Here is a 219554-nt window from a genome sequence, read left to right on the forward strand (position 1 = left end):
AATACACTTCCTAAACCAACAAAACATGGATGGAACACTCACAAATCCTCATATCTAAACCTAAATTTAGGATAGCCCAACTAATCTTCCTAATTTGTGCCCCTCTTGGATGGAAATATATGTGTAAGATATTTATTTGGCCTAGAAAAGTGTCCCTGTCACCATAGCCAAAAATGACTATCCATAAACTTGTATTAGTTGAACTTAATTATGTAATTACAGTGTAATTCAGCCTAGAAAAACCCTTCAATCTAGAACCTTAAGTGACCAAAAAAGATGATTGTTTATAAATCTTAGACTTCTCGATTTTAATTATTTGAATGATTTGACTTTAAAAAAATATGATCTACACGAAATGATATGAATGACTAGAAATCTAGAATAAATGGGTGGCCGGAGAATCCCAAAAGGCTGGAATATTGCCGGCTGATCATTGATATACTCCCTCCGTCCCGCACTACTCGCACTTATTTCCTTTTTGGGCGTCCCAAGTTACTTGCACTCTTTCCATTTTTAGTAAAAAAATTCACCTACAACCGTCATTTTTGACTTTCCTATACACTCATTCCTTAATCTCCGTGCCGAAAAGGAAAGGGGCGAGTAGCCCGGGACGGAGGGAGTATAATGTTTGTATATATTATGTTGAACATCATATCTTTTTATTGGTAAATTATTACTATGAATTTAAAAGTTGCGTCATAAAGGACTTGAACTCGAGACATTTGGCCTCCAAAGCATAATACAAATACAGGCTTTTCTTGTTTTAGAGGGATTTTAAATGGCATGAAGTAGTGAACTAATAAAGAAAGCGATTTGAAATGGTAGAGATAAAAATTAGCCTTTAATTAACATTAATAAATTAGAAAGAGTTCGTGTTTACTGCTGTTTTATACCTTGATTATAATAGTCTTGAAATGCCGATTTTTAAGCTTATGAATTTAGTCTTAAAAAATTCACCAATTAAGAGTATAAACAGACCAGTAGTACTTTACAGGATAAAAATAAATATATGATTGAGTATTGTAGGATAAAGTGGTCAAATAGTTCATATTTTATCGATTGATAAGAATCTAAGTTAATAGTGATCAACTAGCTTGAATTATTTTTGTTCATATTTTATAGATTGATAAAAATCTAAGGTAATAGTGAACTAGCTTGAATCATTTTTAATAGTGGCTATTTTTTTAGTCAGCGTGACATTTTTTATTGCTTGTGTACCATGAACTTACATAGTTAAATTTAAATACTACTAGCATAACACAAGAAAAAGCAGTTATATGAGGATTTAGCTTGTGTAATATGAACTCAATTAATCATATTATTTTAGTGCTGGAAATGAATTTTGTTAGAATTTCATTCTCACACAAATTAAGAGCTAGCTTGTGCTAACATCAATTGGCGTTTAAAGTTGAAATAAACAGACTTTTATAATTACATTTTCATTGACAGCAACTCCCTCCCTTTCTGAAATTCTTATAATAGTTCCAATTTCAAGAAGAAATTAATTAATTAAAGGACCCAACTTTTGTATTACTATTCAATCTTTCATAAAAGAAGATGAAATCGAATTCGACAAAAGCAGCTTCTTCCAAGGCTAATGGCCGGCTGCTGTGGTTTTTATGCAAAAGCGTAGTAGCGTAAGTGAAATTGGCTAGCACTTTTTGGCATGTACTCTAAAAAAGATTGAATCAGCTCACGATTATGGTGACAGTTTCGACTTTCATACTACAATATACTACTTCCGTTTCCGTTTATAATAGTGAAGTCATTTTTCCATTTTGGTACGTTCCATCATAATAGAGTCATTTCCTTATTTAGCAAAAAGTAACACTTTTCCCCAACTTACTTTATTCACTCTCTTATTTTATTTTCTCTGCTTTTCTCTCTTTCCTACTCTCTTCGTTCCATAGTAATATAGTCATTTTGCCATTTTGGTACGTTTCATAGTAATGTAGTCATTTCTCTTTTTAGTAAAAATCAACACATTTTTTCCACACCTACTTTACTCTCTCTTACTTTTTTCTCTATTCATCTCTCTACAATTTTCATTTTCCATTTTATTCTCCTATTACTTTAACTCACCTAACACAATTTTTTTAATCTCCGTGCCGAAAAGAAACGTCTTCATTACTATGGAACGGGGGGAGTACTTTATTATCTCTTTACCTAATATATTTAATATCTATTTATTACTCTCCGTGCCGAAAAAAAGTGACTCTACTATTATGGAACGAAGTGAGTATATGGGTCCCAACATGATTCATACTATTATTATTAGAATTAGGGTTCCTTCTTTTTTTCTTTTTTTTTTTGCTTATACAGTATGTTCTTTCATTGCACAATATATCCGAAAATTATGTATTGAAATCGTTGTGTTTATTTTGTTTATGTTTGTGATTGGTTGGGTCGATTTCATAGCACTATTTTTTCTTCATTAGAGACATTTATATTTCTTTTGGCTCTAATACCAATAATTCACCATCTAAAAAATATATTGTGATTACAATATACTCTATCCGTTCCATAGTAATAGAGTCATTTTGTCATTTTAGTACGTTTTGTAGTAATAGAGTCATTTCCCTTTTTAGTAAAAGTCAACACATTTTTCCACACCTACTTTACTCTCTCTTACTTTTTTCTCTGAAATCTCTCTATCTTTTTCATTTTCCACTTTATTCTCCATTTACTTAACTCACCTAACACAATTTTCTTAATCTACGTGCCGAAAAGAAACGTTTCCATTACTATATAACGGAGGGAGTATGAATCTAGACTTTTCCCATGATGCCCTTCTTTTACAAGCCATAGCTCGTGTACTCTTATATTCTCCATCCTTTCTCTTTCACTAGGGGAATATGGTAATATGCATCTCTTGCACCAAATGTATCTACATTAGTTTGCATTTGATTAGTCTATACATAACTAACACATACATAACCCCAACATTATAAATTAATCAATATTCAATTATAATAAGATCCTAATCGTTCCCAATCGATTTTTACTACGAACTTCAGTACAACATGAAATCAGTTCAACTATGTAACATACCAATCTCACATTTGGTATTATACAATTTTGATGAAATCAGAGAATCATAACAAATGAAAACAAAATGTGCCCAATTTTAGTGGGTGATCAATACAATTCTCTTATGTATGTATGTACAATGACAAACTCAATCCTTTGTAATTAACTATGACCAAAACAATCATAGTATTATCTAGCAAATGAATCCGTAACAATACTAAGCGCTTCAACGATCGTCTCCCTAAATCGAGCTAGATTGATTCTTACATTCTGTTGATCAAGATATATAATTCTCGCTGGTATGAGACCACGTTGTATGAACACCGATCCCGGATCGGTTACGACCGAGCTGTTGCGGCCGTACAGCTTAACCAGCGAGCTCTCGTCGCGGTCGATCCGGTAGCGCAAGTAACGCACGCCCATGGCTCGGGCCGTGTCGCCGTAGTACGTGTTGGAAGCCCACTCGGTGCTGAGAAGTTCCACTTGGATCATCACGGCTCCCGTGGGCAGGAATATCTCGTTCGTGAGCCCGGCGCCGTGGGCGCCGAGCAGCACGCTACACGAGTTTATTAGCCGCGAGAATTTCTCGATGTTCGACGCGAGTTTCGACCGTTTAACCACGAGTACCTGGAACCCGGCGTCCTTGATCATGTCGATCATTTCGTCCTCGTTGAGGATCCTCCTCGTGCCAGTGCGCGACAGAAACACCAGCCTCGGCCTGGGTACCTGCGACACATGCGCGTACCGCAGGCTAAAGGTGGCGCGCAGGAAGGTACGGAATTGATGGAGTACGTACTAAACAAGCCCAACAGCAGTAAAGCCCAAGAAAGAGTATCAGTTCGGCATGACTAAAGAGTTCAGTTCGGCACAACCAAAGAGTTCGGCCCCAGCCTACAGCTCGGTAAAAGCCAACCAATCAAACTCTGCTCTCAGGTCGGCATCAAGCTCTACTCTCAGATCGGCAAAAGCTGCTCGGCAATAATTCAGCAGTTCGGTCTCAGTATTCGACCGAACTGGGAGATAGTGGACTCATGCAGAACCTCCACGACCTCCACTACACCCACGATCTATTTAGTGGTGTCAAGCAGTCATTAACTCATGCAGGATAGTGGACCCATGCAAGATCGCCACGATCTCCACGACATCCACTACCTAGTAAATAGCTGCATGCCACGATCTTGGTCCTTTGTATAAATAGAACCTAGATCAGATAGATAGGGGGACATTCTCTCGATCTCTAGAGATAAAATACAAAATAGCAAGTCTGTATTGTAAGCTGTAAAAACAGATCAAGCAATACAATCTTGCCCTCCCTTCTTCCCGTGGACGTAGATTTACTTCAGTAAATCGAACCACGTAAATTCATTGTGTCGTGATCTGCCATTTTCCTGCATTCATCACTAACATCAAATTTTCGCCGACCCATCACTGGCGCCGTCTGTGGGAAACGAAGAACCAAATTTGTGATAAAGCGAATTTTTGACCCTTTTTCCACCCAAAAAAAATGCATACCAGATCACATAACACCCATAATACCGTTCGTGATAACCGTGAGGAAGCTAGTCCAGCTCGCAGGTCTGAAAAACGGCCTCGGGAGACATCTACCTCCGGTTCTCACGAAGAAGGAACAAGCCACTCCAGGAGTCATCGCACCGAGTCTTCCCAGCAGCCCGATTTAAATGAAGCTGTCAAGCTGTTCTTGGCCGAGAAGCAGGAGGAGTTCTTAACCTTCCTGCAGAAGAGCCAACAGCCGGAGAAGACAACGACGGATTCTCCCTCCTCATCTAGGCATGAAAGTCACTACCGCAGTAGTGACGTGTCTTCCAGGAGAAAGAATCCTCAACCCCGACATGTTCCTGTTCCTCCTCGGTACCGGAACCACAGGAGAACTCCATCTCCTCCGTACCGAAGAGATGTCGGGTTCGCCATGTACGGAGCATTAAAGACTCCGTTCTCGGACGATATCACCCGAACTCCTTTGCCGCGGAACTACCGAACTCCGTCGATAACCTATGACGGACTCGTGGATCCTCATGATTTCTTGGGACGCTATCAATATAACATGGCGAACCAGGGTCTCAACGAGGTCCACATGTGCAAGCTGTTCCCCGAGCTGCTCATCGGGAACGCCAGAAGGTGGTTCGACAGCCTTCCTCAAGGCAGCATTAGATCCTACCGAGATCTAATGGATGCTTTCCACAGGAGGTTCTTTCAGAAAGCGGAAGCCCGGATCACTTCGGCTCAGCTGCTTTCTATTCGTCAAGGTCGCGACGAAAAAATCAGCGACTTTATGACAAGATTCCACAAGGAATGCCTGCAAGTAGACGATCTCAACGATCTGCTTGTCATCTCGGCATTCCAAAATGGAATCCTGCCTGGAGCTCTCTACAGGAAGCTCGTTGAGTGCGGTCCGCAGACAGCTCAGGAAATGTGGGACATTGTGGACCAGTACTCCCGGGCCGATGAGGCAGACCGTCGCAAACGGTCGTTAGACAGCTCATCGTCCCGAGGAGACAGAAGGAAGCCCGATCATAGCGATCAGGGGCATCCTCGCCGGACTCCATTTGAAAGAATTCAAAGGGCTCCGGTGCGAGACAGATTGGGACCCCGTCTCAACCCCGAGAAGCCGCCTGCTCAGTTCGTACCGCTGAACAAGTCAAGAGCGGAAATTTTCGAACTACATTCCGATATGTTCGAAAGGCCAAAGCGGATGACGAAATCAGCCGTGCGGCGACCTCAGGATCAATATTGCTCCTTCCATCAAGCCCACGGACACGATACCGAGGAGTGCCGAGATTTGGCTGCAGGTATTGATGTTCTTGTGAAAACAGGAACGTTAAAAAAATACCAAAGCAAGCAGCCGAAAAAGAACAAAAGGCAGAGAGGTGCGAACTGCAATCCTCAGGATCCGAAAAGGCATGAGGATCCCGAAGACGACGACGAGCCGCAATATGATGGAGTAATCCAGACTATTGATGCTCTCCCTGCCGGGAAGACTAAGTCGTCCCTAAAAGCAGAACGCAGAGGTTCCAATCAAGAGGAGCCAACACATAAAAGGCTGAAGAAAGACGAAGTGATTACATTTTCAGATGCCGATCCCGTCCCAGCCATCTCTCCTCACCAAGACGCTATTGTCATTCAAGCCGGAGTGGCAAACAAACTGATCCACAGAGTATTTGTGGATACAGGAGCATCAGTCAGCATTCTTTTTAAAGAATGTTTCGATAAAATGGAAGTGGATCCAGCTCGGCTTAGTCCGGCTCCACTTCCTCTGAAAAGTTTCGCCCAGGAGGACACCCGCCCTGAAGGCATTATCAGCCTTCCGATCACGGTGGGAAAAGCGCCTACAAGCTCCAATACGATGATCGAGTTCTTTGTGGTGAAAGCTCGGTCCCCGTACAACATCATCCTGGGGAGAGACTGGCTCAACACAGTTCGGGCCGTTTGCTCTACTTATCACCTCACCATCAAGATCCCTACTAAAGGAGGGATAGCGGTCATCCGAGGTGACCAAAAGAGAGCAAAGGAATGTCTACAAATTGCGCTTAGAAGTGCCGAGCAGTCAGATCGGCACCATCAAGCATAGCAATCACAGCAGCCGGAGTCAGAGGCGATGACCGAAGTCATACCGGAGCCGAACTCGATGACAGTTCAGCTGTACGAAGACGATCCATCCAGAACGGTTAAGATCGGCTTCGCGGGAACGCCTCTACTTCGGGAAAAAACCATCCAGCTCCTCAAGGAGTATAAAGACGTCTTTGCATGGTCTCCGTTGGACATGACCGGAGTGCCCCCCGAGGTAATCACTCATCGGTTAAATATTGATCCTTCAATCCGGCCAGTAAAACAGAAGCAAAGACTCTTTGCGGCAGAAAGAAGCCAAGTCATCCATGACGAAGTCCGCCAATTACTAAAAGCGGATGTACTATTCGAGGTGAAATATCCTTCCTGGGTGGCCAATCCTGTAATGATCAAGAAAAAAGAAGGAGGATGGCGGATGTGCATAGATTTTACCGATCTAAACAAGCACTGTCCTAAAGATTGCTATCCCCTTCCGAATATAGATAAAAAAGTAGAAGCTTTGATCGGCTTCGAAATTTTCTGTTTTCTTGATTTATACAAAGGATATCACCAAGTGTTGATGGATGAGAGTGACGCTCCGAAAACAGCTTTCATTACCGATTTCGGCATTTTCGCTTATAAAAAGATGCCATTCGGTTTAAAGAATGCCGGAGCCACTTATCAAAGGATGGTAGACAAGCTTTTTCGGCACCTAATCGAAAAACAGGTTGAAGTGTATGTCGACGACATAGTTGTCAAAAGCAAAAGCACTTCGGAGTACGAAGACAACCTCAAATCCACTCTCAACGTGCTCCGAAAAGCCAACCTCAAACTCAACCCCCAAAAATGTACCTTTTTGGTAGATTCGGGAAAGTTTCTGGGTTGTTGGGTTTCAAAGGACGGACTCAAGGCAAACCCCTCAAAAGTTCAAGTCGTTCAGAACATGGCAATGCCGAAGTCCATACATGACGTGCAAAGGCTAACCGGATGTCTAGCCGCACTGAATCGATTCCTTTCCCAAGCAGCCGAAAAGCAACTGCCGTTCTTCAAGGTGTTGAAAAAGGCACCAAAGTTCGAGTGGGGAGCCGAGCAGAAAAAGGCCTTTGACGAGCTCAAAAGTTATCTAGCCGAGCTTCCTATTCTCTCTGCTCCAACCGAAGCCGAAGTAATATTCTTATACTTAGCGGCATCAGATCAAACCATTAGCGCGGTGCTTGTACGAGAAGAAGGCCTAAAGCAGTTTCCCATCTACTTTACAAGCCGAGCATTAAGAGGTCCAGAAACAAGGTATCAACCTCTGGAAAAAATTGCTCTGGCGTTAGTAAATGCAGCAAGGAGACTGCGGCCATACTTCTATGCTCACAAGGTATGCGTCTTAACCGATCTGCCTCTTCGGCAAGTTTTGACCAAGCCAGAAGCATCAGGCAGAATCGCCAAATGGGCCATAGAACTGGGAGAACACTCAATCGAGTACCTACCTCGAAAAGCCATCAAGGGACAAGCCTTGGCAGATTTTCTTGCAGAGGCCAAGTTCGATCAAGCAATCCCTGTCATTGCCGAACAGAAAAATTCTGCCAATGCCGAACTAGCACAGCCCTTGGAATCCGAAGTAGAGCCGCCAGACTGCTGGAGCGGATTCGTAGATGGAGCTTCAAACAAGATGGGAAGTGGAGCTGGTATTTTACTCGTCGCTCCCGACGGACACGAGGTAACCTACTCACTTCGGTTCCTATTCCCCACTACTAATAATGAAGCCGAGTACGAAGCCCTCCTAGCCGGACTCCAGTTAGCGCAAAGTCTGCTCGTCAAATCTCTCAAAGTCCATTGTGATTCACAAGTCATAGTAAATCACATGTTGGGTACAAGTGAAGCTCGTGACGAGAGAATGAAGAAGTATTTGGACAAAGCGCAAAACCTCAGCCGAAGTTTCTCCTATTTTCGGATAATCCGCGTTCCCAGAGCGGAAAATAGCCGAGCAGATACCTTAAGTAAGTTGGCCTCAGATCCGAGCTCAAAGGCGGAAGAATTAATGCATCGAAGCATTGATGAAGCCGAGGTACATTCAGTATCCAGCTCGCCGAACTGGATGACGCCGATCTTGCAGTATCTGGATCAAGGACAATTGCCCGAGGATAAGAGAGAAGCTCGGAAGATCACATGCCGAGCACTTCGGTACGAACTTCATGAAGGAGTCCTCTTTAGAAAGTCTTACCTCCAGCCGTTATTGCGGTGCGTAGGACCAGAAGAGACGGACTACATCCTCAGAGAAGTTCATGAAGGATCGTGCGGCAGCCACATCGGAGCTAGAGCTTTAGCTAAAAAAGTTCTAAGATGGGGATATTATTGGCCAACCTTGGTACAAGAAGCAGTGCAGCTCGTCAAGACATGCCCGAAGTGCCAAATCCATGCAAATATCCCAAGGATGCCGCAGACCGATCTATTCACTATGCAAAGCCCTTGGCCTTTCATGCAATGGGGCATAGACATAGTGGGACCACTTCCTCAAGCTCCTCGGCAAATGAAATTCCTAATCGTTGCCGTGGACTACTTTACAAAGTGGGTGGAAGCTGAACCATTAGCTACGATAACGAGCTCGAAGGCATTGGATTTCGTCTGGAAGAACATAGTGTGCCGATTTGGCATACCCCACATCCTCATCTCGGATAACGGGACTCAGTTCACCGACAAGACGTTCAAGAATTGGTGCCAAGAGCTGAATATTCAACAGCGGTTCACTTCGGTCTCTCATCCACAAGCAAACGGACAAACGGAGGTAACAAATCGTATCCTGGTGAAAGGGTTAAAAGCTCGGTTAGAACAAGCCAAAGGACAATGGGTAGAAAATCTCCCTCAAGTCCTATGGTCCTACCGAACTACACCCACAACCTCCAACGGTGAAACTCCGTACAGTCTTGTGTACGGCACTGAAGCCGTGATTCCGGTGGAGATCGGCGTACCCAGTCCCCGAACTCTAAATTTCTCCTCAGAAATGAATGACGACGGACTGAGAGCCGAGCTAGATCTTGCCGAAGAAAGAAGAGAATTGGCATGCATAAAAGCAGCCAAGTACAAGGAGCAAGTAGCCCGGTATTACAACCAAAGGGTGAAGAAGCTACAATTTCAAGTGGGAGATCTCATCTTGAGAAACAACGAAGTAAGCCGAGCAGAAAAGCTGGGCAAGCTCGAACCCACATGGGAAGGTCCGTATCGGGTGTCAGAAGTCCTCGGCAAAGGGTCTTACAAATTGGCTCACATGTCAGGAGAACAGGTACCCCGAACATGGCACATTTCCAACCTCAAAAAGTTCCATTTGTAAGAGACAGTCCGGTCAGTCAGTCTTGAGTCTTGTTCAGTCAATGTGCTTTATTTGGTTTACTTGGTCTTTATTTGTCTCTGTGCGTTTTGTCTATATGCGTTTTGTCTGTCTCTGTGCGTGTCGTCTCTTACAAATGTTACTGAGGTATCTTGTTTTTCGAAGGCTGATCCCCTTCTTAGAACATATACAAGCTAAACGATTGTGAGTCAAAGCTTCTACAGAAGATACAAGACCACAATTCAGCTTAAACAAGCAGTTCGTCTGAAACGAGCTGCAATAAGCCAACGATTGTGAAGTCAAAGCTTCTAAAGAGGATACAAGACCACAATTCAGCTTAAACAAGCACTTCGTCTGAAACGAACTGCAATAAGCCAACGATTGTGAAGTCAAAGCTTCTAAAGAGGATACAAGACCACAATTCGGCTTAAAAATCAAGCACTTCGTCTGAAACGAACTGCAACGAAAGTCCGATTCTCGCGATAAAACTTGCCTGAATTAGGACAAGGGAAAGTCCGATCCACGCGATAAAACTCGCCGAATTAGGACAAGGGAAAGTCCGATCCCCAAATTAGGACAACGGAAAGTCCGATCCGAGCGATAAAACTCGCCAAATTAGGACAACAAGCTTAGTCCGGTCAAAGATGTTTATTTCATCAGACCAAAGACGAGTCCAGTCAAAGATGTTTATTTCATCAGACCAAAGACGAGTCCGGTCAAAGAAGAGTTCACTTCATAAGACCGAGGACAAACATCAACTTACCCCGTACCTTTATTCAGAATGCCGAACTAATTCACTTCGCTTTCCGGGGGGGTAGTGATGGAGTACGTACTAAACAAGCCCAACAGCAGTAAAGCCCAAGAAAGAGTATCAGTTCGGCATGACTAAAGAGTTCAGTTCGGCACAACCAAAGAGTTCGGCCCCAGCCTACAGCTCGGTAAAAGCCAACCAATCAAACTCTGCTCTCAGGTCGGCATCAAGCTCTACTCTCAGATCGGCAAAAGCTGCTCGGCAATAATTCAGCAGTTCGGTCTCAGTATTCGACCGAACTGGGAGATAGTGGACTCATGCAGAACCTCCACGACCTCCACTACACCCACGATCTATTTAGTGGTGTCAAGCAGTCATTAACTCATGCAGGATAGTGGACCCATGCAAGATCGCCACGATCTCCACGACATCCACTACCTAGTAAATAGCTGCATGCCACGATCTTGGTCCTTTGTATAAATAGAACCTAGATCAGATAGATAGGGGGACATTCTCTCGATCTCTAGAGATAAAATACAAAATAGCAAGTCTGTATTGTAAGCTGTAGAAAACAGATCAAGCAATACAACTCTGCCCTCTTTTCTTCCCGTGGACGTAGATTTACCTCAGTAAATCGAACCACGTAAATTCATTGTGTCGTGATCTGCCATTTTCCTGCATTCATCACTAACATCAAATTTTCGCCGACCCATCAGGAATGCTGGCATTCTGTACCCTCCTGGGATGTCACTGGCATTCAGTGCCAGGTTGTCATGGTACTTTAGCCCGACTACAGCAGACGGAAAACAATGGACTGTAGCGTTTTTGGCCGGGTTGATGGGCTCGTGGTACGAGAGACGGGAGAGGATGGTGTGGTATTTTGCGACGAACGAGGGCTTGTAGTCCTCGACGACGAGGAGCACGCGCGACCCGAACTGCATGGTGGTGATGAAGAGGGGATGATGATCTCGTTAATCTCGTGGAACACGTTCCCCGTGCTCCCCGAGGAGAACACCACGGCCGGGAGGCGGTGGTGGAACTCGCATGGGGGCGGGTCCGTGTTGTTGCCATACAAAATCATCCGAACAGGGGAGATCGGTTTTGGTAAGTCTTCTTGTCGCGCGTACGGCCGAATAGACGTCTCATTCTGCGAGTCCTCACCCGAGGGTATGTACACGGTCATGTTCCGTGTGTCGATTCTTACTGGTTTAGTCGATACGCAGTGGACGGAGTGGACGGCCGTGTCACAGGCGAAGCCCGTGTCATCAAGTTTCCTACGATCCTCCCCTGTTTCAAAACAGAGCAATTCTTCTTTAAAAAAATGAAAAACGATCCTCCCTTGTTTCAAAACAGAGCATTTCTTCTTAAAAAAACAGAGAGGTTGTGAAAGGTGTAGATACCTCGAACTAATCTTGATAGATGAAATTTAATGAATTCCTTCTCATCCACTGCCTTCTTCACGGCGGTTCGGCCGCCGGAAAAATGTTGATCGAAGGAAATTCTTAGCCCGAATACGAAATCGAGACCAAAGAAGAGCAAAGGCAAGGAAAGTAGTAAAATGAATGTATTGAGACGAAAAACAAGCTTCTTCCTCTTCTGATCTTTTTCCATTTTCACAGCATGTTGTGTTTAAGAAATGAGGAATAAGAATGAAGACTTGAAACTCTGGATTTTCGATTTCGTTCCCTTTAATGTACATCTCATTCTCTTCACATGAATATAGGATTATGATTTCATTATGGTCACTCTTCCTATAATAGTGTATTTTATTTATTCGGGTGCAATTGAAGAATATCGCCTTTTGAATTATCTGCAATTTAGATTAAATATGTTTATAATCTAATTGGGAAATAGGGAAGTGTGGAATCTTATTAAGATTATGCAAATTGTAGAGGACCTTCCTTAGTGATCGAGTTTACTTTACAAATTGTTAAAGAGGCTTGAGAAGTCAAATTTGTTATTCATCATAAAGCGTTATTCATGCTTAGTATTAGATTAAGCGGAATTCATTGGTGTATCTACTTATTGATTTGTAGGCATCTCAAAAGGTAGGTCATCTGATTTAAAGATTTAAGATTGTTTCATACTCAAAAAATAGGAATTGAATCCTTAATCATTAGTTAATTAATAATGGACAAGTCTCTTGTCACTCAATCACATTCCTTTTATTTACTATTGGCAATTTATAAAAAATTAACAGGAGGATGATATCACCACTTGATTTTATTTTTAGGCGGTCAATACTAATAAAAGTCATATAAGAATTATGAAGTATGATTTGTCATATTTTCATTAGCATAAATAAAATCTTTCTAACAATTGAGTTATCAAAAGAAATTAAACGTGTGAGATGACGAACAACCTAACAAGCGGTTACGCAATGATACAGGAATGCTACTAGTCGAGTAGTTTTAATCAATAGTATATTGGACAATTTTAATAAGTGAAAAATACAATTAAAAATTATACGTGGTTAGACAATCCAACAAGAATGTTACTACTAGTGAAGTAATTTTAACTAATAATAGACAATTCCAATAAGTGAAAAATACAATTAAAAATATGACGTTCAAGATGGCGAAAAATAAACGAAACCATTCCGTTGTGGACGTTTCCATCCGCAGGTGTTTTCATTAAATTTTAATGATATACTCCCTCCGTCCCGCACTACTCGCACCTTTCCTTTTGGGCACGGAGATTAAGGAATGAGTAATAGACAAAGTCAACAATTACGGCTGTAGGTATAAATTGTTACTAAAAATGAAAAGAGTGCAAATAACCTGGGACGCCCAGAAAGGAAATAAGTGCAAGTAGTGCGGGACAATAATATAGTTTCTAATAGGCCTAACAAAATTGAGATTCTTCTCATTCTTACAAAATTGAGATTCTTCTCATTCTAACAAAATTGAGATTCTAACTAGATCAAATTTTAACAAAAAGAATAAACAAATGAAATTATAAATCGAGGTCAAAGAATATCATCTCTTTCACAAGAAGATAAGCATGTGCTGGTACATTTAGATTGGCGTAAGGTGTTTAAAGATAAAATGATTTCCTCGTAGAAACACCTTAAACTCTATAGGTATTAGTAATAAATTAGTTATGAGAACTAAAAAACCTTGTTCTTAGAGAGAAGATTGCATTCGAAAAATGTAAAAGGTCAAATGTGTTACTACTATGTTATAAAACATTCCAATACATTAAATTTTATAACTCTCTCAATTTTAATTATTATTGCATGTAGGGTAATTCGATCATTTTACAAATGACAATTCGCATAAGAGGGTGTACCTATTTTCCCTCTTCTAAAATATCTCAAAACTTTTCAATTTCGTATAACTCTCTTATTAAATCAAACGTAATTTGTAATTTGTAATTTGTATTATACTTACAACTGCATATCATTCATTGTTGTGTAAGAAGTTGTTTCAATGATGTCATAGAGTGTGATTTATTGTTATACAGAAGTTTAATTCATTGAGATGTTGAAATATGATTCATGCGTTGAAGTATAATTAATTGTTGTGCAAAATAAAAAAATAATGATATTTTACCTTTAGTTTGATGGGAAATTGGTCCCTAAAACCATAAACTTTGCCTAAAATTTGGTATTTTCCATGAACTTTGTAATTGGTATATAATATCATAAACTTTGCATTTTGTTTGGTATTTCCCACGGCATGTCTATTACTATATTTGACTAACTTATGAGACTTTTTTTTATCATGCTTGACACAATTAAATCAACGTGGTTTTCAACGTGACTTTTTATCCTACATGTTATGAACTTAAAAAATAATTTAATATATCATAAAACATATCACGGTTGCCTACATAGAATAAGACATTGATGAATATATCTTATTTGAGTGAGTTTGGGAAATACCAACAAAATGCAAAGTTTGTGATATTATAGACTAATTTCAAACTTCATGAAAAATACCAAATTTTAGGCAAAATTTATGATTTTAGAGACCAATATCCCTAGTTTGGTCTATCTCCTTCTTTTTAACTCTAGTCATCCATCTTTCTAATTGTTCTATTTTATTTTAACTACGGGAAAAATCTATATTCTGTTAACTCTTTTCACTTAAATATTTCTCCTCATTTATTTCACACATTTTTCTGTAAATGGGACAAGTAATAGGCATGGAGAGTAAAAAGTAAATTAAGTCAAATTTTAGGTGAGTGGATGCTTTTAATTCAATGTAAAAATCATATAATGAACGTATAATATAACTATTTTTATTTCGGGAACCTAGTCATGGTTGTCCTTGATTACTGCATAAATATTTTCCAATTAATTGGTACTCCCTCCGTCCCGCTTTAGCAATCCCGGTTACTTTTCAAGACTCGTTTTATAAAAATGATAATAAATAGTTAAAGTGAAGAAATGGTAAGTAAGAGAAAGAATAATATAGATAAGACTATTCAATATATTATTATCTCTCTTAGGGCAACAGCAGTGGGGCGCCCTAAGGCGCGCCACGTCATCAGTTTTATCCTCCTTCCCCCCACCTGCAGTGGGGCGCCTTAAGGCGCGCCACATCATCATTTTAATGTTTTATTTAATTAATTTAAATGTTTTCAAATAACAAGTAACGAGTAAATAAAAAATGTCTAAATAACAAATGGCGACGCATTAATAAAAAAAAGTTACACCATTCAACTTACAAAAAAAAAACAACTAAGTCGGTGCAATTCCCAACTTCCGACGCAACTCATCAATTAACGCCCGGAGATATTCGGCTTCGTCGAAGCTGTAATTATGTAAATGTAATAATAAGTTTCGAAACTGAAATCGTGAAATGAAATTACAAATGAACTCTATTTATAAAAAAATGAAACCGCGTGCCATCGTCCGCGGCCTATGTCACGCACCCGCAATGGGGCGGACGATGGCGGGCGCGGACGATGCGCGCCATCGGGCGTGCCATCGTCCGCCCCGTTGCGGATGACCTTACTTTATCATTTTTTCACTTTAACTATTTATTATCATTTTTACAAAATGAAAGCTTAAAAGTGACTGAGACTGCTAAAGTCGGAGAGAATACTACTAAATTATTAACGTTAGGAACCAATTAAAGCAGATCACTATTACAAAAGCGTGTACAAAACGTATGCACGATGTAAACTACTCCCATTTACAGATAAATTAATTTGGTTTCTGTTTTAGAAAACTACGTATTGGCATCAACAATTAAGTGATTAATGAAAAGAATGTCACTGTCTTAGTGGAAAATAAGAATGACTTAGGTCTTTGGTTCACTCATATCAAAATATAAAAACAATAACTTAATGACAAAGATGTGCGATAAAATATCAATTAATTTTATATTATATCGCTAATGTATAAAAAAGAGTTGTTTATAAATAAAAGTAAGGGTTCCGTAATAGTGTGATACGGTAATATATAACGTCTAGAAAGCATATTATTGTTTATACATAGCTTTTTAATTCATGTATCATATATTTTGGTTATTAGTAGTATATGTTAATTTATAAGCAGAAAATGGATCATATAAAAAGCACCATTTATGTATGAAGTAATATTAATCTAAATTATTGATAATGGGATAAAAAGAAATATACTATATACTACATCCGTCCCACATTAGAAGTCACATTTACTTTTCTGCGCTCATTTTATAAAAATGATAAATAAATAGTTAAAGTAGAGAAATAATAAAGTAAGAGAGAGAATAATGTAGAGAAGAGTGTAGAAAAGTAGACGTGACTCCTAATATGGGATGGAGGTAGTAATAAATATAACGAATTAAAGAGCAATATTATAAATAGTAATTATGTAGATATTAAATATATTGTGATAAATAAAATACGGAGGTATGCATATTTTATGGTATTCTCCTAACAAAAGAAACAAAATGAAAAAAATGGGACATTACTTTGTGGATGAATGGAGTAGTATCATATACTCACTTTTGTCCATGAATAAATGTCAAGGGTTTGAAGAAATTATTTACCTTTGTAAAGGAAAGTGGATAGAAAAATTTAGTGGAACGTGGATCCATTTTTATATAATAGATTTATATAGAATGTGAGTGGAATAAGTTATTGGAATGTAGAGTAGTTCACTTACCAAAAAATGTAAAAGTGAAATGGAATATTTATTTGCGGATAGACGAAAAAAGAAAAAATGAGACATTTAACGGTAGACTGATAGGAGTATGAATTTAAACGATGATAATTCAAAGAATTACGGTGGTAAATCTGGTCATTTAATTCCTGGAAAAAAATCGAAACTCAATTAAGAAGTATGAGTAGTAAAAAATTATGGGCATTTTTTCATTCATATAAAGGCCCAAAATTAATGGCCCAGCAGTAATATGAGCAATAAAACCTGTCTCTTTATGAAAAGGCCGGCTTAGTAGGCCTTCTCCACTGGACTCCTTGATGACTATTGGGCCCAAACTCATTGAATTAAGTCTAATAAAAAAGGTTATATGCATTTCAATTAATTAAGACAATTTAAATTAACTGAAATGATATAATTAATACTCATCTATACAATAAAGGGACGGGTATCAAATTGCTAATTTGATACAAGTAGCATAGTTTGATAACCAGGGGACCTTTACTTTTCATTATTGATATATTTTTATCTTCAGTATTAAGATTTCTTTAATCCCATCTTTTCAATGACACATAAATCAAGCAAAATTAGCATCATAGTAGTAATAAAGAGAATAGTCTATACTACTACACAAAGATGGTGTAATAACATCCCTAGAATCACCAATGGTTATTACATGCAAATTACAAAACCTAATTAAACAGACTTGTTATTATAGTACCAAATTTCAAAGCCATCAAAAGGCCTTTTGATAGATATCATGAAGTTTCTTCCAAGACTCTTCCCTTTGCATCTTCAACTGCTTATAAAAATCCCCAATAAACGTCTCTGCCTTGTGAAACAACTCCCCATCACCGCTCTCTTCCTCGTCCTCCTCCTCCTCCTCTTCGTCTTGATCTTCGATGAAGAAGATGCTCGGCCTCTCCTCTGCCTCTTCGCCAACATTGTTTTCCGACATCACAATCCCATTATTACCACATTGGTCGGAAACTATTATTTGTTCATCATTTTGAGACAAGATGATTTCATGAGATTTTAGTGGAGAAGAAGATTGTTTGTTGTTTTCGGGTGAGGCGAAGAAGAAGGAAATGAGGCCGGCTTCTGCTCCGACTGCGAGGACGAGGATGTTGGCGATCAAGTAGAGATATTTAGACCTGAGAGGTGCGGATAGGAGGGGTGTTACGATGAGGACACAAGCTATGAGGAAAAGCTTTAACATTTGGGATTTGTGTGTGGATGTCATTGTGTTGGGAGAAAGCAGTGTAGGAGTTTGGAGAAAGGAATGGATTGTGGAGGGTCCTATTTCATCATCTCATGTATATATATTGGAAGGTCCAACAAAATCGCGGTTTTAATAACGCATCCAAAAAATAGAACGGTAGTAGAGTTGAAATTTTACTCTCATTATTTACCATTAACATGTGGTTCAGTGACTCAGTCAGTTTTCTCTCGTGTTGCAGTAATTTTAACTTAACATTCTTTACGTTCCAAGCTACATGAGGTGTTTCTCTGAGGCATCAGATTTAAAATATAATGTTTAACAGTTAAATGAATAGAGAATAAAATATGTAACAAAATGAAAGAGGAGAGAGAGAATAAATAGGAAAAATAACAGTACAAAAGTCTTAATCCAAAATAGAATACAATACTGGAGTAAATAAGTGTGACTATAAAAAAAATAACCAATTGAGCTAAACTACTAGTACTACTACTACGTACATAGGTAACAACATAAGTTTTGGGTCAAACAATTAGGCACTAATTTTATCTTAGACAATCCACCTAAATCCAGCTACATATATTACTCTATCCAATTTATATTAATATAACCCATGCAATTCATATAATTCAACACAAACCATCAAGAGCCAACAACAATTCACAATAGATTTACCTCTCAAAACTCCACACATAAAACAAAATTGAGAAAAAAAAACATTAAGAAAAAGGGAAAACGCTTGCAAACTTTTCCACTACAATAATCCACAATCATAATATGTCGAAAGTAATAGTACAATATATGGTTGAAAATAAAAGCAAAAATGAAGACGACAAATTTGAATTCTGATTAAACTACAAAAATTTGTATCAATCCAATCCGGAATTTCTAAATTTTGTAAATTAATAAAACAATTGGACTATAGATGAGAAAAAAAAATCAACATATTAATAATCTTCGATTTGTTGTTGAAGTACTTTCGATCAGTAAAAAGACAATTAACAGAAACGAGAAGAGTTAGAGCAGAGGCAGAGCTTTGTGGCATCTAATTTCACCCTTGGTTCCGGTTATTAACTTTGATTTTTTAGATTAAATTATTCACTGACAAAAAAGAAATTAGTATTTTCTTTTTTCTCTTTATTTTTATTTTTATTTTTATTTTTATTTGTTTGCAATCTAGACCCTTTCATTCATTCGATCGATCTTCAGAAGGTGATAATAGGATAAGTTTTACTTTTTCCCATCATATACTATTGTTGTTTCTCACTTTTCAAAATATAAATGGACATCCAACTTTTTCCTATCCGAAAAAGACACTCAAATAGATATCCATTCTAGCCCCTTTCTCTCTTTCTCTCCTTCATGTATTGTTTCTATGGTGGTAACGGTTTATGATTAAATCACCATTTGAAGAATCCAAAATTAGTAGAGAGCCCCCTAATGGTAACAAGAATAGCCAGTAACAAATGAAACATTTTCGAAGCCATTATTATGTAGCAATTAAACATGCATGAAAGTACTCTACTACATCAATTCAAAATAACAAAGTGAACCCTAAATAACCAATATTGCAATTATCAGTCGAATCCACATTTGCCCCGTAACTTTGAAAATTGGGTGAAAGATCATGAAATTTGAACTTGTCACCAATTATTTCATGGCGAAAATATTAGGAGAAAATTGTTCTATCTGATTGATATGAAAGCTCAGGATTCATACATAAACGTCACTGCTAGCTGCTAGCGCAATTTTGATTGAGAACATCATCCTAGGGTTGGGAATTTGGTTCGTTCGGTTCCTAAAACTAATCGAATTATCGGCTAACCAATTCTCGAAAATACTGAAATCAGTAATGGTAACTGGCACTGGTACAGTTATACAGACATTCGTGTGAAATGATTGAACACAAACAAATATAAATGATGCAATTCTTGTAACTAATTTTAAAATTATGGGACAGACCATCAATTTTGCAGCTAAAACAAAGTAAAAGTGAAACAATATAGGAAGGCGAAATAGGGACAGCATCATAGAGCATTTGAATCCTATTGGGCAATTGACGATAAGGTCGGCGGACAGAAAAGGCATGCATCATATATGCCAAATTTATGGCACCACTTCCACTTGGATCTCCCTATCTCAATTCTAAATGGGGACACAAAATGATCACTTCAAATTCTCCATATATAACATGAAAATTATATTTTTCATATCAAGTCAATTTAATTAAATATTTCTTAAATTAGTTTTACTTTTTTAGGGAGTGAATTCGATTTTTGGTTCATACTATAAATATTAATGAGCGTGCTAATGATCTTTCACCCAGTCCCCCGACTGTTGGGTTATAAACCTATCCCACATCGGATGAGTGGGGGAAGTTGGAAAGTGTATATAATTCCTGTCTAACCCCAATTAGTTTGGGGCCTTTTGGGAGTGACCCAAAAATAAATCCGTGCGGGCTTGACCCAAAGCGGACAATATCAAACTAATGTTGCAGTCGACGATCCTAACAAGTGGTATCTGAGCCCCGGTTAGGGTCGGGCACTGAAGGACTCGGGTTAGAGTCGGGGCCAGGGTTGGAACGAGCCATGTTTGTGTCGACTGCGTTCCCGATGTGGTCTCGGTTTCAGGGGAGGTTTGTTGGGTTACAAACCGTGGTATCTGAGCCCCGGTTAGAGTCGGGCACTGAAGGACTCGGGTTAGAGTCGGGGCCAGGGTTGGAACGAGCCATGTTTGTGTCGACTGCGTTCCCGATGTGGTCTCGGTTTCAGGGGAGGTTTGTTGGGTTACAAACCTATCCCACATCGGATGAGTGAGGGAAGTTGGAAGGTGTATATAATTCCTGTCCAACCCCAATGAGTGAGGGAAGTTGAAAGGTGTATATAATTCTACCTTTTGGGAGTGACCCAAAAACAAATCCGTGCGGGCTTGACCCAAAGCGGACAATATCAAACTAATGTTGCAGTCGACAATCCTAACATCGACCATGTGTGATGGATGCTCTGGCCCATAAGAAAAATTAAACGTCCAATGCATGTGTAGGAATGTCGAGGCGCGTGTGTACATTAACGAGTCAATGATTGGGCAGCAACTCCGAGTAGCTCTTCTAAGAGGGAGTACTATATTGTGCTTATCTAGTGGTAGATTGTTAGAGCACCCGCAACGCGTGCCGAAACCGTTCCGCGTGCCGTTCCGCCGGAACGGTTTCGCCGCGGAACGCGTTGCGGCGCTGCATTCCGCTCCCGTCCCGTTCCCATTCCGTGCCGGGTGCCGACGGCACGTAACGCGGCACGGAACAAGCCGCCACGCGCCTGGGCGACGTGGCCGATCCCCGTGCGTGCGTGCTTCCCACTCGCCGGCCCGCGAGTGGGACACGTCAGCAATGACGCAATAATTATTTTTTTTTTATAAAAATCGAATTTTAAAAAAAAAAAAAAATTTTTTAAACGGTAACATTACCGTTTTTTTTAACTTTTTCTTAATTTTTTTAATTTTATTTTTATTTTCTTATTCTATAAATACACCTAATTCATTCATTTTATACACAACTACACATCTATTCTTCCTACATCAACATCAATTTCTCTCCAATTTTCATATTCTATCTCTTCAAAAAATGTCCGGCGACGGCAATTACGGTGGTGGCGGCGCCGGAGGGTGGGATCTCAACGCGTTCGGCGATTGGGAGACCATGTACAACACACTTGGTGGTTCTGGGTCATCGACGCCGGGCACGCAGGGGTCGGCGACGCCGGGTGGGTACCAACCACCCACTTTCGATGTGGATGCCTACGCTCGAGGCTCCGGCTCGCGGCTTTCCCAGGGTTTGTCCCAGATTCGGGAGGATATCCCCGTTGAACCCACTCAGGGAGGAGGCCGAGGCGGTGGAAGCTACAGGGCTGCGTCTGAGGCACCCGAGGAGGATGAGGAGGAGGAGCCGGAGGATCTGGGCCGGCATCCCTACACCAACGAAGAAACAAAGGCGGTGTACACCGCCTGGCTCACCGTCTCATATGATCCCATCGTCGGCAACCAACAAGCCGCCAAGTGCTTCTGGGAAAAGGTCCGTGATGTCTACCACGAGACTAAGCCGAAAGGGGCCCGGAAGCGCAAATATACAATGCTTCGTGCTCACTTTGGCCGAGTCGATTTACAGGTCAAAAAATTCTGCGGGATCTACTCCTCCGAAGCGGCGCACTACCAAAGCGGAGCTTCGGGCGCCGACATACTGAGGGCGGCTATGCGCGCCTTCCACCAGGACACCGGTGTACAGTTCAAATATGTTGATATTTGGCAGCTCGTCAAGGACGAGGAAAGGTGGGCCGGTGGTGTCCGCTCCAGCTCGGGATCAACCTCAAAGCGGACGAAGCACACGACGAGCGGCCAGTACTCGTCTGGTGACACCGATGCGCCCAGTGATCGTGGCACGCAGGAGGTTGGGGTTACGGCCGCCGAGTACGAGGGATCTAGCCGTGGGCGCCGTCGTCCGCAAGGGACGAAGGCGGCGAAAGCGGCTAGAGCGAGGAAGGGCCGAGGAGAATCAAGCCAGTCGGCCTCGGGATCGGGCTCACAAGGAGGCTCGAACACACTTATGGTGGCGTACATAACCGCCACAATGGCGGACACTTCCCGCTTCTCGTACGCCCAATTCACGGCCTGGTGGAACGGAATTGTGCATATGGCAGGACTACTTGGTCTTCCCCCTCCCCCTAAACCTCGACCGCCTCCGGAGGATGATTCGCCGGCGGAGTAGTTTTTTTATTTTCCCACGTTTAATTGTGTGTTTTTTATTGTGTGTTTTTTATTTTTTTAGGATTTGAATTGTGTGTTTTTTTTAATTTTTTTAAGTTTAAGTTGTAATTTTTTTTAATATTGTGTGTTTTTTAATAAAGTATGTTTGTTTTTTAATAAAGTATGTTTGTAGTGTGTTTATTTAATTTAATTTAGTTGGAAATAAAAATAAAAATTGAAATAGAATGAATAGTAATTTAAGGAACGGTTAAGGAACGGTTAAGGAACGGAGGGTTGCAGGTTCCGTTCCTTAGTTAAGGAATGGAGTAAAAAAGTACAGTGGGACCCTCAAATAGTGGTTTAAGGAACGGTATAGGAACGGTATAGGAACAGCGTTGTGGATGGCCTTAGGATCGTAGCCTTATAATTGTTTGCAAATTTATTTAGAGTCCGTGATGGAAGCGACACATTAGGAATTTGGTCCACTTTCTTTGCTTAACCATTTATAGGGATTTCGATGACTCTACAAAATGTATTCAACTATACTAATGTCAATTACGATATCATTGTCAAATCTTGTTCTACCTTTCACCTTTACCCTCACTCTCAACACTCTTGTTATTTACTTACGTCTTTTTTCAGCTTATCAAAAATACCTTCTACTTTTCCACCAATTTATTTTGATGCCTCTCACAAAATATCTCCTTCCCGCATACCATCCTTTACACCTACAAAATTATCTATTCTCCAATTTAAACTGCAGCAATTTTCTTATGAAATCCAAGCCAATTTACAAATTGCACAAGGAGTGAGTGAGTGAGTGCTATACCAAATTATTCTTTTCTTGAGAAAATATTTCGCTTTAACCATTGTATTTACTACTCCATAATGATATGTCTTTACCCACACGTTTCATATGATGAATCTAACCAACCAAACTAAGTACTAGCCAGATAATGGGTGTTAGATCATTGTAATAGTTTAGAATAGTTAGACACGTACATGTGTTTAATTAAGGAGTCAATTTTATACAGAATATATTTACATTTTTGCACTTTATTATTTAGATCTGAAAAAGAATCTTATATGGGATTCGAATCGATCCATCTCTCTTTCGAACCGGATGTTCACGGACAGCACACGCCCCAAGCCAGGCCCACTATCCATTTGTTGCCCTTTCCGTAACCCCTTTTCGGAGGCTATCTCCCGATGGTCAGGCCAGATTGATTGATGTATATGTCAACTACGGAGCTCTAACTTAACTCAAAATCATGGTTAACGTTCGAGGATGTGGAATCGATGTGGAACTCGTATGTATGAGCACCGCTATCCAGGACTTCTTGTTTGCATTTAAATAATTCTCTGAAGAATTCTAACTAATTTTTGACTGATTTAGATGGATATCAATCCATGCACTTGAGTTCCAAATGCAACCTCAAAATGATTTTTCATGAGTGTAGTACCATACAGCTAACAGAAATGAAAATTGGATGCACAAGCAAAGTTAGTCAAATAAAATACCACATAAGATCATAATGCAGTGCAAAAGCATAATCTAATTCAGTATAGCAGATCATATATATATATACACCACATGAAATGGGGTGTGACCAAGCGAATCTCAATGTGGCCTAACATTAGCTAGTATGATGAATTATAAATTATAGTATTAGAAAAATTGATCAATCACTTTATATATAGCAGCCCAAAATTGTTCAGCCAACTTATATATGTGGATGCTGTTAAAATCTATTAATTGAGATTTCGGATTATGTCCTTGATTTGTCATTGTGATTCTTTCCTTATTATGTCCTTTATTTGGGTATTGCTAGGGCTGGGGAAAAATACCGAAATACCGAAATACCGGTCTTATCGTACCGAAAAAATATCGAAAATACCGAATTTTTGGTATACCGTGACTTTCGGTACGGTATGATACCTTACCGAAAAATTTCGGTAAGGTAACGGTATGGATTTCCAAATACCGCGGTATACCGCTGCATACCGAAATTCGGTATATACCGTAAATTAAGGTATATACCGTAAACTAAGGTATATACCACAAAAATATAAACACAATTATATATAAAATATATTTTATATATTTTTAAATTATAAAATCTATTGTCAAATATAAATATAATTATGAATAAATTATATTTAATTTATTTTTAAAATTATAAAATATAAATAATATTCTAAAAAATCTAATTTTCTATTTTAATTGATGTTGAAAGTAAGGTATACCGAACTTCGGTATGGTATACCGAAAATGAGGTACGGTATCGGTATGGAAATTCGTCATACCGAAAATAAGGTATACCGAAGTTCGGTATACCGAAAACTTTGGTAAGGTAAAGGTATGATTCTTTCGCATACCGTATTTACGGTAAGGTATACGGTATGGTGATTTCGGTAAGGTATACCGTACCTACCCACCCCTAGGTATTGCTATCACCTCCCATCTAAAATAAAAGACAAATCATGTGATAAAATAATTTCTTCTCATGTAGTTTTTGACAATTTAGTAAATATACTAACCCGTAATAGTTTTTGACAATTTAAGGTTATTCTAATTTTTAAAATAAGGGACTATATACTGCTTCCAATTCCAATTCTCATGACCCGTAAATACCTCTATTTCCACCTTCAATTTTTATCTCCAAACCGCTTGAAAAATTAAATATGAATATGAAATAAAATAAAATATGAATTGTTAGATAACTTAACCTCATGTTTGATAGATTAAGTTGTACTATTTGTGTACAAATTGCGATTAAGCGGATTAACTTAACAAAAAATCACATTTACATGAAAAAATGATATACGTATAAATTTTTTTTTGGATATAGACATAATTTAATGTTGTTAACAGGGTTAAAATTTCAATTAATGTATAAATTAATTCACCAGTGTGGTAGGTTAAAAGTAACCCAGTAAAACCTGAAAATCAGCGCGAGCCCTTTTGGGCCTAGGACCTACCTAGCACAAGCGCAAACAAAGCCATAACCAAACAATGACGCTATAATATCAAATTTTTACTAATAATTCATCACAAATAATACTCCACAAAAATAATCAGAATTCAGAACCATCATTTTCAAATTTTCAAATTATGATATCCTTAATCTTTTCAAACATGAAAAACTGTTATCTTACTTTTAGAAATGCATAATGAATAATTATGTTGACAAAAATTAGTAATGTAAAACTTTCAAAATATTTGTATTGAATTATACTTAGTATTTTAAATTTTATGCGTAGTATGGCAAATTTGAGTCTATTGTACATAAAAATAACTAATTTTGTGAATAATTTCAATTAAAAAATAAAAATGAATTATATCAATTCAGTTTCTCAGGTTCATAATGATGCAATTTGTTCTACGGTTTCTATATCCAACTAGACCATATAACACGCCGGTTCGTGGTCGAACCAGGTGGTCCGATTTTAAAACACTACCCAACAATATCACATAGATTTCATACACTAACCTTTTCCAGAAAAGTGAAAACAGACTACCGCAGCTCAACCTCAATTCTCAATGAGCAGAAGTTACTGCACTTTCATAAAACTACTTATCTACACCTGAATAAAAGGAATATTATTATCACTCAACCTTTATTCATGAACTAGTGTTATTACCCCGTGCTATGCACGAGACATAAGATTTTTAAATAATGAAGTTAAATTTTAAGATAAGAAAAAAAAAAGAGGATAAAGAGAATTAATAATATTTATGATTAAAAAATATGTTAATTATAATAAGTATTCATAACATTATAAAGGGTTAAAAATATTATAAACAGTAACAAAAAGAGAAATGTAATATTTATGTTTGGCAAACGATTTTATGCAATATTAATTTATGATATGAGTGGAGTAAAATAAAATAAAACAAATGACAAACATGAGATACACGATTAATGATAAATAGTGGGTTAGTTAGAATAAGATATATAAATAAAAGAAAATACATGTGCAAATGAGGACATGAGACGAAAAAATCATATAATTTAAATAAATAAATAGTTCATTAATTTTAATCAACAAAACATATGTATTCAAATAATAAATTCTATGCATGTGGAAATATATATTTACGTAATCTTATGTAGCATTAAACAAAATTTTTATAATCACATTTGTACACTTAAATATTTCTATCTATACGTTGACATAAAAAAATTTATCAATCACTTCCATATTATCCTCTTTATATTCCCATAATGCAAATGGTAATAAAAATGATGAATAATTTGGAACACGGATATTATAATTAAAATATTAACAATAGTAACCTTAATGTCTTTAATCACAACGGTTGCGTACTAAAATATTTCAAATTAAATCACCCATGAGACAATAGTCAAAGGGAATTGACAGTGCGTAAAACTTGAATGACAATTTTGGATCAGAAGTTAAAGAAATTATAGGAATCAAAACTTTTTCACCAACGTTATGACCAACCAAAACTTTAGCCTCGAAAACATGATTACCAAAACGTGTGATTATCAACAGAGTTTCATTACACAACTCATTAGAATGATCAATGTTCCTTATCAACAAAACATGAAAACCAACCTTCAAAAGCTATGCATGATTAGGAATACCAAACGACTTCAAATTATTCAGCAAAATAATTAGAGATTGTATCAAACTTGGATATACTATCAGAGCTCAATCAAATAAACACGAACATCATATTTATCCAAAAAGATTATAAACTAATTAACTTCATCAAACTACATCTAAAGTAGGAGTTCAATTAATGTTAAATAAAACTCCATTTGTAATTTAGACTAAAGATAATACTAAAATGAGATTTTACAAATTTGTAAGAATAAAAATTAAACACAAAAAGTTGATTTTTTTTAAATATTTTCTTAATTAATTACATCTTAGCTGACTACTTATTTTCTTATGTTTAATTTCAGACCATGGAATAACTTGATATGCATGACCAAAGATATAAGTAAGATTCTTAAAAACATTATATAATCTAATAAATTAAATCAAAGTTAATGAAAAAGTATTTAATTTAAAAAATATATATATTTACAAAGCCCAATACATAAAAAATTTAAAATACATAATAATAGAACCCAACACCCAAACTAAAACTCTATTCAAATAAAAATTTACAATTACAAATTATTTAAATCTAAAATCCTCCATTAGATCCAACCCACTAAACCCACTTTATACCTAAAAAGGCTAAACTAAAGCCCAAATAATGAATACAAAATATAATAAAAATACAGAAAAGAAGAACTCAAAGCAATGTGAAGATTTTAAAAAAATGTACTACTCCTTAATGAATGTATTATCTATATACAATTTTAATTAATGGTCCAAGTGGCCTAAAAACAATAAAATTAATGACAAAAAGAATATGTGTAACTAAGGATCAAAGAATATAAGTTAATTAGAATAAATATACAAATAAAGAAAATATGTGTGAGTAAAGATCAAAGAGTAGAAATTGGAATAAGAAACGTACAATAACAGTATACTCATATTAGATAATTCAAAAAATATATTAATTAATTAACTATAAATTTTAAAATAAATATTAACTAAAACACTTTAAAATATATAATACATATAGAGCAATTACACTTCAATGACATACTACAACTTCGTATAAAGATAGTAGTATTATTTTAATATTCAGTTAAACTCATGAATAATTAAAACTTTCGGTCATTCAATTGAATTGAATATAAAAAATGTCTTTATTTTTATGAGGATGAAATATTAAATATTTTAATTAAATAAATATAGCATGAAAATTAAATTATATATTTGTGTTGCCATTTAGTTTATAGATTAATTCAGTGAAGAAATTATTACAATGATGAATAAAATTTTAATTTTAACCCAAATAGAAGACAAATTAAACTCTTTAGCACAATTCTAATTTTAACTCAAATAAAAGGCAAAATAACAATACATAAACTTAATTACAAAGATGAATTTAAATTAAAAATATTTATACAAAGTCCAATAAATTAATAGTTCAAAATTAAAACCTAATTTGTAAAACATAAATATAATGATATATACGTAACACCCAATTTAAAATTATATTTTCAGAATTTTTTTCAAAATCATAAAATCCAATAAAAATAAAGCTTAAATAATACATTCCTTAGACTAAAATTTTAACACAAATAAACCTAAAAAACATTATACTCCAGGCAAAACCTAATTAATTGGTGAGGAGGCCCAATTTATACTCCCTGCTGTACGCGACTTCTCCTTCACTCTCATTCTTTTTGTTTCTTTTTTTTTATTAAAACTTCCCCAAATCAAAACCCTATTCTAGGAAATCAGCGGCGCCTCTTCTTCTTCTTCGCTCACCCTCTCTTCTCTCTCGGCGAGTCGCCGTTCGCCTGGCTCGCCAGAGATTCACCAGCTCCGTTCCCCTCCATTTCCTCCGATCCTTCTTTCTCTCTTTCACAAAACCAAATTTCCCAGTCGAGCCCTCGATTGAGAGGGGACAGCAGCAGCGACTTCTCTCTCAAATTCGCCCGCCGTCGTTCCTCGCTTCCCCGGTGAGTTCGCCGAAGTCGGCTTCTCCTATCTCTGTTGATTTCTCCGTCTTTAATTTTTTGGCATGAACTCCCCAGATCGGAGAGCTGAGGCAACGCTCGTCGAGGTCGTAGATTTTGACGCAGTCGTCTTTGCAGCCTGAGACCGCGACGGCGACGGTTTTGATGGTGGAGAGGTGGGAGGGGAAGGAGAAGAGTGGGGTTAGGGTTAGTGAACGGTTCAGTTTGTAGCCCCAAATGAAACGCTCGTATGACCCTGCCACCAAACTCATATTTGGAGAAAATCAGTTTAGAGAGAGAGAAAGAATGAGGGTCAGGGTTAGTGAAGTTAAGTTTATAAATGTCTTAAACTTCTCATAGAAGCCATTTTTTTCTACATCTCATTGGGCCAATTTTTATCCAATAATATTTACTATTTTTTTTACCCAATAGATAGTTTTCCCGCTTAAATGTGTGCTACATAGACTCCCAAAAACTGTCCCTTTAGATATTGATAGATTATGGACTTTACTTAGCTAACTACATCAATTATCAAAATCAAGACGATGCTTTTAGCACAAACTGATTAATAACCATGTTTCGAGCATCCACAATGGTTATAGCCCAGCAATAGCCCAGCCATAGCCCAGCCACAAACACCTCCTGCCACATCATCAATACTAAAAATCCTTCTGCCACATCAGAAATAGCCCAGCCATAGCCTAGCCATATCATAAATAGCCCAGCCACATCAATAGCCACATCACTAATAACACAATATACAGAATTTAATTTACGAGACATATACGAGAAACATTAATAATACTATTTTAATTTTTTTTAAAAGTACAATAAATTTTAAAAAGTACAAGAATTTTAAAAAAGTACATTAATATAAAAAAATTACATTCATAATCGAAAAAGTACATTGCTTAAAAAAAATCACACGTCGGCTCCTTCGCCACCGCCGCCTCAGTCGCCACTGTCACCGCCGCCTCCGCTGCCACCGCCTCCACGCAGATCGTCATTCATGCTCTCGAGCAATGTGAAGAGAAATCTCTTCTCCTGGGGGTCCGTCGCCGCTCGCCATTCTGCTAACGTCTTCACCATCATCTGGCGCGTTTGTTGACGCGCGAAGTACTTGAGATCCTCTGTAGACTGGCGGTTAAAGGGGGATGCCGACTGGACCTCCTGGGAACCCCCGGCGACCCCCCTCGCCTCCCGTTGCGCCCGCTTTTGCCCAGCGGGGCGAGGTCGGCAGCCGAACGAACGAGGGTTGGGGAGCACCTGGTCCGTCTCGGGGAGGTCGTGGGAACCACCGCTGCTGCCGCTGTAATCCCCGGTATAGTTCAATCGTTGTTTCTTCGGCCATCCAGCGTCGACACCTACTCGAAATTTCTCGGAGTCGTTCAACACAAGATAGCAGTTCCAGTAGGTGAAGTCCTTATACAACCCGGGTTGGGGGAAGGCTTTCTCCGCTATCCTCCTGCAGTCGTCCTCCGTTTGGCCACTACTCTGCATGCGGAGGGCGTTGGCGTACAAACCCGAAAATCGAGAGACGGCAGCCCTGATTCGGTTCCACGCCTTCCGGCAATCCTCCCCGTTGTGTGGCCTCCCCTCCGGGCAAAATAGCTGGTAGGCTGCTGCTACCTTGCCCCACACGTTGACGATCCTCTGGTGATTAGAAACAAGAGGATCGTCGCAAACACTCACCCACGCCTTTGACAGCGCAACATTCTCCTCATCCCTCCACCTTCTCCGTACCGTGGGGTCATCCCCACCCGGCTGCGACGACTCCCCGATCTTCTTTCCCTTGCCCTTCTTCTTTGGGGCGCCACTACCCTGCACTGCTCCCCCCGTTTGAACGGGAGTTTCCGGAACTCCGAGACTATCAAACCCAAAATCCGACAACGCAAAGTCATCAAAACCGCTCGGCGTGAACTGCGCATCCGTTGGGGTCGATGTGTGCGACGAAGCAGTCAAAAAATCAAAACTGGGGCGATAGACGTCCCCCACGTCACCTGCGTCGCCGGTACGCCCCCCGGCGTCCCCTGCGTCGCCGAACCTCCCCCGGGTATCATCTGCATATTGGGTGCCCACCCCGGCATTATCTGCATATTGGGTGCCCAACCCCGCATCGCCGGGAACCCCCCCGGCGGACTCCCTCCGGTCGGCATCCCGGGTAGCATCTGCTGCCACGGGTACATGTTGTAGTACCCGGGCATCTGATTCCATCCGCCTCCAACGGGGATTGAGGGAGTTTGAGAACCGCTCGTCCCTGAACTAGGCTCGTTGTTCAGATCCATTTCTCGATGTTGATCTTGTACAGAAATTAAGATAGAGAGAGTACTCGTTAATACAAGTGGTGCGAATGAAAATGAAGTGCAAATCGCGTATATATAGTGTTACAAAAATTAAAAAAAAAATCCACTGGGCTATGCGCTGGGCGATCCGGGCGCTGCAATGGAGCCGAGCGGATCGCCCAGCGCATAGCCCAGCGGTTTTCGACCGCCTAGCGCTAGGCGAAATTGATTTCCAAAAAACCGCTCGGCGGTTTTCGGATTCTCCAATGGTTCGCCTAGCGCCGGCGCTCGGCTAGGCTGTGCGCTAGGCGCCATTGTGGATGCTCTTACAGCAATCAAAACATAAAACGCTCTACGAATCAATGATGTAAGCCAACTTCATCAAATAAACCTCATTTTCTGAGGTACTCTTTATGCATCAACATTGCTTCGAAATGAGGTGTTATTTTGCAATAGTAGTCTTCTGCTATATGTAAAATACCAATATCTATAAACCCCCTAACCATTTCATATTACAGTAAGCATGATATAAGTTCTCTAATAAATGTCATATCTATACTATTTGAATAATGAATAGGAGTATCTAACTAGATGCAAACACCATGTTTACAGTACTAGTGCTCACAACAATAACTACCTCTAAAACAGTATGAAGATATAAGATAAGCTAAATTCCATGATCACGAGCAGAGATTGGGGAAGCAGACGACAGAGAGAACATACACTTCTCTAAATCAAACTCCATCTAGCAAGTCATACTGAATAACTAACAGGAAAAGTAAACATAGTTACCACAAATAAAGCCTCAAGTGATTTAAAATTCGAGTTGTTTCATATTACATATCCAAGCACCATATTTATCTAAGCAAATGCACCTCCAGTCTGGTGTAGCATGGCGTCAATCTCATCACCATCCTCCATCTCCAACTGCATAGACACAACAACTCAAATCAGACACCAAAAACACATGAAAGCTTAAGGCAAAAATTAGAAAGAAAAGATCAAAAGGACAATTGAGTCAAGAAATGAAGACCTCATCAGGAGTTTGCTCTACCCTGAGGCGACGCCCATCAAACAGGAAGGCAATGGAGCTAAAATCGACTGATTGCCGATCACAATAAGCATTCATAAGTTTCTTTAGCTGGGTGCTTCTTTTGATTCTAAAAAAGACTTCATTTCCATCCTAGACAAAAATCAAAATTACAACAGCTTAAATTGAGTGACAGCAACATGTATCGAATCAGGAAAAAGAGAAAACAACTAACACTATAATCCAACAAAAAATTTCAAGCTCACAGAGATCATTAATTTCAGTAATGACCTCACTACCAAAACATCCGAACAAAACAACACCTACATATAACTATTTATCTTCTCAAGTTAGCAAAATTTCAAACTTAGCAAAAACATAATCTCAAACATAGCTTACAGTTGCAAGAATCAATCAGATTTCAAAATCACATAACTATTTATCTTCTCATGTTAGCCTTTGTTTGATATATGCAATCAGAAACAGTTCCCTTTTTCACTTGCAAGTTACAAATCCATTCAGAAAAACCACATATGGCAGGCATATACATTAGTATTATACAAATCTGAGGCAGCAATACACAAGAACAAAAACATATATAACATCTACACCTTTAACAGCCAAAATTCACCCACATAACCCCTAATCATAGTTATGAATGTGTAAAAAAATCATAAAAAGAATCACAACTAAAAAGTAAAAAATAATCTAAACACCGCAACCTCAAGTACCCAAAATAAAGTGAATTGGAGTCAAAACCATAGGGCAAACAAACCAAATCAAATACATAAAAATCCACACCAAAATAAATCAAATCAAATCAAAACAGAGAGATATAATCGAAATCAGAAGGAAGAGATAAACCTGGCCCTTGACTTTGAGATTGATGTGGCCGGATTGATCACCACCGGGCTTCTTGTCTTCCTCTTGAGTCGACATTTTTTAATCTCCTCTTTTTCTCTCGGTGATATGTGTTTGTTGCTTTACGTCTTTGCTTTAAACGAATTTAAGTCGGCGGAGAACTTAGTTGGCGATATTTAATTGTGTGTGGCATCAACGGTTCAGATGCGTTGCTTTGCATCGGACGGCTGGAGTGCGTCATACAAGATCCTTTTATTTCTTTAATTCTTTTTATCGTAGAAATTGCTCGGATTCATCCTTTTTCATATCAATATCGAATCATATTTCATCTATGGCAAATTTTCATTAATATAACAAATATAGATATTTACATTGACTTTTTCAAATTTCAAATTTTTACAAGTATTTTAGGCGTGGTATTTAAGATGAAACTGGCTATGATATTTCAACCAAATTTATATGTATTTGTCAATACTCAAAATACCATTGTTTAAAAATGAAATGTAATATCGAATCTTATACTTACATTGACTTTTTGATTATTCAAACAGTTTTAAATCGTAGAACGTTTTTCAATTTTCTACAAGTGTTTTAGGCTCGGTATTTTAGATGAAATTGGTTTGTAACATAGCAATCAAATTTATTGTATAATTGTCAATACCAAAAAAAACATTGGTTTCAAATCATCAAGTATGGCTAAATTATGATCGGTTTCGAACTTTTCTAAATGAAATGATAAATTACGAAGTTTGAAAAATTAGAATCATCTTATATTTTTAATTTTGATGAAATCAATATTTGATGTGTTAACTAAAATATCTATGTGTAGAAAACAGTGAAAAGGAAAAACGATATCGTCGGGTGATGCTAGTCTAATAAATCATAAAATTCAATTAAATAAATGATAGGAGTCAAGTGTGTTTAAACTAATCCTTCGTTTACATCTCATTAAAGTTTGAATAATCATGGCCTCTCAATTTCTCTTCTTTATTTACCTTTATTCTTTATCGCGAGCACACAGTTTTTCATAAAAATATCAGTTATATTTTCATGTAACAAAAAAGGAACAAAAAAATATGTGTTATACATTATCAATTTTAGCATCACTAAAAATCATCATTTTATATACAAATGAGACAATTAAGAATTGAACATTATTGATTTAATATATTATTTAAAAAATATTATAAGAGAATTCAATTATAGTTAGCGATTTAATTATTAATAATTTTTAACACATAATAATATTATTCCATTTTAAAAAATTATTAAATCAACCCAAATTTAACAAAAGTACATAATGTACTCCAGTATTTAATAATTTATTTTCTCTCTAACTTAAAAAAGTTGTGATAATGAAATTAAAAAATGGCCATGGGAGGGCCGTAAAATTTAGTTTTAGTCAACTCTGACAATGAAAGTGTACGGCATCGTCATCCTCACTGAATAACCACCGTTGGATATCATGCACCCTACCTGACGTCAATCTTCAATCGGACGGCTGATATATGGCTTTCATGCGCACGATAACACCCTCCCACCACTCGGCGCACGATAGCTCACCCGAGCCACTGAGAAGTGACAACTGACAACTATCTTCCTCCAGCATTCTTCGTCTGCCGATCTTCGCCGCCCTACCGATTTCGCCTGAATTTTTCTTAAACTTTCAATGCTAAGGCAGTTTTCACTGTATCGGTGCGTTTATTCATCTCAATTTTGCTTATCTCGTCCTATTCTTTGCTATACATTTAGTTGGAGATAACTTTTTGATCTTTGGAGCTGGCTCTCATTCCGACTAATTTGATGCTGTTTAACACTAATTTCTACTGAATTTTCAGTTGCTCAAGTCATACTGCGTTATAAAAATATTTGCGAGGCGATTTGGGGAAGCGTTTGGAAGTTCTAGGGTTTTGCTGCTCCGGAGATTTTAGCTGGTAAACTAATATTTGACTTATTTCCCTGAATTATATTCGAATTCATGAATGATTTGACTGACGATACATTGTGATTATTCTACAAAATGCAATTCTTGATATTATTCGGAATTCTTTTATGAATTACTAGTATGTTTGAAGGAAACTAGGGTTATTTATCACCTTTGATATTTCAGGCTATTTTTTTTGCAGTCACCGTATGTGGATATTGTTCTAACCAAGGTGCTTAAGATGACTGAGCAAACTGATATACTGAATGAAGCATCTGAGAATGGGTCAGAGTCATCTCGAGATGACAATGGCACTATAGAGGAAATGCCTGAAGACACTATCTTGTCGCGACAAACGTCGGTGAACCTCATGCCTTTCATCGGACAGAGATTTGTATCACAGGATGCTGCCTATGAGTTCTATTGTAGCTTTGCTAAGCAATGTGGCTTTTCAATTAGGCGCCACCGGACTCGTGGGAAAGATGGCGTGGGTAGAGGAATCACGCGAAGGGATTTTACCTGCCATCGTGGTGGTTATCCGCAGCTTAAGCCTACAGCGGATGGGAAAATACAAAGGAATAGGAAGTCGACGCGCTGTGGTTGTCAAGCTTATATGAGGATTGTTAAAAGGGCTGATTTCAATGTCCCTGAATGGAGGGTGACTGGTATTAGCAATGTCCACAATCATGAATTGTTGAAGTTCAACGAGGTGCAGCTGCTTCCAGCATATTGTACGATGACTCCTGATGACAAGAGCCGTATTTGTATGTATGCTAAAGCTGGGATGTCTGTTAGGCAAATGTTGAGGTTGATGGAGCTAGAGAAAGGCATTAAGCTAGGTTGTTTGCCATTCTCTGAGATTGATATCAGAAATTTGCTCCAGTCATTTAGAAATGTGGAACGGGATCATGATCCAATTGACCTTCTCAAAATGTGCAAGGAGAAGAAAGATAGAGATCCAAACTTCAAATACAACTACCGGATAGATTCTAATAACAGGTTGGAGCATATTGCGTGGTCCTATGCTTCATCTATCAGACTGTATGAGACTTTTGGAGATGTTGTAGTATATGATACAACTCATCGCTTGGATGCTTATGATATGCTTTTTTGTGTTTGGATTGGAGTGGACAGTCATGGCAGTTATTGCTTCTTTGGTTGCTCTCTCATTCGAGATGAGAACATGCAGTCGTTCTCATGGGGATTGAAGGTAATCAACTATATCATGGGTTTTGCTAATTTTCCTTGTAATTGAAAGAAACTCGACTCTATCTTCTGTTATCCTAATGGAACGTTTTGTTGAAACACTGACTAATGTTTACTTCTGGATCATAAAAATCCAGTGAAACGAGTTGGATACATTACCCGAGTTGAAAAAGAATAAGATAGATTTTCCCAGTGCCAGTTAACATAGATACAAAATTTATGGGGAGATTTTAAATTAGTTCAATCCTTCTTATTGTCGCTTGTTTGGTTGTGGTTGGCAGACATTCTTGGACTTCATGAATGGAAAAGCTCCGGAAACAATTTTGACTGATCAGAAAACGTGTCTAAAAGAAGCACTTGCTATGGAAATGCCAGGGACCAAACATGCCTTCTCGATTTGGCATATTATATCAAAGTTTTCTGATTGGTTTTCTGTCACACTGGGGTCTCACTACGATAGCTGGAAAGCTGAATTTCATCGCCTTTATAATCTGCACAATGTTGATGAGTTTGAAATTGGATGGGGGGAGATGGTTGACATATATGGCTTACAAGGAAACAAGCATATTGTCAGCTTGTATGCTTTTCGTACATATTGGGCACTACCATTCCTGAGATCATATTTCTTTGCGGGAATGTCAAATACATTTCAGTCGGAGATGATTAACTCCTATATCCAACGGCTTCTTAGTGCACAATCTATGCTTAATGATTTTGTAGAACAGGTAGCAACATCTTTTATTGATCCTCTATCTTTCATGGGAATAAGATTCTGACATTTTGCTCTCTCACAGGTGGCCTCACTCTTAGATGCTAGAGATCGAGGAGCAAAACCAAAGGTGTTACAAAAGGTCCCGAAAACATCCCTCAAGACAGGAGCACCAATTGAATCGCATGCTGCCACTGTGCTCACACCATATGCCTTCGGCAAACTACAAGAAGAACTAGTGTTGGCACCACAATACGCAACAATGTTGGTAGATGATAGTTATTTCATTGTGAGGCACCATACGGGAGTTGATGGTGGGTACAAAGTCTTATGGGTCCCACAAGACGAGTTCATCACATGCAGCTGTTGTCATTTTGAGTTCTCAGGCATCCTCTGCAGGCATATTCTCCGTGTCCTATCGACCAATAATTGCTTCCAGATTCCCGATCAGTACCTACCTTTGCGTTGGCGTGACTCGCTGTTTTCAAAACCTGCACCAACATCTTCAGGGAAGGTGCAGTTGCTGCAATCAATGATTTCGTCTCTAATTACAGAGTCTATGGAGAGTGAAGATCGCCTTAATGTTGCCTGCGATCACATTGCTTTAGTTTTGGCCCGCATCAAGAACTTCCCTTCTGCTGCAACAGATGATAGTAATGGTGTAGCATATACCAGCCCTTCTGGCTCTTTCATTCTCCCAGATGTCGAAGATTCTGATGCCATTGCTCAAAGTTTCAGCACAAATCCGCACGAATGTTTAGCATTTGCCAAGCTGAAAGACAGAAGAACTAGAGATGAAATAGACGTGTACAGGAAGAAAAGGCGTTGTACAGTCCCTTGCTGCGGGCAATATGGACATGAAATCGGAAATTGCCCGATGGTGGCAGATGACGATTTAAATGCAGACGGGCTAGGGTTTCTGTAGGACTTTTGCAAATGTGGCGGCTCAACGTCTATGCAGTGACAACTTGGAATTTTTTCTCTCTCAAGTGACAGCAACAGGTTGAATATATATATATATTCCTCACATGATTAAATAGATTCATGATATCACATAATTTGTGTTATTCAGAAACTAAAGCTAATGCAGTTAATTTTAATATACTATGCAAGTGAAAATTCTATATTCATGATATGCTAGAACTATTTGAATTTTTCTGAACTCATGCTCAGCCTACTTGGTGGTAGTGTCCTGTTGTGAATATTGCTGACCCTTGTACAACCACTTCTTCGTTGGTGGTTCGACCCGTTTACCGCCCCTTCTGGCTACTTTCCCTAAATTGGATCCAGTTATTTCTTCATCGTCTCGCCTTATCTTAGGTGACCGAGATGTAGCATCTCTAGCATAAGGTACGTACCATATCAGTATCACCTAAAGATATTGTAAAGATCATATCACATACCTTTAGTGCCAAATTAAGATATTTCCTCCATATTAAATTAGTGCTCCAATATATTTCGTATATTCAAACAAAGGTTAATATATTTACTTCAAACTAATTAATTAGTAATCTTTTAGTATATTTCTTATATTCCCACAAATTTTAATATATTTCCTCCTTATTAAATTAGTGCTCCAATAAATTGCTTATACTATAATAAACTTAAATATATTTCTTCCAAATTAAATTAGTATTTCAATTTTTTTTATATTCTAACAAACATTAATATATTGTTAACTGTGTGATTATGTTGCTGGTTACATAACAATATTAGAGCTCCGATATATTTCTTATATAAACAAATTTTCTTATATTCAAAAAAATTTTACTCTTACTGTTGTGCGATTATACTACTCGTGAGAGGGATAAATAAATTAATGTCCAATATATCTTGTATATTCGTACAATAGACATAATCTGTAGTGCGATTATATTGCTCCTTCGATAGACAGAATATTTTGTGCAATTATATTTAATAAACGTAATACTACTATTATTTCAATATAATATGATGTGGGACTATATTTAATAGTGGTTACACATTCTCAAAATATATAATATCGATTTTCATAACTAAAAACACCCATTTAGAGAATTTAGTAGATGGATTAAGCCATTTTGAGATTTCTGCCCACAATACATTAATATATGCACAATCTTAATTTCGTATTATGAAAACTTATTATAATACTCCATTTAATATCAGTAAGTAATATGTATCGAGTATGTTATTTATAAGGAATAGGAAAATGTATCAAAATGCTCTTTATACCTGAGATCTAGTTCAAAATTATAAAAAAGTGCAAAGCGTTTAATTATATCTCAAATATAAATATATCAAAGTTTAGAGACTTTTTAAGATATTATTTTTTAAGGACTGCGAATACGCAAACTATAAAGATTATGAATCATTTATGTAAATCACTTTAAACAATAAAGTTTATGGATGATTTATGCAGTTCACTTTTTATCAAAATAATACTCCTCATTTTCCATTAAATTTGTATAGTTACCTTTTTCTATATTTTTTAAAGACTTAGAGTCAATAAAATAAGAAAATTAATTATAGATGAAAAAAGTATTCAATATCTAAATGGGCTAGGAAACATATCATACACTTCATACAAAATGTTTTATTATTTTATATTTTTATGCACGGTTGACACGATGAAATAAGAGTGACACATTTTGTATAAACATGGAATAATGATAATTTTTTGTATCAATATGAAACAATATTGAAACATTTTGTATTTCTTGTACAAAGAAGTTGATGTTGTCAAAATATAATTGACTTAATATATCATAATGAAATTCAAATAAAATATTTTATATTTATGCAACATTTTTTTACCAATATAAATTAATGACGAAATATTTAACAAAATTAGTGTAATTAAAATCCTTTTTGAATCAAAAGAAGATTAAATCTAAAGTTGGTGGCATAACCGTTAATAATGACACAAAGCAGCCCAAATTTGTATATATATAGAAAAGTAGGCGCCGCTGGTATTTGGTATGATCTGGATTCTGATCATCGGCCTCCAAAATCATCTCTCTCACTTGCCGCTCCGAAACCTTCTCTCTCTAAATCAACCTAAATCATCTCTCCATTCAATCACAATCCGTGAGAGAAAACTCGTGTAGCTGTTACGCATACCTGCTGCTGTGCGCAGCCTCTGATTTCCCCTTCCTTTTCTCTGCACGTTTGGATCCACGGAACAATGTCGTTGAGGCCGAACGCGAGGACCGAGGTCCGCCGGAATCGGTACAAGGTGGCGGTGGACGCGGATGAAGGCCGCCGCCGCCGAGAGGATAACATGGTGGAGATCCGGAAGAATAAGAGGGAGGAGAACCTGCAGAAGAAGCGGCGCGAGGGGCTCCAACCGCAGCAATTCCAGACCTCAGTCAGTGTTCCTCAGCTCGATAAGAAGGTAATACCCTGAACTTGATTGAATTGGATCGATTTCATTGTTCTGGCTCTGAACCGATTCTAATAGGGTTTTATGTGTACTTTTTTATCCGATCGTATTGGATTAGTGGTTATGTTTGATTGCTGATTTAGCTGCTGCTTAGTAGAATTAAGCTTAGTCTATTGTGGTTTTTTAGCTCCAGGAAGAATTCTTCAAGTGTTGAGTGTGATTATTCGCTATAGATTGCTGTGTATGTGATTTAGTTATGTTAGGGGATTAAATCGAGATGAGTTATATTATATATACCTTGTAGAGAATTTTGGAACTCCTCATTAATTAATTGGTGGAGCAAGTGAAAAGGACAGGGTATAGAGTAATGTATTCGTGTTCTTTCTCCAGTTGGAAAGCCTCCCAGGAATGATTGCTGGGATTTGGTCGAATGATGCTGCTCTGCAACTCGAAGCCACAACTCAATTCCGCAAGCTTCTTTCGATAGGTAAGCAAGTATGAATCTGTATGATTCAAGTTTAGGAAATTTTCTCCTAATTTTCTTATTTGTATTTCTCTTTTGTTGAAGATCATTGGGTTTATTATGGTTATTTTTTCGACAGAGCGGAATCCACCAATTGAGGAAGTAATAAAATCTGGAGTAGTTCCCCGCTTTGTGGAGTTTCTTGTCAGAGATGATTATCCTCAGCTTCAGGTACAAGCTTTTGTCAAATAACTGTGTGCAATTTAGCTTGTTGTATCCAAGAAAATATTCTTAAGAATTAGCTTTCTCAATTTTCTAGTTTGAGGCAGCATGGGCGCTTACAAACATTGCTTCTGGGACATCTGACAATACAAAAGTCGTGATTGACCATAATGCTGTTCCAATTTTTGTGAAACTTCTTAGTTCCCCAAGTGATGATGTCCGTGAACAGGTACTTGAAATGTATAAGTGAATACTTTGGGTCTTAAATTCTGCTTCAGTTCTAGTCAGAGTTTTGATTAATTGTATCGCTTACTGCATTTGATTCAAACAATGTCAATTTTCACTTTTTCAGGCAGTATGGGCACTAGGAAATGTTGCTGGTGACTCACCAAAGTGTCGTGATCTTGTCCTTGGTTATGGAGCTTTAGCACCTTTGTTGGCACAATTTACTGACCAGGCAAAGCTATCTATGCTTCGGAATGCAACATGGACACTGTCTAATTTCTGCCGGGGAAAGCCACAGCCGCATTTTGACCAGGTTTGCTCAAATTATGTTTAGTTGAGATGCCTTTGTATATAATTCCTTCAATTTCAACCTCTCATATTTGATGTTCATTACAGGTGAAACCAGCACTACCTGCTCTTACACATCTTATACATACTACTGATGAGGAAGTCCTCACGGATGCATGCTGGGCACTTTCATATCTATCTGATGGCACCAATGATAAAATCCAAGCTGTGATTGACTCTGGTGTTTGCCCTCGATTGGTTGAGCTGTTACTGTAAGTGGCATTTCATGTAATGTTATTCTTTAACAATATGTTTGTGGTTGGCAGATCCTCTTCTAGTGTTGTGTTGACTGGTCTTTTGAACTGTCATTTTATTTCTGGCTTTGTAGGCATCCTTCTCCATCTGTTTTGATTCCTGCTCTGCGCACTGTTGGTAATATTGTGACGGGTGATGATCTTCAAACTCAGGTTTGCATCTGGATTCATTTACTCCAATTTCTGCCAAGAGAGTGTTTTTGTTTTACAGTTAAGGAGATGAATTACTTAGTTATAAAGTTTTCTTGTATTCTTTTAAATCGAAATACTCCTTGTGCTCATCATATAACATGCTCAAAGAAGAAATAAAGGAAATAACAAATTTAGAAGGATGTCACAATATTGTAATGTATTTTATAAATTTATGAATGCGTTTGCAAAAGATCTATGGCATATTATCTCATCTTTGTGAAACAATTGTCTACTGTACAGCTATCTTTAAGCCCTTCTCCTTGAATTTACCCTTTTTTTTATTGTTCGGCTATTGTATGACATTTGTAGTTATATAACATGCTTAATTCTTCTGTCACAGGTTATCATTGAGAATAGGGCTCTTCCATGTCTGCTTAATTTGTTGAAACAAAATTTTAAGAAAAGCATAAAAAAGGAAGCCTGCTGGACTATCTCAAACATCACTGCCGGAAATAGAGATCAAATTCAGGTATCCAGAACATAGTGGAGATACCTTCCTTTTGGTTATATGCTCAGTGCTTAATACTATTTCTTGGAATATTATCTAAAGTCATGGACATGTGCCTTTGTTTTGTTCCATTAATATCCATTCATGTGGAAGCATGTTCAGTTTTGCGAATCAGGCTATTGTTGTTTGTCTTTTACAACTATATCTGATTTTCCCTATTAGTTTATGACTGAGGCCTTGTCATTTGAATGAGCAGGCTGTGATTGAGGCTGGTCTCATTGCCCCTCTTGTTGTTTTGCTTCAAACTGCTGAGTTTGAGATAAAGAAAGAAGCTGCTTGGGCTATTTCAAATGCCACTTCTGGTGGAACTCATGACCAAATCAAGTAATATATTTTACCAATTGTTGTTCCATTTCATGTGGATTTGCGTAGTAAGCTAACTTAACTAATCTGGCAGGTTCTTGGTACAAGCGGGATGTATAAAGCCACTCTGTGATCTCCTTCTTTGTCCTGACCCAAGAATTGTCACAGTTTGCTTGGAAGGTCTTGAAAACATTTTGAAGGTTGGAGAAGCAGAGAAGAATCAAGGTAACTCCAGAGACGTGAATGTCTTTGCCCAGATGATTGATGATGCAGAGGGTCTAGAGAAGATTGAAAATCTTCAGAGTCACGATAATAATGAAATCTATGAGAAGGCTGTGAAGATACTTGAGACATATTGGTTGGAGGAAGACGATGAGCAGATAGGGTCTGGTGATGCTGCGCAAGAAGGGTTCAATTTCGGAGGTGGTGATCTTCCTGTTCCTTCTGGGGGTTTCAAGTTCGGTTGAAGGTAAATCCATAATCCACTCATTTGTTTTATACTCCCTCTGTCTATGAAAAATAGAGCACATTTGCCATTTTTGGTCGTCCACGAAAAATAGAGCATATTTAAAAAAAGAAAATTTTCAACTTCTTCTCTCTTACTTTTTCCCCTTCTCTCTTACTAATAATATGGATCTCACATTCCTCTAACACTACTTCTCTCTTACTTTTTTCCCTTCTCTCTTTTACTAATAATATGGACTCCACATTCCACTAACACTACTTCGCTCTTACTTTTTTTCCTTCTCTTTTAAACACTATTTTTCTCTTACTTTTTTCCATTCTCTCTTTACCAATTCCACATTAAAACTCGTGTCATTTACAATGTGTCCTATTTTTCGTGGACGGAGGGAGTATACTTTTGTTGTTTACATTTCAGCAAGCAATGATGTGACGCGGGTTGATTTTAAATTTTACAGGAGACATTATATTTATCAAGTTATGCTCAAAAGTGCTTCTGAGCTGGCTAGTCGAATAGTCATTAGAGTCGGGTGAAGTCCAAGTTAGAGTCACAGTTGAAGAGAAGCAGCTCGTCTTAGTCGTCGAATGTGGCTGAATGCTACAAAGGGTCATTGGGATATTATCAACCGGTTACAGCTTTTGTGATGCAATTCACAACTGCCATGAAAGCTGTGCTCTATTTTGAGTCTTCTCTTTTGAGTCTTCTCTCGTGAGTAGTATCACCCAATAGTCTAAACAACGAGTCGGGTATATATTGTCCAGGTGGAAATCATTTCCGTGTTAAGTTGGAATAAGGCGAAAAAACAAAGTCATGTATTTTTGTGAGAGTTTTGAGTCGATTATATATACCTTGTGGTCTGAAAATTATTGTTGTCGGTTATGTTATACATTGCTTAGTCCATGTAAACTTGAATTTGGTGTTTTTCTGAGTACATTTTATTGGATTTCTTTGTTCACTTGTTATTTCTTTGGCTACTTACAATCTTCATATCATTATGTGAATCTATTTTCTATGATTTACACCGTGTTATCGAGCCTTTCATATACCTCATCCCTCAAAATGTCAATGCAGCTGCTGTTTGCTATTTTAGATGGAGCATTGGTGTACAACATCCGAATGAATTCAACATAAGAGCATCCACAACCGTGCTCTTGCCAGCGGCACGGTTGTGGGCCCGGGCGGTACTATTCATGCCTGCTCTCTGGCAAGGGCACAACACCCACAACTGTGCTCTTCCGCAAGGACGAGCAAAGTTAATTTAAAATTCAATTAAACAATAACATTTCCATAATATTAAAATTCATTTAAAAACCACAATAAATATTACAAATGACAAATAAAATTAAACATTACATAATTAAAATCCTAAAAATGAAAAATTACATAATTAAAATCCTAAAAATTAAAAAACCACTACTCGTTGCCGAATTTCGCCCACATGTGGTTGATTAGGTCTTCTTGTAGTTGATTGTGGATTCGAGTATCGCGCATTGTGTGTCTTGTCTCGATCCTCTGGCCAACCGTAGTATGCTCGCCTCGGCGTGGGGGAGACCTTGCTGTTGAGCTTCCGGCTTCGTCCTCGTCGTAGAAGCTAGCCGCCCTCGGCCCTTCGTCGGCTATAATCATGTTGTGTAATATAATACACGTGAACATGATGTCGGCGATATTATTCACGTACCACAGCCGAGCCGGGGCCTTCACAATGTTGAATCGAGCTTGAAGGACCCCGAAGGCTCTTTCGACGTCCTTCCGCGCTGACTCTTGACGCTGCGCAAAAAGAACCCGTCTCGGGTCGTGCGGGTTGTGGAGCGTCTTCACGAACGTCGACCACCTTGGGTAGATACCATCGGCGAGATAGTAACACATGCGGTATGTATTTCCGTTGATGGTGAAGTCGATCGCCGGTGCTACACCATTCATCAGATCATTGAAGAGTGGTGAAGAATAGAGCACGTTCAAGTCGTTGTTGGATCCGGCAACGCCGAAATATGCATGCCAAATCCATAGGCGATAGTCGGCGACCGCCTCAAGGATAAGTGTTGGGCGGCCGCCGCCTTTGTGATCGCTTAAGTGTTGCCCCCTCCAAGCAGTCGGGCAATTCTTCCACCTCCAATGCATGCAGTCAATGCTGCCAAGCATTCCGGGAAAGCCATGGACTGATTCGTGAAGACGAAGCAACCGTTGGCAATCATCGGTGGTGGGTGCCCGAAGGAATTCATCCCCAAAAGCAGAACGAACGCCCTCGCAAAAATTCTTTAAACAAAGGATTCCAGTGGACTCACCGATATGCAAATACTCGTCGAAGATGTCGGCCGTTTGCCCAGTAGCGAGTTGTCGGATGGCACACGTACACTTCTGCAACGCCGTGATACTTTGCCGGCCGGCTGCATCTACACCTGTTTGAAAGTATTCAACATGTGCGGACAATTTGTTGACAATTCGCATGAACAAGCGCTTTGACATGCGAAAACGGCGCCTGAAGTAATCTGCCGGAAACCGCGGATGGTCGGCAAAGTAGTCGGCAACGAGCCTTTCGTGGGCTCCCTCCCGGTCACGATGGATGTAGCGGTGATTTGATCTAGTGCGTTGAGGAGGATGAGCGGGGGTATTCGCCGCGACATATGCGGCACGATGTTGTTCGTAGTATTCTTGTTCTTCGCGCTCCGCTTCCGCCATGAGATGAGTGAAATCCATTTGATGTTTTGAGTTAAGGTTGAATGTGTTGATAGTTTGTATAAGAATTATGAATGAGAGATGAATGGGAGATGAATTGATGTGATAAATGAGTGATGAATGTGTGTATTTATAGATGATTTTGGGAAAAAAATCAAAAAAATCAAAAAAATTCAGAAAAAAACGGGAAAAAACGGCCATATTTTTAGGATTTGGAAAATATTTTTTTTATATTTTTTAGCATTATTTATAATTAAATACCGATTTTTTAAAAAAAAGTTTGAATGCAACGGCTACGCCGTTGCCCAATCCCGTGCCGCCACGTGTGCGTCCGCTGGCACGGACGTGCTCGATACATCGAGCGGCGCCGTGCCAGCGGCGCGAGCGCAACGGCGGCGGATGGTGTCCGTGCCAGCGGCGCGGACGGCGGTGGCGACGGACGCCACCGCTGCGCATGCTCTAATCAGCGCACAATTGGACACGAGATATTCCCTTTTTTTTTTAACGTCCCTACCAAACAATTTGGCCGACAACAGTTAGCACCATAGAGGAAATAAAAAAGAAGTAAAGTAGGTCTTGGATATCAAAATAATAATTAAATAAACATAAAAATTTACACCTAATTTCTATATATTCATTGTTTAACTATTTATAAACAAAGCGACTAAACTACAATACTCCTACTAAACATGAATAACAATGATAGTAAAATACGAGTTAGATTTTGACAGCTTCAGTATCTCATGTCTCGCTTGGAGCTCAGAAGATGAAATAATATAAAACTAAAATACAGATACGAATGTCAATTATACAAAAAAGGGAATGTTATGGTTTAACATGGGAAAGTTGTTGGTTATTTTAGTGTAATTGGATTAACTTGATTGATCAATATTGTTATAATGAGACATCATACAAGTTTGGAAAGTGCAGAGTACACGCTTGTCTGAATTTATTATGATTAGACATGGGTTCGGGGGCAGCGCCCCCGAGTAGCGGAGTCCAAGGGGCGGCAGCCCCTGGCTGGGGTTGGAAATTTTTTATTTCCATTAAAGTTGTTGTATAGAAAATTCATCCGGAAATTTAATTTATGATAGTCGAATGACTAATTTGCAATTTTCGAAACCCTTTGAAAAAACAGTTAAAATCGGTTAAGAAACGAAGAGACCCAACGTTTCGTGAAAAGACGTAACGTTTCGTTTCAGACCTCTTCTTATTGATCATTTTCGGTTCAAAGTGTGTATCGCAGAATCAACATACGAAACTTCTAAATCTGAATTGTATCCGATCAAATATTGATAGAACCACCAAATTGATTTGATCTGAAAGTGTTTACGCCTTTCAAGATATCCTACTGTTCACATTTGAGTAAATATCCCTAACAAAAGTTGCATACTATCTCCTTACAAGTATGAACATTCTAATTTTGAAAATTCTTTACTTCTTTAATAAGGTGGGACCCTATTAACAATATTTTTCAAAAACTTTTTATATTTATCTCTCTCTTACTTTACAAATCATGCATTAAAACTCTTATAAAATTAAATGTTCTTACTATTCAGGAACGAAGGGAGTAGTATATACTACTTGGGAATATTATGGTTTAACTTGGGAAAGTTGCATACTCCCTCTGTCCCATAATAAAAATCATATTTTGTCATTTCGATCCGTCCCACAATAAGAGTTATATTTCACTTTTACCATAAATGGTAAGTAGGCCACACATTCCACCAACTTATTTCACTCACATATATATAAATGGAACTCATATTCCTCTAACTTATTCAACTCTTTTTTCTTTATATTTCTTAAAATACGTACCATAACTAAATAAGGCTCCTATTTCAGGACGGAGGGAGTATAATATAGTGAAGTATTATATACTACTCCCTTCGTTCCATAGTAATAGAGTCATTTTGTCATTTTGATACGTTCCATAGTAATAGAGTCATTTCCTTTTTTTAGTAAAAGTCAACACATTTTTCCACACTTACTTTACTCTCTCTTAATCTCTCTACCTTTTTCATTTACTACTTTATTCCCCCTTTACTTAACTCACGTAACACAATTTTTCTTAATCTCCGTGCTGAAGAGAAACGTCTCCATTACTATGGAATGGAGGGAGTCCGAGTCTATTACTCCCTCCGTCCCCGATTAATTGTCACTCTTTGACCGGGCACGGGTTTTAAGAAATGTAAAAAAAAGTTGGTTGAAAAAGTTAGTGGAATGTGGGACCAACTTTTTTATATTGGTTTTATAATAAAATGTGAGTGAAATGAGTTAGTGGAATGTGAGATCTATTTACTATTTATGGTAAAAATGAAGTGTGACAATTATTAAGAGACGGACCGAAATGGAAAAGAGTGACAATTAATCGGGGATAGAGGGAGTATTATATATTAAAAGTATATAGTTATAGTTATATGTGAGAGTGGATATATATTAGATATGGAGGTGGTGGATAAAAAAGTGTGGAATGGATCCGATCTGATGTATCTATTGTTTGTTTTTTTCTTCCCTCAGTATTTGATAAGTTAATCGAGGTAAAGTCTGGGTCAACAGTATTACAATATTACAACTAGTATATTTGGTAGTTACGTCTGGTAGGAAGGTTCATGTTGTCTAAATTGTCATGATGGAGTATTTAAGAAGGCTTGGTCGGCATTCTTGAGTTAAGATCAGAAAGCTCGTCCTTGATCGTTTTGTTTTGAATGAGATCATTGAGATGGAAGGCATCGTGAGAGTTACAGGTAAGTCTCAATAAGCTAGGTTGGTCAAAACGAAGTCGTTTATAGATTATATAGTTATACAGCTCTGTTTTGGTCAAGCATAATGATGCTTTACGCCATTTTCACGATGCAAAACTACCTCACCGATGTCACTGGAATGAGCTTGACCACTTTTCTGGAACGGACTTTCTCCTACATTACCACTTTTCTTCCTCTACTTGGTCAACAAATATTTCCAGCATAAGCCCCTTTTGGCCTTCTCTACCGTAGCTTATACTGCGGTATTTGTTTATTGTTTTCTCTTTGTGGGATATTTGCTTTTCATGACTTGCCAGCATCACTTTGTTAACTGCAGGGGGCACCATGGTGGCTCTGTCAACTCCTCCCCTGGCACATGTGACCGGTACGAGCCAGGCTAAAAAGGGTCGCAGGCTTAGCGTTGATAGGTGTTGGATTGGCTGGTACATTAAGTACCTCTCAATTAAAGTGAACGCAGCGTGATGGTATTAGTTCATCTGGTGGGCTAATATTGGTTGGGACGTATGTTATACCTTTGGTTTTCCAAACATAGAATCTGCAGCAATCAAGTTTGCGATGGCAGCCATCGTCAGACACATAGACCCCCCCTCGAACACATGACACCCGCCTGTTCGATGTCTGCATCCCTCAAGACCCTTGCCATCCTATCCAGATGACGATCACAATTATCACGGCCACGGGCCCGCTATATTCCTTATTTGAGGGATCGATGAAGGAGTAGTTGCAGTTCTTCATGTATGGCTATGGGTAAGGTTGGCCGGTTTGGGATAGGTGGGCAGTGCGGTTTCAGTGTATGTGGTGGGGAAGATAAGTGAGAGAGCTGGTTTCTGTACACATTCAACCGGATGATAATTAATGGAATAAAAAACTTTGATGTGCGCAATAAGAGCATTTGCTTGACTTCTGCTGCACCAGCACCACAAAAGTGGAGGAAATTGACCTCCATTTGCAAATTTTATGTATTCAATTAAATAATTATTACAGCACATATATGTGTATTCCAAATTTTATGAAAACAATCATTATTTCAATACTTTCTCCAAAATAAAATCAATTTATGACAATACTCAATGCACTTTGGCACATATTTGTGTATATATCGTCATCGTGTATTGTTACATTTTGCTCATCAAATTTTGCTTCTAACGTTTGTATATAATAAAACTTACATAAGTTACAAATATTTCATCTGTTACACACACCAGTTATTACACTAGGCAAGAAAAGTTTGCAGAGTTTAGAATAGAAGAAAACAAATCGAACAAAAAAACGTGTGATATTAATTAATCACAGACACGATCATTTTATTCCAATTTAGTATAAAAGCGAAAACAGAGAAAAATCCACAATTTTTGTAACTGAAAGCTTGGATTTTAATGTTCTAACTTCAACCCTATGAATACTGAAGATTTCTTCCACTAAACGACCACTTTGTTAAATACAGTTCTACTAAACTTGCACTAATAAAACAAATAGTCAAATAATTATTTAAATCACAAAATTTATTGAAATTTTACATAGTTAAAAAATACTCCATATAGTACTACAAAACCAAGAAGTTTTAATTATTTTTAAAAAATAATATAGTAGTCATTTAAATCACAAAATTTGGTCAAATACGGTCAATTCACAAGGTTTGAAAATAAAATGTTAATCACAAAATTTCAGTTTTTCTCATAATGTACAAAACATTATATTTAATGATGCTCAAAACGATATTATTTAATTATTTTTAACTAAACAATTATTTTGAGTATCACCAAAATCATTTTTTTATATGTACAGAGCAACTGAGAGAAATAGAAATCTCATAATTTAATCTAGTTTGCAAATTTTATGTGATTAGCCAAATTTTACCGCTATTTAAATCATTCTATCAGTAGAAATTACCTACATGGACGAGTCGGAGAGGAAGAGGTTACTCCTGAGGAATAATTTAAAAAATTAAAAAATTTTATTTAATAGTATTCTGTTTATAAACTCATAAAAAAAACCATTATTCATAATGATTAATGAAATGCTGTGGTAAAAAAAAGTATATAAAAAGAATATATTGGAAAAATGGCGGAAACTGGTACTCACAGCGTCACTACTCCAACTATAAAGCGATGCACAAACTTTTCCATTTGAGAGAAGAGAGAAGAGAGAAGAAAGAGACGTAATAGCCATGGCCATTGCTTTACTGTAGTGTTGTAGAATGAGAACAAAAGCTATCTATTCTTTTCTACTATATGTGTGTAATGTACCTCAGTTGACGTTGGAGCTCTGATCACTCGTTTTCCAAGCTTCTAGTATAGATACGAAGCGTAATAAATCATCTGATATTTCTCGTTAAACTATCTGAGCTTTGTAGAGCGAGTTTGAATGGCCGCGATTGAAGGCGCATTGCCGTTTTCCGCGGCGTCGGTCGTGTTGGATGTGCTGCAGCAGCACGGCAGCCGATCACGCGGCCTCGATTTTGATGCTCGCCACGCCGAAGAAGCCGGTAAATTCTCATGAATTTGGGGCGAATTTTGCTGCGCACTTTGGTTATTCTGATGCTTAAAACGAATTCCAAACGCCTCTGATTTTCACATAATTCTTTGTTTTGGTGCTATGATATGTTTGTAGAATTTCAGAGTGATCACTTGGTTTTTGAGTTAGGATTTTCTTTATTGTTAATCAAAGTAGTAATTTGGTTCAGAATTTTGCTGCACATTTTTGTTAGGATTTCTAAGAAATTTCATTGTGTAAAAGGAGCTGGTACTTGATTTCTGTGCAAGGATTTTCTGCATTGTTACAAAGTAACTAATTCGGATGAATTACACATTTGAAGCTGAAGCATTGAGATTGATACGAATTTGGATGGATAATTGAGGAATTCTGTTTCCAAGAGCCATATCTCTGGATTTTGATTTTTGTAGTATGATGCCTGGTTTTGGGAAATAATAAGTCCGTAAATGCAGCAAATAGAAGATACGAAGCTGCAGCATGGCTGAGGAAGCTGATCGGAGTAGTGGCAGCAAAAGATCTGCCAGCGGAGCCTTCTGAGGAAGAATTTAGGCTTGGATTAAGAAGTGGAATAATTCTCTGCAATGCACTCAATAAAATTCAAGCTGGAGCTGTGCAAAAGGTTCATTAAATGAGTGACTGTGTTCATATGATTTTGTGATTTTTATGTTTATGTGTTTATCGATGCATTTCAGGTCGTTGAATGTTCATCTGATGCAGTGCTCGTTCCTGATGGTTCTGCGCTGTCTGCATTTCAGTACTTTGAGAATGTGAGGAACTTTCTTGTAGCGGTGAACGAGATAGGAATGCCTACTTTTGAGGCTTCTGATTTAGAGCAGGTATTCATGATATAAATTTATGAGAATTTTTGGATTTTCTACAATTGCTAGTAGTCTTAGAAACAAACAGTGGATTGATAATCATCAATTGTTCGTTAGGGAGGAAATTCTTCGAGGGTGGTGAATTGTGTTTTGGGTCTTAAGTCCTACAGCGAATGGCATAAGACGGGAGGAAATGGGGTCTGGAAATTTGGTGGAAATGTTAGAACAAGTACATCAGGGAAGCAATTTGCAGGGAAAAAATCAGAGCCTTTCACGGGTTCCATATTAAAGATCACGTCTATGAATGAGAAATCTCAGAATGGCGCGTGCAATGAGCAAGATTCTAACAGAACTGTGAGTCGAAGTTCTTGGCACTGAGTTGGACTGTCTAATTTAGCACCTGCAGTAGATATTCATGTTATTTGTATTCTTTGTTTTGGCAGTCTCCTGCATCCTTGAGTATGCTTATTCGAGCGGTTTTATTGGACAAGAAGCCTGAAGAAGTGCCAAATGTAAGTATGATGTGTTAGCTGTAAATTTACACTGAAACACTTCAAAATATGCAGTCTTTAAACCATTCTCTGTTGATTAAATTTTGTCTAGAAAATTGGAAATGTATACTTGAAATGTGAGATTGTGAAGCTTTTGGTGTTTTTGCAGCCTGTTGAGTCTGTATTGTGTAAGGTTGTGGAGCAGTTTGAGAGTCGAATGGGAAGCCAATTTGAACCGGTATAGTTTTCTTTCTTTCTTGCTGCAATGCATGCCTTTTGATTATTTGCGACACTGATACTCCAAAGAACGCTATAGAAATACATTTCTATACTCATTCGGCTTGTCTCTTACTATATGTTCCATCATTTTACAGAAGATAGCAAGCTTTAGGGACTCAATTATTTATCAGGGAAACAAATGTTCCGTGAATCCCTCTTCGCCACGTGGGAAGGTAAATGAGCTGCTGCAGAGTGTGTAATACTCATTATTTATTGGTTAACCCTCTTCCTCTTTTGTTAAAGAAGGCTGAACAGAAGAATGATATGTCACAGAAGAACAAGATCGATGAAGAAGCAGAACGAAGATTTATGAACCAGCACTTGATTGTTGATCAGCAGCAAGGACATTACGGTTAAGAAAAATCATATGCACTCTCAATCATTTCTATCAGTTTACTTCTTGTATATTCGTTGAAAAATGCTCATCTTGTGAGTGATCTGTTCCAGGTGCTCAAGCAAACACTTTTGACTACAAAAGCAGGCTTGCAGTGCATGCAAATGAAATTTCATGAAGAAGTTGAAAATCTTGGTAAGAATTCGAAAATTTTCAATTCTTGGTTTGCTTGTATTTATGCATACAATTATTTCTTTCTAATATCGGCTTAACCTATGTCTGTTCTCAACAGGCCTCCATATTCGTGGGCTAGCTTATGCCGCTTCTAATCATCATAGAGTTCTTGAGGAAAATCGGAAGCTTTATAATCAAGTTCAGGACCTAAAGGGTAAAATTTGTTCATTGTATTATACTAGTAGTATGTTGTTTCACTTCATTCATCCTACTTCCTTTGCAGTAAATTGATTTTTGGTATTTTTATTCAACCAGGAAACATTAGGGTCTATTGCCGTGTGAAGCCATTCTTGCCCGGACAATATGATCATTTGAGTACCGTCGATCATATAGAAGAAGGAACCATATGCATAAACACTCAAGCAAAGAATGGGAAAGGGCGCAAAACTTTCAACTTTAACAAAGTATTTGGACCTTCTGCAACTCAAGGTTAGCCATTACATCAAAACAGTAACTAGTTAATGATTGTATGAAGAAACTTCTGTAGTTTTTATTTTTATCTGTTTGTAGAGGAGGTATTTTCGGACACCCAGCCACTAATAAGATCGGTCCTTGATGGTTACAACGTCTGCATTTTTGCTTACGGCCAAACTGGTTCAGGAAAGACATTCACCATGGTAGGTTACCTTATTTCTCTCTGAAAACGAAGCATTAATGTTAACGCTGTTTGAATTCAGACCGGGCCTAGGGATCTCACGGAGCATAGTCAGGGAGTGAACTTCAGAGCTTTACGTGATCTGTTCATGCTTGCTGACCAAAGAAAGGATAGTTTCTTATACGAAGTCTCTGTTCAAATGCTAGAGATTTACAACGAACAAGTCAGAGATCTACTGTCTTCAGATGGTTCAAACAGAAGATATCCTGTCTCAATGCTAACCAGAATCATCAATTTATCGTTGTATTTACAATTTTTGGATTCCTTTACTAATAGTGTACATTAGAAATTCGAAACAGTTCCCAGATGGGAGTCAGTGTACCAGATGCAAGTTTGGTTCGCGTAGCCTCAACATATGACACTATTGATCTAATGAATCTTGGACACAAGAACCGAGCTGTGGGTGCAACAGCACTCAATGAGCGTAGTAGTCGCTCACACAGGTATGCAATCGGAGTTCAAGTTACGCTCACAAAGTTGTGTCTCATCTAACTGCTACCATCCCCTTTTGCTGCAGTTGTTTAACAGTTCATGTCCAAGGAAGAGGCTTGACTACCGGTAGCTCCCTCCGAGGTTGCATGCATCTAGTCGATCTGGCCGGGAGTGAGAGAGTCGACAAATCAGAAGTAACCGGTGACAGACTGAAAGAGGCTCAGCACATTAACAGATCTCTTTCTGCATTGGATGATGTGATCTCCTCCCTTGCCCAAAAGAGCTCACATGTCCCCTACAGGAATAGCAAACTCACTCAACTGCTCCAAAACTCGCTCGGTAAGGCTAAGAGCTGCGTAAATCACTTGCTTATATCTCTGTTCTTGACATGATTTGATGCCATATATCGTCATTCTAAGGAGGGCAAGCCAAGACATTGATGTTTGTCCACATAAACCCGGAGCCTGATGCCGTAGGAGAGACCATCAGCACACTTAAATTTGCTGAGCGCGTCACCTCTGTTGAACTTGGTGCTGCACGAATGAACAAGGACTCTGCAGATGTCAAGGAACAGGTCTTTGTCGATTCATTTGTAACACATGATCGAAAACAGTTCAACCTTTAATTCTTACGCTTTCTCAATTTGCTCTTATTTGTTTGTTAGATTGCCGGTTTGAAGGCTGCCTTGCAGCAAAAGACATCTGGTAGTGGCATGCACCTATCTCCTTATCAACATACACCAAACAGTAGAGATGTGAGCCTGATGTCGCCAAAAGGGCTCCGGAAACCAATAGAAGACGTGACCAATGTTAAGGTATTTGAAACAATAGCATCTATGCAACACCATTATGCAAACCTCAAAACTGATGTATGATCTTCACCAAATCCACAGGCTCATCACAGACGCTCAGGGAAAAACAGACAGAGGCTTGGATCTGAACGAGCTCCTCGGTAATTCACCTAGCTGGCCATCTGCAAACAGCTCCAGAAAAAGCAATGTAGATGAATATGATGATAGAGAGTTCTGCTCTGGTGAGTGGGTGGACAAGCTCATGGTGAACAAGCAAGATCCGTTTTGTGGAGCAGACAACCTCATGACTAGTTGGGATCCGAGCAACGGCAACGTGTCCGATGCCATTTATCAGAAATATCAACCTGGCAAGCCATTTGGCCTATTTCAAACAAACAACCAGATTGATGCCGGTGACAATGATGACGTGGACGAGCTCGATGCTGGGACCAGCGACTCTTCCGAACGGGATTTGCTCTGGCAGTTAAACCATTCCAGGCGTGTGAGCTTTGCCAGTGGAGGGAGTCCAAATGTGCAGAAGCCTAATCACAAACACACCAAAAGCCCGGAATTCAGGTAATGTAGCATGCATTACCTCAATACTCACTGTATATACTCTACTTTCTTTATTAGGCATGCATTAAATACAAACTTAATGTTACTTGAAACTTAATAGTCTTATTTTTGGACGAGTAAACATACATCCATACATATATATATATGGATACAGGAGCATGATTCCTAGATCTGGACCGTCGCCGCCATCGGGAAAAGCTGTGAAAGAAGGTGGAAATGGACAGCCACCCCTGCGGATGGGAAGGCAGGCTACCACTGAAACCAAGCGGAAAACAGGCAGTAGAAAGTAGAAGTTTCTGATTTTTTAAATTTTTTAAAAAACCGGCTTATACACAACACAGGCCAACACAGCAATAATTCCAGCTGCTTGGATTGAAAGTACTTTTTTTTGGGGTTTTTTGCTTTGGTTGTTATTTGGCTTTCAACAATGATATATGTATGATTTAAATTTATTACATATTTCATTTTTATCTTACCTGTGTATTCTGTCCCCTGTAATTCTTTTGTAAGTAGTGAATATTTCTTCTTAAATTTCTACAATTATACTGCAGAGCTGACTAGAAAAAGATTCAGACTTTCATCAAAGGCAAAATTTTGAATAATTTTACAGTTTTTCTTTTGTTTCAATATAGATTGAGAAAAAGAACTGTAAATTATTGATATATCAAATGTCACTTTAAATTTACATTTTTTTAGAGATATTTATATTTTTTTTTATAATTTTGTATCATGTACGTGCTTGTGAGCCAATTACATAATCATGGATATTTTTCCAATGATAAAAAATGGGACAAAAAAGAGAAACAGAAAGTTTCTCTCAGCAAGGATTTCAAAAGAATATTTTCCAGAGATAAAAAAGATGGCATTTGCATATTCAATCAAATCCAAAGAATTTACAAATGTGAATGAAAAATACCTAACAAAGAAGCAACCCAAAAAAATAAGCATGCACTACCAAAACTTTTCTTACAACACGGATGAAGCAAACAGATGCCTATACACAAACAAGAACACGACCACGACCCGACTCTGGTAAGCCTCCGCCCCGGCCTCAAGCTCCTCATCGCTTCCATCAGCGAGCGGATAAATCGAAATCCAATAAAATCACACACTCACAGATATGCAACTCTACTACTAGGATGTGGGAAGACGAAACAATCAAGAAACGAACTCGAAGCCGAGCTTAGAAGCTCAGGACAAGGCATAGGCGACACGTCGAAAGACGAGCCTAAGACGTTGAGGCACTTCCACGACGTGGTCGGGTCGGAGTTTAGGTAGAAAGAAACGTTCGAAAGACATATCGAGGTAAAGGGCGATCGATCAATCCCAAAAAACTTCCCAGCCGAAGTGATGTTCGAACCAAGAATGTTCTTGAATCTGATATCACTAACAACCGGCAACGCCTGAGGATCAAATTTATTGTCTGGATGAGAATTGCAATGACCTGTTGCCTTGATCCCTTGTTGCACGTTGTCCATGACAGTGTCCGATATGGAGATGTCGGTCATGTAGCCGCCTCTCCCGACTGCTGTCTTCAGCTCAATGCCTACCTGGGAGTCGTGCACGTGGATGTGCTCGACCAGAATGCTAGAAATCCCACCTGACATTTCACTGCCAAAGGCGACGCCTGAGCCTGCGAAGGATTGGAGGCGGACATTCCGGACATGAACGTTCGTGGTAGGTTTTCCATATGCCATTCCATACTCATCCCAACCACTTTTCAGCACCACGGCATCGTGTCCAACACTAATGTTGCTGTTCTCGATGCAAACATGCTCGGAGGAATCTGAAATTCGTAAAAAAATCAGAATTATCAGTTCAACATATTGAGAGAATGATACTGTAGGAGATATAAAACACAACTTTGAATAGAGTTTTCATCACGTAGAGTGAAAAGCAAGGTTCAGTTTATGAATCTTAATCTCGACTGACCTGGAACTATCCCGCTCGTGTATGGAGAATAGGAAGGAGAATAAATGGTTATGTTTTGAACTAGAACATTACTGCATTCAGAGACAGAGAGTGGAAGCATGCCTTCCAGTTAAAATACTCGGGAAATAACTTGTTTATCGACAAACAAAAGCACAAAATAATTGACAAGATTTGCAGGCGAGTAGCAACCTGCAATAAACTGGGCGTATATTCCAAGAGGGCGCATTTAAGAAGGTTAGGTTCGACACAACAATGCCATTTGAACCGATAAGTTCAACAATATGTGGTCGGCAGTAATTTAAAGAACGAGAATTGAGTTGATCCCACCATATCGAACCCTGCCCATCAATAGTTCCATTATTGCCTGTAAAGAAAGCAGACGAAAAATTACAGGGATGAAGAATCGGACAACCGAGACAAAGAGACAATAGAAACAAGAAGCAAATGGAATAAATTAAAAGGGAAAATCCATACCTGTGATAACAACGTCAGTGAGATTTTGCCCACTGATCAAGCTTCGGTACCTTTGACCAGGTACTTCAAGGCCTTGTCCATATGAAGGTAAGGACTCGACCACATCCCAGTGACTATAGTCCTGCAAAGTCAGAGTACAATGTGTGTGAAAACTGGAACTCTAAGGCAGGATGCCATACATATGTCTATCAAAAACATGAAGAATTCAGTAATTAGGCTTAGTTTCAAGTTTGTTGCAAACCAAACACTTATGAGGGAGTAATTAACTGATTGTTGTAGCCTCAACTAAAAAGTTGGATCAATGTCTTGACTATAGTCTCAACAGAAGCTAAGATTCAATCAAGAGATTCACCAAACATAAAAGAACTGCAGGTAAGCTAGAGTTGAACATTTCATAAATTCATACTTCCCACAGCTCAAATTGAACATTTGTAAAGATTTTGCACATGAAAATGTCGACCTGAGAGCCAAGAATAACAGCGTCTTTCTCCAGAAAAATCGTAAGATGGCTCGTGAGGTTGATGCATCCGATGAGCCAGTGTCCTTCTGGAACATAGAGTTGGGCACCGCCCTTATCCGCAAAGGACTTTAAATAGAAAATAGCATTCTGAAATGCTAGAGTGTTATCAGTGATCCCATCTCCAACTGCACCAAATTCCAAGACGGATACGCTGTGAGGCCTTGGAACCAGTGGCCAACCCGACTTGCATTCCCCTTCATACTCAGCAGCATTGCTCGATAAAACGAGCAGAAGCAAAATTCCCTATATGTGAATAAACAGTTCACTTGAATTGAATAATTACCAATACAGCTAAACCATGAGACACATAAAAAAACAGCCTAAGCCATCAAATGCTTCCAATTTTGCACAGCCTACTCATATATTCCACCTTTACTATAGAATTCATCAAATAATACATTTTGAGCTCTGACAAAAATTATTTTTTACTGGCAACAGCTTTCAACATAAATTACAAAATGGGCATTTTATATTGAAAACTAAACATATTTAAAAGTAGAAATATAAACTCATATATGGATCAAAATAGAAGGAAATGCACTTAAAATTTACAGAAAAAAACACTAATTATTGAGAGAGAAAGAAAGAAAGCAGCTTCTGATCTGTTAAGCGAAACTGTAAAATCAAACCACCAAAATTCACACTTCTAAATTAAGAATCTAAAGAAGATCGTATCAAATTCTTTCAGCACTATCCACATCAAAGAAAATCTAGCAAGATTTAAGCTTTGAAACAAGAATCTGAAAAAGAAACCCAAAAGCATTTCAAGATTACACTTTTTATCAAGCACTAAAGCGTGCAGACAGAAGTACAGCTTAATACCACCAAATTCACTGACAAGATCGAATTTTTGCTGTAAATAACACAAGCCCAGAAATAAAAATGCTCGTTGTTGATCTAAGAAATAATTAATTCATGCCAGACCATAAATAGAAAATTTACCCCCAAAAAGTGTAACATACTTACTAGCATCTTCATTTCTCAGTGACAACGCTAAAAAATCTTTACATTAAAGAAGCAAGAGATGAGTAAAGATTAACGAGATATTTATACATGAAAATAAATAAATGTTTATTAAAAAGAGAAAAATGAACTTTCATTAGTATGAGGGTAAAATGGCATGCGGGTAAACAATATATAATTGCAAAAAATTAGGGAAATGTTCACCAACTCCCTAATGCCCGTTTGTTTGTCAGGAGAGTAATTTGATTTCTGAAATTTTAATTGTAATGCAATCAAATGTTTAATTCATCTAACAAAGTGTGATTATTATGTAAACTTGAAAATATATGACATAATAATGGATGGATTGTCAAATAAATAAATGGGTCCTTCAATTACTTTAATATTGAGTAGCTTTAAATTTTTGGGTTGATAATTTCATTTTGAACATCAACAAAGAAAAAAGGTGTATTTAACATCATTTGGAATAATAATAATAATAATAATAATAATAATAATAATTTATTTGATTGTTTTTTAAATTAGAACTTTAGGTTAATTTGACAATTGAGTTCAATTTTAGTTGCAGTAACTAACTATAATGGGTTCCTAAAAAATTCTAAATATAACTTTGTTCGAATTTTAAATTTTTGATGTTACAAATAAGATAAAGAAAAAGAATTGCGTGCCTCTCTACGTTAAGAGCACACACAACCGTGCTCTTCCCAGCAAGCACGGTTGTGGGCCCGACCCCACTTTTTCCGTCTGCTCTCTGGCAAGAGCACAACACCCACAGCCGTGCTCTTCCGTAAGGACGAGTACAATTCAATTTAAAATTCAATTAAACAAAAACATTTCCATAAAATTAAAATTCATTAAAAAACCACAATAAATATTACAAATTACAAATAAAATAAAAAAGACATAATTAAAATCCTAAAAATTAAAATTACATAATTAAAATACTAAAAATACCTAAAAATTAAAAATTACATAATTAAACTCCTAAAAATTAAAAATTACATAATTAAAAGCTAAAAATACCCTCGTGGACGACTACTCATCCGGCGGCACTACCCCAATTGTCTTTGGAGGCCCAATATCATGGACTCGTGCGATCGAAGTTGCGATGGGGTCCTAGCGGACCTATCGGCCATATTGAGTTGGGCCAAAAGTTGCCACAACGAGTTGGTGGGGGGTGGAGGTGGCGCATATGGAACGGGAACTGGAGCATCGGCGGTTGCAGCCGCGGCTCGACGACGGTTGGCATCCGCCTTCTTCCTTCCTTGTGGTCGGCGTTGGGAACCGCTCGGGCCGGCGTCGGGGCTACCCAAGTTGGCTCCGGCGAGTTGGCTAGCCACTTCTTCGGAGCCGGCGTCGGATAGGGATACCAACCTTGACCGTTTGGAGGAGCCGCTAGAGGAGGATGTTACGCCTCCCATATACTTCGGGTGCGTCCGCGTCTCCTGCCAAACGTTGAGGTACTTGAACCACTTGTAGTTCATGGATTGGTAGGTGCTCAACGCGGCAATGATGAGCACCGGAGGAAATAACCATTGAACTTGCCAATTTCATAGTTGGCTCGGTAGATGGCGTTGCGCACCATACTCTCGTTGCGCTCGATTGTTCCCGGAGGCCGGTTTTCATTGTGCCGGCGAGCGATGCGCCACCAAAAGTGATCGCCGGATTGGTTCGTGCCAACCACCGGATCTTCGGAGATTTCCAAGTACGCCGTGAACAATTTATCCATCTCCGCTGGAGTGTACGGTGTGCGAACACCGCGAGTAGGAGGAGTCGGAGTTTGGGAGAGAGCGGTCGGCCTAGGCTCCGGTGTCCACCCGTATTGCCCTTCGGGGGCACCTTGGTCTTCGATTGGGTATAGCCGGTAGCCACCCGGAACGCTCGAACTTTGGGTTTGAGGAGTGGCCGAATATTCCGTTTCCGGACTAGGAAACGGTTGTGAACCGAACCATTCGGGGTTCCAACCGTGGGAGGGCGGGGGGTCATCGCCTTGGCAGGACATTGTTATGTTGTAGGAGTGGAAGAAAGATTGAGAATGGATATGAGAGAATGAAGATGAGAATGAGAATGGAAATTAGAGAGTGTATATGAGAATTGTGTAGTGTGTGGTGAATTTTTTGGTTTGAAAGTGGGGTATTTATAGATGAAAATGTATATTTTTTGGGGGAAAAAATAAAAAAAAAAAAAAATGATGGAAAACGGTAAAAAATAGATATTTTTTTTTGGAAGTTGAATTTTTTTATTTTTAATCGGTTTTTTAAATTAAAAACCGATTTTTAATTAAAATAATAATAATTCAAAGGCAACGTTTCCCAATCGCGTGCCGCCACGTCAGCTGCTCGCTGGCACGAACGTGCTCGATGCATCGAGCAGCGCCGTGCCAGCGGCAGTGGAGCTCGTCATTGCCAGCGGCACGGACGGACGGGCATCGTCCGTCCACCATTGCAGATGCTCTAATATCTCTTCGTTCTTCGCCGGCAGTGGGGTGAAGAAATTGACACCATCGCGTGAGAGCTAATGCTTCGGCGGTTCAATTCCGTCATTTGCGGCCTTGCACCGAATCGAGAAGCTCCCGAAGAGGCTCCACAACGAGGTCCTCTACTTTTTACAGTTACGAAAAATGTTCTAAATATAGTAGTTCTTAGTGAAAAATTTAGAGTTCTTAGTGAAAAATTTAGTTAGAAAGTTTTAGAAAAAATGTAATGGCTTCATCCACCAACTATAAATAGAACAATATGTATTATTTCAATTAAAGTTAAAATAGAAGTTTTGGCTACCAATTTTGTCCTCTTGGAAATCTCTGCATCAACTTCATTCAAACGTATCATAGGGAATATAATTGACGGTGTAATAGAGAATTGGTCCAAATCCCATTTACTTGAGTGCTTTGAACTTGTTTATCATAAGGGATTTAATGACATTGACAACAAAAAATGAGACTTTAATTTAACAAGTAGTTTTTTTTATCCAACGCCATGCCCTGATTCTTCTTAGGATTCTTCTGAAGTATTAAGCATAAACCATGTAAACAATAAGCATATATATTATTCTAATTTCCTCACTTTACATTGAAATCAAAGCGGTTAACATCAAACATTACATAAATCATGGTTGTTAACAATAAGACCAGTAGTAGTTAGCAACTATGGAGTTAGTTTTTAATTTTTGGTGAATTATAGATATAGATATAGATATAGATATAGACTTGACCATTTTGAACTCATGACTCTGTGAAACAATTTAATTCTCGCAATCCGTTGGGCATTTTAATTTGTTTATTTTATTCTTTTAATTCGTTTATTTTATCCTATTTTTAGTTTAATGTCATTTTAATTTCATTGAATTAACAGTTTAAAATGAAGTTGGAATAATAAAAAAATAATGAAAAATATGAAAAAATCATATAATTCCGAGCACTTATATGCTCGGAATATTACATGGCCGAACTGTCCTTGTGCTAAGATTTTCGAATCGCATTATTCCGAGCACACGCAAGTGCTAGGAAGAGAATGCCGGTGATAGGGCTTGGAAATTCCGAGCACTTCTAGTGCTCGAACATCCCATAAAGGAGTCGACCATGTTTCCGAGGGCGTTTCGGGTGCTCGGAATAACTAGAGTTTTGCTTGGAAAAGTGCTCGAGAATAATTCCGAGGAAGCAAATAGCTAGCACCCTATCTGCTTGGAAACCTCTATTTTTCCTAGCACTTTTGGGTTTTTTCTAGCATCTCGGTGCTAGGTAAACGCACGTTTTTTTTTGTAGTGATAATAAAACAAACAGGAGTTTACATGTTTTTTTAGTGATAATAAAACAAACAGAAATAATACTACAAAAATAGTAGTATTAGGTTGTTCTTGGCACATGTCGATACAATAGTCGGGATCTTCACTGAAATATCAACAGTAGTGAGGAGATCAATTCGATGGCAGGCCATAGGCATCGTTCGATCGAACTGGGAGAGCGGGACATGTCGATCGTGGAGGGCCATTTTTAAACTACAGAACAAAATAAGAATTTGATAGCCAAATTTTATGGTTCCTACAATTTAAGCATATATAATACTAGTAGTTAAGACAATTAGGATCATATTAGAAAAAGAATTACTACTAATTTGTTTTGTAATTTGTAGAAATGATTGGATTCAAATGAAATTCAACCACTATCTCAGTCTCATTTCCCTCCTCAACCTCACTCTCAGTGAATTGCGGATCACCTCCAAATTTTTTGTAATCTTGTACGTATATGTTTTTAGCAACAGTTTCAGCTCACAATTTGTTTTTGTCGCTTCACTTTTTGAAACCCACAAAATGAGTACCGGAGAATTTCTCAACGTCGATCCGGTGGAGATGAAATTTCCATGTGAGTTTGCTCTCTCAATCCGCAATCGTTTAGTCGTGTTCATTTTTGTGTTTTGTTTTGATGATTTTTCGTTTTCGTTGGGTTGATTAGTTGAGTTGAAGAAGCAGATATCTTGTTCTCTGCAAGTGTCGAATAAGACTGAAAGTCATGTCGCTTTCAAGGTGAAATTGTCACTAGATCTGAATTTATGGCGAATTCATTCTTCCTAATTGCTCGATCTTACTTTTTTTGGTGTTTCAGATTAAGACCACGAATCCGAAGAAATATTGTGTTCGGCCAAACACTGGGATCGTTTTGCCCCGTTCCACATGTGATATTGTTGGTAATTGCATTGCTTAGTTTCATAGTGTTTAAACACTGGGATCGTTTTGCCCCTAATTCCTTGCTATTGTGCTTGAAATTAATATTTTGGGAATTAATGTGTTCCTTCAAAAGTCATGATAAATTAGGCAGGCATGGTGGTTGATCAGGGAATGGTATTCTGTTTATTCTAATGTGGAGCATAAAGTTTGGCTACTTGAGTTTTGGATGAGTTCATTTTCAAAATCAAGGTGTAACGGAAAGGGTGTTATTACGAATTTTCGTGAAGGGCAAATTGGATATTCGTAAGCATGTTAAGTAGGAGCTCAGATCAGAAAAGCAAGCTTGCATTTTGTAGATCATTTATGTTTCATTTTAATTAAGACTGATGAAATTGAATATCATCTATGTCAATGTTTTCTATTCGAAGAGGCTACATTTTCAAATTGTGATGTGTGTGTCTCTTCTCTTATCGTAGTTACAATGCAAGCACAAAAGGAACTTCCAACAGAAATGCAATGCAAGGACAAATTTTTGCTTCAGAGTGTAATTGCGCCCGCTGGTACAAGTCCAAAAGACATCACTGCTGAAATGGTTTGTCTCTAATTAAATGCTCATCTATTATATTTTTCAAATGGCTTGAGCTTAAAAGGGGTTGTCAACTATTTGTGGAGTGATCAAATTTCGATGATAAATGCATGAGCCAAATGCCTTCTTGAAATGAACAACATAAAGTTACTCAAACTCGTATTTTTAAGGATTTGTGCTGTTAGGTGCTTTGGCTAAAATAGGATGAAGGGCTACTTACAATAGAAATGCTCACATTCCCATATAAACATTAACAATTTTCTTTCTTGTCCGTCCCATAGAAAGGCATGAACAATTTTTTTTCTTTTTTGCACACTTTCCAACTACAGAGTGTTATAATAATAATATCCTTACTTACTACCACTTGTATTTACAATCCCCTTACATAAAAATATCTTTAAAATGAGACCCTTTCTCCACTCCTAATACAAACAACACTAAAGTTGTACCATTTCTACATTCACAATACAAACAATATTAGATTTCTTAAAACTCGTACCCATTCGTAAGTTCATCTTTTTATGGGACGTAGGGTACATAATTGTAGATAAGGTTCAAAACTTTGATCATATTATTTATATTTACCTTAGTGATTGATAAAAGGCAAGATTTGAATCATGGGTTTATGCCTGAAAGGATAGAAGTGAATGTTTTGTTTATGAGATTGTAGAAGAACCACTTCTGCGGCTGCTGCAAGCTAATTATTATTTAGGCAAGAATTGGATGTAAAACTGATATACATTTATTGTTAAATTGTCTGGTTACAATATGTGAGGAAAATGACTGGAGACTTTGAAAGATTTTGGCCAAGTTAGTTACACTAGATGTTCTTTATGGGAAAGGCGAGGTTGGAATTTCTCGACTATGAACTCCACATGGACTGAACCAGTGTAACTATCTTGGTTTGGTGATTGTGGTAGACTTTGTGCTGAAGATTGTGTAGTTAAATTTTAATGTCTTGTTTTTGTAGTTCAATAAGGATGAAGGAAAGGTGGAAGAGTGCAAGTTGAAGGTTGTGTATATCTCACCACACCAACCGCCATCTCCAGTTGCTGAGGAAGCAGATGAGGGGGGCTTTTCACCTTGCACCAACACAATGGATAACAGCGGCAGTGAAGTTCGTATCAATATAGCTAAATTTATGTTTTTATGATAGTTTCTTTACATCTTATACCACTTATGGCACTTCATGTTCTGTCCTTGAACATATTCTCATCCTATTGCTTTCTGGAGCACATAATTTTCTGTTTATTTAGATCAACGTAGCTAGATACACCAAAGAGATGTACGCTGAATCTATTACACCAAGTCTTTTAATTATTTTATTTCTCAGGCAAACTCTCTTACTTCAAAATTGACCGAGGAAAAAGCTGCTGCAGTTCAACAGGGGAACAAAATTCGTCAGGAATTGGTCAGTTATTCTAAACACTGAAATTGTTTGACACAAACATAGCATAATCAGGCATACTTGTTTGGCTAACCTCACTGCGCTATTAATTCGCCTCTTTTAATTATGTTTGCCTTGTTTAAGTGCTGGAATGTATTATTGAACCTCAAACATTCCTCTCCTAAACTGTTGAAGGTAGCTGGTTACGAAAAAGATTACTAAATTTCTAGACTTGATGGCTATTTCATTCCCTTCAGATCTGCAAACTGCAAATATAATGATAGAAGACGTCTATCCCCTGCATTCTAATAGGGCTTTCTGCTCTACATTTGATTTGCCAAGCAATATAGTTTAGTTTGAGCATATGTTGTGTGCCTGTAGAGAAAACCACATTCTTTCTCCAACAATTTGGCGCGTGAACGTACCATACCTGTTTTAGTTTTGATCCAATTAAGCCTTATAACTGCTGCATTTTCTGTTCTTTGCTCTCTCATTCTATCCTTCCATTTGCTGCTGCCACATTCATCTCTAATGTACACTCGCTTATCCAATAAAGTTTTTTTGTATAGGATGTGTTGAAGCGCGATGGCAAGAAACGTTCAGGGGTATCCATCGCCCTGGTTATCATTATTGGCGTGGTAGGTCTTGTTATGGGATACCTTTTCAAAAGCACATGACCGCATTTATGCAGAGTAGAATCGATCTTCCGAAATACCTTGTTTTTTATTCATATGCTATAAGCTGTTAAGCTTTGTGATTATAGGTCTTATTTAGATGTTGACAGACAGTGCTGTAATAGCATTCTTCCATTTTTTTAAAAAACTTGGATAATACATTAGCTGTGTGCATTTTTTAAAAGTGTCTTCGAATTTGTATCATGTCGATTGTTTGTTCCATCAAAATATAGCTTTGATGAAAACAAGAAAGATTGATTATGGAGTATCAGTTGAATCATGTCTTTTGTGGTGTGAATATCTTTTGTTGACAATTTGGGGTGTAGAATGAGGTTTATTTTAAGAAAGTTTTTTTTTTGGTTCCTCAACTGATCATTATCATCACTATAAAAAACTCCTTAAAATTTTGTTAAGTGAACTGGCTTATACAAGTAAATTACTAAATTAGTATGGTATGCCACTACAAGTTTGTAATTATGGGAACGCGGCTGATCTACAAAAGTTGATGTAAAGAAAACAATTACATGCATTCAAAAGAAATCTGACTTCTAGTTTACGAGCTTGTTTAAGTTTTGAAGGATAAAAGCACTTGCAAGGAATAATACTTGGATGAAAAGATGTGAAATTAGAGTAAGACATAAAATAGGGTCGCACGGACTATGTCGACCAACACAAGCGGCGCATAACCCGTGCGCCCAAACCTAGCCACCATCAAAATGCCGTGGGCGATGCACGAATCATGCAAAACCACATCCTGAGCGCACGACCTGTGCACTACGAAGAGAGCAGCGAGTCATCGATTGATTTGGACATGTACCAGTACCGTGAAGAACTAACTAATTGAAATTTATTTTGATATATATGGTTATTTCGAAACTATTTACACTCTTTGAAAAAAGAAATTATTTACTATATTAAACTAACAACCAGCTCAAATAATAAATAACATATACTCTCTGTCCCACAAGAATACGCATTTTTTTCATTTTTAATTCATCCCACAAGAATATGCACTTTCCAATTTTAGAAACTATGTTCTCTCTAATGAGTTGGGACCTCTCTCTTACTTTGCCAATTTTGTATTAGAACCCGTGTCGAACCCAAATTGCATATTCTTTGGGGACGGAGGGAGTAATATCTTAATGTGAAATGAATTAAATTAAAAATATATACTCTCTTTTCCTCATAGTTGAAGTGAAACTTTTTTACACGTAGTTTAAGAAATAGATTTTGAGTGATAAAAAAGTAAGAGAGAGAAAAAAATAGAGAGAATAAAGTAATAGAAACTAAAGTAAGAAAGAGAAAAATGTTATTATTATATATGAAAATGACTCAATTACAAGAAAACTTTCTGAAATAGAAAAATGAGTCAACTACGAAGGAGGAGGGGAATATTAATAATTTACTATATGAATTTAGATGATGGATCAAATATTAATCACAATAGTGTAGTAGTACAATATATAGCACTACTACCTTTAAGACTATTGTTTTCTAAAAAAAAATTTCGATCTCTTATATATAAATTTTAAATAATTATATAATCAATAATGTTGAGAGTGGTGCTCCTAATGTTTGATTAATACGCTAACCTAGGTGAGACATCCAAAAATAGAAATATGTTGATAGGATATCCGTTCCTCTAACGACATCGTTTTCGGCCTGAAGAAACGCCCCACAGATATTATTTCGTCTCAGCGTATTTTCATCAGCCGCATTCTCTCAGCCCTAATTCCCGACCTCTCGCGGATCTCATTAACGATTTCGATTCCGTCATCCGTTGATAGATTGCTCTCCGATCAGATATCCGATTTAATTCGTTGATTTTCATCGATGGTGGCGCAGTTTGATTAAGGCAGCTCAACCCTAATTACCTCCCCGTGCTGTTGATTAAGGCGGCTCAACCCTAATCCGTTTCATTTCGGCGATCGAATTGTACAATTGGCGGACTTTCGTGTATGCGGAGCTAGAATTCGTTCGAGGACATCAATACGAAGAACTGCTTACGAGATAACGGTTCGAGGCAGCGGCAGCTCGGAGATATCGTCGTCTTCTTCTGAGGAAAGGGATTTTTGGTGGTTTTCCTCGACCTCTCCTATCTCCGGTCGTTTGGAGGTGTTTTGGATTGGGATCCGGATAATTTATCCATTGATCCAAGTGTAAAAGGCGTCGCCGCTGACTTTGGCGTTTTTGAGTGGCTGAAGGATTAGAAGGCCATCACTTAGTCGGTTTGATTAATATTTCTGAGTAATTGCAGAGAAGAAAAAAAAGAACTTATTGAGTTTCCGTTGTACTACTGTTATTGTTTCCCCTTTTCAATTTTGAAGTTGAATGCGAGGGCTTTCATTTTGTATTATTTGACAGCCTATATTTCTGTTTGTGTTGTTTCTCTCTGAAATAGAGGGAGAACATATACAAAGAAAGGCGAAACCATAACGAAATATGGCTGTTTACTATAAATTTAAAAGTGCAAAAGATTATGATTCAGTTGCGATGGACGGCCATTTTATTTCAGTGGGAAACTTGAAAGAAAAAATATTTGAATTAAAGCATTTGGGTGGTACTGATTTTGACCTCATAGTCACCAACGCCCAGACCAATGAAGGTTGGTTTTGATTCTTTGCAGAATGTTGTTCAAATAAATCTTTTAAGTGAAACATAGGCTTATATTCAATTTTCCATTCCTGTCTTTGTATAGAGCACATATTTGAGTTTGCTTTGTGTAATATGATGTTGGTTTGTGATTAATTGATAAAGTCAGTTGTTTGGAAGCTGGGTGGCGTTTTAATTGTGTTGTAGTTGTTATGAGATTGGTACTTTGAAGAAAGTTGACTCATATCGAGTGTTCTTATTGTTATTTGTTTGGTGCACGAACAATAATTTATTTATTTTGAAATTGTTGGAAGTTATGGTATTGATTCTCTAATATAAAATGAGATCTTTAATAATTTTCATGCTGTTCTATTAGTTATTAAATGATGTAGTGTTCAAATGGCATGTTGGAGATTGTTGCATTATAAAACAGGTGTTAGTAGCTGTAAGTTTATTAGAAGCTTGACAGACCTCACACACTCACACATGTATATATATAAAGGACAAAGCTCGACTGTTTCTCTTGAATGTCCGAATAAAAGAACCAGCAAGAAAATTGGGTTTATAGTATTTTAATGCTGCATATATACTAAATATTTAAACCTGTAATAGTTACCGTGCACGGAGAACATTCTGTTTTCTAGGGTGAAAATTTTCTCACCTGATTTTTTAAGATCAGTACTGTAATTGGGATGGTGCTATATTATGGGTTGATTGGGATAATGGGGCTGATGTGATGACTTTCCATGGTGTTAATTATACTTTCTCTTTGGTTGTGTTTATGTGGTGGTTTTGTGGGGTTTATACACATCTCATTGTTTTGTAATTTCAGAGTACCTCGATGAAGGAATGTTAATTCCCAAAAATACTTCAGTTTTAATACGCCGAGTACCTGGAAGGCCACGCAAGCCCATAGTTACTGCACCTGTTAGCGAGCAAGAAGAGTATTGTCTCATTCCTTTTAAGCTTTGTCAACTTTTTTACTTGTGAGATCAAAGATTTGTGTAGCCACCAAATGTTAAACATCGATTTGAGATGCTTGTTGATGTTCTCCAAAACTTCGTATGGCCAGCTTTGGTTTGTTTTTTGTATATTTGTTAATATTCACTAATTTTGGTGATTTTGTTGGGACCTTTTTATTTATCTGTTTGACACAAAGGCATCCATGCAGAGATGGAAAGGGTTCACAACTTCACACAAAAAAAATTAAACAAATAGTAGCCTTACCCTCCCAGCATTTACAGCATTTTTTAATGCTTGCTTTGTGTATTTGTACGCATCCTGTAGGTTGAATGTTGACCATAATTCTGAAGATGTTCATGCTGTAAAGGATAGCTTTGCTGTAGCAGATCAGTCTTATGTGAAATATGTAAGGTTTTATTCATTAGTCCTGGAATATTCTTACCACCTTCTGAGTATGCAACTGGGAATCTTGACATGGAAGGATTTCCATGTCAGTTTTTAGTGGTGCGACTGTATCAATATTTCCTTGCTTGTTGTAGGGTGAAGATTTAGAATGGGATGAATTCGGAAATGATCTTTATGCTATGCCTGAAACTACCCCTGTCCCACCTAGCATCCCAGTTCAAGATGCTACTTTTGTTAGCAAAGAGGATGAGGAGAACAAGATTAAAGCTTTAATTGACACTCCAGCATTAGATTGGCAGCGGTGAGAAGTTGTTCTGGCTTATCATTTATCTTATGGGTGATGGCTAATTTGAAGCCAATTTGTTCTCAGTTTCTGGCTATTGGGGCTTAATTTTTGTAACTTCATCTTTTGCAGACAACCTTCAGATGGTTTTAGTGGTAGAGGTTTTGTACGAGGTGGCCGGATGCCGGGTGGACGTGGTGGTTTTGGTGATTCTCTTTTCCTTTAATGTGTAACTGGACTGCTAATATCTAATTATTTATCTCATTGGTTGTTTTAAATCATCTATAAGATCATCGTTATTTTCCTTTTATAGTGTACTTTTAGCTATTTCAGGAGTTAATGTATCGACTTTCTTCCATTGTGTTTGTTGTCTATGATTATTTTTCTAAAACTTAATGGTCTCATTTCCAGGCCGAGGTGGATTTGAGAAGAAAACACCACCACAAGGGTACATATGTCACAGGTGCAAAGTGCCTGGTATGTTCTTTTTCTAGGAAGGTGGAATATATATATATCTAAATTGAAAAGAAGTATTTTATACAGCCGAAATTCATTCATGCAGGGCATTTTATCCAGCATTGCCCTACAAATGGAGATCCCAATTTTGACATCAGAAGGGTCAAACCTGCCACGGGAATTCCAAAATCAATGTTGGTTGCAACCCCTGATGGTTCTTATGCAATGGCGAGTGGGCTTGCAGCAACTTTGAAGCCAAATGAGTAATCCGTCTTTACTAACTCAATTTATCTGTTTTTGCATGATCCATATTTTCTCATCAGTGATTCCTTTTAGGGCTGCTTTTGAGAAAGAGATTGAGGGAATGCCATCCACACGACCAATTGGCGATCTTCCAAAAGAGCTGCATTGTCCTTTATGTCAAGAAGTAATGAAAGATGCCGTCCTGGCAAGCAAGTGTTGTTTGAAGAGCTTTTGTGATAAATGTAAGGATGTGCTTTACTGTCCACATCATATTAATGCAATTTTGCATACAGAATGAGGGTTTCTTGTCAAATTCTTGATAGAATACCATGATTCTCCTCAAATTTGTTTAAAGTCCTCACTTTTCATGTACCTTACTTCTCCATAGGCATACGTGAGTACATTATGGCGAGATCAATGTGTGAATGTGGGGCGACAAGTATTCTCGCAGATGATCTTTTGCCCAACAAGACCGTTAGAGATACAATTAACCGGATTTTGGAATCCAATAACAATAGTGCTGAAAATGGTGGCAGTGCTTTTCAAGCCCAAGGTATGTCCCTTATATAGTCTTTGTTCATTTGTTCTTTTCTCTCTCTTTGTCTCTCTCTCACACATAATGCACAGTCACAAATATGCGATGAACATCTTTCAGCTTGGATATCTAGTGTGCTATCAATGTGGTTTACTTACAACCATCCTCAATCTTTACTTTTTGTGGTTCAGACATGGAGTCTCGGAATCCACAAGCTAATGTTCCATCCCCCACACAATCTGCTGCCTCAAAAGGACAAGTGCCTGCACCACCATTTCAGAGGCAGGAAGTTCCAGTTGTTGTTGAAACCGTTGAAGAAAATAAGCCTGCAATCCTTCCCTCGAAATCAGAGAATGGGGTAGCTTTAAAAGTGCCTGATGCTTCAGAAACAACACAGGACTTGAGAACAGTTAAGGAAGCAGCATCGCAAGGAAGTGCACCTCTGGCTGATGAAGAGGTGCAGAAACCAATGTCTGGAGAAGCAGGTAAACGAGATATATATAACTTGCTATGTGTAATTTTTTATGCTAAGGTTTTAAAAGTTGATTATAAGCCTCGAGGTGGTATGTGGCATAAATCATAAAAACACATGTAAATCATAACTAACATATAAAAGACAAAAAAAGCAAATATATGAAACACATAAAATAATAAGTTCAGAGCTAGTTATAAGTATTTAAAACCCCAAATTAAGTCTAATAATTAAATAGGTGAGAGGAGCAATATTCTTTAGAAGAATCACTATGTAGGGTTGCATTTCCCTTTTATGGGGACCGCTTCAAATTGACGCTTTTTTAAAAATTGAGGTTTAAACATGAAAGCCCATTCATTTCAAGCCTCCAAAAGTCCCAAAACTGGAAAATGGGAACTTCAGACCCTAAACATGAGGCTATCACCTTAGTGCGCTGCAGCTGGGCTGATGCATGCGCCCACATTCACATCAGGGGAGGCACTGCCTCAGATGTGATTTTGCACCAAGGTGCCTCAGAAATGCCCCTTTAAACCATGATTTATGCCAAACTGCCCCCGGTGCTGGACTGAAGCTTCTAGAGCTGATTGTGAGGTTCTCTACTTTTATCATGGTCATTGGTCACTGTGCTATTGCAACGTCCTGACTCCTGCATTACTTCCTAAAATTATTTCTAGTCTCTCATATGGCTTTGATTAACAGGGCATGATTTTCTGTACAAAAAGAAACAGAATCAATCTGTTACTGCTGCTTTAATGAGCATTCTGCTGAGGTCATATTTCCGTAGGCCTTATAAGCCTTAGGTGCAAGATTTGCTTCTGGACTGTCTCATGTATGAAGGTTATGAAATGTAATTTGTTTGTGGTTTCACAGGCCGGAAGAAGAAAAAGAAGAAAATTCGCACAGCACCTGGTGGTATGTTCTTATCGAAATTTTCTTACTGTTGTTTTTCGCAAAGTTTGGTTGCTGATCTGAGGTTTCAATGATATTTGATCTATAGGGTGTTTGGTCAAGCAAAAAGGAAATGAACTAAACGTTTGACTGTTCTCTTGTTATATGGAAATTTTCTATTCTGTGCTTGGCTAAGTTTGCTCTTTTCCTTCTGCATTTTGCCTGGAAACAAATTAAGCCAGATTCATCAGTGCATAACTTATCATTTTTTTCTTCTAGGATTAAATTTTTAAGGTTCAGTTGTACTCTTTGGAACATTATATGATATTCAACTTATAGTCTTACAGTCATATAGTATCCTCCTGAGTGATGGTGTTTAATATACGAATAATTTCCTTCTCTGCTTCATAATTAACTTTTATTCGTAAGATCATGTTTAGTTTGTTATGTGCCAAGTTGCATTCATGCCTGGTCAGCACAAATGGCACAAAATTTTCTTTTGCATTCTTGTGACCTGACATGGAATACAGCATGATTGATGAGAGCCATCTGTTGGTTTAATCTGATTTAGTTTTGTTTATATAAATTTGAAATTTGGGAATGCCCTGCAGCTGCCGAGATGCAGTGGCAAACTGGCCCAGCCCTTCCTCCCGAGAATTACATGATGAATATGGGTCCTGCTGCTTTTAATCCTTGCTGGAATGGCATGCAACCTGGTTTTGATGGGTTTATGCCTTATGGTGCTGGTCCTATGCCCTATGGGGGTTATGGAGTAAATCCTATGGATTTTCAGTTTGGGGGGTTTTCGCCATTTGATCCATTTTCAGGACATGGTGGTATTCTTCCATACGGCCCACAAAGGTATGGTATGGTTTAGTTTATGTAACTAGGGTATAGTGTTTGATGTATTTCTAAGTGACTGATTGGTTACTGTTAGTTGTTGGTTTTTGATTATTGCGTTTGTGATTCATTTGTTTTATTGTTCCAGGGACCTTTCTGAGTTAGTAGGATACAATGCTCCCCCACCTGTCATGAGTAGAGAGGAATTTGAAGCTCGAAAAGCTGATCTAAAGAGAAAGCGTGATATGGAGAAACGCGAGGAAAGGTAAGCAGCCTCTCTCTTGATATTATATACACACACTTTCGTTCTACAGTGTTTACTGTTGACCTACTATATGGATTATTGAGCTGATTTGATAATTATATCAATTGCTCTGATCTGATCTGATCTTACAGGCTTGTGTTTTTCTTTTGCCTTTGATATAGGGAATTTTCTAAAGATGGGGAATATGGAAGAGAAGGGAGCAGTATAGTCAATGTTGCTTCGAGATCCAAATCTGTATGTATTTTTATAGTTCCGTTATTCTTATTTTATTATACTTGTCTCTTGATGCAGGTCGGCTTTTATATCTGCGGAGGTTATATTTGTTTCAGTTTGCTGTTTCCTATTTATTTTGAATGTGGTTTGCTGCTTAGAATAGTTAGTGTTTGGTTGCATTTCTTCTCTTCCTGCTCATGCGTATGTCGATTGCTGAAAGACCGAAGTAAAAAAGAAAGACTGAGAAAAGAAAGATCTCGCATTCTTCATTTTTTAGCATCACCTCCGATAAATCGATGTTTTTGCATTGTTGTATACGAAGAGGTGGAAATTCTTCGTGAAAATTTCTGTTCATCAAGCGCATGCTTCGAGAGAGAGAAACCGAGTATTTTGATTGTATCCATTTCGTTTTCAGCAATATGTATAAGCAAGTTTTTCAATGACCTCTAAGACCCTAAGCAAAGTTGGTTAGATTAGTCGAAATTATGTGGATTCATAGTGCGTTTCTCTGTTCAGAGATTGACACCCGGTGTCGACCACCACCCTCCAAGTCGCAACCGTCACTCTTCCCGGGACCCTGAGCTCCCTCGTCCGTCTTCCAAGAGGAAGTCTGACTACGAACATGATGACCACCACCAGCGCCATCATGAAGAAACCAACCGCGACAAGTATTACGAAGAGCCCCACGGTGACAAGGATCACCACCGCAGCAGCAGCAGCCACCTCCGCCGCTCGCAGTCCCCCACGGAAGCGTTATCTCAGGCAGCAGCCGCTGCGGCTGACAAGAAGCAAAAGGCCAGTGTGTTCTCCCGCATCAGCTTCCCTGCTGGTGGCGAAGCAGCTACCAAGAAAAGAAAGCTCTCTTCATCCGATATAGCAGCTGCCAGTTCTACGAGTCACCGAACATCGAACGGACAGCATGAAGAAGAGCACAGGGTAGCTACTGGATCGAGAAAAGGCGGTAGCTCTGCTGTCTCTGTGGATCACAACAGCAGTGATGATGAGAGGCATTTCAAGAGGCGGCCATCGAGGTACACCTCGTCGCCCCCGCCTGCTGCTCCGGTGGAGGAGCACCGCCACTCTAGAGGGTCGAGGGAGAGAGAGAGGGAGAGGAGCAAGCGTAGGTAACTGTCGTCGGCGGAGGTGACTGACGGAGGCTTAATTGGACACTCTATTTCGAAGCGCTTTAATTCTGCTTGGTTTGATAATGTAATAACAAAATAATGATGGTTTGCGACTGGGTTTTCTCTGTTGCCATTTAATGAAATGAGCATGTTTTATAATCATTTTTAAGTCTCATCTCCTGATTCTGCTTTGCTATCTTCTTTGTATCCTGGTCTATTGACTCGTTTTGATAATTATATAAATTTTAAAAAAAATCTTCATCTCACCTTAGCGCCTCCTACAACACCATAAAAATCACATATTCATCCGAATAGCCTGACAATTTTATAGGACTAAAGTCGTAAATTTATGGCCCCTAAAAATCACAACTTGAAAGAGTAAACCATAGCCCGCAAATTGATAGGATTGGAGTTCCAAGGGGTTTTCTATTTTTTGTTATTTTTTTCATACAGTACTTTAAAATTCTGTCATCAAATGTGCGTAAAAATATACTGTTATTTCAGAAATCAATGAGTTACATGTTAGTTTTGAGTTGAAATAAAACTCATTTGTATGTGTATTCATTTATTATAGATATAAAAAATTATACTAGCAATTTTTTGAGCTTGATTGGCCCATTGAATTAGCTCAAGCGGTTTATCAGAAGCAAGTGGTTATGTTGCAGTTTGTATGGAAGAATACATTATTGTTTGGTTTTGAGCTGCTTATGTATAAAGAAGTGTATTGTACATAGAAATTCCTGGATTTAGCCGGATCGTGAATTCAGCAGGGACCCAAACCGCCTTTTTCCAGTTTTGGAAAAGTAACCAAACTTCCAACTGAAATAGGCATATCAGTACCACACCGCATATCTCATCAGTTCACGCAAATTGAAATTTTGTGATTGAAAATTTTAATTTGAAACCGTATTGTATGGATTGACCACTAGTGAGTCCAACCTCAAAATATAAATGACTATATTAAACTATCCTAATCTTATAAGTATATCCATTGAAGCTGCAAGCAAGAAACATAATTTTGCTTTAAGAGATGAAAATAATAGTATATCCATTGGGAGTCTCGTCTGTTCTGTTTTGATCACAACAAAAGTAGTAGCACAAGTAGTCCAAAATTTGGACTTTTTAATATCATCTATACGTATTCAACTTCATATGTCAGTTAAGATTAGTGATGACACAACAATATACGCTATAAAGAAAAGGATTGCTATCTGGAATAAAAACTTGGGATTGTCCCTCATATTTGGAGATGTCGCAGCCCTGTGAAATCAACAAAATGTTTGTTAGTGTTAATGTAAAAGAGCTTTAATATTCATATGATTCCACGATTTGATGAGATTACCGTGCAATGCGCTGAGAAAGCCGACGAAAGGGCATGCTCTGGATGAAGACAATACCAGGCCCGGTTAAATGAGCAGTAACCATATTGTCACCCTGCAACAAAAGCAGGCAGTGTTACTGAAATAACAAGTTGGATTCGACAAGAAATTCTGGGTATGCACCTAGTGTTGGCCTAAGTAACTCTTACAAAGTATGGAGATAAAATCTCAATGGCAAACACTGAACTAGTCGTTCAGTTAAGTTCACAACTTTAAGACCAATTAGTTGCAGTTGCTGCTTTGTTGGTTATGAAAATGAACACGGAGCTAGTATGTCCAACTGAGATGATATTTTCCGAAGCACAACTAATCACTGTATATAAAAATCATCTAACATGAATTTACAAATATTATTGCAGAATTAAGCAAGAAAACTAGCTACATTATTTATGCAAATAAACGGAACATGCCCTAACTTCAGGTACAACATCTGATTAGATAGATAGCCAACAAGAAAGTTAAAAGTTCATAAAAAAGATAACAACAGTGAACGGACTTTTATAAAAATAGAAATTTCAACTTTAGCTCACAGAATAGGAGTATTACTAACTTAACAATCAGCTTTTCCCCTGCATCACTGCTCGTAAACAAGTTGTCCTAGCAAATAACATACTCCATTCAACTATATTTTACCTAAAAATTTCAAATAGGGTTATTTTCTGGTACATACACGAATTTTTTACATTGTCCCCTAACATTATTTTTTTAATACAAGTACACAAACTATGGACTTGTCTATTTTTTTATCCTAAAATCAAAACTGACGTGGCAAATTTAAATTTATGTGGCAATCAAATGATGTAGTTCTGATTTTATTAATTAAAAGATACACATCATCACTCTTCCACCTCACCTATATCTCTCTCCCCTTCGTTCTTCTTCCCGAACTACTGCAGCTATCTTCTTCATCTTTCTCAAACTCAAAAAGTTGTATTTACAGCCAAATAATCCTTTCAAATATAACTTCTCAACTAATAAAAGACCTCGTGCAGACTTTACACTAATTTCACAATAAATGACAGGAAAAACTTATTGGGGTAGCATAAGCTCAGAACATCTGTGGGCAAAGAATCATCTGCCACATATATTGGATATAAGAATACGCAGATACTCACCCCAAAGAGCACCCTTCTCATAGGACCATTATATTTGATTTGTACATTTACTGATGCTGACACTGCAACGATGCTAGAGACATCAACTGCTAGAACTTCACCGACCTCGAGATTTTTCTGTACAACTAAAAGCACAAGAGAGATCAAAACAAATATCTACACTAATTAATTTTGCACACTTTGAAGGAGCATAAACTGCAAACACTAATTAATTGTTCCACCAGATTTTAGAAAACATAAAAAGCACATAGCATCCAAGAATCATACACAATCACTGATAGCAAAATCGAGGACGCACTTGCGCACATGTGGAGCGCGAAAAGTGGTGGATTATTTGTCTATTATAAGTTTATCCAATTATTAGTTGCTGGGATAATTGACATTTAAATCACAGCTTGCTCTTAATATTTCAGTTAGCTTAATAAGTATTGGGCCTTAGTATTGCATGGGCTGCGTTCCTGCATGGGCGTTGAGTAGCTAGACAGGAAATCTACACTAAAGTTCCTTATCAGAGAAGTTTCACGCTTTGGTCGTTGTTTGAGGAGTGTTCTTCAGTTATCGTCTTATCGATAGTTCTTTCTCATATAATGATCTTCACTCTATAATCAGCCATGGACTTTTTCTCTTGAGAGGTTGTTAGGAGGAAGGTTCAAATTTAGAACTACATAGTCTGCATCGACCAAGGAAGCAAGTAACAAAGGCCTAAATGGCCATAAAAACTTTTGTAACAGAAAATGGAACTAAGAGGGTGTACCAGAGCCGCCACCAACTATAAATGCTAGTCCTTGACCAGATATTTTCTGCCTCAAAAATCCCTGCAAGAATATTACTTAATGACAAGTAACAAAGACAACTGAATGCAAATGGGAGAAAAGGAACCCAAATCTGACCTCAGCACTAGTAATAACATTCTGTGCCCTCGGATCAACAGTTTTTACTTTTACATCATTTATTGAGCAAAAAAAGGCATCTGGCTACAATATATGAGGCAAGTCAGATTCTGAAGCTGAATAGTTGGCTAACAGGATAGCTAGGACAAGAAGCACGACAAATCTCAAGTTATTCCGAAGCAATTTGTTAACTATCGATCAATACCTGGCACAACATTTCGCCACCAAAAAGAGCTAAATCAATCTGTATAAGATTGTAAATGAAGAAAATAGGTAAGGCCTGACGTTAAATAATAAAATGGTCTAAAGCAATGCCCCTATAGAAACAACATACCGGGATAATTCTTGCAAGAGTAGGTGCAGCAATTCCCACGAACCCATCAGTTGAACCATTATTCTGGAGAACCATGCTAGTAACACATTTTCCAAGAATCCATTGCCACACACCTGCTTCATTTTCAGGCATATAGACATTTTCCATTTGTATTGACCCAGACATGTAGCACATGGATCCTGCAAGATATCTGTGTATAAAAGCTTGCACCCTTACAACTTTTTGCCATCCCAAATAGAAGATTGAAAAAGCAGCAAAAGATAAAGTATGTTCTGAAGCAGTAATTAATGTTTTGAAGTAATTACAATCAAATTCTATTAATATTTAACCATATCTTTCTTGGTGATTATGTAGCTAAAATTAAAATTTAAAAGTACATTAGAAAGAAAGCCCCTTAATGAATGGAACTCTCATTGTATTAGATTGTAAAATGTGGGGATAAGAGTAATAAACACCCTTAAAGTTTACCTCAAAGTACATATATACCATGGAGGTCTTTTGGTACCAATCCAGTCTTAATCTTCTCTAATGTTTATACTATTGCCCGATTTGAGATTTTTTATGAGGTGTCATTTAATTAATGTTCATACTTCATCCACAGTCCACACAAGTGGGAACAAGAGAAACTAATTTACTGCATTAATAGATATAGAGAATAGTGTTTGGGAGAGAGAAAGAACGAATATAACATTTTTTAAAAGCATATATATTAAATAACTAAATAAATTAAAGATCTAAAAGAAAACTATAACTAAATGGACTTTTACAACCAACAGTAATGATGAGCAGATCTGCTAAAGTTAGATTCGGAGTTAAGTTCGAAAAATATATCATCCTGCGTATTATTAACAGAAATCGATTAACGGAAAATCAAGTCAGCATGCATAACATTGAAGCCAATTTCTTTGTAAGCATGTCAATCTATAATCATAAAGCGTCTCCAATATTCCAAGAAACACATTATAGTTATCTTTTACCCATTCTCATCACATACAATTCAAGGAATCACATACAATCGAAATAAGAAATTGCACTCTTAAGTTCTTAGAATGTCAACGGATCTCAACTCTCAAGCAACCAAAGACCCTTTGTTAAAAAATACTATACTCATATAAAATTGATAATTACACAACAGATGATTGATAGCTTACCAGGCTTTGAAATGACCTTTTCTTGTGGCTTCAACATTATCTAAAGAGATAGTCATAAAAAATGTAAATATTATTGAAAATCCAACATTTTCCTCTAAAAAGAACAAGAATATAAAATGCTTGAGAAGGACCTGTACAATTTGAGCTTCCCCGCCCAATATCTGAAAAGCTGTTACAGCGTCCTGCGGGCTCTGAAACACGCAGAATACGGATGAGCATGTACGATACCAAAAGAAAACTGAACTGGTTTTCATGATAATGGGACTAAGAAGCCTAAGATTGACACTTAACCAGCACTTTCATTTTCAAAATATTAGTAATATTTTAAAGTTACTCTGGAAATTGGAACATACTGGTTATGGATATTTTCATTTTCACTTACGTCATATGGCATGATTATTTCAAAAGGAGAAGAAAAACAATGGTAGGACAAATATCTTTGAGATGTGTAGTGCATAGTTATACATTTCTTTATAAATAACTCAAGAGTTCTGATGTAGAAATAGAAAGATCTTCCACTCTTCGAGTGTCAAAAATCCTAGGACTTTCTGTTACAGGGATTACGGCAAATGTATGCCTACTTGGTTCCCCAGGATGGCATATAACTGCTGCAGATCGCTGATGTGGATTAGCCAGTACTCTTGAATGCAGAAAATGCAAGCAAGCAAGCGGTGGGGGTGGAACTGTTTTAAGACTTGCAATTTAGTTATTCAGTTGTTTCATAATTTAATTATTCTAGTCACCCAGTTTTTGTTCAACTTTTTTAAGGGTTAAAGGTGTTGGGAGTATTTAAGCATATGGCCTTTTGTTAGGATATGTTTCTTAAGAGGGTTGTTTCCTGCCTAAGGCTAGCAGGAGAAGTGCATGTGGTCTATTTGAAGCCATTTCCCATCATTACACATTTGACCTGAGTTGAGGTTTATACGTTCTTGGTAAAGGAGAAAATTCCCTCTGTTTTATAAGGATAATTTCCTTAGCTCTATCAATTTGGTCCAAACTACCATGTCCCTTTAATTTATGCTAGCAACAGGAATGGAAACTCGATTGGATAGTATGGATTCTGTAGATGAGGGTATCAAGTTGATTTAGGCTCAGTTGCTTAACATGTATGATAATCTGGACCATTTAAAGAAGTTGGGTAACATTGAATCAATGCTGGCTCGCATGTCGCATCCCTATTCTGCGACAACCACAGTGAGCAGCAGTGGCACACCATCCGTTACTTTATCAATGTAAACCACTGATTTTTAGAAGCGTCCAATGCAACAGCATTGATACGTGCTACGTGCTAATAGCATTGTACTTCCAGTTTTCCTTACACTATCCGAAAATGGACACTCTGGAATTTACCACATACCTGACTTCCAAAATGCCCAGCAGCCTAAATGAGATTGGCGAGATTCTGTCTCCATTTTTTCAGTGATCACTAATCAATTCCCGAAGACACAGAAATACATAGCAAACCACTCAAACGCAGCTCTAACTTAATCCGAAAGAACAACTCTTAGTCATGCTCAAAATATTGATGAAATGGTAATTCTCTTCAGGCAAGGCTAAAGACGAACGAGTAAAAGCAGCTCATCATCATCATCATAACACACAAGAAATCATCACCAGCCCATACAGTCATTCAAAAACCACCCTATACAAACCCTAATTCAATGAGAAATCACTAATCCAGATTTGAGATTTCTAAGCGCGCACACACAGATATATATTATCTAAATCGAAGACGTTTTACTCATATGAAAGAGAAAATTAACCTGGTAAACAAAAGGCTGGAAAGGCGTCGTAAAGAAAGGGGCGGCCATTGACGAAGGATCAGAGCTCAAATTTGGCGATCGATCAATCAATTTGTCATTACTGAGTGTCTGTTAACCTTTATGCCCCAAACCCAGGGTTTTTTATTTGAATTACACAATCTAGCCGGCAAATTTCGTGTGGCTGAAATTGCCTTAAGTCGTTTGCTTAATTGCGCTTGCAGTTTATGCAGGTGAGCTGAACACAGTCAAAAGAAGGCGGCTTTTGGTGCATCGATTTTCCGGTGATTATTAGTATGTCATCAATATGACGTGGCATCTTTTTATTGGTTGGAGGAACCACATGGACGTGGTCTTTCTTTGGTTGAGTCGATGCAAATATTAATAAACAATAGTACTTGTAGTAATTTTCACATTTGGCATCCCATGTCACATCATTTTATGACTGTGTTGTTGATTTGTATTATTAAAATGAAGAATATACGTATCAATATTGACATTCTGAATCGCCAAAGTCGTGAACGATGTCAGTTTTATAATAGAATTACGTCAGTCTTAAATGCACAAAATGTCTTGAATTACGTCAGTCTAGAATACCTAGTGTGACGTCACCTACTTAATTTCATTTTATGATAATTTATATTCTAAGTGTTAGGTAGCTGAGACCATTTATCCTTTTGGGGAGTGTAGGTGTAGGTTTCGCACGCACGACTAACCTGGCAGCTGCATAATTTTGCCAACCCCCAAACCATACACATGTAAGTCCATGAAAAACAAATAAACAAACAAATAAATAAAACACTGAGACAAATAATCTCAGATAAGAGACTGAGATGGAGAATGATGGAAACGCATCCCTCAACAAAGGGGTGTGGAGCGCCGATGAAGACGCGACGCTCGCCCAATACGTCGCCCTCCACGGCCCCAAGAGGTGGAAATGTGTGGCCATCAAATCAGGTTCATTCATCTTTTCACACACACACACACACACATATTTAGTACACATGGTTGAAATGGGAGTTGTTGCAGGGTTGAACAGGTGTGGTAAGAGCTGCAGGTTGAGATGGCTCAACTATCTTAGACCTGATGTAAAAAGAGGCAACTTTTCTGATGCTGAAGAGGATTTGATTCTTAGATTGCATAGGCTCATAGGAAATAGGTTCGAATATATTCGCTCCTTGTTGGAAATTTGTGTGTGTGTGTGGCATGCATGACTCATTTAGTGTGTGTATGTAGGTGGTCGTTGATCGCCAAGAGAATCCCCGGGCGAACTGACAACGAGATCAAGAACTACTGGAATGCTCATCTGAGGAAGAAAGCTGATGGAGTACGAACTAAACAAGCCCAATAGCAGGGACAGCTCGGCTAGCCCAAAGCCCAAGAAAGAGTTTAGTTCGGCCAAGAGTTCAGTTCGGCACAACCAAAGAGTTCGGCCCTAGCCTATAGCTCGGTAAAAGCCAACTAATCAAGCTCTGCTCTCAGGTCGGCATCAAGCTCTACTCTCAGATCGGCAAAAGCTGCTCGGCAATAATTCAGTAGTTCGGTCTCAGCATTCGACCGAACTAGGAGTTAGTGGACTCTTGAAAGGCCTCCACGACCTCCACTACACCCACGATCTATTTAGTGGTGTCAAGCAGTCATTAACTCAGGCAGGATAGTGGACCCATGCAAGGTCGCCACGATCTCCACGACATCCACTACCTAATAAATGCTGCATGCCACGATCTTGGTTCAAAATATAAATAGAACCTAGGTCAGATAGATAAGGGATCTTCTGTTAACTTCTGTTAAGCTCTCTAGAGATAAAACACCATATAGCAAATAGCAAGTTTGTATTTGTAAGCTGTAGAAAACAGATCAAGCAATACAACTCTGCCCCCTTTTCTTCCCGTGGACGTAGATTTACCTCAGTAAATCGAACCACGTAAATTCTTTGTGCCGTGATCTGTATTTTCCTGCATTTACTACCATCAGAAATTCGCGTATTCATCACTGGCGCCGTCTGTGGGAAAACTCAGAACCAAATTTGTGATAAAGCGAGTTTTTGATCCTCCTCCACCAAAAAAATGCATTCCAGATCACGTAACACCCATAATTCTGTCCGTGACAACCGTGAGGAAGTAAGTCTAGCTCGCAGGTCTGAAAAACGGCCTCGGGAGACATCTACTTCCAGTTCTCACGAAGGAGCAAGCCACTCCAGGAGTCATCGCACAGAATCTTCCCAGCAGCCCGATTTAAATGAGGTTGTCAAGCTGTTTTTGGCCGAGAAGCAGGAGGAGTTCTTAGCTTTCCTGCAAAAAAGCCAGCAGCCGGAGAAGAAAACGGGGGATTCTCCCTCCTCCTTCAGACATGAAAGTCACTACCGCAGTAGTGACGTGTCCTCCAGGAGAGAGAATCCTCACCCCCGACATGTTCTTCCTCGCCGAACTCCTTTTGAAAGAATTCAGAGGGCACCGGTACGAAGTAGATTGGGACCACGTCTCAATCCTGAGACGCCACCCGCTCAGTTCGTACCATTGAACAAGTCAAGAGCGGAAATTTTCGAACTACATTCCGAAATGTTCGAAAAACCAAAACGGATGACGAAATCGGCCACACGCCGAAGTCTTGATGCATATTGCTCCTTCCATCAAACCCACGGTCACGATACCGAGGAGTGCCGAGATTTGGCTGCAGGTATTGATGTTCTTGTGAAAACAGGAACGCTAAAAAAATACCAAAGCAAGCAGCCGAAAAACAAAAAACAAAAAGCAGAGGGGTACGAGCTGCTTTCCTCAGAATCCGAAAAGGCAACAGGATCCCGAAGACGATGACGAGCAACAATATGATGGAGTAATCCTGACCATTGATGCTTTCCCTGCCGGGAAGACTAAATCGTCCCTGAAGCCGTAATTCCGGTTGAGATCGGCATACCCAGTTTCCGAACTCTAAACTTCTTCTCAGCAGAACTGAAGGAGGACGGACTGAGAGCCGAGCTAGATCTTGCCGAAGAAAGAAGAGAACTGGCCTGCATAAAAGCAGCCAAGTACAAGGAGCAAGTAGCCCGGTATTACAACCAAAGGGTGAAGAAGCTGCAACTTCAAGTGGGAGATCTCATCTTGAGAAACAACGAAGTCGGCCGAGCAGAAAAGCTGGGCAAACTCTAACCCACCATCAAAAATTTCCATATCGGGTGTTAGAAGTCCTCGGCAAAGGGTCTTATAAATTGACTCTCAAGTCAGGAGAATAAACGCCCCGAGCATGGCATATTTCCAACCTCAAAAAGTTCCATTTGTAAGAGACAGTTCAGTCAGTCTTATGTGTTTTCTTTGTTTTTTACTTGTTCTTGTCTCTACGTGCGTTGTGTCTGTCTATGTGAGTGTCGTCTCTTACAAATATAACTGAGGTATCTCGTTCTTCAAAGGCTAATCCCCTTTTTAGAACATACAAGCCAACGATTGTGCGTCAAAGCTTCTACAGAAGATACAAGACCACAATTCAGCTTAAACAAGCAGTTCGTCCGAAACGAGCTGCAACAAGCCAACGATTGTGCGTCAAAGCTTCTAAAGAGGATACAAGACCACAATTCAGCTTAAACAAGCAGTTCGTCCGAAACGAGCTGCAACAAGCCAAAGATTGTGTGTCAAAGCTTCTAAAGAGGATACAAGACCACAATTCTGCTTAAGAATCAAGCACTTCGTCTGAAACGAACTGCAACAAAAGTCCGATTCTCGCGATAAAACTTGCCTGAATTAGGACAAGGGAAAGTCCAATCCATGCGATAAAACTCGCCGAATTAGGACGACCAAGTTCGGTCAAAGAAGTTTACCTCATAAGACCAAGGACGACCAAGTCTAGTCAAAGAGGTTTACTGCATAAGACCACTTCGGTTAACTAGGAAAGTCCGATCCACGCGATAAAATTCGCCGAATTAGGGCAAGGGAAAGTTCGATCCCGGCAACAAAAATCGCCAAATTAGAACACAAACCAAGTCCGGTCAAAGATGTTTATTTCATCAGACCGACAAGCCAAGTCCGGACAAAGATGTTTATTTCATCAGACCGACAAGCCAAGTCCGGACAAAGATGTTTATTTCATCAGACCGACAAGCCAAGTCCGGACAAAGATGTTTATTTCATCAGACCGACAAGCCAAGTCCGGACAAAGATGTTTATTTCATCAGACCGACAAGCCAAGTCCGGACAAAGATGTTTATTTCATCAGACCGACAAGCCAAGTCCGGACAAAGATGTTTATTTCATCAGACCAAAGACGAGTCCGGTCAAAAGATGTTTATTTCATCAGACCAAAGACGAGTTCGGTCAAAGATGTTTATTTCATCAGACCAAGGACCTAGTCCGGTCAAAGAAGTTTACTTCAAGGCCATTTTACATAAAGGAAGAAACCAAACTAAGAGAAAGGAGACGAAATCATACTTCGCCAGCTTCGCCTCCACCTTCTCGGTGAGGTTCAGCTTCCTTCTCCTTATCTGCTTCGGCTTCAGCCTCCCCCGTATCCTTATCCAGAATGCCGAAGTGATTCACTTCGCTTTTTCGGGGGGGGTAGTGATGGAGTACGAACTAAACAAGCCCAATAGCAGGGACAGCTCGGCTAGCCCAAAGCCCAAGAAAGAGTTTAGTTCGGCCAAGAGTTCAGTTCGGCACAACCAAAGAGTTCGGCCCTAGCCTATAGCTCGGTAAAAGCCAACTAATCAAGCTCTGCTCTCAGGTCGGCATCAAGCTCTACTCTCAGATCGGCAAAAGCTGCTCGGCAATAATTCAGTAGTTCGGTCTCAGCATTCGACCGAACTAGGAGTTAGTGGACTCTTGAAAGGCCTCCACGACCTCCACTACACCGACGATCTATTTAGTGGTGTCAAGCAGTCATTAACTCAGGCAGGATAGTGGACCCATGCAAGGTCGCCACGATCTCCACGACATCCACTACCTAATAAATGCTGCATGCCACGATCTTGGTTCAAAATATAAATAGAACCTAGGTCAGATAGATAAGGTTTCTTCTGTTAACTTCTGTTAAGCTCTCTAGAGATAAAACACCATATAGCAAATAGCAAGTTTGTATTTGTAAGCTGTAGAAAACAGATCAAGCAATACAACTCTGCCCCCTTTTCTTCCCGTGGACGTAGATTTACCTCAGTAAATCGAACCACGTAAATTCTTTGTGCCGTGATCTGTATTTTCCTGCATTTACTACCATCAGAAATTCGCGTATTCATCAAAAGCAAAGCTAATGGAGAAGTTACCTGCAATTTCGCTAGCTGCAATGAAGGAGAATCTTTGGAGTGAGGAGGCCAGTAATGGAACAGAGAGTCAAGAGACGGAAGACATCGGAGGTGGAAATGAGGATGGAGACGATGATGAATCTTTCGATGTCTCAGCCTCTGAACTGAATTGGGTTAAAAGTTTTCTTGAACTCGAGGAAGATGTATGAATGATGCTATAATAGTCCTGTAGACAGTAGAGTAGAGTATGAAAATTTGATATGTAATTCAATGACAATGGGACGTCCGATGCGTGCCATCGTCCGCGGGCGCCATCGTCCGCCCCATTGTGGGTGCGCGCCATCGTCTGCGCCATATGCCCACGCCCGATGCATCGTCCGCGGTTGAAGCGCGGACGATGGCCTATCGTCCGCGCCATCGTCCGCGTCATTGTGGGCTCGGCGGACGATGGGCCATCGTCCGCGCCATTGTGGGCTCGGCGGACGATGGTCGCGGACGATGCCATGCGTTTTTTTTCTATTTAAACCTCGTTTCTCATTCACTTGTTCATACGAACATCTCGCCTCTCTCGTTTCGCTCCTCTCTCACATTTCTACCTATCTCACATACCAAAATGAATCACGACAATGACACCACTAGTTCTAGCTCCTCGGAGTCAGGTAGTTCACACTCGGAGACCTCGGCAGCCTTAGATGCAGCCGTTGAAGAGGCCATGGCGGAATGCTTACTCGAACTGCAGCGCGAGGAGGCGGCGGCGGAACAGATCCACAAGCCTATTCGACGTCGGACGTCTGTCCGACGCGACCACGCGGCAGCTCACCAACATCTGGTTGAAAACTATTTTGCCGATCAACCACGGTGGGGACCGACTGTTTTCCGCCGACGGTTTAGTATGTCGCGTTACTTATTTCTCAGCATTGTCTGGATGTTGTCGTCACGTGATGAATACTTCACGTGTCGGGAAGACGGCATCGGCAGACCCGGCCTTACACCATTGCAAAAGTGCACGGCTGCACTCCGTCAGTTGGCATACGGCACCACGGCGGACATTTCGACGAGTACCTCCACGTCGGGGAGACAACAGGCCGGGAGTGCTTGAAGAGATTTTGTAGGGGAGTTGTGGAGGCCAACGGCGACACATATTTGCGCAAGCCGACTGCCGTTGATTGCCTGGGCCTGATGAAGATGCACGGACGGAAAACGACTTTCCTGGGATGCTAGGGAGCATCGACTGTATGCACTGGGAGTGGAAGAATTGTCCGACGGCGTGGAGAGGCCAATTCACTAGTGGATACAAGGGCAGCCACCCGACTTTGATCCTCGAAGCCGTCGCTGACCATCGGCTCTGGATCTGGCATGCGTACTTCGGCGTAGCCGGGTCGAACAACAACATCAACGTCATCAACTCCTCCACCCTCTTCGCCGAGCAATGCAACGGCAACGGCCCGGCCATCGAGTTCACTGCCAACAGGCGCCGATACCACATGGGGTACTACTTGGCCGATGGCATATACCCACGATGGCCTTTTTTCTGAAGACGATCAGCTGCCTAATGGGTGAGAAGAGGGTTTTATTTGCGCAAAAGTAGGAGTCGACACGGAATGATGTCGAGCGGGCATTTGGTGTGCTCCGATCACGGTGGGCCGTTGTGAGAGGGTCGGCTCGTCTTTGGTTCAAGGAAATCATCGCCGACGTCATGTATTCGTGCATTATCATGCACTACATGATAATCGAGCATGAAGGTGGGAGCATCACCGACTGGAACGATGATGACGGTGCATCTAGCTCGTCCAGCACGGCGACCGAGCCCCCCGCTAGTGGATTGCCATCAGGCTTCGACGAGGTTCTAGCTAGACATGCCTCAATGCGCAACCAACAAGACCATGCGCAACTCATAAACAACATGATTGAAGAAGTGTGAGCCCGTAATCGCCGTCGTTGAGTTTGCATATTTTTTTAATTCGTATTGTAATGTATTAATTTTTATATATGAAATGAAGTTTTTTCCTAATTTTTTGTTCTTTAAATATTCAAATAAAATAAAATGCATAGAGCACCCCATTGCAGGTGGGGGTAAGAGGATAAAACTGCTAACGTGGCACACCTTAGGGAGCCCCGTTGTGGATGCCCTTAGATGTTCAAATAAACCATAAATGCAGATTTAATCAACACTGTCAACTGTAAAATCCCGGTACAAAATTGCTGCACGAAAGAGGAGGTTTTCTATACAATCTTGACTTTTGATCTCACTCTTCATACCAACACAAATATATGCATATATGATCTTTTCTACATAGCAAAAGCTCTTTTCAAAAGATTGAACACGATAACGAGAAGGAGCATCACAACTATCCTTTTAGAAGCTAGCCACCGGAGATTTACCCTCAGACCATATCTCCTCAGTAGTTGCACTCCAGTCTGGCACAACCACATAACCCATGCGAGAAAGCAAGAGAAAACCACTTTCATGGTTTCCTTAGTTCCATGCACGCTTTTAACGTCACTCAGAACCTCCAAATATGAAGCGGCCCCTTGGTTGGAGTCGACCACCCGGTTTAGACCAACTTTCTCATTCAGCCAACCTGATATACTGACCAAAATTGAGGCTAGCCATGCGATCTCGTCGCTGGAGGCAGGCCGCTTCATCCAGTCACCCTTGAACTTGATCTCAGCCCCTGTTTGGATGCCAAAGCTTCTAGGCTTGAATATTTCATCGCGTGATTGATGCCTCAGCTGAGATGTTTGTGATGGAGATTTTGAGAGGGGACCGCCAAACAATTGGCTTAACTGGGCTCTAAGAGAATCCAGAGATTGCAGATTCTGAGAGAGATTGTTTCCAGATACTGATTGCAGCTCAGACTCAGCACGCAACAAAAATAGCTGCAAAACAGTGATCCGTCCAAATTAGTAAACAATGTGAAGGTGTAGATAGCATCAATAAGCTACATTCTAATTCATAAATCTAAACCTGAAGCAATTGTTGCCCACCATCTTCACCATCTGCAAAAAGTCGTAAATCTTTATTCCAGTTCTCATGCAAAAAGGATCCATCTGCATCACTCTCACACAGGCCATCCTCCCAATCCTGATATGAAACCGAAACTAACAAATTAGAAAGAAGTGAGGGATATATAATAGCAAGTCCAAACATACCCCAGCACTAGCGCATAGAAGCCATACACAAATTAAAAAGTCAAGACTATATCAAGGAGCACAGTGTACGAGACAATTTATCAAGCCACTATTAGTTCAACAATTTCCTTTCTTCGCTACTATAAGGAAAACTAGAGATTTAAAAATAGTAGAATAAAGGTTATACCATGCATGTTCAATATATGCAGGTCCTACAATGATGTAAATGGAGCAGGGTATTTGAAACCAGAAACTAACAAGATAAGGCTTTTTAGGGACCACTGACCTGTTTTACTATGTAATAATAACATCATAAGCTCTATAAATAAACATCACGAAACAGAAGGTTGGAAATACGGAAAGTGATGCTCAGTTTAACCATCTAATATAAATTACAACCAGACAAAACAAGAAGTGTACAGAATGAGTTGGAACTCAAGCCCCATCACCATCTCAAAGTTACCATAGCACAGTCAAAGCAGAGGGTATAACAAATATGGTACCCTGGATTTTAATGAGGATGTAATCACCCTTTTTTCTGTGTTACAAAGATTATTCACAATTCATGTTTTAATATTCTGATTGTAAGTAATTCTACATCTCTTTCCCAACAACTGGTTGGATGAAAGAACCTTTGACGTCAATTAGCAGACGAAAGAAGAAAGGCCTTTAAGGAGGTTGAAGTCCAAGACTCCAATTTGAAGAAACAAAGGCAGGGTATTTCAAATAATCACAGCATCATAGGCAAAACTCTTTTGATTATTAGGTATAAATCGAACTGAAGTAATTTACTTTCTTGGAAGATGATATAAATTAAGAGGGAAAGAGACAAAGACGAACAAATAGAATACCTGCAACTGTTTGCGTATTGTTGGAATATATCTGTTCAATCCAGTGAGCACTGATTTAGAAGGTTCAGCAGCAGTTTTTGAATGGAAAACATTGTCAACATTCTTTATCAGATCCATAAGCTCAACATTTGAAGTTAAGATGTCAATTACCTGCATTAATTCGCAATACAATAACATTTAATTTAAGAATGGTAAGTACGCAAAGACACAAGTACATTAAAAAAGAATTGATTAATTTATTAATTCAAGGACAAGGCGATGGTTATAATGTGTACAAATAAAAAAAATGTACTCCCTCTGTCCCAGTACAAGCGAGACATACTTTAGTCTCTCTCCTAATTTATTCTCTTTTCACTTCTCTACTTTATTCTCTCTCTACTTACTCACCAAACATCACTTTTCTTATATCTTGTGCCCAAAAGAGTACCTCACTTACAGTATAAGTATGACGGAGGGAGTATTAGTTTTTTTAAAAGAAATATAAAAACAACCCAAGAGTTCATGAATGGTTCGTCAGAAAAAATATAAAACTATCAGTAATCCCACTTGGCCACCCATAGTTCAATTTACAGAGACTGACTAAACGAACCAAGTTCAGAATTTACTTTTTTTGTTTTAAGCCAAAATTTTGTCATAAATGGTGGCATCACATGATGATATGGGGAGAAGGCAGAGGTGGCCGGAACATAAGGAAAGAACAAAACTAATCCTCAAAGTGGTCGCAGCTTATTCCTATTGTTTGCCTTGTCCTGGCATGTGTTTCGTGTGTTAACCACCGCTCACCTCACCAGTTAATAGAGCACCAATTGATAGAGCATACAGTGATTAACAACAATAAAAGGACAAACTTGAAATAAATGAGATAAACTGCTCAAAGAGGCTGACAGTAGTACCATTCTCAACACAGAATATGAAAGACTTATCCCTCTCAAGCTTCAAAAGATGTACTAAGATATCACAAATTCCCACACCTATAAGGACTCAAACTATGACAAGACTCCTTAAACGAAATAACAACTCAGAGACTAGAAGAGAACCTAATGAAACATTAAAGGATAAAGAAAAATGTACTGCCTAGTAAAAACGTACTTTAAAACATTGGATAGGATGGCTACAAACTAATAGCAAGTGGTGACAAAAAGATCACTTACAATAAATTATTTTTGTTTTAATTTGGCAGATTCATCCGTTCAGATAATATCTGTGAGCACTTAATTAACAAGTAGAAAATACAAAGTTCATTGTCTCAGGCACATATCAGTTGATACATTACAAAAATAACACAACAAGCACATACTGTTACGAGGAAGAAACCACAGTTGAGCTGAAAATTTTATAAACAAAATCGTACTCCAGGCAGCCAAAGATCCATTTTTAGAGTATTCTCCTTTATTAGAAGATACAAAATGGCTCATCCTAGTTCATCCTCTCAGAAATTTTTCGATAGGTATAACTGCCCTGCTACAGAGACGGCTCCTTGAAGATTTTATATAATCCCAAAAGAAATTATGCTCCATCACCATCATAACACTCTTAACACAATGAAGGCAGTCTTCTAAAGCATAAAATTGACAACTCGTGTCCTATAGGTCTTCAGATTTTAATTCCTGAAGCATGCTCAAACCTGCCTACATGCACTTTGAAAGTTCTGGATACTCAAATGAGACAAGCCTAAACTTTTATGCTTCCTAGTTCCTACTGCACCATAAACTAGGGAGTGACAAGAGTTAGGAAATCTTGATTACTGAAGATGCAAAGGCAGAGTATTACTTGAGAGACAATACATTAGTTTAAATATGATGCCAGGAGAAAGGTTACAGGCCTTAAAAGGTTTCACTAATAGCCAAAAGCTTTGAAATGTGCCATTAAGAAGATCAACTTCAGGGCAGAAAAGATGAGCAATGGAGAAAAATGCCAGTTGTCTGGTAAATTGCTCAAGAAGATTCAAGCAAACAAACTCAAGATGAGACAAGTTGAGGCGTACAGCATGCAATAAAGAGAGAGAGAAGTTGACAGATAAGATTGGCAATTGTGTACAACTTCAGGAAGGTGACAAATAGGTGTAAGAAAGTTCTAATTTGAACCGCAATAAGGATCCAAGGGATGATGCTAAGAATAATTTCCAATACATAGCGATGCAGCAATAGAATAATCACTTCCAATATTATAGGAGGGATAGCTAGATATGAGAGGGGGGGGGGGGGGGGGAGGGGAAGAGAAAAACTATTTGAAGGTGACAGAAAAGTATAGAGCTGGCTGATTGTAGTGGTCGAAAGGTTTAGAACATTAGCATGACCAAGGTTGTGACAACCTCCCTCTTCACTAAAAAATTAAAAGCCTAATAACAAAATTTGACATTTATGACATATCAGCTTCAAGCAATCTCCATATTCAAGAGCAATATAGAGTGAGAGTGAAGTGCCATGCTTAACAACTCGTAACACAATAATCACGAAGGTAAGAGCTGGGATGTTTACTGTGACGTAAAATCAAAATGACTGACCTTAGTGACCATCTGAACAATTATTTCTGCATCTGTATGGAGAAATTTGTGAGCAAATCCAATAAAATGCATGACCAATGAGCTATAGAACAGATAGTTGCCCAATACAAATCCCTGCCAAGAGGATGCATATCCAGGAATTGATAATTCATTGATGCAGTTTGCTGAGCTTGAAGGTGGCAATCCTAAAGACTCATTAAGATCGGCAAACTCTTTAAAGCTAATCGACCAAGGTAACAAGTAATCGACCCAGAGGGAAAATGCTTGGGTAGCATTTTTTATAGAAGATTCCACCGGACAAAATAGAAATGTTCTCAGTATATATCTGTACAATGGCCTTTGAATCATCAAGTTCCAAGATCCACTAGAACTCACACTTAGAGCAGCATCCCTTGTTTTTACAACATCATCAGAACCAGAAACTCCCCACCCAGGACTTCTGCCTTCAGACTCATCCAGCCCACCCATAGCTCCAAATGTACTCAGATTTAAATACTTCATGAAAACATTAATCACATCACCCAATCCTGACGTAGGTGGGGTTTCTCCAAGAACAGACCTAAAAGGGAAAGTAACACCAATTGCCTGGCACAAGTCTGTAGGCAAGGGAGAAAAATCACTATCGACCAACCAAAAATGGATCATTGTACTAATTACAAACTCTGCTCGCTCCATCACAGAACTATCATAACCAGGAGAATAATGGAGCAGGGAACTACAGTAAGGCTGCACGTACAGATCTTGGGATGGCACAAAAGTATGAAGATATACATACAGTAGACGTATATACAAATTACCCTCTGTCTTCTTTTCTGTTTCCCGTTTAGTACTTGAAAGACCAGGGATTGAATAAGACCAATTTTCCAACCGAAACTTTTTTGTTCTCTGAACCTTCACTGTCTCAGAACTCTCACTGTTACCTCGACAAACATGGTAATAGGCAAACCAGAAAAAGTAGTACTCCAAAACATTCAGTTGAACCTGATATGCAGTGCCCTTGATTGGATCTTCCTTAATCCTGTTCCTAAACAGAGTGCACAAGTCAATCAAAACCCTACAATCTTTCTCATTTTGAAGCATATAACGAACCCACTCCGGTAATCTTTCATTGGGGAAGACGTATTTAACTAGAGAAAGCCGATCAACTCCTGAGATTGAAGACAACAGCAATCCATTTGGCGATAGAAGGCTGAAGAGTCTACCTGCAAGCGATCAATACAACCATACTTCAATAGATATCAACTAGTACTACTTTATATGAAAACCTTTCTAACATGAAAACAGACACAATTTCAAACCACAAACAGAGTAAATACACAAGAAACAAACCACCAACTAAATTCCAAAACATTTTGTTTGATATAGAATTCTAGACACATAAAAGGAAAAATCAATTAACAAGATGAACTGCACATTATGTCCATATAGCTAGGGAAAAAACGAAGCTACAGGTTTTTGACAAGTGACAAGTTAGTATACAACACAGTAAGTTTATAACATTAAAAAAACAATATCAGAGCCCCCGAAATTTAAGCTGCTGATGCTATTAGAGAGGAGAACATACCAGCTGAAAAGCAATAAACAGGTTTAAAAGTAGAGGAAAACAAGCTCAAATATGAAAGGAATCATTCAACAGCCCATACGATCAACAAAAACTAGTTAGGAAAATTAACACCAGAAGTTTTAACTAGTTAAGCCCAGACCTATAAGGTCCATATTGAATTCGGAAGTAGAAATGTCCCCAAGCAAATCTATGTTGCAATTAGAGCAAATCTATGTTGCAATTAGACAATGCATAAAACTAAATGGCAATCGATGAAAACGAGGAAACGCAAAATTAGGAGCTGAAATTTATGAGCGTTCACATCAGCCATACCAGAAAGCTCGGAATCGTTTTCGGAAGTAGCAACGTCTATCCACCCATTGCGTTTCATCGTTGCAGAAGGAGGCGATGAGTCATCGAATCCGAAGATTCTGCAAATTAGGGCAGGGAAAGTGACGGAGAAGAACCAGCGCTGCTGGTCGGGGGCGTGCTTGGAGAGGAAGGACTCGACGGCGGCGCAGGCGGAGGCGATCTGCGGCGGAGAAACCGCGGCGCCGACAGTGGAGGCGAGCTCAGTGGCCTTGGATTGGGTGTCCGTAGCATAAGAGTGAGGAATCATTTCCTACGGCGACGGTGGAGAGAGAAGCAGAAGGCTCCGTACGTTGGCGATGAAAGAGTGAGAAATGAAATGCGTAGGGCTAGAGAGAGCGAATAGTTAATGGAGATTTTGAATGGTAGAAGAGGCAAATGGCGCGTTGCTAGGGCATGAACTGCCACATGTGCACGCGTGCGGTGTTACACGGTGTTTACTGTTTGAGCACGCCGTGCTTATACCTCTTGGGCAAAATTGGGAGTGCGCCATTCGCAGTGTATTGCAGCTGCTTAGGCTAAGAAGACTATTATTAATAGCAACTATTGATTCTTTCACCATTAACGTTGCTTCTGCTGTTAGTTAATGTTGCAGCTGCTTAGGCCATTCGCACAGTGTATGTGAAAAAAATGGGGTCGGACCGCATCTGGGGTCCAACCCGGGCCTAGCAGCATTGGAGGTGGCGGTGGAGAGGTCGGGCTGCGGCTTGGGACGGTGGAGAGGCCTGGGGACGAGCCTGGTTCAGGCCCGTCTCGGCATTGCAAGCGCTCTACTCCATTTTTTTAAGGAAGAACAAGTAGGGTTTTTTTAGGAATTGTACTTTTTGAATTTGTGGAAATTCACGCTCTTCATAAGCTAGGTAACCTGCAAAACAAAGTTAGAGACCGAGAAGATTTGACCTGCCATTGGGCTACACTCTCACGTGTGATTTATGCTCCTACAATCTGAATTGATTAGGCTGAAGACCTGAATTGCTCAAGCCGAAAAGAAAGAGCCGTTGGAGACTCAAGGAGAGGATCAAGAAGTAAGCTCGGTGCATGAGCTGAACGTAGCCGTTGAAATAGCAGTTATAACCGAATTTCAGTTTCAAGGAGATTGAGTTGGTTAGCTTTGTATCTCATATATTAGCTCAGCTTGTTCATGTAAATGCAGAGAGAGAGAGAGAAACACACAACACACACGCATAGAATTGAGGGTTATGAGCTATTGCTTGTGATTAGTTTAGAGCATTCGATTTGTACGTGTGAGGATCATCTTCTTGAGAGTGTGAATCAATAAACTTCGTTAGTCTTCTCCGTGGATGTAGGCAACCATTGCCGAACCATGTTATCGCTTGAGAGTGCTTTACATTTCTTGTTTGTGTGAGTTCAATCGGTAGAAAGATCCTAGCATCACGTCTCTCGTATTTTTCTTCAAACTTATGTGATTCACATTTGCAAGGAGGTTCTCTAGCAATTCACCTTCCGCTACGAAGGATCCATCTCCATTCTCCATTAATCTATTTTCCCATTTTTACAATTCTATCATCTTTTTGTGTCGAAAGCATGAATAATCTAGGAAATACATCTTTTAGGCCTTCCTCGCCAGTTCTTTCCGTAAGTTTAGAATTCTAAAACATTCACAATGCTTTAGCTATAAGAATTAATTTATGTTTTTCGTATTTGCAATCGATATATCATACACGGGAGTAACGAAAGTTGTCTAGCTTTTTCATTGTAACCAAGAATTGTTGAAATGATCTAAAATGATAGCACTTGTTATTTATCACTAGCTTAGAAATTGGTTCTTAAAAAGCATGGCCTTTTGACCTTATAGTCAATTTCTCATATTTTTCTAAAATCAAAACTAATGTTGAAATCAGAATCTGAATAACTGGCAAGTTGGAACTCATGTGGCAAAAGATTGAGTCTTGCCAAGCCAGTTACCTAGAGTGTTCTTAAAAAAATTTCTCAAAATGGGACTCTATACAATTTAATAAATGTCCCTTTTTAGTTAAATATAATCAAGAAGCATAAAATATTTTGCCTCATTTCGAAAAATGAGTCATAATCAACATTTTCGTCTCGTTTTTAAGGTGTGGTGGTTGGTTTCTTCAATTTTGTCACATTCTCATTTTGTCATTGTTGTATGATCTTGTCTAAATTCATTTATTTGGTAGTGAACTTCATATTCTACTATCTTATTGCACTCATAATTATTTTCCTTAATGACAAAACGCACAACATACCATAAAATTGTCCGTCAAATCTCCTTCCACGCGATTTCTATGTGAAATGAGGCAGAGGAACGAGAGGAAGAAATTGGAGAAAAATGAGGCATAATGTCCCGATTATATTTTCAAATGAGTTGCCTATTTCTGAAACATATTTAGTCATACATTTATTGAATGCTTAACACCCAATTTTCGAATTAACAAAATAAGTGATCCATTTTTTACAAATTTAGTTGATGGATTGTACCATTTTGAGAATTTTGCCGTGTTATTGAGGACATGCTTACATTTGTTCTTTTATATTATTCATTTTAACGAAGTTATGAAATCACGTGGTGCACGAATATATATATCTGTACAAACTCTATTTCATTATTATTCTTGAATAATTTAGTTAGACTTTGGAAATCCGCTGACATTAAAAAGGAATTTTCATGTCCTGCTTCTCGACGAGCTTATCTTTTCAATTTTCATATATGGAGGCTTTTTTTTGGTTTATAGACCTTCTATCCCAGAATTTTAAATTTAAACCTTACAAACCAGCACAAACAAATTTCTTTGTGCCAGACATTTTGTCGACTTTACTGTGTTGAATTGTGAATTCTATTGAACCGTTATTGGTGGCCGGAGGAGGAGGAGGAGGAGGAGGCGTTATTGGTGGCCGGAGGAGGAGGAGGGGTTGCAATGGTGGTGTGTCAAATGCGGGCTGTTGAATTGTGGTCGGACTGCTTGGAGAAATGCCTCAACGAGACTTAACTCTCGGATATTTTATTTGTTTTTTTTGTTTAATTTTAATATTCAAAATGATATCGTTTTAATGTATTGACTTTTTACATCGACGTCAATTTTGCTACGCTACTTTTATAACTTTGCCGAAATCTTCAATTGTGGGAAATGGACTGTAAAGTCAAAATTCATAATTTTTGTGACTAATGTTTTTAATAAGTCCATTTGCAATTTTCATTATAAAATAATGATCCACCCCTTTGATAATACGAGTCTCATTTTGCTATTGGTTCATTTCTCAATCGGATCGACTCTCATTTCAATTTTATTAAAAATTGTAAGCAAATTACACATTTTATTTAACGCATTTCATTATAAAATTAGTAGTACTACTATATAAAAATACAAGTAACATTCACAAAAAAATTCAATCCACATTTCCTATAACACATGCCGAACAAAATGAGGACTACTATAGTTGGACCAAAGGAGTATTTGTTGTGGTGCAACATCTTATAACCTAATTGGGACCATTAATTTAGTTTAATTTTCTTCTAGCATGTAATGTTTCTGACTAGGCATGTCGAAACGGGTAGCGGGTATCGGGTATTTCCCAACCCGACCCGATACCCGTCGGATATCGGATACCCCTTACCCACAAAAATCGGGATCGGGTCGGGATTGGGTAGTAAAATTTTGAAAATATCGAGTATCGAGTATACCCGACCAGGTATCGGTATACCCGAATACCCAAATAAATACCCGATTAGAATTATAGAGTAGAATATATCTTATATTTATACTGCACAAGTCCTCTATCATTTATCTCACTTTCAATGTGGGACAACTTGGTTAGCCACCACCTCTTGCTACTATCTCAAATATCATTCAAATTCAAATAGTAACATATAAATTTGAATCAAGTGAATGTATAATTTGGGACGACTTGATCAAACAAACATAAATTTTTTTATTAATTTCGAATATTTGAAATGAAATAACTATCAAAAGAGTTTACAAAAACAATTGGACTTAAGACTAAAAAATAATGTATCTAAAGGCGTAAACAAACATTAAAATTGTAAGATAAAGTCAAAGAACATTTTTCCAAAATATTTATTAAATATAATTGTAAACTGAGAAATTAGATTAATATTCATACATGTAATAGTTTACCAACTTAGTATCTAACTTTTATTAATTACTGTATATAGAAGGTGTGCCGTCTTATTTAGTTTCTACTCCATTTCATATTTAAAATTTTGTTAAAATATTAATCATTGTTACACTTGATTCTCTTTAATTTATGTTGAGTGTCTCTTCGCATGCTGTCAATCACAAAAATATAAATAAAAACATGAGTTGTGTATAGATAGATGTAAGATGTTAATGAGCTTATTCACAAGGTTTAAAAGCTATCCCACATCGCCTAAGTACTTAATAGTAGTCCCTTAACCAAATCTATACAAATATTGGCAGATGCACACTAATTAAATTAACTACGCATGCGGGTGAGGGCCCAATGCAGATATCGGGATACCCGCAATGCCTTGCGGGTCGGGTATCGGGTAGTATAAAATGTGTTTTTCGGGTTCGGGTACCCGTGAAATCGGGTGCGGGTACCCGCGGGTACCCGTTTCGACACCCATATTTCTGACATAGCTAGCTAGCATATGGAATATGTTTGAATTATTCTTTGCAACTACAAAAAGAGAGAGAGGTGAAAGGTACATATAGACATATAGTTATGGCGGAAGTTATTAATGTAAAGGGGGACCGAAGCCATTGCCAATTTGCCATAACCATTATTCCTAATATTCCCTCGTAAGCTTTGAACTTCATTATTTTTAATTGAAACGATATATGCTTTAGATCCATAAATTTTATGGCTAACGGTAAGATATAATGTTAGTGGAATCATATACTCCCTCCGTCCCAAATAGTTTGTCTCACTTTAACCGGACACGGATTTTAAGAAATAGTATAATGAAAAGTGAATTGAAAAAGTTAATGTAATGTGGGTCCTACTTTTATATATTAGTTTTATAATAAAATGTTAGTAAGAATGAGTTAGTGGAATATGAGGTCCTATACCAAAAATGTTAAGTGAAATGGGACAAACTATGTGGGACAGACCGAAATGGAAAAATGAGACAAACTATCTGGGACGGAGGGAGTATGTGTTAATATATAAAAATCTTATAATAAGTAAGCATAGTTCGTATTTAAAGAATCCTTATTACCACAAAAAATGTATTGTTGCATGATTTGCATATTTAAGGATTTAAAGAATGATTATTATGAAAACATAATATTGTACTATATGATTGTAAACCACCATGATTTCCAGGGTGGATGCGGAATTTATTTTGATAGAGACGGTATTTTTAAAAATTTATATTCCGGAAAATTTTCTAAAACAGTAATTTATTTTGATATTTAAACTTTGCACAATAATTTACATAAAATATTAAATATTTGATATTATTATAAGATTAAAAATATTTTCTGGAGCTTGAGTTCCATATGTACTTGTTGTGTTTGCCACTTTGAGCATTAGAGCATGCGTAGCGGTGGCGTCCGTCGCCATCGCCGTCCGCGCCGCTGGCACGGACGCCATCCGCCGCCGCTGCGCTCGCGCCGCTGGCACGGCGCTGCTCGATGTATCGAGCACGTCCGTGCCAGCGGACGCACACGTGGCGCGCTCCCATTCGTCAACGGCATAGCCGTTGTGTTTAAACATTTTTTTAAAAAAAATCGGTTTTTTATTAAAAAAATCGATAAAAAAAATTCACTTCCCCAAAAAAATATATCCGTTTATAACCGTTTTTTACACCTTTTAAATTTATTTTTTTCATTTTTTTAACCCCAAAAATACACACTTTCATCTATAAATACCCCCAATTTCACCCCAAAAATTCACATCAAACTACACAACTCTCATCATCATTCTCCAATATCCATTCTCATCTCCATTCTCTCATATCCATTTTCATCTTCATTCTCTCATACCCTACAACATCACTATGTCCGGCCAAGACGATAACCCTTCGGGCTCCCACGGTTGGAACCCCGAATGGTTCGGTTCAGAACCGTTTCCTAGTCCGGAAACGGAATATTCGGCCCCTCCTCTCACCCAAGATTCGGGCGTTCCGGGTGGCTACCGGCCATACCCAATCGACGATCAAGGTGCCTCCGATGGGCGCTACGGGTGGACACCGGAGCCTAGGCCTCGCGCCCCTTCCCAAATGCCGACTCCTCCATCTCGCGCCGGTGTCCGCACACCGTACTCACCGGCGGAGATGGAAAGATTGTTCAAGGCGTACTTGGAAATCTCCGAAGATGCGGTGGTTGGAACGAACCAATCCGACGATCACTTTTGGTGGCGCGTCTCTAGCCGGTACAATGCAAACCGGCCGCCGGGAACGATCGAGCGCAACGAGAGTATGGTGCGCAACTGCATCGGCCGAGCCAACGAAGAAATTGGCAAGTTCAACGGCTATTTCATCCAGGAGTCCCGGAATGCCGGGAGCGACCGAAGCGAGGTCGACATCATCACCGCCGCGCTGAGCACCTACCAATCCATGAACGGTAAGTCGTTCAAATATCTTAACGTTTGGCAGGAGACGCAGACGCACCGGAAGTATAAGGGAGGCATAACATCCTCCTCTAGCGGCTCCTCCAAACGATCAAGGTCGGTAGCCCTATCCGACTCCCGAAGCCACTCCCGAAGCCGCTCCCGCTCCCTATGTGCCACCTCCACCCCCGAACAACTCGCTGTGGATGCTCTTAAGCCAACTCAATATGGCCGATAGGTCATCTATGACCCCCACGCAACTTGAAACACACGAGACCATGATAAAAGGTCTCCAAAAACAATTGGGGTTGATCCCGCCGGATGCGTAGTCTTATTAGGAGTTTAATTATGTAATTTTTAATTTTTAGGATTTTAATTATGTAATTTTTAATTTTAAGGAGTTTAATTATGTAATTTTTAATTTTTAGGATTTTAATTATGTATTTTTTAATTTTATTTGTAATTTGTAATATTTATTGTGGTTTTTAAATGGATTTTAATATTATGGAAATGTTTTTGTTTAATTGAATTTTATATTAATTGTGCTCGTCCTTGCGGAAGAGCACAGTTGTGGGTGTTGTGCTCTTGCCAGAGAGCAGGCATGAATAGTACCGCCCGGGCCCACAACCGTGCCACTGGCAAGAGTACGGTTGTGGATGCTCTTAAGCAACGGTTATGTGGAGTCCATGTCAATTTTTTAATATTTCCTTATTATATCTGAGATATTATGATTGTGATCATCAAATATAAAAAAATATTCCTTTTTTATTTAAAGGAAAAAAAAGATTTTAGTATAAACTTCACGACAAGGATGTTCATGATATATAAAGTGCATTATCTATCATTTATCCCACGACACATTTTTTGGCAGTTTTTTGTCGGTAAAATCAGCCGTCATTTCACATTTGATTCAGCTGTCTTATTTTTTTATTCAACAGTTGTGATAAAACTGAATAAATAATCAAAAGTAATACTTTTATTATTATTACTTATAAATATCTTTGGAGTTTATATCAATCTTAATTCAAGTATTTTCTGATATACTATTAACTGAAAAATACACATAAATAAATTATATAAGTCTCACGATTAAGTGGATGTATGAAAGAGCCGCTTCGTTGAAATAAATGCTCTCTTTTTCATCGACGTGATAAATCATAAATGAAGAAATTCATTTGTGGCTATATTTAAACTACGCTTTATCTTTTTATTCCGACATTTTTAGTAAGCCAATTTATATTGCCATATAAAAACATCCCTCCTACATTTTCAATTTCTAATACGAGGTACGTAGCAATTGATGGGATAACTACCACTAATTGACAAGTTATCCATTTCAAATCAATTATAATAATTTAACCAAATAAAACAATAAAATAACACCAACATTTACATAAAAAAATCCCCTTCAATGTGAAGAGTAAGATCCATCTATCTACAAACTCACTATCTCCAAGTCAAATGTAGGATAACAACTTAACAACTTTACAAATGATATTTAGTAGAAACACAACAATAATATTAGATGATCAATACAACTTTAAACAGAGAAAATAAATATTTGAAAACAACATTCACTACATGAATTAATAACTGATGATATAGCGGTCCAAATTTGATCTCCTTCAATCTTGACTAACAAACTAAACTACTAATCACAATTTATGGCCCTTCACTTTAATACAAAAGTTATCACTAGCATAAAGTTCACCACAACAACCATGAACACATCACATCGTCCAACTCTTTATTGTTTGGGTCCCATTTCTCACTCCAGTCATCCCATAACCACGAAAATGTACTTTCATAAATTTCTGATGATATCCATTCTGATGAATCTCCCCGGCCCAAGCCCATATCTCTCAGCCCATTCTCAGGCCCAGACTCGTAAGTATCACATTTCGACGAGTTTTCTAGGTCGGGCCAGAACTCTCCGGCCCATGATGGAGGCTCGGACTCGCAAGTATCACGTCCATCACACATTGATGAGTTCTGCAGACCTGGCCCGAACTCTTCGGCCTGTGATGGAGGCCCAGGCTCGTAAGTATCTAGACCCGACCCGAACTCTTTGGCCTGTGATAGAGGCTCAGGCTCGTAGATATCATGCGTATCACACATCGATGAGTTCTCTAGGCCCGGCCCGAACACTTCGGCGCGTGATATATCAACATCCCAGATTTCCGGGCCCCAAAGCCCGCTCAAATCCTCCACAAGATCATCCATGTCGCAGACTCCCGGTCCCGGGATGGAGTCGCCGCCGCTCTCTCTCTCCTCCGCTATGATTCTGCCAATTGTCTCTCTCTCCGGAGTAGGAGTCGCCGGCATAACAACGGCGGCGCTTGCAGCTCCGGCGGTGTCTTCTTTAAGGCCCGTGCGTTTGCGGCCGCCTCTCTGGTTACCGCTCTTGGTCTTCTTGTGGCCGCCACCGCTGGCCTTCGGCGGCGACGGTGGTGGGATGAAGTTGGGATTGGGGCGGCGGAAACCGTGGAATTTTCTGCTTAAATGGGAATTCCAATAGTTTTTTATTTCATTGTCTGTTCTACCATGCAAATGCGCGGCGATTAGAGACCACCTGCAAAATTTCAGCAGCCGATTAATTAATTAATTAATTTATCAAGTTGATTAAATGAGTTTTGATTATATATCTTTTCAAGTCAACTTTAGCTTGTTTTCATTTAATTAACAAGTTAATGTTCCCTAAAAAATATCAACCTGATTTCATGCTAATAGTTTATTCACCATTTTTCTCTATAGTAAATTATAATAATAATTGAACAGAATTCGAACCGGTCAACTTTTATCCAAGCAAGATCTTTGTATTAAAAAAGTCGTGTCAGAATATACCATAACAAGCAAATACATGTCACTTTATTCAGAACCAATATGGTCATGGACACGTTGTGGAATTAATTTAAAAAAAATTATTTATCGGCAATAAATAGCCGCATGGGTCATGTGTGAGTGTAGGTCATATTTATTGAGGTTATAATGGAGTAGTGAATTGCAACATTTTCTAGATTATGACCACTCTTAATTTCATTTGGAATTTTGTGGTTTGCTATGACTAATAAGAGAATTTGTGGCTTGATTTAATTAATTATAGTACAAGATATAGAGAAATTATTTTCTTTTTAATCAAAAAATTTAAAAAGAAAACTTCATTCGTCACCAACATGTAACATACCAGTACTTTACAGTTGGACTCATTACGTACTATCAATTCACCATTTGTAATTATAATTACGAATATTGCTTTTAAAAAGATACTCCATCCGTCCCGCACTACTCGCACCTTTCCTTTTGGGCACGGAGATTAAGGAATGAGTGATAGACAAAGTCAACAATTACGGCTGTAGGTATAAATTGTTACTAAAAATGGAAAGAGTGTAAATAACTTGGGACGCCCAAAAAAGAAATAAGTGCAAGTAGTGCGGGATGGAGGGAGTACTTTAGTTTTGCATTATTGATAAAGAAAAAAGTAAGGAACCTGTTTCCCTTGGATGCATGGAGATTGAAGATAATTTCTTCTTCTTCAACAGATATATTTCCTCTCTTCACATCAGACCTCAAATAATTGATCCATCTCAGTCTGCAACTCTTTCCACATCTAAGTAACCCTGAAAAAATTCACACAAAAATTATTGTTAAATACAAGTCAAATTATATAAATAAGTAAGCTACATTTCATTCAAACACACATTACCAAAAACAAAAAAAAACAATGTTACTGAACACCAAAATAATCAGTGCATATGCAAAAAATGATAGGTAAATACAAAATACAGAGCACAAACTGACAAATGTACCTGCATTCTTGGGCAATGATCTCCAAGAACCTTCACCATTTTCCTCAATGTATTTTCTAAGTTTCTCATCTTCTTCTGCAGTCCATCTCCCTCTCTTCAACCCCACTTTCTCACAGCACGGTGCTCTTCCCATCTCTCTCTCTCTCTCACTAGACAACAAAAATTAATTAAAGTGCTTTTTTGGTTGCAATATTTATAGAGACAGTATTAAATTTTCCAATAAATAATTCTTTTATTTACGAAATATACAGTAAAAAAAATAAGTGCATTACTCTCGTGCTTTCATTGGTTGTGGGAGTTTAACTGTAACTGCACACACACTTACGCGAAGGTGCTAATTTATTTGGGTTATAATGAAATGCGGGGGCAGAAATGGAAATATACAATTTGTGGTGGCGGAATTCGCCACGTAGGCTAGGGAGGAGTAGAATTGTCGTGGCGCCTCCACCGTCACGCGCCTCGTGACGGGGCGTCGATCCGCCACGTTGGCAGCCCCTCCGCTTTTCCGCCGTCGCCGTCACGGCCCCACCTCTGTCTCTTTACTCCGGCGATCGGCCTTGTCGGAATAGTTACCGTTGCTCTCGAATTAAATTAGTGATGTGCGTATAAACGTTTCTCACTGCTTTGCCAGTTGATGAAATGGGTTTCTTTGATAAAAGAAATTGATCATTTTAGCTTCATAAAAGATTTATAATAATGTTTTAATAAAACCATCGCTTATGAATTTATTGCAAAAATAGACTTCCTCGAAATATTTTACGAAAGAGATGATAATGCAGTAGGATTTTTCCACAATGATTTACACAAATCTGAGTATTTGACAAATTAATATATGTAGGACTTGTTATAACAATAATTTGTCAAATTGTGTCGAAAATCAATGTCATATAATTTTATATTTTTGGCTAGAATACATGCTGGAAATTTAACTTATGTGGAGTAATTGAAATCATAGGACGATGGGTAATATGTGACTCTAAAATTATCTATCAATGATGGGTAATTGGGTCTCATCAGTCGCACATATAAAATTCATGACATGGGTTATGTTTGTTATTCCAATTATTACAAATATTATAATTTTACCATTAGATAGCATGTTCAGGAAATTTTACTGCCTTTTCTTTTCATCCACCATTCAATTAGTCTATTTAAGTGTAGCTTGGTTGGCACGATTTAATTATCATATGATAATCCATCTAGAATTAAGTTCTAAAATTATTCTAGTTAAAATTAAACGGGTTGACAATGACTAATTATAGCATGATTATTCATCTAGGATTAAGTTTAAAGATTTAATCTCATGAATCAAACACAATACATATTTAATTTTGATATATAATTTTGCAAACCGGACCGTCTTTTAAGTTATAATAAATGAAAATAATTAATTAATCATGATTAAGTAGTCTACTTACCTAAAATCAAAGATGATCGGAACACAACCAAAGAACCAATTATATTCTTGTTGGGTGATGTGAAATTTTGTTCTTGGCTTTGTTTCCATTGCTCATCGCTTATGGCTTGAGCTTTTCCTTTTATTCAAAAGAAAACTATTGGTATTAATTAAATTCATATGTATTGAGTCTTAGTAGCTCAACCTTGAAGGCTCATTATTATTATATACGAACGATCGGCAAAACTAAATAATAAATGCAAGAACAATAATAATGTTCCCATAAAAACAACTAGAATAATTTGTGAGTAAAACTTGCATAACATGCGCGTAGTTTAAATAGGTTGTATGATCAGTTCATTAATTAATTAATTACACATCACTTAAATTTATAAAATATTAACATATTGAACGCCTCATAATTTATTAGGTACAACCAATACAAAGTCTAATAAAACTTAATTTATTTAGTAGTATTACTTTTAGTGCGAAACAATGTCGTTTTGTACGCGCGACTACGATGCTAGTGCAGTTGTGCGAGACATTTTTTCACTAAAATTGACACAAATCCAATTTATTTGAAATCGAAATATGTAAAATGATTGGTTTTATAAGACTTGAGTAAACCACTGTATGTAATTTCTCTTAAATAATAAATACATTATAATATTCTTAAGCATAAACCATGAATGCTCATCTACCCTTCTTACATCGAATTTAAAGAGGTTTGAATTTAACCATTTTTCATTTGTTATCGAAGATATTTGTTTAAGGATTTATTCTCGACTTCTCGAAGAGTTATTTTCACTCTCACTTTGTAGTTTTAGTATTTTTGTTTATCATGTTGGTTGTATTTAATGCATTGTCTGCGTGGAAGATTCAAGATCATTTACTTGTAAGAATTTCCACACTTCAAATCAGAACACTTGTACACTAATTAAACATTAAGTCTTACGTCTAATCCCAATCAATAATATTTAGTATTAAATGTAAATACTATGAGTCAAGGATGTACGTAAGTAGATTGAGTCATGTGAAATTATATTACAATTTTATCCTCTAGAATATTATATGCTCATATATTTGATAGAATCACAAAATGTTGTTATTTTTTTATTTAGTACTAAGTATATTTTAATGGATAAATTAACATATCACGACGGACTCGAACTTGAAACCTTTAACCTCAAATATTATCATTCTATCACTAAGCCAACATATATTTTTAATCTAATTTATGGAGTATAAATAAAGGTGAATATTATTTTGCATATAATCAAACTCCCAAAAAGAAGTTGTTACACTATTCCGGTTTTTAAAATGAATTGTAAAACTATACGGTACAAAAAACAATATACTACATTCGTCAATAACTAATTGTCTTATATTTCTATTTTGATTCGCACTCATTAAAATAAAATTCATTCTATTTTTGATAAGTTCATATTTCTAATAACGCAGATCTCATATTCCACTAATAATATTTCACTAATAAACTATTTTTTGGTCCGTCTATAAAAATTATTTGCTTTTCATTTCTGATAAGATTATCTAGACTATAAATTAAGATATTCTAATATTTTTTTGTCCTATTTTATGAATTTTATATTAAAATTTCAGTCGTTGCACCACAAAGACTATTACTAGTAGAAGAAGTGAGCATTTTACATGTTCAAACCAAAAAAAGATGTTACGAGAATTTACCTAGATTCGTAGCACGTCAATATGCATTTATTTGTAATGATTTATTATATATACACTTATTACAAATTTTAATTTTATCGGCTGGTTTAATGATAATCGATAATTAGGTCTATTTCGAGACTGGAACTACACGACCTTTATTTTGAAAGAGAACGATAATTTTGATATTTGATTTTTTATTAAAGAAAACATAGATTTGACAATATTTTATGAATGAGACGTATTGTTTATTTTATTATAGCATACACATCGTAGTTAATTACCCCTTATTTATTATGAACCATGTTCACAATACCACTTGTGTTGCGTCTGTTTCAAGTCGAATATACTAGAAATATTAGAGCATGTTTTGTATTTAAGACAGTTAATATTTCATACAAAAAAAATACTCAAATTTCTACAGCAATTAAAACACATAGGGAATTTCAAGTGATACGATGCAGGTCGATATGATATTTGTATTGTTTACGCATGACAAGTGCTACTTTTTTTTGTCCGTTAATAGATGTCCATTTTGTCATTTTAGTTTGTTCACCAATAAAAAATTAATGTTATTTTTACTATATATGTCGAAATGTCTTATGTTCGTTAATTTTTTTTCACTTGCATTTCAATAATTTTGTATTTTAAAATTAATATATAATTGTAAATAAGATTTTTATTATTAGACGGAGAGAGGAATATTTTATGAAAAAATTGAGACGTTGTATGGATAAGACAGGGTTTTTTTCTTGAACTCAATTCGGAAAATGTAAATTGAGACGTTGTATGGATAAGACAGGGTTTTTTTCTTGAACTCAATTCGGAAAATGTTGGTGAGATTTAAGCTTGAGCTAGTTGACCTCATATATGTGATTTTTTTATATATATGAATAAAAAGGAAAAAACTGAATATATATAGGGTACTGTTAGGTTGAGATTTTTTAGCTTAATTAAGAATTAAGATGCATTTTCAGCCTCTCATCCACAATATTTTCGAATTGTCAACTACAAGTAGATTATGTCAACTCGGGGGTATTATCGTCAATAACATGCACATCAAATGTCAACAACTTATAGTTGACATTATATGTGTATAGTTGACATGAATTGTATATGTAGTTGACATTATATGTGTGTAGTTGACATGGATTGTATATGTAGTTGACATTATATGTGTGTAGTTGACATGAATTGTATATATAGTTGACATTATATGTGTGTATTTGACATGAATTGTATATGTAGTTGACATTATATGTGTAGTTGACATGAATTGTATAGGTAGATAACAAAATAACAAATTTTAAAAAAATTAAAATTAAAAAAAGTATTTATTGAATAAAATGTATCATTAAATTATCATTCCGCCCTTTCATAATTAATTAATCTAAAAATATTTTTCATGTGTCAAATTCTGGACTACTCATTTAATAAAAATGAGTGACTGATAATGCATCTCAATTCTCAATTAGGCTAAAAATCGCAATTGATCACAACCCCTATATATGGGTGTATAGTTCATAGAGCAATTTGGGCAATATTTTATGCTTTAATTAATCAAAGCTAAGTAATAACATGTGTGTACATATCGTGCATATATGTGTATGCATTGTTCGTAGACCAATTTGGAAAGTTTCCAAATTTCTAAGATTTTATTCCTCATATAAAAACTGAATAGCTTAGAGCATCTCCAGTGGGCGGATGTCCCACTCGGACATCCACTAGGACTTCCCAAAAACACCTCCTGCCACGTCACTAGGACTTCTCATCCCACTGCCACGTCACTAGGACATCCCCTTCACAATCCGCCCTTCCCACCGCCCTTCCCATCACCCTTCCCACTAGGACTTCCCGCAATAAAAAAAATCACAAATTCACAAATATACGTAACGGAATTATAATTTAGACACGGAATACGAGAAAATTGCAAATGCTTCATTAAAAAAATTACATAAAAAAAGAAAAAAAATTACATAATAAAAAAGAAAAAATTACATAATAAAATTTTTGACTCGGCTCACTCCTCGTCGCCCGTGCCGCCCTCGCCGTCGCCCGTGCCGCCCCCGTCGTCCCCGCCGCTAATCTCGGCGCCATCATCTCCAATGGGTGGCATGCCCAAATCGCGCCGACATCCATCGATGACATCCTTCAACATCATTTTGTACACAGGATCTGTCGTGCTATGCCACCTATGCATGGTCCAGACCGTCCGCTTTCCCGTCTCCTCATCATCCTCCTCCTCCGCCACCGTTCGCGAGGAAGAGCCCGTGGCTTTCCCCTTGCCCTTGCCCCTGCCACGGCCCTTGCCCCTGCCCCTTGCCGCTGTCCCCACATCATCGGGAGTCTCCCTGATTGGAGATAGCCTCAACTCTTCAAAAGAGAAAGTTTCCACGCCGGTGAACTGAGTCTCCGAAACAAAACTGGAGGGGGTATCAGTAGACTGCATATCGATAACCGGACGATAGACATCGTCCGCTAGTCGTTCAGGGCCCCTGCCACCCCCTCCACCAGGCATGGTCTGCATCATCCCCGGCATCATCCCACCCATCCCCATCATATTTGGGGTCATGCCCCCCATCCTCATCCCCATCATATTTGGGGTCATGCCCCCATCACCGCCCTGGGCATCATACCACCCATCCCATCCATCCAATTGTACATACCGAAGTAAGGGGACATCATACCACCCATCCTACCCATTCCACCATCCCCGACATTGCCGGAAGCATTGTCGCATTTCCGCTAGAGTTTCCCTTCAGTTCGGCGGGAAACGTCGGAGTCAGCGACTCGCTCATGCCGGGGGAGGTTCTGTCGTTCTCCATTAAGTAGAAATGAAATTTGTAGTAAAAGAAGAGAGAAACTTGTTAACAAAAGTGGTGTGAATGAAATGAAGTGCAACGAGCCGTATATATAGAGTTTTTTTTTATAAAAAAAAATTAATACCGGACGTCCGACCCACACCACAATGGCGGACGTCCGCCCGGCCCGTCGCCCGCACGTCCGAGGACATCCGACGTCCTTACGGGACGTCCGTATCCTACCTTCCACGCCACAATGGCGGACGTCCCGGTCGCCCGTCGCGGATGTCCGACCGAACGTCCGCCATTGGAGATGCTCTTATAGTAGTATAGTTTAAAATCTTTACATTCCTACCATTTCACTTCTTAAATACTTAATAGGAGTACTATGTCATTAGTGGGACACATTATATCATCATACCACATAATGTGTCTAAATAACTGAATTTTTATTCTAAAAAAATAGTCACTCTACCACTAGGTCAGAATAAAAATTCAATGGGCCGTCTAATCAATGATAATTGCATAAACCACATCTCCATCATTTTTTTTCTGCAATTGTGATTAGTTGATAAATACTATAATAAGCCATCCCAACAAGACAATTTTCCATTATCTTGTGATTAAAGATCGCCAAAATGAGCACATCGTGATGCCACAAGAAAAGCCGAAATTTGGCATCTAACTGTCATACTATAAGTTAGTGTTTTGACGATGATGGGTAGATGAATATCTTCTTTTGTATTTCTTCTTGCATTTTTTTTATTTTAAAACTTGTATTTCTTTTTCAAGTTAATTATGTAGATTGGATTCATATTTTCCCAAACAGATTTGATATACTTCGGTCACCTGCTAAATGACCTTAGAAAATTACTGATTATTTTTGGGCCACCTACAAAACCTATGCTTTGATTTGGATTGAAAATAAATACAGAAGTTATAGGCCAGCTGAAATTTTATAACAAATTACTCATGTCAAAATTGAGAGTCAGAGTCGAAACTAGTGTTTTGAAAACCGATCTAGACCAGCCGATTCAACTGATTTAGCGACAAACTGGTGATCCAACTAATCAAACCATGAACCAATAATTTCGTCGACCGGCTTATCATCCAGCTTTTGAAACATGGTCGAAACTAAGCAAAAGCATTTTCATTACTCAGATAAGTACGTATTAATCAAGTATTAATGCGTATCAGAGATTATCAGAGAAGAGAGTGTGACTTTAAGAGCATCCACAACGGTGGCGTCCGTCGCCACGGCGGTCCGCGCCGCTGGCACAGACGCCACCCACCGCCGCTGCGCTCGCGCCGAGCAGCGCCGTGCCAGCGAGCAGCTGACGTGGCGCGCCCTCATTCGTCAACGGCATAGCCGTTGTGTTTAAATTATTATTTTTTTTTAAAAAAAATTGGTTTTTAATTAAAAAACCGATAAAAAAAATTTCACTTCCCAAAAAAATTATATCCGTTTATAACCATTTTTTCCCACTTTTTAATTTTTTTTAAATTTTTTTTACCCCAAAAATACACACTTTCATCTATAAATACCCCCAATTTCACTCCCAAAAATTCACATCAAACTACACAATTCTCATCATCATTCTCTCATCTCCATTCTCATCTTCAATCTCTCATATCCATTTTCATCTTCATTCTCTCACACCCTACAACACCACTATGTCCGGTCACGACGATAACCCAAGCGGCTCCCACGGTTGGGTCTCCAAAAACAATTGGGGTTGGTGCCGCCGGATGCGTAGTCTTCCTCGGGTAATATTAGCCAGTAATTGTGTAATTTTGAATTTTTAGGATTTTAATTATGTAATTTTTAATTTTTAGTATTTTAATTATGTAATTTTTAATTTTTAGGATTTTAATTATGTAATTTTTAATTTTTAGGATTTTAATTATGTCTTTTTTATTTTATTTGTAATTTGTAATATTTATTGCGGTTTTTTAATGAATTTTAGTATTATGGAAATGTTTTTGTGTAATTGAATTTTAAATTAATTGTGCCCGTCCTTGTGGAAGAGCACAACTGTGGGTGTTGTGCTCTTGCCAGAGAGCAGACAGAAAAAGTGGGGTCGGGCCCACAACCGTGCCGCTGGCAAGAGCACGGTTGTGGATGCTTGATAATCAAAGATTTCACACATGCTCATAAAATTTATTGGTTGTTACATAGTACTAGTACTTAAAATTTATTGGGTAAGATAATGAATGAATATAATGAACAAAATGTACAAAAATAAAAGCTTATTAGTGTACTCGAAAGGCAAAGCATAAATTTGGCAGTAGTAGTAGTAATTAACAAAATGTTATCGAAATCCCTCCGGTTTGCTGCTGGAAACACCGGAATCCAAATTTAAGCACTAAACATGCATGAATGAGTATTAAGCAACTCTTTCACTCCATAATATGATACAGTTTAGTACTCTTAATTTTCTTAAATACCATTTTTCTCCTGTCGTCTTATTTGCTCGTCACTCCATAATGCTTGTGCAGATAAAAATTGCATGTTAACATTTTATTTAGTGGAGTACTTAATTAATATCCTTAATTTCATAGTCTTATTCTTTCTTCATCATGAATTTAAAACAAAACATGAGTTTTAAAAATTAAATAGAATGTAAATCTCTCACTTTTAATATTATTTTTATAATGATGTATGAATGAAATTAATTAATAAAATATAAATTTGCTTACCATTATAATATAAGTAAAATAAGATTTTAATTATCAGACAAAAATAAGATTCCTGTAGTTAATGCCATAAACATTGCACCCAAATTTGTGAACAAGGTGCATAGATAGATATAGTAGTATATGAGTTAGTATACGATGCTGCATAGAAATAGTATTTTGAGTTGTGGGTGACCTTGTATATCATAATCGTTGAATAGGAACCAAATCAACTAAAGAAAAACATTTTGTTATATCAAAGGGTTGTGGAATGAATATCATAAATATGTAACAAAAATGATGAATAATAAAAGTTGGAAATGGTAGAAATTAAATGAATTGTTGACCAAATGAATGCTCTAATTATAGTTAAGAATAATAATGGTAAGCCTACAGTGTCTCCCCAAACCTCGAGTCTCACTTCACTTGAATTCAATCACCATTGCTTCTTCACTCCTCTCTCAAATTTATTTTATCCTAAACAGAAATGAATAATGGCCAAGAGGGGCAATGCTCCAATATTGATGATAATAGAAGACGAATGAAGGCAATGGCGGTATTGATGGTGGCGCTGATGGTGGCGCGACCGTCTCGCGTGTTGGCGCAGGAAACCGCAGCAGAGGCTCTCTTGAAATTCAAAACCGGCCTAGTGAACGCGGATCCCGCATTGGGGTCATGGAACCCGTCGACGCCACCGTGTAACTGGGCGGGCGTGGACTGCTACAACGGGTACGTGTGGGGCCTGCAGCTCGACAACATGGGCCTCCAGGTAGAGGCGAGGCCGACACAAACAACTGACAACAACTACTTTTTAAATACACTATACTATACGATATAATAGTAGTCATTTACTATTTTGATCAAATTCTAGTTTAGGAAACAAAATACGTATTAAATCAAGAAATTTCAGTTGTTATCTATTCTCTTATTTGTATATAAAATAAGTAGGTATTTTCCCCTTTTCCTTTCTTTTCTTATTTAATTAAACAATGTCATTGAGCATCACTAAACACGTCTTTTAGTACACATGTAAATAAATATTTATAATTTAATGATCAAAATTCATGGTTTAATATGTATACATCTATTATAATAAAGCTGTTGCCAACATTTTTTTCTGCATCCGCCAGGGCCAAATCGACGTGGACGCTCTGGTCGGCCTGCAAACTCTGCGCACACTCAGCTTGAAAAACAACAACTTCCAGGGGACCATGCCCGACTGGCGGAAGCTCCCCGCCCTCACTTCCTTGCATCTCTCCGGCAACCAGTTCTCCGGCGAGATCCCCGATGACGCTTTCACCGGCATGGATTCACTGAAGATGGTCTATCTCTCTAGCAACAAATTCACCGGCCCCATCCCCACTTCCCTAGCTTCGCCTACAATGCTGGAGCTCGGCCTCGACAACAACCAGTTCTCCGGTACCATACCGCCTTTCCCCTCTGGTAACCTCCAGATCTTCAACGTCTCCGGAAATCAGCTCCAGGGTCCCATTCCCCCGTCTCTACGCAACTTCGATCCTTCCTCTTTCATAGGTGAGCTCTCCCTTAGTAGGGGGTGCTTGAGCCCCCCTAGCCAAAATACATGATGATGATCATGATTTTTTTTTTTTTGGCAGGAAATTCAGCGTTGTGCGAGGGAGACTCGTGCGAGGCCTCGCACCCTTCCGCGAAGCGTAAAAAAAAACTATCTCCGGCAATGATATTTATAATCATCCTCGGCACTCTGCTTGCTCTGTTTCTTCTTCTCCTACTGCTTCTTCTCCTGTGTCTATGGTGGAGCCTCGAGGACGACGACTACGAAGACGACGTTGAGACGCCACGGACGAGATTGGAGATGGCCTCGCCCCTGCAACAATCGACGAAGCTATCGTTCGTGAGGGACGACAGGCACAAGTTCGACCTGCAGGATCTGATGAGGGCCTCCGCGGAGGTGCTCGGGTCAGGGAACTTCGGGGGGTCGTACAAGGCCGTGCTCGTGGACGGGGAGGCCCTCGTGGTGAAGAGATTCAAGCAGATGACCGACGCCACGAAGGACGAATTCCACGAGCACATGAGGGTGCTGGGGGGGCTGCAGCACCCCCATATCCTCCCTCTGGTAGCGTATCTATACCGGAAGGAGGAGAAGCTTATCGTGTTTGATTTTGTGGCCAACGCCAGCCTCGGGAAGCACCTCCACGGCGACAGGAGACGGACAGAGGGGTGGCCGAGGCCGCTCAACTGGCTGTGCCGGTTAAAGGCCATCAAGGGGACAGTGAGGGGGCTGGCATACCTTCACAAGGAGTTTCCCGGGTTAGAAGCCCCCCACGGCCACTTGAAGTCGTCCAACGTCCTGCTCGATAGCAACTACAACGCCCTGCTCATGGACTACACGCTCGGCCCGGTGGTCAACCCGGCCCAGATCAGCGAGGCGCTGGTGGCGTACAAGTGCCCCGAGTATGCCATGAGTGGGCGGACGTCAAGGAAGTCGGACGTGTGGTGCTTGGGGATTTTGATACTGGAGACGCTGACCGGGAGGGACGTGGGCAGGTACCTCGGGCAGGGGGGGCTGTGGTACGGGGCAGAGCTGGCCGGGTGGGTGAAGGGGATCGTTGAGGAAGCGAACGAGAAAGGGGCGGTCGGGGTGTTCGACAAGGGTATGGAGATCAGCGCGGAGGCGGAGGCAGAGAAGCTTTTGCAGATTGGGATATGGTGCTGCCAAGAGGAGCTGGACAAGAGGTTAGATTTGGTAGATGCACTTGCAAAGATTGAGAAGTTGCATGACTAATTTATCAGCATCAACTTCAAATGTTTTGTAGTGAGAAATAGTTATGAGGAATGTTAATATTGTGATCAATATTTCATTTACTTTACCTACAAAGATTGTAATCACAAGCAGCTGGTGTTCCAATGATCCAATCTTATAAATCATTCAAAAAAATTGTAACAATAACCAGATAAAGAACCAAAATCATGGAGTACATATTGCATGAGCCCTCAAATGATTTATTCGCCAACTTGTTGCAATTATAAATATGTAAACATCAACCAAGAAATAGTGAAAGAAATAGTAATGAAAAAGCAGGTTTATTGCCACACAAAATCGATCTATCTTATCCACTGTCTACTTTTCTATTTTCTTTTTCATGATAGCTTATATAATGGATTATTAACTATACTTTTATTAGTAATAGTCTTAACACAAAACTCGTTTAACCCGTGGCCAATTATTCCGATTTAAACTTGTTTTAAATGACATATTTATACTTTTATTGATAATTTATATTGTTTGGATGTGGATTATTGACTCATCAGATCGTCACACAAGAGTCCGTAATTAATTTAGAATATTGTGAGTGCTATAAAATTGATTAGTGATCACATAGTGTATTTAATAGTAATAAATTGTATGATTACTATTTAAGATAGTATTTTATCCCTGTACTGCCATATTGGAGAAATAGGAATTAGAAAGCATCAACATTTATTTTGGATGGTCTTGAGTCTTAACTTCATAAATTATGAAACTCAATGAATGATGTAGTGGTATAGAACAAAAAATAAATCCGCCCAAAAAATAGTCTCATTTGTGGATGACACGAGTTTTAATGAGAAATTGGTAAAGTAAGAGAGAGCGAGGGAGAAAAAACACGTAAAGAAAAAGTAGATAAAAGTATGAGAGAGGTGAGAAAAAGTGAAAAAAATATGAGAGAGAAACTTTCCATTTTAAGAAATGAGACTATTTTTTGTAAATATCCAAGGACAAAATAGGATTATTTTTTGTGATGGAGAGAGTATGAAATGATGATATAGTATCACTTCTAGTTACAGAAAAAACTCAAAGAATGATTATAGACTTTATAGTAATTATTTACAGGGTAAAATATGATACGATATAGAAGAAAATATGGTAGATTGATAATGTCTGAGGTGGCTAAAAGTTCCGGGTTTGAGTATATTTCAGCACGACTTTTAAATTTATATTCATGTGTTCACTAAAAAAACATCAACGGCCCAAGTGTTTTGCTGTTTGCACATTCTTCGTTCCCATTTCAACATGTACAGTCATTACACACTTTATTCTTCATTTCAAATTTGTATAAAAACAATAACAATAACTTCGTTTTAGAGTTTTGGTACTATGTTTTCACAACTTGTTGTTGTGTAAAAATCAACCTCATTGGCAATTCCAACGATTTAACATGAATATGGCAGTTTCCGTAGCTTGTCACAACCAAGAAATTCAAGTGTATTTCCGTAGTTTAATACTAGCAGTACAGTACTAGTACCACAACTATTAAATTGCACTATTCACAACTTCAACCTATTTTACTCGTAAAATAGAATGCGTTGAACAATTAAAACAAGAAAAATTCATTGTTCAGTCGAAAAAAGAAAATTACAAATCCGAAAAAAAAGAAAATTACAAATCCTAGAAAAAATAATTACAAGTCCTAGAAAATAAAATAAAATGAAAAAAACCACTTCATTTGGGCGCGAAGGTAGGCGATCATATCATGGTGCAACTTGAGTTCGAACTCTGACATTTTCGAGGTATCCCTCGATGTCAACTCTGTCAGGTGGCCCATCCACAACGTAATGCTCATATCCGACATAGAGTCACCCCTGGACTAGGCGTCGCATTTGGGTTGGGCGACGGCGGCACGTACCAATTGTTGGCGTTGACGAACTCGTTCATCTGTCGTTCGTTGCTGTTAAACCACTCCATAAAAGCCGGAAATATTGAAATACAAGAGGATTGAAATGGAGAAAGTGTGGAAGAATGGTGCACAACTTGAGTATAAATAGGCAAAAAAATGAAAAATAAAAAGAAATAAAAAAAGGAGGGGACTTGCGGCCTGACCCGCAAGACATCCAACGCCGGGCCGGGACTCTGGAACTGTGTCACGGGCACGACTAACGTCGGGCCGGACCGAACCCCGGGCGCGGCCTTGGGATGCAACTGCGTCACCAGGACCGTCCCAGGCTAGAAATTGAAGTGATTTAACGCGGTGGGCCGCGGGCCAGGACCCAAGTGCTGTCCAGCCCGCATCATTGTGAATGGCCTTAATGAATTTAATTGTGTCTTTAGAACAAAGGACAACAAATGAACGTACTAAATCATTGCCTATATGAGAATATCACAGAAGTAGTAGTATTTTTTGTTACACTACCACAATTTTAGAATACAAGTAATCATTTCTGTAAAGTAAAACAATTATTTCACCAAAATCATACTCCTACAATATTGTTGCATTTGACAATTTGAACAAAACATGATAGTCTTATCTTGGAGTAAAATAATTTGTGCAGATACGGATGTAATAAATATTCCCTATCAACTCTGGCAATATACTACTCACCCATCCCCTACTCCTTTCATTAATTTCCACCACCCATTTTTTTTAGGTTTATAAAATTATGTCTCACACTCACATTATGTGGAGTGGCATGAGACTAATTTTATCCTGATCTCGTAAATTCATGTCAGAGAGATTTATACTAGCAATTTGTTCTGCAAAACATAAAATAATTATAAAAACTCAAATGTAGAAAAATAGTCCCCTATGCTAAAGTCTTTAACATTTTGTGCAGGTATCTCCCATCCCTTTGTTCCGTTTTAAAAGGACTAACTTGCATATCATCATTCATAAGTCCGTGTTGGTAGATTAGACATGGATGTATCTTATCAATATTGTTCGATTGAATTATTCGTCCCAATATCTACTATCAAGATAAGATTAGTCATAGGTCACGGAATTTGGCCTTCTCCTTAATTTCCACCAACTCCAATGTCGATTAATCTCGTGTCAAATTTAATCTTGAGTAACCGAATATCTTGAGCGTATTAATTAACAACTGAGCGCCTCGTATTTTACTGGGATCGGATGATTGAACCGCGTGTGAGAAAGCGAATTCCCGACATCCCGACAAAACACTCCTTGAAACGATGCTGCAGCCGTATTCCCTTCCGTCGCGTTTTTTCGTTGCTTCTCCACCGCCTCATCCTCCAAAATCGCCGCCATTAAACTAGAATAACCCCTCTGAATCATTCTGTGCAACACCAACGCCGACATTTTCGCGCCATCCCTCACCGAATCGACATCCTTCTCATCCGCGAATTCGCATTTGTGCATGAAATTCCACGATTGATCGGGCTTGTGTCTCAGCATCAGCAGCAAATGAGCTCTTTCCAGTTCCGACCTAGAGCAACCTCGCCTCAACCCGATCAGCGCGTGATAGTCTATGTCTCCGGTTTCACCTGAGGCGAGACGCTGCTTCAGCTGCTGGATTTTCGCAGCCACCGAGCACAATTTGCCCGGAATTTCCCGGTATTGGACCTTCTGCCGCTTCCAAACAGGCCCTGGATTTTTCCGGTCGCGCTGAATCGAATTGTAGAGTAATTTTAAATGCTCGAGATCGTGGAGGCAATCGTGGAAGCACCTGATCGATTCGAACAATGTAGCTCGGATGGCGAGCGCGTTGATGCAGGATGTGTCCAGCGCTAGGGCTCTGTTGCAGTCGCCGATTGCCTCTGCGATTCGGCCGGCGGATCTGAAGGCGGAGGCGCGGTGGACGTAGCACTCCGCCAGGAACCCCTGCGGCGCGCCGCGGCGGCCGTCGAGGATCTTCGCGAAGTGCCTGACGGCTTCGGCGTAGAGTCCGGCGTCGAGTGCGGCTACCGCGGCCGTTTTGCGGCGGATGAGGAGCTTGGTGTGGCAGAGGAGGCGCGAGATGATCTCGAATTCGGTCTTCGGAGGCCTTTTCGGCTCGTGATTCTCGCCGGATAAGGAATGATTGATGGAAGAGAAGATGTCGTCGGTGAGAGAATTGCTCCGGCGGCGGAATGCGGCGGTTGCGAGGCGTTTTCCGGTTTGGAGGAGCACCAATGCATCCTCCATTAAACCTAGGTGGCAGCACGCTTGACCTAACACCGAGTACCTGTTCGATGAAATGCGTCATTGGTTTGGTGAGATTTCATTAATTTGAACTGATATTACTCCGATTCTTGAAATAAACACAAAATCGAATCATAATTTCATCTCAATTCATACCTCCATTGGCCAGCTTCCTCGACATTCTTAAACAAACCGGAAATAACTTTCTTCTTCAAATCGGAGACAGAGAAGCATGTACACGCCGGCTCGGATCCGCCGCCGGAGGAAAGGAGCGAGGCTCCCTCCCTAGAGAGGTGAGCCGAAGAGCTATTGGATGAACCGGTAGTCGACGCGTCGTCGGGGATATCTATTTTCAGACTCGGAATGTAGTCGTGAAGCATGTCCACCACCTCCTTAAACCGGCGGAGGTAGAGCAAGCTCCGCGCCTTCATTTCGAGCGCCACCTCCATGCTCGGCGCCATCGCCAGCGCCGCATCGAGGAGGCGGAGCGCCGCAGCGATCTCGCTCTGCTCCTTCGTCGCGATCAACATCCTCGCTTCCCTCAGGTATCTCTCCACCATCTGCATTATATTCCGCTGAATCAAACACTGTATTTGCGCAAAAACAAGGAGAAGTCAAGCGAGGAGAATACCTTTCGATTAGTGAGCCACCAGTGTTTCTTCTCGGCGGCGGAGGGAGATGGAATTGCTACCGCCATTGGTGGATTGGAAGAATTAACGGTGACGTGATGATTTTGCTCCGTCCTTGGATTCGTTTTATATACGAGTGAAAATATAGTCACATTTTGATGAGGATTTACCCTCAAATGCAGAGGTTGGAACTGAAAATCTGAGGGAAATGAAGCAGAGAGAGAGAAGGGGTTTTAAACAACAAATGCCAGCTTTTTACATCACAGCTTTCATTCTTTTACTTCATCGCTGGCATCAGATTCCCTTTTGTAAATCGTTTCATAGTAGTAAAATTTTGTGTAAATCTATATTAATATAAAGTGAAGTTTGATGAAAAGTCCTTACTGCCCTTTTTGGAGGAAAAGTGGAAATATGATGTGTCTTCTATTTAAAAATAATTTTTTAAGGCAAAAATAATTGGATAAATAATAGCCCAATAAAATGCTAACTTCTTGAAAAAGTGTTAAAACACATTTAAATAATGCACTACCATTATATTTTTTTTATACTTAAGTTATTAAATTTATATATTAATTAGCCTTATATTTGAGTTAAATTGGAATTGTGCTAGAGAGTTTAGTTTGCTTTCCATTTATTTAGGTTAAAATTGAGATTTAATCATTTATTGCAATACTTTTTCTCCTAATTAATTCACAAACTAAACGACAACACATATATGTAATGCTTACAATTTCCATCCTATATTTACTCAATTAAAGTTTTTAGTTCTTATTAAACAATACTACTAAGTTTATAGATTAAACTAAGGAATAAGATGATATTATATATATTTAAAATTAAATCTAACTTAGTATAACTTCTTAATATAAAGAGTAGTGTAAATTCTCATGTTATTCAAAACAAACAAGATGCATAAAATATTATCGTTATTTTAAGTGATAGTAGTAATTTACTTTTTATACATATATGTGGCGGGAAGTAAGAAATTTATTCTTTCCAATATAAAAAATTCATTTAGTCTTTGAAAATGTTTATCAAGTTATGCTATGGTCTGAAATTAAAAGAAATAAATAAACAGTCAACTAAAATGTGATTATTGGATAATACAAATTTTCTAACTTGACTTCTCAAAGAAGTTTTAAATTTATATGATTTAAATTATTCATATATTTAATGTGGATATGCTTAATATTCCATATATTTTTTTCAAATTAATTTTTTATAAATTAAGCTATTAAATTTATATATTAATTTACCTTTTATTTGGATTAATGACTTGCATAGCACTTTCAATAAATATCTTTACTCACACATATTTTTTTTATTTATATATTTTATTCTAATTAATTCATACTCTTTGATCATTAGTCACACATCTTGTTTTTGTCATTAATTTTATTATTTTTACTTCACTTAGATTATAAATTAAAATTGCATAAATGTTTCATTCACTGGAGAGTAGTAAATTCTTCATTTTGAGTGAGATAAGATAAGTACATTTCTGTTTTTTTAAATCTCCATATTGCTTTCAATTCTTATTTTCTATATATTTATTATATTTTATATTCATTATTTGAAACTCTTATGTCCCGTGCATAGCTCGGGTGTTAATACTAGTACAACTAATCTAGCAGCCGAAAATCATTGTGAACTATATAAAAAAACAGTAAATCTATGTGACCAAATTTTGTGCAACTAAAAACTGATTTATTTGAGAAAAAATGATTATTTATGCATTTAATTAAAATATAAAATGACATCCTTAAATTTAAAATTTTAAACTACTAATATTACAAGGATGTGACTAGGATTTTCATCATTAATAATGAGTCAAATCCAAAGTTGCTAATTTTCAATGTTGCAAGACTGAATTAGTAAACTAATAATGACTTTAACTCGTCAAAGGAAAGGCATGTAAATCTGATTATTATGATTATCATCCATTTTTTAAAATTTCAAGATTTTGATAACTTTTCACTAATTTTACCAGACATGTCGCACTCTTCTTTCTACAATAAATAGAAAGAATATAATTGAAAGAATACAATTTGAAATATATTAAAATTAATCTGGAAAATATGTTTAATAACAACTCGTACAAGTAAAGTAAATGAGAATTGGATATGAATTATTAATCATTAAAGTCTAATTAACTTAATGCACTTCATATAATCAATAATACGCTTGGTCTATGGAGTACTATTTATGTCAATTAATGAAAATATCTAATATTTTACTCGATAGTATTAGATTTACAAAATTAAGCCATCTTGTATTAATGTAATATTTACACAAGATGAAAGCTTAATCCCCAATAATTAACCCCCAGATCTAGTGGATTAACAGATAATATTAATTGAATCGCAGAATTCTGAAATCAACAATTAATTCTATGATTATATGTATGATCCAATTTCAAATTTTCCAATCCTATCCACGTTAAAAGATCCAAAATCCACTCGAAATGTAGATAAAAATAAATTATTGATTTTACCGCATAGTAGCTATATTTCTGTTCTTTGGATAAATAAATAAGTTATAGTTAGTTGGTAAAAGAATTGAATATTATGTGGGGCAATTTAATGTACTGTTTCAATTTCTTAGATGAATAAATAATTTATACGCATTAGTTAAATAAATAAATAATTTAAACTCCGATAGGTAAAAGAATTGAATTTATGTGATGCAAGTTAATGTGTTGTTGCAATTATTTGGACCCCGCCCATTAAAATGTCTCTGCGCTATGTGAGCGCTTTTTAATGCTTGAGAGTAGCATAGTAGTAGTAGTATATTATTAATGTGATGGTTATAGAAGTATATACATGGAATATATTTTATAATTATGCATAGCAAGTTACGGTATATTGATATTAGAATATATTGAGTGATTTATATTAAACTCAAATCCATTTTAATATAAATATTTATTCTTTCTTTTTCTAAAGAATATGCACTCTGGGCTCGGCACGAGTTTTAATGCAAAATTGAAAAAGTAAGAGAGATGTAGAGAGAAAAAATAATTAAAGTATTGTTAGTGAAGAATGAGTCTCACCTCATTAGAGTGAAAAAAGTTTCTAAAATTGAAAAGTGCATATTATTGTGGAAATGAAGGAGTATTAAATATTAGTGATTTTACTTCAATCATTTACACTGATTTGAGTTTGTTCTAGTATAAACCTAAGTATAAGTATATTTTTTACTCAAAAATTCAAAGTGCGATTGATTTTGGAGTACCATTCTCTTTTCTGTTTTAGGTCTTAGTGTATTATTGAAGATGGTCTTATATTCTCCATCCTTATGCCATTAATTGGTTGTGATTGACTTGACTTGGATTTTGAAAAATGAAATAGAAAGTAGTAGAAAAAATTACTGGAAAATGAGTCATATTTTTATATTCCATATTATTAGTTTTATAATAAAATGTGAGTGAAATAAGTTAATGAAATTTGAGATTCATTACTAGAAGTAATTATTTGCGGACGAACGAAATGATAAAATGAGATGATTAACAACTAATGAATGTCCACTAATATGTGTCAATTTTTATCTGACACGAATTTTTAAAAATATAATGTAAATTGAGTGGTAAAAAAATTGTGCCCTACTTTTTAGTTTTTATATGTAAAATATAAGTGAAAAAAGTTAATAGATTGTGAAGTTCATACTAAAAATAACATAAATGAAATGAAATAGGAGTAATTAATAAGTAGGAGATGTATTAAAAAAATAGACACATAATAAAAGATGGAGATGGAAGAAGTATGACATATTGCCATCTTGGAACCAAAACAGGAATTGTTCAAGGTTCGTTTGATGATATGGGAATGAGTTGGTATTTGCAAAAGGAAACGTTGTCACATGATTACAAATTATTTTATATGCAATTAACCCAATTTTTTTTAAAACTACTATATTTCAAACTCACATTTAAGGAATTTTTAATGTGATTTCGCAAAGAATGCACATGCACGCACCAATTCCCCATTTGTTAAGAATAAATTCTCTTCAACAAATAAGAATGATTAATGAATTAGTCAAATAAAAAAATACTAATCAATTTATATTTAATTGCGAGCTCACGAGTCAATTTTTTTTATCCACCAACTAATGCTCTATGACATGATCCTTATTTAGGGGAGAATACCATTATAAAATTGTAATTTTAATTGAAAATTCCCTTAACAAGATAATTGAATGGAGTACAATAAAATTCCCATTCTCTAGACATGTTGGTGCACGAGGAGGCAAATTAAGTATGTGAACTAATAAATATTCTCATTTATTTAAATATATTCTTTCTATCATTACATGCAGTACTATACTAGTTAAAAACTTCCAATTAAAATATTCATTTTTTATGGTGATTTCGTAGCTATTAATGTTTCGTTGCAATATGGTGCGGCAAAATCAGTAGCTAATAAGTTAGAAACAATAACGATTGAGGCCATAAAATTAGAAATAGATAAGAATTTCCTACAAATGAATTTTAATAAGTGAGAAACTTTGGTGGGAAGGAATGATGGATCACGGGCTGGGCTGCAAAGTCAACAATATTTTTGGAATATTCTCACAAAATCAACAATACTGCTTAATATGGGGTGAATTGAAATTTGGGTCACGAATATAGACAATAGTCAATATACTCTGGCCTCAAATATAAAAAATAATACTAGTAGGAGTGATAATTTAATGTGCAATAAATAGGGTACAAATTTATCTTTAGCATTTTAAATTAATAATTCCGAATAATTTATAGGGAGTATTTATTTTAATGAATCAGTTTTTATTGAGTCCCGAACCTGAATAAAGCTCTTGTAACTCGAATTTTTTACACTCATTATCGTAAAATTTATAATATATAGTTTTTGCAGTGCAGTTTAAGTTAATTAGGAATTTAGGAGTACAAATTTAGAAAAGTTAAAGAGGGAACTGGAATAAATATAAATAATAAATTTATGAAGCCACATTATGACTAATCATGAATCGATATATTTACAATTTTCTATTCAATTTTAATTAATTTTATCACATTGTCCCTGTAGTGATAAAATGCAGGTTTATTAAAATTATAATATAATAATTAATGTATAACTTTAATTTAAATTTTGAAAAATAAGAGAGAATCGAAAAAATGAGGCTAATGGAAATATAAAAAACGAAAATGAGATGGCTAATACTACTATATAAGTTATTTTAAGAATCCACTATCTATAATAAATATTTATATATACTAATATAATGAATTAATATACTAAATTGTGGGTGGCCTCATTTATATTTTATCGTTTATACTACAAATCATTGTCGGTACAAATTACAATAGTTGTTAAATGACATTTTTTATAGTGTCCATCACATGTAGTATTAATCGTGAAAATTATTAGCACGGCCTTTAATTTTATGTTCATTTAACAATAAAAAAAATCATGTAAAAACCATATATTATTCCACAACGGTTGCAAATTGAAAGATTTAAGTTATTGTTTGTTGTATAAATAGGTGAGCAAGTAGAAAAGTAAAAACATATTTGCGCTTGGGGCAATGATACAATTAGCAAGGTTCCAACCGAGGCATGTCTATTGCTGGTCGAAAACTATTTCCAAATCCCCCTTTTGGTCTGGGGCTTGATTTGGGTCATTGAGAATTTTTGGAAGGGCTATTTTTTTAGGTTAAAGCCTAACATAATAAAAGTTGCAACTTTACTAATATCCATGGAAAATATTTGAAGAATCCTTATTTTTTGGAATAAATTAAAATCTAAAACTACTTTCACCCGATGACCAAGCATGAAAGGTAAAGACTCAAAGAAATAATTGCAGCAACCGAATCAAATCATGCAGAAAGATCAAAGCCTACCATAATAGTTGCAATTTTATAAATGAGCTAACTCTCTCCCCAAAGAAATTTTGGACACTAACATTAAATCATTTCATCAACAATGAAAATATGATTTTTTTAATGTATACCTAGGTTTGTTTTAAAATAACAACACCTCTTAAAGTGACACCATCACAATTCCTAGCCAATCATTTGTACACTTGGACGAATAATCAGCCGCCACGTGGCAATAAAAAAAAACACTCAAGGACAAATTTTCTCGGGCTGCAATATCCAATACGGTATACTGCAATTTTTGCCCGACTGCAATATCCAATATGGTAGACAGCAATCTATAGATTGCAGTGTAGCGTTTATAATATTGCAGGATACGTGATGTCACAGTGTCACTTTAAAATGTGTTGTCATTTTAACACATCCCTGTATAGCTATACTTTATATCCATTTAAAATGTATTCCTATTAATTTATTATCGGGATAATCTAATATGGAGTACCATTTAATACAATATATAAATATCCTAAAATAAACTTTTGTGTGGTGGCCTCGTTCATATTTTAATGTATATATCAATTATAGTTGTTAAATGACATCGTTAAATAATGTATCACATGTGCTAACCGTATATTATCCCACATCGGTATAGTTTGAAATATTAAGTGTTATTGTTGTATAAATAGGTGAGCAACTAATAATAATAGTTTGATCAAGGCTTGACTTTGGCCATTGAGAATTTCTGGAGAAGCTCCTTTTTTGGGAAAAGTCCTAAAATATAGTTGTAATTTACTATTATCAAAAGAATGTGTATGTGAAATTTGATAATTTTTGATAAATCAATAATTCAAACTACTTCGTGTGGTGCATCCCAATTTTAGACGTCCCAATTCTGTATAACTTAGGCCACCCATATGGACCATGAGAGTTTCAAATGTTAATGTCGAATTTTCGAAATCATCCATCCAATTGAGAAAACTAAGAGACTGGATTTATAGAAAAATATGCTCTGTTGATTAAACGGAAATTGCATATGGTTGATGCTTGGGGAGAATGAGGTCTTTTTCAAGGATTTGTTGCAACTTTGAAATCCCAAATTTTAGCTCATTTTAGAAATATCATTCACAAATATGTAGGTCATTATAATCTGTAATGTAAAGTAGAAATTTAATGAGAGATTTAACTCAATTTTATGTGGTACAATTAATGACATGCGCAAACTAAATACTATTATCCCACATTGTTTAATATATTCAAAAATTTAGAGTGTGTTGAATAAAAGGGTGAGTAAGTAGTATTCTCCAAACATCTTTGCGCTTGGGGCAATGACGCAACTAGTGAGGTTCTAACTGAGGCGCGTCTATTGCTGGTTGAAAACTATTTCCAAACCCCCTCTTCGGCCCTAGCTTGACTTGGGCCGTCGAGAATTTTTGGAAGGGCTCCCATTTATAGGAAAAGCCCTACAATATAGTTATAAATTTACTACTATCCAAATAAATACAACTATGTTAAGTTGATCATTTTCGATAAATTAATAACTGAAACTACATATAAGTGGTGAGTGGAAAAAATATAGTAGTAGTAGTACTCCCCCAGTTTCTTCATAGTTGAGACAAAAATTTTCGGCACGGAGTTTAAGAAAGAGATGTTGAATGTGTTAAATAAATAGATAAAAAAGTAAGAGAGGGGAAAAAGTAGAGAGAATAAAGTAGCAAGTGAATAAAGTAGAGAGAATAAAGTAAGAAATCGTAAAGTAAGAAAGAGAAAAAAGTTACTATATAGAAAATGACTCAACTACGAGAGAACTTCATAAATAGAAAAATGACTCAACTATGGAGAAACAGAGGGAGTACCATTTTTGGGGTCCCAATTCAGTTTTCATATTTTGAATTATATCTTTATCTCTGAGCCACCATATGGATTATGATGAGAACTCCAAAATCCAAATATTATTGCATATTTTACAAATGGTGCAACTATCCAATTGAAAAAACATGAAACTAGATATATAAAGAAAGATGTTCTTTTGATTAAACGAAAGTTACAGAGGGTTGATGCCGGGGGAGGATGGGGTCTTTTCACGGATTGTTATTAGGGTATTCACTATGGGGAGCCCGAGGCTATAGCCGCGGGTTGGGGCGGAGGGTGGGCGGGCTATAGTGGAGAGCGCGGGCTGACACCGAAATGGGGGCGGTAGGGGGGCGGACGGGCTTCAGCCGACTCTGGGGCGAGGACGCGGCGAAATGGGGGCGGACGCGCCTATAGTGGCGGCACCGACCGCCGCGGCTATAGCCGATTTTAATTTTTTTTACATTTCAATCCACCTATAAATACACCCCACTCCATTCATTATTTTCATACCATTCAAACTCTACATCTATAAAAATTTCTCTCACTATAATTTGGGGTCGGAAATGAACAAGTTGTGGAGAGACAGCTGGAATGCTCTGATTCAACAGGTGCAACACCAGGCAGTCCAGGAGGAAGCGGCCCGTTTGGTGGAGGAGGCGGAGAATGCGGAGGATGTGATCCCTCGTGCCATTACTCATCGGCGGACAATCCCACGAGACCACGTCGGTGCGCACCATCGTCTAATGGATGATTACTTTGTGGATAACCCCCGTTATCCACCCGAGATATTCCGCCGGAGATTCAGGATGTCGCGACGGCTGTTCAACTATATAGCGACGAATTTGGCGGAACGTTACCGGTGCTTCACCCTCCGGCGTGATGCGGCTGGCCGGATCGGGCTGTCTACGCAACAGAAGTGCACCGCTGCAATTCGACAGCTTGCCTACGCCGGACCAGCGGACATGTTCGATGAATACCTACAAATGGATGAGACGACTGGCCTCACGGTGCTCAGGCAGTTCTGTAAGGGGATCCGGGAAATTTTCGGTGGGGAGTTTCTACGGAAGCCCAACCCGGATGAGTGTCAGCGCCTACTGGATATGCACGGTTCGATGCACGGGTTCCCAGGAATGTTAGGAAGCATCGATTGCATGCATTGAGAGTGGAGTAACTGCCCCGTGGCATGGAAAGACCAGTTCACTGCTGGATTCAAAAGCAAACATCCAACAATGATTCTGGAAGCCGTTGCGGACTACCGTCTGCGGATCTGGCATGCGTATTTCGGTGTGGCAGGTTCGAACAACGACATCAATGTTCTTCAGTCATTGCCGCTCTTCAACGAGGAGTGCCGGGGGGAGGGTCCAGAAATCAGCTTTGTAACCAACGGTACGCAGTACAGTAGGCCTACTATTTGGCAGATGTGATATATCCGCGGTGGCCCGTATTCGTGAAGACTGTCCGCCAACCGGTTGGACCGAAGAAACAATATTTTGCACGCAAACAAGAGAGTGCTAGGAAGGATGTTGAGCGGGCTTTTGGTGTCCTCCAATCGCGGTGGGCTATTATACGGTGTCCGGCACGAGTTTGACACGAAGATGATGTCGCAAATATTATGTTAGCTTGTATCATATTGAAGAAGTGTGGACGCGCAGTGGAAACATGTTAGTGATTTGTACTAGATTAAATGTAGTGTGTAATTTTAATTTTAATTTTAATTCGTATAGTCGTGTTCTTCTAATTACGTATAGCCCGATAAATTTGTTCATAATTACTTGAAACATTATAAAATGAAAGTTGATTATAAAATTTGGGGGCTATTGGAGGTGTCCACTATAGTGGCGGACACAAAATTTTGGAGCTATAGACAACAAAACTGGGGCTATGGATAAAAACTGGGGTGGGGCTATTGGGCGTGTCCGCCTTATGGTGAACACTCTTATGAACATGTCCTGTCATGTAAAGTAGAAATTTGAAAGTAAGAGATTCAACTCCAAATACATTTTATCCCACATCATCTAATATATTCAAAAACTGTGTGTTGAACAAAAAGATACTCCATCCGTTCCGCGGTAATTGAGTCATTTCATTTTGTACACTCATTTTGAAAAATGATAATTAATAGTTAAAGTGAAGAGAGAGTAAAATATGTGAAAAAATAATGTTAATAGGAATCTTATCTACATTATTCACTCTCCTACTTTGCTTTTTCTCCATTTTAACTATTTATTACTATCATTTTTCTAAAATGAGTGCAGAAAATAAAATGACTCAACTACCACGGAACGGAGGGAGTACTAACCGAAGCACGTCTATTGTTGTAACACTAATGTTTTCTTTAAAATTTCTATTTATTTATCCAATAAAAAGGAGGATGGAAAATCCAAAATAGCAGGGTAAGGGAGAAAAACTGACTAAATCACCTCATGAATCGCTTCTATAACTAAGCCAGTCTACTACCCTGACAAAATCTCATTCAGAGCTAGCACGGCCCTAAAACGACATCGTTTCCCTCTCTTCTCACCGCCACCCAACTTGACACCAACATCTCCAATGAAGATGGTGAACTTTGCCCGCCCTTCAAGTTTCTTCACCTCTCATCACTGATAACCAGGCAGGCCATTTCAACTTTCGAGCATCAGTTCGAAAGCAGACGCACACATTAACAATCCCCAGAGGCAACTGACACTCCTTCAAAGCTCAAACATTCAATAGAATGACATAAGGAACTCAACAAACATTATTTTTAAGAGCTGCACATCAGGCAAAGATTCAAACAGAAAATAACAATGTTTCCAGAAACAGTCACAAAGATATGATATGTATATATATCCATTTATCTAGCACCAACTCCTCATAGACAGACAAATTTCAGATAAGGATGTACAGAGAAGACGCATAAGTTGTAACAACTATCAAATCAAACCAACCTGAAAGAAATTAATACTCTATCAATTTAATATTTTTGATCTTTTAGGTGTGGAGCAGTTCTTCCCATCATCTTCATGACATAAGAGTTATGGGCATACCCATTAGACATTTATACGGTAACAACTCTAATTAATATATTGAGAGACCCATTTGAAACCATCACCATAGCCCATTTTGCGCACTATGCTGCACATGAATACCTCCAGAGGGCGGCGCACATTACTATCTTCAAGATTAACCTTCCCTTTTCCAGTTGTCACACCATCTAAGCCAAGGTGATAGCGCAATTCTTCTTCAGATGCAGCATATGGTATGTCAATCTTGTTTCCCAGAACAAGAAATGGGACAGTGGCAAGGGCCTCATCAGAAAGTAGTGCATCTAGTTCTTTCTTCGATTCTGCAAAACGCTCCTTGTCATAGGCGTCCACTAAATAAACTACAGCATCAACCTGCAGGACCATAAGACACAATTGTTATTATATAATAATATATCTCATTAGGTTTTAAAGTGCTTGAATCGAATACTGACTATAAGAATATTTTTTTATCAAGTTTAGCACTTCCTTAGGTGATAATCTAATCAAATAGTTTGTGCTTTCCTAGAAAAATATTTAGATTCACTTATAATGTCAGATCCATATGTTTTCCCTTGTCAAACTTCTTGACTGGATACATTTTGAAGAATGGTTTCAATTTTTCACCCCATCACAACTTAAGGCTGATATATATATTGATCAGACTGCAATAAATATGAGTAGTCCAATCTCAGTAACAAGTCTTGCACTCAGCAGTGTCTAAACCTATTAAATATCTGAATTTGCTTTTTACACGTGTTGGTCTCATAATTTTCACTGTACATGTTGAGGTGCTAAAGGATCTAAGCTTACCCCCCCCCCCCCAAAAAATCATCTCATGAAACCAATCGGTAAAACTCTAAATTGTACCAGTGAAGCCCAAAAGTAAGAGCTAAAAAGAAGGCGGAGCTTTCACTGTTACATTGGCACATTATGTGTTTACAACATTTTAGCTTATTAGTTATTACTGACACAACATGGGGATGAGCTAAAGACGTATATTCACCATAGCAGTTCCACTACCAGAAGTATCTTTAATCAGGGATAATCACCTCCACTAGCAAAGTTTCAGGTAACAGAAAACAGAGAAATTTATTCACATTACAAAGCCCAAATATGAACAAAACACTACTAGCTTCATAAATTCATCTATTGCACGATATTCGAATCACTCAAAACCATGAAAACAACAAGTAAATCAAAATCCAAATATGACTTGAAGAATTCCAGGAACACAGATGAAACTTTAGAGACAATCCCTAATTTCTAGCAAAACATTCTATAAACGCACCGTTTACTCATCGACTGAAGATGGCGAAACAAATATCACAGCAGCGCATTAAAAAACACAATCACAAAAATAAACTGAACAAACTCTACCTTAGCGTAATAGTCCTTCCAGACTCTACGAGCGATCTGATGACCTCCTAAATCGAAAGCTTTGAACTTAATTTTGCCAATACTGAGCTCCTCCGACGTCGGATACTGTGTCGGCTGATGCTGCACTAATCTCTGAATGAAACCACGCTTTCATCATCAGGATCCATTAATCAAATCAATTAATTAAAAATAAAAATAAAAGAGGAAGAAAGAAAACCTCATCCTTAAGCATGTGGAGGAGCGTGGTTTTTCCGGCATTATCGAGGCCGAGGAACAAGATCTTAGCCTCCTTCTGCCATAAACCGAGAGAAGCCAAAACGCCGTAAAACCAGTCCAAGAGAAACATGGGCGATCGGCGGCGGCGGATCTGGTTTGATTGAAGCGTAGAAATTGATAGTGACGGACGGTGGTGGTGGAATGGAATTTGGGGAAATTAATAGAGTATTTATTTTAAATATAAATTGCGTGGATTTTATGGCTCAGGTCTGACGGACGTCAAATAGCCGTCAAATAGCCTTCACACTGCCACATCATCAGCACTACAATTCTCCTGCCACATCAGCTTGCCACATCAACTGGACATCAAATAGCCATCAAATAGCCTTCACACTACCTATCCACATCACTAATAACAATTATATAATTTAATTTACACTTGTATCAACATACGGAATTTAAATTACGAGACAAATACGGAAAATTCGAATAATAATATTAAAATTTTTTTATTACATTAATATAAAAAAAAGTACAATAATTAAAAATATTACATTTAAAAAATTACATAAATTTGCATAAAAACTACCGCCTTGCAGTCCTCAGCGCCCACAACTCTTCAACTAAATCATTTTGCAGTCGAATATGAGCCTCCGTCTGACGCATGTCGGCATGTGCTTGGAGGAGGGCTTCTTCATCGTGCGGTACCCCACCTCGTACGTTGGCGGTGATGACGCCGTGGCTTGGACCTGCTTCATTATCGTCGGTGGCCCAATCAGTCAGTTGTACACCTTCATCTTCGACGATCATGTTGTGCATGATAATACAGGCATACATTATATCAGCAATGCAGTCGACATGCCACAAACGCGTTGGTCCCTTAACTGCAGCCCATCGAGCTTGAAGCACACCAAATGCGCGCTCCACGTCCTTTCGCGCCGACTCCTGCCGCGTCGCAAAGTAGGCCTTCTTCGGCTCTGATGCGCACCGGATCGTCTTCACAAAGACGGGCCACCTAGGGTATATCCCATCCGCCAAGTAGTAGCCCATATCATGCTGGTTGCCGTTGGCGACAAAACTGATGGCCGGACCGACGCCCTGGCACTGCTCGTTGAAAAGGGGCGACGAGTTGAGGACGTTTAGGTCGTTGTTCGAACCGGCTATCCCAAAATACGCATGCCAAATCCACAACCGGTAATCAGCCACGGCCTCGAGGATCATCGTGGGATTTTTTCCCTTGTAGCCGGTCGTGTAAAACCCCTTCCAGGCAGCGGGACAGTTCTTCCATTCCCAATGCATACAATCTATGCTGCCTAGCATTCCCGGGAACCCGTGCTGATCCCCGTGCATCCGCAGCAAATTCCGGCAATCTTCGGGGGTAGGCTTTCGGAGATACTGATCACCGAATACTTCGATCACGCCCTGGCAGAAATACTTCATACATTCGATGGCAGTCGTCTCACCGATGTGGAGGTATTCGTCCCACATGTCTGCCGCGGTGCCGTAGGCCAACTGCCTGATTGCCGCAGTGCACTTTTGAATAGGGGTGTGGCCGGGTCTGCCAACCGCATCGTGCCTGAAGCGGAAATACAGATATCGCTGCTCCAATTCGTTAACAATACGCATAAATAAGTCCCGCCTCATCCTAAAACGACGCCTGAAATGGTTGGCGTCAAAACGCGGCTCCTCTGCGAAGTAATCTGTGAACAGGCGCTGATGTGCAGCGTCATGATCACGATGCACCACTTGTCGACGGTGGACAACTGGTCGTGGGCGAGGTGCCGCCGGCTGCATATAACTCTGCATCCATCGATCAACCTCACGGCTCGTATAGGCATCAAGCTCTTCGTTCATCATACGCTCGTACTCATCCGCATCCCCACCACTACCACCGGCATTACTCATTTCTTAAATTGATCTTGTACAGAAAGTAAGGTAGAGAGAGAGTACTCGTTAAAACAAGTGGTGCGAATGAAAATGAGGTTCAACGCGCGTATATATAGTGTTTTGCGAAAAAAAAAAAAATATTTAAATCCGACGCCGGTTTGGCGCCGATCCGGGAGCCACAATGGCGCCCGTGAGGATCGGCGTGGGAACCGGCGTCAGCGCGGGAATCGGCATGGCGACGCCGATTTTGACGCCGATTTCGCCCACGCCGGTTCCAATGGTTCGGCGTCAAACCGGCGTGGGCGAAAAATCGGCGCTCCGGTGGTGACGCCGACCATTGGAGATGCTCTTAGGACTGAGCCACGTAACCACCGCCTCCCTCTTTTTTCTTAACCAAATTTCATTAATATAATGGGAAATTGGGATTGCATTAATTATCAATTACGACTAGATTTCATCAAATTTAGAATGTTGAAATTTAACGAATATACATGTTGCTATAACATTATCGAAATACTATCACAATAGCACGCCTTTGTTGAGGCTATGGTCGTGGGCCCACAATTTGTTAACATTAATAACATCACCTTCACATATTCGAAATATATAGTGGACAAATAAATTTGTAACAAATTTTTTTAATGGTCAAAATTTAACTAGACACAGTACATGAATAATTTCTATCAGAGAAATGCGAGCACAAAAAAAAAGAGTGAATAACATTTATAGAGTTTCATATACTATCAGCAAATAATTCAAGCATCTACAGTTTAAGTTATCTAGCTAAGCTTCCCGTCTATGACAACAGCATATTATATGTGACACTATGCATCACTTCAGCTAAGCATCAATGAAGCGAATGTCGAAGGTGTTAGGATGGATCTGCCACACGTTTAAGGCCGCGTACTCCTCTAAGCATTCTTTGAGTTGGGCTTCGCTGTATCCCTGGTTAAATCGAGATTCAGACAATCAGATATTTCAGCATATAACACCATAGAATTGAAGCATTCCCAGCGGTATGAGTTTAGATGAGGGAAATGCATAATTTCTATTTCTCATATAATCAATTCACTTACTACAATGAATGATTAATCAGAGTAAAGTTCAGACTAAAGGTGTCACAGGCAACTTGTCAAAAAAAGAAGAATAAAAATGGGATGGCTTGGAGAAACTGACCTTTCTTGAGATCCAGTTGAGCGCATGGGCATAGCTTACGTCCGTTTTGTTAGCTCTTGCAGCCTCATCACGTAAGATCGAATAGATATCAGATATTGCATCAAGACCAGACCGTTGGCGGTCATCTGAATACAATGAGAACTTTGACATTTGCATTAATCTAAGAGCCTCATCCACATCACTCTGAGCTACATTGTCAGAGAATCTGAGTCTTGCCAGAGCCTGAAAAAACAAATTAGAGACTATACGTGTGAAGCTAAGAGACAGCATTTTAATATTGTAAACAGCAAATTAATATTGGGAAACAAAGATTGTTTAAAAGGTTGAAAACTTTGCTTTATTAAGCCACAAAACAAGATGAGAGAAGCATATGCTGTCTGATTGATAGTATTCTGTAAAGGAATCAATCATGAGCAAATCTATTCCAAATATTCCCCTTCTTACAATATTTCAGCATCCAATAAAGAAACTTACAGCTGATATCCTCAGAATACTGAGAAGAGTTCTGATAGTTGTATACGTGTGTGGAGCGTTTGATTTTGCTTCTTCCTGCCTGATAGTTGAATATGCACTAGCTATATATTCCTCCAAGTCCCTTGGTACAGCAGGAGACAATTTTCGTGCAGCTGAAATATATGCCCTGATATCACAAGGCATTTGATTAACACGAGAAAACAATTAACTTGTAATAGATATGAGTCAGAGACATTGACGACCCTGCATCCTAATTTACACATGATATGGTTTGCAAACTTTAGCTCAAGGTGAGTAACTAACACAACTTATTTTTCAACAGTGAAGTTACTGCTACTTACCTAAGGAGAGATGGCTCAAGCGGAGTGAACCCAAGATCTGGCGATTCTTTTGCTTGGTGTACATGGAGAACATGCCGAGCCATTTCAAGATCAGTATCCATATCTGCTCGGTCTAAGATCAACCACAGAAGATCAAACCTTGACAGAAGAGCTGGAGGAAGATTAATATTCTCAGCAGGTGATCTCCTTAGATCATATCTACCCCTGCAACAGAAGAAACTTATGTTGTGAAACATCAAAGTCACACTTAACTATTAGAAACCACTTGATGATTATAGTTCCATATCAACTATTGAACTAACTTAAATAGATTCAATGTGTAATACAAACTGCATTGAGTTTACAAAAATAGGTACCAGGCAGGATTAGCAGCAGCAAGAACAGCAGTTCGTGCATTCAAGGATGTAGTGATTCCAGCTTTAGCAATGCTAACTGTTTGCTGTTCCATTACTTCGTGTATTGCTGTACGATCAGATTCCTCCATTTTGTCAAACTCGTCAATGGCACAAATACCCATATCCGCAAGTACCTGATAGATATGGTGGTTAGTATAACTGTACAATGGAAGAAAGAGATATCCCAATGGTTTCAATGCAAAAACATCCTCACCAGAGCTCCACCTTCCAAAACCATTTCATTTGTCACTGGATCCTTCATAACAGCTGCAGTCAGACCAACTCCACTACTTCCCTTGCCAGTTGTGTACACACCTCTTGGTGCAACATTGATTATGTGTTTCAGAAGCTGACTTTTTGCAACACCGGGATCACCCATCAAACATATGTGTAGGTCTCCTCTAATCTGCATTGTATATGAGGGAACTTCATTTTACTAAAGTATGATAACGCAAAAATGACTTAAAAATATCAGACATGATACAGATTCTAAAATATATCCGTGCGCTAGGAGATTCATACATCCAAGTGAATCATTGGAACATCATAGAAGTTTAGCGGGAGCGAGCAAAGGGAATCTACACAGATAGTACCTTCATCCCATCTTTTAATTTTCGATGAGGAGCACCGACTAGGAGAAGAAGAAGTGCCTTCTTAATATCTTCATGTCCAAAAATTTCAGGGGCTAATGATCGTGAGAGTTTGTTATAGATATCACCATCCTCAGCTAACCGAGCAATCTGCTCCTCCTCCTCCCCTCTAAGGTCATAGCTGCATTTAAAAGATCAAATCAACAATAAGGTTGTCATAGAACTTATTGTGTTCACGAGTTGAACAAATGGAACTCCACAAAATTCCTCTGTACAAACTGGCAAGAATGATTCATAAAATATCCGGTAAGCTAGTTGTTTTTTAATTAGATGATTATTTAAGTTGCTTGTTGAGCCCAGAATCAGGAGTGAATCTTATAGAACCAAAAAATAACAACATTGAATTGCTCTAGTTACTTGTTTCCATTAACAATGAGTGAAGGTGGAATGATTTTATATAAAAACAAAATAACAAAACTCTGTCAATGTCCATTTGGGTTTACTAACCATAGTTTATATAAAAAATAACACAAATTTAAATTTTTAAAACTCTGTAACTACACTGTATTAGCTGAACAGAACCTATCTGTGCAAACAATAGCTATTATGTAATTTTATTTTAATAACTTCAGCACATGCATGTAGCAAATTACTCAGAGCTAATACCTTAGATTATTGGACATGGAAATTTATGGAATTGATGCAAATCTACAAAATCTTACTCTTCATATTTTTTCTTGAAGTGGGTGACGGACATTGCATCCAAGTAAGTATCAGCAATTAAGCCAGCTCGCATTGCCCTAAACCCAACATACGGAATTGGGAGAAATATTCCTGACAACTCTACAACATCACCAGGAGAAACCTGAAGTATTATAGATATTATTAAGTGTAAAGGTTAATAAGGTTGTGAAAAACAAAACATAACTGGAACAAAAGTAAAGCTCAAGAGAAGGATAACATTGAAAACGAGGCAAGAGGGAAATCATATGGCCAAATATATCAAATTGAGCTTTAATACGAGGGAGAACAGATTCTTATACAAATGAGTCTTAGAACTTGTACACCGGGAGAAAAATCCGAAAGGTGCGATTCAAATAACATAGGTACTCATGTCTGTGTCATTTTATATTAAAAGATGCCACAGCATGAATATGCACTTTGAAGTCTGAAACACTTTACAAGACATCAATGAGCATCAGCTCTCACATTTTCCCCCAAGTTTACTAGTGAAAGGTTCAAAGAACCTAGGTACCCATATCTGTGTCACAGCTGTCATAAAAGATCCCATGAAACATATGGCACAAATAGACAAATCCTGTACAGCATGTTCCCAAAACAAGGCTTACTACTATTACAATGCATATCTGCTAAAAGTAGCTCTTAATTTTTAATCACTAACCTTTCTAGTAAGCTCTCCTCTGAAATGCACCGTCATTGATCGAGGAATGTGACCTTTTGGAACATGTTCAGCTAGTTCTTGCATTTTGGCCTGAAAAGTATATTAGAAAGTTTAAGGGCAGATATACTTTCAGAGGGGTCTTGAGCCTAAGCCACAATGAAATGCAAACCTCCTGAAACTTCAAAAATTTCGATGCTCTGAGTTGGGGAATGAGCTTCCCTTTTGCATGGTTTGTTTTGCATTGTTCAGAAACACAATCAAATAGAGGCATAAATACTCGAGCAGTAACTTCCTGTGTCACATGTAACAATTTTGTTATCAACTAAATGAGTCAAAAGGATGACAGAACTCATTATCAATTGGGAACCAAAGATAAAACCTGATAGATTTCAAATCCACACTCCTCACATGTGTAGACAGCAACCTGCATTAGCGGTTTGACATCTGAACATCGTGTCACAATGCCAGATATCCTTACAAGTTGACCAATATATGAAGCTTTAACCTCCCTTATCGTGAATGGCCTCCCTTTTGGAGATGCCTTCACATAAACTTCGCTGATATAACAAAGACAATGTTACTTCCACATTTCCTTACAAATTAGCAGACAAGTAAAACTCTCCATTCTTCTTTTTCTTCTTTTGGACTCCATAACTACCAACAAGTGACGACACTAGACACCGAAACACTATTAAAAAACGCAGAAGATGCAAATTGGCGCTAACCCAACATTGTTTCAAAATATCCCAAATTACTGCATTCAACCAACCATTTTCTGCTGTCATAATTGGTATGCCATTAAAGTATAGGTACAATGTTTTGACATCAACTACCAATCAGCAGTGCTAACAGATTAAAAGATTAATTAAATTAAAGCAAATAGTCAAGCATCAAATACAACGTGATCCACAAAACTTACTAAAATCTTTTAATTTCAGGAGGCATCTTCTTTTGGGGGTCAGAAGCTCCACCGGAGTCATTTTCGTCGACAACCCTCTGAGTCATAAAAACATCATCTTCGTCATCCGGAAGCACCTCAGTTGGTTCTGGCAGCAGCTCATCAATTGCATCGGCAAATATCCCAATATATCGCCGTGTGTTTTCAGTGACGCGCCGGAGAAATTCCTCATCCAAATCCTTGTACTAAATTTTTCCAAACAAAACCCTAAAGTCAGAGCTATTGCACCCAAATTAATCGGACTAACATACTAAGATCATAAACTTTTACATTGAGTAGATCTTCGAGCTCGATCTGGACGACCTTACTTTTCCGATTCGCTACATCTTGCTGGGAAAGATAGCAAAACGAATTTGTCAATTAAAAATGGGGGAGGGGTGATAATCAATTCATTAATGTAGTGAAGAAGCAGGGAAATCTCACAAGGATGCCAAAATATTTGGCTTCGCCGCTCGCATCTGCAAAGTTAGCAAGGAAATCCTTGGCGATTTCTGCAATTCAGAATAAGATCTAACATTAATAGGCAAAACAAATAGACGCACGATAATGCTAAGACGTCCGCGGTTGCCTTGCCTCTATCTTGCTTGAAGTCAAATTCGTTCATTGCAGCAACGTCCGCGTTTGCTCGATTGTGTGTAGAGAGAGTGACAGTGATGAGCAGCTGGATATTGGCGGCAAATGAAGATGAGGCAGAACGTAGAGAAATATAGGGTGGAAGTTTTGGCGGGAAAAGAGAGAGAGCGCTACAAATTGCAGATAGGTCCTCAAGAGTTTCGTATAATTGCATTTTGAAAGCCTTGGATTTCGGGAAATTACAATTCGGTGATGCTGTTGTAAAAATGTGGGATAATTACATGATTTATACAAATGTTTTATTTTGTTTTATATTAATACAAAACAATTTACCCCTTTTAAGAAGCATTCTACAATTAGTGATGCAATATATCATACGTTGTTTACTTTTTGTCAACATGATGCGTATAAAACATGAAACAAAAATGAATATTCTCATGCATACACGTAATGTATTAAAATGATATGTAGATATTTTTTTTTACTTATGTAAACTTCAAACTTTTTATATCTACATAAAACTACTAAATATTTTGTATAACTGTTGTGATTAACCCTAAAAATGTACTAGGCATTTTAATCTGCAAAACTTTTCTAATTTCAATCTAAGTTTTGGTAATTTTTTGGTTAAATTGGTCAAATCTCATGACTTTAAAAATCAGCATAAGAACTTGTTTGTTATTATCCCAAGCAAAAAAAATATTATTGATATTTTTCAATCAAGCGACAATATTTCTTTTAGGAAGACAATATCGTTTTAATTCATTTGCAATGACATTCACGTACAATAAAGTTGACTACCATATTCGATGCAATTTGACCGAAATTATTTGTGATGGGATAATTACAAACAAAAACAGAGTATAAAGTTCACGCTTCTCAAATTGATTTATTAAGTGAAGGGGCAAGACCAAAATTTAACCAAACTGCAATATACCCTTATTAATTAAAGTGTGAGTCTTTATCTTCAAGCAAGTGGTTGGATCAAGAGTGATTCCATGATTAGTAACAGGTGATTCTGTTATTAGCTGATTTTGCAACCAACAATTTACATCACACTCATATCATCAGATAGGATAAAGAGCCCAAAGGCTTACAAAAACTGGTTTTCTCTCAACCTCCGACAACCATCTGAGCTGCCTATAATCTTTCTATGGCCTCGGCTGGGAATAGCCCGGTGCGACTCATTTACAAAATCTCAAGTCTTGACGTAGTAGAACCAACAAGAGAGGGCTTGTGTTACTTGCCTACTTTGATTTTTCATCCCCGCCTTGCTCGGAAGTCTTTGCTAGCTTTGCTTGAACTAGTCTGTCCATCACAGGAGGCTCCAGAGGATTTGCATCCAGACAGCGCTCTGCACTGCTTACTATCACCTGTTCAATCACACCACATCGACATTCTAATTTATGTTGCGCAATCAAAATACAAACTAACAACCCGGCTATTCATTGAAAACTTAGCCATTTCCAAGAGAGATTGATGATGGCACCACTTACCTCATCTAGCAAGAAATCAACAGCAGCTTCATCTTCAGTTATATCTTTTAAAGTAGTCCTCAAAAAGTGAATGTCCAATTGAATCTGTTGAAATCCGCTTCGGTTAAAGGTTTGAAGCCTGACAAACTCTTGGAAGCTCTTCAAGGAAAGTTTAACTATTGTTGTTACGACAGATTCCTGCAAATCATAGGTAAATATCAATACACCATTGATCAGCTATTCATTCAGAGAATGATAGATCACAAGCTCATACTAGAAAAAAAGTGTCTCAACCTGTGTGTGCTCGACTTTTGTGAAGATTTCCATCTTTTGCTTAAACAATTTTGCTAGATGACTCTCCAGAAGTTGGCTTCTAGCCTTTTGAGTATTTGACCTGGTCAGTAGTCGGTCATCCCTCAGAGGATTGCTGCGTGAAGAAGTAGTGCTTCCGTTGCTGTTGTTACGACGATGCTTGTGAGTGAGGCCCTCAGGCAAAATTTGCTTCACTTCAGATCTTATCTCATCGAGCTTATGGATGATATCAAAAAATATCAATTCAAAATTTAATCATACTCCTATAAAATACAGAGTGGATAACAAGTGAAAGAAAAAGGGTATAAATGTCTCGTGGCAATGATGTGTGACTCAACTTTGTATTTCAAATTTTTTAAAAAACAGAAACAAATAAAGGCAAGAATAAAACATCTAGTTGAACTTATTACCTCTTGACGAAGTAAATCCACAAACATATGCACTTCTCTGGGTTCTTTATGCTGCAGAAACACGTGAGAAGTTAAATAGTCAGCTAGATCAGCTGTTGAAGTAAGGTGAAATAAAATTAAGCAATGGTGTCAATTACCTTCACCCAATTTGGGGCTGCAAACCTCTTCTTCAAGAGAACCGATATTTTCTGAGTTCTCATCTTTATGTACTGAAAAATGCAGTAACGGTCATTAAGAACTAACGCAGTTAATGAGCTACTTATTCCGACAAGAACAGCAGAATGCATTCATCAGGACATGAACAAAATATACAAAAGCATTATCCATCATTGAGGAACATTCATCCAAATTCAGTCAAGCACTACCAACCACACAAACAAGAATAGATGAAATCAAAAGCTTTACTTGAAGGTTTAGATCAAGAATACTCACAAGGTGCAAGAAACTTTCCCCAGATGACCGAAAGATGCGACAAATTTCAGCGGGATCAGTTGCGAGGCCACGGACCCCACCACCAGCAGAAAGTGAAGCTAGTTCCTGAACATTTGATTTGGGTGTCAGATACAATTCAAAACTATACATACATATTGACAGGATTCTGGGTTGGGTGGATCAGCTCCTTGCCTCTCTGATTCTGGGGATGGCAGTTTGTTCGATATAAAGAGTTAACTGTGCCAGTACAAGAACAAGCCCAGCAGATATTTTTTCTCCTTGCGTCTCCTCTATCAAATTAACATCTTGAAATGCTGTATTTTTCTTTCCAGAGAGCAAGAGGAAATAGCCATCAAGCTTTCTGAAGAAATCTTGGAACCCTTCATGGACCCAGCCGATTGTTAAGTCTCTCAACTTGAGTAGTAACTCTGGGTTTTCATCAAGCAACAGCCTGAAGTCCTGGGACAAAAGTATATAGTGATCATGAAGCAGCACCATTTTTTGTTATATCAGAAACCACATGAACATTTTAAGATGGTTATTTTATGATTATAATATTTCAAAGATAAAGCTCTAATCCTAATACACCAAGGGCACAAGGATTCTATTCAAACTGATTGCTTGTGCCCACTTCCAATCTTAGAAAATTTCAAGCTTCTAAACCATGGACTACAATATATTATCGGTCTATTCTTTACAATTAAATAAACCTGGTTTTGAAATAAATGTGAACGTACAAAAGTAAAGTTTGGTGAGAACTGAATGCTTCATCAAGGACATGTGAGCATAAAGTGTAACATCCGAAAATGATGAGGCATGTGTTAATGTGGAATTAAAGAAGAAAGCTATTACCAGCCCAAATACCTATTTTGGAGTCTGTCTGCATTTTTGTTTCCCTTATACAGTAATATTTACAAGTTTGAATAAAAAAAAGTGTCAAATCTAGAAAACCAATTGAAATTTAAAAGGGTGGACAAGCTTAACATATGTGAAATAAATTTCACATGATACAACTGATCCTGCCTTTAAGGGACACAGAGATGGCAAAGAATCAACACAGTTCATGGTAGTAAACTTTACATAATGGAAACAGTACAAGGGAGCAATGATCTATCCAGGAATTTATCTTTACCATTAAGGCATCCATACTGCCTTGGATCACTGACTTTTTGCTGGCTTCAAGGGCTGCACGCAACGGATATTCTACCCCCATCTCTTCTTTTACTGTAAATTGGTATTTCTTAAGGGTGTCTGGTAGATAAAAAGAAGCAAAAGTGAGCATTGACAACTAAAATTTCACAATGGCATTATCTCAAAAACCTTACAAAGTCCTAAGGATAGGACAAATTAGCTTTCAAATTTTCATTGTGTATGGTTTAACTGTCAGCAGTGAAATAGAATGTTGAGCCATCTGGAATGACTATCAAATACAAATAATGAAATCCATACATAAAAAGTTCAAGTATTCCTCTGAAATTAAATGAGATTTGGTGTATACTATAACATGGTACAGAGTCTACAAACCTGAGATATTCATCAAAAGCCGACTAAATGTGCTGCAGGTGTAATCTTTGATGGCAACACGAGCATGCTGGAAAAAATATTTACTATTTTATTGCGCAAAATAAACTGGAGTTGGCAATGCAATGTAGGTACTAGGTAGATAGCTGGTAGGAGCAGACAGAATTTGCTCTTGTACAGTGCCATTTAGCAAAAATGTCATTACCTGCAAAGCAAAATCTGGCAGGGAAGCTTCAGGTAGCACTTCATCCATAAGAAGCACATCAGTCCAGATAATGCCTGGAGAAATACAAAAGGCAAAAAATAGATGGAATCATGGAACCCACCAAAAACTTTTATTTATGCCTTTCATGTCTGTGCCACATAAGATATAAAAAATCATCTAACCAGCCTTTATTCATTCCGTCTATCATCTTAGCCTCTTGAGAGGATGTGGCCAACCGATACAGATATCAAATACACAAATATTTATGCCAAAAAATGAGTTCTCATTACAAGTTTAGGGTAATTACAAGCACATAACGATTGCTTCTTGAACTATTACAAGTCTACAGGTCAGCCTAAATGACAACTTCATACTCGAGCATATTTATATATATTAATCCTCTCTAGATAAATCACGGTTTTGTATGGCTTCATAAAACTATGAAAAAATTCTTAACGTCACAACCAGAGTACCATTATAGCTACACTTTCTTCCACCCCAAGAAAACCAGTGACCACAATCAACAGTGATATATGGTGGATAATGTTACTTACGGAGCATTGCCAAAAGATCTGCAGATCGGACATGCTTCATGATTTGTTGATGAATAGCTTCAAAATGCCTGATGTTTAGGTTTAAAGTCTAATCTCAGAGCAAATATGAGAACTTAACACAACTCATAACACAAAAAGATGTACAATAGCAAAATTATCATAAAAGCAGCTGTACTTCTTAACGAGGTCTTGTCCGAGATTACATAGCTGTGGTTCCGAATGCAAGAATATCGCTTTATAAGCTCGAATGGCTTCCGCAAATTCATGAACTGATGCCTGAAAGTAAACAATAATTTGTAATCAAAATGATGATACTTGAAGCCTACATATCTAAACTTTTGATAGTAGTCGAAACATATTCAAGTGCATGCAGAGAAAAACAAACTGTGAAGAATGGCGACTATTCAATTAATCTGATTTCTTTAAGTACATTGCTTACAGCAGGTGCCTATATAAAATATGATGAATGTAATTTGCAACCCAACTGTTGCTGAATCATCTGTGTTCAAAACATGCATAAGCAAAATCAAAGTTGCCAATTCCTCTCACCTCATGTGTGGTAGTAGAAGCAGAATTCTGGTTAATAGACTCATCAACATTAACAGGCACATTTGTTAACTCCTTGTATTCCAGATCAAGGTCCACAAGAAACTGCTTCAACTTCTCAAACAATTTAACCTTCAGATTTTCAACCTATTCACCAAAATGTGAAAAACAATTAGCAAAAGATTATTGACATCATGGTAGACAAAAATAGAACATTCACATACTTTCTCCGCAAGACACAAACCTATTGAAGCCTTATATTCCAAGAAACTCCAGCCCTAAAAAACCTATTTTCTAATTTGTAATGCATGGGACAGTGTGTCACTAATTAGAATATGTTATCAAGAAACAAAACCTTAAGATACGAACCAGAAAAACAATTAACAAAAGATTATTGATATCAAAAGCAGAATAGCATAGAGTTCATAAAATTTCCCACATGACCAGCAACCCGAAATATAAAAGAGTAAATTCCCAGAAAGACCTACATTAAAAACCTTATTTGCTTAGTTTGTAATGCATCGCACATAGTGCATCAGAAGTTAGAACATGTTACTGAGATTCGAGAAACAAAAGCTTTGGATACAAACCGGAAAGTCCAACTTCTTAAGAAGCATGACAGCCTCAGCTCTTGCTTGTATTGACTCAGAATCTGAGAAAACTAAACCCTGAAAGAAACACTCAAGAGTTAACATCTGATTGATACAGAGAAAAAAAGGTAAGGGACGGAAACCCTTTAGCACAAAACAACTCTTACCTTGCATTTTTTACCCTTTTAAGAAGCAGTCTACAATTAGGCGTATGTTCATTTCTACTGTAAAAAGATTACATGTAGCTTCCCAGTATGCATACTAATACTAAAGAGATCAAAATTAGGCCATTATGGGAAACTGATATTCCTTAATCTTCCAAACCTAATTCTTTCACCATTAAAAGTATTAATAAATCCTGGTGATACTACTCAACTTTCAGTGAGATATAAGTAAGTGTGTGAGAAAGAGCGAACATGTACTTTGTTGAAGGCAGGGACTGTTCAACTACCAGTAAATGATCTACGCTGCTGTGTTGGTGAACCAGAAATACTACCAAGGCTTAAATGTTTAGGTTCTGAGAGTGAACGAAAGCATCGTCACTCCCCGCAAGGATTACAAAGTGATAAACTCCACAATAGTGAAGATAGCTGCGTAAAAAAGTAAAAGGGCATGCCTGCAAGTTTTTTATAATTACTGACACTGCTTCTTCTGATGCACGTTTACAGTCTAGAAAGGAAGAATCCCCATATGCCTGATCATAGTAAGGAGAGGTCAGAGATAGGGCAGTTACTGATGAAATGCAGAGTTCAATTATGCTGAGTTACGCAACAGCGTGTGAATATGTACAGATTCACAGAAAATTCAAAGGCATGATAGACGATGTAAGGAGAAGACCTTGAAGATTGGAGTGGCTCCTGTATAAAACTTTACTGCATCAGCATAGGCCTCTGACTTGATACACTTCTGAAGTCTTGTAGGTAGATCATAAATAAACTGCTCTACCAACAAAATATAACATATTTGTAATTCTTGCATGACCATCCAATTATACAGGGTATATGAGAAACATAACAACTCTAGTACCTGAACTTTTCGAAGCAGATTGCGTGTGCGGTGCAACTTCTCTATATGTTCTCTCTTTTCGAAAAGAGAAGTATTGACTCCATCGCTCCTAGATTGCACGGATGTTATCTGGAAAATTAACAAGTGAATCTCTGATATAATTTGGGGTTAATTGCAAAAGAATTTACCACATTAAGGTATTTTTGCATTTTAATCATATTTTTTAAATTTTGCGATAACAGAACAAACTTCCAATCAGTTGCAATTCCTTGTCGGCCTCTAAATTCAGCAAAATTAAAGTGAAACTAAACCGGAACTAGACGCCTATCAATCCGATGGTGCACCAGTTCAGATGCCATGTTGTCATGAATGAGGGGGGCGGGGGGTCAGTTTTCGTTATCTGCATTGCTAAAATATTATATGCTATATGTGATTAAATCGCAAAAAAAACTAATGCCATGAATTTTCTAGTTACTGATCTTTATGTTTGATATACAATTATTTTGAAAGTCCGCAAAGTTCTATTTGACAGAAACCAAAACGAATCTATACAAAACACCTTTTCCAGAAGCTGTTCCATGTTTGTCTCCATGCCAACAATATTATTTTTCATCCTACAAAAATGGAAATAATTAGGTTGACCTGGCAGATTATCATATAGAAAAAAGTAAGAAAAAAAAATTCAATACTAAGTAAACACAAATGAAGAGTTGTGTGGACCGTCCTCTTGGGCATGAGGATGTTCACAAACAAAAAAAAAGGGAGACTAGTCCTTCGAATAAGAAAAGTTACTTCTTTATTGTATCTGTTGCACTGATGAATTTGTTGTAGTTCTCATACACCAACATTTGAAGGTCAGTGTCTAGATTTTTAATCTCTGCAGACATTTCCACATGCTTCTGAAGAAGACCCTCCAGGCTTGACTTTTGTACCTACATAATCAGTCACGGAAATAAGTTAAGGGAAACAACATATAGACGAAAGGCTCCATATTTTAGCAGATTCAAGAAAGCAGGTTCATTCTCACCAGTTAGTGAGCAGAAAACACAAAAATACACTGAATATGAATTTCTACATTGGCAAAATGCTATGAGCAGTCCAGTCTGGCCATTAGTTTTTCTTTTTTCTTTTTTGGCATCCGATAGACATTTGGAAGCAACGGAAATGGAGAAAATGGTTGAAATTTTTGAATAACAGTTCCGGTCCCCATAATAACAAAGCCCACATACATGTTTCTCACACATAACAGATCCTAAATACATTTTATATCAACCCATGGTTAAGTATCCTATATCGTTTATCTGTCTTGTGTCATTTATCTTATATCAGCATCCAAACAACAATCAAGATATCATGTAATATTTTTTCCAACTTATATAAATCACAGAGAAGAAGTTTCGTTAATGATGTTGAATGCATGATCAAATTGTAGCAGAACGGTCACATCACCAATCCTATGGTCACTACTTAAAGTTTAACCGTACTCCACATAATTATCTGTTCCTTCCACCCAATTTTGAGATGGCCAATGCACACACCCCTCAACTTAAGTCGTCTATATTCCCTCAACTAAGCATCATTCATAAAATTGCACAAAACACGCAATGTAGCAATTTCATAGCCAGCGCACCACTCAATTACTCGTGGAACAAGGCAAAAATGAAGAAATTCACAACCAGTCACGGACAATTAACATCGCTGAATCGACAAAATTATTCAAAATTGAAGTGAGGAACGCACGAGGAGATTCATGTACTGATCTGCGTCGAATGAGGTGGTGTTGATGGTATCAAGCGTGGCGAATCTAGAAACAGCGTTGTGCGGCGGCGATCCGGGAATCGATTGATCGGGAGTGTAGAAACTGGAGAGCAGATCTCTCATTCGCTTGGCCTTGTCGTCCATCGGCAGTGCTCCTTCCAGCTCCATATTTTGTCGCAGTTCAGCTACTGCTTTCGGCGATTTGTGTGACCTGTGTTGATCGAAGGAAGAGAGAGATTTGGAAGTCCAGATGCAGACGCGGTGAAACTAAGCATTCAATACATTATTTTTTCTTCTAGTTTTTCCAGCGCCAGAAACTAACTACTCCTACAAGGTTACAAAATTACAAAATTGATATTTCTTCTAACACATAATTACCCACAAATTTTAACTGCATATCCATTTTCCTCTACCCTGTGTAGTCTTCAGTGATGCGTATTATCTTTGTTAAATACTACTCCGGTTTCATATTGTGTGACTTTGTTCAAAATTTTCAAATTTTAAATTGCATAATATTAAAGGAGGAGTCAAAATGAAATACTTGTTAGTTTTATATGACGAAGGCAATATAAAAAAGGAAACAGAATGCAAAAAAAAAAAGAAGACAGAAATGTGAGCAAAAATTTATGATTTAAAATGTTAGCAATGCTTTCTTGTTCTCCTGTCAAATCTGAATTGATCAATTTATCTTTAAAATATAATTTGTTTTCTATTCCTTAAAAATAGAAAATCTTTGTTATTTTAGAATATTCCTTAAAAATAGATTAATTTTATTTAAGGAATCGTTTTTCTCTCTATTAAGGTGGATCTTACTCTTTCACTAATAATATTACAAGTTTTTTTTATTTTCTATCTCTTTTATTTTATTAATTATATGTTAAAATTCGTTCATTTCAAATGTTATCTATTTTTTAGGGAGGAGGAAATAATTAGTAAATTAAGGGGTGTTCGGTTGACAAAATTAAATCTCATGATTAAATATGTATCATGTTTGGTTCATAAGATTGAACCTCACAACTTAATCCTAGATAAATAGTCTCATGATAATTAGTCATAATCTCCCCCTCCAATTAAAATAATCCCACAATTTAATTCTACATGGATAGTCTCATAATATTAGTCATGGCACCTGAACAACACCTAAGTAAGAAAAATAATAAAGCGGAGTATAAAGGTAAAAAGATAATAAAATATAAAAACAAGGTAAAAAAGTATAAATTCATTATTTTTTGTTAACAAAAAAATTAATAATGATAATCCACAAACAAAAGTGATTATCTCATTTTGTAATATGCAATCATTTGCATCGACTTAAAAAAATGTGACAGAAGAAGATATATCGTGTGCGGAATTCGCATTTTTGAGCGAAGATTCCCTCACTTAGCTGTAAATTATATACAACGCCACGTATTTCACCGACGCATAATTAAATCCAAATTCAACTCTTTGTAACATAAATTTAATGCAAAAAACCCCCTAAAATCGCATCACTTTTCCTATAAATACCACCTTCCTCAACCTTAAAAATCTTCCCTCGCCATCTTTTGGAACTGCAGCTGTAAGGTTAGCACGATTTGCGTTTCTCTTTTTTTTTGTTTTTTTTTTGGTTTCCTTTTTTTAGTATTTTGAGTTTCTGTTCGTTTTATTTATATTTATGCGTCTGGTTTAATTGTTGAAATCTGGTTCTGTCTTCCCGATCAGTGATGTAATCGTTTTTTTTGTTTTCGCTTCTCATTTCATCTGCAGATTGGTTTCTGATCGGAGCGGTCTGATTTGTGATTCGTAGAGATTTTGTCGACTTTATTTTATTTTTATTGCGAATTTGAGACGTTTTCGATTAGGTTATGAGACGATGCTGAGGAATAAGATTAGAGCTCTTCACTCATTCTCGGCAGTTTTCCTCTATTGGTTCTATGAATTTGCACGCTAAGCCCTAATTTTGTTCACCTGTATCAGTTATATTTTTATTTTTATTATAGTATTGATTTATTTAATCAGATCTAGTGAAAACTGCTATTGAGTTTAGTAAGCATTATTTGATTGTAAATATTCGGTCGGCTCGATCATTACTGCGATAACATTTTGAGGAATGGCTTCGAAACAATTGCCAACGAGCCCAGGCTCGGACGGTGATGAAAGGAAGAGGAAGCGCAAGCTGTCCAATCGCGAATCAGCGCGTAGGTCTCGGATGAAGAAGCAGCAGCGCTTGGATGAGCTGCTTGAAGAGGAGGGCCGGATAAAGGAGGAGAACAAGAAGCTGAGCCAGATGATTGATGCCACTACTCAGCTGCACTTGAATGTCGCGTCCAACAATAATGTGCTGAGGGCTCAGATTGCTGAACTCACTGACCGCCTCAGGTCGCTCAATTCTGTGCTTCAGATTGCCTCTGAGGTGAGCGGCTTCGTGATTGATATCCCGGACATCCCGGATACATTGCTCGAGCCATGGCAGCTGCCTTGCCCGATTCAGTCTGCCCCTGCTTCTGTCGATATGTTCCAATGCTGAAATGGTGGCGAATGATGCTTGTGATGGTGAAGGTTGATGTTGTAGTATTAGGTGCAGTCCCATATGTTGGTCCTACAATTGTTATCACAAGAAAGATTAGGTGGTTCTTGGATTTGCTCATTTGCATTGTTCTTATGAATTCTATTTAATTGAAATTCCTCATCTTTATGCTATTGATTGATTGATCTTTGTAAAATTGAAAGATCCACAAGTAGTACTAGTATTCTGATAGCTGCAGTTTCGTCGTGTAGATCCATTTCTCTTTCGTGCTTTTGGTTCTAGCAACGTTGCTATGCAGCTAGAGACAATTTGGTTTTGTTTGTGCTTATGATCCTTGATTCTCTCTTTGTAAGAATGTGTGTGTATAAAAGTTTGTTTTTTTGTGTTTATATATAGAGTTTTGATGCTAGCAATGTTATTATCCAGGTACATAGCCAGAGTGTTCATTATGTTTATGATGATTATGCTTATGTTGCCTCATTATTCCTCTGTGATTGTCTCTGTTCATTGTGTGAACTGTTAGTTTAGATAATTGTAGTAAATAACATACTTTCATTTCACACATACCAAATCTTGATCTTTGTTTCATACATTAGTTGAAGGGCTTTAACTGAAGCCTTACAACAGCATAGAAGCATAGGTTTGAAATCAAGAAACACAAGCTAGTCATCATAACTTCTGCACTCATCTGTCTCTGGATTATCCTTGCAATAGTTATCCAATGGATCAGCGTCCTTGAGCTTGTCTCTAGCATGGCTGACCGCCGCACTCAGCTCCTCCACCTCGTCCCACGCGGCCTTGCATTCACCGCTGACGGGGTCCTCCGAGCAGGTCTCCTGTGCATTCTTGATGCTCTCCTCCACCTTCCCGGACAGCTTGTCGGGTACAGCTGCTGCGTACATCCGGCCGCTGGCGAGTCTCCTCCATGGGGGGGTTGGGACTGAGAGTTTGATGGGGTGAGATGTTGATGGATCTGTTGTTTTGGACAAGTTTTTTGGAGTGGTTGTGATGCTCACTCTAGAGATAGCTGCCATTGCAAGATTTGGTGTGAATACAATGGGAACAAAGGCAGATCTTGAGAAAAAAATAATCTAGTAATGGTTATAAACAAGGTGTGGAAGAATTGTGGACACTGATTTCTTATCATATTTGCACCAATCATAAGCCTCCACATATGTTTTATTGGATGATATAATATGAAAGTGTCATTTTTAATGGTTAGTTTTCATGAACCTAACTTGGGCTATTCTGTAGTGGGGACAAATGGGAAATCACATGTTTATATATCACACGTTACATTCTGATCGGCAGCACGTTAGTCATTTTTGTCTTCAAATTGTGCACTTTTTCTTTTAGTAGTAATTAATTTTTTTCCCAAGAGATCTGTCGATTTCCTATTCTGATGAACTGAAATCATTTTCTTACATTGAGAATTTGTAATATGAAAAATATGCATCCCATGAATACGACAAATTATGGACTAATTTTAATTGATTGTGCAGTGTACATCAAATTAAAGAGAAAAATGGTGTGGTGTAGGGGTGTGCATTCGGATTTCGGTTCGATTTTTTGCCAAAACCGAAAAACCGAATTTAGTTTAAAATCCAAACCGAACCGAACCCGAAAAATCGAACTTAAAAAACTGAAAAACCCGAACAAAACAAAAAAATCCGAAAAAATATAGTATAATATTAATATATATGTAATTTATTTTATTTTATATATACTAATAGAATATATATATATATATATATATATAATATAAAATTAGTAATACATATAATATATATTATATAGTAAATATATTAAAAGAATATATATATATATATATAATATAATATATTAAATTAATAAAATATATTTACATAGGTAACTCTATATAGGGATGTGATCAATTGCTAACTAATTAGCAATCTAAAATTAAGATCAATTTTTAACCATTAGATTAGGAGATCTGGTAGTTGATATAATGCCAAGTAGATTATATTTTAAATTTAAATAATTATTGAATAAAATTAAAGGATATTAATGTCGATTCTCTCTTATTAAAATTATCTCAAAACTTTAAATTTACGTAACTCGCTCGAGTCAAATTATTTTTTCACAAAAAATATATCAATTTAAAGGTAATTTTATAAGGATTCTAACGAGATCTCAATTGCTTATGTTCCGACCACGTTCGGATGATGGGATTTGATGATTTTTATTTCAGTTTTCGTATATGTAGATAAGCAGATTTTTATCAATAAATACATCAAAAAATCTCAATATAATGCATGTAAAATCTCAATATAATGCATATAAAATCTCAACATAATGCATGTAAAATCTCAATATAATGTATATAAAATCTCAACATAATGCATGTAAAATCTCAATAAAATTGTGTTGATATTTTCGTGTGCTTGTGTTGAAATACTCATGTCATTGTGTTGATATTTGTAATACACTATGTTGATATAAAAAAACACGAAAATTATGATATGATAATAGAATGACGATCTTACCCTTTTGTTGATATTTGTTTTACTATTTATTGAAATTCGTAAGATTTAATCTCATCCACCCATTTTGAAATCTAATTGTGAAGATTTGGTCTTGATTTGGATTATGATGCTATAAGCAATAGAAGACGACTCTCTCTCTCTCTCTATATATATATATATAATTCGATTTTTCAGTTTTTTTCTTCGCCCGAACCGAACCGAACTGAAAAACCGAAATTTTTGTATTTTCTAAACTGAACCGAATCGAAAAACCAAAAAAACGGAACCAAATTTCAAAATTTTCGTTTGGTTCGGTTCGGATATTCGGTTTCCGGTTTTTTTGCTCACCCCTAGTGTGGTGAAATAAATGGAAACTCAATATTCCCCAAAAATAAATTCAGAAAACCTCAATTTTGGGAGAGTGGACACCAAGGCTCTCCTCGAGTACTTCTAGTTACAACAAAAGAACTAGGAATTGTGCAATTTTGTAATGTCAGGCCTCGATCCAGCTCTTATTTTGCCATCGAACTCACGTTATCTTGAACAATTTCTTCATTTTGAAAAGTAATCTGGTTTCTTCAGTAGACAGTTCATCCTGGAAATGAGTGAGTGAGTAGTAGTGTTTTTTTTAAGTACATCAAGTGATTTTATTGAGATCTTGCTCACAAGCTCATCATCCATCTCAAAATGTCTCCCAAATATTTTCTGCTGCTCCTCTAATTATCTGAAAAGAATAATCTTAATACACTACAAGTGCAGGGAAAAAATGACACTTCATATTATAAGAGTAGCCACAAAATACAATTGTTGAGCAGCAATGTGAAGACTTTATTTGTTGAAATAACATAAATGAAATCCATTTCTAATGAAAAAAATTAGAAATGTCAACACAAGTACAAGTAACTCATTTTATCACACAGATGCTTACAAGGTATGCGCACGTGGGCCGGGTGGATACATAGGTGCTTGCACGGTACGCGCACCTCTCCAACCATTTTTATTAAAACACCGATATTGGCATAATTATGTTTCTCTTTTCCACATTTTAAAACTTGTTAATTAGAATTTGTTAGTAAGAGTATACTTTTAATTTCCTTCTTTATGAATAATCCTTTGAATTCTTCTACATATCTTTCATTTCTCCTAATACTCACAACAATTATTCCCACAATTGCACTCAAAGGAGTTGATCCGATCAATCTCAACTTTTTTTTTTTGAATAAGAAATTTAGAAAAACCACATGAAAATTAAAAGTCATACTACAATCTAGATGATAAATATAATTAAAAGGTTGTTAAATTCATGCAAAGGCTATTTGATTGCCACTTACATCTACATCTTCAATGCCAAGCAAATCTTGCACTTTCTTTTCCTTCGCTACCTTAAAGCACATTGTATCTCCATCTTGCACTTTCCTTTCTCTCGCTACCTTAAAACAAATTGTATCTCCATCCACATTGATTGATGCATAAAAAATAAAACTTTTATTTTAAATTTTCAGTATATTCTTACGTTAATTAAAGCTAATGCTTTTACCTATTTTTATTGTTAGCTCAGAATATTCTTTCATGATTTAATATTTTAACCAATACCGACGAATACTAACTGTTTAGTTCAAGCGTAATGAACCAAAACTAATTTAAACTATTTTTTGAAGAATTAAATCAACTTATCTTTATCAATACAAGTAAAAGTGACTTATATTATCACACAATTACTCCCTCCGTTCCATAGTAACGGAGACGTTTCTTTTCGACACGAAGAGTAAGAAAAATTGTGTTAGGTGAGTAAGTAAATGAAGAAATAAAGTGAAAAATGAAAAAGGTAGAGAGATGGAGAGAGAGAAAAAGTAAGAGAGAGTAAAGTATGTGTGGAAAAATGTGTTGACTTTTACTAAAAAAGGAAATGACTCTATTACTATAGAACGTACCAAAATGACAAAATGACTCTATTACTATGGAACGGATGGAATACCATATAGTATAAATCTCCGATGCTTGCAAGTGCATGCGCAGTAGAAATGGAAATAGGAATGCACGTGTAACGGAAATAAGTGATCATTTTAAAAATCAGCTAAAAAAATCATGAACTTTGAATTTATTTGCAATCATCTCAAAAAAAAAAATTGATCGCATAGGCATGTAGATGTTTTACAAGTGAATGGTGTTGTTTCATTTATAAATACTACTATATCATTTAGCTCGTTAACGGTACCATATAAGATTTCTAGGTTATCGTACTAAGTACAATTATATCAAAAAATCGTCATTGATTATTGTGAACAAATTCAAATTCTATGACTTTTCAATTAACTTTTAAAATTGTCATATCAGCCAAAAATTTGATTAAATTTCATAATTATTCCTAGTACTACTATATAATTTTCATGTGAATTTTGTTTGCATGAACAAGGTATCTTGTGATTCTTTTCTTTGCCCCCAACAAACCACAATCAACCTTAAGTTTAACAAACTGCAAGAATTCTCATACATCCTGAAGAATCAAATACAGAATCGACGCGAGATTCACGAACAAATGTGGGACGATATTATTACGAATACAAAGCAAACGAAGGCGATTACAACACACTATCACTTAGCTCGCTACTCAATCGGAGAAAACAACTCGATTGTGGATCACTCACCTAGCTAGCTCAAGAATCACAAAGTGTATTCACTTCTCTATCTAGTTTCTTGAATCACACGAATATATGGAGAAAAACAAGATGTGAAACTGAAAACTGAAAAACTAGTCGTTGTAACTGAACGAGCTGTTCAAATACAACGGTTGGTAGCCGAGCTTAATCGAGCTCGGTGTTGGAGAAGGTTAATCGAGTTCGGTGTTAGCCGAGCTTAATCGAGTTCGGTGTTAGCCGAGCTTAATCGAGTTCGGTGTTAGCCGAGCTTAATCGAGTTCGGCCCTCAATAATGACTTGGGCCGATGGTTGGTCCAGCCACACCAAAACCCAACAAATCTCCACCTTGGCTGCATCCACCATCCGGCCAGCCAAAACTCCACCTTCACCAAAATTCCCTCATCTTCTTGCAGTCAAGTTAACCAAGTCTAAACAATGCTCGAACTTAGCACTTGGTAGGGGTTTAGTCATCATGTCAGCTGCATTTTCAGAGGTGTGGACCTTCTTGACTGCCACCACGCCTTTGCTTATCTCATCTCTTACAAAATGAAGTTTGATGTCGATGTGCTTACTTTTCTCATGGAAAGTCTGGTGCTTGGCCAAGCTAATGGCGCTGTTGCTGTCACACAAGATAGTTACAGCCTCTTGCACCAAAGTCTATATGCCTTAGCACCATCTTGGTAGCCAAGGAAAATGCATTTTAGTGCTCTAGGTTCTAGCTTTCCTTGCCTTGTGTGAGCAAAGGCTCTACAACCAAAAATCCTAAGCTTCTCATAACCTCATAGGCTTCCATACCATCTGCCATCTGGAGTATCAAAACCAATGGCTGAGCATGGACATTTATTGATCAATTTGGCTGCTGTGGAGACAGCTTCTGCCCAGAATTTCTTAGGCACTCCAGATTCAAAAATCATGCATCTTACTCTCTCAAGGAGAGTCCTATTCATTCTCTCCGCGGTTCCATTTTGTTGTGGATTCCCCGGAGCTGTCCTATGCCTCTTCACTCCCCTTTGCACACAGAAGTTATCAAATTCCCTTGATAGGAACTCAAGCCCGTTGTCTGTCCTCAGACACTTCAAGCCATGCCCTTTCTCAACTTCAACTGCCTTGTACCATGCACTGAACTTGCTGAATGTGTCTGACTTCTCCTTGAGGATCCATACCCAAACCTTCCTGCTATAGTCATCTACTACACTCAAGAAGTACCTTCCACCACCTATGGAATTAACCGGGCTAGGACCCCATAGATCACTGTGACAATAATCCAGAGGTCTTGTGGAGTTGTGCTTTCCTGAGCCAAAAGGCAATTTCTTTCCCTTTCCCAGTAAGCAAGACTCACACATTTTTACACTCTCCCTATCATCACATGCAAAAACGCCCTTCTTGATCAATTCTTTAAGCCCTTTATCACCCACATGGCCTAATCTCTTGTGCCACAACACCAGATTCTGTTCCTCAGCAACATAGGAATCTCCCACAATGACCTCAGCCTCCAGATAATATAATCTATTTATCCTAGAGGCTGACATAACAATAGCACCACCATTCATAATCCTCATACTCCCACCAGAAAATACACAAGAAAATCCTTTCATTTCAATCACACCAACAGATACAAGGTTCCTCTTAATAGTAGGTATATACCTTACTTCAGTCAGCAATTTAATAGAACCATCATGCACCTTAAAACGAATATTACCAATGCCTTTAACAACACACACCTGGTTGTTGCCGAGCAAGACTGATCCCTGTGCTTCAGTCAGGTTCTCAAACCAATTCTTGTGGCTGCATATGTGGAAAGAGCACCCGGAGTCCACGATCCAAGAGTCTGCAATGGGCCTCTCAGTCACATTCATGACCTGAGCCGGCTCCAAATCTGCTGCACAGTCAGCAGTGTTCTGATCAGAATTGCCATCAGCCTGCTTCTTCTTTAAGGCCCAGCAATTTTTCTTGATGTGCCCAGGTTTCTTGCAATAGTTGCAAGACCTGGACTCCTTCTGATCCCACTCCCTTTGGCCTTTTCCTTTCCATTTTTCAGAACCCTGCCTCTTCCATTTTTCAGGTTTCTTGATATTGGCTTTCACGTTCAAGCTTTCCCCAGCCTGATCACGCAGTCTTGTTGAAGAACTCTGAAAATCCTTCAATTTCAGGGCCGAATACACCTCTTCATAGGTGATCTTGGAGTCTCTTCCAAGGAGTATAGCGTCCTTGAATTGTTCGAAGCTCTTCGGTAATGAATTGAGAAGCATAAGTGCTTTATCTTCATCCTTGATCTGCTCATCGATGTTCTCCAGATCATCCATGCATTTACCAAAATCTTCGAGCTGCTCCAAGATGCTCTTCGCCTCTGATATCTGGAAGGTGAAAAGCTTCTGTTTCAGATGAAGGCGATTTGCAAGAGACTTCGTCATATAGATGGACTCAAGCTTCCTCCATACTGCCGCAACGGTCTCCTCCTTCGAAACCTCCCTCAGGACTCGATCGCTGAGACTCAGGATCAGAGTGCTATACGCCTTTTGTTGAAGTTCTTGAGCCTTTGGATCGACCTTTTCATCCGCACCCTTGGCGGTGTCGGCCTCCCCATTTTTGACGATTTCCCAAAGCCCTTGTTGCATCATCACGGCCTTCATCTTCAATCTCCATAGACCGAAGTCATTCTTGCCCGTAAACTTCTCCAATTCGAATTTCGCCGTAGACATCGCGCCGATTTCTTTCCCACAGACGGCGCCAATTTGAAGAATCAAATACAGAATCGACGCGAGATTCACGAACAAATGTGGGACGATATTATTACGAATACAAAGCAAACGAAGGCGATTACAACACACTATCACTTAGCTCGCTACTCAATCGGAGAAAACAACTCGATTGTGGATCACTCACCTAGCTAGCTCAAGAATCACAAAGTGTATTCACTTCTCTATCTAGTTTCTTGAATCACACGAATATATGGAGAAAAACAAGATGTGAAACTGAAAACTGAAAAACTAGTCGTTGTAACTGAACGAGCTGTTCAAATACAACGGTTGGTAGCCGAGCTTAATCGAGCTTGGTGTTGGAGAAGGTTAATCGAGTTCGGTGTTAGCCGAGCTTAATCGAGTTCGGTGTTAGCCGAGCTTAATCGAGTTCGGCCGTCAATAATGACTTGGGCCGATGGTTGGTCCAGCCACACCAAAACCCAACACATCCCATAACTAATCAATAATATTTTCTCACAAGATCTAATTCGACACCACAAAATGCAGCTTCTCTCCGCCGTCGCCGGAATTCTTCTCCTCAGCTTCACCGGTAATGCACACAAATAGTATCTCATTAAACTTCCTATAAATTTTGTATGTTTTCTTACAAAAAAGTAATGTTTGCACCAAATTTTATTTCTCCATTTTACTACCATTTATACAAATTAACTCCTACCAATATTTTTAAAATTGCGTATTCAATTTTTATTGAACTGATGCCTAAAAACAATAATAAAAAAGGATATTGGTCTCTAAAACCATGAACTTTGGTCAAATGATATTTCCCACGAACTTTGAAATTGTTCTAAAAAATCACAAACTTTACGTTTTGTTCTTATCTCTCATGACAGCCCAAATAAGATATTTTCGGAAAAAATCTTATTATACGTGGACAACCGTAAAATATTTATGATATTTTAGATTACTTTTTAAGTTCGTGACAAATAGGATAAAATGCTACGTAGAAAATCACGTTGATTTAGTAGTGTCAAGTAGGATAAAATATGCACGGAAGTTTGTTGGTTATGATGAGTGACATGCCATAGGAAATAAAAAACAAAATGTAAAGTTTGTGATTTTTTAGACCAATTTCAAAGTTTGTGGGAAATACCAAAATTTGACCAAAGTTCATGATTTTAGAGATTTAGGGATCAATACCCCTAATTAAAAATAATCTCTACTAATACTATTATTTTCTATCTCTTGAAATAATAGCTGAGAAATGCCGGGACTTAGCCGGAGGCGAGCATCCGTGGCGGAGCCGAGAAGAGAGATTCGCCTTCACCGACTGCTTCGACATGGGCGTCGGCACCGCGGCCTGCGTGGTCAAGGAGATCATCAAGCTCTACCTCTACTACGCCCGAGCGGTCTACGTCCAGCGCCTCCGGTCCGAGGCGGCGCAGAAGGCTCTCACGGCCAACCTGGACGCCGGCAAGGACTTCGCCGGCGCGTCTGCGGCGGCGCGTGAGGCCGGTGAGGTGGCGGCGGGGAGGGCGAAGCGGCACGTGAGGCACGTGATGGGGCCGGTGCTCTCGGCTGGGTGGGACTTGTTCGAGACCTTGTATGTGGGCGGCAGTGCTGCCGAGGCGGTTGTTCGGTCGGTGGGGACGTTGGCCGGCGCGTACGGCGGGGGGATCGCCGGAGAAGGGAGGATGGGGTGGGTGGGGTTTGTTGGGGGGAGCCAGGTGGGGGGGTGGGCGGGGGGGAGGGTGGGGCTCATGGTGTATGATGTGTGGAATGGTGTTCGGTTGTTGCTTAATCGCATGCATCGTCTCTTCTAATTATTTATGATTTGTTTGATTGTTGAAAAAATGATCAATTTCTAATTTGTTGTAATTTCATGCGTGGTGTATGATATCATAATCATATGGTTTCTTTTCAAATAAAAGGTGTTGGTAACTTTGCATTCATTTATTATCAATAAGCAATTCTGAATTAATTAAGATATGTGAAGAACATTTAGGAAAGATGTACGAAATGTGGTTTAGACTTAGAATATTCTTTTAAAATAGTCAATGACACGTAAACAAAAACAATTATTTTGCCGTATGAATTTGTGAATCGTCAACAAAAGCTACTAATGCTTTACTTTTAATGTTTTGGGAAATGGATCATTAGTCCTCTAAAAATAAGAAAATCACTAAACGCTATCTGGGTACTTTTAAAACAATATGTATGAAACTATTATTAAAATTATACTATAAGCATTCCCGATCTCTTTTCGACTCTAAATAAATTTAAATAAACTTAGGTAAGAGCCTAAAAGAGATTGTTTATCTTCAAAACATAAATTTAAAGAATAATTTCCTCTTCATAATTGAGTACATAATTTGTCATAATAACTCAATATGATAGTATGAAAATTTTCAACAAGAAAGAATAAAATAAATTAAAAATCAATAATTGAGAGAAGTCAAAGTCAAACCTTATCATCATTAGGCCGACTCTCACTCGTACGTGTCAAGATCGCAACCGTCGAAATCAAGCCTTTGACCACTCTAACCATCCCAACCGTCACAGCCACGTAATACAACCACCACCCAACAAAATCCACCACCCCAATCCCCACCATCATCTCCCTCTTCACCTCAGCCACCACCACCAGCGCCTCTACCTCCTCCCTCAGCCGCCACCACCACAGCCCTCCGTAGCTCAGCCCCACCACCGCCTTCTCCAGCCGCCCCTCCACCCTCCACCCACCCCCGAATACCGTGTCGTCCACCACCGGCTTCACCACCGCCTGCCGCCAAAACAGCATGATCTCGTGCAGCCCAAAGAAGAACACCATTCTGCATATGAAGCTGCCCTCCTCCCCGAAGCTCGAGCCCTCAACGCCTGCTGCTACGGTGCCTTCGATCCCAACTCCCACGCAGAGCTGCAGAGCTGCGAGAAACAGCCACGACACGTACAGCCGCGGCCGCGTCAGGGGCTCGGCCAACGACCAGCCGGGAAATGTGGTTTTTCCGGTTAGTGCGTAGGAGAGGGATGAGACGCTGATGATCGAAACTGTAAAGTGGAGGATCGTGGGGGTTTTGGAATATAAGAGGTATGCGGCTATGAAAGAAACCGGGGGTGTCGGGGATTGGTCCTCGGAGACGGAGAGGAGGTAGTGGGCGGTGGCAAGACGGGCGAGGAGGAGGAACGACAAGGGGAGGAGGAGACTGAGGAGGGTGGTGGTGATGATTTGAAAAGGCTGCCTCACGAAGGCAACGGCCGTTGTGGCAGCACAACGGACTCTGGTGGTGGTGGTGGTGGCTGCGACAGCATTTTCTTGAACATATTGTAATTGATTGAGCTCCATAGGAATAATTTGGATTTGAATAAGATAAAGTTGGATTTTAGATATAATAGATACATGCATATTTATAATACACATAGGGTGTGACGTAAAGTGGAGGGCACGACCTGGTTGACGGCATGCATTACCATGATGCTTCTTTTTTATTTGACTTTTCATAATTTTTGAATGGTATACCCATATAACAATGTTGATTTCATAATACTATAATAATAATGATGATGAGCAACAACCTGGATTCAGATAGAAACACTTTCTCATTTCAAATAGAAACCAACTAATCCTACAATTTTTAGGGAACATGAACACTACGGCAAAACTGACTACGTAGGACAACATTAAGTTCATCGAATATAGCTAAGTAATAATCGTACACGGGTGCACCTGGATAGGAACATTCATAGTATAATGTTGATTCTAAATTTTCCAGCGGTATAGTTGAAATCAACAAAACCCGTGTTTTCGGTTATGGAATCAAGCATCGACCAGAAAGAGGGAGGAGTATGAAATGAACCTTGTTGCTATTCTGCTACAGCTGCAAGCGGCTGGAGGGCTTTGAGCGGGTTCAAGATAACACCATCTATGAGGCCATACTCTTTGGCTTCTTTAGCACTCATGAAGAAATCGCGATCTGTGTCTTGGTTGATCTTCTCTAGGCTTTGACCGGTGTGGTATGCCAAATATCCATTTAGATTTGCTTTGTGGTGCAACATTTCGTTTGCCTGCAATAAAGAATAGCGAGGATTAAGTTGTGGTTTTCATCTAAAAAGAAGAGATTAATGATGTTACTGAGTGACTGAGTCGTAACATTAAGGATCTGACAATAAGACTGGCTAATGAGAACAAAATCAATTTTATCTCAATTGAATTACTATTAGACAACCATCAAACTCTTCTCCATTCGAGCGCTTCTTCACTTGAATGGAGTAACAGGTGATATCTTAACAAACCAATAGCTAATTTAGCTATAACCTAACAGGGGGAAGTATCTAGGCAGCACAAAATGCGAGAGATCAAATGGAGCTGCAACTCAAGTAATAGTGCATTTGAAGCAATAGTACAATGTAATCTCATTTATCAGACCTCAATAGAAACATGTTTTCACAGTAGAAATAAATCCAAAGAATTCTAATACTACTATGTTTGTACTTATATAAATGCATACTCCACCCTTTCATTTCACTCCTAATTTCAATCCTAAGTCCTAACCACCATGCCATAAACAGAAGTTACCAACATAAAGCAAACACATCTAGCTGACAGCCAAAGTTATAAACAAAACACCAAAAATGATGAAATAACCTGAATATCAATATCAGTCTGCCCACCCTGTGCTCCACCAAGGGGCTGGTGTATCATTATCCTTGAGTTAGGAAGACTATATCTTTTTCCTACAATTATCATCAACAAGACAGAGTATAATACCATTCAAGAAAATTAGAAAACTGTCATAGAATCCTTAAATGACCAAAAGAAATGAAATGATCTACCTTTTGTACCAGCACTTAGAAGAAAAGCTCCCATACTGCGCAATAATAAAGATGCAACATTAGAAAGACATCTAATAATAAGAATTCACAAGCAAAGTGCCAAGAAGCAACTAAGCAAGTATTAAAAAAATTTAAGGGGTAACAACACATCTATGACCACATAATGAGAGAGGTCAGATGGGTGTAAATGGTAACTTACAACAGCTATATAATTTCTATATATTGGATGTACATGCAAAGGGCATAACCCACCCTCTCTCTCACTACCACTGGAAAGCCCGAATGAAAAAAGTAACATAAACATGCAATCTACGAATTCCAGTCAGCATAAAGTCAAAATATCTAATCACCAAGCAATATGCCAGAGACTATCTGCCTGTTGAGGCTCTTTCCTTTTAATTGATTTATTCAAAATTGAGTCATTGGTTTTTATAACTCCAAATTTTCCCATTAATTGTGAACATGATTTTTCAGCGATTTTTTAAAACCAAATAAGCTATAGAACTCACCTAGCTGCGAGCCCCACACATACGGTTGAAACATCAGGCCTTATGTGCCTCATAGTATCAAAGATAGCCATTCCTAGAAAGTTAAAAGAAAGCAGTTAAGTTATTTGTACACTCAGCTACCAGATAATGGAACTATTAAACAATACATCGTACCAGCTGTAACTGATCCACCTGGAGAATTCACGTACATGACAATATCCTGTTCAGTATGATACAAATTAAACGTTATATAGTCACAAGTGAATAGTACACGAATATATTCGTCAACACTGAGAAGAGTAAGCAGTCATCATCATAGCACCATTAAGTTCATTGTTCTAATTTCCAGATATAACACCCGAGTGAAACTACTAATGGAGCTAACACCAAACAGACCTTTGATCTGCTTTGGTTAGGAAACAAGCCAACAAATATTACACATGGTAAAGAAAACAATTAAACAATCAAAACAAGAGTAGCAGTCTCAAATATGTGTCTCCATAAGTGTAAGCCTGACGAAAGAAAAACACACCTTAGTCGAATCAACAGCGTCAAGATACAGCAACTGAGCAACAATGATGTTCGCCATGTCATCATCAACGGCTCCACCACATCGTATTATCCGCTGAAATACCAACAAGGAGTTACAACTATAGCAGTGGGACTACTAAACCATACTCTCTGGAAATTTCAGCAAATAACAATCTCACATATTGGAAAAGTTGGCTAATAACACTCATAAAACGTTCTTGGACCATCGGAGGCGGGCCCTGCCCCCCTTGAGCATAAGCAGGGAAGTATGGCGATGAAGGGATATGTAAATCATCCCTAAACCACAAGAGCAACACAGTTATCACCAATTAGTCAAATACTCGCTCTATAAATTAAATAGACTGTATTATTCGTTAATGCTAGCATAAATTTCTAATCACATTGACAGACGAAATTAAACCAAGGAGCTAAGAAAAATCACACACAATCGAAAAAATATTAAAATAAATAATAAAATAGATAAATTCATGTAAAACCCTTACCTAATCGACCAAAGACCATCGCGTGAGGTCTTCTCCGGAGTGTACACAGCCTTCGCCGACGAATTAGAATTCTTCAGCTTCCTGAAAAATTATAAGATTAACGGGGCCTAGAAGGATAAATTAAATTGTGAATCAGTTCAATTAATCGATGGTACCTGGAACGGAGGGGTTGGAAAGGTAGAGATACGATTTTGGCGGAGGAAGAAAATGTGTTTGGTGAAGAGAGAGATAGAGAAGAAGAGTTGAATCTGAGAGAGGAAGAAGATACGCAAGAATGTGCCATTTTTCAGAAGATATGCAGCGGCAGCGGTGGAGGAACGGAGGCTTATCTGTTTAAACGGCGGCGACTGTGAGTGGAAGAGAAGACTGGCGTGTTGAGAGATCTCTCCCCCCTTCTCGAATATTGAAAAACTAAATTTGAATATTGATAAATTAAATAAGATTAATTTTAGTTTGAATTAGAAATAAATTTGAGATCATGGATGAATTCTTTCGTTTTTTTATATTTACATGTTATAGTTAAATAATAGTAGTACTACTTTATAAATAATTTAAAAATAGTACTATAAAATTCTAAGTAGTTACATTGATAAGATTAAAATGAATTTAATTGCTTGGAAATACATTCCCATATTTTGGGAATTTTATTATTCAATTGAGCCTAATTCAATTTTAATTGTGAATAACTCGGTTTTCACGAGTCTGATGTTTATATATAAAGACATCGCATTACTATATATTTTTCCTTTTTAATCATAATTTGGACCATTACAAAGATAAAACAATAGCTTTCCAACGGAACATTAATTTCACATCAAAATCAGTAAAAACAATATTGGAAAATGAAGTTTGAACTTCGCTATATTCTGAAAAATTTAAAAGTTCATGTAGTACTTTTTTTTTAACAAAAAATGAGTTGGTAAAAAATAAAAATGTGATTAATTTAAGTACATTTAATTCATAAAATATGACGTTTCTTATGGTTTAATTAAAGAGAAATCTTGCCAAAAAATAAATTTTTGAAATGCATTACTCCACCTCCGCAAATAAAAAAATATAACCTCCAAGTTGATCATCTGCATGCTAATTCCACTCATAAATTCATCGAGAACATCAATACACACCGGAATCTTGTGATCAATATATGTTATATATATATACATACATCAACGACCCGTAGGGTTGATAATCTGTGAGAAAATCTCATCTGGATTATCACTCTCGTTCTTCGATTTCCTTGCTTCCTCATCATCATCATCATCTTCAATATTAAGAATGCTTCTATGCATAGCCATGATGCTATTCTGATCGATCTGTCCTTGGAAGTCGACGCTTCCCGTCGCAGCAGATTCGCCTCTTTTGTTGTCAGGATTTTCATGTAGCTGTAGAGCGAACTCTAGATTCCACAGCACATCGCCCATTGACGGACGATCCGTGCCGTGATCAGCCAAGCATTTCTCTGCCGTTTCCATGAACTTGTTCAAGCTCTCTTGGTTCATTTTCCCTTGCAGTTGTGGATCAATGATCTCCTCAAGCGTTCCATTTCTCGCACACCTCATCGCCCAATCGGCGAGGCTCACTTGCTCCTTTGGCAAGCTAGGGTTCAGCACTGGACGGGCGCATAGAACCTCGAAAAGCACCACTCCGAACGAGTACACGTCGGATTTTTCGGTTAGTTGTTGTCGCCTGAAATACTCTGGATCTAAATACCCGAAGCTGCCTTTCACCACTGTGCTGACGTGGCCTTTATTCATGTCCGGGCCCGTCTTCGACAACCCGAAATCGGACATTTTAGCCACCCATTTGTCGTCGAGGAGGATGTTCGTGGTCTTGACGTCTCTGTGGATGATGGTGTATCTTGCTCCCGTGTGGAGGTAATGTAGGCCTCTTGCTGCTCCGATGCATATCTCTAGACGTTGTTTCCATGATAGAATGACTTTGTTGCCCTTGTAGAGATGCTCCCTTAGCGTCCCTTGCCCCATGTAGTCGTACACTAGAATCATCTCACCGTTATCCTCGCAGAATCCGATCAACGAGACGAGATGTCGGTGCCTGAGCCTCGAGAGCATCTCGATTTCCGTTTGGAACTCGTTGATCCCTTGGTCAGAGGATGGATTTGACCGTTTTACGGCGACCATCGTGCCTCCGTCTACCACGCCCTTGTACACTTTTCCGAAGCCTCCCACGCCGATGACGTTGGACTCGTCGAAGTTCTTGGTAGCGCCTATGATCTCGGTGAGGCTGAAGTAGCGGCAGTTGCACGCGGCGTCAGACGAGATGGTCATGCCCTGGCTCCGGCCCGACATGGAGGATTTTATGGTGGTGGAACTCGTGTTCGAGTTCCATGATATAGGTAGCCACGTGGTAGCGCCATCGCCTTTTGGGCCTCTTCGTTTCCTCTGGTAAACGAAGAGGCAAACGACAAAGGCGAGACCGAACGCGACGGCCCCACCCGCCCCCGTGATGATCACCGTGGTGATGGCGGATTTCTCCTCCTCAAACGACGCGGGCCCCATGTGACTATCCTGGTACCTCCTCATGAGGTCAGAGATGGTTGGATTGGGGCCCGCGAGGTTCCTTTTGGCCACGTCGCTCAGCTTGAAAATCTCAAGTCCGTTGAGGAGGACGTCGGCGAACTGGGACCTCGCGGACTCTGTGGGGTGCAGGGACACCCAGAGCTGGGAGCCCGAGTCGGCTCCGACTCGAGCCACAAAGTCCTTCTTGACCGGGGTCGCCGTGGCCATGGTCATGGCGAACACGTCGACGTCGTATTCGGCGGTTTTATTGTTGATGTATATATTGAAAACTCTCTGATTCGACCTCGTCATCTCGGAATCACACCAATGGAACCTCACCATGTACATGAAATTCGGATCAACCTCGAAAATCCATGTGAGATTTGATATCTTGTTCACATCCTTGTATGCTCCCATTGATCTATAGGTCGAGTACACATCCAGTGGGGCCATGAAGGGAGGCATTGTTTTATAAGCAACGCTCACATTAGCAGCCACCGCAACTCCCGTGGCCGCTCCGTACAGATAAACACTATCATCATACCAACTCCGCATCAATCCGCCGGAATCATTCACCGGTGAAACATACTGACCGCCGACATTCAACCTAAACATCGTCTCCATGCTACTGTCGCCGATCGGCACAGTTGTCGCCCCGGTAGCGTCAACACCCGCTCCAACGGTGCCAGCGAGCGCCGGATCCGAATCGAAGATCGCAGGGATCGGCAAAACCTCAATCCCGTTCACGAACGCAAACGCGCCCGCGGCCGGCGTGAACGTGACGTCGAGCGTTGGCGAATCCGACGGCGCGAGGAAGAATTCCTTGATGAAATACGCCTGAGAGAGCGCCTCCGCTGACATTGAGGCACTGAAATTGTTCAGCAGCGTCACGCCGCCGGCCACGACGGCGAAGTAGGATTTGGAGATGTCGAAATTAGGGTAGGATGAGGGGTAGAAATGGAGGCGGAGCATCGTCCGAGATTTCGTATCTTTGATCGGGAATTGGTATTTGCCTTCCGATTGGAAGATCCTCGCTGTCATATAAGGAATTTCCGATGGCAGTGACGGATCCTGAACGCCAGATTTCGCAGCGACGGATCTGGCGCCGGCGGAGAGGAATTTGTCATCTGGATCCCAGGAGCGGCCGTCGGCGTCTTTGGCGGAGGCGGAGGAGCCGCCGCAGCTGAGGATCAGAGGTTTGTCTTGTGCGTGGGTTGTGTGAGAGAGAAGGGAAATGGTTGCTATAGAGAGAATAACATTGATAATGGTGTGATTGTGATGTCTAACCATGACGGCCTGAAAACATGAGCGAGAAACTTTTGGCATACAGAGTTTGGGTTTCTGTATGCCTTGTTTTCTGCTTCTTGTTTTGTTTTAATTTTCTGATATCTTTTTTTTTTGAGATTTCACATAATTTTTTCTTTGAAATTGTTGTTAGGAATTTGAGGTCGACCATTTCTTGGTAGGTTCTAATGATTTTGGGTTTTGTTTTTCTTTATTTGTTATTTTATTTTATTTTTATTTTTTTCGATGGTTTTGTTTTTCTAAGGATTTTGTGGTGGATGTGAGTGAATATCTCAGTCTTGTAATGCATATACGGAGTACATACTTTTTATAGTATATATATCAGGAAAAATTACAATATTATAAATAATTTCAACATAGTATTTTGTACGGTCTTAAATTGTAACACTGGTTGCATCTTCAAAATTTGTTCTTGATATTGTCAGTTTAAATATCTTTACTTTCTCTTATCACTTTTTTAATTTCTCTTATAAATAGATATCTAGTGGTGGACATAGTAATAAAATTTGGTGATATACACAAAGGATCTCAGATCTCTTTTTGTATAGTATTAATACAAGTACGTACATTATTATATTTCTAGTTTAAAGATACTATATTAAAAAAATACTAGTATGATTTTTGATAAGTTCGAGATATTCTTAATGTTGAAATATGCGTGGTCATGTTTCTAAACTGGAAAATTGCAAATTTTTCATCAACAAGTAATATAGTAAATGTTACTCTATAGTCTATACTACTCCTATATAGTAGGAGTATTTAATATTTTAAATAAATTAAACTAAAATGTCAAATGGAAATACCTCTTTTGTTTTGAGATAAGGAAAACAAATTATATTCACAACTATAAAAATCACAAGACATATTTCAAATATCTTTGGGAGTAAAAAGCTGGTATATTATTTTTGATACAAGTGTTCATTGTAAAACATACATTTATACACCTCGATGTAGATATGATTGTTGTAAGAAACTAAACTAGGAGTACTTGGCAAAGAGTTTTGATCCAACGGGCTAGATTGATCAAGAAGGGCGTATACACAAAATAACAAACAATGGTCCAACTCACTATCCCCTGCATCCATCCATTCAAATAATATTCATTTACTATATGCTTCAGCTAATTCATTTCAATTTTGTATACATCCTCCGTCCACAACCATTTTGACATTAAATGATGAAGCGTTTATGTAAAATTGGTAAAGTATAAAATAGAGAAAAAAAACTTAAAATATTACCACTCTCTTTGTTCCACCATAGTTACGGCGTCAACACATAATTAAAAAAAACGTTTATTATGTTAAATGGAAAGAGAGAAAGGGTAAGAGATAGGGAAAAAATGAAGAGAATAAAGTAAAAAAGATAGAGTAAGAGAGAAAATGTAGTAGGAAAGCAAAGTGGGTTAATTATTGTCGGAAATGAATAAACTATGAGGGAACTTCGCAAAATAGAAAAATAACTCAATTATGTGGACCAGAGGGAGTATTAGTTTGTAGTAGTGGTTAAATAAGTAGTAGAAAGAGAAGAAAAATGGTAGATTGGTGTTATAAAGATAAAAGAAGATTAATTTTTGTTGATAAAACATGAACATTGATTGTGGACGAATAAAGTATGAACCAAATGTACTATACATACCTCCCCAAAAATCTCAACATTAGTTCCGGGATAGTGTGACACACCATACATAACCCAATATATATACGCACCATACATGTGACAATCTAAAAAATTGTGTATTAGGGTATTTGCAAATTTTATCATCTACTTACTTACATAAGGGAAGCAACTACTTTATCAAGACTACCTACCCTTTTCATTAGGAGAGAACTTCTCATCTAAGATTAACTGCAACACCCCCACGCTGCATCCAAGTAAAGGAGGCACCTAAACATCAACAAATTCATTATTTATTTACTAACATTTTTAAAGTATAATGAATTGATATCAATGGCACCGGTTTGGTAGACGACGAGATTGACTCTCTAATGTAGGCCGTCGATGAGAAAGAAGCATGCAGGAGGCGAATAGAGAGAAAGAGATGGCCGGCCATCTCAATGTGTTAGTGTTTGTGTTTGATTTTCTCTCACTACTGCAACCTATAGCTGTGCTTGTTTTGTTGCGTGGAAATATGGAAGGAGAGGGAAAGATCCAGGAAGCCTCTGCATCTTAGAATTTGTTGACTCTACCTCATCCACACAAACTACTCGTCCTTCACCATATCTTTTGAAAAATATTTTTCTGATACTTTGATCTCAAGCATTATCTTTCTACTGTTTAGTCAATTCACACACATTGCCTTCGTATTAATAATAATGCAAATTTGATAATTTTAAAAATTAATTATAATAGAAACTTTTGAAAAAAATAAATTAATTAAGTGATTGAAAAGAGATGAAGTACTTATAATACAGTACTCACATACCTTACTAGTACTTCACTCCCTAATTTAATTTCAAAATCCATTTTTCTTCTTTTCTTTTGTTTTTTAAATATGGTAGAATTGGGCTTTCGTGAGCCCATCCCACTAAATATGACTCCCAAATTGTATATTGATCTCACTTTACATTTTTTTAATTAATAGGAGTACAGACAGTATTATACATACAGATTAGCGTTGAAAATTATACTCCTACTTCGCAAATCACTATTGTATGGATTTCTTATGTATTTTCATTTTCCCGGCTTTTACATACATGAGAAATCATTCAAACACAAAAAAAACTCCAGCTTAGAACAAAAAGAATGAGAAAACGAAATACAAGACGGGCACAGATATACTCTATTACAACCTTGGACTCCTAAGTCCCATTTCAACGAAAAGGATATGTTGAGTTTATTTCACATTGAATATTATGGATGATACTGTTGGTAATCACAATAGCTTTCTAATTAGTTATAGTTGATTATAATAGAGATCGAATCTTGTGTTTTGTATACACTTATATAGGGTACGGTGCAGAGAGAGGGGTGGATAGCCATCTTGCAAACAAACGAGTCAAAAATCAAACTGGGATGGATTTTGAGTGGTCAAGTAGTTTGATGAGTCAAGTTGTAGTACATGATCCTTCTTGCCTTCGATATTAATCATTGTGGATTAATTCCTATGTGTCGTTCATTTGCTTTCATTCATTTATCAATTATCATAGCAATTTTATACTATGATTGGTCACACTAAAATGAAGTAGATGATTTTGTACCAACACAATTTACTGAGTAAACAGAAAAATCAGCTCAATAAATATAATATTTCTTGATCAACAAAGGCGTGTTTTTGCAAGTCTTGTGGAGTAGTAGCGCACACACGACATTTCAGATTGTTATTTCACTCCCGTACTTATTACACCATTTATACATCAACAGAATAGCCAGAAAATAATTATTACCACACTTGCACAAAAACAGTTTGAATTATTAAAATTTTATATTAATTTTGGAATAATTGTAAAAAATAATCTAAATTGTTACATGCAAACAATTGTTTTACCAAGCGTTTTGACGAGTTAAATTACAACAAAACTATTCTTACAACATTCATATGCAAAATTCAATCATCATAGTGAGTAGAGTACAGTATTACCACAAAACTAGAGTATTACAACATTTTGAACAAAAAAGTTTCAGCTTGACGCAATAATTCAATGATTATAAATATAGTATAAGTTCCAATACATTTTGAATCATGAAGATTATAATTAACCAAGTTGGTTTCTTGTATCCAAACCAAAAGAATTTACATAAACAAATACTAGTATGACGCTATTGGTTTTAGACAACAAAATCAAAAGAAAATAATTAATCAGTGCGTAAAATGTACTCCATATTCGAGGATTGAATCAAAGAATTTACAAAACAAAAAATATTTATATTAATCAAAGAAACTCAACATCTCAATGGAGAATAATATTAATCATTGACGATTAGATAGGTTAACATTATAACAGTGATCAATAAGAAAATAGATTTAGCAGCAAAGAAGAAGCAAAAATCAAGCAGATTACCATTGAAATAAACAGTAAAACTGATTTAAACTCAAGGTCTCAACAGATTACCCAAAAAACGATAAATCCATGTCCAAACACTAACAACGGTAAAATCCTCAGCATAAAAAACCCCTAAATTCAATCTCCACCGGCCTTATTGTAGACATAGGTCAAGCCACACTTACCGCAGTAATGGCGGTCAAAATGATTCGCCATAAACGTCCCGGCGCCGCACTCCGCGTTGGGGCACTCCTTCCTGAGGCGCTGCACCTTTCCCGAATCGTCGACCTTGTAGAACTGGAGGACGGCGAGCTTCACCTTCTTGTGCTTGTGCTTGATCTTCTTCGGCTTGGTGTAGGTCTTCTTCTTGCGCTTCTTCGCGCCGCCGCGGAGGCGGAGGACGAGGTGGAGCGTGGACTCCTTCTGGATGTTGTAGTCGGCGAGGGTGCGGCCGTCCTCGAGCTGCTTGCCGGCGAAGATGAGGCGCTGCTGGTCCGGCGGGATGCCCTCCTTGTCCTGGATCTTGGCCTTGACGTTGTCGATGGTGTCGGACGACTCCACCTCCAGGGTGATCGTCTTCCCCGTTAGGGTTTTCACGAAGATCTGCATCTTCGCGACCGCCGCAGAAGAATTAGGGTTTTGCGCAATGCGTCTTTGTGTGTGAAAATAGAAATTGGGGGTGAATGAATGGCGAGTGTCTGTTTATATATGGATATGGAATGAGGGCTGTCAGGGTTTGTTTGTTTATGGGCCGAACTCATCATCAGATTGGTTGGGCTTCATTTACTCTAGGCCCATTAGCTCCATTTTTAACTGTTACAACAGAGGCATTGTGGAGTTGTCTCACTTTTTTCTACAGGCTAGCCTATAAAAATCGACACTTTTTGATAAAAAAAAAAAAAAAAAAAACCTAATAAGATGGACCATATTTTACACTGCTTCTATTATTGTCCACCTTATTAATTGAGTCATTTTTTATATCATCAAAAGGTCTCCAAACCCAGTATTCTTCTTATGTTAGCTCAGGCTTAAACTTTGAAGTACACTTAACTAGTAACTATTTTTTTGCAAAGTCTTCTCTAAATCATTATGACGAAGAAGGTAATTTCAATCTACACAAAATTCAAGAGAAAAATAGTGTGCAAGAAAACCTCAATTTTGGGATAGTGGACACCAAAGCTCTCCTCGAGTACTTACGTTTCCAAAGTTGACAAAAGGCTACGGCATTTTTCACTAAATCTTGTGTACGTCTTTTTGAAGGGTTGGTTTTCATGCTAGGCTTAGCCATCATTTTGCAAAGCCATCATGCTATTTCACCACAATCGGTTTCTACTTCAGTATGTGAAATAAGCTTTCGATAATACAAATTATTTTGAGTACTAATTTTTTTTTATAGAATCTGTTGACCATCCTGTGTTCTTCTGAGTACTAATTTTCTAGTAAACTTTTCTAATTTAAACATGATAAATAACTTTTTCACACTTATCTCCATGATGACTTGAAACCTGGCCTTATTGTGTGGAAGACAAGCATTTTACCAATTGAGTTGCGCTTTTTCGGGTAAACTTTTTGTTGGAATAAGGAAATTAATTAATTGGAGAACAAGAAGGCAAGGGATGAAGATATGGCAAGAATATAGAAGGAAATCAATGAAGATTATGGAAAATCAAATAAAAAGGATATTAGTATAATTAGAATATATTTTCCATGTTTAGCTAGAATTAGAGTCTATATATACTTGTGTAACCATGGAGCGAATAGAATCAAGTCATTCACAATGTAGTCTTTAAAGTTCTCCCTGTCTTTTACTTTCCGCAACAATCTTTTATTTTCCGCATTATATTTTCCAACATGGTATCAGAGCAGCTAATGATCCTTCGTTAGTTTGTTCAAAACCAAAAAAAAAGAGGGTTCCTTTTAATCGGAGTTCTTAAACCCAAATATCACATACAGTTGCACCAAATATTCTGCTTGTGGAGGAATCACCACTGTTATATTCCCACAATTTACAAAGTTCTCCACCCCATATTTTTGTTCAAGAAATCAAGACAGAAGAAACAATTCCAAGTTCCTATCAAGTTTTGGAAGAAACGGGACTGCCAAGACGAAGAACGGCGGGCAGCAGCTGCCCGAACTAATCCGGACAGCAGCAACGGGGTGACCTCGGCGAGCTCCAGCAGCCGATGGCGGACAACGGCGAGAAGTAAGGCTGGCGGGCGCTGGCAGAAGCGGCGAATCGATTACCCGCCGTAGAGATCGAGAGCCCAAAGATGGGCGCCTTGAAGGCTGCCGAGAAGATGGCCACAGAGAATGAAGTATCCCATCGAGAAGAGCTCACGGTGGCCGGACGATGGACTGGAGAGGTTGCTGCCTGCTTCTTGGTGACCGGTTGAAGGAGAAAGAGCAATTAAAGATTGCAAATTGGATAGATACTACTGGTTACTGCAAAGTGATATCAGAAGTTTAGTGTCTGCTTGTACCGATACCACTCAGGGATTGGAGTTGAAAAATAAGGAAGTTGTATCCAAGCTGACGTGAATTGGTAAACCTAGATGGAAGAATCCCCACGGATTCGGAAACAGATAATGGTGATGAAAAGATAACACTTGCTACTGACCATGTAAAGACGGCTCGGAAGCTAATACTTGCTGCAAGATGAAATCAAGATATTGGTATGGTGTTTCAGGAATTGCCCGGTAGAGGGGGAGAGGAAGTACACTCTGAACAATTCCTCTCTGCCTCTTCGAACATATGAAAGAACCAGTGGGAAGAGGTTGCCGTGAAGGTAGCAGCCCGAGTCTCCAATCGAAGAAAACAGAGGAGTCATCGGTTTGTTCGGCCGAGAAGCTTGTGTCAGCTTCAAGTGGAATCCGTTACATAGGGAGAAAATGTCACCGAAAAGCTGATACTATGGAAGTAGTCACCGAAAAGAGATCAGTTGGCTGGAGAAAATAACATTCGTGAGAGGCTGCGGACTCATGTTATAATGGATGAAACGTTTGGCCGAGGGGGAGATATCAGCCACTGCCAAACGATTCAATCTCCGAATCAAGGAGATAATTGCCGAGGACGAAGGCGGAGCAGCCAACGTCTGTGCAGCGAGGAGGAGAGAGCTAATGCCGCCGCCACACAACTGCAGTTAAGAGTTGGTGGGAATGGGATGTCGTCGAGAGGACGTTGAGAACCCATTGCCATAAGATGATGTTAAAGGAACAACCGCGGGAAAAGCAAAGCCAATAAGAGAAGATGATGCCTTCTTAAACTAAATGGGAGAAGATAGTGTCACCACACAGAGATGGGGGACGCACAATGGCCGCGAAGCGTCGGCTGTTGAGAATTAGAAACTGGATTGAAGGAGTGATTAGAGAATTCTCACCGTGGAGAAATGAGCAGACTTCGGATGGACGATTAAAAGTATTGTCAGAAAAGAATGACATACGGAGTAGAGACTCCATATAGTTCGGCGATTACTCGTCGGAGGTAGCATGTTTAGAGTGTATGTCACCGAGAAAAGACTCATGAATAAACATAAATGAGACTGATGATTTCACGTCTTCATTGTTAAGGTCTCCAAAAAGGAGAAATAAATTTTGGCCTAATGGTTATTAGGCTCAAGAAATAAAAGAAATGAATGGGCTCAGAGTTTGAGCTCAAGAAATAAAAGAAATGAATGGGCTCATAGTTTGAGCTGGAATGGACCGAGAATGGTCTGAATGAGCTCCTCGACAAGAGTCAAAACTGTCAGAATGAGCTCCTCGACAAGAGTCAAAACTGTCAGTCAGAATGAGCTCCTCGACAAGAGTCAAAACTGTCTGAATTAGCTCCTCGACATGAGCCAAAACTGTCAGTCATAGATAAAAAAACTCCTCGACACGAGTAAAAACTGCCAGTAAGAAAAAAAAATGATTTGACTCTTTGATATGAGTTAAAACTATCTAAGATGGCTCCTAGATATGAGCAAAAACTATCTAAGATAGCTCTCAAATATGAGTAAAAACTGTTTAGACAAGCTCCTTGACACGAGTTAAAACTGCCAACAGAAAATTGAAGAGCTCCTTAACACGAGTTAAAACCGTCAACAAAAAATTGAAGAACTCCATGAAATGAGTCTAAATTATCAATGATGAATGAAGAGCTCCTTGAAACGAGTCTAAACTTTCAATAACTCTTTGAAACAAGTATAAATTATCAATGATGAATTGAAGAAGCTCTATGATACGAGCATAAACTGTCAATGGAAATTGAAGAATTCTTAAATACGAGTATATACGATATATCAAACTAAAGATCGTGCAAGTTAAGTGCCGAAAAAGTCGACATTCAACTTGAGGGGGAGTGTTGGAATAAGGAAATTAATTAATTGGAGAACAAGAAGGCAAGGGATGAAGATATGGCAAGAATATAGAAGGAAATCAATGAAGATTATGGAAAATCAAATAAAAATGATATTAGTATAATTAGAATATATTTTCCATGTTTAGCTAGAATTAGAGTCTATATATACTTGTGTAACCATGGAGCGAATAGAATTCAAGTCATTCACAATGTAGTCTTTAAAGTTCTCCCTGTCTTTTACTTTCCGCAACAATCTTTTATTTTCCGCATTATATTTTCCAACACTTTTCTAATTTAAACATGACAGATTGTTGGCCAATCCTTTGAAGTAAGTTGTACTGTTTCTTCATCCTCCCCGCTCGCTCAGTATTCATACATATAACATTGCTTTTGGTGTAAATATAGCACTTACTGGTGGTTAAGACCTTTACTTGTTTTTCCTTTTCCACAATTATGGATATAGGTTTCATACTACTGTTTCTTCATCATCCCTGCTCATTCATTTTTTTTTATCTTCAACAGTTCGCTTAAAAGATGTTCAGTGATGACTCGCGGCATATCTAGCCTTTTTGTTACTGGTTATATTCGCAAGTAAACGTACCAGTAAACTTGTTCCAATATTGTCCATTGGCCATCCTTTGCCTATAATCTGATATACCTTTTGATTATTTTATGATATTTCCTGTGTATATTTTTCTTATGCCACCTTGACTCATTTTCTTATCTATCATCAATCAAAGTTGATATAATATAAATCTAGTGTCTTTTTGAAGGGTTCATTTTCATTATGGTCATCCAGATGTTTTCGATCGACTATTTCACCTGACAAGAGGAGGACTAGGAGTGAGCAAAGCCTCCAAGGTCATCAACCTGAGTGAGGACATATTTGATGGTATGACCAAAATGATAGTGCTACTTGAACTTTCTTTGTAGGATGGTAAATGATTTACTTGTCGTGCAGGGTTCAATTCTACCCTTCGTGAAGGAAATGTGACCCATCATGAATACATACAAGTTGGTAAAGGAAGGGATGTAGGACTCAACCAAATATCTCAGATTGCCAATGGAAATGGTGAACAAACATTAAGTCGTGATTTATTGACTTCTTCCGAATGTTGTCATGCTATTTCACCACAATTGGTATGTGAAATAAGCTTTAGATCTTACAGTTATTTTGAGTACTACTTTTTTGTAGAATCTGTTGACCTTCCTGTGTTCTTGTGGCAGCATCTTCCTTCCTGTATGGTCGGTCGCGTTTATCTTGTTCTTAGTGGCCTTGAGAATGGGCTCAGTAGTCTACCAGGAATTCGACAAAAATAAGCCTCTTGAAATCGGTTTTCTGATGGCTCTACCTATGTTGATGGAAATTGGACTGGACGAACTGCATTACGCGAATTTATACTGATGCACTTGCAGTGTAAAGACACATTATTATGGGAGGACATTACGGTGCAAAATATAGGCCAACTGGCCGTGGGTTTGTGGTGTTTTGCTGATAACTATCGGCTATACTCTCGGGTGTGTATCGTCAAATGATTTGTGTTTAAAAGTAGAAGCAGCACATATCTTGCATATAATAACATAACATGAATCAGTGTGTGAGTTAATTACTAAGTACTAGTAGTATGTTACATGGAATTATGGTGTATGAACTATTATTTCAAAATTATAAAAGAACAAGATAAATTCTTCGTAATAGGCATCTAATTTAGCATGGTTAGTGTGTTTTCGTGCACGAACAATTATTTCCAAATTAGAAAAGATAAAAAGTAAATTCTTGATACATGGGAAAGATTCAGACCAAATATTTCATGGAAGTTAAATATCTAGTCTAGTGCAAACGATATAAATATAGGTCAAAGGGAAACATGGCTTGGGCTAAATATCTTTTGAAACTTCAACCATTTTACAAAAGTCGCATGGCCAAAGCAAGAAAGTAACGTACATAATTTGACTAAAATAACAGGAATTAGCAAAAACATTTGAACTACTAACTATATCATTCACGAGAAGTAAACTGTTTGATTTCAAAGACATCAATTAGTAGATAAACTCCAACATGTAACAAGTATCCATGTCAAACATAGTTTCGAGTGGTATGCTAAAAAGATCAAAAGGCCTAACTCATATCACCAGGGTATGTGCAAAAGCCAAACTCATATCAGTCATGTATGTGCATAGTGGAAGTACCAAGTGGAATTTGTTAAAAATAGGTGTCAAACAGATCTGAATTCACCCCATCATGACCTTCCAAGCTTCAATAATTTCGGACAGGCAGAGGTATCCACAGATTTAAGAAGTGGACACTTAATCGTCGCCTTGGACAGCTCTCCACAACCCTTCAGCTCAAGTGATTTCATACTTGCAGACTATAGAGAGTAGACTTAGCTTCGGGCAGATTCCCAACTCCAAAGACTTAAGACGAGGCTACCATTAAAAACTTGATGGTAAGAAAACAAGATAAGGAAAGATAGTTTGGACTCAAAAGTATGTTAAAATTGACTATTATGAAGTATCATTCTCATTCTAATGCAGGTGAGGGAACAAACCTGCACTTCCTCACTATATGTAAGCCTTTTAATCATCGTCTTCTGAGCCCACTGGACCAGCAGTAACAGTAAATCTGGGATACCCTCGCCACTGTTGACAATTACCAACAAGTCAGAAATTGCATAGACTTATAGCCTAGTAAGAGAGAACTTATGAAATAGTAAACCAGATAGAAACATATAGTAGCAAAACACTTATTAGAAAAACCTTATGGCACTTGTTGGTACAATGTTTTGTGTTTCCCCCATTTCTTTGTTCTTATAGTACAACTCAGTATTGAGGCCTTGCTCCTTAAACTGGGTGATAACCTGTAGCAGAAAAACGCATTTCATAAGAAAGAAATTGGTGCTGAGACAGTGAAACCTACTAGATAAGGCAAGAGATAAATATGACCTGGGTTAGCCTCATGTTAAATTCAATCATGACATCTTTTGATTGTTGCTTAATTGCCTTTCCTATGGGTGCATTAGGGCAAGTCTTCCAGCCATAAAGTCGGTCCACCTATATTGCCAGACAAGAAATACCTAATGAAAACAGAGTAACAACATGGGTATAAAGAATTCAGCATCGACAAGATACGGGGTGACTCACTTTGTTCAAGGCAATTACAAAGTCTGTTTTTCCACTTTTCAAAAGATTGAGTGACTCGATTGTCTGTGGTTCCAACCCATGCATTAGATCAACAACCAAAATTGCAAGATCACATAATCCTGATCCTCTAGTACGCAACTTGGTGAAAGATTCGTGTCCAGGGGTATCAATCACTAACAAACCCGGGACATTGAGCTTTGCATCAGCTTTCAGCTCCTTTGTTCTCTCCCGTATATTCTCGGCAGGGAAATAAGTTGCTCCAATTTGCTGTGTTATCCCACCTGCCTCACCTTCTTGGACGTGTGTACCTCTAATACAATCAAGCAACTTCGTTTTTCCAGCATCGACATGACCCATAATACAACATATAGGAGACCGAAGGTTTTGTCCATTGTGAACAGGCTGATCGTCATCAGCTCCTATTTTGTTATTCTTGTCATGATCAGAAGAATTCTTTTTGTTGTTCTTTTCATTGCCATCTGCCTCAGAGTTCTTTTGAACGTCCACATTCACCACCGTTGGTGGCATAACTGAAGATACTTTCAAATCCAAGCCAATTAGTTTGCTTGCATGCAGCTCAGCATCTTGAGGTGCAGTCCCTATGTTCTTCATATCCTTCTTAGGTAAGGGTTCAGATTCAGAACCAACTTCTTCATCGGCAAATACACTTTTTCCTGGTAACGTCAAGTCAGCTTCATCCCAACTTTTGGCATCCCAGTCTTCATCATCATCTTCTTCTTCATCATCAACAACATCAGTTACCTCAGATTTAACTGGTGCATTCGGAGACTCCACTTCCTCAACATTCTCTGCTTCAACAGAAGCCAACTCCGACACAACATCTTCTCGAATCACTTTTGCATCTGTGCTCTCTCCATTTTCTGAAATAGCTGCTCCATTAGATTGGTAGTGGGGCTTGGATTTTTTCTTCTGGTACAGAGGTCTCCTTGGAGGCTCTCCAGTGAGTAGATCCAATTTTGCATTAGCTAATATTTGCTTCCTCATTGCCTCTAACCTCCTAGCCTCTTCTTTCTGCTTCCCTGTAAGAAGCTTTCCTTCTTGTTTTTTCTTGAGGAGCTTCTCCTTCTTTAAGCGCTTTTTCTCTTCAGCTAATCTATCCAGTTCTTCTTGTTTAAGCCTTTCCTCTTCTTCTTTTCTCAACTTCTCTTCTTCTTGCCGTTTTTTTGTCTCTTCAGCCTCTTTTAGTTTAGCAAGTCTCTCCTGCATCTCCCTGACATGCTTCGGGACTTTCTTACCAGTTACTTTACTATTTGTATCTTCTGGTTTTTCTTCCACGGCAGATGCCTTCTTCTCTTTGTCTTTGTCCTTCTTCTTTTTCTTCTTCTTTGATGTTGCAGTCTCCACACACCCCTCCTCTTCAGCCTCCTCTTGTTCTGCAGGTTGGTTCTGTAACTTCTTCTCTGGAAGAGGTGCAACTGCAGAATCTTGAAGAGGTTTAGAGAGAGAAGGTCCGGCACCAAGATCAGCCAGGATCTTGTCTAGGTCCTCTTCTTCCTCTAGAAGATTTTTCCCACCTTTCTTTTTCTTCTTTTTGTTTTTCGAAGCTACTTCTTCATTGTTTGGCTTGTTATCCTTAGAATCACCACCATGCTCAACAATATCATCACCAAATCCAATTCCAGCTGCAGTACCATCATCAATATTCTTCTTTTTTGAATACTTCTTTTTGCCTAAAAATTTATTTGCAAAAATATAATCCTCCTGGTCACCTTTTCCAAAACCATCTTCACCCTTTGAAAAAGATGCATCATCATTTTCTTCTTCAAGCAATGCAGAACTGAATGATGTCTTCTTTGAACCCTTTGATGACTTCTTCTTTTTACCAGTGAAAGTAATACAAACATCATCGTCGGAAGTCTCATCATTATCTCTGCACTCTTCCTCTCCAGCAAGCAATTCGAATGCAGAAAACACACTCTTTTTACTCTTAGAAGGCTTCTTCTTCGCAGAAAAAGAAATGCCAGGCAAGCCTAATGCTTCATCCTCATCATCTGTTTCCTTACTATCAGCATCATCATCTACTCCTAACAACCCAAAATCTGAAACACCAGCACGTCTGCTATCTCCACTCTTTTTTGCCTTTGCCTTTGACTTCTTTTTTGTCACACCAAATGTAATTGCTGCATCATCACCCTCCTCTTTAGGAATAACAGTTTCCTCAGATAATTCAGTTATGACAGAGTATTCATCATCATCTATCACAAACCCCTTCTTATTTGATTTACCTGCCCCGCTATCCCCAGCAGAGGCGCTGGCAGAATTCCACGAATGGACGTTATGGAGGAACTTATCCGCCATTTGTACCCGAAAAAAAAACGTTTCCAGATAAGGGAAAGACGCGTCAGGCTATCGCGTGTTTTAACTAAACACGCATGAGGCTCTCGCGTGTTTAGTAAACACGCATCACGTTGTCGCGTGTTTCAATTAAACACGCATCACGCTCTCGCGTGTTTGCCTTGGATGAAAACCGAAGCTTCTGCCCTCTTTCTTCACTCCAGCGCTCCCCCTCTGCATGCGAGAAATCGGCGAAAACGAAGAGAAATCGACGAAAATCGAAGTCTCACGCTCTCGCGTGTTTGCCTTGGATGAAAACCGAAGCTTCTGCCCTCTTTCTTCACTCCAGCGCTCCCCCTCTGCATGCGAGAAATCGGTGAAAACGAAGAGAAATCGACGAAAATCGAAGTGAATCCGACATCTAGCTACTCCCGAATCTCTTTTAAGTGTTGTTAGGTAAGTTTTTACCCTTAATTTCATTTTTTGTTGGTTATAGATTTTTTTTTTTTTTTAAATTAACTTCATATATTTATATCATATATATGAAGGAGAAAATTACAAATCAACTCCTATAACAAGGAGGAAAGACAAATTACGCCACCCAGGGTTCGAACTCGAGACCTCCAGGATGGACGCGGTATCCAGCACCTTTTACCGCTAGGTAGAGATGCCCACGGTTCGAAAACCGGCGGTTCCGGTTCGGAACCGCCGGTTCCGGTTTTGGCGGAAGCGGAACCGGAACCGGACCGTGAGGCTATTTCACGGTTCCGGTTCCGGTTCGAAAACCGGGCGGTTCCGGTTCCGGTTCGGAACCGCCGGTTTTCCGGCGGTTTTGGCGGTTCCGGTTTTTGAACCGGCGGTTTCGCCGGTTCAATTATTTTTTTTTTTTTTTTTAAATTTGAAATTTGGCTTTATACAACAAATCGGAACAAGACAATGCATAATTCAAGCACAAATAAGACGAATAAGGAGAAAATGAAATAAATTTTATTGATTTTGAGTTGTAACGGACAACGATATATTACAATTTACAATACATAAGTATACAATACAACAACATACAACAATGTAATATAATTTACAAGTGTCGTCGGGCGTCGGCTCGTCGCCTCGTCGGACTCGGAAGGTAAATTTAAAAAAAAATGAAATGGGGGGGAAAAAGGAAAAATTGAAAAGGGCTTGAGATCAACTTAAACTTTCAAAGTTAAACTTTTCAAATTTAAGTTGAGTTGCCTACGTATCCACAATTTTATTGAGGAATCAAAGCCCACGTAGTTCTCTTACCTTGGGATCAACCCTTTTTTCTTGCAAAATGTTGCCCATTTTCTAAGCAAACACATATCAACACGCTATATACACATTGCTGCATTTCTAATAGGGGCAATTTGATCTTCCAAAGCAATCAATGCATCTCGAACACACATAGTCAGAATATTATTCAAGCATCTAGCATGGAAAAAATTAGTACTAATAGATAGTTTGTTCTGATTTTTTCCATGCTAGATGCTTGAATAATGTTCTGACTATGTGTGTTCGAGATGCATTGATTGCTTTGGAAGATCAAATTGCCCCTATTAGAAATGCAGCAATGTGTATATAGCGTGCTGATATGTGTTTGCTTAGAAAATGGGCAACATTTTGCAAGAAAAAAAGGTTGATTCCAAGGTAAGATTTCATAGATCATTCAGGATGCGGCTAAGTTGTACTTGAAGATCATTAAAATATATTCCGCATTTGATATTTATCAAATGGGGAATATATTTTAATGATCTTCAAGTACAACATAGCCGCATCCTGAATGATCTATGAAATAGGGGGGGAAAAAAAAAATTGAAAAGGGCTTGAGCTCAACTTAAACTTTCGAAGTTAAACTTTTCAAATTTAAGTTGAGGTGCCTACGTATCCACAATTTTATTGAGGAATCAAAGCCCACGTAGTTCTCTTACCTTGCTTACCTTTTTGGTCGGCAGTGCTCGCCGTTCACCGCCCCCGTCGACTCATTGCTAATGTTGAGTGCTATCGCTTCTGACCTCGTCATCGCCATCGGAAGAAAATTCTTCACCATCACTCTCTACACGGAAGTCGAAATCCGGCTCTTGTGCTCTCATGTCCGCCTTTGCCCAATCGTCAAGTAACATAGTGGCTTCCATGTTCTTGGCGGAGAGATTGCTCCTTTTGTCGTCTAGGACACAACCGCCGACACTAAAAGCTTGTTCAACGGCGACGGTGGAAGCGGGAACGGCGAATATCTCCTTAGCCATGATGGAGAGTATCGGAAACTCTTTGTCATGTGTTCCCCACCAATTAAGGACGTCAATTTGTTGAGTAGGAGGACATGCATCTTGAAAAATAGAGCGCGATTCCAAATATATATCTAATTCACTAGTCGCTCTAGTCCTATTGGTTGTAGTACCGTATAGATCTTGCAATTGTGATACTACGTCGGGATCGATCATGACATTGGAAAAATCCCCTCCACCAAAATCAAATGTAGAAGGACTAGGAGGAGCACGTACCTGGTGAGCGGTGTTATACCGCATTTCATATTCCGCGTAGAGAGAACGAAGTGCACTATCTAACCTATGTTTGATTTCATCAACATCCGGAATACTTAGTTCGAAGCATTCTCCTCTTGTCAAGCCCATTTCGCGGAGTTGAGAAAAATCCAAAGCGTGCAAACAACCATAGTACATGTCTAAAATTTTATAAACACCATGCAACTTCCACTTTGGATCCAAGCATTTTGCAATCAAAAACACATTTGGAATACGTGAAAAATATTTTAACCATTTTTCAACCATGTAAAACAAAATAGCCTTCAACTCAACGAATTGAGTATTTTTCACACAAGTTTTAAAACCAATTGCCACATACATGCAATGCTCCAAAACGCGCACAGAAGTAGGATAATAAACACCGGATAACTCAACAGTGGCATTTTTGAAAGCGCGGAATAATCGAAATAAATCCATGCTGTGGTCCCAACAAGCGGGTATCAAAATCAAATCAGAAGGAACATGAGGACAACTTCTAAAAAAATCACATAAATACTCAATGTGGTTCAAAGTCGACTCCAACATATCATATGTCGAGTTCCACCGAGTTGAAACATCCAAACGAAAGTTGGTGTACCTGCATTGCTTACCATGACAATATCTCTTCCAAGCTCTACCAATAGGAGCTTTGTTATGAATCAACTTCACAGCAGTTCTAATAGGATCAACATACTTTTGCCACAAATCGATGGCATCTTGAACACACAAATTCAAAATATGGGCAATACATCGCACATGGAAATATTTACCATCAATAACAGGAGAACATGCACTGATTAAATCATCTATGCTAGCAGTGTTAGCGCTAGCATTGTCAAAACCAATAGAAAAAATTTTATTGATCAATTGAAATTCATTCAAAACTTGAATGATCAATTGAGCAATTGCTTGTGCAGTGTGTGGTGCGGGAAATTCCCGAAATGCAATCAAACGTTTGTTTAAAGTCCAACTGTGATCAACGAAATGCACCGTGATGCCCATATACGAATTTTTACAAAAACAATCAGTCCACACATCAGAACAAATAGAAACTTTATGCCCTAAGTTAATAATAAACGTACCTAATTGCGCCTTCTTTTCCATGCATTGTCGAACAACGGCTCGCGTCATTGAAGTTCGACTCAATTTTCTTGCAGCGGCATTATATACTTGCCGCATACTCGACTCAAAAGCATCGTTATCAAAAGCATTGAATGGAAAATGTTTCATAACGGCAAATCTAGACATCACATTAAGAGCATTTTTGTGATCATATTTCAAAAGAGTATTGCTACACATACCTGATGTTTGGGATGAACCCGTCGTCCCACTTCCGACTCCATGTTGAAAGTTGAGTTGAGTTTGGGTTGGAGCGATACCAAACTCGACCGGATGCGCTTTCTCCAGGTGACGGGTAAATGTACCGTACCCTCCACCCTTTCGGAATGTGTATACGTTTTCGCAATAGTTGCAATACACATTATAAGTGTTTGGATCGTTACTATCTTGTACCCTCTTGAAATGTTTCACGAAGATGTTTGAGGTTAAAGACCTTTCAGCTGGTCTAGGAGGTTGAGGAGGTTGTCCACGTCCACGACCACGACCACGCCGACTCCTTGGTGGTGGTGGGGGTGGCATTTCTTGAACCTCTTCTACCTCCTCCCCCTCCTCCTCGTCGTCATCATCATCATCATCATCGTCTTCATCAACATTCACGGGGGTTGGACTTTGTTGGGAATAGGCACCGCGACCGGGAGCACCACTACCGGTACAACATAAGCATCGCCTTGGTATTGAGAGCGAGAGAGAGCAATAGCATGTGCCACATCTTGCTCTTCTCGAGCCTACAAAATAATATTTGTATTGTAAATACAAAATAAAATTATGAACAATAATGAAATGTAATTCAAAATTAATGAAATTAGTAGATAATAAATATTAACCTGCCACTCATCCATGTTCATTTGAGAAATTTCATCAATAACGGATCTCCGAGATGGCCTCTTGGCCTTTCCCTTTCCCTTATCAACACGACCTTCTCGGGATGAAGACATATTGGAATGGTATGTAGAAATGTAGAAATATGGAATAATATATTTTTTTTTGTTTTAGTAATTGAGAAAGAAAGACAACTTATAGAACTACGGGAACAAGTATAACTGTATAAGTGTATAACAATGCGTAATAAGAGTAGCAATTGCGTAATTAAATGGAAGCACAATAGCACAAATGAGAAATTGGAGACAAAGAGAGAGAATTGAGAGATTGAAGAGAGAAACTCTTATTAACACAAGAGTGGGGTGAATGTAAATGAGGATAGAGGGGGGTATTTATAGAAAAAAATGAGGGGGAAAATGGAAGAATTCGAATTTGAAATTTAAAAAAAAAAAAAATAATTTGAATTTTCACAAAACCGGCGGTTTTGGCGGAAAAACGCCGGAACCGGCGGAACCGCCGGTTTCCGGGCCAAAACCGCCGGTTTCCGAAATAAAACCGCCGGTTCGGTCAACGAACCGTCTGCAAAAGCTGCTCCATTGTCGCCTCGTGCTCCGCGCCGCCTCGAAAGCCACTAAACCGGCGGTTAACCGCCGGTTTTTCCGGTTAACCGCCGAAAAACCGGCGGTTTCGACCGTTTTTGAAGATCACCACCGGCCCCCATCCCCCTGCCTCGATTTAAGCGCCGGAACCGGCGGTTCCACGGTTAACCGCCGGTTCCGAACCGTCCCGAACCGCCGGTTCGGTGACGGTTCCGGTTCGAAATATCTTGAACCTGAACCGGACCGCGAACCGAATTGCGCCGGTTCCGGTTCGGGAATATTGCGCCGGTTCCGGTTCCGGTTCCGGTTCCGGAACCGGTGGGCATGTCTACCGCTAGGCCAAGGGGCTTGGATGGTTATAGATTTAGGGTTCAAGAGTTGAAATTTTTGGTTGAATTGTGATGAATTTGTGAATTATTGAAATTGGTGTCTGCCATTTTTGTTGAATTATTGAAATTGGTTTCGAATGTTGGGTGTTGGGATGAATTTGTGAAGAATTTTTGGATGGAATTGTGATGAATTTGGGAATTATTAAAATTGGTGTCGAATTTTTGTCGAATTATTGAAATTGGTTTCGAATGTTGGGTGTTGGGATGAATTTGTGATGAAGTTTGTGTTGAATTGTGATGAATTTGTGAATTATTGAAATTGGGGTCGAATTTTTGTTTAATTATTGAAATTGGTGTCGAATGTTGTTAATTGTTGATTATATTAGGATGTTGCGATATGGACCAGAAGATCCTTCTGTATTGCATTATCAGCACAGTCATATATCTCGCAAGGCGTGGGCAGGCGAGGAAACAACTCCTTTCAATCTTCGGCGCTTTGAGGGCCATTTTTGGGAGATAGATAAGCATCACAGATGCGTGATTGATTTGACGTGGATTTTCAGCAAACATATACTCCAACAAATTCTCATCCACTGGTGTAGCTATATAATTCACCAAAACCACAGGATGCCTCCATGATAAATCAATCGTATGTGCATCTAAATCAATTCCATTTTTTTCACATATCATTGAAACTAGCTGATATTAAGATATCTTTTCATTCAATATAATAAATGATTTTGCACGAGGGGGATCATAAGCAACACCTAAACCTGGGAGCTGAATAATTTTTCCATTCCAATATAAACTCACAAACACCATCACACCTGCAAAATAAGTACGATAAACATCATATACTCTAAATTCAACCAAATTCAACAAAAAATTTTAAAACACCATGAACCCTAAATCTTATACTCAACTAAAATATACCAATAATAACCGAAACAAAGGATAGAAAGTTACCTAACAACACTTCAAATTGGAATGGGAGCAGCTAAATGTCGGATTAGGGTTCGATTTTTGCTGGTTGGGATGAATGGGGCTACGAAGCAGAGCAGTTTTCGCGTTCTGTGAGAGGCAGAAAGCAGAAGCAGCAGCCTGGACTGAATTTTGTATCCAAGGGAGACACGCATCAGCTTATTGCGTGTATAAATTAAAACACGCATGAGCAAATCGCGTGTATACATTGAAACATGCTTGAGCCTCTCGCGTGTATAAATTCAAACACGCATGAGCAAATCGCGTGTTTAATTGAAACACGCATGAGCCTAACGCGTGTTTACTATGGATACACGCGTGAGCTTCTCGCGTCTTTCCCCTCTCTGGAAACTTTTTTTTTGCGGGAACAAACTACGGATACTACCTCCCAGGAGGTCCATTCGTGGAATTTGGCCCAGAGGCGCTCTCCTCGAAACGACCTGTAGGCTTCTTCCTCCCCATCGGTTTACTTCGGTTGCACTTTAAATTAATAAATCGAGTCCAATCCAGATCAACGCAATAAAAAAACCTATATCAAACAACAACAATTTCATAAACAATTATGAATAATCGCGCCGCGGATAATGATTGAGACGGAGATTTTAGCCAAAAAAAAGAAGAAGCAAATATACCTCTAAATATATATGTTGTACGGTAATTGCTCAAAATGGAACTAGGGTTTCATATCGATATATTGCGGTTCTGGGCCTAAACAGACACTAATATCTAGAGTTATCAAGTGGACCGGGTCGGGCTAACTCAGCCCGGGCCCGCCTATTCTGAGGCCTAGCCCGGCCCAGGCTAGTGTCTGAGGCGGGCTGGGTTGGGTCGGGCTTTTTAGTTGTGTGTTTTAAGTATATGTTAAATATATTATATACACAAAAAAAACATATAACTCGTGAAGTAATATTTATATTTTATTAACTAAATAAATTTAAATAATGTGTTTAAGCTTATTTATTGATTTTGTATTAATAATATTTTCATATATTTGATGTGTATAATTAAAGGAATAACCAATATTGTTATATTGTTAGTAGATGATGATGATATATGAGTTGATGTTGAATTTTTGTAACAATCTGTATATGAACTAACTAACAAATTTAAAGAATTCTATAATTATCCATCAAATATTAAGGTTTGAATACGTAATATTTGCATTCATAATTTGGCTGGAAACTTATGTTGATATTAAACTGTTACTTTTTGAGTCCATTCTAAGCATGATATAGACAAAATTTACATGTCTTGTGTACAACATGACATGCATAAATAGATAAATATTATTATTAGCAATTAATCACCTAATCACATTAAAAAAAATAATTATAGAACGTGTGCCTCATATGTGCCTGGTCCTGATCCTGTGTTGGTCTTCTAATGATCTTGGGCCTGGGTTTATAAAATGGCCCAATTGGAGCCCATCTCAACTAACGGGCCCAGCCTGCTTCGTTCCACTGGTGGGCCATACCTAGACAAGCCCATGTTGGGCCTAGATCGAGTTGTGCCCGACTCAGTTGAAAACTCTAGTAATATTGTATTTGAAATGGGGAAATAACACAAAGCATACAAAATGTTTCATCAATGTTTCAAATTAGTACAAACAGTCTTGAGTTAACATATACAGTATCATACAAAAAGTTTGATTAGTGTTTCAAATTAGTACATTCCTTCAAATAACACTAACACCGTTTACATCATATTTGCATGATACTACTGGAAATAAAAATCGTGATGAACACCTAAAATGAATAATAGTACGTACTTGCATTAGTGAAATAAAAATCGTGATAAACACCTAAAATGAAATTCCATTTTCAATCAAAAAACTTATCAAATTTTGAAGTGGGGTGAAGGATGAAAAATAAGAAAAATAATATGGAGTGGAGCGAAGGATGAAAAATAAGAAAAAATTAACGGTGTTAGTGTTATTTGACATAATAGACTTTGAAATACTAATCAAACTTTTTGTATGATATATGCTAACTTAAAACTTTTTGTACTAATTTGAAACATTGGTGATACATTTTGTATGAATGATGTATTTACCCCTATTTAAAAGAGTAATAACGTTTTTGAATGAAACAATAAACTTACTGAACTAAATTACATTTTTAAAAATGAATAAAGTAAAAACATAGATCAATGAATTCGAATGAATCATGTGTTGAATCATTTTAAAATATACTGGAATTAAGTAAAACATACTACAATTTCAAGGTATTACGTACCGAAATGAAGTAATAAACCTAATACAATGAAGTAAAATGAGCTTGAAATGATGACCGAAATCATTTACACAGCAACACATCTCATAAAAAAACTAGATCTAATGACCCTGATTTGGTCTCTGGTTCGATTTTTAAAATTGGTTGGACATTGATCACAACACTATATATTTATGTACTCCCTCCTTTCCCTTATAGTTTGATAAGCTCATTCATAGTTTAGTCATTTTCCATATATAACTTTTTATCTTTCTTACTTTTTTATCTATTTATTTAACACACCAACATCCATTTCTTAAACTTTATGCCGAAAAGTTTCGCTTACACTATGAGGGAACAAAAATTTGTTTTATAGTTTATCATTTTATCATTTTATAGCATACCATTATTCTCCTAATATTTTTTAGTTGTATATGAAATACTTTATATTGATTTCATATTGATAGCATTTTAATATCAGTAATATTTTATACTGATTTCATATATCAATTGTTGTTATTAATAGAAATTTATATATTTAAATGTAAATATATTTATAATTATAATTATAATTGTTTAACAATATTGTTAAACAATTTTATTTTGTTTTATTTTGTTCATTCACAAGTTAACTAGAGCGGAGTAGTAATATTCAACAAGAGAATTGATATTTAAGTGGTTTGCTTTGAAGTAGGAAAACCGAAAATTTATTCAAACGGATCACGATGAGCAAACGAGCAGCATTTTGGAAATCGAAACTCTATGAATTTCACTCGCATTTCTTCAATCGCCCCATAATTGTTTACCGGCCGCCGCCGCAGCACCGCCGTATCCACCTCCTGACTGCGAAAACACTCTTCCGCCGTCTCTACTCCGCCAGAGCTGCACTGTCCCAATCCCAGCCCCAACTCTCCAACGATCTCATCAACATCATGGAACACAAACTATCAGCTATTGAAAATCGACATGCTCAATTAGAGGCGATTCTCAACCAGGTGATATATCATATATGCGTGTTGTCTTGTTTCATTCACTCCTATCATCTGTTTGATCAAATTCCTCTGTATAAAAAATGTTAATTTTTGTGAAAGACAGCCGGATGCCTCGCCCGAAGAGTATTCGACGGCCAACAAAGAGCTGAAGAAGCTCCGGCATACGATTGATGTGGTGTCTGAATTGAGAAAGAAGCAGCAGGTATTATCACTGTGTTCATTTTCTTCGTTGTGTACAGTAGAGCTTATCTATGTTCCTGATTTTGCAGGAGATTGGGGGCCTAAAATCACTGATTGACGAAGCTGATGAAGACAAAGACATGCGTGAAATGGCTGCTGATGAATTGGGGCAGGCCTCTCAAGAAGAGGAGCGTCTGCGGTATATGCTGCTCAAGTCATTACTACCGAAGGATGATGTCGATGAACGTGACTGCATCCTGGAAGTCAGAGCAGGTAGACGTTATAAATGGCAATGCTTATCTGTATTTTAGATTCTTAGTGCTCTCTTCTTGGTTCATGCTTTTGAAGCTCCGTACGTTGTCCTAATTACTCTTGAAGTTTGCTATAGGAACTGGAGGGGAAGAGGCTTCTTTATTTGCGATGGATATCTTTAAAATGTACACTCCTGTTTCTGTGGTTTGATTGATATTTCAAGTGCTATTTTTCTTTCATTTCACGACTCTATCATTCAAACACTTAGGTATGAGAAGTACTCACAGAATAAGGGTTGGAGGTTTGAAGTTCTTGGTGTGGCAGAATCCGACATTAAAGGTTATAAGGTTGGTCGAGTATCCTTTAGATTCCATGTTGCCTACGACTGTTTTTTTCATATTTTCAGCGTCACACGCTATTGTTCTTCGAAATGTTCTATGATTCCTCAGGAGGCTAGTGCCGCAATCTCTGGTGCTGATGTTTATGGAAAGCTGAAATTTGAGAGTGGAATTCATAGAGTGCAGGTTTTTCAACTCAAAATCTATCTGCATTTTGATTTATTTGTCTTCGGATGATATGAATACCATTCTTTTATAGCGAGTTCCGATGACTGAGAAATCTGGGCGAGTTCATACCAGTGCCGTATCTGTTGTTATTCTTCCTCAAGCAGATCAGGTGCTAATCCATTCCATTTAAAGTTATGTTCCCACATGTGACAAAAATGTTAGCAAAACATATTAAGAATGACACTTTTCAAATCATTAGACATTAATGCCTACTAATTTGAGTCTGCATTCATGTTTATCTTACTTCTCTGTGCTGTTTGAACCTTCTGCAGGTGGATGTCCAAATCAGGAATGAAGACCTAAAAATTGATACATACAGGTCTGGTGGTTCAGGTGGTCAGAGTGTAAACACCACTGATAGTGCCGTCAGGATTACTCATATACCAACTGGTTTAGTAGTTGCCATACAGGATGAGCGATCCCAACATCAGGCACGAAATCTTATTTGCAGTTGCTAATTCTTCTTTCCAATAGGACTGTTATAATATTACCCAGCAGTAATTGTGCCATTGAGTAATGGCATAGCTGGATTTCCTTCTAAAAATTCTTAGTTGTTTGCTTAAAAATGATTGGCACTAACTACTGAGGATTTGGTCATCTAATAAGACAGTCAGTTAATACAATTTATGTTTGGATAAATGGCATGATAATGTATAGACTGCTTGTCATGTGCACTACCCTGTTATGCATTTTATGATGAGTTTGTTATATGAACATGTGCAACCATATTATACTAATGGAATGAATCCTCAAGTTCTCCAGTATTCCTTTAATTTGAATAACTTATATACTGTAGAAAGAATTATGTCATTTATCTCTCACTTTTGAGTTTTAGGTGGTCTGAGTAGCTTTGTTCGACATAAGTTTCAAGTTTAGAAGCATTCATTTTCTCAAGCTTCTTTTCCAACTGGTTGTATTACAAGTGGAACTGATCTATTTGGTACTGCTTGCAACTTCATGAAACATAATTATACAATCCATTAAATTATGTACTGCACTTTCTCTTTGTTCTACGAAGAAAATATTGTATTCGCTTATATACTGAACCAAAATACTACTAGTAGTGAGTTAATGTACCTTTTCATTTTACTTATACTATAAGGTTCTGCTTCAATATTCACAAATCTTTTAGACATGTTTTCATGTTAAGAATGATAAATTTATGAAGATTGTCACATGCCACCGGATTTGAATCTGATTCATGCCTCTTGATTACTTGAGTCTGATTTTCTCGTTTACTTATTGTTTCTTCAGAACAAGGCCAAAGCACTTAAAGTATTGTGTGCGAAGTTATATGAGTTGGAAAGGACTCGGCTTGATGCAAATCGTTCAAAACTTAGAACAGAGCAGGTAATGATTGTCTTCAAGTTGAAGGCAGGCTATTAATTTGAAGCATTGGCCTATTGATAGAAGATCATTATGCATATTTTTGATAGTGAATTTCTGCACTCAACAGATTGGTAGTGGCGACAGATCAGAACGCATCCGCACATATAATTTCCCTCAAGGTCGTGTAACTGACCATCGAGTTGGCATCACTAGTCACGCAATAGATGATATAATGGAGGGCGAGGATCTAGACACATTTGTTGATGCTCTCATCTTGCAACAAGAAATGGATGCCATTGCATCTTTCACTTCTACATAGCAACCGAAGAGTTAAACTGGCTTTTACTACCTTCCATTTGCAGTTGCAGATTCTCTGGGACCAACCAAAGATCCATGTTTCGACCCGCAACTGCTTAATCTTGTATTCTACTGCGAATAGATTTGCCCGACCTAAAAGATAAGTTAGTTGGTCTGAGATTGCAATTTGGCAACCACCTCCTGTTAGATATTGATGGTGGTTTTTCCATGTTTTGACAGATGCTTTCAAGATCGAACATTTAGCTAGAGAAATAACTAGAATATCAATATATCAGATGATGTTGTTTGTGGCTTTATGGCGGAAAAATAATTATATTGGGGAAAAGCAAGCTTGCTTGCTTACTTTTTTTTTAAAATAATGTTGTATGCAGTGCTAATTAGTTTTGGTTGCTCTGCTAATGCTATGATACATTTTGTTGATCAAGTAAGAATGACATCAAACTCACTGAGACTCCATTCAGCAACTTCTTCTTGATTACTAACAAAAATCTCAGTCCCCACATCAAGAGATGTCCATATTCTTCTTGCAGGAGTAGTATCCGGATCCTGATAAAAGTAGAGCCGGCCGGAAAGGCCTCCAACATCGAGCTCCCAGGTACGCCCGTCTCCCACCCATCCGTCACCCTGCTTGGTAGGGTAGCCATAGTCTTTCCAAATGGGGTGAGGAAGCAACTGCACCAGCTCCTGCGCCTGCGGGTTGCTGTAGGGATCGCAGGTGCTGTATGGCTTCTCCGCGTGCTTGGCGTTACCAGGTGCGCAGTAGTAGTGATAGGCTCCATAAGGGAAGTTGGCCGTGTCGCTTCTGTGTATCTTGGTATCGTCTGGGGTGATGTGGTACGGGGGGCAGTTGCCGATGTTGGTGGGGCTGCACCACGCCTGAGTTGCCGGGTTGATGATCATCTCCGTGTACCGGGTCACGTCGGTCTCCACGTCGCCGTCACACAGGGCGCCGTTGTTTTTCCAGCAGCTCCCTATGTCCATCAGGTAGAACTGGCTCTTCGGACCTCCCCCCTTCTTGATGTCCAAACTCAGTTTCACTTTGAAATTTGGGGACTCTGGCAGCTGCAATGCAATAAACAATCACCATCATTGTCTAACTAATTCTTCTTCTTTGTATCATATCTCAACAGAAATTGATCGTGACAAATGCACCTACACCTACCTACCTACCTATCACAACACAATCAATATATCATTATTGGTTTAGGAAAAAAAATCAAAATTCTTACAATTTTGAGCATTCCTCTAGTGTCATAATGGTAACCCCCAGAATATCCTTTTGTTGCATCAGCTCTCAAGTAAAGCATAAGCCATGGATACTTATTAGAAGACTTCAACTTATGATTGAAAACCCAGCTCCCACTCCCAACTTTCTTCTCCCACACAACTTCATAATAAGAACCAGCATTGGTGGAATTCGAACTCTTGTCGTAACTCCCGTTGAATCCGCCTCTCAACAACGTCCCGTCCTCGTACAACCCGGTAGGCTGGTGGTACAAGGTCGGCTGATTCATACACCCCTTCCCGAAACACGGAAACCTTCCTGGCTTAAACGGTGGTGCCTTTTTCCCGTCCTCCGGGCACAGCCCAGATCGGGTATCGTAGTTTCCATTCTTGAGCATCACCATCCAAAACTGCCACGGCTCCGGGCTGTCAGAGACCTCACATAACGATCCGAGATAAAGCTCCTTCGCGGCCGCGTATAGGTCCGGGTCGTTCACCGCTCCCGGGCTCAAACCCGGGAACGGTGTCCCGACTCCCAACCTGTTGTCCGCTTCGGACACCTTGTGAGTTACGGGATCCGTGCCTGTAAATCACATCAATGTCTTTTAAGTCGAGTCTTATATATTATATTAAAAAAATTAAAAATGACCAGTAATGTGTCACCTTGAGTGAGATCGAAGCAATCCGCAGCTCTGGGGCTCCCCATGCCGGGGGCCTCGGCGCCAACTTCATTGCAGAAGTTCCAAGCCTCGAACGCCACCCGCAGCCCGTCCCTCCGCATTCCGGCATCTCCGACCGCCGAAGCAGCAGCGGCGGCGGCCGGGACAATGGTGGTGATAAAGAATGCTAGTGTGATGGTGATGGTGGTGGGGAATAAACGCAGCGGCATTGCGAAAGGGGTTTTGGAGTGATTGGTGATGAGTGTATTTATAAATAGAAGAAGGTGAGAGATTGCAGTGAAGGTTGGAAGTGATGTGCCCCACCATTTTTATATTCATATGGAAGCAGAGCTGTATGCTCCCACTTTCACTTTTTTGACGTTTGTTGCCTCCCATTCCAAAAGCACCCTTTTCCATTGCCTAGTCTCGTGTCTTTAAAAATCAGTTGAAAAAAACATGAAAATCGGTTTTATTTGCAATCGTTGCAGCATGGAAAAATCTTCTCACTTATATTATTGATGTTTTTTAATCATACGACATTATTTAATTTAATGAGACAATTTATTGGATGCCACAGCAACTGCGATATCACAAAAAAAACGACATATAATAATTGCGAACAAATAAAAAATGTTGGATTTTTTTGATTTTATTATGAGTAAAAGCCAAAAGTGGTCCTATATGCTCATTTTATGATTTTGGTCATAGAATTTATCTTTTGAATATTTTGGTGATGTACATTTTGTGATCGTATCACAATTGGTCATCCGTTAACAATTCCGTTAATCGGTCAGCGATTTTAATCTCAATTTTGACCAACTTAAGCAATTTTTAATGGGCTTACCAACTCCTAATCATAACCTTAATTATTTTAAGGATATATCATAACCCTGATCGCCTCCGGCGACGTGTACAAAGGGGTTCCCCTCAATTCTAAGCCGGAATTTCCCCCCTTCCGCTTGGCCAGCCCGAAATCTGCGATTTTCACTTCCCCGCCGTCTCCGCATAACAGAATGTTTTGGAGCTTGATATCGCAGCCCCTTCAGCAATGCTTTCGTGTATTGCCGGACTTCCGATTCCGGCGGCGGCGATCGGCGGAGTTCTCCAATTTATCGGCGATAGAGCCGCTCGTACGCCGCCGTCTCCTTCAACTCCATCCCCATCTGGCAAGCCGCCCCCCCGCCCCCTCTCCGCCGTCCTCCCCTCCGGCGACCGCCAAATCAAAATCGGTAGAGAGTGAGATATCAGAGAGGGTGAGGATCCCAGTTGGCTGAATTTCAAGAATTGGATTTACTAAAGTTGAATTGGCGGTGGAATTCAAACCTGAGTTGTAATAAGTGACGGTGTTGTTCCATTGAAGCGTCAAGTTCCCATTTTGCATAATTTGGAATGTGTAAAGCCCCGATTTGAGGGTATGATTGGCGTTGAATGGCTGATTGGGGAGGAGGGTGTCAGTGGGGCGGTCGAAGGAGTCCCAGACGGCGGCGCCGGAGGAGTTCTTGAGGATGGAATTGCCGGAATCAAGAAGCACAGCGGCGGAGACGTTGAGGGAGGTGGTGGAAGAGGTCCAGAGGGGGGAGGGGAGGAGGTGGAGGTCGCCGGAGGGGAGGAGGCGGAGGAGGGGGCAGGGGATTCAATTAAAATAATTAAGGTTATGATTAGGAGTTGGTAATCCCATTAAAAATTACTTAAGTGGGTCAAAATTATAATTAAAATCGCTAACCGTTAAATATTAATGGAATTGTTAACGGATGATCAATTATGATCAGATTTGAAATGTACGGGACAAAAAATTCAAAAGGTAAAGTTTATGACCAAAATCATAAAATGGACATATTTGTAGATTAATTTTTGCCTTTACTCTTTTATTATTATGGATAAACTATAATTTAACTAAATTTTATGATTTTTGTGATAATTATATATCGCTCAAACATACCAATAGTTTCTTTTTTTTAATCATTTTTTTATGTTTTTATGTAAAGTCTCATTCTACCTTTAACAAATGTAATCCATGTCCACCTATTTCATTCATATTTTATCAAAGAATTACTATAAAAATAAAATTCATATTATAATATTTTATTAAACTCACAGCACAATTAATTAATTTTATTAAAATTAGTGAGGAAGTACACGACACTTTAAATGGGTACTTTTTTCATCTCTCCTTTTTTATACTACTATTTCATTTTGTGAATCAATCACATGTCCAAAACTTAATTACACACCATAACAGAAATCAATTTGTACGTATTTATTCGTTTAAGTTCCCTTCTTAAATAAGTGGCAATTCTTATTTATTCGCTTGTTATTCCTTCACCAAAGTTTGTTGGTAATTAATTCCATTTACTCGAATATACTTGATCGGGAACAAATTATATGTATACCAACACTTCAAACATCAATTTGCCTATTAATATTAAGAAACAATAATTATGCATTAATCAGTCATAATTAACATTCATTGACTAAATCCAAGAGGTAGGGAAATTTCAAAATTTAGTATAGAAAATAACTTTCAATAAAATCAACCCTGCTACTTGACACTTTTATTTAGAAGAAAAAAAGTCTTCCTGTCCAAAATAATAATACTACCACTTATTTTTTTGGAAAACTTGCACTAATTATGTAATGAAAGTAAAAAGGGGGGGAAAAGTTATTATGCACATTTGTTTGGTTCCACCAAAACTGTAATTTATTGCCTCGAGCAAATCAATGTGGATTTGTTCTCTATAGTATTTCGACTATGTTCAAATTTGGCATGTACATTAATCAAATTTTTGGTCTTAATATACATTACAGTATTTGGCATTTTTTAGTCCAAAGCAAGATGAATTGATCTGAAGTTGATGGTCAAATGCATTTTAACATGTTTAATCACTAAAATCATATTGATTATATTATATACTAGTAATTTATTTTATTAGAAAGAAACTCTTCATGTGTCACGCTTGAAGTTACCAAAAACAAAATATACTATAACTAATTATGAAGAATTTATTTATAAGACAATAAAAAAATGGAAAAAAAATATAGCAAGAATAATTTTGTGTTTATTATTGTTTAGTATTTAATTAATTGCGATTGCATACAATATTAACGACGTCAACTCTGCTTTGATAGTTATTTTTAACGATCACGTTAAAAATATGATAAAAATGAGTAGTAGTAATAAATATAATGTGTGGGATGAAAAGTATATCTATTTCAGAATAGTCTAATATTCTATAGTCCAATATGTGACTACTTCGTGTGATTACGTTCTAAATAGATCTCTATATATTATTTCAAATTTCAATAGTATGTAACGACTATAGATAATTATGGTCTAGATAGCTCGATATAAATTAACTACGCAATTAGAATTACCAAATTTTTTTAATCATGAAATCGTATAATATTTCGTGACTCTCTCTAACACTGAGTCAATCCTATGGAACAACATGTAATAGTGTTATTGGCATCATGTAATCCGGACAAAACTTAGAAGAGAAGTGTTAAACAAATGTTCGATTGCTCAGGATTAAACTGTCTCGATATTAAACTAAACCTAGGATTATCCGACATATTGTCACGGTGTTTGCTAAGAATCTAAGACTCACCAACCTGGACTAATTATATAACATGACAACTGTCTCGAGATTAAAAATCATACCATATCTATCTAATCAAACAACATCCATAAGATACAATTCGTGTAACGATACAATTCGTGTAACGATACAATTTCGTGTAACCAATGAAACTGAAGGTAGAAGATGAAAAAGAAAGTTTGGAAGTTACCCTATTAATATGATAGACTTGTGATGCATGGGCCCTTGTAGTAAGATGATTGGTGAGTGAAACTTTAAGGTTTTATGTTAAAATAGATGTCATATCTATTTTCTTTTATTTGGGCCGATTTCTCAACTGAGATCAGCCCTTCACTACCACTTTCAATCTAACTTACTACTACAATTAATTTTTTTCTCGATATTATTTTTTCACTCCGATTAATAAAAACAAAATCTTTAATTTGTTTTAATTTTTTTTCTCCCCGTTTAAATTCTGCTTTAATTTGCTTTTTAATCATGTAATGAAAAACAAACTATAATTAGCTTTACTTTCTTTTTAATCATGTAATGAAAAACAAACTATAATTAGCCTTGATTTGCTTTTCTTTAATAATTTTATTTCTCCTTTTACATTTTTAAAATACATATGTTTTTATTTATATTACTAATATATTCTACTTTATATATTATGCCTGATTTTCATTTTCAATAACATATCTAGTAACTAAAACTTATTTTGTTCATGTTATTCTCTTGTTTCATTTGATTGAATTTGCAGCTATGGGTTGATTTTGATCACACAGAACCACATATAATGTAGTACTCCTACTACTATTATTTTATTTTTATTTTACCAAGATTTAATTAGGTCTTATAAAGTGAGTTTAGTCGGTTTTAATATTATAACATTTTAATAAACAGCAGGGGATGATTTAAAATCGTATTTGAATTAAAATATTATACACAAAATTAATTGTTTGAATAATCATGAACTTAGATGAAATCACTATTTTTCAATAACTTTAAAATTTAGTCAGGAAAAACATTAAATTGAGATTTATTCGCAATTCTTTAACGATTAAAAAATCTAATCACTACGTATACTATATTATTAATATTTTTAACAAAAAATATTATTTTTTTTATAGATAGAACAACATATTTACGAATAGACAACTTCGTTGAATTTGCCAGTAATTTTATAAAAAAATGTGGTATGAAATAATTTATTTTAATCAAATTTTACTACTACGATTTTTTCGATAATCTGAACAAATACGAGCAGAAAAATAAAAATAGAAAAATTAAAAGAGTGAAACAGAGAAGATAGACAAAGTAAATGAAATGAGTTGGGGTTGATTCAACTCTTGACGACGAAATCCTCAATTGCGAAGTGAGTTGGAGCATCGCATCGAACCCTAGCGTGATTGCAAATGCAAATGTAATTGCGATTTGCGATTTGCGATCATTCATTTTCATCCGATCCACCTCCTTTGCGTCATGTTACAGTGAAATCACGCTCAATCCGCTTCTGTCGAGCTGAAGGAAGATCGTCTGGGTTTTGCCGTAAAATTCGTCGATTTATTTCACCGGAAAAACTTCCACACACCGATTCTCGCCACTACTCGGTCGATCTGATCCATAATTCATAGGCTTAATTGAACGTCTACTAGATCTATCATTCAATTTTTCAGAATTGGGTGGGAAATCAGTGAATCCTAATTCCTAATGGCCAATAGACAGCAGCAGTCTTCTTCTTCTAGCGGCGGCGGCGGTTACTCATCTACTGTTTCACCCTCTAATCTAGATGCATCGAAATTGGGAGGAGGATTCGGTGGTCCGCCTCCCCCGGCGCTGATACAGCCGAATCAGATACCTCCTCCGTCGATCAAGACCCCTAATTTGCCGTCTCCGGTTAATGGGATGCCCCTTCCTCATTTGAGCACTCCCCCTGGCCCTCCTATGTTTTCATCGCCCCTCCAACCGGCTGCTGTCCCTTTCAGGACTTCCCCTGCAACTCCTCAGCCCATTGCCCCTTATTCATCCAATTCCTCCTTACCCACCTCTTCCCCATCCTCCCGCAATGTCTCAAATGGGTCGCATCATCAGACTTCCGATCTTACAGAGGAGCTCACCTTCGCCCCTCATGCCGACTCTCCCAATCTTCTTTTTTCGGCTCACAAGGTATGTACTCTCTGTGTTCAAATTTCTGAGATATGAACCTTATGAATATGAAAATTGCTTATGGAAGTTTGGATTGTTGAAACTGTATCACAAGTTCCCATGTGAATTTCAGAGTGGTGTTATTGTATGTCTTCTGAGTCTGAATTGCTTTATTGGAATATAGTTTTTGGTTCAGTTATGAATGTAAATCCTGATTTAGATAGCTGGATTCTTCCATTTGGATATGAAGACCATGATGCTATGCCATACATATACTTAACTAGGAATCTGAGATATGCATCTTCAATTTGTTTGCACAGTCCCCTTTTGTTAATTATAGCTTGCTGCTAATCTCACAGGTGTTGAAACAAAAGAAGCTAGCAAATGTACCCAGTTTGGGATTCGGGGCTATAGTTTCTCCAGGCAGGGAGGTTTCACCAGGGTCTCAGATAATTCAGCGTGATCCACATCGTTGCCAGAATTGCGGAGCTTACGCCAATCTATACTGCAAAATTCTATTTGGTTCAGGCCAATGGCAATGCGTAATATGTAGGAATTTAAATGGCAGTGAAGGGGAATACATAGCCCAAAGCAAACAAGATCTCAGAAATCTTCCAGAGCTATCATCTCCTCTGGTTGACTATATCCAGACTCCCACCAGAAGACCTGGTTACGTTCCAGTATCAGAATCTAGGATATCGATTGTTCTGGTGATCGATGAGTGTTTAGATGAACAGCATGTACAACATCTACAGAGCTCTTTGCATGCATTTGTGGATTCACTGCCCCCAACAACAAAACTTGGAATTGTACTTTATGGTCGCGTGGTTTCAGTGTATGATTTCTCTGAAGAATCAGTGGCATCTGCTGATGTACTTCCCGGTGACAAATCACCAAGTGAGGACACCTTAAGGGCATTGATCTATGGTACTGGTGTATATTTGTCTACCGTTCATGCTTCTCTTTCTGTAGCGCATGCCATACTGTCGTCATTGACACCGTATAAACTGAAGCTGCCTGAAGTTCAGAGAGACCGTTGCTTGGGCACTGCAGTGGAGGTTGCCTTGGCAATAATTCAGGGGCCATCTGCGGAAATGTCCAGAGGAGTTGTTAAAAGGCCTGGTGGAAATAGCCGAATAATTGTGTGTGCTGGTGGACCATGTACCTATGGCCCTGGTTCAGTACCTCATTCTCTTAATCATCCAAACTATTTGCACATGCAGAAATCAGCATTGAAATGGATGGATAATCTAGGTTCAGAGGCTCATCGGCGCAATACAGTGGTCGATATACTTTGTGCTGGGACATGTCCTGTACGGGTTCCTCTACTGCAGCCTCTTACAAAATCTTCGGGAGGCATTTTGATTCTTCATGATGATTTTGGGGAAGCATTTGGTGTGAATCTGCAGAGAGCATCTTCAAGGGCTGCAGGTTCTCATGGTTTACTGGAAATCAGGTGTTCAGACAATATTTTCATCAGTCAAGTGGTGGGACCTGGTGAGGAGGCCCATGTGGATAGCCAAGAATCTTTTAAGAATGACACTGCTGTCGCTGTTCAGATGCTGAGTGTTGAAGAAACCCAAAGTTTTGCAGTGTCAATGGAGAATCGTGCAGATATCAAGAGCAATTTTGTGCACTTTCAGTTTGCAATTCAGTTTTCAACTGTTTATCAAGCTGATATCTCGAGAGTGATAACTGTTCGACTTCCGACTGTAGATAATGTTTCGGCTTATCTAGAGAGTGTACAAGATGAGGTGGCAGCTGTTCTTATCGGTAAAAGGACTCTTTTGCAAGCCAAATCCTTTAATGATGCTCTTGATATGAGGCTAACACTTGATGAGAGAATTAAGGATGTTGCAGTGAAGTTTGGTTCCCAGGTGCCAAAATCAAAACTTTATCGGTATCCTAAAGAGCTGGTGCAGTTGCCTGAGATCTTATTCCATCTTAGAAGAGGCCCTCTGCTGGGAAGTATACTTGGTCATGAAGATGAGAGGTCTGTTTTGCGGTCTTTATTCCTTAATGCTTCCTTTAACCTATCCCTTCGTATGCTAGCGCCTCGCTGTCTAATGCATCGAGAAGGTGGGACTTTTGAGGAACTCCCAGCATATGATCTTGCTATGCAATCAGATGCTGCAGTTGTTCTTGATCATGGCACTGATGTCTTCATTTGGCTGGTAAGGATTCTAGTGACCTTATCTAAATTTTTGCATTTTGGTGATGATATTAATCTACTAGATCGATAAGGTTTTAATTATTTGATAATTCCTTGAGTATCAATACTTTATCAATTTAGATTGCTGATATCTTGATTTTGCAACTGCATGGTCCTCATTTGCCTCAATGACATCTTAAGCTCATTAATGTAAAAAAGTGCAGAGTTAAGCTCCATTATATGGTTGCAATCATGCTCAAGTTATATCCCTATCACATTCATGTTCTGTTAGGTCATTGGGATACAAATATGTAAGAGTTATTTTACTCTTTGTATTATAATTACTTATTGTATCGCATAGACATATTGTAGAAGATTGTGGTAATAACATGTATAAGCTCACAACCACAAGACCTGCCCAATGGGCATCTCAAATGACTTCTAAATAGTGACCATGTTGTTGCCTTTATCCATTTTAAGGATTTGGCATCTCTTAAGCAATACCATATTAAGGTGCTTTTTTTAAAATTAAATACTTGCTCAAGTATTGGGTTCCTTTGTATTCGTCCTCTCCGAGGGATGTTTGTCGGTGCAATGCACAATGCATGGATAACCTCTGAATGGATGGAAGATACAGGATAGGGTTCAAAACTCTTGGACAGGCCCTCGAAAAACTATAGGCAATAACGCTAGAAATAGAGCCGCTATAACCTAACGAGCAACTCAAATTCATGAAAGGGTGGATAAACGAGCCCCTATAAGCCCACGAGCAAATCGCACGAATGTGTTAAGGTAGAATGATGCCACAGCCAAGGGGGGTGATTCTGGTGAATCGATTAATAAAATGGATTATACTTCCAAGAACCGACAATTCTCGAGAAGTGAAGGGAGAATAAATCTCACAAATATGTTTTATGTAATTGATCAGAAGTTGTCTTCGGTCATTACATGAGGGCCTATAAATAGGCTTACAAAATTGTGTTCGCCAGACGTGACTCATGAAGGTGGCATGGGACATGTTAGTTCCTTCGTCAGATGTGTAAATTGTGGCGTGGTGCCAGGAGTCGGATGCTGTTGCCAGGTCTTGTATCTTCCGCAAGCAGGTCCAGGGATCCTCGGGTTGGGTAACTTGGGTTGCAGAAGCAATGCCAGCCCTGTAGCTCAGGGTCGAACTTACACGGTTACACTGAGCGCAGGTGCCAGGTCTCCCCCTCCACACCTGACTTAGAAGTCGGGTCCAGTTCCTCACCTGGCGCTGAAACCAAGTGTAAAATCACTTCTGGCGATGTGGTCAAGTCTGTCTTAGACGCCTTGCCTTTCACGGTCCGAAATGTTGATCTAAAAGCACACATCACTTTTCCTGGCACTCATTTTCTAATATCTAGGTCTGTATGCTGTTAAAGTTTAATATTGTTTCTGGCACTGCTTTTTACAAATTCTGCTGAAGAATGGAGTACTTATTTACTTTCATTCCTGAGATAAAATACTGCTTCCACCTTTTGATACTGCAAATACAAAGGACCTAACACTAGATAGCTTGCTTTTCCTTTTCACATCCAAATCCAAGGATATCTGTTCTTACCGCTATTTTATTTCAGGGCGCTGAACTTGCTGCACAGGAAGGAAAGAGTGCAGCAGCATTGGCAGCTTGTAGGACATTGGCTGAAGAGCTAACCGAGTTACGTTTTCCAGCTCCTCGGATTCTTGCATTTAAGGTAAGTGAGCAGGTTATATTGAAAATGCAAGTAGTTGTTCTCATGGAAATTCCATATTAACATATGATATATGTGTGTGTCCGTTACAGGAGGGGAGCTCTCAGGCTCGATATTTTGTAACTCGATTGATACCAGCACACAAAGATCCTCCTTATGAACAGGTATGTTTGCAATTCCATCTTCTTGTTTGTTTGTTGAAGTGAATGTGTGAAATATAGTGATGGGGTGTGAGTGGTGATTGCAGGAAGCAAGATTTCCTCAGCTCGGAACGTTGAGTGCAGATGAGAGAACAAAGCTAAAGAGTAGCTTTGTTCACTTCGATGATCCGAGCTTCTGTGAGTGGATGCGAAGCTTGAAAGTTTTGCCCCCTTAGGCTAGCTATGACGATTTTTTTTTAAAAGATGATCAATAATGATTCTCATTTATCCCGTTGCCATTTCAATTAAGTTTTGTTTCTATCGTCTGACTAAGAGAACTAGTTTATCTCATACATCACATTTTGCCTTGTATTTTCATAGTCCTCTTTTTTGGATTCCTCAGTTTCATTTATTTTCATAATAGGCTACACAAACTCATCTTGGGGTTATACTTTACTAAATTTATTAAATAAACATCAACAATATATCATATTTAGGGGACCGAATATTTTAATTATGAGAAAATTGTGAATAAATTCTAATTCCATGGTGTTTCCAATGGATTTCTAAAGTTGTAGAACGAACCAAAATTTTGACCACATCAATTTTCTGAACACGACACGTTTGACATTTTTTAGTAAATGTCGTCATATGATGAGAAAAGTTGAACCATTTACCTTAATTTTTAGTATTAAATTAACCATGAACATTAAAAATTTGCTTTTATTTCAAATTTTCATTTTTTTGATAAATAAATTTAATTTCTACTTTGTAATACTCCCTCGTCCTACAAAGATTGTCCCATTTTTTCATTTTCGTCCGTCCCACAAAGTTTGTTCTATTTCACTTTTTACCATTTTTTATAACGGACCTCATATTCAACTAATTCATTCCTACTCACATTTTATTATAAAATTAATATATAGGCCTCATATTTCATTAATTTTTTTAACTCACTTTTCATTACATTTTTTAAAACTCATGCCGGGTCAATCTTTGTGGGACAGAGGGTAACAAAAGTTAATACTGTTAACGGAGCAGTATTATATAAAGAGGAAAAAATATAAATACCCAAAAAAGATGTTTTCATAAAAATAGGCGCGAGACGTGGCCATTTCCATTTCACTATTGTTTTTTTTGTGAACTAAACTAATAATCTAATAAATAAACAAGGCCATAATTCTAAATTTTATTGAAAATAAGCAAAATCATCACACTCTTGAAGAACTCAGAAATGGCCGGAATTTCAGTGATGAGGAGCGCCGCGTCCGGCCGTGTTCCTATCATCATTCATCACGCTCAGGTTCCTTCAACTTTCTTCCTAATTGCCTGCTACAGTTCATTCCTCTTCACTCTCAACTTCAATTTTGTTTTTGTTTCTCTAATTTTCTGGTTGTATATATGCTTTAAGTTACCTGTGTCCACGCGCTTATCAACTAGGAAGCTCAGATATGGCCCTAGTAAATTTCATGTTATGGCGCGTTACGCGCAATCGCAGGATTTCTCCACCCGTCTTCAAGGTAATTCAGATGCTAGTTTTTAAGCTTTTCTTATTTTATCTGTATTGATTCGAAATAGTTTTGAGAGTAGCTTGAATGCTTAATTTTGGGGGCTGGAGTTACTCCATTATTTTGAAACGTTCAATAACTTTCGCGGAGTTAGAGAATTGATTATTGCTGTAACTATATCTTAATTGGGGGTTGATTGAGGAAAAGGGGAGTCCGTGCATGTTAATTCTGAGCTCTACCGAGCTCTTGCAATTCTACTCTGCAGTAAGGCTGCTGTTGTGGATGTGATCATTCCTTTTGCTGAAACAGGGGAATTGACTGCTTATCGCGTCTTACAAATTTCATAGACTGGGTGATCAGATGATACTTTCCTTTTTTAATTGTTTGTCAGGCCGGAGTGTTTTTGGAGAGTCTGATGTATCCCTTTTTTTTAGTTTTACTCAGTCGTATTATTCATGTATAGAGTGAATAGAGAAAGATGATATTGTTGCAGATAGTATGCAGAACTTGCCCAAGCTTCTGGAGGATATAGTCCAGACATCAATAAATACGGGTCCTCGTGGGGCACTTAGGCTAGCTCAAGGTATCCAAGCAGTTATAGGTGTTGGCAGCGAGTGGGTGGCTGATGCTTCGAAGGTAGTGTTATCAGATCATCTTCTGATTTCTAGTATCATACGTTTTCTCCTGTAAATTAGTTTGAAGTTAGCTTATCTAAAATACATACTTCTCTTGCTTAATTATTTATCCCATCAAGTAGGAATCTATGAATCTATCATTGCTTGCAGTGTGAATACTAAGCTCAGTTTGAACATTACGATATTAATTGTTTTAACTTTTTGGCATCAATATTGACATGAATTCTAATGCTCTTTTACATATGTAGGCAGCAAATTCATCCGGTGGATTAGCAGCTGATTTGCAGCTTGGCTTGCTGTCACCTCTTTATTTGAGGAAATTATTTGAACGTTTGGGTGCAACATATATTAAATTAGGTCAGGTAAGTGGACCAAACGTATTTTTGATTGTGTTCTTATGTCTGTTTTCTTTTAATCTCACTTTCAGTCACTCATAGAGGTAGGTAATGCATTATGAACAAAATAAATATAGTCAATCATCTTCCTCCGTTCTTGTTTATCAATAGACTATAGAGCCATGTCAGACATTGGTTAAGGTAGAGTACCAATTCCCCTGCCCAAACAAATTTTCTGGACCAGCTTGCCCTCTACTTGACTACTGTGAAATATGATATCCTTATCACAGTGTTCTATATGCAGCTAATAAACAGATTGGTCTTGTACTGGGAAACTTTAGTTTTTGATTTCGCGTGCCTCTGTAACTATTTATTGCAATTTTCATTATCTCCACACAGAAGAGATAAAGGTCGCTTATAGATCCTTAATTTTTGAATATGCAGTTCATAGCATCAGCACCAACTTTGTTTCCTCCAGAATATGTCCAGGAGTTCCAGTATTGTTTTGATAGAGCTCCTACGATTCCATTTGAAGACATTCAAGCAATTCTTCGTCAGGAGTTGGGGAAGCCTATTGATTCCGTCTTTGAATTTGTTGATCCTACTCCAGTAGCCTCTGCTTCCATAGCGCAGGTTGGTTTCAGTGTAATTGTTTCTGATACCTGTGTAAAATGGTATGTTAATCTATTCAGTCTTAAAACTTCTGTCAATGCCAAACACCACCTTTTAATTTTCAGGTGCATGGTGCCAGGATAAGGGGTACTCGGGAGGATGTTGTTATAAAGGTGCTAAAACCAGGGATAGAAGACATTTTGGTGGCAGATTTGAACTTTGTGTATATTGTTGCACGCATTTTGGAGTTTTTGAGTCCCGACCTTAGTCGAACATCTCTGGTAAGGTATTTTTATGGGTTAAAACACTGTTTTAGCCCAGGTGTCAAGTTTTTCCTAGTAAATCCATAATGAATGCATACCAAAAAATTAGGCTCAGAGTCAAATTTAATCCCGATGCCATTTTCCTGATGCTGAGAAATACAACTGGAAACCAGATTTCATGCGTGGCTTTTCTTCTCAAAAATAAATTTCATGATGTGGAAAATTGAAACAATAACATCACATTCATATATTTGAGCAGAAATGACACTCATGAATTCCGGTTGCCCACTGTATTTCTAGGCACTGAACCTATTATTGGGATAAATAGTGTGTTAACGTCATTTCCATATGGTTCTGTACATTTATATAAGGCGTAAGTGGTTTTCTTTCCTCCTTTTATTTTCTAAACAACAGTTAAAAATTTATGCATTTTTTGATTCTTCATGATTATTCATCTAAACAAATGTGTGATTGAATAAACTCTTCTTTCTTCATTTTTGTAATAAAATCTTTTGGTAGTCTGTGGCACGAGGTTTCCTTTTAATACTGAAGCAGCAAGTGTAGGTTGCTATTGTGAAAGATATTAGGGAGTCAATGCTGGAAGAAGTTGACTTTGAAAAGGAGGCTACAAATATTGAGTCTTTCAGGAAATATTTGGATTCTATGGGACTCACGAGGCAGGCTACTGCTCCAAAAGTCTACCAAGAGTACAGTACTAAGCGGATTCTGACAATGGAGAGGCTTTATGGAGTCCCTCTCACAGACTTGAACTCCATAAATTCACTTGTCCCAAATCCTGAGACTAGTCTCATAACCGCCTTAAATGTCTGGTGAGATTCAAAGACATTGCTTGAGCTTAGTAGGAGAAATATATCCTCTGTTCTGTGACTGATGATCCATTCTTCTCTCTAGGTTTGGTAGCTTGCTTGCTTGTGAAACCTTCCATGCAGACGTGCATGCCGGCAATCTGTGGTTACTGCGTGATGGCCGCATTGGGTTCCTTGACTTCGGTATACTAATAATTTTTTTATTTGAGTATCTTTTCTATTCGCCATTGACTTAAAATCTGTCAGATGTAGTGTTATTATTACTTTCTAAATATGGAAATGTTATACGCATTTTTTCTTTTCTTTTTTCTCTTTAGCCTTTTGTATCCTCTGCTGATGGATTTGACCACATTTCAAGAGCCTCATTAAAACAGCTGAAAAAAATATAAGTATATTCTATCATAAATTAAAAATGGTGACCTGCAGTCTATCAGTGTCTTCTTGATAATTTTTACTTAATAAGATTGTCTCTTTCGTAAAAGCCAATATTATTTCCTTTAAAAAACTTGTGTTGCGTGCACTGGCCAATATGCCACAAATGTGAGTAACTGCTTATTCTCTTGTATAGATATTATATAATAATACGAATACCATCAAAAGTTTAAATTATTGTACTAGTTTGGTTCTTTATGTTATTCATTGGACTCTTATCAGAAAAGTAACTTCAACCATTGTTAAGTCTTGGATCTTATTTTTCCGGTTATCCTTCTTATATTTGTAGGTCGAATTGATACACCGCCTTTGATTGCTAGATTTCTAATGCTTAACATGTTCCCCTTCAAGTTCGAACATAATATGATTTGTTAAACAGGAATTGTTGGTCGAATTTCTCCTAAAACATGGTCTGCTATGGAAGAATTTCTGGAATCACTCGCAACTGGAGAATATGAATCCATGGCATCTTCGTTGATTGATATGGGTGCTACGAGCACTAACGTAGACTCTAAGGCATTTGCAAGGGATCTTGAGAAGATATTCTCCTCCATACAGGCAAGCATTTATGTCACTTGCACTACAGTATATACGTTTTATAATTTATAATTTTAATATAAATGAAAATTCAGTCAATTCATGGAGGTGGCATATCCGCTCTCAAGATTTCTGACCTTTTTGAGTAGTGTTGAACTCTTGAGAGATAAACTGCCCTTTTTGACTAATAATGTTCAAATAGTTTAACTGCGTCTTCAAACAATGAAGCATAGGGAGGAAAGGTTGAACATGTGAGGCCCGGAAGAGGCTAAAATGTCATCTTGACTGAATCCATAAGAGGCCTCTTTACGTGAAATGCGAAATGGGATCTATAAAATTGTAGAATTAATTTGAGAGTTCCACAATATGGATGAGGTGACATATATCTGGTAAGTTTGTGCAGGACATGGATACAGAGATCATTGTTGCTGCAGCAAGGGATGCTAATACGAATGCAACTGCAGTTTCTGCGAATGTAGTTGTTGACGAAAGACAAATGAATGCCCTGTTTCTCGATTTGGTAAGATAGATATGATAAGTGTTTTTGAATACTCCATTTGCTATTTTGATTGATGTGGTTTAAATATATAGGTGCGCGTAAGTGAATCATATGGTCTGAAATTCCCCCGGGAGTTCGCACTTCTGATGAAGCAACTTCTGTACTTTGACCGGTACACGCGACTCTTAGCTCCCAACATGAACATGCTACGCGATCAGAGGATTAGTATCGTTTCCAACAAACCATCCACGTTTTAGACTTGAAACCAATGTAACTAGTTTGTTGTAACTTGTAATTATCATCAAAACCACTGTGTCCTTTGGAAAAGTTTTACTCTAGCTAAATTCTGAAACATGTACCTTGCTTCTGCTGTAAAAGAACAACGCTCAGATTCCTTGAGTAACTATTCTATACTATTACTACCTTTTAGCATAAAGAGAAGAGACTACTTTTTTTCAAAATATAACAATATAGTAAGTACTATGAAGTTGGCTTATTTATACCTCTCTATTCCACGGCTTAAATGTCCCATATTGTTACTTCGGTCTAATTCTTTTATAAGTCTATTAACTCATTTATACGAGTAGCTCAAGAAAATGGTGCTCGCCTCATGCTTGTTCTCACCACCCACCATCACTGGTGTGCTCCTAGTTTCTTTAGCTTTTCGGAAAAACATAAAGGTCAATTTTGGTTCTCAACATATGACCAAAATACGAATTTGGATCAAAACATTCACTTTTTAAAAATAGGTCTATAACTAATGAAATTCTTGTCAGAATGGTCCTTTTTTACGGTTCCGTCAAAAAACTAACGGTCATGTCACTGTGCAATTAGCATTGACTGTTAATTTTTTTACGGAACAGTTAAAAAAAGGATTAGTCCTATTTTAAAAAAAATGAATGTTATGGACTAAATTACTACCTTTAGTCTTAACAATACAAATAAAATCAATTGTATTTTTCGAGTACTCAATAGTAAATTGATATTTTGTCCTATCCGTCAGCTTTGTAGACTACATCCAAAAAGAAATCAAACTACAAGACTTGATCTTGATGCTTTGAATTGTGAGTGAGACACGATAAAAATGGAAGCTTTGGTATGCAGAAAGCTCGGTGAACCGACAGTCCCGCCTGAGGGGAGTGACGACTCAGCCCGGACCCTCTCAAGGGCCCACCCAATCCCCCAACTGAACTTGCCCACATCGGTGCGAATCCGAGTGAAAGCAACCAGCTTGAACTTCGCCAATTACCTCCAAATTCAGGGCAAGTACCAAGAGAAGCCGCCGCTGCCATTCATTCCGGGCTCCGATTACTCCGGCACCGTCGAGGCCATCGGAGAACGCGTCTCTAAGTTCAAAGTCGGCGACCCCGTTTGCTCCCTTGCCGCCCTCGGATCGTTCGCCCAATTCGTCGTCGCCGATGAATCCGAGCTGTAACCGTTTTTAATCCGATTCTCAAAATTGGCTATGGATTGTTGATGTCTTGGTTGTTTTAATCTGTCTGAGCTGAATTAAAATGTGATTCGGTGAATGGTTTTTTGGGTGTCTGTTTGATGAAATTGATTTTGATTTGTGGTTTTGAGTCATCATTTGCTTTGAAAGAGTCTGTCTCTGTGTATTGTGCATCATTACCTCCGTCCCACGTTACTTGAGTTGGTGTTCAGTGGAGACGGAATATAGTATGAGAGAGCAATGGAGGAAAGGAGATAGAGAATAAAGTAGAAGATTAAACGTGTTGTTTTTTTGTCATAAGGGAAATGACACAAGTAACATGGGACAATCTAAAATAGAACACGACTCGAGTAATTGGGAACGAAGGGAGTACATTGTAAGAATATATTTGTGATTAAGAGACTTTCAGAATAATTTGTGTAAACTGATTTTTCATGTGTTTAAATGCAAAGCATGTCTTTAGCAGTTAACTACTACTTTTATGAATGATATACTATGTTTGAAATAACTAATACTTCATCTTTTTTTTGGATTTATATGATGGCTAGTGTAGTTGAGTTCATTATTTTGATATTTTATGTTATAGGTTTTTGGTGCCTAAAGGGTGTGACTTGGTTGGCGTTGGTGCATTTCCAGTTGTGTATGGTACATCTCATGTAGCACTTGTTCATAGAGCACAACTAGGTGCCGGTCAGGTAGTGCAGAGCACTTTGTTCATAGAGCATGGCCAAGGGAATCTTGAGTTTCCCTTTGTTCGTCCGAAATGGTGATATATTTGTGATGGAAATTTGGATGCAGGTATTGATGGTTCTTGGTGCCGCTGGAGGAGTTGGTGTTTCTGCCGTACAAATTGGCAAGGTCCGTGGCGCCACTGTTATAGCTGTTGCTAGGTAAGTAACACAACAAGCGAGAGAGTGCTAGTATATATCGATATGATTGAGTAGTAATAATCTGTTGAATGATTGGGCAGAGGGAGTGAGAAGGTGCGGTTCCTCAAGTCATTGGGCGTTGATCATGTCGTCGACTTGAGCAACGAGGATATGACTCAAAGTGTGAAGGGGTTCCTCAAGGCTAGAAAGCTTAAAGGGGTGGATGTTCTGTACGATCCAGTGGGAGGGAAGCTCACGAAAGACTCGTTGAAGTTACTTAACTGGGGAGCGCAGATCCTAATCATAGGGTTCGCAAGTGGGGAAGTGCCGGTAGTCCCAGCAAATATCGCTCTTGTTAAGGTAAGGTAATGTAATGCAATGCTTGCTTGTTATATCAGAAAAGGAAAGAAATTGATGAATGGTTTTCTCATCTCTCTGTTTGCAGAACTGGACTGTTCATGGACTGTACTGGGGGAGCCATAGGATACATCGACCGCGTGTTCTCGAAGATTCGCTCAAGGAACTGCTGTCTTGGCTGGCTGATGGTTTACTGACTGTGAAAATATCCCATACTTATAGCCTCCCTCAGGCACATCTTGCTTTTGCTGCCCTCAAGAATAGAGAAGCAATTGGAAAGGTTTTGATTGTGTTTGATGAGGCCACCCCCAAGCTGTGATGCCCATAAATGGACAATGTTCGACCACGGAGGCCCGGTGTGTGGTAATATTCGGAACGTAGCGTTGGCTGCTGCGTTGGCTGCTGCGCGTCGAGGGATAAAGTAGACATTACAGTGTGGGCTATAGTTAGTGTGGCTCTGGAAATAATAATTCTTCTTTGTTTGTTTTAAACTGTTAGTATAAACTACAGTATGATTGCTACTATTACTTTACTACTTGATATGAATATTTAGCTAATGGAATTAATAGTGAATTTCTTCATGGGAATAATTATTAAAGGCTAGCTTAATGTGTGTTAAGGCCTTCAAAACCAGTTTCTTTTGTTAGTATTTTTATAAATAAAAAAAAAAGTTAGCAGTTTTGAATTGCTGATAGGCGAGAACTAATGGAAATTATTGTAGTCTATGATAGTACATGGAGTACTTTATATGAATAATTTTACGGTGGAATTGAAGCCCATACAAGCTTTAATTTGCTCTCCCAGCATACATATTCCGGGCATCTGGGTAAAGCATTAAAAAATGGGCCGAATGCTACAATCCCTTCACCTCGGGGGTGATATCGTAGTTCTTGGTATGCGAAGATGCGTTGTTAAACCTAAATCCATTTTCTTTTTCCATTCAAGTCAAACCTAAACATGTGCTTGAGATGTATGGATTCTCAAATAAAAGAGGATTCTGAATAATAA

General features: G+C 38.2%; 29 protein-coding genes, 2 non-coding genes and 1 pseudogene across 39 annotated transcripts; 15 read left to right on the forward strand and 17 right to left on the reverse strand.

Annotated features, from left to right (window-relative positions):
• Positions 1–3219: 3219 nt before the first annotated feature.
• Positions 3220–3690, reverse strand: LOC121809194 (alpha-1,3-arabinosyltransferase XAT3-like). The gene has a single exon (XM_042209734.1). The coding sequence runs from the start codon at positions 3688–3690 to the stop codon at positions 3220–3222; it is 471 nt and encodes a 156-aa protein (XP_042065668.1).
• Positions 3691–32268: 28578 nt separating this feature from the next.
• Positions 32269–33566, reverse strand: LOC121809694 (small ubiquitin-related modifier 2-like). Its single transcript, XM_042210451.1, has 3 exons — positions 33433–33566; positions 32572–32721; positions 32269–32465 (listed from the first exon to the last, which is right to left on the reverse strand). The coding sequence occupies exons 1-3, from the start codon at positions 33505–33507 to the stop codon at positions 32400–32402; spliced, it is 291 nt and encodes a 96-aa protein (XP_042066385.1). The 5' UTR covers positions 33508–33566; the 3' UTR covers positions 32269–32399.
• A 1416-nt stretch (positions 33567–34982) lies between these two features.
• LOC121809729 (protein FAR1-RELATED SEQUENCE 11-like) lies at positions 34983–38430 on the forward strand. 2 transcript variants are annotated; one of them, XM_042210499.1, is made up of 5 exons: positions 34983–35124; positions 35268–35363; positions 35540–36563; positions 36841–37284; positions 37354–38430. In XM_042210499.1, the coding sequence occupies exons 3-5, from the start codon at positions 35595–35597 to the stop codon at positions 38191–38193; spliced, it is 2253 nt and encodes a 750-aa protein (XP_042066433.1). In that variant the 5' UTR covers positions 34983–35124; positions 35268–35363; positions 35540–35594; the 3' UTR covers positions 38194–38430. The 2 variants fall into 2 exon arrangements, with proteins under 2 accessions (XP_042066433.1, XP_042066432.1); XM_042210498.1 differs by having other exon boundaries at positions 35556–36563.
• A 1794-nt stretch (positions 38431–40224) lies between these two features.
• Positions 40225–44572, forward strand: LOC121809317 (importin subunit alpha-like). Its single transcript, XM_042209880.1, has 11 exons — positions 40225–40644; positions 41023–41119; positions 41235–41326; positions 41415–41546; positions 41670–41855; positions 41939–42102; positions 42219–42297; positions 42677–42805; positions 43041–43168; positions 43242–43616; positions 44068–44572. Exons 1-10 carry the CDS (start codon positions 40435–40437, stop codon positions 43612–43614), a joined length of 1590 nt encoding a protein of 529 aa, XP_042065814.1. The 5' UTR covers positions 40225–40434; the 3' UTR covers positions 43615–43616; positions 44068–44572.
• A 6629-nt stretch (positions 44573–51201) lies between these two features.
• Positions 51202–56625, forward strand: LOC121807576 (annotated as a pseudogene).
• Positions 56626–56990: 365 nt separating this feature from the next.
• LOC121806778 (probable polygalacturonase) lies at positions 56991–60180 on the reverse strand. Of its 2 annotated transcripts, none has more exons than XM_042206924.1 (6): positions 60043–60180; positions 59017–59319; positions 58557–58677; positions 58272–58446; positions 58083–58153; positions 56991–57936 (listed from the first exon to the last, which is right to left on the reverse strand). In XM_042206924.1, the coding sequence occupies exons 1-6, from the start codon at positions 60052–60054 to the stop codon at positions 57263–57265; spliced, it is 1356 nt and encodes a 451-aa protein (XP_042062858.1). In that variant the 5' UTR covers positions 60055–60180; the 3' UTR covers positions 56991–57262. The 2 variants fall into 2 exon arrangements, with proteins under 2 accessions (XP_042062858.1, XP_042062857.1); XM_042206923.1 differs by having other exon boundaries at positions 60019–60095.
• A 3954-nt stretch (positions 60181–64134) lies between these two features.
• On the forward strand, positions 64135–67625 carry LOC121807399 (vesicle-associated protein 1-2-like). Its single transcript, XM_042207613.1, has 7 exons — positions 64135–64396; positions 64487–64557; positions 64637–64718; positions 65175–65290; positions 66255–66401; positions 66618–66695; positions 67241–67625. Exons 1-7 carry the CDS (start codon positions 64183–64185, stop codon positions 67346–67348), a joined length of 816 nt encoding a protein of 271 aa, XP_042063547.1. The 5' UTR covers positions 64135–64182; the 3' UTR covers positions 67349–67625.
• A 1353-nt stretch (positions 67626–68978) lies between these two features.
• LOC121807397 (E3 ubiquitin ligase PQT3-like) lies at positions 68979–76786 on the forward strand. Its single transcript, XM_042207612.1, has 15 exons — positions 68979–69950; positions 70770–70881; positions 71225–71306; positions 71440–71606; positions 71721–71794; positions 72000–72065; positions 72151–72307; positions 72381–72529; positions 72676–72840; positions 73014–73307; positions 74165–74206; positions 74794–75043; positions 75171–75287; positions 75449–75521; positions 76017–76786. Exons 1-15 carry the CDS (start codon positions 69788–69790, stop codon positions 76626–76628), a joined length of 2523 nt encoding a protein of 840 aa, XP_042063546.1. The 5' UTR covers positions 68979–69787; the 3' UTR covers positions 76629–76786.
• Positions 76787–77640: 854 nt separating this feature from the next.
• On the reverse strand, positions 77641–83599 carry LOC121809799. Of its 3 annotated transcripts, none has more exons than XM_042210603.1 (11): positions 83257–83599; positions 82851–82895; positions 81625–81684; positions 81494–81533; positions 80343–80532; positions 80214–80252; positions 80009–80092; positions 79873–79933; positions 79119–79243; positions 77967–78058; positions 77641–77884 (listed from the first exon to the last, which is right to left on the reverse strand). In XM_042210603.1, the coding sequence occupies exons 5-11, from the start codon at positions 80514–80516 to the stop codon at positions 77773–77775; spliced, it is 687 nt and encodes a 228-aa protein (XP_042066537.1). In that variant the 5' UTR covers positions 80517–80532; positions 81494–81533; positions 81625–81684; positions 82851–82895; positions 83257–83599; the 3' UTR covers positions 77641–77772. The 3 variants fall into 3 exon arrangements, with proteins under 3 accessions (XP_042066537.1, XP_042066536.1, XP_042066534.1); XM_042210602.1 differs by having other exon boundaries at positions 80343–80521; positions 83257–83597; XM_042210600.1 differs by lacking the exon at positions 82851–82895 and having other exon boundaries at positions 80343–80521; positions 83257–83598.
• Positions 83600–84068: 469 nt separating this feature from the next.
• LOC121807294 (transcription factor WER-like) lies at positions 84069–84690 on the forward strand. The gene is made up of 3 exons (XM_042207511.1): positions 84069–84210; positions 84283–84412; positions 84490–84690. Exons 1-3 carry the CDS (start codon positions 84087–84089, stop codon positions 84602–84604), a joined length of 369 nt encoding a protein of 122 aa, XP_042063445.1. The 5' UTR covers positions 84069–84086; the 3' UTR covers positions 84605–84690.
• A 5909-nt stretch (positions 84691–90599) lies between these two features.
• LOC121806918 lies at positions 90600–97349 on the reverse strand. The gene is made up of 5 exons (XM_042207093.1): positions 96837–97349; positions 94961–96162; positions 92458–92607; positions 91443–91559; positions 90600–91354 (listed from the first exon to the last, which is right to left on the reverse strand). The coding sequence occupies exons 1-5, from the start codon at positions 97120–97122 to the stop codon at positions 90764–90766; spliced, it is 2346 nt and encodes a 781-aa protein (XP_042063027.1). The 5' UTR covers positions 97123–97349; the 3' UTR covers positions 90600–90763.
• Positions 97350–104885: 7536 nt separating this feature from the next.
• Positions 104886–107492, reverse strand: LOC121806469 (transcription factor MYB111-like). Its single transcript, XM_042206518.1, has 4 exons — positions 107467–107492; positions 107195–107343; positions 106876–107005; positions 104886–105960 (listed from the first exon to the last, which is right to left on the reverse strand). The coding sequence occupies exons 1-4, from the start codon at positions 107478–107480 to the stop codon at positions 105096–105098; spliced, it is 1158 nt and encodes a 385-aa protein (XP_042062452.1). The 5' UTR covers positions 107481–107492; the 3' UTR covers positions 104886–105095.
• Positions 107493–116237: 8745 nt separating this feature from the next.
• Positions 116238–118514, forward strand: LOC121809195 (pollen receptor-like kinase 4). Its single transcript, XM_042209735.1, has 3 exons — positions 116238–116519; positions 116881–117283; positions 117367–118514. Exons 1-3 carry the CDS (start codon positions 116238–116240, stop codon positions 118512–118514), a joined length of 1833 nt encoding a protein of 610 aa, XP_042065669.1.
• A 2762-nt stretch (positions 118515–121276) lies between these two features.
• LOC121807046 lies at positions 121277–123628 on the reverse strand. Its single transcript, XM_042207228.1, has 3 exons — positions 123257–123628; positions 122782–123185; positions 121277–122668 (listed from the first exon to the last, which is right to left on the reverse strand). The coding sequence occupies exons 1-3, from the start codon at positions 123320–123322 to the stop codon at positions 121579–121581; spliced, it is 1560 nt and encodes a 519-aa protein (XP_042063162.1). The 5' UTR covers positions 123323–123628; the 3' UTR covers positions 121277–121578.
• A 5149-nt stretch (positions 123629–128777) lies between these two features.
• LOC121810122 lies at positions 128778–128931 on the forward strand. Its single transcript, XR_006052382.1, has one exon. It is a non-coding gene; the product is annotated as a U4 spliceosomal RNA (small nuclear RNA).
• A 1462-nt stretch (positions 128932–130393) lies between these two features.
• On the forward strand, positions 130394–130546 carry LOC121810121. Its single transcript, XR_006052381.1, has one exon. It is a non-coding gene; the product is annotated as a U4 spliceosomal RNA (small nuclear RNA).
• A 3319-nt stretch (positions 130547–133865) lies between these two features.
• LOC121809846 (GTP-binding protein SAR1A-like) lies at positions 133866–135741 on the reverse strand. The gene is made up of 3 exons (XM_042210668.1): positions 135537–135741; positions 135320–135451; positions 133866–134314 (listed from the first exon to the last, which is right to left on the reverse strand). Exons 1-3 carry the CDS (start codon positions 135663–135665, stop codon positions 133991–133993), a joined length of 585 nt encoding a protein of 194 aa, XP_042066602.1. The 5' UTR covers positions 135666–135741; the 3' UTR covers positions 133866–133990.
• A 2390-nt stretch (positions 135742–138131) lies between these two features.
• Positions 138132–143458, reverse strand: LOC121809433 (DNA replication licensing factor MCM7-like). Its single transcript, XM_042210054.1, has 15 exons — positions 143332–143458; positions 143182–143249; positions 143029–143088; positions 142720–142943; positions 142180–142357; positions 141970–142092; positions 141801–141890; positions 141121–141263; positions 140402–140579; positions 140023–140214; positions 139770–139942; positions 139414–139617; positions 139073–139238; positions 138599–138820; positions 138132–138367 (listed from the first exon to the last, which is right to left on the reverse strand). The coding sequence occupies exons 1-15, from the start codon at positions 143360–143362 to the stop codon at positions 138263–138265; spliced, it is 2157 nt and encodes a 718-aa protein (XP_042065988.1). The 5' UTR covers positions 143363–143458; the 3' UTR covers positions 138132–138262.
• A 789-nt stretch (positions 143459–144247) lies between these two features.
• LOC121809930 (vacuolar protein sorting-associated protein 51 homolog) lies at positions 144248–152544 on the reverse strand. Of its 2 annotated transcripts, XM_042210778.1 has the most exons (20): positions 152122–152542; positions 151174–151313; positions 150941–150995; positions 150403–150510; positions 150214–150312; positions 149993–150070; positions 149377–149454; positions 148790–148933; positions 148416–148516; positions 148241–148308; positions 147687–147760; positions 147485–147551; positions 147093–147211; positions 146153–146419; positions 145961–146065; positions 145666–145737; positions 145529–145579; positions 145101–145334; positions 144828–145004; positions 144248–144704 (listed from the first exon to the last, which is right to left on the reverse strand). In XM_042210778.1, the coding sequence occupies exons 1-20, from the start codon at positions 152305–152307 to the stop codon at positions 144579–144581; spliced, it is 2349 nt and encodes a 782-aa protein (XP_042066712.1). In that variant the 5' UTR covers positions 152308–152542; the 3' UTR covers positions 144248–144578. The 2 variants fall into 2 exon arrangements, with proteins under 2 accessions (XP_042066712.1, XP_042066711.1); XM_042210777.1 differs by having other exon boundaries at positions 150214–150510; positions 152122–152544.
• A 1009-nt stretch (positions 152545–153553) lies between these two features.
• LOC121806763 (bZIP transcription factor 53-like) lies at positions 153554–154818 on the forward strand. The gene is made up of 2 exons (XM_042206894.1): positions 153554–153702; positions 153886–154818. Exon 2 carries the CDS (start codon positions 154229–154231, stop codon positions 154643–154645), a length of 417 nt encoding a protein of 138 aa, XP_042062828.1. The 5' UTR covers positions 153554–153702; positions 153886–154228; the 3' UTR covers positions 154646–154818.
• A 359-nt stretch (positions 154819–155177) lies between these two features.
• Positions 155178–155728, reverse strand: LOC121806764 (calvin cycle protein CP12-1, chloroplastic-like). Its single transcript, XM_042206895.1, has one exon. The coding sequence runs from the start codon at positions 155677–155679 to the stop codon at positions 155308–155310; it is 372 nt and encodes a 123-aa protein (XP_042062829.1). The 5' UTR covers positions 155680–155728; the 3' UTR covers positions 155178–155307.
• Positions 155729–162816: 7088 nt separating this feature from the next.
• LOC121809196 lies at positions 162817–164286 on the forward strand. Its single transcript, XM_042209736.1, has 2 exons — positions 162817–163055; positions 163721–164286. Exons 1-2 carry the CDS (start codon positions 163007–163009, stop codon positions 164284–164286), a joined length of 615 nt encoding a protein of 204 aa, XP_042065670.1. The 5' UTR covers positions 162817–163006.
• Positions 164287–164924: 638 nt separating this feature from the next.
• LOC121809197 lies at positions 164925–165806 on the reverse strand. Its single transcript, XM_042209737.1, has one exon. It carries the CDS (start codon positions 165804–165806, stop codon positions 164925–164927), a length of 882 nt encoding a protein of 293 aa, XP_042065671.1.
• Positions 165807–166041: 235 nt separating this feature from the next.
• On the reverse strand, positions 166042–169221 carry LOC121807416 (ATP-dependent Clp protease proteolytic subunit 5, chloroplastic-like). Its single transcript, XM_042207643.1, has 9 exons — positions 168971–169221; positions 168816–168896; positions 168492–168609; positions 168314–168406; positions 167956–168001; positions 167803–167875; positions 167294–167328; positions 167106–167194; positions 166042–166525 (listed from the first exon to the last, which is right to left on the reverse strand). The coding sequence occupies exons 1-9, from the start codon at positions 169096–169098 to the stop codon at positions 166325–166327; spliced, it is 864 nt and encodes a 287-aa protein (XP_042063577.1). The 5' UTR covers positions 169099–169221; the 3' UTR covers positions 166042–166324.
• A 671-nt stretch (positions 169222–169892) lies between these two features.
• LOC121807412 (receptor-like protein kinase ANXUR1) lies at positions 169893–172955 on the reverse strand. Its single transcript, XM_042207637.1, has one exon. The coding sequence runs from the start codon at positions 172655–172657 to the stop codon at positions 169982–169984; it is 2676 nt and encodes an 891-aa protein (XP_042063571.1). The 5' UTR covers positions 172658–172955; the 3' UTR covers positions 169893–169981.
• Positions 172956–176612: 3657 nt separating this feature from the next.
• On the reverse strand, positions 176613–177286 carry LOC121807417 (ubiquitin-40S ribosomal protein S27a). Its single transcript, XM_042207644.1, has one exon. It carries the CDS (start codon positions 177223–177225, stop codon positions 176755–176757), a length of 471 nt encoding a protein of 156 aa, XP_042063578.1. The 5' UTR covers positions 177226–177286; the 3' UTR covers positions 176613–176754.
• Positions 177287–182950: 5664 nt separating this feature from the next.
• LOC121809198 (eukaryotic translation initiation factor 5B-like) lies at positions 182951–186411 on the reverse strand. Its single transcript, XM_042209738.1, has 5 exons — positions 184093–186411; positions 183895–184002; positions 183709–183809; positions 183501–183591; positions 182951–182968 (listed from the first exon to the last, which is right to left on the reverse strand). Exons 1-5 carry the CDS (start codon positions 186409–186411, stop codon positions 182951–182953), a joined length of 2637 nt encoding a protein of 878 aa, XP_042065672.1.
• A 9225-nt stretch (positions 186412–195636) lies between these two features.
• LOC121807415 (peptide chain release factor 1, mitochondrial-like) lies at positions 195637–198992 on the forward strand. Of its 2 annotated transcripts, XM_042207642.1 has the most exons (10): positions 195640–195973; positions 196074–196172; positions 196240–196423; positions 196539–196587; positions 196671–196749; positions 196852–196926; positions 197000–197077; positions 197241–197399; positions 198223–198318; positions 198425–198992. In XM_042207642.1, exons 1-10 carry the CDS (start codon positions 195704–195706, stop codon positions 198614–198616), a joined length of 1281 nt encoding a protein of 426 aa, XP_042063576.1. In that variant the 5' UTR covers positions 195640–195703; the 3' UTR covers positions 198617–198992. The 2 variants fall into 2 exon arrangements, with proteins under 2 accessions (XP_042063574.1, XP_042063576.1); XM_042207640.1 differs by having other exon boundaries at positions 195637–195973; positions 196671–196926.
• Positions 198993–199014: 22 nt separating this feature from the next.
• LOC121807414 lies at positions 199015–201062 on the reverse strand. The gene is made up of 3 exons (XM_042207639.1): positions 200503–201062; positions 199845–200422; positions 199015–199677 (listed from the first exon to the last, which is right to left on the reverse strand). The coding sequence occupies exons 1-3, from the start codon at positions 200726–200728 to the stop codon at positions 199036–199038; spliced, it is 1446 nt and encodes a 481-aa protein (XP_042063573.1). The 5' UTR covers positions 200729–201062; the 3' UTR covers positions 199015–199035.
• Positions 201063–205395: 4333 nt separating this feature from the next.
• LOC121807413 (protein transport protein SEC23-like) lies at positions 205396–210594 on the forward strand. The gene is made up of 5 exons (XM_042207638.1): positions 205396–206239; positions 206578–208392; positions 209969–210085; positions 210175–210246; positions 210330–210594. Exons 1-5 carry the CDS (start codon positions 205784–205786, stop codon positions 210456–210458), a joined length of 2589 nt encoding a protein of 862 aa, XP_042063572.1. The 5' UTR covers positions 205396–205783; the 3' UTR covers positions 210459–210594.
• Positions 210595–211366: 772 nt separating this feature from the next.
• LOC121809983 (uncharacterized aarF domain-containing protein kinase At5g05200, chloroplastic-like) lies at positions 211367–216306 on the forward strand. Of its 2 annotated transcripts, XM_042210851.1 has the most exons (11): positions 211367–211525; positions 211634–211742; positions 212224–212366; positions 212614–212727; positions 213145–213333; positions 213438–213593; positions 214140–214405; positions 214488–214585; positions 215214–215392; positions 215775–215891; positions 215963–216306. In XM_042210851.1, exons 1-11 carry the CDS (start codon positions 211457–211459, stop codon positions 216125–216127), a joined length of 1605 nt encoding a protein of 534 aa, XP_042066785.1. In that variant the 5' UTR covers positions 211367–211456; the 3' UTR covers positions 216128–216306. The 2 variants fall into 2 exon arrangements, with proteins under 2 accessions (XP_042066785.1, XP_042066784.1); XM_042210850.1 differs by having other exon boundaries at positions 211406–211742.
• A 562-nt stretch (positions 216307–216868) lies between these two features.
• On the forward strand, positions 216869–218924 carry LOC121809974 (quinone oxidoreductase-like protein 2 homolog). Of its 2 annotated transcripts, none has more exons than XM_042210839.1 (5): positions 216869–217301; positions 217907–218015; positions 218119–218210; positions 218291–218554; positions 218635–218880. In XM_042210839.1, the coding sequence occupies exons 1-5, from the start codon at positions 216955–216957 to the stop codon at positions 218741–218743; spliced, it is 921 nt and encodes a 306-aa protein (XP_042066773.1). In that variant the 5' UTR covers positions 216869–216954; the 3' UTR covers positions 218744–218880. The 2 variants fall into 2 exon arrangements, with proteins under 2 accessions (XP_042066773.1, XP_042066771.1); XM_042210837.1 differs by having other exon boundaries at positions 216874–217301; positions 218291–218549; positions 218635–218924.
• Positions 218925–219554: the final 630 nt, after the last annotated feature.

The sequence above is a fragment of the Salvia splendens genome, chromosome 6 (genome assembly GCF_004379255.2).
Source record: "Salvia splendens isolate huo1 chromosome 6, SspV2, whole genome shotgun sequence".
In the NCBI taxonomy this organism is placed as follows: domain Eukaryota; kingdom Viridiplantae; phylum Streptophyta; class Magnoliopsida; order Lamiales; family Lamiaceae; genus Salvia; species Salvia splendens.

Coding starts and splice junctions, on each gene's coding strand:
- LOC121806764 (XM_042206895.1), bottom strand. CDS start 155,679: ATGGCAGCTATCTCTAGAGTGAGCATCACAACCACTCCAAAAAACTTG.
- LOC121807414 (XM_042207639.1), bottom strand. CDS start 200,728: ATGCCGCTGCGTTTATTCCCCACCACCATCACCATCACACTAGCATTC. Junction 200,423..200,502: donor TTGCTTCGATCTCACTCAAG/GTGACACATTAC, acceptor TGTGATTTACAG/GCACGGATCCCGTAACTCAC. Junction 199,678..199,844: donor CTAGAGGAATGCTCAAAATT/GTAAGAATTTTG, acceptor ATTGCATTGCAG/CTGCCAGAGTCCCCAAATTT.
- LOC121806918 (XM_042207093.1), bottom strand. CDS start 97,122: ATGATTCCTCACTCTTATGCTACGGACACCCAATCCAAGGCCACTGAG. Junction 91,560..92,457: donor CAATACGCAAACAGTTGCAG/GTATTCTATTTG, acceptor GTTTCATATCAG/GATTGGGAGGATGGCCTGTG. Junction 91,355..91,442: donor GTGGGCAACAATTGCTTCAG/GTTTAGATTTAT, acceptor ACTGTTTTGCAG/CTATTTTTGTTGCGTGCTGA.
- LOC121809974 (XM_042210837.1), top strand. CDS start 216,955: ATGGAAGCTTTGGTATGCAGAAAGCTCGGTGAACCGACAGTCCCGCCT. Junction 217,302..217,906: donor GTCGCCGATGAATCCGAGCT/GTAACCGTTTTT, acceptor TTTATGTTATAG/GTTTTTGGTGCCTAAAGGGT. Junction 218,550..218,634: donor CAAATATCGCTCTTGTTAAG/GTAAGGTAATGT, acceptor CTCTGTTTGCAG/AACTGGACTGTTCATGGACT.
- LOC121809930 (XM_042210777.1), bottom strand. CDS start 152,307: ATGGAGCTGGAAGGAGCACTGCCGATGGACGACAAGGCCAAGCGAATG. Junction 148,309..148,415: donor GGACAAGACCTCGTTAAGAA/GTACAGCTGCTT, acceptor CCTAAACATCAG/GCATTTTGAAGCTATTCATC. Junction 146,420..147,092: donor GCAGTATGGATGCCTTAATG/GTAAAGATAAAT, acceptor CTTTTGTCCCAG/GACTTCAGGCTGTTGCTTGA.
- LOC121807294 (XM_042207511.1), top strand. CDS start 84,087: ATGGAGAATGATGGAAACGCATCCCTCAACAAAGGGGTGTGGAGCGCC. Junction 84,211..84,282: donor ATGTGTGGCCATCAAATCAG/GTTCATTCATCT, acceptor GAGTTGTTGCAG/GGTTGAACAGGTGTGGTAAG. Junction 84,413..84,489: donor CATAGGCTCATAGGAAATAG/GTTCGAATATAT, acceptor GTGTGTATGTAG/GTGGTCGTTGATCGCCAAGA.
- LOC121806763 (XM_042206894.1), top strand. CDS start 154,229: ATGGCTTCGAAACAATTGCCAACGAGCCCAGGCTCGGACGGTGATGAA.
- LOC121809799 (XM_042210600.1), bottom strand. CDS start 83,304: ATGGCCGCCCCTTTCTTTACGACGCCTTTCCAGCCTTTTGTTTACCAG. Junction 81,534..81,624: donor GGGAAGCTCAAATTGTACAG/GTCCTTCTCAAG, acceptor CTATCTCTTTAG/ATAATGTTGAAGCCACAAGA. Junction 80,522..81,493: donor AAAGGTCATTTCAAAGCCTG/GTAAGCTATCAA, acceptor GATATCTTGCAG/GATCCATGTGCTACATGTCT.
- LOC121809194 (XM_042209734.1), bottom strand. CDS start 3,690: ATGATCGACATGATCAAGGACGCCGGGTTCCAGGTACTCGTGGTTAAA.
- LOC121809729 (XM_042210499.1), top strand. CDS start 35,595: ATGACTGAGCAAACTGATATACTGAATGAAGCATCTGAGAATGGGTCA. Junction 36,564..36,840: donor CGTTCTCATGGGGATTGAAG/GTAATCAACTAT, acceptor TGTGGTTGGCAG/ACATTCTTGGACTTCATGAA. Junction 37,285..37,353: donor TTAATGATTTTGTAGAACAG/GTAGCAACATCT, acceptor GCTCTCTCACAG/GTGGCCTCACTCTTAGATGC.
- LOC121809195 (XM_042209735.1), top strand. CDS start 116,238: ATGAATAATGGCCAAGAGGGGCAATGCTCCAATATTGATGATAATAGA. Junction 116,520..116,880: donor TCGACAACATGGGCCTCCAG/GTAGAGGCGAGG, acceptor TGCATCCGCCAG/GGCCAAATCGACGTGGACGC. Junction 117,284..117,366: donor CGATCCTTCCTCTTTCATAG/GTGAGCTCTCCC, acceptor TTTTTTTGGCAG/GAAATTCAGCGTTGTGCGAG.
- LOC121809694 (XM_042210451.1), bottom strand. CDS start 33,507: ATGTCGACTCAAGAGGAAGACAAGAAGCCCGGTGGTGATCAATCCGGC. Junction 32,722..33,432: donor ATCTCAAAGTCAAGGGCCAG/GTTTATCTCTTC, acceptor ATTTTTGTCTAG/GATGGAAATGAAGTCTTTTT. Junction 32,466..32,571: donor TAGAGCAAACTCCTGATGAG/GTCTTCATTTCT, acceptor GTGTCTATGCAG/TTGGAGATGGAGGATGGTGA.
- LOC121809317 (XM_042209880.1), top strand. CDS start 40,435: ATGTCGTTGAGGCCGAACGCGAGGACCGAGGTCCGCCGGAATCGGTAC. Junction 41,856..41,938: donor CACAGCCGCATTTTGACCAG/GTTTGCTCAAAT, acceptor TGTTCATTACAG/GTGAAACCAGCACTACCTGC. Junction 42,298..42,676: donor GTGATGATCTTCAAACTCAG/GTTTGCATCTGG, acceptor CTTCTGTCACAG/GTTATCATTGAGAATAGGGC.
- LOC121809983 (XM_042210850.1), top strand. CDS start 211,457: ATGGCCGGAATTTCAGTGATGAGGAGCGCCGCGTCCGGCCGTGTTCCT. Junction 213,334..213,437: donor CCTCTGCTTCCATAGCGCAG/GTTGGTTTCAGT, acceptor TTTAATTTTCAG/GTGCATGGTGCCAGGATAAG. Junction 213,594..214,139: donor ACCTTAGTCGAACATCTCTG/GTAAGGTATTTT, acceptor CAGCAAGTGTAG/GTTGCTATTGTGAAAGATAT.
- LOC121807397 (XM_042207612.1), top strand. CDS start 69,788: ATGGCTGTTTACTATAAATTTAAAAGTGCAAAAGATTATGATTCAGTT. Junction 69,951..70,769: donor CAACGCCCAGACCAATGAAG/GTTGGTTTTGAT, acceptor TTGTAATTTCAG/AGTACCTCGATGAAGGAATG. Junction 70,882..71,224: donor CCTGTTAGCGAGCAAGAAGA/GTATTGTCTCAT, acceptor CGCATCCTGTAG/GTTGAATGTTGACCATAATT.
- LOC121807416 (XM_042207643.1), bottom strand. CDS start 169,098: ATGGCACATTCTTGCGTATCTTCTTCCTCTCTCAGATTCAACTCTTCT. Junction 167,876..167,955: donor AGGTGGATCAGTTACAGCTG/GTACGATGTATT, acceptor TTAACTTTCTAG/GAATGGCTATCTTTGATACT. Junction 167,329..167,802: donor TGTGTGGGGCTCGCAGCTAG/GTGAGTTCTATA, acceptor ATTATTGCGCAG/TATGGGAGCTTTTCTTCTAA.
- LOC121807413 (XM_042207638.1), top strand. CDS start 205,784: ATGGCCAATAGACAGCAGCAGTCTTCTTCTTCTAGCGGCGGCGGCGGT. Junction 206,240..206,577: donor TTCTTTTTTCGGCTCACAAG/GTATGTACTCTC, acceptor CTAATCTCACAG/GTGTTGAAACAAAAGAAGCT. Junction 210,086..210,174: donor CTCGGATTCTTGCATTTAAG/GTAAGTGAGCAG, acceptor TGTCCGTTACAG/GAGGGGAGCTCTCAGGCTCG.
- LOC121809846 (XM_042210668.1), bottom strand. CDS start 135,665: ATGTTTCTCTTGGACTGGTTTTACGGCGTTTTGGCTTCTCTCGGTTTA. Junction 135,452..135,536: donor TCCACATGCTTAAGGATGAG/GTTTTCTTTCTT, acceptor GGTTTCATTCAG/AGATTAGTGCAGCATCAGCC. Junction 134,315..135,319: donor GGAAGGACTATTACGCTAAG/GTAGAGTTTGTT, acceptor ATGGTCCTGCAG/GTTGATGCTGTAGTTTATTT.
- LOC121809196 (XM_042209736.1), top strand. CDS start 163,007: ATGCAGCTTCTCTCCGCCGTCGCCGGAATTCTTCTCCTCAGCTTCACC. Junction 163,056..163,720: donor TCTTCTCCTCAGCTTCACCG/GTAATGCACACA, acceptor TTGAAATAATAG/CTGAGAAATGCCGGGACTTA.
- LOC121807399 (XM_042207613.1), top strand. CDS start 64,183: ATGAAATTCAACCACTATCTCAGTCTCATTTCCCTCCTCAACCTCACT. Junction 64,397..64,486: donor GGTGGAGATGAAATTTCCAT/GTGAGTTTGCTC, acceptor TGGGTTGATTAG/TTGAGTTGAAGAAGCAGATA. Junction 66,402..66,617: donor TGGATAACAGCGGCAGTGAA/GTTCGTATCAAT, acceptor TTTATTTCTCAG/GCAAACTCTCTTACTTCAAA.
- LOC121807412 (XM_042207637.1), bottom strand. CDS start 172,657: ATGCCAAAAGTTTCTCGCTCATGTTTTCAGGCCGTCATGGTTAGACAT.
- LOC121809198 (XM_042209738.1), bottom strand. CDS start 186,411: ATGGCGGATAAGTTCCTCCATAACGTCCATTCGTGGAATTCTGCCAGC. Junction 184,003..184,092: donor TTGTAATTGCCTTGAACAAA/GTGAGTCACCCC, acceptor CTGGCAATATAG/GTGGACCGACTTTATGGCTG. Junction 183,592..183,708: donor GTACCAACAAGTGCCATAAG/GTTTTTCTAATA, acceptor AATTGTCAACAG/TGGCGAGGGTATCCCAGATT.
- LOC121807415 (XM_042207640.1), top strand. CDS start 195,704: ATGAGCAAACGAGCAGCATTTTGGAAATCGAAACTCTATGAATTTCAC. Junction 196,424..196,538: donor CATCCTGGAAGTCAGAGCAG/GTAGACGTTATA, acceptor AGTTTGCTATAG/GAACTGGAGGGGAAGAGGCT. Junction 196,927..196,999: donor GTGGAATTCATAGAGTGCAG/GTTTTTCAACTC, acceptor ATTCTTTTATAG/CGAGTTCCGATGACTGAGAA.
- LOC121809433 (XM_042210054.1), bottom strand. CDS start 143,362: ATGAACGAATTTGACTTCAAGCAAGATAGAG. Junction 141,264..141,800: donor GAGGAGAGCTTACTAGAAAG/GTTAGTGATTAA, acceptor ATAATACTTCAG/GTTTCTCCTGGTGATGTTGT. Junction 139,618..139,769: donor GCTGCTGCTAATCCTGCCTG/GTACCTATTTTT, acceptor CTTCTGTTGCAG/GGGTAGATATGATCTAAGGA.
- LOC121807046 (XM_042207228.1), bottom strand. CDS start 123,322: ATGGCGGTAGCAATTCCATCTCCCTCCGCCGCCGAGAAGAAACACTGG. Junction 123,186..123,256: donor GGTGGCTCACTAATCGAAAG/GTATTCTCCTCG, acceptor AATATAATGCAG/ATGGTGGAGAGATACCTGAG. Junction 122,669..122,781: donor GAGGAAGCTGGCCAATGGAG/GTATGAATTGAG, acceptor TTCATCGAACAG/GTACTCGGTGTTAGGTCAAG.
- LOC121806469 (XM_042206518.1), bottom strand. Junction 107,006..107,194: donor ATCATTGCCCAAGAATGCAG/GTACATTTGTCA, acceptor GAATTTTTTCAG/GGTTACTTAGATGTGGAAAG. Junction 105,961..106,875: donor CATGCATCCAAGGGAAACAG/GTTCCTTACTTT, acceptor GAAATTTTGCAG/GTGGTCTCTAATCGCCGCGC.
- LOC121809197 (XM_042209737.1), bottom strand. CDS start 165,806: ATGGAGCTCAATCAATTACAATATGTTCAAGAAAATGCTGTCGCAGCC.
- LOC121807417 (XM_042207644.1), bottom strand. CDS start 177,225: ATGCAGATCTTCGTGAAAACCCTAACGGGGAAGACGATCACCCTGGAG.
- LOC121806778 (XM_042206923.1), bottom strand. CDS start 60,054: ATGAAGATGCTAGTAAGTATGTTACACTTTTTGGGG. Junction 58,678..59,016: donor CTGTTATTCTTGGCTCTCAG/GTCGACATTTTC, acceptor CTGACTTTGCAG/GACTATAGTCACTGGGATGT. Junction 58,447..58,556: donor CACTGACGTTGTTATCACAG/GTATGGATTTTC, acceptor CTTTCTTTACAG/GCAATAATGGAACTATTGAT.